This window comes from Mytilus californianus, unplaced genomic scaffold, assembly GCF_021869535.1.
Source record: "Mytilus californianus isolate M0D057914Y unplaced genomic scaffold, xbMytCali1.0.p SCAF_6, whole genome shotgun sequence".
Taxonomy (NCBI): Eukaryota; Metazoa; Mollusca; class Bivalvia; order Mytilida; family Mytilidae; genus Mytilus; species Mytilus californianus.
The window spans coordinates 33,974,283-34,262,640 of NW_026262712.1; the positions used below are offsets into that span (position 1 = coordinate 33,974,283).

Here is a 288,358-nt window from a genome sequence, read left to right on the forward strand (position 1 = left end):
GATAAATGCTACCACTGAAGAAAGTAATTTACAATTCATAGTCCCTGAAATCTGGAAAGAAAATATTATGAAAATGTTACATGATGACATTCAAGTTGGCCATTTTGGTATCCACAAAACTGTAGCCAGAGCACAAAATAGATTTTATTGGGATGGTCATAAAGACGAAATTACCAAATGGGTGCAAAACTGTATTGTTTGCAATTCACGCAAACAACCTCCCAGAAAAGCTAAAAGTAAAATGAAACAATATAATGTGGGTGCTCCAATGAAAAGAGTTGCCTTGGATATAATAGGCCATTTACCAATTTCATATAAAAGTAAAAAATATGCTTTAATTGTAACAGATTATTTTACTAAATGGGTAGAAGGGTATCCCATGCCAGACATGGAGACTACTACCATAGTTGATAATTTAGTTAGCCATTTCTTCTGTAGATTTGGAGTACCTTGTCAAATGCATTCAGATCAAGGGAGACAATTTGAGTCTGGTTTATTCAAGGAACTTTGTGCTAAATTAAAAATTGACAAAACAAGGACTACATCATTTAGGCCACAAAGCAATGGTCTTGTGGAGCGTTATAATAGAACCCTGGAAAATACAATTAGTAAATATATCAGTAAAAATCAAAGGGATTGGGATGAGCAACTTCCCTGGGCTTTAATGGATTACAACTCATCAGAACATGAAACGACTTTTAGTCCTAGTATGCTTATGCTAGGCAGAGAAATACAATTGCCAGTTGACTTGATATATGGTCCCCACCCCCAGAAAATTGAATACTGTTGACACTGTGGTTGCCGCTGGGATCTGAAAAATAAATAAAAAAAATTTAAAGTTCATATTTCATGTATTTGAACTTTAAAAATTTGTAAATGTGTTTGAATAATTTAAAAGAACGCATTTTGTGTGTTCATATATATTTATCATAGCAAGGTTTCTTGCTGTGTGTTAATCAAAAGCCATGTGTTTCATTTTTTAAATAGAATGAAAACAGAAATTTAAGTATAAATACTTACCAAAGTATGCAAGCAATTGGTACTGGTCGACTGTGCTGTGTGTTAAAATTAAATATATTCTCAAAATAGTATTTTCATACTTCAGATGACTTTCTTCTGCTTCCAATGTGGTGCAGAATATCATCTGAAAAAGACAATTGACAAGACATGTCAGGGACAAACATCCCAAGAAGATGCTACAGTGTAGATTCTGTTCTTACTGAGTGCCAACAGGTAAAAGGTTTCGCTTGGTAGATCATGAGAAGCATGTGCACCGACACATTATGAACCCCAGGACTAAGGACAGAGAGCTGATCATACCAGAAACCCCTACCAGAACAACAGTGCCAACTACAAATTTTCATCAAAGACACAACAAGGAAAACTGTACTATTACCCGGCCAAGAACACCTCCATTAACACCAATTCTAACTAAATCTATCAAACCTATATCACCACTATCAGAAATATCATCATGTAGCATATCTTTGGGCATTGAAGACTATGGCTCCCTGTCGCCTGTGAGGAAAAGTTTGGTTGAACTGTTTGACTCGCCTATTAGACAGGCAGTAGAAGAGTTAATAGTAGAAGCACCCATTATTGTACCAGAGGAACCAATTTTGACAGCCCCAACAGAAACACCTACAGCTATCATGAGGGATAGTTGGCATTTGAAGTTGCCTGCTATTAGGGATGAAGTCTGTCCTGAAGACAGATTTCAGGCCCACACTCCCGCTTTCAATGTTCTTATGAAGCCTCTAAATGCATGGTAGTGGCTGAGAAGGGAAAGAAGACGGGAAAATACACAGGCAGTGTATTGCCCACGGGATATGGTGCCATTAGGAAAGATGAAACATGCATTCTGCCTGATGGCACAGTTTATAAACTATCAGCTACTTGAATACGAGACCCATCTTTTTGCAGTTTGAAAGAAAAGGAGACACAAACAGAGGAGCTACAACAACAACAAATAACTACACAAACAGAGGATAGGCGGGTCGTGCTAGTAACAAGAGCCACCGAGACAAGGAGAGTTGTAAAGATAGAGAAAGAAGTTCAAACTACAGAAGATAGCAGAATAGTGGTGGACAAAGACACAGAAGAAGAATTCAATTTGGACCTAGAAGAAGAGTATATGGACTTCGATTTTTACCATTAGAACTGTGTTTATATTCGGACAATTATTGGCTTTTAGAAATTAGTTATTATGCAAAAATTTTTATTTAAGGTAGAGTACTAAGGAAAAATTTTGGGTTGGGTAAAGTTTTTGATAGTTTGGGAAGGGATTGGTTATTTAGAACAAATATTAATGAAACTTGAATGTTTCATTCCTGTTTACAGTGTTGTGAGTTGAGAGTATGTATATTTGTATATAAAGTGCATTTATTTATTGTATTTATGTGAGACAATTTTGAAGAAATGTATATTATAAAGGTATTAATTTATTAATGATAAAAATAATTTTAGTAAATAAACTTGTCCGAGGTCGGACAATTTTTTAAAGAAGGGGGCAATGTAACGGATATCGTCCTCATTGTTCAACAGTATGTGTCCCCTCCCCCCTTTTTATTTTTTATCAACAATTAAATCTCCGTGTAACCGCATTGAATACTATTGAAAAATAACGTCAAGTCCCATCTGAAACTGAGTCGCTTTTCCATTTATTTTTTTGTAAAGTGTAAATACGGGATTTCCTTATTCTTGACCTACCTTTATGTATTTGTTGATGATTGTATTATGTTGTTTTAATCTCTATGTATATTTATATTCAGTGAATCAGTTAACCTGGTTAAGTTTCTAGAGACTCAGAGTCTCTCTTTTTCCTTGTAATGTCCGCCATGTTTACTTGAGTCGCTTACCGTAAACCGTCAAAGTGCACTGTCGTGAACGGCGATATTACGTTGAAATAGAGTCTTTTGAGTCGCTTTTGACGTCAAAATGAAATCTTTCGAGTCTTTTTCATTGTATATATATTGGACTGCTGTTGAAAGCGTTAGTCGTGATCGGACTACCGTGGCAAAAGGTTGCTTTCAATCACAAGCCTAAATATTAAAATCCTTTCGTCACTGTAGCTAACAATTTAAGCTTGCACTTTAAAAGGTTAGGAAATATTTTCTCAGAGTTTTACTTTATGTAAAACATAGATTTATAAGTTTCATATTATAAGAGACTCTAAAGATTAGACTACAAATTATATACTGAAAAGTACACAAAAAGTCGGAAAGATAAAGATATTTCATATTTTATACAGAGACTCAACGACGCAGACTCGAGTCTTAAAGTCGCTATTCAAATAAGACATCAATATAGTTTTTCTTCAAAGAAAGTTACAGTTAAAGTGATTCTTATATTATTTACTTGAAATACCAATAGTATAGAAATTATTATTATTAACATGTTTCCAAAGATTCTTTACATATTACGAATTCGAATCTTCACAAAAGTACAGTAAAATCAGGAGTCGCAACTTATACAATTGAAAAGTCGACATAGCTTATATAATTATAGAGATTTCTATAATTACTTGTGATTAAGATAGTTTATTTAAATACATGTGTATATAGTACTTGACCAGAGTTACTCACTAGCTTGCATACTATTTAAAATGTTATTTATTGTATGTTGATCTCTTGTAAAAAGATATAGTTTGATTTAATATTGAAATTGTCTGGATCACATATCCATAATAGATCATAATACTTCATTAAATCATTAACTTTATACGGATTGGTTATTTCTGTCTACTGAAACAAAGCATCTTTAATTATATCTATTGGATTACGGGTTGAGTTGACCCAAGGGAGCAGTCATTTGAAATAGTATTTATTGCTGAGTATTAGTTTGTCTGACGGATTGTCTGGTTTTGCCAGTGGGTCATAGTTTCACTTCAGGGTAACGAAAACGCTATAGCAACACAGAGCGAAAAAGTTACAATATGTTAGGGATCGAAGATGTAAAATAACTGTATCTTTAATTTCATACTACTGCAATTATTTCAATTTACAAACTAAAGTAAGTATTTTAAATTCCATATTAGGGTAGTTATTTTGAATTACTACAATAATTGATAATGCAGTAATTATTTTGAATAACATGCTACTATAATTAATTTAAATTACTATACCATACATTTGTACAAGGATGCTTTTAAGTTTTGTATCGCAATAATGCTTTTAATTCTAGGTAAAAAAATAAATATCTTGATTAGTTCAAATTCACAGTAAATTATCAAAATTAAGATAACATAATGTATTTAAATTTGATATCACTGTATTGCATTTAAGTTCCATATCACAATAATATAAATTCAAATTTACAATTATGTATTTAAATTCCATATTAAAATACTGTATCATATTCTATATGTCAATATTAAATCTATAATTGTGTAGTGCATGGTGTGTCATTTGTTTTTCCCCTGAAAATGATAGGCCATACAAAACAGTAAACCTGAATAGAATCTTAAATAATTTTTATCGTATCTGTTCTTTACATATTATCGTTTCTCGTTTTTATATAGATTAGACCGTTGGTTTTCCCGTTTGAATGGTTTTACACTAGTAATTTTGGGGGCCCTTTATAGCTTACTGTTCGGTGTGAGCCAAGGTTCCGTGTTGAAGACCGTACTGTGACCTATAATTGTTTACTTTTATAAATTTTGACTTGGATGGAGAGTTGTCTCATTGGCACTCATACCACATCTTCTTATATCTATTTAATGTTTTTCTGAGGAATAGATGTCAAATAGTTTGGGCTCGAGCATCACTGAAAAGTCTTTAATTGTCAAAATATTCACCGGTTGCAATAAAGTTTGTACTTTAATGTGATTACCACCATTTGATCGATACATCTGTTGGTGTAATGTTCGTCCTCGTGGGCAGAACTAGCCCATTAGTGTAGTTAAAAACTTTGGTACTGGCATGCCAGTACGGGTATTTTGTTTTTTATTTGTGGTCGTAACACTTGTAAAGGAGTGCATCTCCAAAGTGAAAGTACATCTAGAAAATCGCGTAGTACGCGCACAGTTGCCAGTTTAAATTCATTTAGCATTGCTAGCGGACTGATAATCCGCGAAAGTGTTATCATAAAATTGAGAATGGAAATGGCCATTAGTCAGTGCTTCAGTAAAATATGGCAAATAACATACTTTCCATAAATTCTTCATTTGATAAATTACGAAATTATCAAGAACATAAGGTCCCAAATCCAACAGGTAAATTTGGCCTTAGATTAATAGGTATTTAAACATCCTTGATTTTTATGTTTGGGTTTACTCTAACTGTACAACAGGGTAGACACCTCTCCTGGTGCATGAATTGTTAGCTCTCTAATGTATTACATGCCAAGTATCACAGTATACTTAGTTTTGGAATGAAATTACGCATTTTGTTGTATTGAAATTTGTTGCAATAGCACTTAGGAAATCATTTTACAATATAATTTTATTTGGAACCCCATCCCCTTACCTCTATTTATTTTAAATCTAATTTTTTTTAGTAAATATTCTTTATCTTTTTAACTCATTTTCAATTATTTGTAGTGTGTGTTGCGATATATCACATGATTGTATATCATATTTTTATAAATCTATACGATATTATGATAGTAGAAGTTAGTTGATATTGGCACTTTTTTTATATACAGAAAATAAGGATAGAAGGCAATATATATATATTAATATATACAGACATACAACCAGCGTTCTCAAACTTTATTTTCAAAATTGACGCTGTTATGTCTTGAATTTGCTTAAGTATTTTGTCACTGATGTTGTCTGGGCAATAGTGTAAATTATATTTCTCGACACACTTTCTGTACTTTTTGAAGTATAGTTTGCTCTCTTTATTGATATTTTCTGAAGATTTTTTTTATTCATATCAGTTAGATGTCTAAGAGTGTTTTACAGATTTAGTTTTTTTCTTATTTTCCCAGTTTGCCTCATCGTATTTATGTTTTTTTTTGTATAGGAGGATTTATGATGATCTGTAAAAAACGTTGTTCGTCCTAATTGATGTGATAAGGCTTGGTTACCATTTTGCATTCCGTCACAATTCACAATAAGAAAATAAAAAATAGCCAGAAAATTTGACAGTGCCATTGCATTTTATAAATAGTAAAGGAAGCAGCTAAGGTTTACAGTTAATAACATAAACCAGAATTTCAAAAGAATTTTCAATGTAAACTGATTGTTTAGCCCTCATATTCTTGTCACTTGACGACCGTCGTTAGTCCGCGGAAACTTCTGGGCCAATTGGAACTAAACTCAACCACAATCTAAAAACTGCAATACGTAGAGCTTTGAATAACAAAAATTATCAGCAAGACAAGATCCACGAATACGTCAACATGTCCGAAATCGTAGTCAACTCCTTATATATATGAGTTATGTCTTAAAATGACGACTTTTTAGCGTTTTTATCTTTAAAACGATAAAAGAAACGAAACAACTTTCAAAAGCACAAATGATCTACAGGACTAGATCGACAAATATGTGAAGTAATCCGAAATAGTCAGTCTACTATTTATATGAGTCATTGTCCATGAAAAATGTTTTGGAGGAACTTTGGCAGATAAGGAAAAATAAAACCGTAATCAGCATTAATGATCAGCAAGATCAGATCTACCAATAGGTCAACATAGCTGAAATTGTCAGTCGACTCCATATAGAATTCAATTTCCTTATTTTTCAATTTTCACACTTTTTACGTTTCAGGCAAAACAGTTAAGGTTGCTGTGATTAGCAAGACATGACCAACAAATAGGTCAATAAAGTCAAAATAATGAATGAATGATGATATTTACTAATTTTTCTGATTTTGGCAAAACAACCGTAGATACAGAGAAACTATAAACAGAAAAAAATATCCGCAATACAAATTCAACAGTAAAGAGATTTTTGTCATGAATTATATTTTATCCACGATGTTAGAGTGGCCATTGTTGAACATGAGCGTAGATCCAGTTCACAATTACCATACAATTCAAAACCCACAGTTGTTGCCTATGTAGATCTAGGACACATACAGTTGTTGCCTGCATATTTAGATACATGAAACATACATTTGTTGCCTGCCTATTTAGATTTGTGAAACATTCAGTTGTTGCCTATTTAGATTTATGAAATATCCAGATTTTGCCTAGTTAGATTTATAAAATATACAGATGTTGCCAAGGTAGATTTATAAAACACAGTTGTTGCCTATTAGATATATGAGACATTCAAATGTTGGCTATTTAGATTCATGAAAAAAAAGTAAAATAACAAAAATACCAAACTCCGAGGAGTATATGTTAACAAGAAAAATCATCCGTTTACTTTAACAAAATTTCCTCTTAAATTCTTGGGCCAATTGGAACTATACTTGGTCACAGTCATCGGTCAGGCATTTAGTTTTACAAATGTATGTGATGATTCCGTCTGTATATATTCGGAACTATACTTGGTCACCGTCATCGGTCAGGAATATAGTTTTACAAATATGTGTGATTATTCCTTCTGTAAATATATTCACACAATGGTCTGATCTACCTACTGTCCATTGTCATCCAAACTTTCAGATGACTTGTTATAAGAGTTATTGTGGTTAAATGAAGATTTTAATTATTTTTTGCGTTCTTGTGTTATCATGAAAACTAAAAGAGACAGAGAGAAACTTGTTATAGCAAAAACTCTAAGCAAGACAAGATCTACAAAAAAGTCAACATTGCCGAAATCGTCAATCAACTCAATACAGGAGTTATTGCCCTTTAATTGTAGTTATACCTATTTTCTTTTATTTTTTAGAAGACTTTTGTTGATAAAAACAGCAGAAAATAAAAACAACACGTTATAAATTTAATGCGTCCGAAGCGCTTTTCTGGATTTACCTTCATCAGGAACGCTCAAAGCCGAATATTTGAAAGCCAATGATGTATAAAACCAAACCAGTTGAAGAGCTATCTAATAAAACATGACCTAAAATAATAGCCAAATCCTTATAAGGCCAACTTTGCCTCAGGGAGTTGAAACCTTAGTTTTCTAATATTTTCAAAAATCTATAAACGGGCAAATTTAGAAAGGTTTGTTATTTATCATGTCAGTACCGAAGTACTGACTACTAGGCTCATGATACCCTCGGGGATTGATAGTCAATCAGCAGAGGTTAAGAGCTATTTTAGCATAGCTAGCATAGCTGAAATAGTCATTAGACTCCATACAGAAGTTATTGCCCTTAAATGAAAAATCACCACTGTCAGGAGAACCACCAATCTTACCAATCTTATAAATCGGTGTAAAATCGTTCATTCAGTTAAAAATTCTCATGACTAGTTTAAAAGGTAAAACTCTTAAAACTATAAAGGAGATATTAATTATCTCCTCTTGGGAATGTGACCCTATCACTATTATTCACACTATTCGGGATACACATTAAAAGGTCCATAATTCACATATAACAGTTGCTTCTTTCATATTAAAAACGTAAAATGTAAATACACTATATACAAAACTCCACCATCTTATGTCATGTCCCTCCTTTTGAACTTAGTGTTTAAAAATTAAAGATTACTGTTCAATTAGTATATTGTCTGTGATTGAAATAATTTATGACAGAGACCTCTAGATAATGTTTCTATTCTCTCCTTTGTGTTTTCACTGTCTGTATTTTAAACGGTCAACAATTAATTCACACAAATCGCTGGTAATTAATTCATTGATAATATCCTGATCCACTACATTTTCTATCAATATTTCGTGCATAAGGTTAAGAAAGTTACTTCTTATCCACTGTAGCGTAGAGCATTTAACTATGAAGTGAAGAATATCTTCATTTTCCTCTCTTCATAGCTGACAAACTGGCAACACATGTCCGTTGCTAAATTTAGCACGATGATATTGGAAATATATTGTCCTTGTTAACTTCGCTTTTAAAGATGCAGACCTAATGGCATACGGATTTGTGCCGCAGCTTTTCCAGATATTGTGTACTTGCCCTTCTATGACATTTTCATAATTGAGACGAGCCAGAGTAGATTTTGTCTGAGCTTCATTGATTATTTGTTTAATACAGTGATCACCGATTGCTTTATTACCTAGATTTTTTAAAGTTGTTTCCCTGGTGGGTTGTCTATTAGATCATATTGCGATGGTAAACCATATAATATATATTGGCAATTTCAACTGTCTTTGTGAACCAGCTACCGGATTGAAGTGTTGTGTTGCTAACTGTTTAACGGATGAAATTCTTTCGAATGAGTTTTTATTTCTGATGATATTTCCAAAAGTTTTAGGAATTCGTTTTTGTACTTCTGACTGTATAGTAATCCGTCCAAGTAATAGATGTGAAGCTACATTGGCAGTTCTGTATGGCGGATGTTGAATTTGTCTTAGAAGTTTTCGGAAATATGAGGAGAGGTTTTTTATATCTTCTGTTTTAAGCTTGATGACATCTAAACCATATAATTATCGTTGTAGAACATACATTTGAATCAGATGCATTGCGACTTTAGGGTTAATGCCATTTAGTCCATGTAGACCATCACCCATCAGTGCATATACTGTTCTTCTTGCTGTAATGATTCTCTTGTTTACAACTAGTTTTGTTTCTGTATTTGACGTATTGTCCCTTTTAATTCCAAGATGTGTTGAAAACGTTAGGGTAGCCATGAGTTTGCAATTTAAGTGCCAATTACATTCTGAGGAATCATTAAATGTAAGTACCTCTGACTTTTGTTCGCTGATTTCATATCGGTTCTTATTTGCAAATCTTGATTGTATATCTAACATGGTTTGAAGCTCAAATGGGTCTGTTGTAAAATAGTGTGACATCATCAGCTACAGTTGGTATACCACAGTATATTGAACCGATGGTGGCACCAATTTTATTTTCTTCAAATGTTGTAAATAACGAGTTGACGTATAGTTTATATGATGACGGGAACCATTGCCTCCTCGGCGTACTCCTTGTTGTACTATAATTTGATTAGAGAGTTCTCCTTTCCATTTTACTTTTGAGGTCAATCTGTGTACCAATTCTCAAAAAATAGCCAGCTGTTTCCTTCAAATCCTGTTTTGTGCATTTCTCGTTATAAGTCCAGATGCCCTAAGATATCGAAGACTTTTCTCGCATCCATCTAAGCAATATATAGACTAGAGTTCGTTTTCTTTGCCTCAATAATTAGTTGAGTAATGATCAGAGCCGCATGTACAAATACATGGAATTTCGCCTTTTGTAAATCCTTTTTGAAGTTTACTTTGCCTTACTAAAATTTTGTCTTCATTTCTAGATAAATGTATCTTATCCACAACTTTGACCACTGAACTTGTAATAGATATTTTTCTGTATGAGTTAGGATCCTCTTTCGGTTTTCCACCATTCTTAAATACTCGACATACTATTCCACTTTTAATAAGTGCTGGTATATGTACATGTTTGAATAAGAAATTTATCATAAAAGCTAAAACAGATATCAGTGATGATTTACCATATTCAAGGTGTTCAGCGAATATATTCAGTTCATCTGGTAACTTCCCTTTCTTTAAAGATAAAAAAAAGTGTTTTCTCCGCCATGTGGGTTATAACAGGTTCGATATTATGTTGTTTTTCTTCTGAAAAGTACTTATGTAAATTTTGTACATCTTTTTCTACTTTGACTTTAAAAATCGGGTCAAAGTTAGGATTTTCGGTTGGTGTGGCTAGATCATGAAAGTAGTCAGCCCAGGCTTCTCTTATTTCAGGGTCGGTGTTCATTACTTCACCATTAAAAATAAGTGCAGATGCGCACGAATTCCTTGGATCTCTTTGTTTACGTATTAGCTGGTAAAAACCTTCACTATCATTTTCGTTGAGTTCCATAATTAGTTGATATTTGTCATTTCGTTTCTGCGCTTCTGATTTTCGCTGTATACTTCTGAGTACTTTCTTGCCTTTTCTCAGTTCTATATATGCCCTCTGGGTGGGACCTTTTCGCTTTCCTAATATTTTCCATTTACCATTACACTCTTTGTTTGTTTTAGCTGCTGCTGCTTTGTCCGGCTTTAGGTAGATTTTTCTCGTTTTAGGTAATTGGTGGATTGTTTACATTATTGTTCTGCATTGTTATTTAGTATGTTACAAAGTTGTTGAATATTCTCTGCAACATTTTCACAGGTGATATCTGTTCTAAAGGATTTTAAATCGTCATATTTTTGTTTATCTATTATTTTCCAAATAATTCGTTTATTTCGCTTTCTTATATTTTGCCTATCCGCTTTTGGTATAGCACCCTGGAGTAGCACCAGTACTAGGTCATGAGTTGAGGTGTTTTCTGGCTCCCTCTCAAATGTTGTATACATGGAGATAATTTCATCACTTTGCAGAAAATAATCTATTTAGGATTCATCCCTCCCTTGATAATGATGAAAAGTATTTTGCCTACGACATTGTTTTGGTACAAGTAGTTTCTGCTCTTCCAAAAATTTTTTGAATGTCTTATCTCTTGATATTCCACCCTTTCTGTGTACTGGAGCATTCATGTCTCCACCCAGGATTATGTAGCAGTAGCACCATATTTTTCCACTATTTCTGCAATTCCGTCCAAGACGGGCAGATAATCATCACACGTTGTGGTGTTACCTCTTGTTGGCATGTAAGCGCAGACCTGTATTAATGGTCTATCGTACTTTAATTTGTAAGCAATTATCCTGTTTCCACCATCTGGGAGTAATTAGGTGTATTGGTCAAATTTCTTCCGCACGCATATAGCAACATCTCCCACCCACCCCCCATTTGCCCTCTTGTCCGTTCCCTATGCTCAATTATTTTATCCTCGTCAAAAGACTTCGCATGCCATTGAAAATCTGAAAATTCTGTGCCAATTATGTTTTTCATGCTTATAAAGCCAGTGTTCTTGCACAAAGACAATATCTGCCTTATTGCTAATTTTATTCACGATACAGTTTATTGGATCGATAAAGTTCTACGTTAAAATGTTAGAAGTGATATTGTGCATTTGTAGGATTGACATGCCGGTTTTGCTGTTGGAATTGATGCTGCATCTTGTGGTGTGGAATTGTCATTTGAGGTTGTTACTGGGCTCCCATTGGATGATGCATCCAGTATTGTTGAGGTGTTGATTGGTCATATGGGTGGGGTTGTATCTAATGTTGAGATATTATCTGAGGATTTCTGCTTGCCTGCTGACTGAATGTTTGGTTGCTTCCCCTGTATGTTTTCTGTTGTTATTATATCTCTGCTTGTTTGATGTCCTCCAAGTCTGTTATCGTATATGTTAAATGACTCTTTTACCCTTTTTGCGTTTTGGAAAAAAATCTAAAAATGATAAAGAGAAATGATTAACAGTAAAAATGACCAACAAATAGGCCAACAAAGCTGAAATTGTCATTCTATTTCTTATAAGAGTTACTGATATGGGATGATAATTGTTTACCTATTCTTTTCTGGTTTGTGCAAAAACGTTATTAGATAGCAACTGTAAACTGAAAAAATATCAACAACACAAGTTTAACAAAAATGAGATTTAAGTCATTTCTTATGGTAAGACGAACACCTTGAAATTCAGATTATACCAAATACAACAAGCATTTTGAGAGTATTGCACGGTTAAAAATTAATTGTACTGGAACAAAATGCTAACTTGATCTATGATTGTCATGGTGTAAACTATATAACAAATATCAAGTCAATATCTTCAAGCATGACGAAAAACTAGAGGCTCTAAAGAGCCTGTGTCGCTCACCTTGGTCTATGTGCATATTCAACAACGGACACTCTCCAACATTGTAAACAAGAATAGAATTCATGACAAAAATCAGTTTAGATGATCATTTATTGCTTATCATTTAGCCTGTTTAGCTTCTCTAGCTTTGCTCAAAACACAAAAGAGGATAAACAAAATCCTCATTTAAGGGCAATCACTCCTATAGAGAGTCAGTCTACTTAACTATATCGGCAAAATTTGAATTGTTAGTAGATCTTGACTTGCTGATCATTTTGTGATTTAAAGCATCTTTATCTATTATAATTTTCTATCATTTATGACAAAACGCAAAAAAAAGGTGAAAATCGTCTTTTAATGGCAATCACAGATAGATCTTCACCTGATGAACATGTTTATCCCATGTCAGATTTGCTCTAAATGCTTTAGTTTCAGAGATATAAGCCAAAAACTGCATTTTACCTCCATGTTCTATTTTTAGCCATGGCGGCCATCTTGGTTGATGGGCAAGGTCATCGGATATATTTTTAAACTAAATACCCTAAGGATGATTTAGGCCAAATTTGGATTAATTTGGCCAAGCAGTTTTAGAGGAGAAGATTTTTGTAAAAGATTACAAAAAATTACAAAACATTAAAAAAAATTGACTTTAAAGGGCAATAACTCCTTATGAGGTCAATTGACAATTTTGGTCATGTTGACTGATTTGTAGCTCTTACTTTGCTGAACAATTTTGCTGTTTACAGTTTATCTCTTTCTATAATAATGTTCAAGATAATAACCAAAATCTGTAAAATTTCTTTAAAATTACCAATTCAGGGGCAGCAACCCAACAACGGGTTGTCTGATGCATCTGAAAATTTCAACACAGATAGATCTTCACCTGATGAACATTTTTACCCCCATGTCAAAAACTGCATTTTACCCCCATCTTCTATTTTTAGCCATGGCGGCCATCTTGGTTGATTGGCAGGGTCATCGGATATATATGTTTGAACTAGATACCCTAAGGATGATTTAGGCCAAGTTTGGTTTTATTTGGCACAGTAGTTTCAGAGGAGATTTTTGTAAAAGTTAACGGACGACGACGGACAACGACGATGACGGACGAAGACGGACGACGGACACCAAGTGATAAGAAAAGCTCACTTGGCCCTATTGGGCCAGGTGAGCTAAAAATGTGGAAAACTGATTATTTAAGTGAACTTTCTAAGTCCAAGGACCATATTTACAATGATCTTTATGAACTTACCTGCTTTCTATATATCATTTTTAAGTTATAAAATACACTTATAACATAATATTATTTAATAATCAATGTTTAAAAGTCACCAATATGTGCTAATATTAAAATTTCAAGTGTTATTCGGTCATTACAAGTGTTATTCGGATAATAACGGTATTATTCGGTCATTCGAGGTACCGCTTGACATAATAAAACTATATACCAATCATCAAATCAATATCTTCATATATTCAAAATGTGGAGAACTGATTATTTTAGTGAATTTTCTAAGTCCATGGACCATTTCTCTGCACAAAGTCATCAGACCAGTAAATTTCGAACTTGATCCGTAACTTGTCATGATAAAACTATATACCAATTATCAAATCAATATCTTCAAGCACGAAGAAAAAAAGTATGGAAAACTGATTTACTGGACTGATGAATGGACAGACAGACAGACGAACGGATTGCAAACCTAAAGCTTCCTTCGACTTCGTCGGTAGGGGACTAACTAAAGATTAATACTGGAACCTTATATTGTATTATCACCAAGGTGCAATTCAGGGAAGAACTATGTACAGAGGCGGAAGATACCTAGGGAACATTCAGAACTCATAAGTCGAGGACTCCGAAAAAATTGACTACACCATTGCAAAAATTTGAAAGAAGACGAAAAGACAAACAAGTCCACAAAATAAAGCTCCAGTGCAAAATTTTCTTTACATGCATATTTTGTTCGTCCACATGGACACCAAATTTTATGTTGATATATACTGGAACATGTTCATATAAAATCAAGGTAATCAAGATCAAGAAATGTGAATGTTGATGATAAGCAGATCAAGCTTTTTGGTTACGAGGGTACTTTTAAATGAAATTTTGGTCATATCAGCTAGAAATCAATCTCTGTCAAACCTAGTACATGTTCATTGTGCGTTAATTTAAAAAAAGGATTTATAACATATTACAATTTGATCCGTATTTCTCGGTTCAATGAACATGGACATATTGAGCCAGGCATGGTGTCCTATGGACATGTGTTCTTGTTTCTGAATGAAGATATTTTGCATAAATTTTCAATGGACAGTGTACTATTAATTTTGACCTTTTTTTTAAATTGTGACCTATTTATTAGAAATGAAAATGAAAAAGAAATACCGTTGCTGATATAGTACAAATATGGTGGAGTACTTATAGAAACTAGGTTAACCACATGGGCCTCATGGGCTGGCAACATGCTATTTATGTAATGATCCAGTCATGGATCTGGTCTTAAAGCTCTGTCTGATGAGGTGTCAGATTTTTTAATTGGTTGGTTCTATTGAACTCGTTCAGTACTTATCTAAACTAAGATCAGTTTAGAGTTTGACATACAGTGCAGGTGCTCGTCTAATTACAGTTATCTAGTAAGCTTGATTTGCAGGATATCGTGTGAATGTGTTAACTGTTAGTCCTTTGCTGGCAAATAATGCTGTACTTAAAGAAAACTTCAATTTAATGGGTTGTTGTTTAAGCCACTTTCAAGATACAGAATCATGGTACAGGATTGAGCTAGAATAGATAGCAGGATCAGTTGGCTTTAAGCTGATACATCGTATCAACATGCCTTCTCACAAACTATTGCAAACAGACTTTTTTCATATTACCGACTTTTGACTCCGGACTATATAATTTTTCAACAGGTTACCTACTCTGTGGTAGGACATCCTGATACTCTGTCAAGTAAGAGCAACCAAAAGAAGTAGAATCAAACATATCATCGGTGCAATTTTGGGGGAAGTTGACTGTTTTCCGATGATTTTGTTATGTATAGAAAACATGCAACAATTAATTTTTCCTCTAAATGGTACCAATTGTAAGCTTGACTTTACTTCTCTAAATTGCTCTTAATTGACCGAGTACCAGGATGTCCTACCACAAATTATGTAACCGGTCAAAAAATTTTAAACCCTCGAGTCAAAAGTCGGTAATATGAAAATAGTCTATTAAACACACTGTTTTTTGTTTTTTTTTTATTTACAAAAAAACTAGCAGAAGACAAGGTTTATAGTGAGCATGTAAAACTGGCTTAATCCTACCACATTAAGTGCCTGTACCAAGTCAGGATTTCTGGTCCCTATCTTGATCTTTTTGTTCATACATCTATTTTAAGTGGGAGTTGGGTGTTGAACGTTGGTATGGTGTGTTTTACTGACCATTATTTTTGTACTACATATCCTTTTTGTATTATCACATGGGGTGAATGTATGGCTAACTAGCTACCCAGGTCATTTGGCCACATTTACAACTTTCTGTTAACTGCCACATATTCTTTTAAAGGCATATACAAATCCTACCAATAAAAATCAAAGATTTCGGTTTGAGTCAACAAAATAACTTGTCAGATGTGAGCATTTTCTCTTGCTTAAACCAAAGACCATTCAGCAACTGTCAAGATGAATAACAGCAATAAACCGTGCTGTTTATTTGATAATATAATGCTAACTTCATCTAATTTGATGAGATTGTTGTTTCCTGTAGATCCATTTAAATTTCATGAGTTTAGTATCACAATTAAAGCACTTTTTTGTATACCCTGTATAAATACAAATAGAAGACACTGGATATGATTCAGATGGTGGCCTTTGATATCTCAACAGCTTGACCTGAATCTCATTGAGGGATAGATAAAAATTTGCAGATCAAACATTGTTGGACTTTACTCAAAACGAAACTGTATACATGTATATAGTGAATTAGTTATCGTAAAGAGAAATATATCATAGAGTTATAACAGGTAATGAACAGGAAAGCTTTAAAAACTAGTTGCATCTAATTTTAAAGTGGACCACTTTATGATCATTTACCAATAAAATAATGATGCAAAGAGATGCAACAAAAACTAAAACTAATATACATCTATATATGCTTGTATTTTCATCACTTTGTATAAAATAATAATATACATTTATATTATCTAATATGCACATAGTTTACAACTTATCTCATATTAAAATGTCTTTATAAATGAACACATTGCACAAATTTTGACAGGTATAATGCACCGATACATTTATATATACATGTATTAATCAGATCCAACTATTACAGTTAAATGGCTAATTTCGAGGAGTTTAAATTTTGTGATTTCTGGGGACAGACATGATGGCAAGGTTTCTATTTACACTAGTTTTCATATTCCTGATTCAAATTTTCTTTGCACATAATATTAACACTGTGGGATATTTTCACAATTTTATTTTAAAAATGAAATTAGCAAACATAAACTCCTCCAGAAAATTTCCCCCTTTTACATGACTTGATTATTTACAAAGTGTCTTTGTAAGTTTTCTTGTCTTTTATTTTCTAGGGTTTAAGTCTAGATACTAACAAAGTTAATGGTTTTCCAGCATGAAAATCTTAAAATTTAATTTAGACATAGTTGTAACATAAGCCTGTGAATTCTGGGACAAAACCCTTAAAAAAAAGATACAATGAAAAGCTGTTGTAACATTAAAATAATTCTGATCTCTTGATTTCTTTCTTTGTTTCTATATATGTTTAGGAGGACATAAAGACATAACGTAACAAACAGAATTCACCAAGCATGGTAAAACTTAATTGTGCCTTTCAAGTACATATCAAAATTAAAATGATGTTTTTGTTTATTCTTTGCCATTTTAGGAACAGCATAATATGCCTCAAACTCCCCTAAACCAGCTTCATTTTGTGAAAAGGAAAAGATTCTGTTTCAGATAACCTAAATTTGCTGTGTTTATATTCAATTTTGTAAACTTCAATGGGAATGAAATAAATGGCAAAATTTCTTATGAAAATTTTGAAATTATTAAAATTTGCTGTTATTAAAACATGAGTATGTCTGTTACATCGTGGCAAGAACACATCAGACTCTTTATGATGCATGGTTTAAATCATTAAAAAAGCACTGTGGCAGACCTGAAATTAAAATTTGTATGAATAATGATTTGTTTCCTACATAATATTTAGTAGATTCAAAACTATTAAGCAGGGATAAATACATTGGACTGTGATAGATGTACAATTTCAGTTTCTTTTTTTATATAAGTTCTTATATAAAAATTCAACAACATTTATCAAAAAATTAATAATAATGATCGCTAATATTAATTGAAATTTATAGAAGACAAAACTGCCTGCAATAAAAAAATCCTGAAGATATTTGATATCATTTATCTTTTTAAATTTTAATTGTTTTAGAAATAAAAAAATTATTTCAAAATTCAAAAAGTGCCTCTTGCAGATCTTGCTCAAAGTTCTGTAGTATATCCATTATGAATATTTGAAGTTTTCCTCAGCTACACAACACACTATACAATGTATTTTCTGTCTTTTTATACGTCTGCAGCTGAAGCTTTATACACAGAGTGGTAAGCATTCCTCAGAAGTGCATAAGGAAAACATGATTCTAACAGATCCATGGTTAAAAATGGAGATTCTGTGACAATCTGGAAAAGAAATTTATGTTTCAACTCAATTTTTCTGACCACCAGCCTAAAAAAAAAAGTAAAGAAGTAAAAACTCTCTGATTAAGGTATTAAACATTTTTAAATATCTGAACTCTTTGCTCTGTTGCACTGAGGGTTATTAATAATCTATTCTTAAAATAATTCTTTGATTCTCATCCCTCCCTGATTGCCACCATCTTTTAGAGCTACAAATTTTAATTTCAAGCTATTTTTCTTTATTTTGCCAGTTTGAACAAATTATGGCCAAAAAAAGAAGAAGATGAAATTTGTTCGCCTGTCCAAGCTAAAAAAAAAATGTTGTCAAGAATCTAAATATTTTTTTTTATTATGGTCTAAGGTAAATCTTAAAATTTGCATTGAATGTATCAATTACTTTACAGCTTTCCTGATATCTGCACTACTATCCGGTAATCCTTGTGTAGCAAATACTTATTTCTTGGTCTCCAGCTTCACTAACAAAGAATAAATCAGGATTCTCCTCCACTTAGTCCAGGTAGCTACCACAAGACCATGCAAGTCACTTTTGGCATTTTCAAAATATCTCTTTTATGAAAGTGACTCGAGAAATGAGAACAAATAAAAGGCACATAATTTTCTTTACTGAGGTGACCTTTATACACAGGCCTTAAAGTAAGGAGCCTGTAATTCAGTGGTTGTTATTTGTTGCTGTATATCATATTTGTTATTTCTTTTATTGTTTTGTACATAAATCACATAATTAGTTTTCTCGCATGAATCTCTTTGCATTTGCAGTTTCAAGCCCTTTATAGCTTACTATGCTGTATGAGTTGTAATCATTGTTGAAGGGCTTACAGTGACCTATAGTTGCTAATTTCTATGTAATTTGATCTCTAGTAGAAAGTTGTCACATTGGCAATCATACTACATCTTCTATTTCTATCTTAAGAATGTACTCAGGTCAGGTATAGGAATTTTTGTCAGATGTTCAGACTCCTTGGTTTTTTTCCTAGGATACAGGGTACAGTCGACTCCACTTAATTGCATACCGCTTAATAGCATAATTCGGTAAATTGCATAATTTTCTCCTGCACAAAACCATTTCCCATTCATCTAATGTTAAATTATCCAGTTATATGCATAGCCTTACAAGTGGCCTTTCGGATAATTGCATAGAAAATAATTGCCAGCTAGATATGCTTAGTTCAAACTGACGAGATTTTTGACTGGAAACGGCAATTTGGTAAGTATATTTTTCTTGAATGCATCATTATTTTCGTTATTATTTCATATTAACTTTTGTGTTATTAAAATAAAGTTTTAAAACAGTTTCGTGTTTATATGATGGAGTTTTACTTTAAAATAACCCTCGATGTGTACACAGGTGAAGTTTCCCATGTTCTATTTTAAGCCTAGAGGTCATAAAATGTCAAACAGGTAATTGTTGTAAAAATGACCATTCTATCCCAAAAGGTGTTAATTATTGATTGGATTTTAAGCATTGTCCATAGATAACATTTGGGGTGAATTTTAAAAACAATAACGCCTGCTAATTTACTTTCAAAGACCATCCAATGTGTACTCTTGCAATTCGGCTTGGGGTGATTTGCATTTATGTTAAACATTACAGGGCATTTATATATGGTTGAAGAATTTTATTCGTCAATCATTTATTTTTATTATTTTTGGAAAAGAGCATTCACTTCTTATTATTATATTTTCACACTTGTGTCCAGCAAATAACCTGTACAGGGCCCCTTTACCTGTTTACTGCTTTGCATATACGAAACTAACAAGGTTAAAGAAACAGTGTTACATCACTGTGCAAGCGGTAAATACTGCATATCAAAGGCAGTTCTTTACACATTTATTTTTAAAAATGATAATAAACTGTGTAGTATAGTTGAACAGTTTATTTTAATCAAAGCGTAATGATGTACATTGTACATACAGGTCATAGAAACAAATTTATTTTTAGAACAATTTGTTCTAATTTTGTATCCCAGGTATATTTTGCCCCATACCGTCCACATATATGTCATAAATGGTCATTACCAAAATTCAAGCAGATTCTAGATTTTTTTCTTACGATTTGAGACTAAAAAAATGCCAATGTTAAATATAAGGTTAATGTCCGAGTCAGCCTTTTCCTGCCATTTTAAAAAAAAATCAAATATTTAAATAAAGAGTTCCATAACCTACCAATATTTTTAGCTTATTTTGTTTCTCAACTAATGCTCTTCTGACTTATAGTATCAATTTTAAATTCTAGATTTTTTTTTATTTCACCTAACTACATCCTTAAATGTACGAATATTTTCTCTACCATACCTTATCAAGTAATATATAGACAGATTCTCTATTCTTCACAGCCTCTTTATCATTTTCTTGACCAAGTCTTAATAAACTAGAAGATGCCAGCTGAAAAAATGAATAAGTATGCATGTTTAAATGAATGAAATAATTCATGGTAACCCTTTTTTCCTGTGAATATTTACAATGGGTATATTGCCATATTTTTGTAAAATTTCACCCTTAATAAAGTGTGGCAGATTAGAGGGATAAAACCAACAAAAAATGAAAGCCTATCTATTGTAAAATGAAAGTTAACCAACTAGAATAGAATTTGACACAATTTTGTGTTGCATTGCATGATGCCTCAAATTTCTATTCCATTTATGTTCACAAAATATTGTGACATCATCAGTTTTGGTTGTCAATGTTTAGCTGATTATTTTACCAGGGAACATGGTGTTTATTTTTGTGTTGCTTTCTTGTCATTTTCATCCCACCTATGCATGGCAAAAAGAATCAAAGGCTTTGAGTAAAGTTTGGCATAACTTAAATTGGTATGGAAAATCTATTTTGCTGAATAGAGAAAAACTTACAGCTAAAAATTCCTGTAACCTATCATGAACATCACCTGGTCCATGAATAGAGAACAGCGCACCAGCCAACTGATTAACAGCTAAAGCCAAGCAGTGACAATTATTCACATTTCCTGAAAATACAACAAAAACTCAATCAACATTTGTTTCAATAATCTTTTACAATAATGATAAATTTTCCATCGACATGAAAGAACTATAGACCAATCTCGAGTTGTATAATATCAATCCACAAAATAAACTAATCATGTTACACTGTGAGCTACTGCTCACCAATCATACTGCTGCTATAAGTACTTAATAAACAGAAAGTTGAAGAGCAATGTATGTGAAAACCAAATCACACAGTAAAGCATGCTTACAGGAAAAGTTATACCACTTTCAAGGTGTTCTGATTCATGGTTCCAGAGAAAAATATGACAGAATTTTCAAACATGGCCATTATTGTGAGAATATATAAACATTTGATTAACAGGAACTGATGAATGTGAAAACCTGTTAAAGGGTAAAGCATGCCCACAGAAAACTTGCTACCAAATTTTATGAAAGTCTGATTAGTAATTCCTGAGAAAAAAACCAACAGAAATTTCATGGGATGGACAGATACAGGGATAAAACAGTAAAACCCTCTTCTTTTTGGAGCTTTGTTATAATTACAACTCCATCTAAAATTTCTGCTTTCAAGGTATTTTTCAATCAATTATAGACAAAAGAAGCATGTGTGACGGGAAGAGTTAATGGTGATTATGCTGTATACTTTAAAACTATTTTTATTGGTTTAACTTTCAATTTTTATATTTCTTTTAACACACTGACTACTACACACAAGGATGGATTCACGACATGACAATTTTGACAGGGAAACCTTTTTTACATTACCTTCCAGTGCTGCTTTATATACAGATGAGTCTTGTCTGGCTAGCTTGGGAATAGCTACTGCTACAAACACCATCAGTAAGCAGGCTACTTCATATTCATTCTCTCTCCGTTCTGTAAATGAAAGAAAAAAAAATAACCCTAAGATCTGGCAAAAAATAGGGTCTTACTTGCATTGTGTCTTTTATTTTCTGATGTAAAAGATCTTTCAAACAATACACAACCTTTTACCAATTGACTGCACTTAATTTTATTCAAAACTTCTACTGACCAAAAAAACATGTTTAACATATGAAATGGTAACTTGCCCAATGTTGATGATTTTATTAGACGTCCGGTTGAGGATTAGCACAGCGGTCGTGAATCTAATTCCCCAAATTTGTCCAGACAATACAACTGTTTTGGAAGCCATGAGATTGACGTATATCCCAAACCTCTCTTAACAGTCATCAAAGATTACTGACTTATAATTTATTACTCTAGAGGAGTATTTTGTCTATATAAAACTCATCAGTGTGGAGTAAATAATGTAAACTTAAAACAATACCAAATGATTATATCTGGAGGAATAATCAGGATATAAAAATTCATGGGATTGCAAGTATTATCTATTTTAAATCAACATGTTTTTGAGTTCTTGACACTGTCATCAGGATAAAATCAATGAGTATTATCTTCCTGAGTACTAAATTCAGATACTTCAGGACTGACGCCATAATTCATAATGGTTTCCATATAAAGTAAATTTATCAATGAGTGAATGAAAATAACTATTAATAAATTGTGTTCGTCCAAAGACCTTCTCTGGATTTACCTTCATCAGGAATACTGTAAACCAACCTATTTTCGCGGATACTTAATTTCGCGTTTAGCCCTTTCTTGCCCATTTGGCGGCGATTTAATTTCGCGATTCTGAAATTTACTTGTGGATAAATCTAAGTTTTAAAAAATAAAAATAAAGTTTTACATATTCGCGACGATTTATATTCGCCTTATTTTTCTACTCGTGAAAGTAGCGAAAATAAATCGCTCGCTAAATTAGTTGGTTTACAGTACTAAAACCTAAAAAATTGAAAACCAGGGATGATAAATATCTAAACACATGAGGAGCTAAAAGAGACCATCAAAGAATAGACTAATCCATCTTAATTTAACATCGCTGAATGTACCCTTAGATATCCATCTCAAAGGAACCGTCAAAGAATAGACAAATCCATCTTTGGTTAACATTGCTGAATGTACCCTTAGATATCCATCTCAAAGGAACCTAACATTTTTATAAATGAGTTACACTAGGCGACATGAGGACAATCAGTAAAATGAATTCACTAAACAATCGGTTTTTACTGTCATGTAATATCATAAGCATTGTGACATAGGATAAATGTATGGGAAAATGCACAAATTGGAAAGTCGTCTATTAATCAGGCATTGGTTCACAAGTTTCATTTTATTGATTTTAACTGTTCAAAGTGTGACAGTAGTAAGCCAACTTACCACTCTTTTGTTGTCTCAGGGCATTAATCAGTGTTGGATCTACGTCACATGATAAACCTGAGGCAGACGACATCTCATTTACCACCTTTTTGAAATATAAAACAATATACATGTTATTTTAAAATAAAATGGGTTTTAATTACTTATCCCATTGAAAAGCTCATTACACTACTTTGGTTCAAAGTAATAGACCTTGAAACTGAAGGTTTTTAAGAAATATTTTTAAACTGACACATTATATTTTTTCATCTAAAGTAAAAAAAAAAAGGTCAAAATTAAAGAAATATATTGTGGTAAAATTTTTCCAATTTGTGTAACTGTGATAGAAAAAGTATATGTACACATATAACTTATATTTTTAAATGGAATTCTTTTTTCAGAGTGAAGTTATTTTCAGAGCCATGTCCTTTAAATACCTGAAAATTATTTGTTAAGTTTCTAGAAAATGTCAATTTTAATGTTAACTGTAAATTAAGAAAACCAATTAAGCTCTTTATTTTTCACATACTCAAAAATACCTAAATATTACAGAAAATTGGGAGAAAATCTAACAATCTTGATCTGAAATATGACAATCTTAGCAATTTTGCTTTTGACAGATGAGAAAAAGACAACTTATAAACATACATTAAAAATTAGTAAGTTTAAATATATTATTTCAAATTAGAATGTTATTCAAGACATTTATTATATATTACAAATATTTTTGTGATTAACAGCACATAACAAAGAATTAAAACATGATATATAAAAAGCACATGTATAGAAAAGCAATTATGATATCAACATCAAAACACAATAAAAATACATTGTACAAACAAAATTGTTACACAAAACACAATAGTATTATATGTCAATCATTGTGGTTAATTTGATTCATACAAAAAAGTTTGAAAATGATTTCAATAGAACGCTATTTGTTTCAATCATTTTTATTCCAGTAAATATTTTGAAATTCCCTGTATATGTCTACTTGTGTCCTTGGGTTAATGTCTTGTTGATGTATACCAAACATAAATTTTATTCATATTCTACCTTATAAATATCTAGGAATTTGTCTAATAGTTATTCATTACGAGCCCAGTAGTCAGCACTTCGGTGTTGACATGAATATCAAGTATATGGTCATTTTTATAAATTTGCAAGTTATGCAAATATTCAAAGTCAATGAACCATGACTGAAGGTACAGGGCTAAACAATCTCCATGGAAATGAGATGTGCCAATGCTAATAACTGCAAACCAAATACTATTGACTTATTATAAGATGTTCCCTTTAAACAAACCTAAACACAAACATTAACTTGTCAACTATGTGAAAGTTTCAAAGTCAATGAACCATAATTAGGGGGTGGGGTTATATAATCTCCATGGAAATGAAACTTGCAAATGCCAATACATTTGCATACCGAATATCATTGACTTAACACAAGTGGTTCATCTTAAACTGACCTAATCACTTACTAATTATACATGTAAACTAAGCAAAAGTTTCAAAGTCAATAGACCATGACTGAGGGGTAAGGACCAAATATTCTCCATGGAAATGAGATGTGCTAATGCTTATACAACTGCATACCAATTATCATTGACCTACCACTAACAGTTCCCCTTAAACTGACCTAATAACAAACTAATACATGAAAACTAAGCAAAAGTTTATAAGTCAATAAACCATGAATAGGGGGGCGGGGCCAAATGATCTCCACGGAAATGAGATATGCCAATGCTTATACAACTGCATACCAAATATCATTGACCTACCACTAGTGGTTCCCCATAAACTGACCTAATCACAAACTAATACATGTAAACTAAGCTTCAAAAACAATAGACATTGACTGAGGGGGCGAGGCCAAATAATCTCCATGGTAATGAGATGTTCCAATGCTAATACAACTGCATACCAAATATCATTGACCTACCACTAGTGGTTCACCATGAACTAGACCTAATCACAAACTAATACATTATTGAAGCTGCTGCAGCCACCGGAAACAGCATACCTATGTCTCGCTTTTTGACTCCGTCAAGGCGAGACAAAAAACCATGTGTACTTTTAAAAATAAAAGAAATAATATGCAAATATATTTTACCAACAAATTATTCATTAAATGTAAATGAAAGCAGGGATATGGTATATTGATTTATGACATAAAACGCCCACTTACACTCGATCAAACCGAAAGCAAATCGTTTTAAATGCAGGAGATTTTCAGATGACAGAATTTTTGTTTTCAACTGAACCACCAAACCTCCCTCCCAGAATATCAAATGGTCCCCCCTCCCTTACAGGTGGACAGCCAATTCAATAACTTAGCTTTGTAATTGTATTTACTTTCAAATTGTAAATATGTGTCATCCTACCCTAAGAATCTATGTTTATACAAATGTCTGATTAAATCAAGATGTTGTTAATTGGAAAGATGCTTTCAATGATGAAGAATTTGTTTTCATTTCAAAATCATGCAAAACAGGAATACTGCACAAGTATACAATACAAATTGAGGGAAACAATGCAGCACACATTTAAAAATTGTAGAACCAGCACTATGTTAAAATGCAAAATAGAATGGCTACATATTCTGGCTAACAAACATATAAACACACAAACAAACCTGTTGTTTCATTGATGAATGCTGAATAATGTAATGATTACAAATTACAACTTTGGATAAAGAATAGATTGCAACATACTACCAGGTGTCGTCTGCTACGGCAAAAAGTGCTTATTCACAAAGTTAACAAAACCCAGATATGTATTGTATTTATTATTCTTCCAAAAAGACAATTTGCTAGATTGGAACCTAAGTGTTATGGGTAATATTCTCAACAGTTTAAACCAAAATGTTTTATTGGTTAAAAACATTCTAAGCTATATGAATATTAGACCAGTATTTTATATTTCCACTTGGCATACAAACAATAAAATTACCCATAATTCATTAGATTCTAAAATGGCTAATTCACTGTGTTGTCACTGCATTTCTGATCTGCTACCAAAAGTGGTATACTCAGAGACATAAAAAGGTAAATCTGACATTATCAGCCCTGTCACGGCTTTTATTGAAATATTTAACAAACCATGCTTGTGCATGAGTCATATGCAATATATTTTTTTTGTTTGGCAAAACAATTTTTAAAATACATAAGAATATTGTACTCAAATTGGGTCATCTAATGATAACATATATGGAGCAGTCGGTGAGCACCTAAGACTTAAGCAAAGTCATATTACCAATAACATTTTGTAAACAAATTCATGACATACTTGATCATCATTAAATCTTCTATGACTTCAACTTTAAAATTTTGTATAATGAGTGTCCCAAATTACGAAAATCTCTGTTTTAACAATTTTTCATAGATATAAGAAGATGTGGTATGAGTGCCAATGAGACAACTCTCCATCCAAGTCACTACCTCTTTACCAGCAGAACCGAATAACATGAACTATGAACTCTCCATCCAAGTCACAATTTATAAAAGTAAACAATTATAGATCAAAGTACGGTCTTTAACACGGAGCCTTGGCTCACACCGAACAGCAAGCTATAAAGGGCCCCAAAAATTACTAGTGTAAAACCATTCAAACGGGAAAACCAACGGTCTAATCTATATAAAAAACGAGAAACGAGAAAACTTATGAACCACATCAACAAACGGCAACAACTGAACATCAGATTCCTGACTTAGGACAGGTGCAAAGAATTGCAGCGGCATGCCTTCTAAAAATAGTTATCATTGAATACAGAAAAGATTTAATACCCATGAAATACTGTTCGGTTTGAACCAAACAAACTGCCCAGGATAAGGAGTAAAAATTGTTTCATTTTGATAACATTCCACTTAAAATGAAATAATTTTATCTGACTATGTCATGATCTAAATCGAAAAATGGTTAAATATGGGATTGCAATCATAAATTCATGCTTTTACTAATAAATTTTAACTTTTTTTGCCCTTCCTAAGACTAATATAAGTACAAAACACATTCTATTTATTTAGCAGATATGCAAAATCAAGTAAAGTGCATTATCTCCGGCAGCATTTCTCCAGCCGCACACAACACAAGAGATCCCATTGTACTCCTATTCATACAATAAATTAGAGAGAATTTTCAAAAAGTCTTTGAAATATTTCATAGTGCACTGTGACCAATCAGGTTCCAGTGCCGATAACAAACGGCTACTCTTGTGGGGATCATTTATAAATTCAAGTGAGTTTTTACTACCAAGAATTTTTGATAACTGTGATGAAATGGCTGATTTACCTTTACATGTCTCTTATATAACCTTACAGAATTTCATGATTGTTATCATGTTAAAAACTAACAACTTAAAGAGGTGTATACTGTTATGTAAGCTTTGCATCATTAAAACTCCAAATATGAAATTATTTGATTATAATAAAGTATTTTTGTTATTGTTAAGGGTAATTGTAAATAATTAATAATTCATTGATATTATTTCCATACTTTTTTTATAATTAAAAAGCATGATTTTTTCGATATACAAAATACATGTCTTTTGTTGTCTAATGGGTTTCAGAACCTTTAAGGTGGTACCAAACACCTTGACTAAAATTAATTTGTCTCGTTTAATTTTCATAAAATTTTGACAAAATATTTACTTTGACCCTTTGACAAAAATATAAAAATTTCAAAAAACTTGAACCACACACTTAATCGGATAAATTTCATTGGATATATAGTAGTTTGACAAACACTAATTTTGATCATTGAGAAGCTTATTATTTCCTTAACAATAGAATGTGATTAAAACATTCAGCTGATTTATACAGAGTTATCTCCCTGTAGTGTTATGTACCACCTTAAATAATATATTCCTAAAGCTTGTTGAGAACAAATATTACAATTTGTCACGAAAAGTCATGCATTTTGTACACTTAGTAAAATATCGCTCAATATGTATGGCTCTTGGTCAGAACATATTTTATTGCCATTATTTAGTTAAAATAGGCCTTAGTTGATAATTAATAGGACGCTGGCCAAAAAAATATTCAGTTATTACTGTATGCCTAAAAACCAGTGTCATCAAACAAAAAACCAAAATGTATCCCTTTGCAAAAGCATACCTTATATACGACAGTTTTCACCTAAATAATCAAATATTTCTTTACATTTGCATACTATTATTACTTTATTAACTTAACCTCACTGGGCCTGGGTTAAATGGTTCTGTAATTTATGAATATTCTATTCATGAAAAGTTATTGTCATAATAAATTTTTATCAAAAACTTCAATATTCCCATACCAATTTAATATGTAATGCTACCCTGGGACATTGACTTACCAAATAGATTATGTCTCAATACAAAGGCTATTGTATCCATGCCCAGACTGGTTAAATTTACTATGCAATAACATGCAGGAATGTTTAAATCTTGTTTAAAAACATTCTTGTGTATAAAATGATATATTTGTAAATGATATAATAGTTCACTTGGTAAGATGTTTACTAGATATATTTTTATCCATGTTCAATTCCTTGATATTATGAGCTATCCTAGGAAAAATATAAAGTGTTCTCCCCAGTATTTTCAAATAGCACTATGAGAATTGAACTCTATCAATATTGCATTGAGGTACCCAGGTGCCTCATGGTCTTGGAGAGAACACGGAGTCATATAGGAAGGCTTTACTTTCAGATAAAAAAAAAAAATGGAATTTGCTTCTTAAAAAAATATTCAAATTGATATCCATTTCAATTTTTTAAATCTTAGTGCATTTATGGCTAATCCCAATCACCTTCCCTGCAACTTTTTTTATACTTGATATCCCCACCATTTAAGTGTTTTCATTTCAAGACTTTAATGAAGATCTGAAAATTTAACAACATATATATTCTATAATATTTTACCTTCAGATCTTTGGTACTTGGCACAAAGTGTTGTAAGTCTTTGACTGATGCCATTAGGAATGGAATTCGGTCATCCAGTACCTGTAAAATATGTAACAGATTGACTCATAAGAATAAAAAAGCTGTGATATGATTGCCAATGAGACAACTACCTATGAAGAACAAACGACACATTAATAAATTTAATGAAATTGAACAAATATGGTAATAAAAATTAGAGGGCGACAGCTCTATTACTGTCAAACAATCCAGACGTGTAAAATGTAAGAGCATACATGACTGCTAAAGAATATTTGTTTACCATCCAGTGGCAAATATTTGAAACATATAAAGGATGAGAACAACTTGTAAGTTTAGAAAATATTTGTTTGGCCATGAATAAAAGTAGGCTATTTTGACTGCTGCTTCATAATAAAGGAAAATTTGAAAGAGTTGGAAATTTTGCCTTGCAAAACAACTAGGTTGTTCTTGGGTTGCTGTCTCATTTACATTCACACTGCATCTGCAATCATTCATATGGTACAGGGGTACCTAGCCAAGATTATTGAACTACATAGAGATTGGTCAGTCTGTGAAATTCAGTGTAACATTTGAGAGGGCCTGGATGGGGGTATTCAGTATTCTTATAATATTTTTAGGGCATTTTTCTCTATTCTTTATACTTTTTGCCCAATATTCTCTATTCTATATTTTTTGGTCCATTTTTATCTATTCTTTATATTTTTGCCTATTATTCTATATTCTGTAAACCCTCATCCACACCCTCATTTAAGACTAACATTACTGAATCTGTAAGGCAAAGGGTAACACATTTCTGTCACCCTATTGTTTCTGGCTAGGCAAATAACCAGAAAGGTTTGAGTTATCTATTTTGTTTTATTATAGCCAGATTTTGATTGGTTGATACGAGGTAGACAATTTACTCTATCCTATGGTAAATACTCTATTACCCTTCACGGAGACGCTTGATCAAGTGTGCACTTTATTAAATACGGATGGTTGTTGTGTACAAGACGTCATAGTTTATTACTTTGAATTTGAAATTTAATAGACAGTAATAACAGAACATTCAGTATAATAAATTAAATAACACATATCTGAGAGGGTGATAGAGCAGATTGTTACCTTTTGACAAGACATTGTCAACCTTGGCTTCGCCTCAGTTGACAATGTTTTCTCGGGTAACAATCTGCTTTATCCCCCTCTCAGCTATATGTTATTTATATAAGGTTATACATTTGTACTCACATCTATCAGAGCTTCCTGTGCCAGCTGTCTAAATGATAGCAATACACCTATAATAGTCATTCTCAGTAAGACACTATCCACATCTGAAATCAACCCAAAAATATATATTTTAGTATCAATAACAATACTCCTATAATAGTCATCTCAGTAAGACACTATCCACATCTGCAATCAACACAAAAATATATATATATCAGTATTGTGATTAGAAAATCTTGAATGTTTCTAATGGTTTGAATACTTTATGAATAGTACAGAAAATGACTGCACCAATGTTATAAAAATCATGTCCACATGGGGTCGGTTACTAGAGCTTATTCTCCAACTGACTCTGTAGTTCTACTTATACACTTGTCTGAATTATAGTCACAAGTAGCACTAACAGTTGATTTAGTTTAGTTAATAACACTGTTTTATAAAGGCATTACTTTGCTTTAATTCTAAGGGTTTACAGACCAATCATTAAAATTCTTCAATACTTTTTTCTCAATGAAAATTCTGTAACTTTTTCTACATGTATTCCTTGAATAAATATAAATAAATCTTTTGAAAAGAAGAAAACTGCTGTATGATAACATAACCATGTGGAACTGGGAGCTATTATTTACTAATGACTCCTCAACTATAAGTATTCGGTGAACAGGAAGTTGATATTCCACGAATGTGAAAACACATCACATTGTACAGCATGCTCACATAAAAAACCTAATATCAAATTTTAGGAAGTCCGGGATTACATTTCCTTAGAAAAATACGACAAAATTTCATGTATGGTCATTATCATGTGTAAAACTATATTTAAGTATTTGGTAAACAGAATGAGAAAAATGTTAAAGGTGTAAATCAGTATTCCCCCATCTTCAGAGCAGGGGTGTCATAAAATTATATAGTTTGCAATCAAATCAATTAAGCACAAATTGAAAATTAGGATATCTGAAAACATTGTCCACTCATCACTCACTGTGACAGCAAACTGTCAATACACATTTTCCAGGAACAAGTGTATGTATATAAAGGTGGTACGGTGACCTATAATTGCTTACATCCACATCACTTGAACTCTGGTGGATAAAAGTCTGATTGGCAATCATACCACATCATTTGGGAGACTGGTGGATATATTGGCAAATTATACAACATTCCGCCCCCCCCCCCCCCCCCCCCCTTTCATAAAGGTTGTCATATGGTATTTACCAATAAATCTATGTATTACAAAGTTACAATTTCTCTGATTATGAAATACAGGTATATATAACATCACTGTGTAATGTGTAATAATCTGTGTAATAAAATTCTTGTTAGTATGAGGTACACTGTTTATAAAAATATGAATAATATAAAGTGAAATTCTTTATTTGTTACAGTACTGAAGTTGTGTGAAAGTTCATCGATGACAAACCAGGACATTAATACCTAATGGAATACATATAAAAATATGAATAATATAAAGCAAAATTCTTTATTTGTTACAGTACTGAAGTTGTGGGAAAGTTCATTGATGACAAACCAGGACATTAATACCTAATGGAATACATATTTCACACTGATATGTTTTGCCCCTGGTGTCAAATCAAGAGTTAAAGACCCCTTGAGATAAAATTACATCTGTTACAAAGAAAAAAAAAACAGGAGAAAAAAAGAAGCAAGAGTCCATGAATACAGATTCTTTACAGAATGCATAGTTTAGCTTCAAGCATTCTTTGAACTTATATATATACATTGTGTAACAAAAAAGAATATAACTTTGTATCAAACATAGAAACTATCATTATATATAAGTACAACTGCAGTCTGGAACAAAAAGTAAAATGTCAATACAAATAAAAACAACAACTGCAAGTTATTCTTATATATTTGTAGGAAGTTATATTTTATAGTCGACAACATATTTTTCATGGAGTAACAATGTGGGGAGGAGTGTGGAGCTGGAAAATCTATGCGCATTGAAGCTTGACAAATTCAGGTCCTACCTTGCAGTCTACCAGCTAAAGACATAAACATACAAATGTTATGGTACTCTTTTCCAACTACTTTTGGGTATGCACACATATTTCAATGGGATTTGCATAGATTAAGGGGCATAACTCTTAAAATCACTGGTACTTTTGTTTCATTCATTTCCATAAACATATTCTAAGCTTCTAAGTAACACTGATGATTTAACTTCTGTTTCACATGAAGGCTTATAAACCATTGCTGAAAATGCCTATTACAAACACAAAACAGATTTCAATAGTAATCTGTATCAACAAAGATCTATGTCTTAAACATTTTGTTTTTATGTCTCATCTTCAGCCTCTAATTAATAGAAATAGACAGGTTACTTAATTGACTTGAACAAACACTTTTCTGAAATTTGTATAAACTGAAAGCAGAACTTCAGAAAAATGCAGACTCTTATCTTAAGCCTCTTTAGGTAAAGGCCAAGCTGCCTTCTAAAAAGTATGAAGATAGCCCACTCTTTCATAAAGGTAATTTTTCAGTGGCAAACATTATTTTCTAGGAATGTGAAAGAAAAGATTTACAAGTGCAGTGTTCTCAACCATTTCTAAGGACAGCAGTACACTTGTAGGACAAATAAAATACATCTAAACTAAAGCTTTGAAGAAGTGCATGGCAATACAATGATCTCACTCTCTGTTTACAAATACCATTGAAAATCTGAATAAAGGTCATCATGACTAGACCATAAAAGTTCAATGGTATTTTAAAACATGGTGTATACATAAAATGATGTTTTTGACTGATCAGTGGGTATAGAGTTTTTTTTAAAAGTTTCTACAAAAGTAAAGTTTAACTTACTCTGGACAAGGCTGTGAAATTCTATCGAAGACAACAGGCAATAATGAAATAAAACATCACAACATAAAATAACCATGCCATATCAACATTCAAAATTAAATCAAAATTAATAATTCTGGTTATAATTTTTAAATTAAATAAAAAAATTGGTTTAAGTTATCTTTATTTGGAAAAATAAATAAATCATCCAATATTTGTGGTAAATCCCAAAATTAAATAAAAAAGTTCAAAGATAAAACACAAATGAAGAATATTTAAATGTTTAAAATTAAAATTTTTATTATAAGGTTTAAAAAAAATAATAAAATTATTACAAAATGCACTACAAAAAAAAAGAGAAAAAAGTAAATAGTCTATAAAAATAAAAAGAAAACATAATTAATTTCAGAACACAAAAACCATGCATTACAAGATACCAAAATAAACATGCTAATCTTTTTCATTCTGTTTATAGAACTGGCAACATGCTTCACCGAAAATGTTTATATCAAAAGTTATATTTTCAAATTTGACAGATTATCTACACATTTCCATACAATATCTGATGCACAAAAATTCAAAAGTATATTGTATACGATCCTATTTATGATATAGATTTATTGATTTTTATTTGTTTAATTTCCAGTGGCAAATATTTCATGCATCTTTATAATGACATCTTACAAGGTTTGAAATGGATTATTTTTAGAAAATTAGGATGTACCTAGCCCTATAGTGTTAAATTTAGTAGGTCGGTTAACAGTTAGTCTAAACACACCCTAAAGACATATATCAATTTCTAAATGCAAGGTTTAAATGGAGGTTTATGATTTTCCTAAAGCGGGAGACCTAAACCATACTGTGTGAAGACAAATGTATACTTAACTTATACTTACGTTACTTAACAACTATGGCTCTCAAAATTTTATATGATAGAAAAACGAGCATATTGTTCATATGAAATATAAAGAAGCTCCAAAAAGCACTAGCAGTTTATTGTATAATAATTCTTCATCTTTATAAACCAATGTTTGATAGAATAAAATATGTTCCGGATAAATTAATATGCAAAGATAAACAAAGTAAGCTTCAAATACATAATCTTGTTTATTTCTATTTCTTGTTATCATATAATATAAATATGAAATTATAATCAGTTTGAAGAAGTTCTCTCATTTTAAAACTTACAATTGTATGCTAAAGATGAAAAAATGCAACCGATAAAATCATGAACAGATGAAGTTGAAAAAAAAAAATATTTTGCAAAGCTAGAACAAAAGACTTTTGTTTGAACTTTCAAAGTTTATTATTAAATAATTAAAAATGGTGGCGAAGCAAAAAGTGAAAAAAAGTGTAACTAACAAAAAAAAAAATAATTAAGTCTCATTAATTCTGTCAGAAGTTTGCTTCCCTTTCTTTTAAGATTGTAAAATCAGCTTTTTAGAAAGTAACTAGTTGTTGGTTTTGAAATTGCTATGGTGTAAAGCAAGTAGTTGTAATGAAAGGTAACTGAATCAAACTGTGTCTATATAGCATTTTTTATTTCAACAGTTTACCATTCTGTAGCAATTGAGATAGAATTTGGCTATGTGCAAAAAGGGTTAAAAAAAGAATCGCTTCTACTATAAAATATAAACTTAGAAATTGTTACATTATTATTCTAATGATTCCTATTTTAGTGAGTTTTTCGGAATTAGTTCAGAGACCCAGAACACCCATAGTTAGCCAAATCACAAATAGCAAAAAGATGTCTAAGATGGAAAGAGAGTTTGAGAGATATTGTCCATTTGATTGATTGTTGCATAATGTCCAGTTACAAATATTTCATGCATATTTAGGACAAGAAATATTGAAAAACGACACAAAATGTAGATTCTGTAAAGAGAGTCAACCAGGATAAAAAAAAACATCCGCTGGAAAAAATTAAATGGTAATGTTGCTTTGTAATAAGTCCCCAATGGACACCTTAAAGAGTAATTGCAAGGGCTCCTATGTTCCTCTCTCAAAACTAGTCATGAAATTTAACATCCATGTAATAGCCAGATGTGGTTGAGAATTTATACCTTGCATACAACAGAATAGATTACCCCACAGCATATGTCTTACTGCAGAGAGTAAAAATACAGGTGATAATATTACTATACACCAGTCAACCCTTGGAGTAGATCTAGTTGAAGTTCGGTTAGTAAAAAAGAAAGGTCAAACATATAACTATGATTTGGCTATCATGGACAATCTAGGTAAATTACGACAAATAAAATCCACCAAAATAAGCAAATTTTTCATTACCAAGATAGGAAAATTTTTAAACAAAAACATGAATTTTGAAATCAAATTTTGAAGTGTTTAAGTTTCCTAGTGTTTCTTGCCCAAAAAATTGAAAACTAGGACCTATGGTGTGCAAAGTTTCCATTTTAGATACATGCAAATGACTTGAAAATATGACAAAGCTAACTAAACACATAACTTTTCCTGTCTTGTAAGTTTTAAATATTATTTTGACACTCCAAGAATCCATTCACAAACAACATGCAAATATATTACATATTCATTCCTATCCGCATTCAACATAGTAGACCTTACACACAAGACATACAAATCTCAATGAAGAAAATTTTCTGAGCAGACGACAGTTTAATTTTAGCAGACGTAAGCACATATTATTCTATGCACATGCTCGTGCAATAATGCCACTTACCTGAAGATGTATTTTTTGTATCTAAAATTCAACCAATGAAATGTTTACAAATATATATATGCGACACTATAATTACAAAATTTTTACCAGCTTTCTTCATCATGGAGAAAAGTAATGTTTCCACAGGCCCAATACTGTTAGTCTGTGTATAGCTCATGATAAGGTATATTTCAAGAACAATATGATTAATTCATGATGATATTTCTGTTAGTCTAAATATCTAAATTGTACTATCATTCAAAAAGAAATAAATCCTCGAGACATTTCAAAATATGCTTATCATAAACGACAATTAAAATTAAAATCACATTATTTATTTGCACAAATTGAAGTCGACAAAGTAATCTTCCCTAAAAAAATAAATGGAAAGAAAAAATACACACAAAACTTCATGCATAAACTATAAATAATATAAGTTTAAAAGAGAGATTTATCATAAAATGCAGTATTTATATATACTTTATTCATTCAGTCAGAAACTGCAGGATTGCAGATATTGAATTTTTTATCAATTCTCTAGCACTCTCATCACCCCCCCCCACCCCCCCCCCCTCCAAAAAAAATATTTCACATCACAAGCTGTGGACTAATAAAATGACATCATTTTAACCCATGAAGCTAACTGTTTCTATAGAACTTCCAAAGGCAAGTGAAACATTTTTTTGCAAAATTAATGGCGAGGTTAAAGGTCAGTTTGGAGAATGGAATGAATTTGAACCAAATTATGTAAAGAGGCAATTTCAAAATTATCTTCAATTAAAGGATTTAAAAGTATTCAAAGAAGACTTAATCCCAAAACTGCAAATTTTTTTAACTGAAAATCAAAATGGTAAAAGAGAGGCGAAAGATACCAAAGGGACATTCAAACTCATTAGTCGAAAAAAAAACTGTCAATGCCATGGATAAAAAAGAAAAAGACCAATAGACAAACAATTGTACACAAAACACAACATAGAAAACTAAAGACTGAGCAACACAAACCCCACAAAAAACTGTGGGTGATCCCAGGTGTTCCGGAAGGGTAAGCAAATCCTGCTGCATATGTGGCACCTGTCGTGTTGCTCATGTTAGTACAAACCCAGTAATAAGTCTAATTTGGTAGGTCACATTCGGGAAAAAGCGAACGGGATAAAACATTATTACTTGGTATTATTGAATAAACACCTGAAATTATCGTCCATATATTCATCACTTTACTTCTAACCCAAATCAGTATAGTAAATCATAAGTTCATTACTAAATAAAAAAAGTGCTTTTTGAAATTTGAAGCCAGATTTATCCCATCAACAATTGGGATAATAATTATTGAAAGATGAAGCATGTATATACAAGAATAGCAAAAGCACAGCTAGCTGATTTTAATTAATCTTTAGGGTTTACCTGAATTTTGTTTAAAAAAAAACTCTGGAAAGCATTTCGGTAGTAACAACATATTTAAAGTATCTTAATGCATTTGTAAATCACCCTTTGAGAATAGAAAGTATAATTGGTAATTTTTTTTATCAAAATGAAAATGACATTCCAGCATTTTTTGTATTAATAACCATTGTGTAGGGCATTTCTATCCAATCAAAACATTTTCATGTATGCATTTTATAATATAACCAAAAATGCATTAGGTTCCGAAACGGTAAGTAGGTAATTGAACAAATTTGTCAGTTGAGTGATCTCCCTTTTAACTACATGACATTGTTTAAACATTACACATGGACTTCTTAATTAAATGAGTTCTCCTGTCAGGTGTGTCGATCTACCTGTACAAGTAATTAGTGATCTTTAGCTAACCAAAATGGCGGCGACTAGAAAAACGATAACAAGTTTTGACAATGGCGGTTATCATTTGACGATGGCGGAAGATAATTTAACAAAAACTGTATGAGATTTTGTAACTGTTATTTATATGGTCTGGACAAGATCACAATGATTGCGTATGGAAAGAATTTTGAAAGGAGGGGGTCTAGACAGTATGACCTTATAAAAAATATTGACGAAAAGATACAATTTTCAAATAATAATTGATATTTGTTTAACTGTACATTATACATGTTTGAATGCAAACTAGAGTTAATAGTGGTATATCGACACATTCTCAAATAATAAATAAAATGCTCCGCAGGGCGCAGCTTGATACGACCAATATCCAAAATCTAAATACATGGTTAGATTCAGCATATCAAAGAACCCCAAGAATTCAATTTTTGATGAAATCAAACAAAGTTTAATTTTGGACCCTTTTGACCTCAATGTGGACAAAGTTGATAATGGGGCACAAAAATCAAAAATCTAAATACATGGTTAGATTCAGCATATCAAAGAACCCCATATATTCAATTTTTGTTGAAATCAAACAAAGTTTAATTTTGGACCCCGATTTGGACCAACTTGAAAACTGGGCCCATAATCAAAAATCTAAATACATGTTTAGATTCAGCATATCAAAGAATCCTATGAATTCAATTTTTGTTAAAATCAAACTAAGTTTAATTTTGGACCCTTTGGACCTTAATGTAGACCAATTTGAAAACAGAACCAAAAATTAAGAATCTAAATACACGGTTAGATTCGGCATATCAAAGAACCCCAATAATTCAATTTTTGATGAAATCAAACAAAGTTTAATTTTGGACCCTTTGGACCTCAATGTGGACCAATTTAAAAACGGGGCCCAAAATCCTAAAAAATTAATACACTGTTAGAATCAGCATATTAAAGAACCCCAAGAATTCAAGAATAAAACCCCATTGAAATTGGTCAAGAAATAAGCGATTTATACAAAGTATCTTCTTTTGTACAATACTGTGCAATTGAATATTTCTTGCTATTGCGCAATACTGTACAATTGACAATTTCTTGCTATTGCGCAATATTGTGCTATTGGATATTTCTTGCTATTGCACAATACTGTGCAATTGAAGATTTCTTGCTATTGCGCAATACTGTGCAATTGAAGATTTCTTGCTATTGTGCAATACTGTGCAATTGAAAATTTCTTGCTATTGCACAATACTTATTTTATAATAATTTACACATCCTGTTTGGTGTGTATCTCCTACCATATCTTCATTATTTGCTTTTAAATATAAAACAGAAATAACCAACTTAAAATGGAAAATTTTAAAAATAAAAAAAAAAGGGAAAAAAAAAAATCCCCCCCCCCCCAAATTTTTTGAACCCCCTTATGATTCATCACCCCCAAACTCAATCCCAGCATTCCCTGTGTGATATGGAACCTTGTGGTACAATTTCAGAGAGATCCATACACTTGAACACAAGTTATTGTCTGGAAACTAGAAAAATGCTTATTTTTGGCCCCTTTTTGGCCCCTTATTCCTAAACGTTTTGGGCAATTACCCCCAAACTCAATTCCAGCTTTCCCTTTGTGATATGGAACCTTGTAGTACAATTTCAGAAAGATCCATACACTTACACACAAGTAATTGTCATGAAACTAAAAAAATGCTTGTTTTTTGCCCCTTTTTTGGCCCTAATTCCTAATATTTTGAGGCAATTACCCCCAAAATTAATCCCAGCATTCCCTGTGTGATATGGAACCTTGTGGTACAATGTCAGAGAGATCCATACACTAACACACAAGTTATGTCTGGAAGTTACAAAAATGCTTATTTTTGGCCCCTTTTTGGCCCCTAATTCCTTAACTGTTGGCACCATAACCCCCAAAATCAATCCCAACCTTCCTTTTGTGGTATTGAACCTTATGGTAAAATTTCATAGAGATCCATTCACTTAAACTAAAGTTAGAGTGCGAAAACCAATGTGTCTTCGGACGACGCCGGGCGACGCCAGACGACGACGACGACGCCAACGTCATACCAATATACGACCGCAAAAATTTTTTGCGGTCGTATAAAAATATCATATACATGTACTGTGAATTAATTAATACTGTAAGTTCAGAAATTATTGCAAGGTTTTTATTAATGCAAATAATGCGACTGGGTGAGTATTGCAATAATAATAAAATGCTCCGCAGGGCGCAGCTTGATACGACCGCAGAGGTCGAACCCTGAACAGTTGGGGCAAGTATGGACACAACATTCAAGCTTGATACAGCTCTGAATTTGGATTGTGATTAAATATTTGACAAAGCATAGGTTTCGGACACAGAATGAATGTGGTCTAAGAACTTTAAAATTTTAAATTGGACATTCACCTATTATGGTTCAATATCCAAAATCTAAATACATGGTTTGATTCAGCATATCAAAGAACCCCAAGAATTCAATTTTTGATGAAATCAAACAAAGTTTAATTTTGGACCCTTTTGACCTCAATGTGGACAAAGTTGATAACGGGGCCCAAAAATCAAAAATCTAAATACATGGTTAGATTCAGCATATCAAAGAACCCCATATATTCAATTTTTGTTGAAATCAAACAAAGTTTAATTTTGGACCCCGATTTGGACCAACTTGAAAACTGGGCCCATAATCAAAAATCTAAATACATGTTTAGATTCAGCATATCAAAGAACCCTAAGAATTCAATTTTTGTTAAAATCAAACTTAGTTTAATTTTGGACCCTTTGGACCTTAATGTAGACCAATTTGAAAACGGAACCAAAAATTAAGAATCTAAATACACGGTTAGATTCGGCATATCAAAGAACCCCAATAATTCAATTTTTGATGAAATCAAACAAAGTTTAATTTTGGACCCTTTGGACCTCAAAGTGGACCAATCTAAAAACGGGGCCCAAAATCCAAAAACTAAATACACGGTTAGATTCAGCATATTAAAGAACCCCATGAAATCAAGAATAAAACCCCATTGAAATTGGTCAAGAAATAAGCAATTTATAGGAAGTATCTTCTTTTGCACAATCCTGTGCTATTAAATATTTCTTGCTATTGCGCAATACTGTACAATTGACAATTTCTTGCTATTGCGCAATATTGTGCTATTGGATATTTCTTGCTATTGTGCAATACTGTGTAATTGAAGATTTCTTGCTATTGCGCAATACTGTGCAATTGAAGATTTCTTGCTATTGTGCAATACTGTGCAATTGAAAATTTCTTGCTATTGCACAATACTTATTATATAATAATTTACACATCCTGTTTGGTGTGTATCTCCTACCATATCATTATTATTTGATTTTAAATATAAATCAGAAATAACCAACTTAAAATGGAAAATTTTAAAAGAAACAAAAAAGGAAAAAAAGAAAAAAAGGAAAAAAAAATAAATCCCCCCCTAAAATTTTTTGAACCCCCATTATGATTCATCACCCCCAAACTCAATCCCAGCCTTCCCTTTGTGGTATGGTACCTTGCAGTACAATTTCAGAGAGATCCATACACTTGAACACAAGTTATTGTCTGGAAACTAGAAAAAAATGTGTTTTTTGGCCCCTTTTTGGCCCCAAATTCCTAAACGTTTAGGGCAATTACCCCCAAACTCAAACCCAGCTTTCCCTTTGTGATATGGAACCTTGTAGTACAATTTCAGAAAGATCCATACACTTACACACAAGTTATTGTCATGAAACTAGAAAAATGCTTGTTTTTTGCCCCTTTTTTGGCCCCTAATTCCTAAAATTTGGAGGCAATTACCCCCAAAATCAATCCCAGCATTCCTTTAGTGATATGGAATCTTGTGGTACAATGTCAGAGAGATCCATACACTAACACACAAGTTATGTCTGGAAGTTACAAAAATGCTTATTTTTGGCCCCTTTTTGGCCCCTAATTCCTTTACTGTTATTACCATAACCCCCAAAATCAATCCCAACCTTCCTTTTGTGGTATTGAACCTTGTGGTAAAATTTCATAAAGATCCATTCACTTAAACTAAAGTTAGAGTGCGAAAACCAATGTGTCTTCGGAAGACGCCGGACGACGCCGGACGACGACGACGCCAACGTCATACCAATATACGACCACAAAAATTTTTTTGCGGTCGTATAAAAATACCCCTTATGATATCTGGGTCAATATGCGTAATTGATTTCCCGTAGGCGGTAATGGTAATGTTTTCTCCTGTAGCTCAGTCCATATCGTAAACTTGGATATGTATGATGGCTCGTTTCGAAGCTGAGACATTTTCACATGTGTGGTTAAATTTTCGGGGTACCAAGTGAGATTCATTTTTCCGTAAATTAGCATACCCTGAAAATCCTTTCGTGATGCGGCTCCTCGTGGTCAAAAACCCTTTTTTCACACAATAAGTTCTTTGAAAATTTAATACTTTGAACACATTTAATAGCTCCATAGTTTTTACACATTTATTCTATGGTACTCTACTTTCCAAATCAACACAAATGGTTAAGCTCAGTCACTTGTTAAAAATAGAAACATATCCAATATCACTACACAGAGATTTTTTGTTTACGCACAACTTTTGAGTTCCTCAATTTGAGGCACATTAGGGATGTTGACCCATCTGATACATATATCTCATAATCTGTATGCAGCTTGCAATAATTTCTGAATTTACAGTATTAACAATTTTCGTCCAATGAGGAAAAATTCAATTTCCATGGAATTTGTACAATTTCTTAAAATACTGTGGATTCATTTATTTACGTGGGTATCAATTTTCGTGGATTGAGGAAATCTTGCATTTTCGTGGATATTTAATTTCGTGGTTTTGCCAATGTCTGCATACAAACCAATAGAAAATTTGTAAATCCTTGAACATTTAAATTTCTGATTTACCTGTATCCACGAAATCCACGAAAATTGGTATCTAATGAATAATTATGAATCCACAGTAAGACAACTGAAATTTTGTGATCTGAATCCACAATACATTTATAAGTATATTTACATAACTACATATTTAAATGGAAGTATGGATATCTAAAATTTACATTTCTATTCAATACAATTCCTACCTGTTTTTGCAACTAGTGAGACAGAGTCTAATTTTTCTAAAATATATATAGCTTTCGAAATAAATATTGCTCATTTTAAGTATTGAAACTTTAGAGTAAGTTCATAGGAAGAGGCAATTAAGTCTTCAGAAACTTTCATTTATTCAATAGCTCTAAAGGAACATTTTATATTTCATCTTGCCACCATGTTAAGGTTTAAAGTTTAATTATCAAGAGTGGATTAATGTTGAAATTCATGAGAATGAAAGATGAAATGCATTTCATATATGTTTCTTTGGTTTCCTGTATGAAACTCCAAGACAGAATAGTACAACAGATATGGGTAACATCATAATGAATAAGCTAGCAATCACAACATACAATAGAGACCTTTTACTTAGAGACAAAATATATAACTTTATTAAGCTTTGGGACAACATATAAATACAGTGACTTTGAGTTTAAACCTGTAAAGACATATTCATGTATGTACGTTTTATCAATTTTTATCTAAATTTGAAACCTAATTAAACACTTAAAATCAATGTAAAATTTCTCAAACAGTAACATAAATTCAACAAAATGCAAATAAAACAACCTGAAAAAAAAAACATGAATGAACCACCTAGCACGCATGTGCATGGCAATTATCGTGCAGTGTATACAATAGGATCACACGACCGGAAACCGGCTGCAAGCGCAGACATAAAAGATAGAAACAACATTCAGATCTTACTTGCTGATTGCTTGGGTCCTAAATAAATCAGTAAAATTGGTTATTAGTGAAAGCTACCATACATCTACAGGTGCAAGAAAATTATACATGTCTATGCAACCATTTAACTGACTAATTGCTAGTTATACGTTTTCCTGGAAGTCTTCAAAATAAAAGTACTGCTTTGTTAACAAAAGTGATTTTTTGGGGTTTTTTTAAGTCAAATTTAACAATTTTTTATCTCAGATTTTTGAAATGTAAATATCAAAAGGATTAGTTTTATACTTAACACTGTATGACTATTCAAAATGCAGTACATTTTTATTAAAACAGAAATGATTAGTTCTTTATCCTATAGACATATTTACACTTTTAGGTATTTAGCTGGATTTTGTCTCTGAATGACCGTAGATTTGTCTCAGAACAACCTTCTGATGTCAAGATTTTAACTTATGGCAGAAAAATGTGCATACAAGTCTATTTTTGTGATCAATTCTTTTTCTAAACTGTATGATCATGAACTATTAAAATTATTTGCCAATTGTAAAAGTCCATTACAGATCAGCCTGAACTTGGGTAAATCTGAAACAAGCTGCTATATATGGGCAACATTGAATTTACTCATAATTTTTGCAATTTTTTTTTGCCATTATTTGAACTGAACTAACTAACCAGCTACCTGATAATTGATGAATGAAAAAGAAAATCCATGAAATCTTAAAACCAAGGCAGCATTTGGATTAGTTGAAAAATTTGAAACTTAATAAATTCCACATGTATAATTTCTTAGCTAGAAGTTTCTGCTAACCAACAGAACCAAATTCATTATAAATGGTTTACAGTCTATATTTTATGTGTAGCTAACAATACAGAATAAAATATCTTGCCTTGTGTGAAGTACATTTTTCAATTCTTATAATAAACATTTTATTTTTTCCTTTGAAAGCCAAGTAAAATAGCTATGAATGATAATAAGAACTGTGAATGATAATTGAACAACACGTCAATACATAAAATAGAGTCTTCCGTCAGTATCGAGTAACATATTCTATTTATATACACTGTTTGCTTCTAGGAGTAATTTTTAAAGAGAAACATCTTGTAGCAGCCCCCAATTAAGGTCGAACAAAATGTTTTTAAATTCAGAAATTATTGTGTACATATATTATTTTTATTTATGAAGAATGGACTAAAATGTGAGCTTAATTATTGCAACTTCAGAAAAATCAGCATATAGATATATGTTTCAGATATCAGAATGCCAGTTCTTATCATTGCAAACTCACCAAGTCAATTTTTCAAATTAATAAAACCTCACAATAATTTCTGAATTTACAGTAACACGTCATAAAAATATGGAGGAATACCAATAATACCAAAAACCTTTAGATATTACTCTGCTGGAAGATATTTTAAGCAAAATTCTTAGACTTATTTCTTCATGGGACTATATATGCTATAGGATTTGTAACTTATTGAAAATGCAGACCTGCCAACTATCCCTATTTTTGGAGGATATCCCCAATGAGAGGTTTTGACCTGAATTTTGAAATTCTTTATTATACGAACTGACCACCTCAAAATAGGCATTCAAATGAGTTAAAAGAGTATTTAAGCACATATATACCCATTTAACCAATATAGTAGTAGATTAAAAACACTGATGACAATATAAGAGGAGCATTATGTCCTCCTGCACTTAAAATCCCCCATGGAGATTTTGAAAAGTTGGCAGGTATGAAAATGTGTGCTATTTTTGTTAATTCATCTCAAGATCTACTCGAAATCTATGTTAGAAAGCATCAATCATATATTATTTCCAGCTTTCTGGAAAATCTAAATTTAATCGAGATTCTACATCCTACAATATTCTAATGATGGTCTCTCTTGCATAGCTGTAAAAATATTGAGAACAGGGACCCAGTTCATACTGGTAACTTACTTGTTAACTGTCTGTACAAGTCTCTCATTACTTCTGGTTTGTCGTAGTTAGTCCTCAGTTTCTGTAAGACCTCTTTGTTACCGACGACTAGTTTCTGCAGGAAAAATTGAAGTTTTAACTTTAAATTACCAGGCATACACGTTTCTCTTGCTTTATGTGTAAATTCTAAGAAACAGAAGATTTTAGCGAAAAAGATTCCACACCCCTATCTCACTACAGTTGTGGAATCTATACTTTCAAGATTATGACTTTGATAAAATTATATTTTATTAAATCTTTAAACTATTTATCAAAAGATCAGTTGCTCTTCATTACACCAATGCCCCCCCCCCCAAAAAAAAATAAATAAATGTAAACAAATTTAATATAGTTTGTGCAAATTATAAATCATACAGATTATCTGGGTGTATTCATTTAACATTTGAAATTTTTTTAATTTTTTCACTCGGTTCTAAATATATAGCCCTGAAATGATAATAAGTATCTTTAAACAGTCATGACCCTGTTACAAACAGTGTCTGAACATCTTACTTTCAGTTCATCAACCTGGCTAGCCACATGATTCATCAGCCTCTCTCCCATATATTTCATACCATATGGACCAATCAGCTCAGCCAAGGCCCTTAACTCTGTCAAATCTGCATATTCCTCAGCAGCAAAGAACTGGTTCCCATCTGTTTGTATACTGACAAAGGCTTTATGGTTGGGGGAAAATATGACTGGATTCTGGCCTGCATTTACTGTCACTCTCCGTAATAATACTTCCAGATACCTGCCAATGATTGAAATTAAATAATTATAGAATAAATAATAGAATTCAAATATAGAAAAATATTCAACGAGTGAGTTAATTATCAGTGTTGTTCAGGTCTTCAGTTGAATATTTTTTCAATATTTGAATTCTTCGATTAGTTTTTTTTTTATTACATTGACCATGGACTTTTAAATGGTGATAAAAGTATAAATGACAAGGAATTATATCTTTTCTACGCATTCCCAATTCGTTTGGATGCAACGTCATTGAAAATGTCTTGATAACACCCATAGTTCTATAACCTCAGAGGAGTGAATAATCGGATTAATTTCACATGTGAAATTATCGGTTTTTATTTCACTGGGAAATCAGGGTATTTCTTTAAAACCTATGTAATAACATCTATTTATCTTAATTTGGTGGTACAATATTTCTTATTATTTGTTATGTGTTGTCCTTTGTCCTTTAATGCTTTTCTCATTGATCCCTAGTGCATGTTATTTCAATGATTTCACAATTCAATTAAAATTATGTCAGATAAACGCAATGAGTTATAAATCAAGTTAATGTTAATTTAAAAGTTTTTACATGCATGTAAACAGCATTCGTTCTCATGTGTATAGAATGTTAAAAGAAATATGTTTTGGATCCATTAAAACATCAATACCAGAAACAGATTAAAAGTCTTTCAGCAAGTGTGAGCCCTGAGTAAGGGAGCTACCATTTGATTTTTATGGGGGGGGCTAGGATGAAAAACTTTGTTCTGCATTTTTTTTTAATTGTAATCTCTGTCCTGCCTTTTTATTTTTCACTTTATTCGGTCCTGCCTTTCTTTTTTTTTAGTGTATCCTGACTTTTTTTACATAAATTGTCATCCTGCCTTTTTTTTTTTGCCAAGTTGCTCATCCTGCCTTTTTTTTTAACTCAAAACTCCTGTCCTGCCTTTTTTTTTCAAATTGCATCCTATCCCCCCCCCCCCCCCCCCCCCATAAAAATCAAATGGTAGCTTCCTAACTTACCAGTTGGTATAATTAGCAGTAATTGTTTTCTCCCCAGTAAAGCTATCTATATGCTGAGTCTGTTGTGGCAATACACTGTTAAAGATTCTAGCAATGTCTATGTTTACTGCAAAATACAAAATAAGTATAATTCAATTTACGTAAATATTGAATGTACTAAGCCACATCTCCTTATTTTCATATTTAGTCAGAAATGGTCTTCCCTACAGTGACAAAAAAAAAAAAAAAACTAAACCCTATGCCCCCTCCCATAAATTGAAACAGTTTATCATGACCTACTGGTAGTGTTTTATCTTTTCAGCATCCCCCTGAAAAAAAATGTTCCCATTTTCAGATTTTTCTGATTATTATACTCATCCAGAGTTTTGAAGTGTGGAAACATTCAACCTAATTTGAATAGGCTTTTACCAAACAATGAAGGCACTGATCTGGTGAGAACTGAGTGATGATGATTGAAAGAGCTGTCAGTTGAACTAAAAGTATTAAAAACCACGTAAACTATGCAGCAGAAAAAAAAAGATATTTTTTATAAAGATCTAATATACCTACCATAATTTTCTAGTCCCTGTAGGACATTCATGACAGATTTAACACTGTTTAATAATTCCGATGGTTTTGCAATCTCTGATGTGTCTGGATTGTACATCATCATTCCAACTAAGGCTCTAAAATAGAAATACATATGATTGATTGATGGTTTACTAATTCCACTTGTGATCAAGGAATCTTTATTGTATCTCAATTGTACATCATCATACAAATACATCAATTTTAAAAAAAACACATTTTTTCATAATTTCTTATTTACAGAATTAAAAGCCATATAAATTATCTAATCATGCAATACTTTTCTATCCTGTTTTAAAACTTAAAACAAACTTTAATTACAAGATAAGTTGATTTACCTATGTGACAGGCCTTGCATGCTATATTCAACAATCGTTACATCTCACGGGGCAAATATATATATATATATATAGATTCTGCCATTGCATTTGGTGTGATGTGATAAGGCTTCACTTGAGACAATTCCATTTTATAATTTAAAATGTGAGGCATGCTGAGAACTTTGAATTTAAAAATTTTACTGTTGAGTGTGAAGAAATATTGTATTGCACAATTTTCAGTGGTGGAATCTGTTTCTGTAATGATTTTTAGACAATAATAAGACAAACAGTATCTTCCTTTTTCAATGGACAGAAAAAAAGATGTGTTCTATTTTGTGCAAAGTTGACTTTTCTATTGAAGTCAAAATAGCAAATTCAGAAAATTTGACGTCACAATTGAATATTGACTTATGAATAACTGAGATGAACAGTGTGATTCACATTTTGATTATAAAGAAATAATCAAACAGTAGAGGAAAGCATAAATAGGCTTCGATTTAGAGAAAATGATTTATCATATTACGTTACTCCATGAATCAGAATAGTAAGTACTTGGTGTCTTAAAATAATGTCCTATATCTAAATTGATATACACATGTGGAAGTGTAAAAGCTGCAAGAAAGCTATGTATACTATACAAATGGTCAATATTGAAGAAACATTTCAGTGAAAAAAACCTAGTTAATATAATGTCAAAAGGTAGTTTCAAACCAATTTCAGATTCATGTAACTATGTTTTTTTTTTTTTTGTTACATATATCTATTTATAAAAGTCCCTTTCCATTGTTTGTCATTGTTTATTAAGTAAACAATATTCAATAATATTTCAATAAATATACACCAATACTCACTTATTAAATCTTGTTTCTAAGTGTTGTAAGAAGAATTCCCTCGGTACAAATCCATGCTCCCATACTTGTATCACATTGCAGTAGTTTATAGCATAGCATAATTCCGTTAGAGCCATATGTAACTTGTCCATTCTAAAAATACCATATAAAGATTTTAACTTTGATACAATATAACATCTACAAATATTCCTTTTGCAAATTTGAGAAAGAAATTTGGTAAAAAATTACAACTTGTTAAATTTTTAGATCCTCAAAGTACTCACATTTTTGTTGATTTTGTTAGACCTAACTTCCTGTTAATGAATTTGCCCCAATACAGGAACCTCATATTACCAATGTTTTGTGGTTTTTCTGTCCATGAAGGAATAGTCTTTGTTGAATTCAATCAGGCACATGTTTTCTAGTCTTCAGGCCATTTAAAAATATTATGTAAGATACTAGTATATAAATGCATCTCATTGGCTAGTCCAAGAATGCACTGACATCTAACGTCCTTATGGGAGACTTGCCGTTGGACGCCAGAGACATATAGAAAACATGGAAGTTGAGGACTGTTATGCTACTATCTAAGAGACACCGTCTCTTATCTTCTTTCATTCCTATGCTGTAATTATTTTCACAAAAATGTGATGATATAAGTCATCATTCATGCAATATCCCTTTCTTTGTTCTTTAAATAGCAAGAACATCATTTATAACCACTGATAATGTGGTCATAGAACAAAAACTTTGGATGTTTGCTCCTCTTGTTTTTGAATTTTTGCCAGATATTCGGAATCCTCCGGTTTTATCCATGTGCACTACATTGAAAAAATTTCCCCACTAACCCCTACTTTTCTTTTCATAATTTTATGACATATAGGTTAAAAAGCCATATTTGAAAATGCTATAAAATCTTTGTTATTTTTTCATAATTTTTTTTAAGAAAAAGGGTGCCAATGTTAAATATATGAAAGTCTAGAGAGAATTATTTCAGGTCTTTTTTTCAATGGCTTATATCTGGAAAACAGGCACACGGACCCTTAATTTTTTTCTGCTTTTTAAGTTCCTTTATTTATATACTATCAATTTATATCAGTCTTTTAAAAAGCTTGTTACTTTGAAACAGAGAAGCGAGCATCCTTAAACTGTTTAATAGAATTCAAAGTATATGGGGTATTCATCCATGACACAAAATCAGTACATACACAGCAAAAAACACACAAAAAGCCAAGGAACATCACTTTTATTGCTGTTCTTCATCTCTTTGTTCCAATCCTTGAAATCAGTAGCTAAGGTTCTTACTTCGAAAAAAGTTAATTGTTTTACCTTGTAAAGACTTCTCTGTTTTTTCTAGCACTCTCTTGTCCAGGTTTAATAGGTTCAGCAACAGTTTTTTTCTTTTTATCCTGTGGTCTTTTCTTCTGGGCTGTCTGTATTATGGTATCTGCACTATGTTTTGGTAGTAACTGTAGAGAATAAAATGTACCAAGATCACTTGAAAGAATAATTTATTAATTTATACATGCAGTCACCTAGTAATCTTTCTGTTTCAAAGTACCATGTTGATTCCTAGTTTAAAGGAGAATTTCTGTTCTCTTTTTTAAATTCTCTGTGCTATGCCAATTACTATTTTGGTCAAGGTATTTGATTTGATCTTTGACTTTTTGTTTTTGTTGATGATTTTTGTTGTTTTTTTTGTTGTTTTTTTAGGTGGGAAGCCATATACATTTACCGTAAGTCTTTCCTTCTAATTAACAGTTCTCATTGCCAAATTGTTTTTTTTTTAAATCTTCTACTCTGTGCCCCCCTTCACCTTGAATTTCTAAATACAAAATACAATTCTTGTTACCACTTCAGCAAGTCGGTATGCACAAGCATAAGAAATACATTTCCCCCTGTGATGTCACATATATATCAAGGTAGAGTCAATGGATTATTCTAAAATTTAGCCAAAAAATGAAATTGATAATAGTCTATAGCGGTTAAATGTAGTATAAACAAACAGTGGCTATAAATGTTTCAGTAAACACCTATTACCTTGTCACTTAGCATACATTGCTCTTCACAGATAGCTGTTATCACCTGGTTTACTTCATCTGACATCTCCTTCAGGAACCAGTGTGTATACTGGACACTTGTGGTACCTATTGAATGTCTCTATAAAATAAAGAAGGAACCAGTTTATATACTGGATACAAGTTTTAGTTTTAATAAACAAGCAAAGCAATGGAAAATTATAAAAAAAATTTAAGATTTATACTAATCGGCTCATAAGTGTAGCTTGACCTCAGATTCTACGGAGGTAAGGGGTCTGCGGTGCCCCCACAAGCTTTAAATGTTTTGCAAATGAAATAATTTTATTTTTATTATTTCAACAATAGGAACCTATTAAAAAGCTGTTTCAGTTTATTTCATAATAGTGTGGTTAATATGCCTTTGACCGCAACCTTTTGACTGCAACAGTCTCCCAATCTATTAGAGCTGCTGGTTGAATGCAAGTCCCCATGGTTATCATCAGCCCAGTAGTCAATGCTTTGCCACCGACATGACTCGAATCCTTTCATCGAAATCAAGATTTTTTTTAGTTGACCTTTACCTTTTCGTCTACTTTTTCCGTTACAGGGGATCCTTTGTGACTTTGAATTACTGTAAGCATGCATGCATATAATTTATATATGAAAATTAATAATTGAAATCATGTTATAAAGAGGTAGGACCAATTTATTTTTTCAATCAGGGCTATTTTCAAAACATTTTCATTAAAATTTACAGCACCTCAGCTTAATCTGTGTACTATGAAGTTGTAAGGACATAATGTATTTTCTGTCATAGATTTTCAGTTCAAGTTTGAATTTGAATTTTGTGTCACTAGACATATTTTTTTAGAAAGTTTCTGTGTAGGTTGAATTAAAACTAAAAACACCATTATCAGACTTTCATGATTATTTGCTCTTAGACCAGGGAAGACTCCTCTGTTTAGAGTTCTGTTGACTTTGTATTGTGACTAATGAATAAACAAATTCATCAGTTTCAACTGAGTAAATTTCTTCAACCTAATATGGGTTTTGATGTAATCTTTACATAATTTTACCTCTTCAGGACAAAGCTCATGTGTTGCGTTCATAAAATGTGCACAGATCATAGGGAAGACAATACTGAATCTATGTTGTGCTGGGAATTCCATACATTGTTTGAACTGGTGTTCATAGATCTGAGTATAAAAACTGCAAAATAAAAAAATGAGTAGTAATTAAAAGTATACTACAGTGGTGATTCAAGAGATCATATAGTAACTGTGCTATAAAATTGATATATGTGAAAATATTATTTAAGAAAAAATCATATCATTTCTCAATCCTAAAATTTTCACTGCATTTATTAATAATATAATCATTTAGTGCTTTCTTTTCTTATTTAATAAAACAAAATTTTACCAAAAATTTTAAATTACCTCAAACCTAAATTTTTATCTGAAATTGAAAGGACAAACGGACAGACACATAGACAGGAAAATATAATGCCCATACTAATATACGCAGGACATAAATTAAAAAAATTCTACTCTCTAAAGTTTTTATTTGATTGAGTCAATGAACTAGAATTAAAATTGTATAAATCATTCCCTTTTTCACATTACTGTAGATAAACACATTTAGCACATGATTGATTCTTACATCTTTTTTCAAGAATACTGTATAATTTTAGTTGCCATTTTGTACCAAGAAAAATAGAGCTCTTTGGAGGACACTTTATAAAAGTGCACAAGAATATAAGAATTAGCTTATTTGTAAACCATTACACATTGACTGCTTGCAGAGAAATAATGTATTGTGTCAATTTCATTTTTAACATTAGCATTAAGCTATTATCATATTCCCATTTCTAACATGACATTCTTCAAACAATTTGAGTACACACCTGTGGTAAAATATGAATATATTGATATGTCAGCTGATTTGTTTGAGCTGTTCCAATCTTACTCCCACGTCATGATATGCGTTTTATGAATGAGTTAACCGAGGTCAGACGATGTCAATGACATCATTAAGCTTTTTTTTAAGAATATAAGCATTTAACAGGTTATTGCATGAAATCAAAACTGAAAGTCATCAAAACACGGAAACATAAAACAAACGATGATAAAAATTTGCTGAAAGCAAATGATATTTAGTAAAAGTAAGATAATTATTTAACTTCGTCAAAACCTGTCAAGTCTGTTATTGTAAATCATTAAGCATGGTCACTAAATCAGTTTTCTTTGATTTATATTATATTGTCAATATAAATAGTGTGTTTAATTACGGGAATAGCAAATATTTGTCTGGCCTAGAGCACTTCCATCTAAAAGAACTGCTATATTTGGATAGAAATAATTCATAAGGACTGGAGTTATATCTTACTATTGACTTTATCAATTCTTGTTTGTTGTAATTCCTATCACAGACAGGAATATAAGATACAAATAGCACATTAAGTTGTGCGGGATGTATAAATACGCAATTGTAAAAAGTACAAGATTTCACCCATGTGGTTCATATATTTATCCATTGAGAGTATAAATTAATTGGAAAATAGTTTAATGCATTCAGAATATACATTTTATTCTACTTCAATTTCTTATTTCAAGTAAAATGTGCTTTTCTTTAAATGATTTCATTTTAAAAAATGTCATTCATCAATTATTTCTTCTGTAATATAAATCTTTTACAAAAACAGCTTTTTAAGGGGAAGTTACTCTATATTTCATTTCAGAAACAGTATATTGTTCAGAATTTAAATGAATATTCTCAAATATTTCAATTTCTCTTTTAGTTCGAGGCATTTAATTCTTGGAATATTAATTGTATAAAGGGAAATAACTCATTATAATTTTGTTTGCTCCTTGATTTTTATAAGAAAAGGAAATATCATATAATTATATATATACATATAGTAAATAAATCTAAATGCAGATATCACGTAGAACAGAAATTTAGAATAAGAACAGATTACAATGCAAAAACTGTTAAAACATATGATAGAAATTATTTTAAAACATAAAAGGGGAAATAACCCTCAAACTGTCTTTAAACCAAACTGATAGAAATTAACAATTCTGATGCTGAATAAATATCTAATTATCAATTTGTTGCTAAAATAAGTAGCAATGGAGTGCGAAAAATTTTATAACAATAAAGTCTTGGAGAAATAAGATTGATAGGATCAGGGTATATAATCAGCTTCTCCTCTCCTGATCAAAATCATAACCCAAAATATGTGAAAATATCGTACTGCAAAGTCCATGTTTTGATATGGGAAACCCCCAAAATAATTTCAATTAGTAACTATGTCACTTTCCATACGCATTGCAGATTTCCTTATATTTTCACTGAAATCAGTGGTTCTCTTCTCAGCGCCTGCTTTCTCCCACCATGAAAACTAGTTTCTATGATATAACCAATGTCGCTGAATGTGACATTCAACATCAACAAATACTGAAATTTAGTCACTGGTTTAAGAAATTCTGGATTTGAACAAACAGACATCAAACAATCAATGAATCACTACAGCCTCCTTTTCACTAAGTAGGGTTTATAGCAATGAATCTGCTTGCTTTATTCTTCAATACCTGGAGTCCCTCTGTATTTTACCTACCAATATATTGATAAATCTGAAGTTTCCACCAACATCTGATCTAAGTAATCCACCATCTTTGTATGGAAGCAAATAGTGTTCATGTGTTTAGCAATGTCTATGTGGTCCTTCAGTATCAGTGCTGCTTTTCCTACACTTGTATATGCCTGAAATAACTCTTTATAACTTTTTTGCTCCCTGATTTTAAAAGTGTAACGCCACTATCGCTAAGTAATCAGGAATATGATAAACAAAAATATCATACACAGTTAAAGTATTGTGTATTCAGAAATTTATATTTGTTTTTAATTCATTGAAAAAATGTAACTGCGGTTGTAGATGGCAGATACTTAAAATACTATTTTTCTTCTAATCTTTCAAAAATTAATAAAAGATGTACCTAAGTCACATAAATAAATTTTACATTTCAGTCAACATTTGAAAATTTGCATTGACACTATATGGAAGCATAATGTGTTTTTTTTTTAAATTCAATTTCAGACCACCTGCCATATAGATCTTGCATTTCTAAAATCACACATTTTAATTCAGTACAAGACTTTAATTTTTTAAATATAATTTTTTTTTCAGAATCTTTCACTTTTCAGAACCATAGCAATTGTAGACCAGCTCATACAATGGAATCTGCTAATTTCAAGTTTATATTTAAATGAATAGAAGCATTTTTACCATTGAAAAAATGAAATATTGTTATGAATATTCTTATCTTGTATAAGTTAAGATAAGATAAGATAGTCTTTATTTCAGACTCAAAAGGTCCATAAATATATACATGAAACAAAATATTTTGTTTAAACAGAATACAATATTAAATTTACAGTATCAACTAAAATTAATTTTTGCATTGTTTTCTTTGTCATGGTGTCATTTGTCCCTCTAAGTACTATGATGTGTATCAAAAAGGCTTACAGCTTTAGTGGGATATAATTTATCCTTAAGTGTAAATTCATGTCAAACCAGTCAAATATAGTTAAACTTACTTTACCAGTTTTACTTTACAATCGTATCCCTTCTGAAGCACCTGGGTTCACCACTTTTGGCGGGGTTAGTGTAGCTTAGTTTTTTGTTTTATATGGACTTGTTTGCCCTGAGGTTTTTCGTTTTTCAACCTTGTCAGTTATATACCATAAAGTGGGAAATTTTCATGAGGGGTTTATTTTGCCAAAATATATATCCTATGATCTACATTTGATCTTTAAGGACAATAAGTTCATGGATATTCTGTAAAACACAAAAATAAAACCTAATAACCAAATTCAAACTATGAAAAAGGAACCTTAACAGTACTGATAAAAGCATACCTGTTGAAATCATGAAATTTTAAACTACACAAAAAATGGACCCATTAGTGGTACAACATACCTGAAGCCTGAACCAATCCAGTCTGATTCCTCTAAAGTCAAACAGTACATTCTCCTCAACTAAAATATAAAATATGGAAAATACAACATACAATTTCAAATTCATGATATGAAAATTCCATAACTTAATTTTTGTTCTAATTTACAATTAATCAAGTTATAATTTTAGTTTTCCATTTTTCCCTGTAAAAAGTTGAATACTGTGGATTCATTTATTTTCGTGGGTATCAAGTTTCGTGGATTGATGAAAACTTGCATTTTCGTGGATATTTGATTTCGTGGTTTTTCAAAAGTCTGAATATAATCATACAGAAAATTTGTAATTTGTTTAGCATTTAAATTCATGGTTTCCCTGTACCAACAAAATCCACAAAAACTGGTATTCAACGAATAATAATGAATTCACAGTATACTGTACTTCTTGAATTCCATATTTGTATTGTCCTTCTTTATCCTGTAAGCAATGCTTTAAATGGAGAAGGTAGGATTTGAGACCAAATTAGTCCTAAAATCAAATACATTTCAATATGTTTTTGTTTCACAAATTGAAATGTTGAATTCTTGTACTTTTATTTTGTTTTAAAATATATCTTTACCATAAATTTTAAAGCCATAAAACAACAGTAAATTCATTAAACTGGCAAAACTATGCATAATCTTGACTAATTGACTAGCACTTGGTTACAAATAATTTAGAAAACAAACATAAACCAAAAAGGTATTCACACAGGATGTGTCTTTTTTACATTTATCTATTCAATGGCAAAAAATATTTTTTATTGATCTGAAAAATCTCCTTTTTGATTTGTTTGAAGACGAAAAATGTGTCAGGCCTACAAAACTATAAACCTGGTTTCACTGATGAGTGTTTATTCATGGCCAAATAAGCCCCAAAATGTACCTTCTCCTGTTATATGAAGTAGAAGACACAAGACAGCAACCCAAAAATACAAGTGAACAAAAATTGAAATCTAGCAGTAACCATAAGGTCTGTAAGGATGGTCAGTATTACGCATCAATATTTAAATAACCCAAAGTATAGTTAGGATTACTGTGAACAAGCTAATTTTCATGGATATGGTTTTTTGCTTTTTCTCATGGGATTTATATTTTTAGCGATTTTATTATCATGATTATTTTCTTGATGTATTTGTGTTCATAGGTAATTTTTCTTCCACTAACAAAAGTCACAAAAATAAATTGCGCTTGAAAATTAAGTTGGTTTATAGTAAATGAAATTTACATAATGAAAATTATTTTTAGATTCTTTTTAATCAAATATCTGTAAAAAATGAAAGTTAGAAATATGAAGACAGCTCTGCAGAAGTACAGCAGCTCTTTTCAAAAAAATCTTAAGAGTAAGAATACTCGTAAGTCATACACATTTCAGTATAACTTAGTATAATCGTAAAATTTTGTGTGAAAAGAGTCGCAGTTATTAATTTTCCCAAATTCTCATCAAATAAATTTGCAATAAAAAAAAAAAAAAAATAGAAAACATATCTTCTATTTTAAAAACATTTCATGTCTCTTGAAGTAAGTATGCTTCAAAAGTTATAAAAAAATATGATTCTATTTTTTTGTAAAAGGATGCAATTATAATCTTTAATTAAAAGCTTAACCAAAATGTACACATTGCAATGTAGGACCCCCTTTGAGGATCTTTGTGATCCTTATATCATGCTACTGTACCCACTATAAAGAGAAATTATTGAGTACTCTGAATATGTGATGGCTTTATATGCTTTTATTTCTTATCGTAGTTATAATATTTATTTGTTGGTTTTTTTTTAATACTGTACTACAGCTGAGCTATCCCCCTTTTCCTCTACCTCTCACTAATTATCAATAACAATATGAAATATTTCGAATTTGGCATATATTAGTTACTTAGGTTTTATGTCTTATCATTTAATCTGATATGTATCTTTCCAAAAATGAAGAAAATATTTCCACCATTTTATATTCAAACTTCTTGTTGTGAAAAAAATCAATTATCTCCCCTGCTTTCATGCAGTTTGAATTTTTTAAGATATAACCTTTTACAATATTTACTAATATAAACTAAATAATTGTTTTGTTATTAAATTCCATATTATATGTACAGTTAAAAAGTTTGAAACAACAGTATAATGATCAAGATATATCAGCAATTTAAAATCCTACTGGATACTCTTACTAAAGCTCAATTTAATTCATTTGTATCCTTATGATGGCCTCCTTTTTCTCATACCAAATATCAATAGTTTCTGGAAACACCTTTACCAATCGGGGAGGTTTAAAACAATAAAAGAACATAAGTCACACAAAATAGAAAATGAATACATAAAGGATGTAGATATTTCAGCTTTCGGAAATTTTGTCAGATTGTCAAGGATGTTTGGAGTACTTGGGTATTTTTCCTACAATACATTGCCCCATTTCACCCACTTTTCTTTTCATAGAAGACTTCAATAACTCATAAAAGGTCATTACCAAAATTTAAGCAGATTCTAAATTTCTTTTCTTACGATTTGAGACCCTAATAATACCAATGCTAAATATAAGTAAAAGTGTAAGTCAGCCTTTTCCCGCCATTTTTTCAAAATCATATATCTCTTAAAGGAGTTCCATAACCTATCATTTTTTTAAGCTTATTTTGTACCTTAACTAATGCTCTTATGATTTAAAGTATCAATTTTAAATTCCAGATTTTTTTATTTTCACCTGACTCCATCCTTAATGCATCTTAATAGGGTTAGTCCTTAGTTTCAATCAACTCCAATGAGGGTCATGGCTAAATTCAATTCTATTTACATAAGGGTCATGGCTAAATTCAATCTGATTAACATGAGGGTCATTGATTATTCCAATATGATTTACACGAGGGTCATAACTAAATTCAATCTTATTTTCATGTAGATCATGGCTAAACTCAGATTTCTATATTGAAAACCTGATTTGACTTATAAAGTGATTGTCTCTTTTAAGTGGATCAACTTATTCTAAAACTTACACAGACTTTCAAAGACCTGCCACCTTCATCAAATTCAAGAACTGACTAAAAATTTTAACATCTGAATTTTTGTGTTAACCCAGGCCTTAATGAGTATCAGGAATGTCGTACTTCACTAGCTAAGTTTTTATTTAACATTTTTATTTAAAACTTTAATAAGTTACAAAATGAACGATGGCTTAAATTATGAATGATATCAAGCTTGCAACCCCCTTCTAATTTAAAGAAAACATATCACAATATGTGATAACTTGAATACACAAATTGCATAAAATGACTATTTTCTATTTTGTATGGGATATTATGTAGCTGAGAATTTGCAAAAAAAATAGTACATTGAACAATTACAGGTTAAATAAGAGTTTCATTTTGGTTGATAAATTTTTGACTTATTTATAAAAATATAGTGACTAGAAATTGTCATGAAAATAATGACAATTGTTGTCACATGTTCTTGAAGCTAAGTTTTGAAAATTTTATAATTTAAAATATAAATTAACTGATTTCAAATAAGTTTTAATATTTTTCATCTATTTTTGTCATACCAGTTGGTTAGTTATGACCATTGGCCAATGAATCTTACGAAAATAACAAATTTCTCTTCTTTATAAAAATAAGAAGATGTGGTATGATTGCCAATGAGATAAAATGCCCCGCAGGGCGCAGCTTGATACGACCGCAGAGGTCGAACCCTGAACAGTTGGGGCAAGTATGGACACAACATTCAAGCTTGATACAGCTTTGCATTTGGATTAAATATTTGACACAGCATAGGTTTCTGACACAGAATGAATGTGGTCTAAGAACTTAAAAATTTTAAATTGGACATTCACCTATTATGGTCCAATATCCAAAATCTAAATACATGGTTAGATTCAGCATATCAAAGAACCCTAAGAATTCAATTTTTGATGACATCAAACAAAGTTTAATTTTGGACCCTTTTGACCTCAATGTGGACAAAGTTGATAATGGGGCCCAAAAATCAAAAATCTAAATACATGGTTAGATTCAGCATATCAAAGAACCCCATATATTCAATTTTTGTTGAAATCAAACAAAGTTTAGTTTTGGACCCCGATTTGGACCAACTTGAAAACTGGGCCCATAATCAAAAATCTAAATACATGTTTAGATTCAGCATATCAAAGAACCCTAAGAATTCAATTTTTGTTAAAATCAAACTAAGTTTAATTTTGGACCCTTTGGACCTTAATGTAGACCAATTTGAAAACGGAACAAGAATTAAGAATCTAAATACACGGTTAGATTCGGCATATCAAAGAACCCCAATAATTCAATTTTTGATGAAATCAAACAAAGTTTAATTGCCCAAAATCCAAAAACTAAATACACGGTTAGATTCAGCATATTAAAGAACCCCAAGAATTCAAGAATAAAACCCCATTGAAATTGGTCAAGAAATAAGCAATTTATACGAAGTATCTTCTTTTGCACAATACTGTGCAATTAAATATTTCTTGCTATTGCGCAATACTGTACAATTGACAATTTCTTGCTATTGCGCAATATTGTGCTATTGGATATTTCTTGCTATTGCGCAATACTGTGCAAATGAAGATTTCTTGCTATTGCGCAATACTGTGCAATTGAAGATTTCTTGCTATTGTGCAATACTGTGTAATTGAAAATTTCTTGCTATTGCACAATACTTATTATATAATAATTTACACATCCTGTTTGGTGTGTATCTCCTACCATATCATTATTATTTGCTTTTAAATAAAAATCAGAAATAACCAACTTAAAATGGAAAATTTTAAAAGAAAAAAAAAGGAAAAAAAGAAAAAATTCGTAAGGGTTCCGCGGAACCTAGTGTCTCGCCTACTTCTGCTGTTTATCACAGGCTCAACAAAAATGAGGAAAAAAATTAATAAAAATATTCCTCTCTATACTATCTTTTGATTGTAAGTAGCTTCTGTCCAAGTTTGGTAAAAATCCAGGATAGTTTATGAATCTAATAAATGTTTTAAATAAAAACTTAAACTGTTATGTAACTGGAAGAAAAACTAAGTCCATATATAAGTAAAATACGGAAAAAATGGAAAAAAATTTGAACAAAATTTCCTTTTAGATACTAGCTTTTAATCATAAACAAGCTTCTGTCCAAGTTTGGTACAAATCCAGGATAGTTTAAGAAAGTTGTTAAAATTTTAAAAACTTTAGCCACAGAGTGAATGTAATGTTAACTGGCAGAAAAACTAAGTCCATTTATAAGTAAAATACGGAAAAAATGGAATTTTTTTTTTACAAAATTTACTTCTGGATACTATCTTATGATCACAAACAAGCTTCTTTCCAAGTTTGGTACAAATCCAGGATAGTTTAAGAAAGTTATTAAAATTTCAAAAACTTTAACCACAGAGTGAATGTAATGTTTCCTGGCAGAAAAACTAAGTCCATTTATAAGTAAAATACGGAAAAAATGGAATTTTTTTTTTTACAAAATTTACTTCTGGATACTATCTTATGATCACAAACAAGCTTCTGTCCAAGTTTGGTACAAATCCAGGATAGTTTAAGAAAGTTATTAAAATTTCAAAAACTTTAACCACAGAGTGAATGTAATGTTTCCTGGCAGAAAAACTAAGTCCATTTATAAGTAAAATATGGAAAAAATGGAATTTTTTTTTTACAAAATTTACTTTTGAATATTATCTTATGATCATAAACAATTAAGCTTCTGTCCAAGTTTGGTAGAAATCCAGGATAGTTTAAGAAAGTTATTAAAATTTCAAAAACTTTAACCACAGAGTGAATATTTGTGGACGCCGCCGAAGACAACGACGACGACGACGACGACGACGACGACGCCGACGGAATGTAGGATCGCTATGTCTCGCTTTTTCGACAAAAGTCGAAGGCTCGACAAAAAAAGGAAAAAAAAAAAAAAAACCTAATTTTTTGAACCCCCTTATGATTCATCACCCCCAAACTCAATCCCAGCCTTCCCTTTGTGGTATGGTACCTTGCAGTACAATTTCAGAGAGATCCATACACTTGAACACAAGTTATTGTCTGGAAACTAGAAAAATGTGTTTTTTGGCCCCTTTTTGGCCCCAAATTCCTAAACGTTTAGGGCAATTACCCCCAAACTCAAACCCAGCTTTCCCTTTGTGATATGGAGCCTTGTAGTACAATTTCAGAAAGATCCATACACTTACACACTAGTTATTGTCCTGAAACTAGAAAAATGCTTGTTTTTTGCCCCTTTTTGGCCCCTAATTCCTAAAATTTTGAGACAATTACCCCCATCATCAATCCCAGCCTTCCCTTTGTGGTATGGTACCTTGTAGTACAATTTCAGAGAGATCCATACACTTAACACAAGTTATTGTCTGGAAACTAGAAAAATGCTTATTTTTGGCCCCTTTTTGGCCCCCAATTCCTAAATGTTTTGGCAATTACCCCCAAACTCAATTCCAGCTTTCCCTTTGTGATATGGAACCTTGTAGTACAATTTCAGAAAGATCCATACACTTACACACAAGTTATTGTCATGAAACTAGAAAAATGCTTGTTTTTTGCCCCTTTTTTTGCCCCTAATTCCTAAAATTTTGAGGCAATTACCCCCAAAATCAATCCCAGCATTCCTTTTGTGATATGGAACCTTGTGGTACAATGTCAGAGAGATCCATACACTAACACACAAGTTATGTCTGGAAGTTACAAAAATGCTTATTTTTTGCCCCTTTTTGGCCCCTTATTCCTTTACTGTTGATCCCATAACCCCCAAAATCAATCCCAACCTTCCTTTTGTGGTATTGAACCTTGTGGTAAAATTTCATAGAGATCCATTCACTTGAACTAAAGTTAGAGTGCGAAAACCAATGTGTCTTCGGACGACGCCGGACGACGCCAGACGACGACGCCAACGTCATACCAATATACGACCACAAAATTTTTTGCGGTCGTGTAAAAACTACAGTATAGGTCATTGAAATTCTTCAACAATGAGCAAAACTTGTTCTGTATGGTAAGCTATAAAAGGACCCAGTATGCAGATTCAAATTTCGACAAAATTATTTTTCCTCAATTTCATCTTAATTCTAAAATAAGTGAAAATAAATCTCAGAGAAAATTTCTCACTTTAATGAACAGTTATACTCACGAATGCTTTCTGGTTGTACAATTGTTTTTATCGAATTGCAGTTGTTGGTAGCATAAGAAGTAAAATAACAAAAATACCGAACTCCAGGGAAAATTCAAAACGGAAAGTCCCTTATCAAATGGCAAAATTAAAAGCTCAAACACATCAAACGAATGGAAAACAACTGTCATATTCCTGAATTGGTACAGGCATTTCCATATGTAGAAAATGGTGGATTAAACCTGACATGTTGTTGTATTTCATGCTAAATGTGAGTTTTCAAGCAGTAGTTAAGTTTAAATGACCACCCTTTAAACTAGCTAGGTTAATTAGGTATAAGAAACCCCTGGCAAACTTTTCTTCTTGCATTGCTGGAACTAAACTTGTGGCAAATAGTAAGCATTTAGTTTCATATAATAAATGGAGAGAAATGATGTAGTTTCTAAGCAGCTGTAAACAAAAATCAAAAGGAAATTTTCAAACAATACCTTTTTTCCTTCTCAATCTTGTAACAATCAACCCAAGACCACCCTTAAATAATTCTTTGTTTGATGTTGCCTAACCATGACTTGTAGGGTTGGGTAGGGAGGTAGGGATTTTTTTTTTGCCAACAACATAAGTTACATGTTTTAGACAAGAAAACTATGTTAGATTAGGAAAAAATCTTTTAAAGAAAATTTAAAAGATTTGTGTCATAAATTTTTTTGGGGTAGGCTGCTTTAAAGGTGGGTAGGTTGGCAACATCAAACAATATAAATTTTATTTTTGGCCTATCATATCCTAAATGATCGTCACGGTAAAGATTACTCTGGATGAAAATCAATTGAGTATTTAAGCATGATTTGAGCCCCTAGAGTTTTCCTATTTAGAAACACGAGTTGGAGTTATTTCCCTTGGTAGCCATTTTGAAGTGTTTATAAATGGTTGGTTGAGTTTTTTTTAACTTACAGAATTATACAAACTTAAAAAAATGAAAATTGTTATTAAACTTTTTACAAAGTCTAATGGTCAGTTTTACAACCTGAATTCGGTTATTTTATCACAGAATTTGGCATGTTTCCTTCCAACATGGCAGAAAAGGGAAATAACTGTTACTAACTGTTATTTTATATCTCAATGGAAAATTATATCCTGTGAACAAATGACTACCTCCCCTTGATTTGGTAGTTCATAATATTTTCATATCATATGAAAAAAAAACTGAAAGAAAGCAAAAAAAAATAGATTGACTTAACAATTATTTAAAATCTGAAGTTCTATTTAAAAATTTGTAAATCTTCAAAAGAATCATATATAAATATTTTTAGTATTATTATTAGAAAAATATTGTACTTGACTATTGATATGAAGTTTTTATATTGCAATGTACACTTCTTCCAGACTAGCCAAATTTCCAAATCAAATGATTTTTAGAAAATGCTATCCTGATAGTAGGGAAGAATTAAAACAAAATTATGAATGTAAAACAACATAAACAATTGAGAATGAAATCTGTGCCTAACAGAAACTTGATAAGTAACTTCACATTCACAGTACATTCAAGTAAGGACTGCCAGATAACATTATTACTAGGTTTTATAGTGACATACATATACTAGCACACAATCTATAGTGGACTGCACTTAACTGACAGTTGGCCATTAGACCAAGTTTGACCTTGTTTCTTATCAAGAAAATGATAAAGGAGTAGGTCCGGTAAGGGCCGATTTTGGCCCCAAATTTCAGGTTCATCTGATGAAAGATTTTGGACACTTTTTAAACACTTAAGTGTCTACTTTAGTAGATTCAATTAATTTATGTGAAAGATTTGAACTGATTTAGTCATTAAAAACGCTCATATTCAAGCTTAAATATTAAAAATCCATCAAATATGCCAAAATATGTCACTTTTTAGATGTTTTTTGTCAAAAATGGAAATGGCAGCATCCGTGTTCATCCTCAACCTTTATATATGTTATGTATTATCATCAAATATAACTTACATTTAAATATTAAGAATGAACACAAATGCGGCCACATCCATTTAAGACGAAAACCGTCTAAAAATTAACTCAAATGCTAAAATTGTGAAGATTTCAGTAATTTCGCATGACTTAATGATGCTAGTACATGATACATGTGTATTGTATTGTCAAAAACAGCCCATATTTATGTAATAGAAGTATTCTTCTTTCCAATAAATAGCTAAAAGTTTACATTTGAACAATTTTGTAAAACTGCTTTATTTTGGGGCCAAAAAGTGGTCTTACTGAACCTACTCCTTTTTTATTCCAATTTTCTGTTTATACCGATTGCTGGTGTGTTTGCAACAATTAAAATAAATGCTATCCCAAACAAATGATTATCAAAGAACTTCTTAGGTAATGTTAGTGCAAACATCTTTAAAACAAGAAACTTAATGAAGAAGAATCAGGTCTCATGGCAGAGCTGCATCCACTTAAATACAAAGTATCACTTTTTTAAGAAAGTTACAGCATTGTTATTCAAGTGTATGGTGACTGATTGTTACAAATTGTGTACAATAAAAGGAAGTTTGTTTGTTTACTAGATACACCATGAAATTAATATGGTGAATTCATTATTATTCTCTGGATACTGTTTTTCGTGGATTTCACAACAGGAGAAGTTGTCTAGATAGAAAATTTTAACAGTGTCTTAAGAAGGTGCCTTTTATTTTCAGTAATTTATAGTAATTCTATAGGGTTGTAAAAGCGCTGACTGTGCACACATTTTTAGAATGAAGCGCTTCCACCCTTCATACAAAATGTACTTCAATCAATCCTTTTACACCTCAATAAATTTACAAAATGAAGCATTCATTTCTTAATACGAGATCGTCAACCCCATTTTTATATTTTACCATTTTAGGTGAAAACTTCTGTTTAATTGATAGAGAATACCTAGAATATTATCTATTTTGGTCCTGAAAAAAATTAGGGAATGGGGTGAAAATCAAGGATTTTATTTTATCATGGCAAATTATTTTGGGCTGATTAGAAGATAAATACTATTGGCAATTGAATGTTTGTAGCAACCACCTTTCTCTTTTTTGCTTGATTGAATGTGTTTCTTGGTATTGATTGTAATTTAGCAATTTCATAATATGAGCAAATAGTTTTTGCTAATTTGAGTGATTCCACTTTTTTTATTACTTTTTATAACTTATTTTCTCTCTTTTTCAATGAAGTACACATTTTCTCTAGATTTAAATGCAAACTTTGGCAAAACCAAAAATTTAAATATCCACGAAAAAACACATTTTTTCCTCAATTCATGAAAGTTGGTACCCATGAAAATAAATAAATCCCCAGTACCCTGAAACCAAAAAAACAATGAGAATACCATGAAAATCATAACAAGGAATTATATTTTGGTATATAAGTCTTTGCTTAATATGATTCTAGTTATTTGTTATATCAATAATAAGATACAAACCTTGTTTAACGGTTAATGATGCAACAGTATTATATAATGATGATAAAATAATGGATTCATCTTCTGGACAGACTGCCAAATTCTACAAAAAAAAAGGAGATTTAGTATTTCTTAACAATAAGCGTACACATATGTCATATTCCTGAAAGAAATTTTCGGGAATGCCCAAAGTATCAATTAATTCATAAAAGCGTCATTCAAATTATGTTAGGGCTGTTCCATATTTAAATGCATGGGGATGGGATACACACTTTTTTAAGACCCTCCACCACCAATAATATAAAATTTTTATTTTACTAATAATTCTTTCAAAATTCTAAAGAAAATGCAACCGTCCAAAATTTATCAATTTGAGTGGCTTCCATCCTCCCTGTGCTTTTAAATCTGAAACAGGCCTTTGATGAGCACTTTTACAAGTTAGGAGCATATTTAGAGTCTGAATTTAGTGCTATATAAACAGGAAAGATGACATCACTGTACTTGCCTTCTTGGTACATACTGAATAGAAAAATTTTGTCACTTGTTTTATCAACAACAAAAAAGTAATCTGTGTTACCTCCCCTTATAAAGCATTTTTAAATAAAGATTCAGTTTTTATTAAAAAAAAAAAAATTCTTCGATAATATATTTATTCCACAAATAAATTGCATTTCTCAATCAGCTGAATCCAGTAAAAATCTGGACTAATAATTGCGATCAGCTGAGCAGACGCCAGAATCCTAGCATACTATTTAATAAAATGCTCCGCTGGGGCGCAGCTTGATACGACCGCAGAGGTCAAACCCTGATCAGTTGGGGCAAGTATGGACACAACATTCAAGCTTGATACAGCACTGAATTTGGATTGTAATTAAATATTTGACACAGCATAGGTTTCTGACACAGAATGAAAGTGGTCTAAGAACTTATAATTTTTTAATTTACCTATTCATACATGTGATGGACTGTGAAACTCAGATCAGGAGATTGGGAAATTTTGGTCAGGAGATTAGGACTCAGATCAGGAGGTTTTTAATCGACATAAATTTTGTCGTAAATGTAACCGTGTGCTGTAAAAATGGTCTTTTAAAGTGTGTTTTCTTCAACTTTCCATCCAATTTATTATGTTTATAGTACCCTTGTCCTTATAAAGTTTCTCCATCTTTATATTCTACATGTTCAATCTAACCTTTTTTTTTTCAGTATGTTCTTTAAATTTTTTACTTCATATTCTATAATACAATCATTGCAACCAGAACATTTGTTTAACTATCTGCAAATAGCTTTTGTTTGCATACTCAGAAAATCATTCTAACTGTTTAACAAGGGTCATAGTTACTATATAAATTTCAATTTAAGCCTTGAAAGGAAGTATAGAATCCTCAAATAATTTTAAAATAATTATTTTTTTTATTTGTCCTAAGACATTTAAAATCATTTATTTACCATCCTTTTATGATTATTTGTTCAATTTATATTTAATTTATATTCTTTTAAAAATTTTCATTATTAAAAGGAAAGTAACTTAAAACAGGATAAATCAAGGGAAGTAACCCAATAAATACAACGTTTTTGTTGCACAACAGTAGTTAGCCTGAGGTAAAAAATCGTTGATTACCAGTAAGTTTGACACCCAAGCTGACAAGTGAAGCCATATAATTATGCATGTTAATTGATTTACAGGTAAAATATAACTTCAGGTAATGTGAGTTACACCAGATGCCTGAGATGATATGTTGGGCATATTTCCTCTTCAACGGGAGGTCGGGAGGAGACTCCTGAAAACGGGATTATTGTACTCCTGTCGGGAGGTTCACATGTATGCTATTCAAACCATATCATTATTATTTGCTTTTATATATAAATCAGAAATAACCAATTTAAAATGGAAAATTTTAAAGAAAAAAAAGGAAAAACAAATCCCCCCCCAAATTTTTTGAACCCCCTTATGATTCATCACCCCCACACTCAATCCCAGCTTTCCCTTTGTGGTATGGTATCTTGCAGTACAATTTTAGAGAGATCCATTCACTTGAACACAAGTTATTGTCTGGAAACTAGAAAAATGCTTGTTTTTTGGTCCCTTTTTGGCCCCTAATTCCTAAACGTTTAGGGCAATTACCCCCAAACTCTAACCCTGCTTTCCCTTTGTGATATGGAACCTTGCAGTACAATTTCATAAAGATCCATACACTTACACACAAGTTATTGTCATGAAACTAGAAAAATGCTTGTTTTTTTGCCCTTTTATAGCCCCTAATTACTAAAATTTTGAGGGAATTACCCCCAAAATTAATCCCAGCCTTCCCTTTGTGGTATGGTATCTTGCAGTACAATTTCAGAGAGATCCATACACTTGAACACAAGTTATTGTCTGGAAACTAGGAAAAATGCTTATTTTTTTCCCCTTTTTGGCCCCTTATTCCTAAACTTTTTGGGAAATTACCCCCAAACTCAATTCCAGCTTTCCCTTTGTGATATGGAACCTTGTAGTACAATTTCATAAAGATCCATACACTTACAAACAAGTTATTGTCATGAAACTAGAAAAATGCTTGTTTTAGCCCCTTTTTGGCCCCTAATTCCAAAAATTTGGAGGAAATTACCCCCAAAAATCAATCCCAGTATTCCCTTTGTGATATGGAACCTTGTGATACAATATCAGAGAGATTCATACACTTACACACAAGTAATTGTCATGAAACTAAAAAAATGCTTGTTTTTTGCCCCTTTTTGGCCCCTAATTCCTAAAATTTGGAGGCAATTACCCCCAAAATCAATCCCAGCATTCCCTTTGTGATATGGAACCTTGTGGTACAATGTCAGAGAGATCCATATACTTACACACAAGTTATGTCTGGAAGTTACAATAAAATGCTTCGCTGGGCGCAGCTTGATACGACCGCAGAGGTCGAACCAAGAACAGCTGGGGCAAGTATGGACACAACATTCAAGCTTGATACAGCTCTGAATTTGGATTGTGATTAAATATTTGACACGACATAGGTTTTTGACACAGAAAGAATGTGGTCTAAGAACTTGATTTTTTTTAATTTACCTATTATGGTCCAATGTCCATAATCAAAATACATGGTTAGATTCAGCATATCAAAAAACCCCATATATTCAATTTTTGTTGAAATCAAACAAAGTTTAATTTTGGACCCCAACTTGGACCAACTTGAAAACTGGGCCCATAATCAAAAATCTAAACACATGTTTAGATTCAGCATATCAAAGAACCCCAAGAATTCAATTTTTGTTAAAATCAAACTAAGTTTAATTTTGGACCCTTTGGACCTTAATGTAGACCAATTTAAAAAACGGGACCCAAAATTAAAAATCTAAATACATGGTTAGATCTGAAATATAAAAGAACCCCTATAATTCAATTTTTGATGAAATCAAACAAAGTTTAATTTTGGACCCTTTTGACCTCAATATGAACCATTTTGATACCAGGCCAACAAATAATAAAATGCTCCGCAGGGCGCAGCTTGATACGACCGCAGAGGTCGAACCCTGAACAGTTGGGGGAAGTATGGACACAACATTCAAGCTTGATACAGCTTTGGATTTGGATTGTGATTAAATATTTGACACAGCATAGGTTTCTAACACAGATTGAATGTGGTCTAAGAACTTAAAAATTTTAAATTGGACATTCACCTATTATGGTCCAATATCCAAAATCTAGATACATGGTTAGATTCAGCATATCAAAGAACCCCAAGAATTCAATTTTTGATGAAATCAAACAAAGTTTAATTTTGGACCCTTTTGACCTCAATGTGGACAAAGTTGATAACGGGGCCCAAAAATCAAAAATCTAAATACATGGTTAGATTCAGCATATCAAAGAACCCCATATATTCAATTTTTGTTGAAATCATACAAAGTTTAATTTTGGACCCCGATTTGGACCAACTTGAAAACTGGGCCCATAATCAAAAATCTAAATACATGTTTAGATTCAGCATATCAAAGAACCCTAAGAATTCAATTTTTGTTAAAATCAAACTAAGTTTAATTTTGGACCCTTTGGACCTTAATGTAGACCAATTTGAAAACGGAACCAAAAATTAAGAATCTAAATACACGGTTAGATTTGGCATATCAAAGAACCCCAATAATTCAATTTTTGATGAAATCAAACAAAGTTTAATTTTGGACCCTTTTGACCTCAATGTGGACAAAGTTGATAACGGGGCCCAAAAATCAAAAATCTAAATACATGGTTAGATTCAGCATATCAAAGAACCCCATATATTCAATTTTTGTTGAAATCAAACAAAGTTTAATTTTGGACCCCGATTTGGACCAACTTGAAAACTGGGCCCATAATCAAAAATCTAAATACATGTTTAGATTCAGCATATCAAAGAACCCTAAGAATTCAATTTTTGTTAAAATCAAACTAAGTTTAATTTTGGACCCTTTGGACCTTAATGTAGACCAATTTGAAAACGGAACCAAAAATTAAGAATCTAAATACACGGTTAGATTCGGCATATCAAAGAACCCCAATAATTCAATTTTTGATGAAATCAAACAAAGTTTAATTTTGGACCCTTTGGACCTCAATGTGGACCAATTTAAAAACGGGGCCCAAAATCCAAAAACTAAATACACGGTTAGATTCAGCATATTAAAGAACCCCATGAAATCAAGAATAAAACCCCATTGAAATTGGTCAAGAAATAAGCAATTTATAGGAAGTATCTTCTTTTGCACAATCCTGTGCTATTAAATATTTCTTGCTATTCTTAATGTAGACCAATTTGAAAACGGAACCAAAAATTAAGAATCTAAATACACGGTTAGATTCGGCATATCAAAGAACCCCAATAATTCAATTTTTGATGAAATCAAACAAAGTTTAATTTTGGACCCTTTTGACCTCAATGTGGACAAAGTTGATAACGGGGCCCAAAAATCAAAAATCTAAATACATGGTTAGATTCAGCATATCAAAGAACCCCATATATTCAATTTTTGTTGAAATCAAACAAAGTTTAATTTTGGACCCCGATTTGGACCAACTTGAAAACTGGGCCCATAATCAAAAATCTAAATACTTGTTTAGATTCAGCATATCAAAGAACCCTAAGAATTCAATTTTTGTTAAAATCAAACTAAGTTTAATTTTGGACCCTTTGGACCTTAATGTAGACCAATTTGAAAACAGAACCAAAATTTAAGAATCTAAATACACAGTTAGATTTGGCATATCAAAGAACCCCAATAACTCAATTTTTGATGAAATCAAACAAAGTTTAATTTTGGACCCTTTGGACCTCAATGTGGACCAATTTAAAAACGGGGCCCAAAATCCAAAAACTAAATACACGGTTAGATTCAGCATATTAAAGAACCCCATGAAATCAAGAATAAAACCCCATTGAAATTGGTCAAGAAATAAGCAATTTATAGGAAGTATCTTCTTTTGCACAATCCTGTGCTATTAAATATTTCTTGCTATTGCGCAATACTGTACAATTGACAATTTCTTGCTATTGTGCAATATTGTGCTATTGGATATTTCTTGCTATTGCGCAATACTGTGCAATTGAAGATTTCTTGCTATTGTGCAATACTGTGCAATTGAAAATTTCTTGCTATTGCACAATACTTATTATATAATAATTTACACATCCTGTTTGGTGTGTATCTCCTACCATATCATTATTATTTGATTTTAAATATAAATCAGAAATAACCAACTTAAAATGGAAAATTTTAAAAGAAACAAAAAAGGAAAAAAAGAAAAAAAAGGAAAAAAAAATAAATCCCCCCCCAAAATTTTTGAACCCCCATTATGATTCATCACCCCCAAACTCAATCCCAGCCTTCCCTTTGTGGTATGGTACCTTGCAGTACAATTTCAGAGAGATCCATACACTTGAACACAAGTTATTGTCTGGAAACTAGAAAAAAATGTGTTTTTTGGCCCCTTTTTGGCCCCAAATTCCTAAACGTTTAGGGCAATTACCCCCAAACTCAAACCCAGCTTTCCCTTTGTGATATTGAACCTTGTAGTACAATTTCAGAAAGATCCATACACTTACACACAAGTTATTGTCATGAAACTAGAAAAATGCTTGTTTTTTGCCCCTTTTTTGGCCCCTAATTCCTAAAATTTGGAGGCAATTACCCCCAAAATCAATCCCAGCATTCCTTTAGTGGTATGGAACCTTGTGGTACAATGTCAGAGAGATCCATACACTAACACACAAGTTATGTCTGGAAGTTACAAAAATGCTTATTTTTGGCCCCTTTTTGGCCCCTAATTCCTTTACTGTTATTACCATAACCCCCAAAATCAATCCCAACCTTCCTTTTGTGGGATTGAACCTTGTGGTAAAATTTCATAAAGATCCATTCACTTAAACTAAAGTTAGAGTGCGAAAACCAATGTGTCTTCGGACGACGCCGGACGACGCCGGACGACGCCGACGACGACGACGCCGGACGACGACGACGACGACGCCGGACGACGACGACGCCAACGTCATACCAATATACGACCACAAAAATTTTTTTGCGGTCGTATAAAAATGCTTATTTTTGGCCCCTTTTTGGCCCCTTATTCCTTAACTGTTAGTACCATAACCCCAAAATCAATCCCCACCTTCCTTTTGTGGTATTGAACCTTATGGTAAAATTTCATTGAGATCCATTCACTTAAACTAAAGTTAGAGTGCGAAAACTAATGTGTCTTCGGACGACGACGCCAACGTCATACCAATATACGACCACAAAAAATTTTTTGTGGTCGTATAAAAATCTGTCCACAGCTCAAAATGGTTTCAAAAATCTAGAATCTCCTTATAAATCTACAGATTAAAATCTTTCCATTAATCAAGATAATTTAAATCATTTTCCCATAAATTTAGCTACAGCTTGATTAATTAATTGATTTGTTGGTTGCTTGCTTTATATCTAGTAGCAAATACCTCCTGCATATTCGTTATAAGAGCTGCAGCTTGAACCTAATGCATTAACCTAATTTTAAAATCTTTCCATTAATCAAGTTACATAACAACAAAAAACCCATTACCTGTATTAGTTGATTTAACAGGACAGAGTCATAACCAGACAAATATTGCACAAAATATCTCTGTAAAACTTGGTTGTATTTCTTCACTAAACCTGCAAAGTAAAATAAAATACTTTATAAAATATGTAAATCTTCAACAAGGTAAGAAAATTATATAATAAGGAGATGTTGTGTTTAAATAATAAGACAGCAACCCAACAAGACAAATTATCTGAAGGTCAACATACTTTATGACAGAACTTTCATGGAAATTATAGACAGAACTGACTCATTAGTAGTATATGTTTTGGAGTTTAGTGTGACGTCCATTTTCACTGAACTAGTACACATTTTTGTTTAGGGGCCTACTGAAGCCCGCCTCCGGGTGCAGGATTTTCTCAATGTGTTGCAGACCCATTGGTGGCCTTCGGCTGTTTTCTACTCTTTGGGCGGGTTGTTGTCTCTTTGACACATTCCCCATTTCCATTCTCAATTTTATTTGAAAACATTTTCACATAGTGTGTCTTTTTTTCAGATCTTGAGTGTTGAACAGTGGCGGATCCAGAAATTTTCATAAGTGGGGGCCCACTGACTGCCTAAGAGGGGGCCAACTCTGGTCATGCTTCAGTGATTCTCTATATAATAGTTTAAATGACAAAAGATATAATCAATTATAGGTAACAGTTTTGCAATTTGCATACTTAACTCTCAGAAGAAACCAGGACCAGGAACAGGGGACAAGTTTTAATTAATCCTTACCTCTTAATTCTTCCATGTAAAACAGCAACTCTGGTAATTGTCTACAAGATACGAAAAACATGATTTATTTTTACATGATTGCATTTTCAATATAATTGAGAAATATAAAAGGTACAAGGGCAATAATCAAAATTGTGTTCAATATTCATAATTCTTTAAAAAAAAAAAGATCAAACCATAGATTATAAACTTGATTTTTAACAAATGTAATGCTCCAAAATAAAATAAAATAAATGAACAAAATTTCAAAATCCTCCAAGAAAATTGATTAGATAATGGTAATTAGTTTTTCAGAAGTGTAACAATATTTGTCAGAATTTTTTTAAATAATCATGTAGAAAATCATGGTCAAAATACCTTGATTAGTGTAAAATAAATTGTGGATGTGTTTATTTTTGAGAATACCATTTTTCTTGGATCTGTTTGAAAACTTGCTTTTTTGTGGATACTTGATCTTGTGGTTTTAACAAATTGTACATGAAAGTTAAAAGAAAATATGCATTTTGTTGAATTTACATTTGTGGTCATTTAACCCCACAAAACTCAAGAATAATTTGGAACAAGATATATATATTTAAAAAAGAAGATATGGTATAATTACCAATGAGACAATAAAGATTATGTTCGATACTAATTTTTTTCATTCTTGACCACCATACAATTTGGATTTATCATATTTTCATTTTACTTTGACATCCAATCAAAAATGAGACTGCCAGGGTAACTTAAAAATACCTGTAAATTTTCAAATCAATTCCACAAAGTTATCTTTCCAACTTATCTTGTTAAAAGAACATAGTTTTCATATTTTTCCTGTTGTTTGAAACTAATAAAGTATTCTTATTCTCATAAATTCAAATGTAAATGTTTAATTCTCCTTTTTAGAATCTAATGCATTCTGGGTAATATTTTCAAAAGTGTACACCAAAACATTGTGATTGGTTAAAACGTCCGTAAACAATGGAAATTCAACCAATGATGTGACGTTATTTTCATTTTGGGGTACAAACAATGAAATTACCCATAGTCCTTTAGAATCCGAAACAGCCAATTGCCTGTAATAGACTTAAGGATGTTCGCTACTCTGTTTCAAAATAACAAGCTCTTTCAAAGACTGTTATAACTTGATAGTATATAAATACAGAAACTAAAAAAGCAGAAAAAAATGGAGGGTCAGTGTTCTTGTTTTCGAGATATAAACCATTGAAAATTTGGCGGGAAATAATTCTCTCTAGATTTTTCATACGTTTAACATTGGAACCTTTTTTCTTTCAAAAACGATGAAAAAATAACAAGGATTTTATAAGATTTTCAAAGATGATATTTTCGACTTTATGTAATCAAATTATGGAGTGAAAAGTAGGGGTCAGCGGGCAAAATTTTTAATGGCATTACATGCATAAACCAGAGGATTCCGAATATTTGGCAAAAAATCAAAAACAAGAGGAGCGAACATCTTTAAAAACTACAAGTGTTTACCTGTCAACAAAATCTTCTTGTGATAGTTTAATGTTGTGTCTTTTTGATGGAGGATTATCAAAGTGTCGAAGTAACCAGTGAATTTCATCTCTGGCGACGGACAAGCCTTGCCATACATACAATGCCTATAAACAAAGGTAAGATGTAAATCAAAATCTTTTGAATCAGTGAAATAATGAATTTTCTCTTTTCCACAATAAATTGACACAAAAACTAAAATATATGAAAATATAAATAGAGCATGATAAAATTGAGAATGGAAATGGGGAATGCATCAAAGAGACAACAACCCGACCAAAGAGCAGAAAACAGCCCAAGGCAACCAATGGGTCTTCAACATCAGAAAACCGTACCCGGAGGCAGGCTTCAGCTGGCTCCTTAACAATAATGTATACTGGTTCAGCTAATGGACGTCACACTAAATATATAAATGAACCAAAATTAAAAAAACTTTAAAGACTTACAAAGGCCAGAGGTTCATGTTTATAAAAATAAAAAGATGTGGCATGATTTCCAATGAGACATCTTTCAACTAGACCAAATTATGTAAAAGTTGCTGGTTTCTGATTTCAATTCAAGCGATATTTGTATTTGAAAAACATTAACTTAATGTTAGTTTTTAAGGACATACAATATAAACAAGTACAAACATTTTTTATTGTAAAAATATTTGGTAAAAGGGAGGCAACTCAATAATTTTTTCAATATTTTTTCTTGGCTTCATAATATCTCCAAATAAGACTTTATCATTTCTTTTTTACCTTTGGTCCAAGAAGGCCTGGTTGATCAGCATATATTTGTGTCAGTTCTCGTAAAGCTGATCTTAAAAATTTTCTTCTTTCCTTGTGTATTCCTGGCCTGTAACATAATCAAAAATATTGTATAAGAATAATAAGGTCACAAAAAAAAATATACTAGGTTCTCAGGCTTCCCTAATAACACTCCTGCGTCGATTTTTAGTTTCGTCAAAATTTGGAATTTTTTCATATACGGTCTGATATTGATTTTGTGTTTATGAATGAATAAGTAAACGGAGTCGTCTGTGCACTTGACGAAAATGTAAAAGTTACGTTTCTATTGAGGTTGTTAATTAGCATTGACTAGACATAGTTGATGCTAGATTACTTAAATTTTTTGCCAAATCTCACATACGAGCAAAGTTTTGATGCAAATACACATTTGTGCCCTAGAAGGGTAAGCAGATCATGATTGATAAGATATATCTAGACAGCTGAAGCAGCGGATCTGATGAAATTTCTCGAAAAAAAGAAACACAACTGTCTTCTTCTGAAAAAAAAGGCCTCCCTCCCTCATCCATATTTTAAAAAGTGGCCTGAGAACATAGGCATTTTGTTTTTTTTGTATGGCCTAAAGTCAGAACAGAAGAACAACAAAAAAGCATGTTTCCTTTGATTAGATTTTGTCAAGCCTGTTAAGATTTTGTGTCATTCCTTCTTTTCCAATAAAAAAAATCCTAAAAAAGTTAATTTTATTTTTAGTTTATGCTTACCTTTTGATAGAAAAGTGTATGAGTGTGTGTGTACACATTACTAGATTTTGGTCTAATTGACATTGATTTCGTATTTGTCAACAAAGATAGTTATCTTTGTTTATATTGAAAATCTATTTCTGCAAAGAACTCTTTGGTACTTTTCAACATAGTTGACATACATAAACTTATTCTAATAGCTGGCTCATATTAGCTTTCATTATTGTAATTTAGCTTAAAAGAGTTCACCAGGCTAATTAATGAACTTGTATTAAAATTGAGAATGGAAATGGGGAATATGTCAAAGAGACAACAATCCGACCAAAGAGCAGACAACAGCCGAAGGCCACCAATGGGTCTTCAATGAAGCGAGAAAATCCTGCACCAGGAGGTGGTCCTCAGCTGGCCCCTAAATAAAATTGTGTGCTAGTTCAGTGAAAATGGACGTCACACTAAACTCCAAAACATATAAATGAACTGAAATTAAAAAACATACTAGACTAACAAAGGCCAGAGGCTCCTGACTTGGGACAGGCACAAAAATGCGGCGGGGTATTAAACTATTTTGGAAAGCAGTATTTTGAAGTCAAACCAAGGTAATAGCAACTGAAGACAGAATGTTTATATTGTGGAGACCAAGAAATGTTAATACCTGGCCAATTGAAGGAACATTTGTGTTTCTTGGTAAAAAATATTGGGAAAGGTATGCTTATATGACCCTAGGTACTTACGAGGTCTGCAATGCACTATGTTGGAATTCTCTCACATCATCTATTTTCTTTTTCATGTTGTGTCTAAAATTGTTGAAAATGCAAAATCAATCAAAATAATATATGTATTGGAAAGTTGTAAAATATATTCAATCTAGAGATATTTTTCTATACAAAACATACATTATCTCTAAATTGAAGACAGATAAGCTTCAAAAATATTTCTTATCTTTAAGATTGAATAAATAGTGTTATATGTTCATAACTAAACATGAATCAGATATAAAAATAAGAAGATGTGGTATGATTGCCAATGAAACAACTCTCCACCAGAGACCAAATGTAGTAGAAGTCACAACTATAGGTCAGGTACGGCCTTTAACAATGAGCAAAACCAATACCACACCAAATACTACATTTTGTAAAAACGGAGATGTGGTATAGTTATCAATTAGACAACAACCTAAAAACACAAAAGAAGAAACATAAAAGACATCTGAAGGTCAAAATACTTTTTCTGACAAATTTAATGGAAACTATGCATTAACTTTGACTGTGTCATTAATCAGTTTTGAAACATTTTGACAAAAGTCCGACAATTTTTAAGATCTTGAGTACTACCACTGTCAACCATATTATTTAGGAATAATGTTTAAACTGTAATACCAATTCTAACCTTGGGAATGGTAAGATTCATACAAAATAAAGAGAAGGCTTGACCAAATGTGTAAATGTTTACATATAAATATATTTCGTTTCAAAAGTGGGTTTTTCCCGTTTGCTATTTGTATGACTTATATATAGATCAATACTAGTATAACTAATTCTGCAACAGTATTTACTATTCATAAAGTTTAATGTAAGGTGCATGGGCACGAGAAAAGTTTCAACAGTTTGTACGGGTGTGGTTTTATGGTATTTCAGTTAGTCACAGTTACTATATATATACAGTTGCTGCTACATTTTTTTAATACATGATTGTATTTATATGTTTTCTGAATGATAGAAATCTGTACAATTAATTAAAATAAAAATTGTATCGCAAGAGAATATAATAAGTTACTGAGCATTCTGAGAGCAGCAATCCTATTTCTGCATTTATCTTCTTTATAGCCAATCGTATTTAGAGTAGGTATACTTTAAATTCGGACGTGCAGGGTGAGGGACAATTTAATGGAAAAACTTTTTTTCAGATAGCTGGGAAATGACCTCCAATTTTTTTCTTCATACTAAAAAATACAACGATAAATCAAACTTTGTTACTCACCCTTTAATTGTTTCAAAGAATGATACAATAAATCCATGGATGTGTAACACCTCATCTCTACATAACTGTACAATATACCCTGACTGTAAAACTTGTTTCCACAGGTCCCATGCCTTAGCTTCTTGTAAATACTGGTAACATAACATCAATCCAACTGTGGAAAGGAATCCAAAATATTTTTTAAAGAGATTTAATATTTTATGTTAATGCTATGAGCCCAATTCTATAATTAATCTTATTGTTAGAATTAATTAAACTGTATAAATACAAGTTATTTCAATCTTCCCAATATTTGGCAAAAGTCTATTGTGCACAATCAAATAATCTTTTTTCCTGCTGAATATTTTGAATAATTTTGTGTGTGTACAATCCTCTTGTCTCTTCTAATTGCCAAATATCATGAATATTTCCATTTTCACTTTTATAAAGATGCATAAATTTCTACCTGTCTGTATTTCATTGACCGACATTCCATGAAAGTGCAAGTTTTTCATAATCCACAAAAAATTGATACAAACGAAAATAAATGAATCCACAGTTTTTGTTTTTCATTCATTATTTCGTCATAAATCAGGCAGTTGGTTTTTTCATTTGAAATGTTTGACATTTTGGTATGTTGATGCCTTTTTTATGGTATTGGTTTTGCTCATTGATGAAGACCTAAAATTGCTTAAATATGTGTCATTCTGACACTGGTCTAAAGTTGTCTCATTTGATTGATGGAGGCCATTCAGTTACCTACAATTGCTTAAAATACGTGTCATTCTGACACTGGTTTATAGTTGTCTCATTTGCAATCATACCATTTCTCTTTATTTTATTTTGAGAGATCAGCAGGCATATGGAACTTTATTTGTGACAAAACAATAACAAATTCACAACTCTTAATTCAATTTTGACCATTGAAGAACTGATAATAACCAAATTACACTTTGATTATAAAAAAATATTAACCAGTCCCAGAAAGTAAAAATCAGCAATGAATTAGAGAAAATATTGTTTACAAGACCTCACAGTATGTGTAATACTTACAAATTATCCATTTCTCCATGACGTCTTGTGACAGATATTCACATTGAACCTGTAAAATAATTGTGCAAACATTATTTACCATTCAAAATGTTTTCTATAACTAAGTTTGTAAACAAATCAGTTACTGTAAAACAGTGAATAGCAACTTCAATTTTCCTTAACAAAATCAGCAACATCTGCCAATCATGAATATAAAAAGAATGCCTAGCAGTAATATACAATTATAGCCTTTGTGTGAGGTCGATACGAGGTTATATCGACCTAAGAGAAGCATATTGACTGAGGACGAAGTCCGAGGTCGATATGCTTCTCTGGGTCGATATAACATCGTATTGACCTCAACCAAAGGCTACAATTGTTATATTATTAATCAACAACTATAGCATGAACAATGTAAAATTGGGGATTTCTAGAATCTATTTTTAGTAACATGCTGTATGCCCTGTGCAATATGCTGTTTTTGACCTACGAAAAGCTAAACACAACAGTATTGGCGTGCAAACTGAGCAAATACAAATGTACATGTGATCAAGTTTTAACGAATCAAAAATCCTTAAAAATATTCGATTAATAATATTATGCAATACTGGTTATTTTTGCATCCAGTTTTGTTTGGGGTTTGGGCCTTAGATAGGACAGTTGAACTTTGATGTGTTTATGGTTTGCTCTAAGTTTTAAGGTATAGCACAGTGCATTCAAATGGAACGTGATATTTTTTTAGGTACATTTCATACTAAAATGCCAACCATGAAATTAACAAAAAAAGACATACATCAAAATATCCTGATATATATAGTATTGGTTTTAAAAATCATCATTTGAATTTACCAAATAGTCAATCACTCAAATGGCCAAGCCCTCTTATGATCTAGAGAGGACAATGAAAAATTAACAATATGGTGGATATGAGATCATTTCTTTTTTAAAGGTCTATCTAGAGAATTTTTTTACAGTTTAGCTTCTTTGCATGTTGTTATTTGGAGATATTATGAAGCCAAGGAAAAAGATTGAAAAAATTATTGAGTTGCCTCCCTTTTACCAAATATTTTTACAATAAAAAAATGTTTGTACTTGTTTATATTGTATTTCCTTAAAAACTAACAGTAAGTTAAAGATTTTCAAATACAAATATCGCTTGAATTGAAATCAGAAACAAGCAACTTTTCTTTTCTTATTGCATTGCCATCAAATGCTGTACTAACTGTAGAGTTCTTACCATATCTGTGATGGGACTATTCATTATTTTAGCAGGTTCTGCTAGCAAACTTAACATCTGTGTAGATCTCATCATTTCTGCTGTTAAATTCCTTTTGGGATAGATTACGTGTAGTGACATAATGGCTGGGATCAAAACCTGAAAATATTCAATTGATTTTATTAAGAGCTGTTCCAGGAAAACATATAAAGGAGAGGGGCGGGGGTTGACAACAATTTACTTATAGCCTACCTCCCATAAGTTTTATTTTCATTTGTAAATGAATTGAATTTACTTTCAACTCTATTACCAACAGAAAATTATATCATGTGGTGTCCAACCCGTCCGTATCTTTTTTTTTCCTGGAATAGCCCTAAGCTTAATGTCAGTGCAGAAAAATTATACATTCAGAAACAACTAAAATTCTAAATTAAGAAACAATTTCCCAAACACTTTTAAAAATTGCTAATTTTGGCAAATAAATGCCACTGGTTAATGATGTAAGTTGGCAATTTTGTTGGTCAATGTCGGTATAATAGATTTCATATTTTGAAATATATTTTGTGTTGCCAGTTCAATGACATTCATCTAACTTTTCCTCTAGAACACATGCATTGAAAGTAATAGCTTCAATATCTTTAATATTACAAAAGCATGCATTCAAACTAATATTCTAAATTATTATATCACAAATAAAAATTCTCTTTTGTCATTGGCTAAAAGCATACAGTCTTCTTTCATAAAATATTATATTCACTGTGGGAAAATCATGAGAGGTTAATATAGGATTTGGACCAGCGTCCATGTACCTAAATATAGATATTCCAAGGCAACGTCAATGACGTAGGTTTATGACGTTATGCAAATTCTTGTTTTTTCTTTTCTTGTTTTCTGTGTATTTTTTTCTCTTCTTCTTGTTTTAGATGTATTCTTTTAGTAAACTTTTTTAAATATTTCAACTTATAAAAGTGAGCACCTGCAAAAGCATATGAAATATTTAGTATAAAAACAAGGAGCAGTTTTAAAAGTATCTTTAGCAAATACTAGAAAATTGGTGAAGGATAAAAAGCCTTGATGAAAATCATATCTCTGGGGTTGATAAATTATTGTATCAACCTCATCAAAAGTCAATAGTTGTATAATGTTTGTTGCCAATTATGAATTCCACCTTGTTCCTCTTTAAAAGTCCTAAATGTAGGTGTTATCTATTTACCCTTGAATGAGGTACAAACTCCTCTGACATCTTCTTCATTGGGTGATCGTAATCCTGCACCATTTGCCCAAGTCTGGGAAAGGAGGCATCGCTGAAATTTCAATAAAAGAATTGTTATAATTACTAGTTACTGATTTATTGTATGCAAAATCAAGTGCTGTCCAAAAAATATTCTTTCTTAATTCAATTAGCATGTGTTTGGTTACATAAAGTTGTTGTTGAATATTTTTTATAAAAAAAGTGCAAAATAAATGTTAAATTATTAATTGATAATTAACCATTTTACATCTTAACTGCAAATACACATCTTATAAATGCATATTTTCAGTATGATATTGTTTCAAATATATCGTAAACAAGAATGTGTCCATAGTACACGGATGCCCCACTCGCACTATCATTTTCTATGTTCAGTGGACCGTGAAATTGGGGTAAAAACTCTAATTTGGCATTACAATTAGAAAGATCATATCATAGGGAACATGTTTACTGAGTTTCAAGTTGATTGTACTTCAACTTCATCAAAATTACCTTGACCAAAAACTTTAACCTGAAGCGGGACAGACGCATGGATGGACGGACGGACGAACGAACAGACACACAGACCGAAAAACATAATGCCCCTCTACTATCAAAGGTGGGGCATAAAAATAACAGTTTTGATAGATATTTTATTTTCATAATGAATTATTTCAGCAGAAATCATGCTAGTAGTATGTCATAGTATGGCAAATTTCCCATATTCTAATACACAAAGAAGTTTAACATTGACTCTGTGAAGTCTTTTTAAGAATCTGGTCCATCTGATTTATAAATGTCACAGGTGACATCTCATTGATATATTTTTTCAATTAATGCAAAAAAAGTTTCTCGTTACTTTTGTATACTGAAACTTTTTGGAAATATACAATTTTTTGAAATTCAATATTCAAATAATTTCAAGACAGGTATATATACACTACAATTTAAGTTGATTTTGCAGTACCAGCTTTAACTCAAGTTTTCATTTTTTTTCTAAATATTCCAAAAAAAAAGTTGTATTCAATAAAGAATCTGTGTCTTTTTTTTAACACTGATTGCACTGTCATGCCTAAATTAATTTTTTTTGAAAAGGGTCTTCTTTTTGTTGACCATTGAAAAAACAAAAATGACATACATTTAATATATATATACTAACCCTGCACCATGGAGAAATTCATGTGCTACATTAAACAGAGACAGTACTAATCTTCTGTCATCAACTTTTGACACCAAAACCATGATTGACACATAGGTCACCATGAGGTCAAGGTATTGTTTGGTAAGGTCATAGTTCAAGGCCTGAAAAAAATCAAGTGAAAAATACAGTAAACCTTAACATTATTAAAAGTTGAATATATATTTTTTTAAATTAATTGATAAATAAGTTATGCAATTCTAACCTGTAGATATTACTATTGGTTTATTTTTATAAGGTTCTCAATTTTTTCTTCAAACATTTTTTGGGGGCAATTACATAAACTGTAATATTGATGATCAATTCATGGAGGATACTCTATCCAGATGGTCCTTTTCAAGTTATAATTAACTAAAGAAAATTATAAAAATTTGTCAAAATAATCTCTGTGAACACTCACAATGTCCAAATGAACTTGGCATGCATCAATAGTGGTCAGTAAATCTGTAACATGGTCCTGAAAATATAAAATAGAAAACTATGTAAATAGGTACAATATTTGATATATGTTGACATCTCTCCCCCACCTTTGATTTTCATTCTGTGATGAACCCTGTTTATGTAACAGAAATTCATAATTAAAAGATTATATGTGGAAGCCAACATAAATTCATAATTTATTAAAAGATTATGTGTGTGAATCATAAATGCCAAATCTGAGTTCTAATAAACAGTTTATTTTTAGTTGATTTGCATTTTATTATTTGTAGTTGCAATCTAAAATACATCATGTCTTTAAGAGCACCTGAATTCACTCTTATATAGATATAAGAAGATGTGGTATGAGTGCCAATGAGACAAGTCTCCATCCAAGTAAAAATTTTAAAAAGTAAACCATTATAGGTCAAAGTACGGTCTTCAAGACGGAGCCTTGGCTATCATTTTAAGTTCTGATTGTGTTGCTCATTATTAAGTTAGTGTTTTGTGTTATGCTATGTAAACTAGTGTTTGTCTTGTGTATATTTCTTTTGAAAAAGACTTATATTAAAACCTAAAATGGACATTATATATAAATATGATTATTCTTAATATCAATGATGATGTCAATTTGTATTTAACATCCAGTGACAAATGTTACATCCATTACAGAATGAGAACTTGTTAATGGAATATAAATATGAACCCTTTTTATGTACCAGTACTAGACTGACAAACTGAGCCACTAGTTCATCTGTCTGCATGAACCATGTTACCCTACCGGACACATTATTTAAACTCAGAGCCAATCAGTCTTTGCTCTTACTCCTAAACCCTGCATGCTTAGCATCCTTCAACCAAAAATTTTTCCTGCCCTTTTGTGTCTTCTTACATTTTCTTTATAAACATAATTTAGACCTACCTTAAAGTCCATGATATCAACAAATGTATAGTAATACAGTGACAAAGACTTGACCACATCTGCTTTGATGTTTTGTATTGGAGATAGCTGAAAAAGAATTTAAAAAGAAATTTTCCTTCAATATCATACATTGTAAATTCTGATAAGTGCAACAGGACAATTATTGCATCAATTAAAAACTCACATTTTTTCATTCTGTTTTCGCAATATTTGAATGCAATATTTCATGAAATGCAACATATTAAATTTGCTTTTGTCATTTAATCAACAATAATTTCTATTTTTAAAGGTATACTGTAGATGCATTAATATTTGTGGGAAACCAATTTTTGTGGATTTCATGGGTACAGGGGAACCATGAATTTAAATGTTCTGTATGCTTGTATGTAAATGTTTGTAAAAACCATGAAATCAAATATCCACAAAAATACAATGTTTCCTTAATTCAAGATAATTGGAACCCACGTAAAAAAAATGAATTCACAGTATAAAGTCGTACTAGTGATGAAAAACAAACTTTTTTTTACAGCAGTAGAATATTTAATGTTTTGTATCAAAATTATCCACTTCTGTTGATTCATTATTATTCGTAGGGAACTAATTTTTGGTGGATTTCGTTGGAATGAGTTAATCAAATTTGAGTTTTTAAGCAAGAAACAAATATCCAACAGAAGTGACAGGCACGTATGCAAAATTTATCAAAATCAAGAAATCAAGTTTCCACAAGAATACAATTTGTCATCAATCTAAGAAAAATTAGTACTGTCAAAAATAAAAAAAATCCACTGAATATTTTCAGACACTCAAATAATAGAAACATACAGATTCCACCACTGCATCAAGTATGTTACGATATTTCTCCACTCGAGACAATTGAATTTTAATATTTAAAGCTTGAGGCTTGCTGAGCTTTTAAAATAATTAAAATTTATCAGTCAAGAGAGGAAAAATATTGTAATACACGAGTTATAGTGGCGGAATCTGTTTCTCTAATGAATTTTAAAAGATATCTAAACAAAGTGTATCCTTCCTTTTCAAAGATTTGCAGAATTTTGTGTTCTTTATATGTGACGTCATAAGGCATGGTCTCCTTTTTTTTATGACGTCACAATAGGAAATTCAGAAGAAAACCAAGAAAATTTGACGTCATAATTTAATTTCGACCAATTATTTGCAAAGAACAAATTAAGTTTTCTCTAGAGAAGAGAAATATTTTTCTCTCACCGATCGAGAAATGTGAAAAAAGCATGAAAATTAGAGAAATGAATATAGATACTATATGGTTGCAGCCATAGGCTTAATGTATGAAAGTTTGGAGATAAAATGTATATCTATCAGTATGTGTGTGTGAATGCAGATTTTTTTCAGACACCCACTTGAACAATTCATGCACATAATGTAAGAAACATAGTTTTTAGTTGGACTCTTTGAAGAATCAAACAATTCACAATTAAGGTGAATCATTGGTATATATTTCCTCTGATAGAATTTTCTTATACTTTGCCAGAATGTAGATTTGCCCATGCTCTAGACTATTCAAATATATACATGTAATAAAAAGTATGGGTCACCTTGCTATTTTTCAAGCTACAAGTCATGCAAAATTGCCCTAATTTGTATGGAATGTTCATGAAAAAATACTTTATATAAAGAAATTTATGAGATAGAACTTTGAAAATATATAATATGAGAAGATAGGTTTTCAAAAATGGTGTCACCGACCTTGTTTTCCTGCTACAAGTAAAAATTTGAAATTTCTCTATCATTCCTTCATTTTACTATTTGAATTATCTCCCCTCAAATGACTAAGTTGACAATTTGCTTCAAACAAACACAAATAATTGGTAGTTGATCAATCAGTCTGAATAATGCAATAAATCATATTTTTTTTCTATGTTCCAATAAACAGTCTATCCCACTAATTGCCAATCTGTTTCAAAACTGAGAACTACTATTTTCCAATCCAAGATGGCGGAAAACAGTTTATCTACCGTAAATCATTTTCATAAGGTCACACTTGTAATTCTTCATAATTTGAACACTTGTGTGAATTGATTTTGTATTCATTAACTTAGAAACAATACAGACCAAGACAGAGAGTTGCTGAGGTCTAAATTGCACTCCTACCATCATGCTGCATTCTTCGCATATTAAACTAATTGTAAAATAATAATAAAATTTGTATGATAAATACAGATTTACAAATATTGTGACTTTCCTCAGCCATTTGGAAATAGCAAACCATACCTCATGTACCTTAGCTATAGCGTTTTTCTACTTCATACATTTAAGACTTACCGTTGACGATTTGGAATCAATGTTTGGGAATTTCTTTGACAGGTATTTAAATGGTGCATCCAACGATTTTTCTGATAAGAATGATGGCTTATTTTCTGGATTACCAAGCATCTATAAAAACAAAAACAGAGATAACTATTAACATTTACACTTAAATTTTTGAAAGGTTTAACACTACTGACATTTACACCTAAAAGGGTTAACACTATAAAGATCTGCATTTAGAAGGTTAAACACTACTGATGTTTGAACTTAAAAGGGTTAGTTACTATTAACATCAGCACTCAAAAGGGAGACAACTATTAACATCTGCACCCAAAAGGGAGACAACTGTCAACATCTGCACTCAAAAGGGAGATAATTATTATCATCTACACTCAATAGGAAGATAACTATAAACATCTGAACTTAAAAGGAGATATCTATCAATATCTGCACTCAAAAGGGAGTTAACTTTTAACATCTGCACTCAAAAGGGAGATAACTATTAACATCTGCACTAAAGGGAGATGACTATTTACATCTGCACTCAAACCGGAAATATATAATAACATCTGTACTTAATAGGGAGATAACTATCAACTAGTGCACCAAGAAAGTTTAATTGTTTATGAGTTATTATTTATTATTGCTTGTTTAAAGCAACGTGATACAGTGGCAAATATTTCACCCATGTTCAAGACTAAATATTTGTGTTTTTTTATAGAAAATTTTCATGCTTTGTAAAAGTCAAATAATTTTGCCTTTTCCATTCAGAAGTTATGGCTTCAAATGGTGCATATATAATCTATCCAAAATATGTGTAGTCCTATAAATTTTACTCCTGTACATTAATAACAGATGTTGGGTATTAAACAACTTAATAACATTAAACCAACCATTACTGAAAATAACTATTCCTATTTAAAATACAACAAAACGTTGCAAAAACTGCATGAAAAAAAAACCTACTTTATTATCTGTAAGAAGCAGGTGTCCCAACAGCTACATTAAAAAACATCTTGGCCAGAGTGATCTGAATGAAGCTAACCTAATAAATTACCTCTGAGAAATTACCCATAAAGTAAAAAGAAATACAGCTAAGAAATCTAATTTATAGAGATTTACACTATGTAAATGTAAAAATTTAGAATATTTTAAACATATAATATCAAATTCAATGTTTGAATACAAACCTACCTAGCATAACCTCCATCAGATATGCTAATAAAATGCTCCGCTGGGCGCAGCTTGATGTGACCGCAGAGGTCGAACCCTGAACAGTTGGGGCAAGTATGGACACAACATTCAAGCTTGATACAGCACTGAATTTGGATTGTGATTAAATATTTGACACAGCATAGGTTTCTGACACAGAATGAATGTGGTTTAAGAACTTTAAAATTTTTAATTTACCTATTCAAACCATATCATTATTATTTGCTTTTATATATAAATCAGAAATAACCAATTTAAAATGGAAAATTTTAAAGAAAAAAAGTGGAAAAAAATCACCCCCTCAAATTTTTTGAACCCCCTTATGATTCATCACCCCCAAACTCAATCCCAGCCTTCCCTTTGTGCTACAATGTATGGTGCCTTGCAGTACAATTTCAGAGCGATCCGTACACTTGAACACAAGTTATTGTCATGAAACTAGAAAAATGCTTGTTTTTTTGCCCCTTTTTTGGCCCTAATTCCTAAAATTTGAGGCAATTACCCCAAAAGTCAATCCCAGCCTTCCCTTTGTGGTATGGTACCTTGCAGTACAATTTCAGAGAGATCCATACACTTGAACACAAGTTATAGTCTGGAAACTAGAAAAATGCTTATTTTTGGCCCCCTTTTGGCCCCTTAATCCTAAACGTTTTGGGCAATTACCCCAAACTCAATTCCAGCTTTCCCTTTGTGATATGGAACCTTGTAGTACAATTTCAGAAAGATCCATACACTTACACACAAGTTATTGTCATGAAACTAGAAAAATGCTTGTTTTTTGCCCCTTTTTTGGCCCCTAATTCCTAAAATTTTGAGGCAATTACCTCCAAAATCAATCCCAGCATTCCCTTTGTGATATGGAACCTTGTGGTACAATGTCAGAGAGATCCATACACTAACACACAAGTTATGTCTGGAAGTTACAAAAATGCTTATTTTTGGCCCCTAATTCTTAACTGTTGGTACCATAACCCCCAAAATCAATCCCAACCTTCCTTTAGTGGTATTGAACCTTGTGGTAAAATTTCATAGAGATCCATTCACTTAAACTAAAGTTAGAGTGCGAAAACCAATGTGTCTTCGGACGACGACGACGCTGGAGACAACGACAACGACGCCAACGTCATACCAATATACGACCACAAAAATTTTTTTGCGGTCGTATAAAAACCACATGAACTTAAATCATTCAAGTGTAAAATGTAGGTCACCAAAACAGCATGAACTTCACAAATTGTCTTCAGAGGTGAAATATCATTTCTCTATCATTAGGTCATTTAAGCTCTCCCATATCCCATACTAGTTATTATTCTTTATGACTAAAAGTGTGCTTTGATTTATTGTAGTTCTTTCATTTTGACATCAAAATAATAATATTGTAGTCATCTCATTTTTAATTGTGGCATCTCGAGAGAAAAAAAAGGTGACAATACCTGTTGATGTCATAAAAAGTACACAGTGTTTTGAAGGTCATTCAAAAAGAATGTTAAAGTTTGCCTATATATCATGAGTCCACCAGTCTTTATTTGCTTTAACTGCTTTCTAAGCCTTTGGCTTGATCTCCACTCAAGGCAATCAGGCTAACTCAAGACCTCTGAGGCAGAAAACAAGTTTCCAGGGAAATGGAACTAAATGCAGACACTTTAGGTCACTCAATCATGAAATGTAGGTCAAACTCAGGGAAATTTTGCTGAATAGGACTTTGTAATGGTAAAAGTTTAACCCTAAAGCATTAATGATATATCCATATATTTTTTTAAGAAATGGTCCTGAAAATCTCCTTTTATTCATATCCAAAATTAGGATAGAAACAAGAATGTGTCCATAGTACATGGATGCCCCACTCACACTATCATTTTCTATGTTCAGTGGACCTTGAAATTGGGGTCAAAACTCTAATTTGGCATTAAAAATAGAAAGATCATATCATAGGGAACATGTGTACTAAGTTTCAAGTTGATTGGACTTCAACTTCATCAAAAACTACCTTCACCAAAAACTTAAACCTGAAGCGACCAAAATCTTTAACATGAAGCAGGACAGATGAACGAACGAACGGACGGATGAACAGATGAACATACGCACAGACCGAAAAACATAATGCCCCTAAGTGGGGCATAAAAAATAAAATTGAAAGTATGACATGTATGATGCAGATACAACATGTTTATGACAGAGATATATATAAAATATATAAAATAATGTAAAGTAAAATAGAATATTTTCAATAACCTAATGCTTTAATTTTATAAAGTAAAAATTATAAATGAAAAATTACATCACAAATATATATACATACATACATGTAAAGCCCTTTCACCAGACTACTAAAATTTTGTAATAAAATGATTACCTGTACACTTTATATAGTCCGTTTGACTTCTATGTATTTGCAGAAAAAAAAATAAAAAATCCATTTTCTCAAATCATTTTTTTTCTTCTTGGATGTATGTTGATATATGAAATATACAAACTCTGACTATTGATTTCATAATTTTTGGTCTATAATTAAAAAAGTTACCCAAAAAGTCTCTATATTAATTTTATTTTTTGAAGTACATGTTGTCAATACTGATGTTAAACAATTGTTAAAATAATGATTTGAAAAAAATCGATTTTCTAGAATTTTTGTCTGCAAACATATAAAAGTCAAACGGACCATATAATGAACATCATGAAGTAAATAAAAAAAAATTCTAGTGAAGAAAATAATGAAAAATTTTACCAAAATATGCATTTTTCATCAAAATTTCATAAACAACATGAACAATGCAAACAGATGTTTAATTTCAGTTTTAATATTCAAAGAAATTAAATGAAAAGGGTCTTTCCTTTCATTCTGGTATCATGCTTTAAATCTTAAAATTCTGCAAGAGTCTCTCTTGGTTTATCTCCTTTCCAATTAAAATATTTAGTGCCTGTTATACCCTTTAGGATTCCAAGTGCATGGTACATACACAATGTGTGCAAAAAAGTGACAAAAAAAGTTCAAATCAAAATGAACCCATCCAGACACTCTTAGATGCTAAACAAAAGTAAATTATGATAATAAAACATTGCATTAACATGTCCCATCAGTACTTGCCAGACTTGCCTTATCTAGTATCTTCTACAGGGGGTATTTCACGACATTGACTATCTATGAGGGTCTCACACAGTCAGAGTCTAGTATCTAGTAATTGTTGTCCCGTAATTATATACCGGTATATAAAATGCTGTTTTACTGTTTTGGATGTTCTATTGGTGAGTCTGCAGGTCATTGAAGCCAGCAGGTTAAGAAAATATAGTTTAGACCAAATTTAAAATGAATGGCTAAGGCAAGTGAAAATTTACACACTCTCAGTATAAAGGATTATTGACATAAAGAACCTTCGTTCAACAAATTAAAAAAATAAAAATTTGAATAAAGAATAATCACTTGTCCGACCCCCTCCAAAAAAATAAATGAAAATAAATATATATAAATATTCACCTACGTGACCTAGATATATTTACAGAGGGAGCAAACAATCATTCAAATAAATTTTTTAAATATTTTTAAAGCTTCTTTTTTGTTAATTTTTAGTACATATTATTCTTTTTTATCTTGGTAAAGGTCCATATTATGTCTTCTACATGTCTTTCAAGTTTTGCAGGGACTTAAAAAAACACAAATTGTACAAAAAGAAAAACAATGACAGACAAAAATCACTTAATCTAATGCTACAAACAGATTTAAAAAAAATAACACAAACAGACATGCTGACAACAACGCCATCTACTTACAGACATCTGTTAGGTCATGTGATAAAAAACATGATAAATAACAAACTGTTAGTATATAGTCAAACCATTTGTATGCAGGACTTGATAAACTGGCAGATATGGGAAGGAGCATCTGGGTTAGTCTCTCTTTGCTTAGTCATGAACAATTCACACAAGGAGATTGGGTCAAACATCACTCTTGCTAGTGTTGAGTGATTCACTGTGAAACAGGGTGATTGCTCGTGATTTCAAGTGAAAAAATTGATTTACAACCATGTCATTAAATATCAACAGAATATGCACATGTACGAGGGGCTGGATGGGGTTAACCCAATAGAGAATAATGGACAAAAAGTTCAGAATAATGGGCAAAAATAACTAAGAATAGAAAAAAGTAGGTAAACAAAATAAAGAATAGAAAATGATGAGGTGTTAAATCATAAAGAATCGAGAATAATTGAGTGTTAAATCATAAAGAAAAGAAAATAAATGTAATGGGGAAAATAAATAAACAATATCGAAAATGGTCTAAAAAATTAAATAATAAAAAAATGAAGGACCTTCATCCAGACCCTCATGTATTTTGGGTCGTATAGGATATTAAAGAGTGAATCACCTATAATCACCAGAATCCACTCTGAAAAATCACCACAAAGAGTGATGAATAACTGAATCACCTTGTGTGGCTTTTGTGCACTGAATAACTTTTTTCTTTTAAAAATACATGTCGATTCATTAGTAATGATAAAGACCAGGAAAGAAAATAAACATAGGTTACTTTTTTTTTTTTTAAATTATATAGAAATGATTTCTGACATTGTCTTCACGACTTATAAAGATAACATTCAAACGGCTAATTTCAATGACTGCTACATGTACCTTTTTCTATAATTGTGTTAAAACACCAACTGGTAAAAGCCTTCACTATATATATGTATCTAGTGAATATCTTTAAATATGTTCACTGATGAATTTCTTAGTACTTTTTTGTACAAGTAATTGTTTATCCAATTTATTATAAAATTAGTTTAAAGTTCTGGTCAGATTATCAAAAATGACAACTCAATGTATTTTTTAACTAGCCTGTCGCAACCATTTCTATCATGGGTTAAACATTGTGACATTTCCCTATCATTCAAATTTGCATATGAATAAACTGAATAAAATATTGGAAGAAACCATACAGAAGAAGCTTGCACTTTATACACATGGGCGAAAAGCCTTGCCTTTCAGAACACCATGCATTCATTAAAAAAACAAATTCTCAAAACAAACAACTATTGCTTACATCCTTATATTTACTGAATGCCTAGAACCAAAACAAAAGGTCAAATAAGTGTAATCAAAGGAACTACATGTAAATTCAGCATGCAAGCAACAGTGATTTGAAAAGCTCTTATTTCAACAACTGAAATTTATAAACAAACAAGAAAAGCGCTGAAAAGATATGAGAAAATCTGCAACTATTTATTGAAAAACATTTGATGAAGAATTTTGAAAAACCTTCTGAATATATGATTTATTCATTTTCACCTTTTGCAAGTCTTGTTTCGCTTGGGCGCAGCTTTGCCGTGCAAAAATTATTTTCTCTTTATTACATATTTGTTTTCTGCATGTTTAATGATGTTGATGGGTTTACCATTCATTTTCATTCTGTTTCAGGCAAGGTTATTTATTTCCAGTTCTGTTACAATGCCAGAATACTCATTTTCAAAATACTCTTTACCCACCTCCTCCCCTAGAAAATCAAATGGTCATCCTCTAAACACACGATTCTGTATACATTGTTAAAATCTGACAATGTTTGAATAAATTGTCACGTATATCATGTATATTGTACATGTTACAAAAAATATGAAAGTTCTGAAAACCAGTTTTTTTCCTCAACTAAATTATATAAAAGCCATAATTTTCAATACATGTACATATTCATTCATTTCTTATCCAAAAGCAGTTAGTAATAGATACTTCCTCAAATTTATAAACTAGCTAAGTGCCTATGGCAAAGTGAAACATAATACACTGTAAAACACTTGTTTTTTTTAAGTGTAATAAACTTTTTCTTCATTGACAAGTATTTATATCATTTATGAATTGCATTTATAATTGAGCATTTAATCCTCTTCGTTTGCCAATTACATGTAAAATTATCAATAACTGCAGGCATAACAGAAAAAAATCTAGACGTTTGTTTGATTTAAAAATAATGGATATTCGATATGGGTAACACTTTCAGGGAATAAGACTAACATTTCCTAACTAGGGGCCCAACCCGCCACAATGTGAAAATTAAAATACATGTAAGCACTATAATGACTATGGGCATTTTAATAAAAAATTTAGCGGCCCAACCCAAATTTTAGTAGCATTGGCTACTGGGCCCTGCTAATCTTTTTCCCTGACTTTTAACCATGTATTTTTTCCCAATGAGAAAAAAAGTAAAATAACAAAAATACAGAACTCCAAAGAAAATTCAAAATGGAAAGTCCTTTATCAAATGGCAAAATCAAAAGCTCAAACACATCAAACGAATAGACTTGTTGCACTTTTTTATGTATTTGTATCTTTCTATGGCACCAGATATAAATAATCTCCTTTTTTATTTACAGTTATTCAGGTAATAACCTTAGGAACCAGGCAATAGAAATATATAGTTTTCAGTCACAGGGAGTGCCGTACCCATGACCTGATTCATGCACACTGAGAAAATTAATTAAGTTTTGCTAGTTTGTTTCTCTTAGGTGTACTAAAACATTATCTACTTATTGCTGCAAATGTTCTTCTTATAAGCACAATAATTGGGAGTATGCCATGTGGGACCGATTTATGGTATCATGAAAATTAATTTATGAAATTTACATTGCAGTGTACTGTAAGTCAAACTTAAACATTCATCTAAAACACAACAGACTTCACGATAAACTTATGAATCTGCAGGCCCTAAGCTGATTTTACTGAAAATTTAGTTGTTTCTATTGGCCTGTAGACCTTATTTTTACAGACCCAACTGAAATTTTATCACCTTGGGCTGCTGGGCCTGTGGTTTAGCGCGACGACTGACACAGGGTCATCAACTATTTTACACACTGACTTAATGTAAACTCCTCTTTCTCCTTTTCCAAGTTAACAATTTCGAAAAAGGATCTTAGGTTTTGACTGTCAAAAACAAACCTTTTTGATATTGTAAATGCGTGTTAGCATTCCACGACCTCGGTCATTCATGATAGTTAGTTTTTCTGCCAGCTTCTGCTGGCTAGGCATCATTCCTCGAGACATCGTTACTGTGTTTTATGAGGATAATTTCGCTAATAAGAGATATTTAGATATTCTTCAACCATTGTATACTTCCTTAAAAGACACTTCCGGTTTAAACAAACAAGAGGCTCATATGGTTGGTGGGATTATCTCCCCTCGTTAAACAACTGGGGCGTGTTTTATTGGTCTCTTCTATACATCTCCAGAACGTCTTCTGGTGAAGAGTCCAAAAAGAATGAATCTGTACCTCATCTGGAGATATTCTGTAGAAGAAGCAATAAAACAAATAATATATTTGCCGTCGAATATATCAGATTTTTTTTATGTTGGATGACATAAATGAAGTTTACGATGATTTATTAGAAAATTAAGATACTTCAATTTATTCGGTAGACAAGATTGTAATAGTGTGCTATGTTTCAGCATTGGTGTAATTATACAATAAGTGTAAAAACAAAGAAAATTGGTTGGAAGAAATCGCTGTGAATTTTTTTCTTTATACTTTACTAACTAAAATCTGACTTGAAGCGCCGACCATGTGATTTTAAGCAGAGACATATATGTCTCTGTTTTAAGGAATAATCTTAAACGGTACAAGAATTTTTCAATGTTTGTTTGGACATCTGGTCTATGAAATTTTTTTAAGTAAAGAACTGGATTATTTTTGCATATATAAAAGATATTGCAGAGTTCTCAAAATCTTTTCCCCTGGTGGCCCTTGAAGAAAATCTGCTGGTCCTAAATATTATTTCTTTTGCAAAATTTTGATGGTCAAAACCTTCGGACCACGACTTAATGATTGTATATGTATACAAGGTATATATGGTTATGGCGTTTCTCAGACTGTTTATTACTAAATCCGTTGATTGTGTAATGATTGGTACTTTAGTTTGGGGAACAAGATTTATTTGTTAGTTGTAATTGGCTTTGAACAAACTTTCAGTAACTGAAAATACTCTTATTTCGGTGCTTTGTGTCTATTGTCATAATGTTAGTTTGGTTTTATTTTTTTGTGTCTCTTATCTTTTGAGATATTACTATTGTAACCGATTTTTACAGTTTGTTCTAATGTTGTACAGTTACACCACTGTCCTAGTTTAGGGAAGAATTGATCAATCATAAACATGTTTAACCCTGCCATATTCTTAATGTGCCTGTGCCAAGTCAGGTGCATGTAGTTCAGTGGTTGTCGTTGGTTTATGTGTGTTGTCCTCAGTGTTGCCTCATATTTGATATTTGTAAATTGTTTTTGTTATATATAATAAAGCCGTTATTTTTTTCGATTCAATTGTTTTACATTTTTCATGTCGGGGCCTTTAATAGCCGACTATACGGTATGGAGTTTTGTCATGGTTGAAGGCCATACGGTTACCTATAATTCCTTATATCCCCTTAATTTGAACTCCAATGGATAGTTTTCTCATTGGCAATCATACCACATCTCCTAATTTTTATATCATATACCTGACTTTTAGACTCAGAAAATGCATGAAATATCTGTCCCTGGACGTTAAAAATAAGCAACAAACTACCAATCATTTTAAACTCGTGTTGAATAAGGAGAAAACCATTTGCTATTTTTTTTTTTGGTAGGGGTGGGGGACATGAGGATTTTGAAAAGGAATATGGAGGCCTAGTGAGACTGAGCTGAAAATATAGGCATGGCATGCTTAGGGACATATTAAAATGTATAATAAATCCGCAAAAAAAATTTATCCTGCTCCCTCCCCCTCGCCAGAATATCAAAAAGTCGTCCCCTTACTTTGATTGTTCATGTAGTTTTTATATTTATCCAGGTTATCGCCCCTACAGGGATGTTCTAAGGCTGCAATACCACAAAAACGTTAATCACACAGCACACATTCTATTATATCTGAATTAATAAATTTATTTATGTCATTTAGACTAAACGACGCCATGTTTGTTATATGCCTCTGCCGTCTAAACCACCTATTTAAAAAGAAGAGATAGAAGAGGAACAGAAGATCTTCCCAATGCAAAAAATAGAAATGGACCTCTTCTGGCTCACTACCGAAGAACAAAAAAACACGCCCTGTTATATATTTCAATTCTTGTCATATAAATCAACTTACCTATATATGATTTGTCTCTAAAACTAACAAAACATAGTATAATATAAATGTATTTTGAAAATAAGAAACTATTCCTTATCACAGACGATAATTCAGATCAAAAATTGTTGTTTTAAAAACTGTCAATCTTTATCTGAGACTACTATAACTATGTGTTATAGTAGTCTCAGGTCTTTATTAAAAAAAACGGTGTTAAATACATTAATAAAACATAGCCTTGAAATGGTAATCTCAGTCAAAGAGAGGCGAAGGATACCAAAGGGACATTCAAACTCATAATCCGGAAAATAAAGTGACAAAGCCATGGCTAAAACAGAAAAAAAGACAAACAAAAAACAGTACACAAAACACAACATAGAAAACAAAAGACTGAGCAACACACACCCCGCCAAAAACTGGGGGTGATCTCAGGTGCTCCGGGAGGGTAAGCAGATCCTGATCAAAGATGAAATAACTGAAAGTGTATAGTGTCTCAAATATTGACGGACTTTCTTAAAACCGACAGTTTCTGTTGCTACACGGTGGTAGCTTATTGTAAATCTATAAATTTTATTGATATTTCAAGTTCAAAGTTCTTACAGTTCTTAACTTTAACAATAGACATTCCTATTATTCAAATCCATAGCAGTCAAATTATAAGATTAATTTATAATTTGACCGATAGGGATTTGAATCTTACACCTTTTAGTTTCAATTTATATATTTTGTCTCGTTGAAAGTAGGGTTTACTGAAATTAGATAAAAGGAAATATGTCGTACACATCAATGATACAGAAAACAACAACACATGCAGTCAAACAAGACTGAAGATATCAAGGGGATGACTGTAAGGACTGCAATACTTGAATAGAGATGTGTCTAAAAATGCAGATGAAAAAACCGAGATCTTTGACTTTGACAAGAATGAATGTTTTATATATTCAAATAGTATTTTTTAAAAAGATATTATTTAAAATGCAATTGTTTTATGAAAAAAGTGCGACGGTGAAATACATATATATTTTCTATGAATATGACCTCTAAAAGCTATAATTTTAATCATGTACTTGTCAATAGCCTAAAATTATGAAAAAAATAAACTCATCGTAGATACCAGGAATAAAAACAGATGAAGGACATATGCGTCAATACGACAGCAAAGCCAAGGACACACAAACCCAAGACATCAAGAGGTAAAACCGTCCAAGAAAATAATATTAAACCATAATTAGAAACATCCATCTGTATATTCCAGAATATGCAACCTGTTGTGTTCAGTGAACGTTCAACGAAAACTATACGTCTAGTATACCGCAAAAAAAAAAACAGTTTCGAGTCTTAAAAGAGTTCCTATATTCTAAACATGTTCAGTTACGATTTAAAATTTAATCCTATACATGTTTCTTCCCAGACATGTCATATAATATGTGTTTAACATCAAAGCACATCTTTATAGTGTTGGGCATATAGGACATTTGATCGAAAATAAAAAATGCACATAGGGTCAGTTGAACGTCGACATCATGGACATTTTAACACCAGAATATTAACCTTACCTCGATTTTCAAATAGGACGTTTGAGCGAAATTTCCTGTAATACTTTTATATAAATTAAGAAAAGATTTTTAAAAAGTAAGAAAAAGGGAAATTCGATCGGTTCTGGCTATTTAATGATAGTTAAAATTGAGAATGGAAATGGGGAATGTGTCAAAGAGACAACAACCCGACCATAGAGCAGACAACAGCCGAAGGCCACCAATGGTTCTTCAATGCAGCGAGAAACTTCCGCACCCGGAGGCGTCCTTCAGCTGGCCCCTAAACAAATATGTATACAAGTTCAGTGATAATAGACGTCACACTAAACTCCAAATTATACACAAGTAACTGAAATTAAAAATGATACAAGACTAACAAAGGCCAGAGGCTCCTGACTTGGGACAGGCGCGCAAAAATGCGGCGGGGTTAAACATGTTTTTTGATATCTCAACCCTCCCCCTATACCTCTAGCCAATGTAGAAAAAACAAACGTACAACAGTACGCACAGTAAAACTCAGTTTAAGAGAAGTCCGAGTCCGATGTCAGAATAGGAAACAAAAGAAAATAAACAAAATGACAATAATACATAAATAACAACAGACTACTAGCAGTTACTGACATGACAGCTCCAGACCTCAATTAAACTGATTGAAAGATTATGTCTTCATCATATGAATATCAGACACAATCCCTCCTGTTGGGGGTTTAGTATTATACCGTCATAAAATATATGAGAAGAACATAACCAGTTACTCTACTTACCAATCAATTCGACATACTATAATTCATTGGTTATGCATATTTTCTTTGTTCAAAATTTCTTATATATATAAATTGAAATGTCCCTTAATTGGCACTTGAGGTCTTGTACATGTTAAAATGGATATAATTTTGTACGATACGAATAAAGGAAATAAAGAGCCTTGTTTGCGACAGCACTTCAGAGCTGAACAGACAAGGAGAAGGAACAGAATCTCCTGGACTTGCATTCGCGGTACTGCCAGCAGGAAATAACGAGGGATTTTTATGTCAGAGATATAAATGCCCGAACTGACTTGTAAATAATGCCACTGCCGAGTTTTAAGTTTTATGACAGTGCATTTATTTTGCAATTAAAAGATGTTATAAACTTTGTCCGTTATAAACTCCGCTGGCGAACGGAAGAGGTACTCCTTCATCATTCTTATTTTTTTTCGCTCAAATGTCTTTTTCATTTTTTATTTTCTTTCAAATGTCCTAGAATTTCGGCGCACAAATGTGCTATACTTCCGCACTCAAACGTCCTTTTTCTATCGCTCAAATGTCCTGCCATTTCGCTGAAATGTCCATTGCTGATAGTGTTACCAGTGATTCGGGACTGACATGATTTATTGCATAAGTATACATAAGTATACATTTTGAGAAATCGTCAGTTTCTAAATCTTGCACGAAACTTACAGCCGTTTTAGGTTACGGTTTGCAGTTTTTTGACATTTTGCTTATCCAATTTTTTTTCATCGTTCTCAGCCTTTCCACACATTTGATTCTGAGCATTCGTAATAAAAAGTAGTCAAGAAAAGCGATTCTTCATAACTTCGCAAGAAAATGGAGCTACACAGACGATGATGTTGTTTATCGAGCTCAAAAATTTAGATAACATCCATGTAAACTTCAAATGCTTTGAATAAACTTATTCTCAAAGGTTATAAATTTAACATTGTAGTGAGATCTTTGAAAATGGTTGTTATCGGTCCTAACATTGATTTTGTTTCAATGATATGAACCAGTACTACGCATGTTATGTATTGTTACACAGTTAAGAACAACTAAGGTGGATCATACCTTACTTATACTTTGCCAAAATGTAGATTTAACCATACTTTTTCAAAAATATAATAAAAATTATGGGTCACCGAATTACTTTTCAAGCTACAAGTCGCAACTGCTTCCGGTTTATATCAACTGCTTCCGTTTCATATCAACTGCTTTCGGTTATTATCGCATGCTTTTCTGTAACGTTATCGCATGACAGTTCGACGTCATTCGGCAAATTCCGGAAAATGTACCTCAATGGTACGTTTTTTTAGTAAAACATAACAAAATTGGAGAAAAAGAAAATATTAATATTCAGGAAAATATATTATTGAAAATACAAAACAAATATTACAACAAATGCATTGTTTCAAAGTTTTAAAAATAGTTGTGTCTGTATGTCTTCTGCTGAAGTATATGATAAAAAGAACATAACATGTCATTTTTCATATCAGACCCCTTATCAGCCCATGGTCAAAATCATCTCTCGAGCCTGTCGGCTCTCGGGCTGATAACATGACCTAGGGCTGATAAGGGGTCTGATATGAAAAAGGCCATGTTATAATCTATATTTATCATATACTTATATGGGGACGAAGTACTAATGAACTCAAAATCGTTAACTTTTTTTTTATTTTCAGACTTTTTTATTTTTCCGCATTTGCGCAGAAATCTACTTCCTTTTTCCGGTCTCGTTTGCATGAGTCTTTGAGTAAAATATATATTTATCAGTCTAGTAAAATATAGGAAGGAACGCAATACCAATTCCATTTTTAATAATTCCATGAATGGCTTGATATGAAAAAACGTTACCTGATAGCGTTTCTTTGCTTACATTGAATATGACGTCATAACATAAGTAACGTCACAACTAAAATTCCGAACAACAGAACCGAAATCGGAAACGTAAGGGTATTTCCGTTTCTTTTTGAACAGATTTTGAAGTTAAAATATGTTTGAATTAAAAAAAAATAATTCATACAGACTTCGTCCCCTTTCACAGGTAACGCCTGCCTCATATTAAGAGGACGAAGTCCCCTATAACGGTAGAAAAATCAATAAAAAAAAAAAAAAAAAAAAAAAAAAAATCGGGAAAATTTCCCGAAATTTTTATTATAATAATGAACTCAAAATCGTTAACTTTTTTATTTTCAGACTTTTTTATTTTCCCGCATTTGTGCAGAAATCTACTTCCTTCTTCCGGTCTCGTTTGCATGAGTCTTTGAGTAAAATATATATTTATCAGTCTAGTAAAATATAGGAAGGAACGCAATACCAATTCCATTTTTAATAATTCCTTGAATGGCTTGATATGAAAAAACGTTACCTGATAGCGTTTCTTTGTTTACATTGAATATGACGTCATAACATAAATAACGTCACAACTAAAATTCCGAACAACAGAACCGAAATCGGAAACGTAAGGATATTTCCGTTTCTTTTTTGAACAGATTTTGAAGTTAAAATATGTTTGAATTAAAAAAAAATAATTCATACAGACTTCGTCCCCTTTCACAGGTAACGTCTGCCTCATATTATAGACTTCGTCCCCTTTCACAGGTAATGCCTGCCTCATAAGGGGACGAAGTCCCCTATTACAGTAGAAAAATCAATAAAAAAAAAAGAAAAAAAAAAAAAAAAATCGGGAAAATTTCCCGAAATTTTTATTCTACTAATGAACTCAAAATCGTTAACTTTTTTATTTTCAGACTTTTTTATTTTCCCGCATTTGCGCAGAAATCTACTTCCTTTTTCCGGTCTCGTTTGCATGAGTCTTTGACTAAAATATATATTTATCAGTCTAGTAAAATATAGGAAGGAACGCAATACCAATTCCATTTTTAATAATTCCTTGAATGGCTTGATATGAAAAAACGTTACCTGATAGCGTTTTTTTGTTTACATTGAATAAGACGTCATACATATATAACGTCACAACTAAAATCCCTTACAACAGAACCGAAATCGGAAACGTAAGGGTATTTCCGTTTCTTTTTTAACAGATTTTGAAGTTAAAATATGTTTGAATTGAAAAAAAATAATTCATACAGACTTCGTCCCCTTTCACAGGTAACGCCTGCCTCATATTAGAAAATAATGGTATAATTGTACCCCATGATAAAAATTATTTGTACATATATTTATTCATTAAATTTGAAGAATTGCCTTAGCCGTGTGATATGACTTTTGTTATCAACTGCTTCCGGTTTATATCAACTGCTTCCGTTTCATATCAACTGCTTCCGGTTATTATCGCATGCTTTTCTGTAACGTTATCGCATGACAATTCGACGTCATTCGGCAAATTCCGGAAAATGTACCTCAATGGTACGTTTTTTTTTTAGTAAAACATAACAAAGTTGGAGAAAAAGAAAATATTAATAATCAGGAATTATAGAATAACTAATCGAAGAATTCAAATAGAGAAAAATATTCAACGAGTGACCGAACAACACATTAATTAACGAATGCGCGTAGCGCATGAGTTAATTATCAGTGTTGTTCGGTCACGAGTTGAATATTTTTCGATATTTGAATTCTTTGATTAGTTATTCTTTTTATTACATTGGCAAAGGGCTTTTTAATGAAATTAAAGTAGAAAATGTAAGGAACTAGATCTTTTTCTACGCATTCACAATTTGTTTTGATCCGACGTTATCGACGTCTTGACAACGCCTATTGTTGTATGACGTCAGAGGAGTGAAATAACCACGTTTATTTCACATGTGAAATTATCGGTTTTTATTTCACTTGGAAATCAATGTAATTCATTGCATACAATGTAATAAAATACATTATTAAAAAATACAAAACAAATATTACAACAAATGCATTGTTTCAAAGTTTTAAAAATAGTTTTGTCTGTATGTCTTCTGCTGAAGTATATGATAAAAAGAACATAACATGTCGTTTTTCATATCAGACCCCTTATCAGCTCATGGTCAAAATCATCCCTCGAGCCTGTCGGCTCTCGGGCCTGATAACATGACCTAGGGCTGATAAGGGGTCTGATATGAAAAAGGCCATGTTATAATCTATATTTATAATATGCTTTAAGAAAATAAAATAGACAGTAGTGTCACTGATCTTGTTTTCTTGCTACAAGTAAAAAAAGAAAACTTCTTTTATTAAAATTTTAATATTTGGGTTATCTCCCCTTAAATGGCTAAGTTGAAAAATAGATTCAAACAAACACAAATATTTTAATATACGCCGACCGTGCGAGGGCTGTATAGCCAGCCAATGTCGTTAAAAACTTCCATCATCATATATCTTAAGTTCCTACATTTTGTCAATATTTTTGGAATTGTACCAAGTCGTGTTTTCTCAGACTGTTTTTATGCATCTTCGCTAGCCAAGGGTTACGATCCACTTCCCTCGAAGTGGATCGTAACCCTTGGCTAGCGAAGATGGTTTTTATGATGATGGAGATGAAATTAAGATGATGATGGATTGGTGTTTAACTGTTAACGTTCAGTGACAAATATTACCTACATATCAGAAAGTGAAAATGCTTATGAGGCTAAATTTCTGAATACTGCTTTGAACCGATTCGAATTTGTACACGTACACAAGATAAAAGTCCTCGGGAACTGACGTTACCCTAACTGATTCTACAATTCTAAATCGAACTGACCAATCTTTGCTCTTATACTCCTAAATGCCACGTGCTTTGCGGAGAACAGCAAATACCAATACTTTTAGTTTTAATTCATTGCCCGCTCGGAGATCGAACCCACGACACCCCGCTGACTAAAGGCGAGCATGGTACCAAGAGACCAGCACGTTGGTTGACTATCAATGGCGCCTTTAAACAATAAATCCTTTTAATGTGTACTGTCTCGTTGATATTTCATTCTATATAGGAAAACATGTTTTGCATATTAATTGAAAATGGCTTCGAACTAGCTTTCATGCAGTAACTGTGAACTTGTACTCTTAAATCGGTAATTTGTGTCTTCTGTGTTTTTGTAGGTTTTTGTGCTTTGTGTCGATCTGATGGGGCAAGCCATATCTATATAATTTGTATTTTTTGTTCTTATGATGCGCAATTACATCACCCGTAAGCGGCTTGTCTTTCATTTTTGCTTATGTGCCTTGTCTATATGCCATTTTGTTTTTCTTTGTTTGTTTTTATTGTGATTAAGATTATAAAACAATGTTGACTGCTGTACCCCTATTTTTGACATTTTTACCTATTATGTCTGTTTGTTTAGTTCACACATTGTTGTCAATATAATGGAATTTTATGCGACTGTCATACAAGTGAGATGTTTAGTTAGCTATAAAACCAGGTTTAATCCACCATTTTCTACTAAGGAAATGCCTGTACCAAGTCAGGAATATGACAGTTGTTTTCCATTCGTTTGATCTTTTGATTTTGCCATTTGATAAGGGACTTTCCGTTTTTAATTTTCCTTGGAGTTCGGTATTTTTGTTATTTTACTTTTTACATACATGATTAACACCGTCACATAACTTATCTTCTTCTTCCATATACTGCCCACATTCAACTTTCTGAATATACTGGCAAATTGGTTCTGCATGGTTAAAAACAGGATAAAACAAATGTTCAACTTATTTTGTAAGGTTGGTCATTTGAGATTTGAATGTCTCAAATGACTGTGCTGTGGCGATCTCCGGGGGAAGCTTGTTCCAGTCTTTGGTGGTGTTCACAAAGAAGGACCATTTCCTGCAGTCTTTGGTTGCTGTTTGTACCATGTATCCATGCTGTTGTGTATGTCTGGATACTCTGGTTGGTCTCTGGAGGTACATGTCTTTGTTGATGGCTACTTTGTCGTTGACGATCTTGTACATCATTGCGAGCCTGGCCTCTCTGCGTCGTTCTTGGAGATTTTTCCAACCCAATTCATTAATCATGTCCGTGACACTTGATCTTTTTCTGTGGCGCTTGGTGACGTATCGCGCAGCCCTCCTTTGAACTTTTTCAATTTGGTCAATATGTTTCTGATGATATGGGTCCCATACTGTTGTGGCATATTCTAGTTGGGGCCTTACTAGGGTTTTGTAAGCTTGCTCTTTGATGCTTTTAGAGCCGATGTGTAGATTTCTGTGGAGGAAACCAAGGCTTCTGCTGGCTTTGCTGGTAATGTTGTTGATGTGTTCTCCCCAGTCTAGTTCGCTTGTGATGGTGCAGCCCAGATACTTAATTGATGTTTCATGTTTTAGTACATGATCATGTAATACATAGTCCCATTTGATTGGCTTTTTCTTTCTGGAGACAGTCAGTACGCTACACTTTTCTGGGTGAAACTCCATCTTCCACTTTTCCTCCCATAGTGCCAGTTTATCAAGGTCTGACTGTAGGTGTCGGCAATCAGTATCTGAGGCGATGGTTAAGTAGACTACTGTGTCATCAGCAAAGAGACGAACTGTTGATTTTAGGTCATTCGCTAGGTCATTTATGTAAAACAAAAATAGACTAGGGCCTAGGACTGAACCTTGTGGAACTCCAGATTCTACCTTTGCTCTGTCTGACTGTTCACCCTCAACTACTACTACTTGGGTTCTATTTGTCAGGAACGCTTCTATCCAGCTGTTGGTCTTTCCCCTGATTCCATAGTGATTGAGTTTATGTAGGAGCAGGCTATGGGATACCTTATCGAATGCTTTTGAGAAGTCTAGTATCAGTAGGTCAGACTGTTTTCCCAATTCAAGGTACTTCGTTAAGTCATCAATGCATTCTAAGAGTTGCGTCTCGCAGGATCGTTTACTTCGAAATCCATGTTGTAGTGGATAAAGGATGTTGTTTGCCTCTGCGTGTTTCATAATATGGCTGGTAACAATATGTTCGATGATCTTGCAGCAAATACATGTAAGAGATATTGGTCTGTAATTTGCTGGGATGTACTTTTGACCCTTTTTTGTATGCTGGTGTGACTGTGTCCAAAGTTCGGGGCCTGTAATGTGGTTGAAGTTGGTTAATTGCTGTCTGCCATATTTATTTCTCGTTTAATGTTTAGCATAAATCAAGCCGTTGTTTTTATCTTTTGAATTATTTGACGTTTTGTCATTCCGGAACCTTTTAAAGCTTACTATATTTTGATTTTGTTCATTGTTGTAGGTCGCGTACGGTGATCCATAATTGTTATATTCTCGTCAGTTTATTTGGTCCAGACTAGTAGATAGTTGCCAATCAAAAACATCTCCTTATCATACATTGAAACATTAGTTATCATTATAACAGTATCGCCGTAATAAGTGAATGTATATATACATGGACGGACGATGTTACAAACGAGTGTCTTTTCAGAATATAGACTAGGAGGACAAAGATAAGCTGGATCTAGAACAATTTTGAATCATAACTATATATACTACACCACGCTTAAAAATACGACTTCAAGTTCATGGGCAGCTTAATTTTAATTGAACATAGTTTGTCAACTGGTCTTCCTATAAATAAGATAAGAATACCTGATTGAGAAAGACCAAGCACTGATAAAGTTAATTAAGTCATATAGCACTGGCGTAGGAGCCGTGAATGACAACCATGCATAACAATGGCACAGCGTTTTGTTGTTGCTTCTCATCAAGAAGACATGTCGACGTTATCCTACGATGATTTCAAGAGATAATATCTTACAGCAAATAGAAAAGTTTCTGTCTTCACATACATGGGTTCACTGCCCTCGAAATCAGCTATAATCAATAGCTCATTCGGTGCATTTTTGTTGGCATCAGTTGCCTTTTTAAAAACAGCAGCGATTAAAAGGCCGAATACCGTTAACATTAAATCAATCACTGAATTACCCATAACGCCTCAGTTGTGCGATTTTTCATTAATTGTGTCGGGTTCTCTTGTATGTATGCGGTTTTGGTGGTCTGAGGACAAAATCAAAACAAAAACAGTATTCCTGGAAACCTTTTGAAAGCAATTAAGAATCTTTATGGAACATTTGAATTAAGTCACATGTTTGTTCTACATCCAGCATTTTTTTCAAAGTAAAACATTGTATCCTATAAATGGGTAGTTTGCGAGATAAACATGTTCGAAACCGCGAAGGATATTGTTAATAATGATACTTAAACATCCTACTGTTGGCATGTTTATTGTTTAATAAGGGTGTGTACTGTGTATGTATTTATTTTTTCAGCATTTTTCTTGTAGGCTGTCAGGAAGGTCCTGATTTGAAAAAAAAATTATTAGCGCAAAAGAAATTAGAAACAGACAAGAAAACCTTATAAAGACAAATATAAAAAACAAAATAATAACGGCCTGAAAACGATTATCTATGCAGTTCAATAACTTGTAGGATATCTTATAGCTATATTGATTGTGTACAGTTAAAACTATTGAATCCCTGGATAAATAAGAATGTCAAGGGCGATTATTAAAATTAGTACTTTTATGTGATCTAAATGAAGAGCATAGATTTAGGAACAAGTTCGACCGCACGAAATAGAAGACGAACTAACGCGGTCCAGATAAGATAATACAATTTCAGACGTCATACCATAGATAAACGAACCTACGTACCGATATATGCTTGTTTATTATCATTTTAAAGACACCTGTTGGTCACTGAACAACTTTTAGAACAGCACTACAAAAGGTAATAATATATCTTTTAACTTATTATTATGTTTTTTATATATTGTTATATATTTTCATAATTTAAATTTGTTTATGTATATGTCCTAACTTACAAATGTTGGTTTTAAAATTTATATGCTTTTCATCTCTAAAGAACGTTATTTTTACTTATACTTAAAATATGCTGAATTGCTAGTTACAAATATCAGAACTAACGTTTTTTTTTCGTTTTTTTTTGCCATATAATTATTTATAAATTTGCTTATAATGTTTTTTTTTTCAAATGTTTTAGTCTCAAGACCTTGCTATTCATTGAGTAATTCAGTGGTACATTTTTTTTTTCAGACATCATGTTTCAAATATTCGCAGCTTTTCTTTTCTCATCAATGGTATTTGGCAATCCAATTACAAATAACAGTAAGTCTATATATTACAATTGTTTTCATGTTTTGTATATTTTTGTAAGCGATGTATCACGTTTATCATGATAAATCAGGGTCGGTAACTACCATATTTTTAAAACTAGTTTGTATGCCGCTAAATGACAAAAAAGGACCAAAATTTATGTGAGCGAAAAATCGCGACAAATACATGTACTGACAATATACAGATGCTTTAATTTTACAATAATTAGCCCTTTCCTGTATCAAATTTACAGACCCTTTTTTATACATGTATATAAATACCTCCAAATAATAGTTTTGGTATATTCCTGTAGATATCTCCGGGGGATGCTACATGTCGTTTAATTATACTACAATTGAAATTCGTTTTCTGAATGCAAATCAGTACGTTAGTTTGAACTTTTTTGTTAGTTGTGAAGTAACGGTTTGACGAATGGTCGCTAGAACTCGATAAATGTGGAATAAATGTTATAGAGAACGTTGTACGTTTCGGAACTCAAAGATGAACGAGTTTCTAGATCTGTTGATCTAAATTGATCAGCAGTTGAAGACCTGTTCTCGCTTCAAGATAATGATTCACGAACTCGAAACAGCATCTTTTAGTCGAATCCGGGGACTGAAATTACCGTTGTAAAGTTCATGCTGTTTTATTTCATACTTGGTAATTAAAATCAGACCAGTGTGGTTTTAGTTGTACATTTAGGTTCAGTGTATTTTCAGAACGACATAAATATAGTTATGTTGATCTTGATTTACTAGTTTTCACTTGTGTATTTAAATTCAGTGTACAATGAGAGCAACTGGCAACTTGACAACTAATGTTCACCGGTATTTTCAAACTTGGTGTCAAACGGGTTGTTTGAAAAATCAAGACCGTTCAAATTATGAAGATATAAAAAACCGTATAGTTTTCTGTAATACTTTTCAAAGATTTTGCTAAAATAAAGAACACGTTCTATTGAAATATATGATAAAGAATAAAAAAAAACCACCTTGCTCACATATGTCCGTCAAGAAATAACAGATCTGTTTGACTTACACATATGATGCAGTCTAAATGCCAGTAACAGTTGGTTTTATATTGGGTATTTTTCATTGCAGTCGAGGATTTGGTAACAAAGAAATACAATGAAGTTTTGAATCAAGAAATTGAAAAAGGCATTGGTTCCACTAAAATTTTAGAGTAAGTTTTTCATTAAAATTTATCATTATTGTCTTATAATAAAATATGATAGAAATTGAAATAAAATCAAAATGGATGGTATAAGTGGTATCTACATTTTACGAACAAGAGAGAGGCACACGTGGATAAAATGGGGTTCAAGGAGTAAATAAATGATGATACACAGAAACACTAAGTCTGGCAAGAAGTAAAAATTTAAAAGAAAAAATAGCTTACATTCACTTCATCAAGTTGATCGTTTGTGGATAGTTGTCTCATTGGCAATCATACCACATCTCCTTATTTTTATATAGAAACATAAAGAATGATCAAAAGTCAACTTAGTTCAAATTATTGATATATTTGAACTGGTATACCAATACACATGAAAGTGTTTGCTTGAAAACGTATATTACACACACGTCTGTTTATTTTTATAGACTGCCTCACAAGATGCAAGAGTTTTTGAAAAAAGTAGGAGAGCATCAACTCCCGTTGGTACAAAGTCAAATAAAAGAAGAAGTGAAAGAATACAGTGTAAGTTAAATCTGCACCATAGAGTACTGAGCTTGAAATGTTATGAATGTCGAGTAAGTGGGATGCACACGGTCACTAACTTTTTAGGGGGGGGGGGTTCATAATTAAAACATTATATCTCAGTCCTTGTTTAAAAGAACACGCCTTTCTAATTGTTTGGTTAGGTTTCGGGTTGCAGTTTCATTGAAGTATCATGAGCCTGTTTCTCTTTTTACACAGCAGCTAAAGTGTATTACTAATTGTGTCGACAGACGACCGTTAATCTTGGATAGAACAAGGATTTGTATTTGTATACAAATCCTTGGATAGATGAAGAAGCTGGAATTGTTGGGGTTAAAAATAAAAAAAGATAGAAAACTTAATGCATGGTGACCGTTGCTGTTTTATGCGCAAAATAGGAGAAAGCATTGATAATAATTAGCTTCAGCTTCAGTATAAAATGTAAATTATTAATTTTTACTATTTTCATGAAAAAAAGAGGACAAAGAGGGGGCAAAATGAAAGTTTTGTCAAGGAGTTGGGATGCATTGTATTTAAAACAACTACATATTCACACCAGATTCATGAAAATTTCAATGTAAATATAATCGATTTTATCAACTTTTGTTTATCTTTTCTTCAGAATGATGTGAAACAATTTGTAGAGGGCGAAGTGAAGAATTATATTGAACCCCTGAAGATTTCGGTGTTTGTATCCAACCATCTTCGTCGCCACAGACGTGATGATGACGAAATGCCCAACTACTTGGACCATTTCTATGGCGGGCTTGGTAAGTTTGTATCTAAACTGACTGGTGATATCTCTGATCTTGATCGATTGTTTCTTGCATGCTTTGTCCCACGGAAGGGAAAAGGAAAAAGGGGGGGGGGTCTCTGGAATGCCTTGAATGGGTCCTTTCTTTTGTCAAATATATAAATGGTGTGCTACTGCATTTTCAACAAGTTAAAATGTCAATGGGTCAGTAATTTTCATCTTTCGATTACCATTTTGTACATGCTGTTTTGTCGCTTTAAATCAAATTAAAAAGCAAAAATTGTATATATGTGATAACTCAGAAATATATGAATGGGTAATGAATTTGCCATGTAATACGTTTATTGGGGGGGGGAGGAGGGATTTCACAAGACTTCAATATGAGAATGGGGGTGATTTTGAAATCCCAGCTGCACGTCCTTGTAGAGTAACTTGAGACCATCCCATCCTTGGTCAAATTCTCACTCTTTATTCATCTTTTTAATGGCATACACGTAGAAAGGTCTAAACGAATTTGTAATAGTATGTTCTCCGTAATAAAAAATAGTGGGAGAGCTAATTATAACATACTCCCTGGGACTATATTATGTCCCAGGTACTCCCAAGTCCATGAGTGAACAAAATGTAACACAGATAAATAAATTCTGACACCACCACAAAATTTACAAAATCTATAGACAAATGACACAAAGAAGCACACACGAATTAAGAAAGAGCGACAACCAGTGATGAGGTTATACAAACTGACTTAAATGAGGACGTTGGTTTTGTCTATTGTCATGTTTGGACCTTTTATAGCTTACTCTACAGTTTGGTTCATTGTTGAAGGCTGTATTGTGACATATAGAGTTAACATCCTAGTCCTAAATTGGGAGATTGTTGTCACATTGGCAATCATACATCTTTTCATATATCAATTGTTGCTTTATATGTGAAAGAACGTGGCAGATTTCTTACGAGAAGGAACATGGGATTTCATGAGAAGGAATGTTTTATATTGTACATGAGGCACTAATCCAATAAAATACATAGAAATACCTATTTAAAAAACTGTGATGATATCTTGGCAGTCTCTAGAAAGTTTAGATCTTCAAAATTGAAATAAAAATCGTTGAAGATAAAAATAAAAATTGTCCTTATTATTATTTCGTGAGTATGTATAACATCAGTAAAAAATATAGTAACTTTTTATACGAGCAAAAATATCAGCGTTAATTGTCTTAATTCATAAATTTAGATTTAATTGAGGGATGATTTAAACCATCTAAGCCATCATCATATAAAACAGTTTTTCATGGTTATATTGAGTCTGTATAAGGTTCATCAATAAGCATTATTTATATTTTTAGGCAAATAAAGATGTTTCCAACATGGTGACCGAAGACAGGAGGATTGCCTTTAAAACAAAGATTATATATAAAATGTAACAATAAATATGTACAATTATTTTATTTTATAGGCAAGTAGAGAGACAATAAATATCAATGGAAGACAGAGATCTGATGTAAAGAACTGTCAAATTATTTATTTTCAAAACAAACAATTTTAAAATAAAAATAAATAAAAAATCTTTTTTGTTGCCACAGAACATTCTCAATATATTTCAGTGTGTAACTATTACTTTCAAGATCTGTAGACAAGTGAGGGGAGAAAATTAGGGACTTTACAGAGTGACTAAAAATACCATTAAAGGATCATATTAGGATTACAGATACCATTATTGAACATCAGGATTACTTAAAATGGTATATAATAGAAAACCAAAGAATATGGGGTATCCATCCACGACACAAAATCAGTTCATGCACAACAAAAAAAACACACAAAGAGCAAAGGAACAGGGCTTTTATTGCTGTTCTTCATCTGAAAGTCACAGTGAGGCCTTCAACACAGAGCAAAAAAACTCTCACCTCACTGCAAGTTTAAGACGGTCCCTAGCACCGGCTTGAGCAGAATTCTTTGCAAAAATAATTTGGATAGACTTTGTAAGATGTAACACCACCTAATCAGGCCCGGCCAAAAAAGAACATACTGGAAAGTAGTACATATTTAAAACAAAATAGTTACTACGCATAACAGTAAATCTTAAAACTATGTAGCATATATTTTAGTAATTAAGGTATAAGATGAAAGGTGAAGGACTGGTGATCCTTGTATGGTTATATTTTCCATAGCACTTTCAATGATAAGATATATTGCTGTTTGCTTCACGTCCAGTGGCAAATATTTCATGCAATTCAGGACTATTAACAAATAAACAATAAATCTAATAGGTAGGATTTCCAAGCGAGTTGGCCTGGAACTAAGATATTCACTGGAAAATGATAGTTTACATGTATATTGGCAGAAATTTTCCCTTGCAACAGGCCACCGAACATGCTTCAAGCATGGCACTCTCTCTACTGGTAATATTGACATGTGTCTATTGAGCTTGATTTCACATGTTTTCATACAATTTTATCCAGTCAACTGGTGACCATAAAACTTGTTCTAATCTCACTACGTGAACATGAAGACAAGAATATGTCATTCTAATCTATAAATGGTCTGGTGTTTTAAAGTGCAATTTGGTTGTTGATAGATATTGTTTCTTTTATGTACAGTCCTGTGATTGTAAGTCAAAATCTAATTTAAGACATTACTATAAAAGTTTTATTGATCATCTGTATATCTGAAATAAGTTGAATCATAATGCTGACCTATTTAGTTGTAGGTGTGGGAATGACTATATTTAAATTTACAAGAACTGAAATTTAATCATTTCAGCATATCATTTCGAATTGATAAACAGCAGATGTTTTCATGGAAAATTTTAATCAGTTTCATGGAAACATGCTAGTTAGATATGATAAATTTGACAAACTCCCATGTAAAGATAAATATGGACATCTGTCAATGATATATAACCGACTTATCAATTTATTCATATATATTATGTAACAACAAGTGGGATCTGAACCTTAAAAAAAAGGCTGAGTCCACCTAAGCCTGTTATCCAGTGGTTGCCATAGGTTTTAAAATTGTGTTTTGTATTCTCATGAATTTAATTAATTTTTTTGGATGGTTTCACACTTTGTAATTCCAAGGCCTTTTTAAGTTGTGTTTTGCTCATTGTAGAAGGCAATACTTTGGCCTGAAGTTATAGTTATCCTTTCCTTTGGTGGATAGCTGTCTCACTGGCAATTTTACCACCTTTTATCTTTACTATAAAATTGTCTTCACTGTGTACTCTGTATAAAGAAATGGAGAGATAAAAAGGCAGTATTGTCCATTCTGGTAAAAAGTTTATTGAACACATAAATTACACATGCAAAACAATTTAAAACATGTACAATGTGGAATGTGGATCCTACTTTATGAAGTACACTTGAAAGGACAGTACATGTTAGGTGGATTATGCTTCCGCCGCCCACCCCCATTGTTTTCCTAAGAATCTGAATTATACATACTCTTTGAACATGCACACATTAGCATTCACATTTTATTATTTTGAACATGCACACATTAGCATTCACGTTTTATTATTTTGAACATGCACACATTAGCATTCATGTTTTATTATTTTGAACATTCACACATTAGCATTCACATTTTATCATGCATTCCTTCATAGTTCGAACAAAATTTGCAAGCATACACTTTTAAACATAAAATAGATCATTCTTACAAATTTCTAGACGAAAGAATTCAATTATAGTGAGTTTTATTCAGTTTTATGTGAAAAACAATTATATTTACTCTATAAATCCAAAAAAAATATACTTTGGATTGAATTATTTTCGAGGATACCATTTTTTTTATATCAAGGAAAAATAGTATTTTTATTGAATTTTTTCAATATTCCGAAATGAGTTTTACAATACTTAAACATTCACTCAACCTGCTTTGTTTCTATTTTAAAGGGACACTAGCTGTCAAATTTATGTGCACCGATTTGACTCAAATTCTCATATTTGATTTATAACAATGTAAAACATTTTTCCAAATTATTAAAAGTCTAAAATAAACAATTTACAGAGCATGAGCTTGATAACATGTAGCTACGTTTCGTGTGTATTTTAGTCTAGACGCCATCTAATTTACTATGGAGTAAAATATAGATATAAATAGATTAAGCGAACTCGTGCAATTGGATTTTTCTAGGTCTATTTAATTTCATATTATAGATTAAAAATATATGTTAATCATCGTTTTTACCTGTATAAGAATGATTTTTTGTCAATCGAATCAGTCAATCAAATGATTTACCTTTGTTTCACTTTCAATGTTGACATTCTTTTCCTTTAAATGACTGATCACGCACGATTCATGCGTTATCCATCTCTAGCTAAGGGGTTAAATTTAAGTTCACATGAATACGGATTCAATGAGGTCGAATTATTCACTTGCAAGTGAATAATTAATCTTCGATGTTTCTTAGCTTATTTTGTCAAAATTGAACCATACTTGCTGCTAAAAGCGAATTATTATTTCACTATTTCACTTTCATAAATGATTAACCAAAGACTGCAGGAAATGGTCCTTCTTTGTGAACACCACCAAAGACTGGAACAAGCTTCCCCCGGGGAGATCGCCACAGCACAGTCATTTGAGACATTCAAATCTCAAATGACCAACCTTACAAAATAAAGATGAACATTTGTTTTTATCCTGTTTTTATCCATGCAGAACCAATTTGCCAGTATATTCAGAAAGTTGAATGTGGGCAGTATATGGAAGAAGAAGAAGAACAAAAAAAATCCTATTTTAGATTTTTTATATATCTCGTAGCTAGTGCCCCTTTAAGCTATTCAAGAATTTGAATAAGTCCAATACATCATCATTTTTTTAACAGAATGGGAGGGTGGTATTTTCTGGATGAAATAAATTCATCTACAAATCATATAAGAAATTTTTAGACTATTTGTAATAGCAACATAAATATACTTCAAAACAATAAAATCATGAACACATTTTGGATAAAACTGAAAGACATCTAGCACCATTTGAACACTTTAAGGATTTTGTCTGTCAGTGCTGCAAGATAAGTCGTGTTATTTGTCTTTATTGCACAGATATCTAATACAGCGCCATCTGTCCGTAATCTCTGTTTCAACTGACTTTTTCCACAGTCCCATATATGCAACTGAAATGAAAATGGAGAACATGATCAAAACACAACATGCAATAATGTGAAAAAAAGCAAAAATTCAGATCAGAAAAAAAAACTTTTTTTCAATATCTGATGTGTAATACAAAAAATGTATAAAAAATATCCTTTTGAGATACATGTATAAACATTCTGAATATTTTTCTATGTTTTTGTGTGCATCTTTTCTGGTTATTATAAAAGTAAATGAATGCATTTTTTGAAACATTTTTTTTACAAGTAGCTGTGGCAAGAGCGCATCATACGCCCTTTTTGTGCATATTGAAATTGTTGCAAAAATAAAATGGGATATCTAGAAGGCATTTATTCAGAAGTAAATAATTTTGCTCTACATTCTTAATGTGCCGGTCACGATTTTGGAGCCTGTAGTTCAGTAGTATTATTTGTTTTTTGTAAATTGTATTGATATAAATTAGGCCGTTAGTTTCCTCATTTGAATTGCTCCACATTTTTCATGTCAGGGTCTTTTATTGCTGACTTTACATCAATATGTTTTAATGACAAACAGCAACCCATTCAAAGCACAACGAAAATTAACTTAATAGGGGAGAAGGGCACAGAGAAGGAGATTCAAGAAAGTTTGAGAACTATAGAGAGATGCATATTATATATGTTATCCTTCTATTAATGCCTTTAAAATACTACTTATTTCATTGTATTTCATGATTGATTGATTGGTGTTTAACACCACTTTTTTACACTATTGTGCTAATTCCAAGCGGTCAGTTTGTATTATTGGAGGAAACCCGAGTCCCAGGAGAGAACTACTGACCCTCAGTAGGAAAACTTTCAATCCTAGTAAATTAAGATTAAAGTCGAGCGCACCTGCAACATGCGAGATTCAAACTCACAACCTCAGTGTTGAAAAGCTAGTGAAACAATAGTTCAACTACTTAGACCACTCGGCCACCGAGAAAACTCTAAAAAAAAATCCATTTCTTTTTTATTCGAATTGTTGAAAAGTATTTGACAATTATACCTACCGATTGTCCAGATTCATCTCCAGCACACACAAGCATATTATTTTCCATTGAAGGATGAGGTAATAACACGGATTTACTGAGTAAAGTTTGTGTACGTCCCGCATGGAATGTTTGTACAATATCACAGGAACACGACATATCTAATGTTGTAGGATCAGCACTAATGTTTACACAATTCATTTCACACAACTGATGGCGAACTGCCGCATGTTTTTGTGATGGTTTAAAGCTACATAGTAAATGTCTTGTATTTGGTTCAAAACACTGACTTGATAAACTACCTGAAATTAGTAACAATCGAAATATGTTGTAATTATTTTAAAGACAGTTTGTTTAAAATTAAATCATATATATGTAACAGTAAATTTGTAAAATCAGATTTATTCAAAATACATGAACTTTTGAGAGATTTAGTGAAATCATTAGCAGATTTAGCAGTTTTATAAAATCCCTGAAACTGATAGGAATTTTATAAAATCACTAACACTGTTAGGAATTTTATAAAATCACTATTTTTGTACTAAATTCCCTGAATTAAACCAGTGAATATGTAAAAAAAGTTCTCAAATTGTTTAGCGATTTTGTAAAATTTCTAATCAGTGCAGTACTCCTGAAATTTTAGGGATTTTACAAAACCACTTGAACTTGTACATGCAATAATGATCAATATTAAATAAAGTTCATATTGACTTTTTTTTTTATAATATCATAGTCCATATTCAATAATGTTTTTTGTGTTATGTTTTAAGTCAACACAATAAATTCTGTTCTCTCTTGTAGAATAATTTAGCTATCCTAAAATAATGTTTGATCAATTAATTTTCTTTCACAGAAAAATTATTGGAAACCCTTTTTGTCCAGATCAGAAATTCTCTGTGAATTTTCAAAAACACATTGGATTATTTTTCAAAATAATTTTGTTTTTCAGTTTTAAATTAGTCACTTTTCTGGGAGTCATCTCGAGTCTAATATTAAATTTTCTATGACATATGTAATAATATCCTTTCTTTCTACTGTACCTCTACATTCATAAGTGACTGAAAAATTTCAATTTCATGCTTGTCAAAGGGAGATAACTCCAGATTTATTTTGTTGCCAACTTTATATACATTTGTTTGTACATTTATATGACCTTACCCTCAACAGGTAATATATGTAGTTTGTGTTGGTCTTGTTTCTTCTCATAAAAACTAACTTTATCAAGCTGACCTACCAAAAGACCACCACATCTGAAATATCAAATGTATAATTATAATACAAAGATGGTTCATAGCCATTCTAAAACTTGCAGTGAGGTGAGTTTTTTGGCTCCGTGTTGAAGGCCTCACTGTGACTTTGAGATGAAGAACAGCAATAAAAGCACTGTTCCTTTGCTTTTTATGTGTTTTTTTTAACTGATTTTGTGTCATGGATGGATACCCCATATCCTTTGTTTTTCTATTAAAACATTTAATTTAATACATATAATTTAAAATATATGGGCATACTCAATAATTACTCAATTGTCTCAAATAGGTTCATACATTTACAGCTACAGAGGCCATATTGAATTTCAAATCACCACAATTCACAAGTTTTAGAAGATCTACCTACCCATAGATCATTTCTATTGTTGGTTACCTTGATCGGTTTTAATGCTTTTAATACTGTGGATTCATTATTATTCGTTGGATACCAATTTTTCGTAAATTTCGTGGGTATAGAAGAACCACGAAATTAAATGTTCAACAAATGACAAATTTCCTATAGGCTTGTATGCAGATTTCGTCAAAACCACAAAATTAAATATCCACGGACATGCAAGTTTTCCTTAATCCACAAAAATAAATGAATCCACAGTAGTAAAAATGCAAAATAGTTTTACAAATTGAATAAAAAAATACCAAAAGTCCAACAAGCTCAACTTTTTGGGATTTCAGTTAACCTTGACTGTTATAAGCAAATGTCAAAAGCAGTATCAGATATGTTGTAAGGAAAACTTGGATATTCATGGATATTTGATCTCATGGTTCGCCAAAGTCTGCATATATAAATAGAAAATTTGTAATTCATTGCACATATAAATTTGTGGTTCTTTGAAAATTGGTATCCAACGACTAATAATGAATTCACAATATAGAATCGATGTATAGATTATGTGAATATAAAATAAATGGAGAATGAGTCCATGGGACACAGATAATGCCCCCACTTGCATATAATCCCATAAAGGGGCATAACTCGAGAACAGTTAAAGTGACGCCACCAAATTCAAACTCATCTGTGTTTTGTGGTAATAAGTATTGTGTATAACTTTCATAATATTTGGTTGAGGCAAAAGTTAGAGAACGGAAACCAATTTCGGGACGTACAGACGCACAAGGGTAACACTTTTAAAATGTCCCCTTCCGTGACAGCAGGGATATACAAATATAAATAGTTAAAGAGAGGTTACAAACTTTTTACAAATCATAAATGTAAATCATGAAAAGAAAAACATCTGTATAAAGAATTCAGTACAAATACCTTAAGAAAATTCCTATTATGAAGTAAGAAAGTACAATCAAAAACTTACCTGAACATAGCATTCATATCACTAGGTACATACTGAAGTGAGGCTACAGGTGACCTACTTCCTTCAGTATTCAATTCTTGAACATGCTCAGTTGTGTTTCGTATATCATACTCTAACACACGACCATTCTGCATGCCAACATAGAAAAAATTTCTATCATCAGCATTCCAAACACAACTCCAGGACGGTAACTGGGTTTCGTATCTGTAAAATATATATTTTTTTTTAAAGAAATCAGTAATGATGATTCATACTTTATAGAGGAAAATATTTTGCAAATTCTGTGATCAAAATGAAGTGAAAATTTCCTCTCAAGTCAACTTGATCTTAAAAGAAAGATAAGAATCATGAACAAGAAAAACATGAAAAATGGAACCTCAGTCCTTTTAAAAGCAAAATTTAAACTCTGAAAAATATAAAGCACTTTATAGAAGTTGTTTCTATATATATATTCAAACAAATACTCTTGAATTGTCTCATGTCCTCTTTTGAAACTGCAGCTTCCTCCACCAGTACAAACTGCAGAAAGTGGCATTAAACACCAACAATCAATCAATCTTATACTACAAATTCAATAGCTTTTTTCCTTTTAATGCATGGTAAAAATGTCAAGGACAATTATTCATTTAACTAAAAAAGTACAACTACGCATTCTACCATATTTCGAATATTTGTATATGTTAACATGAAACATTTTTAATTTAGACAAATGCAAATATTAAAGTAAATGTTTTATATAGAACATGTAGAAAAATATAAGATATAGTTTTGTTTTTTTACGCAAATACAAGTAACAGGATTATATAATTAACAATAAAAAAAAATTGAATGTAATTGATATTTAAGCAATTACAGTATCAACAATATGCCACTCTTATTTGAACACTAAAGAGATCATCATTTATTTGAAACAACCTACATTGAAAATCATGAAATCAAATATCCTCCAATATGCCAGTTTTCCTCAATCCACTAAAAATACCTGAATCCACGGATTCTAAAGTACACAAAAATATACAATACAATGAAACACATTTGGAATCCTATATGCTCATTATTAAAAGATTTTGTTTCTTACAATAAACTTACGTTTGTACGACAGCATTACTTATAACACTGGTCATCTTGACCGTCTTGTCTAAAGCACAGCTAAGTAATATACCATCATCAACGTTAGGATGGAAGCTTACATCACGGATAGTCTTACTGTGGATAGTTAAATACTGAGAGGTTTTGAAGTCCAGGGTACTTATCTGAAAAGTATAAATTACAGATAAACAAGTAAAACTGTGAGCTACTGCTCAATAATGATACCCCAATGAAGGAAATTGGTACACAGGAAGTTGATGAGGAATAAATCTGAAAATGCTTCACATGGGAAAGCATGATAACATGAAGATTGATAACAAAATTAAGAAGGCTCGGATTCCGAGTTCCCGAAAAAAATCCAACAGAATTTAATATCTGATTCATATATCTACACACAATTTTCCCGAAATCACGATAATGTATCACACATTTTTTGTCCATTCTCAAAAAGTTCTATAATAAATGCACACAATAATTTCTATATGTACAGTAATAGAATCTATATTCACGTATTAAGTATTCATTAAATAAGACACCTACCTTCTTAATTCCAAATCCTGGAAACAGAGGACTTGCTGATGGCTGAGATACAACCAGTGTGGCTAATGATGGACTGTAAGCCATCACACGACAGTTTCCACCCTGAAAGAAATATATTCTTACAACCTGATTATGACTATAAAAGGGTTTAGCCATCTTGTGTTTTCAAAGTAAACTTAGCTGTCTTTAAACAATCATATGAAATTTTCATTGCATCTTCTGACTTTTCTATTTTTTTATTTATCAACTTAATCAAAACCAATTTTTCTCTTCTTTTTCAATTTCCATTAAAAATTATTTGCCTCATTTGGTGGTAAAACAGATTTTGATTTGATTTGATCTTTGGTGTTTAATGCCATTTTCAGCACTATTGGCTATTTGGTGGCAGTAAGTTTTTGTTGGTAGAGAAAGCAGGAGTCTCTTGAGCACCACCACCTTTGGCAGAATAGCTGATAATACTAGTCAATTAAGATTGGACTCAAAAACATTTGCAATGTATGGGGTTCAAACTCACAATCTCAGTTGACAGGCTGGTGATACAGTAGTTGAACTATTTGGACCATTGGGCCACCAAGGCCCCCGTTAAAATGGAAATCCTTGCAAATTTAGACATAGTCCTTTAAGTACAAGTATATAAGAAAACAAGCTTTAAATGTACTTACATCCCATATTTTGATTGTTTTGTCTAAGATAAACTGTCCATCACTCTGTGTAGAGGTGGGATCATCTGAAACATTTGACTGTGATGAATTAATAGACATCTGCAATGGCTGCGACCTGTAAATTAAAATAATACATGTTTTTATTTTCATGATTTTCAAAATAATAAAATGTGTCTTATTTTCATGTTTTTCAAAAATAATGTGTTTCCTTTTCATGATTTTTAAAAATAACAATTTTTATGAATTCTGTTCTAGTCAACAATGTTGGAGAGTGCCTATTGTTGAATATGTGCATAGACCAAGGCTTCCAAAATGGTCATATTTGCAGGACAAATGTAAAATTTATCAGACATTGTCCGACTGGGCCAAGCATGAAACGAACATCCTACGTAGGTTTGCCATTTCAATGTTCATGTGATTCAGAAAAATCAACCATTTTGACTTGACCTTGTGCATTAAACAGCCACACTTTACAGTCATTAAAGTGACAGTACTTTATAAACAAGCCCTACTATGATCCCCTCTTATTACAATCAAGGCTAATTAAGTGTCTTAACAGGTGAGATCGACCTGTGATCACCTGTGTCAGGTAAACTATTTGTGCTGGACATCAATCAATCATTTTGGAAGTTATTTTTTTCATTTAAATTAAAACATTCCTGGTTATAAATCTATCTACTTTTTATCAAAACAGATTGAGATTATCAGAAAAACGTATTTAAAACGATAAGATCATAATTTACACGCAACAGGTAAACTATTTTGTACCTGACATTGATCGGTCTATTTATCTAAAAGTTATTTTTTTCAATTTCAGCAGTTTGCATCTCATCAATTTAGTCAAAAAAGATTCAGAAATACATATGTGAACATAATTTTGATAAAAAAATTAAAAAGGTAGTAATAAAAGTTGTAATTCAAAAATTGTCAGAACCACATTGTTTGAAATATTACATGTGTGCACATGTGCACTAGGGTGAGGTTTAATTATGCATCCGAATTTTTCAAAAATGCTTAAATTATTATTGATACCTTTATCTAACGTTCATTTCAAGAGTATTTTCCTGACGAAATAACGTGGAAAGAGCTATTTAAACTCAATTGAGCTTTGTAAACGTACACAGATTTTACTTATCCGTCTGTGGTCCATGTTTTACCATTGTCAAGTCAACATCCGATATTAGAAAAATGTGTTTTTTAAAATCGAAAGCTAAGTTGTTGACAGCGTAATTTTCCACAAATAAATAGTCTTAGGCAGATATAAGTACGCTAATGTTGCACACTTTGAAGGATGCATCGTCAATTGAGCAGTCAGGTCATCGAACATCGTCAGAACATCGAATTTATAGCAAAAGTCAAGTTTAAAATCATTTTTGCGTTAATCATTGTTCATATGATACCCAACTGATTAAAATGCTTGCCTTTTGTTACTAAGTGTTAAGGGATTGAAATCAAGGTAACACAAAAAATGTCTGGCAGGCTCAAATATTTTTTGGAAGCCCTGGCATAGACCCAGGCCTAGGTGAGCAAAGGCAGAATTGTAAAAAAAAAAGAGAATTATTTGAATTCAAAACAGTTTACTTATTTAAAAAACTTGAGGGATTGTAAAGATTTTCAACATTTTCATATATTTCAAGGAAATTTCCAGGCCTGGAGTAATTGAAATAAAGATCCCTGCTTTCTCACATTTTTAAGGTACCTGTATATAAACTTGAAGGACCATAACATATGAACATTAATTCAGTGGTTGTTGGTTGTTGCTGTATGTTAAATTTGTGTCTCGTTTATTGTTTTGTTCTTCAATTAGGCCATTAGTTTTCTAGTATTAATTGTTTTACACATTTGTCGTTTCGGATCCTATTTTGGCTTGCTATGCGGTATGGATTTTGCTCATTGTTGAAGGCTTTTTGTGACCTATAGCTGCTTACTTCTACGTCTATTGGTCTCTGTCTGAGAGTTGTCTCATTGGCAATCTAACCTCATCTCCTTATAGTTATATCAAAGATAAGTAATTGATCAACAAATCTCTATCAAAACTATACCTGACATTTTGTAGTTGTTCTCGTAACTTTGCAATCTCTGTCCGTAGCTTGTTATTGTCTCCAACAGTCATCTGATACTGCATTCTTATTTGTGCAGCCTCCATTTCACTTCTCCTCCTGGCCTCTTTTTCTTTCTCTAATTCCTGAAGAGCTCTATCCCTCTCTGTAGTATCTACAACCTAAATATTGAACTTATAGGTAAATTGCATAAAAGCCAAAAACAAAAAACAAACCCCAAAACAGGAAGTTGATGTGTAAAGTATACCGCTACTTGTAATTAGACACAGATAAAAAAAAAATCCAGTGGGTTTTGAATAAAAACTCAAAGTAACACCAAACCAAACCATGCAAACAGGAAGTGACTGCCTGGCAGATCTGACGATGGCTTAACCAGTAAAATTGTACATCATAAAGTTTAAGACTATATATCAAATCATTCCTTGATACAAAAGCCAATTATCTTTTAAAATGATCGTTATAAATGAAAGATCTGACAATTTGCACTATTTTTTTCTGTATTTATTCATAAAGAAGCAAAAATTTCCTGCATTATAAGGATGAAGACAAGTATTAAATGTCTTTTGTGAGGTGTGAGCATTTGCTCTGTGTTGAAAGCCTCACTGCGATTTTGAGATATAGAGCATATATAAAAGTACTGTTCATTTGTTTTTGGTTTTGTAAAAGAGGGGTGAAAGATACCAGAGGAACAGTCAAACTCATAGATCGAAAATAAACTGACAACGCCATGGCTAAAAAATAAAAAGACAAACAGACAAATAATACATGTAGTACAGATGACACAACATAGAAAACTAAAGACTAAGCAACAGGAACCCCACCAAAAACTGGGGGTGATCTCAGGTGCAATAAAGGATTTCAATCTTGTATTAATAGTCAATATCCTTTAATTTCCACGATCTGACATGCAAGTGCAGCTATGGGGAACATTAAAAGGGAAGATACTTTTAAAAAGATATACAATTCAGTGTTCTCCCCAAAATTTTTGGATAGCACCAGGGTAACACATGTCGAAATGATTTGTACAATATGTCGTGTCGTGTCGCGTTGTATCACTTATTTTTTTCTTTTTAGTTTTTGTGTCATTACCTTTTTGTCTTTTGTTTTGTTTACTGTTATGTAGACTTTGGGTCAAAAAAATATTGGTAAAAAAAGAAGTTAATCATGCAATAAACAGTTTGTATACTTTAATACGTTTTAAGAATAAATAAAAGAAAGCACTATTAGTCTTTAACTAAAGTCACTTTTTTTTATCTTAATCAAGTTAATTTTGTCCTGATACTTGTAGTTACACTACACATTCCCCATTTTTGTTAGATTACACCATAACAATTAACTTTAAACAAGAAAAATATTTAATGCAGAACTTTTATTAAATTAAAAATTATTTTCCATTTCTTTAGACCTAATTCTTTTAAACAACTATAAAACTATTATTAGAAACATTATTGTGTTACTTCATAGACACCCATTGAAAGATATCATGTAAAAATAAGTTCTAATCAATATGGATCTTTAAAAATACTACCTATTTAATATAATATGTCTGTGCATTAATACAAGTATGATTATCAAAAATAATTTGCAATATATTTTTGTTGGTATGTTCAAAGAAAGTTTTGATCCTTAAGGTAACATTCTTGTATAATTTTGTATTCAATTTATACTTTATTTCTATTTTCAATGATAGATAATATTTAAGGAGCACACATTTGTTGTAATAAGCTAAAACAGGGGAAGTAACTCAAAAATTAATTTCCAACATTTTTAAAATACGCAAATCATTTTTGACCAAAGGCTAGAGTAATAGAGTTTATTAACAACTGTCTGCTTGTCTCTCACAAGTCTGTGATCATTAAGTTATGATCTCTTAATTAATTAAAACACAAAAGAATCATGTACATCGATTAAATCCAATCAACAAGGTTAACCTCAAAAGGTAAATCGATCACGTGGTGTAAACAAATCTACATTGAACTGGTTTGAACTGGTCAAATTTCATCTGAAATTTTATACCCCACGGAAAAGGTTTACCATGTCGTTTAAAACTTTACCGATTTACGATTTTTTAACCGAAAATTTTAGCACCACGGAGAAAAATTATACATCACGGCAAGAACGATACCACCACGGTAGAAAATTATACATCGCGGGCCCGTGGTCCTTTAAGGGCCTGGGGAGTACACTGCAATTGACAAAAAATTTTGATGTGATCGAGAGAAAGCCGGAGTTATCAACAGACATATGCAAATTTAGCTAACTTTTGAAAATTATGCCATAACTAGAATGTATTGGAATATACAAGGTCACCTAAAAGCTTATATATGTATTCTACAAAAAATTTGCAGAAAGTGAAGATTAATTCCTCAAACATGTGCCTTCACTTTTCAAGATCGAGAGGCAGAAGACCTCAAAGGGTTAGTCTAACTCATAAGTCAAATGCCATGGCAAAAAATGACAAATGACCAAAAGACAAACAACAGTCTACAATGTTCCTATACTGAACATTATTATATTTGTACCTACCTTTAAACATTTAGCATACAACACTCGAATGTCTTGTCTTTTAGCTTTAGCATTACACTGAGGGCACTTTCCTCCTTGACCTTTCAACCATTTATCTATACAACTAAAAATAAATAGCATTTACAATGACTGTCAGCATAGATAAAGCATTTTGAAAACAAAAAATCAGATTTTTTATGTTAAAATTTGTAAATACACACACATGTAAAAGTACTGTACGAATAGACTGAAATTTTATTTCTTCAATGCATAAAAGGCATAACTGGAATCATCAAACATAATTGATAGTACATCGGACTCCTATGAAAAAATAACTGACATACTGACAAAAACAAACAACACATGATCTAGATAACCTGACTTGGTACAGGCACAAAAAGTGGTGGGGTAAAACCAGGTTTACTTACACAAACAACACATGGTATAGCTAACCTGACTTGGCACAGGCACAAAAAGTGGTGGGGTTAAACCAGGTTTACTTACACAAACCTACTTTTTCATTTTTTAAATTTCCCCATTCAATGGCAAGAAAATGAAACTTCCTAATATGTCCTGTTTGTCCTGTCCACATCCTCATTTATTTAGGTGAAATTTAAAAAATCTAGAATTCAAAATTGATACTATAAGTCAGAGGAGCATTAGTAAAGGAACAAAATAAGCTAAAAATATTGATAGGTTATGGAACTCCTTTTCGAGATACTTGATTTAAAAAAAATGGCGGAAAAAAGGCTGAATCGGATTTTTACCTTATATTTGCATCGGTATTATTTGGGTCTCAAATCGAAAGAAAAGAAATCTAGATTCTCCTTAAATTTTGGTAAACGACCTTTTATGAGCTACTGAAGTCTTATATGAAAAGAAAAATGGGTGTTATGGGGCAAAATATTTTACCATGTATCATAGGAAAAAGACCAAGGAGTCCGAACATCTGACAAAAAATCCTTAACCTGACCCAAGTACACCCTTAAGATGTCTTTTAGTTATTTTTGTCATTGCGCTGCTGTCTCCTTGATGTTGACCCAACATCTCTTTTTATTCAACAAAAGTAAAATGCATGAACAAAATGTTATTGGGAAATTATTATAATCTAATATTAAAGTGTGTTAGCACAATTGATGATGAGTGTATTTAGTACCTCTGTCCAAAAAGATGTCCACATTTTAATGAAGCTAATCTGTGATTACCAGAACTTGTCCATTCTTCAAAACATATAGGACAGCACTGAAACAAATGTACATAATTATGAAATTAATTGCAAAAACACTATTTGAATAGAATAAATATATATATAGCACTTTTTGTGTGTGTGGTTTTTTTATATAAACAACCTCATCTGTCATCACAAGATCTATATATTTTTTTCCTGTACAATTTCTACTTTCTACAGCATCAAGATATCTGTACACACTGCTAGTTGTCTCATTGGCAATCATACTACATCTCCTTATTTTTATATTGTAGTATAATGATGATAAACAGGAAAGAAATAAAATTCTGTCTTGCCCTCTAAATCTCTTGATATTTTGTGGCTTTTTATTGCTGTCTTACCCTCTAAATCTCTTTTGATATTTAGTGGCTTTGGATTGCTGTCTTACCCTCAAAATCTCTTTTGATATTTTGTGGCTTTGGATTGCTGTCTTACCCTCTAAATCTCTTTTGATATTTTGTGGCTTTGGATTGCTGCCTTATTGACCTATCCCTTACATCTTATAATTATTTCAAACTATCACGACGCTTTTAGCATGTTTAGATTAAATATATTTATTTACTGTCAGGCAGTTGGCAGACTTTTTTAATGCCTATATCTAAAATGATAAAAGAGATTAAATACTTCAATTTGTAAATGGTAAAAAATTGATCATACATTGCCTTCATCCTCAGGTTCACCACCACCAGTTTTCTCTGGCGTCATTATCCTTCGTCGTTTTGGTGACCTGAAATCTCTAGGCGAATCTGTATGACCCTGAATAACTTGCACAGCATTGGCAGCTGATACAGAAGATAATACTGTAGACAGTGTTGAAGGTGCTCCTAAGCTAGGACCACCACTTCCAATTGTTTCCATGGCAACAGATGTAGTCGATGATGTTGATGGTTGATGAGGTGAAGAGTTAGGACCACCACTTCCAGTTGTTCCCATGGCAACTGGTGCAGCAGATGTTGATGGTTGATTAGATGAAGAATGAGGAACACCACTTCCTGTTGTTTCCATGGCAATGGATGTTGATGGTTGATTAGGTGAAGATGATGATGATGATGATAATATTGTAGATAAAGTGTTTGATGAGGATGTTGTAATGGGCTGCATGGTGATATTGTGGACAGAATCCATTGTTGTGACAGCATTTGATTGGATGGTGATGTTAGTGATGGATTCAACAGAAGTCTCAGCATTTGTTTCTAGATTCAGACTGGGAAGTGGTGGCAGGGTAATAACACCAGGTAATGTTGACCTGGATGATCTAGGTTCTGAATCCAAAGCTGATGCTGCTCCAACAGATGGCAGCACTTGTTGGTTTTCTTCCTAAAAAAATAAATTATCTTATTTATACTTGAACTATTTCTTAAGATCATAAATGTCTTAATCAAAAGTTAATCTCATTGTTTGATATAATGATGTTAAACTTTTTCCCAGATTCACTTGGAATTTACATGTCCATTTAAACTTTTGCAAAGTATACTGTCCCATCGAATAAATACAATATCTATTGTTCTCTGTGGAGTTCATTCAATGGGACCTTTTAATTTCTCCTTCACTAAATGCACACTTTATATAATGATCAGCCAGGTGCTTTACAAATTAATTTTTAGACCAAATGTAGGTTGTTAGTCATGAGCAATAAGCCTGTAATTTCAGAAGCTGTGATTGGTTGCTTTTTCATAACGACTAAATGCAATTGGAACCAGACTGTGCCTAAATGTTAACTGCGAAAAAAACACCTTAGTAGTTTATCAGTAAAATATGGGGAAAAAAATCCAAATTTTCCTCTGGATATTATCTTTTGATTATAAAGAAGCTTTTGTCCAAATTTTGGATTAAATTCCATGAAGTAGATATAAGAAGATGTGGTATGAGTGCCAATGAGACAACTCTCCATTATCAGTAAAAAAATTATAAAAGTAAACCATTATAGGTCAAAGTACAGTCTTCAACACAGAGCCTTGGCTCACACCGAACAGCAAGCTATAAAGAGCCACAAAAATTACTAGTGTAAAACCATTCAAACGGGAAAACCAACAGTCTAATCTATATAAAAAACGAGAAACGAGAAACACTTATGAACCACATCAACAAACGACAACTACTGAACATCAGATGAAGGTATGAATAAGTAATTGATGTCTAAAAATATTTAACCAGGATCCCTATATCTGGCTTCTGCAACTTTTATCACAGGCTTGACAAAAAGAATTTGAAAAGATGCACGAGATGAGGAAGCACTCATTTATGAAACTGTTAAGATTGCACTTTAACCCCTTCGCCCCCAATCACGCCTGTAGTCGTGATGGCGACCACCATTCTTTGATGGCCTGTTTGACCCTCCATACTTTTTAAGAACTGCCCCAGCTCAACTGTCTTTACAGCAGGGACTTCAACCATGCAATTCATGGTCCATTAACTCTTCTCAGATGTGTGATTATGAAAATATGGCAACTTTAATGGCCTTTTTAGAGTTCAAAATCGGAAAAACGTGTAAAGTAGCCAAAATCAGGTGGGGGTGGGAGTCTTTTTATGGCCACTACATTACTGGAATGGGCTGTAGGTATCAACTATTATCATAAATACATGCATAGATGGTACAGGAACACAAGGAGGTATAATATGGCCAAAAGAAATGGGGTCTGTAAAATCTAGGTCACAATTTTGTCAGAAATCGGTAAAAACGGACATTTAGGCATACTTGGCTAGCCAATAATAATTCCCCAGCAAGATTCTCAAGTCACATTTACTTCCAATCAGTATGGACAGACTGCTGTAACTGTAAGGTACTACTTGAATGACAAAGAAACACAGTTTAGTCAATGTTCACCTCTCAAGGTCGTATTAAAATCGAATAATAGAATGAAAATGACCATTTATTAGTAGGGGTGGCTTCAAACCCACCAGAAAATAGGGTTAGGGTTAGGGTCCCTATTGTCCTTTAAAATTGACAATTCTCAAAATCTAATTTATGTCAATTTGTTTTTCTAAAACATTTTATCAATAAAAAATATTAATCTGTTTGGCTCAAACATACATTGCATATAATTATTTTTTTTAAAGAATTTAGTACCCTACCCAACCCCTAAAAAGAAAATAAAGAAAATAAGTCAAAAATAGAAATAAGATTTATAGTAAATGTACCAAAAAATATACAATGTAGTAATGACTAAACATATTTACAAAGAATATATAGTTTCGAAATATTCTGTCAACAAAATTCAATATTTTAAAAAATTCTGAAATCTTTGTGATAAATTACCTAAAATATGTAAAATAAAAATTTGGTTAATAATAATTAAAAATTTCTTATAAAATAAAAATTACAGATTGGAAATGAAATGTTGATGTAACCTCTGGAGTTCAATGTTTATCTAATGTTGTTTATCTGTTAAGATGGTTAACTGTATCTTTACTTTATCAGTTTATATTATTTTCACCAAGGGAAATAACTCTATAATTTTTTTTATATTTGTGAAAAAAACAATTTTTCCCATTTAGTACAGATTTCATTGATTCATCAAATAAACTTTTTACTGAATGGAAAATTTTTAACCATTCCCTAGTCATGAATACTTATATATGCTGTTACACAATAAAATCATAGAATATTTGCAAAATTTGTTCTAATAATATTTAAATATGTAAAAGCTTTGTTGATGAAACTCAGAAAATTTGTGAGTATATAAATATTTTAGTAACCACTACCATTGCCGGAATGAACCTCAGTGGTCTGGGGTGCAGGCTTCAAACCTGTAGCTGATTAGCGTCAGAGTGGTTCAATTCCACCTTTCCGGCGATTTTTAGTGCTAAGATTTTCAGAAGGACACTTGTGAAAAGTTTAATAGATATAATGTAGAATTATAATGAACAATTTGCGAAACAGCTGGTTTTACAATTTTTTCCTTTCTAAATGAAAGAAATAACCCCAGGCAAGTCAATTTCCAATGAATTTTTTTTTTATCAACTTTAAAAATATTAATGAAAAACAAATATTTATATGTAGGATTAGGAGGTCAAAATATTGTTTGTTGCCCATGAATCAGTTATAACTGAAGGGTCTCCCTAGATTTATATGCTATTGATTTTTGAATCTTTGATAATGATTAAAAAATTGTATCTTATTAAGTACTTATATTTCAAGGCAATTACATTATTTAGGGACTTAGGCCCAGGACTCCCAAAAGTGGATTTCAGAGTGGTCTTTAAGAAAATCTCACAGCGCATCAGGTTTGCTTTTCATTATAGGGGGATAAGCTACAGCATTGACCAAAACAGACTATTTTTTCTTGATTTCAAACATCAAAATGACTTGAAAATACCTCAACATTGAAATTAAAGTAGTAATGTGTTTACTGTTTTTAAATTGCCATACAAATTTGGGCAAAATGACCGGGAAAAAATAATTATGATTTCTGATTTAAATATATAAACTGATAAATTACATCATTTGGAAGTGTGTCTACGTCTACTTCCACATCTTCATCATCACTCTCCTCTACGTTGACCTCTGATACGATACTGACATCAGAATCATTGTCTTCTCCCTAAAATACAACAAACAATTATTGATTAACTGATCATAATCATAAAGAGGAAGATGAATAGTTTCTGAAACAGTGCTGGTACAATTTTTGTCAACTTGTTTCTGATGTAAAAGATTTAAAACGCCTAGGAGTACAACTTATTAAAAAATGTATAAAACCCACATAATACAAGAGAATTTGGATGGGGGGGTCCTTCAATTCTGTATGCTTTAATTTTTAAAGCCATTATCCACTATTCTTTAATTTTTTGGCCAATTTTTGTGTAGTACATGTACTGGCCTATTATTCTCTTTTCTCTAAACCCCTTTAGACCCTTATATAGCCTAACTTTTTGGGTGTGAATGTAGAACAACAATGTTAAGTATGTCAGTATTTGTTTGGTGGATCATGAGATAAATATTTATAAAAACATGTGAACGGTGAATCTGATGCCAAACCTTCATATTTGTCATTCAATTCTTAAGGGGATAAATAAATGGCCTTCAATAAATGGTATACAGGTATAAATATATAAACTTAACTGTATCTACAATAACCTCTGAATCTTGTATTTATTCTTCATCTGTTAACACATACATGTAGCTGATAGGATGATAGAGCAGATTATATAAAATAAATAACCACCTCGGTTGACAATGTTTTCTTCAGGTAAAAATCTGCTCTATCACCATGATCACTCTCTCCGCTATGTATTATTTATGTACTAATGGAATTAACATTAATATATGTAATGTAAATGGCATTAAAAATTAAATTAACTTAAATAAATTATATACAACCTCAGAATCTGGAATTAATTCTTCGTCTGTTACTGCCTCCACGTCAATATCAATGTGTCGCTCGGGTGATTCTGTAACAACTATAATTTCATCGTCAGAACCTTCAACGTCAATGTCTGACATTATAAGCACAACCTTGAGATTAATATTCCCATGATTTTATCTGAAAGGTATACAGATATAGAGTAGCAATACAGATAGAAGCTCACATTGACCTATTAAAATAATGTACATGTACAACAACAATATTGCAATCGCTGGTATTTCACTGCGAGACTACAGCTGTCTTAGTAAAGGTTTTGGTTTCTTAATTAAGTTCTAGATCTCCAGGTGGTTATAATTACATTACAACGCTCTAGTTTGATCGCTCGTCATAACTTTTGACTTACAAAATAAAAAATTGTATATGTGTATGTGCCATGGCTTAGTACATGTATGTAGAAGTTAAAAAAATTAAAAATAACATTTTTAAAGTAAATAAAGTTAGGTTACTCAGTGTTGAACCGTTAGACATGTTAGAAGAAAACAATTCTATCACAGTGATTTTTTTGTTTGGATTTCATTCCATTGAATTTTACTTTTAAATACAATACATAACATTTGTCTGTAGTGTTAAAATTGGACATGTTGGATGTTCTGAGGTACACAATGTATATTATCAAATTATACTGGGTGCAGGTCGTTTCGTAACCTGGTCGTTTCGTACTTAGTCGATTCGTTACTAACTAGGTCGTTTTGAAACTGAAACGTTTCGTAACCTTGTAACAATAAAATTGAGAATGGAAATGGGGAATGTGTCAAAGAGACAACAAAAATATGTGCATATGATATGAGTTGTAAGTTATGGAAGAAATGCTGAATAAATATTTCGATTAAAAATATAAAAAGACTTATTGATATATGTAACAAAGGACAACATAATGATGAATCTCAAAGAAAGAAAAAAAATTGAGTAAGTTAATGTTCTAAAGGAAGACGATTTACTAAAAAAAAAAGAAAAAAACTTGAACTCCGCCAACGCAGCGTCCCAATCCCGGGTGAAAAAGGAGGACGGTTATGCAATTGCATGTCAAAGTTTTTAATCCTCTACTTAATCACTTGACACCTTATTACTTATAATCACCTGTCAATAGCTGTCATATAACCATTAAGGTTCAACACCAGGCATAATCACCAATTAGCAAAGAATTAAATAATTTAAAACAGTTTTAAATTATTACAATATTGTTATTATTTGATAGTTTTAAAATTATTACAATATTGTTATTATTTGATGCACACTTTGATCATTTTTAAATAAAGAATATATTAGGTATGGAGATGCCAGAACTGTGATAAATAAATTACTTTTAGTTTATTTAAATGATTTCCTGTATTATATGAAAAAAACACAAGAAATTTATTCTGGCTTCAATATATAGACATTTCAAAGAGATATACACTTCCAGAGACAAAACTAGTGAATTAATTTATATATATTGTCTTTAACTGTTTAATTAAGACAAAACTAATAGAGACACACTTTAAAACCATGTATAATTACACCAGGTATGAAACGTCTCAGTTACGAATTGACCTAGTTACGAAACGACCAGGTTACGAAACGACTAGCATTCATTATAATATAGATGAAATTAATTAAAGACAATCTGATGAGTCTTTATGAATTGATCCGAGTTTTTTGCATATGTCGGAGTTGTCTTTTGGACAAGTTGTCTTGTACCCCAAAGTTCTACACTGTTCTAACCCTGGCTGGTAGTGGAAATTTTGGAAGGAAACTCATGCCCTTAGTAAAATGTAGTACGGTTAACTAGAAGTAGCATTTCAATTGATTTGTTTATTGTTTTATCAAACCAAGTCAATTGCTTTGGAGTTGGCAGTCAAACGAACTTTAAATGAAGACATTATGTGTTTTTTTTTTCCATAGGATATCTCTTGTTGGCAGTATAGCATAAAATTATCTGTATAGAACAGGAGAAAAAAAATGGCATGTTTTTCAGTGTTTTTTCCTCTCCAAAATGTGACATGCCATCATTTGTATTATCTACGAACATACTGGGTAGTCTATATGTCATTATTCCCACAAAACATAAAGATGCATTAGCTAGATCCAAAACAAATCAAGAGTTCAAAAATATTCATTTCACTTCACAAAATTTACCGCTAAACAGCTTATTCAAAAGCTAGGTAAATATCCAAGAGAAGCCGAAATAAAATAAATCTGGATGCTAGGGATGTTTGAAATAAAGTTTTTATTACATAAAGTTTTTAACTGATGCTAATTTATTTTATCGGAACTCACCTTGGTTTATCCATCCTTACTATTTGGACAGTCAGATGACAGTTCTGAGTTGTTCAATGCACAGCCACAGCTTGCTAAACAGTTTGCACTACCTGATTTTTTGTTTAAAATCAAAACAACATTCTCTTTTCTATAAAGCAATAGACTGTTGCAAGCTCCAGGTATAATTCAGTAGTAAAAGAACAAAATGTGCCGAGTGCATGCCTAACAGTAACACTGAACATTCCAAGTTGCCAAAATTAGGATGTTGAGCTAAGAGTAAGCCTAAGACCAAGTCCACACAAAGTCCCAAGTTGCATTAGGCTTAGTCCAAAATGACCACTTAAGAGATGTTTTATTTTACAAATCAGTTATTCAGGTCAATCACTGAATCAGTGCAAATGATATCATTCGAACAATAAGATATTTCTGGAATCATGTCTTTCACCAGAAAAGATCGTCAATTTTGCACGCCTTTATGACGTCATTTACCAGATAGAAGGTGCACCTGTATCCCTGCCTTATTAAAAGTTTCAATCACTTTCAGAATCGTCATTCTGCAGGGTAGTCTAGAAATAATTTATGTTCCATAAGGTATCCGGTCGTTCCGTCCCCAAGTCGATCCGGTTCAAAGTCGATCCGTCCCAAGTCGATCCGGCCCACGTCGATATAATAATTAGTTGTATTTTTTTTCAGGTAACATCAGAGGCTTCTATAATACATGTTTTTTTTTTGTAATATCGAATATAGTCAATATATTTTTTTAAAGTTGACAATGATTTGAATAGTTGTGTGTAGATAAAAAAACAAGTTATAATATGATGTCACACTATCACACTATCATAATCTAAAAACGTGTCTGGAAAAATAATGAAAAACAGTTGAATATCTTGTCAATGGGGCGACAGAGGACAATCGACCTCGAAATTTTCAGGTACTAAGTGGCAAGTTTTGGAGTATAACACAAAATTTTGTCTTAATTTTGTACTTATCGGCCTAATAATTTAAAGAATTATATATCAGAAAATCATTTCTTAAGCGGTACCCTCGTCAAATCAGTAGAAATGCTTTAAATTGAATGAATTCTTACCTTGTTTACTTTTTTTTTCATTTCTCTCCGCTTCGTTAGTACCCAATTTCCGGTGGCGATGATACACAGTGTTGGTGCGTTGCCAACGGGCAAGACTCTGTTCATCTACCAGACGCACTTGCCTCGAAACAGTTTTGGCTTCCTTGATGAGCGCTGGAACCATCTTGTAGAAGTGGAGTTTGATGCCATTTGAGAAGTTTTAAGAACTAAAAACAAAAACGAAGTTTGTATGTATCAGCTTGGGGATCGGCTTGTACCGTTGTGTATGTAACTATTTGTTATTACACAGGATGAAAGACTTGTAAAGATCACAGACAATTGAAAGAAAATGCTAATTACTGCTGATTAATGTTGATGTCTGTTGATTGTACTAAACATTCTGTTATATACGTTTTTATTATAATTATATCCATTAATCTTGAAAACTTGTAATGAAAACATAATCAACATAGTTGTTTTAAACTCATCTGCAGAAAATATTTGTCAAAGGCCAATTTTTTTTTACCGTACACCTTTAACATTATAATAAAATTCATAAACATTTATGAATTACAATTAATATATATCTTTATTTTTATTCCTTATAAATATATTTTTGTATTGGGCCGGATCGACTTTAAATATGGGCCGGATCGACGTTGGGCCGGATCGACGTTGGGCCGGATCGACGTGAAAGCTTCCATAAGCACATAGTCTTAATTCCAGTACAACTGAAGGGAGGGTGACCAACTTATTAGATTTTAATTTCCCAAATATTTTGTGCAGTATAAGATCAAACTTTTTCACCCGATCGCTCAACATGTAATGGAAGTGAGGATGTCTACAATTTGTCATGTGGTGATTGAAGTCACATGACAGATTTAACTAACTCAGTTCTGCCAACTTTTAATAATGCAAATGCGTGAGATTTGGCTAAAAACGTAAAGATCAAAGAGAAAAAACAATAGATCAAAGGAAAATGCCGCCAAATAAGCATGAAAATGCGCGAGTCTCACGCTAAATGAGTAAGACTTGGCAGCCCTGCTAACTGACGTATTGGTTTTTACTTGGACGTAATAACATAAAACACTGTAACAAAGGATATGTACGGGAAAGTGTATGAATTTGAAATGTGTCTTTAATTTTGACATCTTTAAAAGCTATTTTATATTTTTTCTGTGATGACTCTTTATGTCTTAGAAATTAAAGGCATCACTTCATATAAAATAAAATGCTCCGCAGGGCGCAGCTTGATACGACCGCAGAGGTCGAACCCTGAACAGTTGGGGCAAGTATGGACACAACATTCAAGCTTGATACAGCTTTGCATTTGGATTGTGATTAAATATTTGACACAGCATAGGTTTCTGACACAGAATGAATGTGGTCTAAGAACTTAAAAATTTTAAATTGGACATTCACCTATTATGGTCCAAAATCCAAAATCTAAATACATGGTTAGATTCAGCATATCAAAGAACCCCAAGAATTCAATTTTTGATGAAATCAAACAAAGTTTAATTTTGGACCCCGATTTGGACCAACTTGAAAACTGGGCCCATAATCAAAAATCTTAAAACATGTTTAGATTCAGCATATTAAAGAACCCTAAGAATTCAATTTTTGTTAAAATCAAACTAAGTTTAATTTTGGACCCTTTGGACCTTAATGTAGACCAATTTGAAAACGGAACCAAAAATTAAGAATCTAAATACACGGTTAGATTCGGCATATCAAAGAACCCCAATAATTCAATTTTTGATGAAATCAAACAAAGTTTAATTTTGGACCCTTTGGACCTCAATGTGGACCAATTTAAAAACAGGGCCCAAAATCCAAAAACTATATACACGGTTAGATTCAGCATATTAAAGAACCCCAAGAATTCAAGAATAAAACCCCATTGAAATTGGTCAAGAAATAAGCAATTTATACGAAGTATCTTCTTTTGCACAATACTGTGCAATTAAATATTTCTTGCTATTGCGCAATACTGTACAATTGACAATTTCTTGCTATTGCGCAATATTGTGCTATTGGATATTTCTTGCTATTGTGCAATACTGTGCAATTGAAGATTTCTTGCTATTGCGCAATACTGTGCAATTGAAGATTTCTTGCTATTGTGCAATACTGTGCAATTGAAAATTTCTTGCTATTGCACAATACTTATTATATAATAATTACACATCCTGTTTGGTGTGTATCTCCTGCCATATCATTATTATTTGCTTTTGAATATAAATCAGAAATAACCAACTTAAAATGGAAAATTTTAAAAGAAAAAAAAAAGGAAAAAAAATGAAAAAAAAAATCCCCCCCCCCAAATTTTTTGAACCCCCTTATGATTCATCACCCCCAAACTCAATCCCAGCCTTCCCTCTGTGGTATGGTACCTTGCAGTACAATTTCAGAAAGATCCATACACTTACACACAAGTTATTGTCCTGAAACTGGAAAAATGCTTGTTTTTTGCCCCTTTTTGGCCCCTTGTTCCTAAAATATTGAGGCAATTACCCCCATCATTAATCCCAGCCTTCCCTTTGTGGTATGGTACCTTGCAGTACAATTTCAGAGAGATCCATACACTTGAACACAAGTTATTGTCTGGAAACTAGAAAAATGCTTATTTTTGGCCCCTTTTTGGCCCCCAATTCCTACACATTTCGGCAATTACCCCCAAACTCAATTCCAGCTTTCCCTTTGTGATATGGAACCTTGTCGTACAATTTCAGAAAGATCCATACACTTACACACAAGTTATTGTCATGAAACTGGAAATATGCTTGTTTTTTGCCCCTTTTTTGGCCCCTAATTCTAAAATTTTGAGGCAATTACCCCCAAAATCAATCCCAGCATTCCTTTTGTGATATGGAACCTTGTGGTACAATGTCAGAGAGATCCATACACTTACACACAAGTTATGTCTGGAAGTTACAAAAATGCTTATTTTTGGCCCCTTTTTGGCCCCTAATTCCTTAACAGTGGGTACCATAACCTCCAAAATCAATCCCCACCTTCCTTTTGTGGTATTGAACCTTATGGTAAAATTTCAATGAGATCCATTCACTTAAACTAAAGTTAGAGTGCGAAAACCAATGTGTCTTCGGACGACGCCGGACGACGCCAGACGACGACGCCAACGTCATACCAATATACGACCACAAAAATTTTTTTGCGGTCGTATAAAAATGATTTGATAAAAATAGCTTTTAAAGACGTCATAATCATTTCTACATACATAATACAACATATAGGCATGTAGGTTTAGCTCTACATTCTATTTGTAAAAGAAGAACAAACTTTGGTTTGCATTTCAAGCAAAAATCAAGAACAAAGTCCAGTGTTCTCCCCAGGATTTTTTTAAGGCGCGAAATTCAAGGGCGCGCAACTCTTTTTTTAGAGTGAACGTTTGTGATCTGAAGCAATAAGTCATAAATCATGACATGCAATATGAATTATAATGCTTTGTGTTATGTGTTTAATAATGCAGAGTATTAATGAATTACAAGAATATGTATATGAAATAAATTGATTTTAAACACAAAAGTTATTTATAGTCAGTCAATTAACATGATTAAAGAAGTCAAAATATAAATATTCATCTCTACTCTCTGCTCCTTCTAGGGATATTGTTTCAAGATAGTGTTATTTTGTTGGACAGTCTGTTCCTCAACTTTGTCTTTATCCTCTTCAGGGTTAAAAATTAAACCCCCACTCACAATAACTTTTGCTTATACCGCCTTTAACATTTCTAAGCCATGAAAACTCAGTCAGCCACTTGTCATTGAAACCAGAAACATAGTACTTGCTTTTATCAATTGCTAAAACTTGAGCTTGGTTGGGATTAGGAGAAGCAATGAAATCTGCTTATACTGACAGTGTAGACGGAGGTGTATTCCCCTTTTCATTAGAAGTCATTGGTCTGAAAAAAACTTCTACTTCCATCATCTACCTTTTGCTCATAATTCACCCCTTTGTTATTTGCAGAGAACATGTTCATTCAGAATTAATAAAATCGAATATGGTTAAGATATTTGGTATACAACTTTTTAAAACAAATTTTTTTTATAAATGAACAGCTGACCAGTTTCATTAGTTTCACATTATGCTTCCGTGCGTATTATTGTTTAATCCTATCTTTGGCAGATAGATATAAACGAAACTTTACAAATTCATTAAAGTTAAAACCATTGAAATTATTTACCAGTGACATTATACAGAAGCTGCGGTGATTCTGTACCCGTGTTGATTGTCACATATTTCCCGACGCACGGATTCACGATCAATGTTCAATAATCATTTTATTTCTAAAAATATGACAGTTTCAGACGAATTTACCTTGCAAGCAACATTTTTTCACTTTCTATTAAAGTAAATCACTCCTCCTTATCTTTAATCAAACTTTATTTTAATTTTTTCAACTACTAATACTTTCATTCATAGTTTTCACCGTAAATATCTTTAGCAATGTGTATTTAAATTTATCATGAGAATAAGAATAAGAATAAGAATTTTATTAGTTTAAAATCCAAACAATAGGATTGTTACTAAATAAACAAACCAATACAAAACCAAAACAAAACAAACAAACAGACAGACAGACAGACAGACAGGCATATTAATGACAAAACGATAGACATTAAACAATACAAACATGTAGCATTGAAAAAAAAAAAATAAAGATTATTAATATTAAGTATTATACTATTTTTGACAGCATGCCTCCTCTGTAAAATTATCAATTCAAATATTATGATTATATATAACATTATAAGTTGAGCCACCAATCACACACAGTTCATATATTGACATTATAATTGTTTCTCTCATTATACATTTCACTTATATTGTTAACAGTGATAAGTAAAATATCACATTCTTCACAAGAAAATATAAAATCAAATTTGTTTTCTTTACTCATTGAATTAAAACTGGGGACAATACTAGAAATTTCATTAAACATTTAGATCCTAGTTTTATTAATTTCTGTACATGTTATGATAAAATGGTATTCATCTTCCACCTCTTTATGGCATAAAGGACATATTCTATTTTCCAAGGCTGTTTTGTTGTATCTACCGCGTTCAACAGCCAGCATACTATTACTTATTCTTATTTTGGCATAATTTTTTGTAACATTTTTATCTAAATTCAATAAAAGGTACTTTTCTAGTTCATACTTTACTTTAAATTTTCTGTAGGTTCTTAGTTTATTTCCATTTATTGAATTATCATCATTAAAGAGACAATTTTTCCAAAATATAATGTAATTTTCATTGAGCTTCTTCACGAGGGCTAAAAGTAATCGTTTTTTAGAATAGGTATGTTGATTTTCCCAAACATGAGTGAAATTCAATTTTGATAGTAGCATTTTAATTTTTGAAGCAAATCCATCATTTAACTGCTTGTTAACTTTATAAACATTATATAATAAAGACTCATTTTCATTTGAATTTAAAATATGTAACCAAAATCCTACAGAAGACTTAAGGGCCTGTATACCAATAGGGTACATTCCCAATTCAGCTAATACAGCTGTATTTACTGCCTTTGAATTAACATTAAGAAGACTTTTCGCAAATTTGATCTGGAGTTTTACTGATTCCATTGATAAGTATTGAGATTCAAGAGTTTTGTTGTTCTTCACAATATTTAGTGACCATATCGCACTACAATACAGTAACATTGGACTAACACAAGAATTAAAAAGTTTCATATGGGAAAAAACATCCATCTTATCTGAGTAAAGGATTTTTTTAATACAAAACAATGCCTTTGAAGCTTTTTTACAGAGGAGATTTACAGCATTAGTGAAAATTCCTGATGGCTTGAATAGTATACCTAAATATTTATATTCTGTGCAGCATTCGATTACTTCATTATTCAATACAAACTTGTCTTTAGTAAGTTTTTTACCACTTTTATTAAATATCATTGTTTTCGTCTTGTCAAGATTGACAGTCAAGTTCCATTTTTCACAATAAGTGTTTAACTTGTTTAGACAATTTTGTAAACCTTCTGAAGATTCTGATATTAATACTAAGTCATCAGCATATAAAAGACTAGACAATTTTATGTCATGTAATGTTACAGGATCACATGAGTTATCAAACATGGAGGTTAAATCATTTATATAAAAAGAAAATAAGGTAATGCAGCCTTGTTTTACTCCAACTGTGGAAGGAAACATCTTAGTAATGCCTTCAGTGACTTTAACTGCAAATAAAACTTCTTTGTACATATCTTTTAGAATATTGAGGAATGGTCCATTTATGTTATATTCAGCAAGTTTATGTAACAGGGCCTCTCTATTTATAGTGTCAAAAGCTTTTTTAAAATCAATAAAACATGCATATATTCTTTTGTTTGATTTAAAAGCTTTATCAATAATAGTTTTTAAAGTTAGAATGTGATCACTAGTTCTGCATCCTTTTTTGAATCCAATCTGTTCACGACAAATAATTTTATTAGTTTCAGAATACTTTTCTAAACGATTATATAAAACTCTTGAGAAAAATTTTCCTAAGCAGCTAGAAAGTGCTATACCTCTGTAGTTTGAGGGATCATTAAAACACCCTCCTTTAAAAACTGTAATACTGCGACCAGTATTGCATCCGCTTTAGCTAATGTACTTAAATGTCATTAAGTCATACTGATTCAATTATTCTCAATCATTGCACAAAAAGTGTGAAGACAATTGTAATAGTAATTGTTAAAAAGATTTTTTTTTTCTTTTAGATTTAAGATATATACATGTTGTTGATTGAGGCCAGAGGGTCTTGTGTACTTTAAGAAAGAAAAAATACTTTAAAGTCCCATTTTCTTTTTACATAGAGGAATTAAAAAGATGTAAATTCTAGATTTCTTAGTAGTAAATTTATTTTATATTTTTTGGTTTTTCTCTCTTAATCATTAATCTATTTGCTAGTTAAAGAGGGATAACTCTAGCTGTTTATTTTGAAAGCTTTTATTTGAATTTTTGCTATGAATAAAGTAGTTCTAACTAATACAAAACATATTTCATTGTGGTACAGCAATGAACAGTTGATACAATTTTAAAAGAATTATACATTTGCTAATTGCATTAGTTAATTAGGTTAAGAATAAAATTGAGAATGGAAATGGGGAATGTGTCAAAGAGACAACAACCCGACCATAGAACAGACAACAGCAGAAGGTCACCAACAGGTCTTCAATGCAGCGAGAAATTCCCGCACCCGGAGGCGTCCTTCAGCTGGCCCCTAAACAAATATATATACTAGTTCAGTGATAATGAACGCCATACTAAACTCCAAATTGTACACAAGAAACTAAAATTAAAAATAATACAAGACTAACAAAGGCTAGAGGCTCCTGACTTGGGACAGGCGCAAAAATGCGGCGGGGTTAAACATGTTTATGATATCTCAACCCTCCCCCTATACCTCTAGCCAATGTAGAAAAGTAAACGCATAACAATACGCACATTAAAATTCAGTTCAAGAGAAGTCCGAGTCTGATGTCAGAAGATGTAACCAAAGAAAATAAACAAAATGACAATAATACATAAATAACAACAGACTACTAGCAGTTAACTGACATGCCAGCTCCAGACTTCAATTAAACTGATTGAAAGATTATGTCTTCATCATATGAATATCAGGCACAATCCTTCCCGTTAGGGGTTTAGTATCATACCATCATAACATATATGAGAAGAACAAAACCCGTGTCATGCCAACAACTGGTTTTTAAATAAATGTGTTTAGTGCCGATGCAAAGACCCTATAAGTGAATCAATATTAATGCCAAAATATGCAATCTTTAATGACCTGACAACAGTATCGTAACTATATCCCTTCTTAATAAGTCTAAGAACCCTATCCTTGTTCATGATGTTTGTTTGTTTTTTTAAACACAAAACTATGTGTATTAAAGTGTCAAGAAATTTATCAATTACTTCATGGAATGTAAATGGTTTATTTAGAAAATTAAGTGGAGACAGGTTATTTAAACTAGATGATGAAATTTTAGTAAAATAATGACATCTGATATTGTATGCTTATCAGAGACACATGCCTCCTCAAAGGATATTTTATTTTATAATGGATACAAATGTTTTACTAACTGCAGACAGTCTGAAACTAATAGAGTATTGGGTGGTTTAGCCACTTTGATTAAAAAGGAAATTTTGCAAGGTGTTAAATTAATTGATAAAACAATGAGTGACATGATGTGGTTTAAACTTGACAAAAATTATTTTGGCTTTGAGAAAAATCTATTCATCTGCTCCATGTATATACCCCCCAGTAACTCATCATACACTATGCGAACTAATTGTGATAAACAAATGTTTGAAAAACTAGAGCAAGATATTACAAAATTTTCTTTAGAGGGTAATATTGCTTTAATTGGAGATTTGAATGCCCATATCAATGTTAGTGAGTCTGACTATACTGTGGATTCATTTATTTTCGTGGGTACCAATTTTCGTGGATTGAGGAAAACTTACACTTTCGTGGATATTTTATTTCGTGGTTTTGCTAAAGTCTGCATACAAGTCTATGGAAAATTTGTAATTCGTTTAACATTTAAATTCGTGGTTCACCTGTACTCAAGAAATCCACGAAAATTGGTATCCAACGAATAATAATGAATCCACAGTATTACAAATGAAATTGATGACAGCCTAGATGATTTTCTCCCTATTAATTACATAGCAGATGCTGTGCTTAAATCAAGAAGTACTGAAATTTCACAAAACACCAACAGTTATGGTAAACAATTAATCGAGTTATGCATTTCTGCTCAATTAAGAATTTTAAATGGAAGAACTTTAGGAGATTCTAAGGGAAAAGTTACATTTTTTAATCATAATGGAATTTCTATTGATGACTACTGTATTTGCAGCTCTGGGTTCTTGCCAAGTATCATAAATTTTTCAGTTAATAAATTTGAGCCAACAGTATCAGATCATTGTCCAATAACAGTAAATATCATGTCTCAAATAAATAAGCAACCACCAGAACCGCAGTGTCATATCGGCCTGGGGAGAACACTGAAGTCTAAAACAAATTACGTGGATTCCCCCGGAACTACTAGTGGTACATTTGTTTGTAGGTCAATAGTATTTGGTATGCAGTTGAACAAGCACAGGGACATTTCATTTCCATGGAGATTATTTGGCCCTGCTCCTTAGTCATGGTCTATTGACTTTAATACTTTCAATGCATATTTTAACATTTGCACATACCTCAAAACTCTGGTATTATTCATCCTAATGACATTTAACATCCTTTTCTTCGTATTTGCCTTCAAGAGAGACATTTCTAGGAAAGGAACACAAAGACAACTTTAGAATAACAAAAAATGTTTTTGCACAGTTTTAGTTAAAAGGATGACATTAATGAAAGTAAAACATGACTGTTTTTGTCATTTCAAAGATATATTTTACTGTTAAAATATCATTATACAAATTATTTGTGATTGAAATTTTTCATAGAAAAAATATCCCCAAATTATTGTAATGACTCTGTATGTATTGTGTTATCAAACAAGAATTATTTAATAATAAATAGTTCACTAAATGGCAAAAATTATTGAAACTTCAGTATATTAATAACCATGATACATGTACTGTTGATTCATTATATTCGTGGGATACAAATTTTGTGGATTTCCTGGGTATCTGGTGAAAGACAAATTTAAATGTTAAATGTTGCACAAATTTTCTACAGGCTTGTACGCAGACAGTAACAAATCTACAAAATCAAATATCCATGACAATACAATTTTTCCACAATCCACAAAAAATTTTACCCATGAAAATATATGAATCCACAGTTAAACTGTAGATCTGCATCCACCTCTTAGACAGGCATATTGATGGTTGAAATTTATTAAGATATTTTTCACATTTGTAAAAATCTTGCTGTTTTCTACTATGGAAATCTCTATTGCCATATCTAATTATAATGTTTTCAAAATTTTACAGTTTGCTTGAATCTTTACTGTCAAAACTGTGGTTAGTGATGGTCTAAGGGAGATAATTCTCATATTTATCACATTGTGAAGTAAAGATGTCAGATGAGAGAAATTTCCGTACATACTACTATAAGAAGTTTGGAATAGGAGGAGTAGAAGAGAAAAAATCCATTGAAATACTACTGAACGAGCATCCATTAAATGTTGACAAATTACGACAATTCTGTCTGATGTTCCCAGTGCCAGCAAAGTACAGAATATATTTATGGAAAGTTATCTTCGGTAATTTGTTGAATTAAAATTTTATCATATCCCTGTTCGTTATGCAGTCTATATTTTTAATTATGTACAAAGAGCAATTAAGATAAGTTTACTAGATGAACCATGAATTAAATGAGAACCTGACAGACAGAAGTCCACAAAACATGTCACATACAAGTAAAAATTGAGCAACTTGTGTCCCACCAACGGAAAAAAAAATTCTCAGGCTCTCAGGGAGTCCAGAAGAAGGATCTGGATAGGGGGGTGGGGTCCTTCAATTCTGCATTCTTTTCTTTATTGTTTAAACCATTTATCTCTATTCTTTATAAATTTTGCCCATTATTTTCTATTCTTTATATTTTAGCTCCCCATGATTTTCTATTCTTTACTTTTCAGCCTTTTTAACACTAATCTTTATTTTTATAGCCAACTTTTCTGTAGTTTTGGCTCATTATTCTCTATTCTTTAAACCCCGTCCTGACCCTCCAGAAGGGTGAGCAGTTTTTACTCCACTAGTAGCACCCAATGTGCTTTTTAATTCAAGTAAAATAGTGTGAACAGTCATTTGTAGTGTATCCCATGTATCCTGAATGAAAATAAAGTACTTTTCTGAGAAAAAAAAATGATAATCAACAAAACAGTTTCATGTTATAAATTATTGGCATTTTACATTATTAGGTATTTTACCATGTAGTCAAGGATCTCATGATTTTGTGATGGACCAAAGAAAGCAACAATATAATGATTTACTTCATGCCCTACAATTGATGAGAAGGGTAGATAACTCTACCACTGCAGGATTACTGGTTCTGAAAATGTACAAATTAGAAACTGGTATGCTGACTTTTGAAGAACAAGAATTAGTAAGTTTATATTACCCCTGCTTTAACAGCAAGTACTAATTTAATATTGGATGAAGTACTTCTGGCTAATATATATTGTAAAAAATGCTGTCTCTTTGTTGTCTCGCCTTGACGGAGTCAAAAAGCAAGACATAGGTATGCTGTTTCCGGTGTCGGCGACGGTGGCGACGGCGTCAACAATGTATTAGTTTGTGATTAGGTCTAGTTCATGGTGAACCACTAGTGGTAGGTCAATGATATTTGTTATGCAGTTGTATTAGCATTGGCACATCTCATTACCATGGAGATTATTTGGCCCCGCCCCCTCAGTCAAGGTCTATTGACTTTTAAACTTTTCATAGTTAACATGTATTAGTTTGTGATTAGGTCAATTTATGGGGAACCACTAGTGGTAGGTCAATGATATTTGGTATGCAGTTGTATAAGCATTAGCATATCTCATTTCCATGGAGATTATTTGGCTCCGCCCCGTTAGTCATGGTCTATAGACTTTGAAAATTTTGCTAAGTTAACATGTATTAGTTTGTGATTAGGTCAGTTCAAGGGGAACCATTAGTGGTAGGCCAATGTTAATTGGTAATCAGTTGTATAAGCAATTGCACATCTCATTTCCATGGAGAATATTTGGCCCCGCCCCCTCAGTCATGGTCTATTTACTTTGAAACTTTTGCTTACTTTACATGTATTAGTTTGTGATTAGATCAGTTTGAGATGAACTGCTAATGTTAAGTCAATGATATTTGGTATGCAAATTTATTGGCATTTGCAAGAATCGTTTCCATGGAGATTATATAGCCCCACCCCTGATCATGGTTCATTGACTTTGAAACTTTTACATAGTTTACAAGTTAATGTTTGTGTTTAGGTTTGTTTAAAGGGAACGACTTACAATAAGTCAATGGTATTTGGTATGCAGTTGTATTAGCATTGGCACATCTCATTCCATGGAGATTGTTTAGCCATGTTCCTTCAGTCATGGTTCATCGACTTGGAGTATTTGCATAACTTACATGTTAAAGTATTGCTATTTTAATTTCAACATTTGCATTATCAAAATTACAAAAAGGCGAGACATATCTCTGTGATAACAGTTTATGAAAGATTGTCATAGAATATTCAATAATTGTGCTGTTAAGTTTTAAATTTAAGATTTCATAATTTCTAGTAACAAACCTGTATTCTAGATATTTTATTCGTGCATTTTTCTTGCATGATTCTAAAGAGAAAATTACACGAAGGATATTTTTGCTATAACTGTCTTTCATATTTAACAAAGAAGTATCTAGGCATGCTTTTCATATTTATTGGGGGGCCTCGGTGGCCGAGTGGTCTAATTAGTTACTACTGTAATCACTAGCCAGTCAAAACTGAGGTTGTGAGTTCAAACCCCGCTCGTGCGGGTGCACTCGACTCCAATCTTAATTGACTAGGATTGTCAGTTTTCCTATCAAAGGTCGGTGGTTTTCTCTGGGCACTCCGGCTTCCTCCACCAATAAAAACTGGCCGCCACGAAATAGCCCAAAAGCGGTGCTTAAAAGTGGCGTTAAAACACCAAAAATCAAAATCAAATCATTTTTATTGGTCATGTTGGTGTAGAACCAATTTTCATGGATGTCATTGAAATAATTAAACCACAAATATTAATGTTTATTGAAACACACATTTTATTGAAGGTTTTATGAATGTTTTTGCACGTGCTGCCACAAAATCAAATATTTATGAAAATAAAATTTTTCTTTAATCCACCAACATTTTTTATCCAAAAGAATAAATGAATCCAGAGTAAAATGTCTAAAGCATTAGTGAAAAGGGAACTATTAAGGATCAGTCAATGGTATTTGGTGTGCAGTATTATAAGTATTTACAATTCTCAGTTCCTTAGAGGTTATATGACACTGCATCTTCAGTCATAGCTCATGGACTTTGAATAGTTTGAATCTAGGTAACATGTTTAAATATTGCCATTTTAATTTCAACATTTCCTTTATACTATCAAAATTATGAAAAATTAAGACAAAGTGCCACAAAATTGTAAATACTTATAAGATCTCTGTGCTGTATGAGTGTTTATATTATTTCTGTATTTTCAGGTGGACCCAGATGATATGGCTTTGTTTTCTATCTCCGAAGCTTTAAGTAATATTGAGGAAGACGATATTAATGTTTACTGGATTGCCAAAAAGTTTTATGAATATTTTCTGAAATGGAAAGAGCCAATTTTGAGTCTGGTTTGTAATGTTTGTAATTGTCTCTGTGTAAAAATGTTGATATAAATATAAGGGACAAAGTCATAAAACTGCAGTTTGCACTGTTCTTACTGAATATTTATTTTATTAGAGATTAGCAGATGTTTTAATGAATTCTTATGACTCTAATAGCTGTAATAGTTTTTAGAAAAAAAAATTCTTGCATTTTGTTAGAAATGTTAGAGACAAAGTATCATTGAATGAAAAAAAAACTTAATTTTAACAAGTTTATACAAGAAGAGATCTGGTTATTGATTTTGGGTTGAATACTAGCACACACACAGCTTCTAGGTTGCTGGTAGCTCCAGCTGTTTCTGTACAATAGCTTTCGAACTGTTTAATCAATGCTTTTATAACTGTGGTAGGTGACTGATGAAAAAAAAGAAGGTGAAGTTTGATTTTGATGGTGTTCACGTTGCGGTTCAGCCTTAGGGGTTTAATCCTATATGGAAAAGACCTTATATGTCAATTCCAGTTGCAAAAAATTGGGACTTCTAGATCTAATACATTACAAATGATCTGATGTTGTAATGGTTTCTTATTACAAAATGGAGGTCAAGATTGAGTATGATGATTTTTATTTTTGCTGGTCAGGAGTTATGCCCCTTGATAGATTTAACAGTGACACTGATAACTGCAAAAACCCTTGTTTGACATCATTTTGTCAGCGTGTTGTATAACATTGTATAAAAAAATTGGAAATTTAAAACAATATGACACAAATTATTATAATGACAAAAGTTGAGACCTATATATAAAATGGGTATACAATCTATCAATAGCGTATTATTATTCTTTACAGACAGAAAAAGCTGTGAACAGCCTGAAGAAAGAGGATCCCAAGATTTGGCAGCACTTGAATCAACATGACATGTTCAGTATACTACCACTCAGAGCCTGGTTTCTATCAGGATTTGCTGATATTTTACCCAATACATCCATGGAAAGGTTTTGACTTTTTGATAACTTCTTTGCACTCAGAAATATTAAAATAGAAATACTACAGTACGCACAGAGAGTTTGTAATCGCGAACTCTAATCACGGATTTCGGAGTGTAGCGGTGTCACACCGCGAATCACAGATTATACTCCCAATTTCCTCCAAAGATTCTCTCCCAACATCGTGTGGCTGTTAATTGGTTTATTGCCCATCGGGTGTACTGAAAATTAATGACGTGTGACAACATAATCGGATTAGCCAGATTTATTACCTTTGTACATTTAATCAATCTTGATTGCACCTGTGTGCTTTAAAACACAGTATTAAAATTTCCTTTCTTTGACAGATGAAAATGTGACATTTTCATTCAAAATAAGATAATTATTCTTGTATGTATTTGCCCCATGTCATTGTCATTTGAAATAAAACGTACAAACGTATAAAAATACGAATAAAACACTTATTAGGCAGTTAAGCTGCCTTATGCGAGCACCCTAGATTTGTGTTCTACCCAATAAATGCTGAAATACGTGCCATTGTTATTATCTAGCTGGCTATTATGTTATTTATAACTAATTGGACATTTTTTTAATACTTTTATTTCTGGAATACAAAAAATATGACCAGAAAAACCTTAAATGATCGTCGAACTACCCAAAACTTTTGAAGTTGCACATAGGAAGTAGTGCTCAATAGAAATCCGTACGTAGTTTATTATCCCCTGTGCTTTTGGCTACGATGTCAAAGAACAATTGTATGAAATATTTCATCGCCGAAAATCGGTAATTACAAGTCGTTTATATTTCCCAAATGGCAAAATGCGCAGGAATATTGTTCATGTACAACAAATCTCTATGATAGAGGAAATAAAGTTATATAAGTGGGTGGTAATTTCTAACTTATCTTGCCAAATAAGGTTGTTGTTATTTTATGAATGAAACGAGGTCATGAAAACAGATGTGGAAATCGACGTTGATGGGATGTTTTAAGTAATGTGGACAACTCGTCCCCGAGACAAGTCGGACCGAATCCACTCAAACCGTCTAGGAAGACAACTTTGACCGTTTGTCAGATTTACTTAGGGTTTCATAAAATATTAGACTAACATGTCTAGCGGAGCCATTTATCTTTTGTTTGTGCATTGGGGTCTATTTAGGGGTATTTGGAGGGGCCTGAAGAAGGGAGGGGTTTACTATAGAACCCTATGGGATTTTATTTTTTAAAATTTTCAAATGACTATTTCTCGAAAACAGTAGGTGATAGACACATGCAGTCTTCAGTAATGAGAACAGGACAATACAAAAAATCAACCAAAATATAGGGTGAGTCCCTGGGGGTCATCCCAACCCCCTTTAATTTGAAAATGTACTTTTATCTTGTAAACCGTCGCGATCCCCACCCCTAAACAATATATATACTTGAATGGGACAATTAAAGAAATCAAATGAAAATAATTTGGGGGAGTCCCCAGTGTCGTCCCATCCCCTCCTGTTTGAGAACTTGGAAATAGTCAAGATCCCCACCCCTAAACCATATATATTCATGTATGGGACAATAAAACAAATCAAAAATGAAATATAGAGTGAGTCCCTGGGGTCACCCCACCCCCTCCTGTTTGAGAACTTGTAAACGGTCGAGATCCCCACCCCTAAACCGTATATATTCATGTATGGGACAATATAACAAATCAAATGAAATATATGGGGAGTCCCTGGGGTCACCCCAACCCCTCCTGTTTGAGAACTTGGAAATGGTTGAGATCCCCACCCCTAAACCATATACATTCATGTATGGGACAATAAAACAAATCAAATGAAATATAGGGGGAGTCCCTAGGGACACCCCCGCCCCTCCTGTTTGAGAACTTGTAAACAGTCAAGATCCCCACCCCTAAACCATATATATTCATGTATGGGACAATATAACAAATCAAATGAAATGTATGGGGAGTTCCTCGGGTCACCCCACCCCCTCCTGTTTGAGAACTTGGAAATGGTCGAGATCCCCACCCCTAAACTATATATATTCATGTATGGGACAATATAAAAAATCAAATGAAATATAGGGGGAGTCCATGGGGACACCCCACCCCCTCTTGTTTGAGAACTTGTAAACAGCCAAGATCCCCACCCCTAAACCATATATATTCATGTATAGGACAATATAACAAATCAAATGAAATATAGGGGGAGTCCCTGGGGTCACCCCACCCCTCCTGTTTGAGAACTTGGAAATGGTCGAGATCCCCACCCCTAAACCATATGTATTCATGTATAGGACAATATGACAAATCAAATGAAATATAGGGGGAGTCCCTGGGGTCACCCCACCCCCTCCTGTTTGAGAACTTGTAAACGGTCGAGATACCCACACCTAAACCATATTTATTCCTGTTCATCATTTCAAAAAGTTTTGAATGACATACAGGGTCAATCTCCTTGGTGTCACATATGCATATCACTTTACTAGACCAAACCAATATGAACTGGACTTTGCCCAATGTCAGGAGACCATGGGAATGACGAATTATGGGGGCTTTGTTTGGGAGACTTCGTAACGGCATCCTGTTACAATTATTTCTTGTTTATTATAAAAAAATTTTGATCCAAAAAATGAGTCTAGATTATTGAATTTACTTTAATTGTTTATTAAATTATTTCTGGGCCTATAATAATTTTCATTTATGGCTCATTTTAAAGAAAACATATAAATCTTTCAAGCAGTGTTAAGCCCGAGAATGTTTGACCAACTGTTTTATAATCACCTGTCATTTTATTCCAAACTTGGTATGGAGTAACATCATGCACTTTGGGGTGAAGATGGGGGTCATTTACATTGATATATGAGTTGCTTTTGAAAACCTTGATGAAATATTAATTAATTTGCCTTAATAATCAATTCATTTAATGAACATAAATGTACAATATACGAATGTTTAATGTTTGTTCTTTCAAATCTTAAAAGAAAATTGAAGCAACATTGCCACAGTTTTCATAATTACGTTTGCTTTGGTTTTTGGTTAACTGCCTACAGCGCTTACAGTGCTTTGATTTTGTATTTTAATTATAGTCCGGTCAGGTCATAATTTTTGTTTTTTCAACAAAGACGATTTTACTACAATTAGAATCTTTTATGACCTACTCAGTGAGCAATATCAGGTTCATTAATTGTTCAATATATAAATATCAACTGGCTTAAAACAAAATGATGTTTTTACGGTAATTTGTCCAATCTAAACCCAAGAGTTAATTTATCGGATCAACAAGTGAACTCTGTTACTTTCAATTTATTTTGCAATGTAAAATATTATGTTTCACTACCTCGGTAGATTATCGACTTGAAATATTTGAACTCAGAAAAGAAACTGTAAAGTGACAACTCTGTTGAACGAAGGGAAAACGTTTTGTATGTAATGTGCCCTATATTCATAAAAATTTGTGATTTTTTTTATAATTTTATATCACTTCTATCATTACCTATAATGAAGATCTGTCAGAGTTGAATTGATAAATTTTATAAGATTGTTGGCAATGATTTACCTTGATTTTCCAGTGAAATAAAAACCAATAATTTCACAATTGAAGTAAATCTGACAATTTGACTCCTCCGACGTCATGCAACAATGGGTGTTCAGGTGTTGTTGATGATTTTGCATCAAAATAAATTGATAATGTGTAGAAAAAAATATTGTTTCTATCATTTTCTACACTATTTCAATCAATATAAGTCCATGGTCAAGGTAATAAAATGCTTCGCTGGGCGCAGCTTGATACGACCGCAGAGGTCGAACCCTGAACAGTTGGGGCAAGTATGGACACAACATTCAAGCTTGATACAGCTCTGAATTTGGATTGTGATTAAATATTTGACACAGCATAGGTTTCTGATACAGAAAGAATGTGGTTTAGGAACTTCAATTTTTTTAATTTACCTATTATGGTCCAATGTCCAAAATCAAAATACATGGTTAGATTCAGCATATCAAAGAACCCCATATATTCAATTTTTGTTGAAATCAAACAAAGTTTAATTTTGGACCCCAACTTGGACAAACTTGAAAACTGGTCCCATAATAAAAAATCTAAACACATGTTTAGATTCAGCATATCAAAGTACCCCAAGAATTCAATTTTTGTTAAAATCAAACTAAGTTTAATTTTGGACCCTTTGGACCTTAATGTAGACCAATTTAAAAAACGGGACCCAAAATTAAAAATCTAAAAACACGGTTAGATTTGGCATATCAAAGAACCCCAATAATTCAATTTTTGATGAAATCAAACAAAGTCTAATTTTGGACCCTTTTGACCTTAATATGAACCAATTTGATAGCGGGCCCACAAATAAAAAATCTAAATACATGGTAAGATTCAGCAAATCAAAGAACCCCATATATTCAATTTTTGTTGAAATCAAACAAAGTTTAATTTTGGACCCCAATTTGGACCAACTTGAAAACTAGGCCAAAAATCTAAAATCTAAATACATGTTTAGATTTGGCATATCAAAGAACCCCATATATTCAATTTTTGTTGAAATCAAACAAAGTTTAATTTTGGACCCCGATTTGGACCAACTTGAAAACTGGGCCCATAATCAAAAATCTAAATACATGTTTAGATTCAGCATATCAAAGAACCCTAAAAATTCAATTTTTGTTAAAATCAAACTAAGTTTAATTTTGGACCCTTTGGACCTTAATGTAGACCAATTTGAAAACGGAACCAAAAATTAAGAATCTAAATACACAGTTAGATTCTGCATATCAAAGAACCCCAATAATTCAATTTTTGATGAAATCAAACAAAGTTAAATTTTGGACCCTTTGGACCTCAATGTGGACCAATTTAAAAACGGGGCCCAAAATCCAAAAACTTAATACACAGTTAGATTCAGCATATTAAAGAACCCCAAGAATTCAAGAACAAAACCCCATTGAAATTGATCAAGAAATAAGCAATTTATACGAAGTATCTTCTTTTGCACTATACTGTGCAATTGAATATTTCTTGCTATTGCGCAATACTGTACAATTGACAATTTCTTGCTATTGCGCAATATTGTGCTATTGGATATTTCTTGCTATTGCGCAATACTGTGCAATTGAAGATTTCTTGCTATTGCGCAATACTGTGCAATTGAAGATTTCTTGCTATTGTGCAATACTGTGCAATTGAAAATTTCTTGCTATTGCACAATACTTATTATATAATAATTTACACATATCATTATTATTTGCTTTTAAATATAAATCAGAAATAACCAACTTAAAATGGAAAATTTTAAAAGAAAAAAAAAAAAGAAAAAAAAGAAAAAAAAAAAAATCCCCCCCCCCAAATTTTTTGAACCCCCTTATGATTCATCACCCCCAAACTCAATCCCAGCCTTCCCTTTGTGGTATGGTACCTTGCAGTACAATTTCAGAGAGATCCATACACTTGAACACAAGTAATTGTCTGGAAACTAGAAAAATGCTTATTTTTTGCCCCTTTTTGGCCCCCAATTCCTAAACATTTCGGGCAATTACCCCCAAACTCAATTCCAGCTTTCCCTTTGTGATATGGAACCTTGTAGTACAATTTCAGAAATATCCAAACACTTACACACAAGTTATTGTCATGAAACTAGAAAAATGCTTGTTTTTTGCCCCTTTTTTGGCCCCTAATTCCTAAAATTTTGAGGCAATTACCCCCAAAATCAATTACAGCCTTCCCTTTGTGATATGGAACCTTGTGGTACAATGTCAGAGAGATCCATACACTTACACACAAGTTATTGTCTGGAAGTTACAAAAATGCTTATTTTTGGCCCCTTTTTGGCCCCTAATTCCTTAACTGTTGGTACCATAACCCCCAAAATCAATCCCAACCTTCCTTTCGTGGTATAGAACCTTATGGTAAAATTTCATGGAGATCCATTCACTTAAACTAAAGTTAGAGTGCGAAAACCAATGTGTCTTCGGACGACGCTGGACGACGCCAGACGACGACGACGACGCCAACGTCATACCAATATACGACCAAAAAATTTTTAATTTTTGCGGTCGTATAATAAAAAGGATAAATGATTCAAGAATTCAAAAATCGAAAAAAAATCAACTTGTGACAGAACAACACGTAATTTACTCATGTGCTACACACATTTGTGAACTAATGTGTTGTCCCGTGACTAATTGAACATTTTCATATATATTTGAATTCTTGGATAAGTTATTCTTTAAATCTCAGTAATTTTTTTAAATTTAGCCAAAATCATTATAAGAAATAGTTTCTTATTTAAGAGAACAATTGCAGTGAAACTATTTTTTTTCTGTTTTGATTTAATTAGATAGACTTGAAATTAAATTGGTGTTTTGTTGATTTCAGAATATGGGACAAAGTGGTTGGTGGATCTTTTGCAGTTCTTGTACATGTAGCTGTTGCAATCTTCTTGACCTTCAAAAGACCTCTGCTGAGTATGAACAACAGAGAATCTATGTTAAAGTATTTATCAAAAGTAAGGAATTATTTTGCATTTAAATATGAAAAGTGTTAAGAAAAAAACAACGTAGATTAACCCTGCCACATGTGTATGTCCCCCAAGTCATTAATGCTAGTCTTGGGTGTCCATTAGAATATTTAGTGGTACTGGCAGATCCTTGGTTGTTTTAAGTTTGCTGATCCCTTGTTATGGGATTATCAACTCTAATTTCCCTTTTTGGGAAAGATTCATGCCCTAAGCAGGCCAAAGAAACTTTTACATCCACTCTTACAGGTCTTTTTGGAAGTCAGATTTCTGACCTCTGTCTACATACCCTCTTTTTTTCTGGTGGCAGTACACATTTCCAAAGCTTTATCCTTTTTACTATCTTTACTGAAACTGCTAATATTTTTTTTACATTAGTTTCCATCCTGAATATGCATAAGATAATTAAAGGTTTCCATCCTGAATATGCATAAGACAATTAAAGGTTCCCATCCTGAATATGCATAAGATAATTTAAGGTTCTCATCCTGAATATGCATAAGATAAATAAATGTTCCCATCCTGAATATGCATAAGATAATAAATGTTCCCATTCTGAATATGAATAAGATAATTAAATGTTCCCATCCTAAATATGCATATGACAATAAAGGTTCCCACCTGAATATGCATAAGATCACTAAAGATTCCGATCCTGAATATGAATAAGATTATTAAAGGTTCCCATCCTGAATATGCATAAGACAATTGAATTCTCCCATTCTGAATATGCAGAAGATAATTAAATCTTCCCATCCTGATTATGCATAAGATAATTAAAGGTCCACAACTTGAATATGTATAAGATAACTAAAGGTTCCAATCTCTATTATCCTATATACTTAAAATTTTAATGCACAAAAAACATGAACTCTGTCACTCTAAAAACAGTGTTTCATAATACATTAGGTTATCTCCCTTTCCACACACACACACACACCAATCAAAGAAAATATTTTAGACACAAGTGCATAAGATAATAAATGTTCCCATTCTGAATATGCTTAAGATAATTAAATGTTCCCATCATAAATATGCATATGACAATAAAGGATGCCATCCTGAATATGAATAAGATTATTAAAGGTTCCCATCCTGAATATGCATAAAACAATTGAATTTTCCCATTCTAAATATGCAGAAGATAATTAAATGTTCCCATCCTGATTATACATAAGATAATTAAAGGTCCACAACTTGAATATGTATAAGATAACTAAAGGTTCCAATCCTGAATAAGCATAAGATAATTTAAGGTTCCCATTCTGAATATATATAAGATAATTAAATGTTCACATCCTGAATATGCATAAGACAATTGCATTTTCCCATTCTGAATATAATTAAAGATTCCCTTTCTGAATATGCATAAGAGAATTAAATGTTCCCATCCTGAATATGCATAAGATGATTAAAGGTTCCCATCCTGGATATGCATAAGATAATTAAATGTTCCCATCCTGAATATGCATAAGATGATTAAATGTTCCCATCCTAAATATGTATAAGATAACTAAAGATTCCAATCCTGAATATGCATAAGATATTTAACATTAGAAATTATGCCCACAAAAAAATCAGTCATCAATGTTGAAGAGTGTAAGTTGACATCTAGAGGTCATTTCTGTGTTTTTTTTTCAGTTGACTAATAGACACATACTGTGAATTCATTTATTTTCGTGGGTATCAATTTTCGTGGAATGAGGAAAACTAGCATTTTCTTGGATATTTCATTTGGTTGATTTGCCAATCTCTGCATACAAAGCCTCTAGAAAATTTGTAATTCATTGAACATTTGTATTCGTGGTTAACCTGTACCCACGAAACCCATGAAAATTGGTATCCAACGAATAATAATGATTCCACAGTAGTCACATCTCTCTATTATCCTATATACTTATAATTTTATTGCACAAAAAATATGAACTCTGTCACTCTGAAAACAGTGTTTCATAATACATTAGGTTATCTCCCTTTCCACACTCACACACCAATCAAAGAAAATATTTTAGACACAAGTGCAACAACCATAAACTTATCCAAAAAGCCTTTAAAAATGTCTATAATGGATAGTAGATCTTGCCTTTAATTTAGTACTGTCTGTTTCTTACATTTTAAACTATTTTAAGTTGATCAGATTTTAGAGTAAATACATAAAAAGCACAAAATGTAGTTAGGTTAAAGTGTGAGAGGCTAACATACAGTCCTCATTGCCTATCTAGACCATTTGTTGTAAAAGTAAAATACACAATATAAAACCTGCTCAGTCAAGCTACCAGCAGGATGACAACTTATTGTAACAATGGAATAAAAGTGGATACAGAATGTGGAAAGCTGGTCAATCGCTACAACAGAAAGATATTTTTTGTGAAAAGGTTGTTAAAATTCCGAAAATAAATTTAAATGGAATTTTTTATGTAATCCATAGATTTTTTTTGGGCAGAAACAGAGCCATAATAAACATGATAAATAATATTTGTATATCAAGTGCTGATAGCCCGCTAATTTTAGTGTTAAATATTTTTATTATTTATAGTTACCAGAAGATAGTGGAGATGTTGTGGTTGTCAAGGCATTAGATCTATGGCAACAACATGGAGGACACCAGATGGTAGCAAGGTCTGATTCTCCATTGTTTTCTGACCGCTCACCAAGCTGAAGCTTACCTGTAACTATGGAAGCAATCACCAATAGTAACCAGTCAAATCACATTTGATTGATAATGTTTCTGAAAACAAAAATACCATTACTGTGTGGAAATGAAAAAGGAGATTCAGTTGAAACTCTCTGTCCTTACTATGTTGTTTTGATGAAAAATCTAAGTGACAAGAGTCTATTTTATGACTATTTATATGATTAAGTTTACTTACATGAAAAGTAAAATACCAAAAATACCAAACTCCAAGGAAAGTTCAAAATGGAAAGCTCATACACATCAAACGAATGGAAAACAACTCTCATATTCTTAACTTGGTACAGGCAGACTTGGTGTATTAATCTCGGTTTAGAGTGTATATCCATTATTATTGGAACATCATTGCCTGAGAGTTTGTTTTGAGCTAAATGTTTGTTTTTTTGTTCATTGAAGAACATATTAAAATTGAAAATAATAGATATTTAATAACATTTGTCAGTTTTTCATTTGCTTGCATGAAAGGTGTCAATGGGGAATAATGAAATACCATCAGCTACAACATATGTGAATAACAGGAGATATGGGTAAACATAAAATGCAACTTAACAATAAAAATAAGCATTCAAAAATTAATAGTATAATAATGAAATATTTATAACATTAATTTTGATAAAGAAATATGTAGAAGACATCTAGGGGCAACATATGTCAAGCTCAAAAAGTTGTTATAAAATTTAACAGAAACAAAGTATAAATAAACCAAGTAGTGGGGTTATAAATTTAAATTAGCCATTTATAAGTAAAAACATAAAGATATGGCATAGGATGCCACTGAAGTACCTGATTTTGGATAGGCACATGCAATTGCCAGAATTGCCTTCATAGCAATTATTTGGAGGTGATTGCCAAACAACTTTATAATTTTGCAGTTTGGTAAAATCTGATGATGTGACATAAAACAGTTGAATTGCTATCTCATTGATGTAAAATTCACATCTACTTTTATCAATGTAACTTCTAATTTGTGGTTATCTAGCATTTAACTTGAATGTATCAACAATACAACCACTTTATGGAAAGATGCACCAAGAAGATAAAGCCTCCCACCACGAATAAAAAGGTCATTCTGTCTTACAAAACATGCATCAGTGACAAAGGTAAAGTTTTTTAAAGTCACAGTTTAGTTATCAGATAATAAGTTATCTAAAAGCTTATTTTTTGTGTGAGAAAATGGAATTACAAATCTCCTCAAGGTAGATAGGGCGTCTTCCTCCATCTTGGATTTTGAAATACCAGAAAACAATCGGTCTAGATCTTTAATAAACTGTGCATATTTTTTAGAGTAGTAGGTAATTCATGTGTAGGAATTTTCATTTCAATATAGAAAATGACATGTTTTATCATATTTATGGTTGTATTTAAAAAAAAACAGAATACTCTTGTTTGATTCAATTTTTTCCAACTTTGCCACATAAGGGGAGGCAACTCAAATGTAAGGGCAGATAATTCAAATAAAGTTACTTTACAATAGAATGTATTAGGAATTTACCTATTTAATTATGTAGCAAGAACATGGGTCCCGGGACCCCATGTTTTCTTGTTCTTAATGATAGCATAATATTAGAGCTATCTTCTCATATTTTATCTCAAAATTCTATGGTGTAGTTTTCGTTTTATGGATGAAAATTAGGTTTTCCATGCATAATCTATACAAAATCTGTCAATTTTGCACAACTTGTTGCGTGAAAATAAGCTCCGTGACCCATTCTTTTTATTGATTTTTTTTAAAAAGCATGATATAAACTACATTTTGGCAAATTATTAAAAAAATCTATGGATTATAATTTAGACACCCCATCTACCTTAACTTGAAATTATATTCCAAACTAAAAAGAATGTCCATTTTAACTTGGATAGTTTGGGAGAAATTTCTTCAAATGATTCTCATTTGAATGGTGGTCATTTGACTTTTGTTAGTCTAACTTGGTACAGGTTTTTTCTTCAATTGAATGTGATTGATTGAACCAAACATCAAATTTTAATGTCATTCCAGTTCCATTTATTCATGTGCCAGGAAGTTGGCGCCAATAATGGATGAGTCTGTTTATATATACATATATCCTGCAGCCAAACAAATGCCTCATGACAAAAGTAGCCACATGGACTCGTATTTCTGCTGACATCCTAATATATTATACACATGTTTACTTTATCATCACAAACAGTTCAGACATGGCTGCATATTTTTACATTCTGCACAGTGAAATGGGCCCCCATTGACAAGAGTATGTGCAGCTGAATGGTAATGCATCCTTAAGTTGAATATAGCAGCCTCAAATGGTTCACTTTTACCTATATTTTGTTGTTTACTTACTTGGGTAACAATATACATCCTGAGATCAGTTCTTAGATACTAAGTAACAAACAGTCATATGACTTGAGGATGATTAAAAATGATAATCTGATTACTTGTGTTTAGAAAGGGTGGTGTAGGAGGGGTTGTCATCCTGGATTCCAGAAAAAATTAAATATTCTTTCCCAGATCCCGAAAAATTAATCATTAAATCCCACTTCCCGAATCTGTGTAAATCCAGAATTCCCGTTAAAATAAAGGCCCAATCCCGAATTCCAGTCAAAAACAAGGCCCAATCCTGACATCCTGAAAAAATGTCTTTCTGCCATCTTTAGAGAGTGCATCACAGCTAGTTCAACAACTGAATTAGAATTCAAAATGTGATCTGTAAGAAGGCAAACTTTATAACCTTACCCTACATACGTTTTTTTTGTAGATGTGAAAAAAATCTACCGTTAGGACAGTCAATTCATTTTTATAGAACTTGCCAAACTAACTTCAAATAGTTATTTTTTTCTGCTCTTGAATATGCATGAAATGTTGGCAGTGGGACAACAAAGTAAATCTCTCACATCACATTTGTGCTGATGAAACATTGACATCGTGCTAAATCACGATTTAATTAATACGCTAATAAGTATAAGTTTTTCAGAAAATGGTGAGCATATAACAGGATATTGTAAATGATCCTTATTAACTCATATTTTTTATTTACCAGACTGAAACTTTTGTCGATTAATTGAAAACCATGTAAGTGGTACTTACTGTTAACCGCTTTATTAGTGCCCCGCCGAATGGCGGACGCCCTATAATGATCAGTCTGTCCGTCTGTCCGTCCGTCCTTCCGTCCGTAACAAATTGTGTCCACTCTATATCTAGAGAACCGTTATGATTTCAAAGTTTATACTTGACATGTATATTAACCAAAACCAGAGGGTGTGTCATAATGTATGTACAAATTCCTAGGTCAAAGGTCAAGGTCAAAAACTTTGGTTTCAGTTGAGAACCCCATGTCCTATGGTAAAGATTGTGTCCGCTCTATATCTTGAGAACCCTTATGATTTCAAAGTTTATACTTGACATGTATATTAACCAACACCAGAGGGTGTGTCATAATGTATGTACAACTTCCTAGGTCAAAGGTCATGGTCAAAAACTGGTTTCAGTTGACAACCTCATGTCCTATGATAAAGATCGTGTCCGCTCTATATATAGAGAACCGTTATGATTTCAAAGTTTATACTTGACATGTATATAAACCAACACCAGAGAGTGTGTCATAATTTATGTACAACTTCCTAGGTCAAAGGTCAAGGTCAAAAACGTTGGTTTCAGGTGACAATCCCATGTCCTATGGTAAAGATACAAATTTTTAAACGCACATTATTCACAGCGGGGCTCACAGAGATGGCTCCCATCTCAATGATATCTAGTACTTTCTATTACATTTTATCGCCATTAGCCCTTTCTTCTAAAAGATATATTTTTGATTTTTTTTAAAAACTTTATTGATGTACGGGTATCAGTGAAGGTTTAGGGTTTACGTATTCAGATTATTTTTCTCTTTATCTTATAATTACGTTAATAATTTGCGTGTGTTAATTAATTGGTTTACTATAGAAACAAATGACTAGACATGGAGTCAAATATGTATGACCGTTAAACTGAAGTTCTATGAAATGATTTCAATTTCGTGCACTTCTCATGATAAGTGGATGAGTTCATTTGTAATATTTTGTTGAAATATGACAAGTACATTAATTTTGTAATGACAATATTGTTACAAGTATTGACAATTGATGACTAAGTTAAATAAGATGTTAAATAACCTAATTGTCTGAAGCTGTAGAATGACTTTCCGATTAGTCTTTTTAAAATTATCCACCAATAAACGTTTACTTTTACACCTCCTTTATGTAATCAAATCAACTTGCTGTTAAGATTTTCCCGAACTGCATGTGTTTTGGAAATTTATGTAATGAATAGGATCCACAAGCCTTGAAAAATCTCAACCAAAACTGATTGTCTATGGTTTTCGTCTCAGTAGTGGAAGAATACCTTTGAAGACAAAAGTAAAATTACAAAATACCGAACTCCAATGAAAATTCGAATCGGAAAGTCACTTATCAAATGGAAAAATCAAAAGCTCAAACACATCATAACGTATGGAAAAAACAACTGTCATATTCCTAACTTGGTACTGGCATTTCCTTTTGTAGAAAACGTGGATTAAACCTGGTTTAGGGAGCTACCATTTGATTTTTATGGGGGGGGGGGGGGGGGGGGGGGGGGGGGGAGGGGGGAGGGGGTTTGGGGGGGGGGGGGGGGGGGGCTAGGATGAAATTTGAAAAAAATAGGCAGGACAGGAGTTTTTGAGTTTAAAAAAAGGCAGGATGAGACACTTGCAAAAAAAAAAAGTCAGGTTGACAATTTAGGTAAAAAAAAGTCAGGATCAACTTTAAAAAAAAAAAGCAGGACCGAATAGAGTGAAAAATAAAAAGGCAGGACAGAGATTACAACTAAAAAAAAAATGCAGACAAAAATTTTCATCCTAGCCCCCCCATAAAAATCAAATGGTAGCTCCCTTAATAGCTAGCTAAACCTCTCACTTGTATGACAGTCGCATAAAGTTCCAATATATTGACAACATAGCTGAAAAAAAACCCCAAACATGATAGGTAAAAAGGTCAAAAATAGGGGTACAGCAGTCAACATTGTGTTATAATCTTAATCACTATAAAACAAACAAATATGTCAACAAAGAAAAAAACAAAATGGCATATAGACAAAGCACACAAGCGAAACAAGAATACAAAAATGACCATAGCACAAAAACACAACGGCCGATGCATGAGTTCGAGCCACGACTAAAGGATATTACCGAAAATGAACTTAATCGTAAATGTTAAAAATTTACAAACAAAATAAAAGAACACAATAACACAGGGAAGAAAAAGACATTGGTGATATTTTTACATCTTTATATACACCTCCATGCATCTAATTTCTAGCAGAATAAGAAGACAATTTCTTTACTGGGTGCATAAGTACCTTTGATATATTCATATGTTCAAATATTTTTTTCTCGCAAGGTTTACCTATATAGACGTTTTAGCAACAGACCGTTTATACTCATGTTATTCCCCACAGGTTATATTGTATTCAACGTGGCCATCTGAGTCCTTCTGTTCATTCGTTTGTCCAAATACATAGTTTCGTCACACTTTAATATAGGTCTACTGAACGGTTATTTCTACAAATTTGGTCTGCATCTTGACATTGATGGGTTTCAATGTGTGAGCACTTCTCACTTCTGTCGTAGACCTACTTCTTGTTTGACAATACTTTGATTCTATGGGCATTCCTATGGGCACCAAATTTGGTCCTATTCTTGCTGAATTGTGTTTATTCATTCATAAAAGGCAGACATTGTACAAAAGCTTTTCAAGTAGAATAATAAGAAGCTTACATTATCTATTTAATTACACGTTCTGCTAAATAGACGATGTTCTCTAAGCGGCTATCTCAGTACCAGAGTTTATGACAAACGAGACGATTTCAATTTGAAATTATAAATCTACCTCACCTTAGCAGCAATATACCAACTTCGCCCACGTATGGAACATAAATTTCTCAAGTCGTACGATATTCAAGAGCATGCAGCTGCTACTCAGTCTATGTAAAACGGTGGTCTGAGCTAAAAAAAAATGAGCCAGGGATTTGTCAAAGAACGTCTCGTACTTTTTTCTCAAGAAGTTCACCCGAATGTATTAAGTCCTAATAGATAAATATTCAGTGTCAACCTCTACAAATTTAACATGAAGGTCTTTGATTGACTGATGGAAGCAGGACAAATCGCCCCACTGGCAAATCGCCCCACACCAAATCGCCCCACTTTTTCACCACTCGCCCCACTTTTAAAAATATCGCCCCTAAACTGGTTTACCAACTCGCCCCACTTTTTTAAAAAATCGCCCCACATGTGAAAAGGGTTAAATCCCGTTGAAGGCAGCATATCTACAACCAGGACTCTTACGCCAGTGTGGTCGTATCAACGGTCCAGTCGTGGAAGCAGACAGCTACTGAACTATCTAATGACAATCTATTGTATGCCATATATGTGTATTCATGTTCATGTTTCTAGTGCTGACATTTTATCTAGTACTTCGTTTTATGTTATCATGCCAGTGCTTGTCATAATTGATTTAATGTATGTTTGTTTAAAGTGTATTGTTATGCATACTTATGTAGATGTGCAAACCTGTCATCTGAGAGTAAAATTATGTAAACACACCTGATTCTTGACTTATCTTATAAAACATTGAATATATTTACCAGTAAAAAAACGTCACAGAAATGCTGATGCTTACTTCTTTCTGCTTATTTCAACCAAAAGAAAATAACAAAAAAACATGATGCATTTCTAACGTTTCACAAGTGGGGCGAATAGGCCTAAATCCATTACAGTTTTATTCTTTTATTCATAAGTGGGGCTAGTTGGTAGGCGTTAATTCTGTACATACTTTTATTTATGAGTGGGGTGAGTTGGCAGACATAAATTCAACGGCATTACTTCCTTTTTCATAAGTGGAGCGAGTTGACATGACTCAATTCATCAGGATTTTCTATTTTTCATAAGTGGGGCGAGTTGGCATGACCTCAATTCATCAGGATTTTTCTATTTTTCTCAAGTGGGACTATAGATGGCATTCAAGTCGCAGAAAATACTGATACTGACTTCTTTCTGCTTTATTTCAACAAGAAGGAAAGAACTACAAGAACATGTTTATCTAAGGTTTTTATAGGTATCGATTTTATTTATAAGTGGGGCAGTAACATAGATATACAACGGGGATTGCATCTTTTTTTCATAAGTGAAGCGAGTTGGCATTACTGAATTCATCGTGGTTTACTCTATTGTCATGAGTGGGGCGAGTTGGCATACCTTATTTCAGCGGGATTTTAACCCTTTTCATACGTTGGGCAAGTTATCCAACCTATTTTCAATGGGATTTTACCCTTTTTCATAAGTGGGGCGATTTTTTAGAAGTGGGGCGAGTTGGTGAAAAAGTGGGGCGATTTTCCAGTGGGGCGATTTGTCATGGATTCTTGACTGATTGATTTGTGTTGAATGCGACCGTCAACACTGTTAGCTATTTCACGGTGGCCAGTTAAATTGTCGGGAGAAAGCCAGAGCACCCGGAGAGAACCACCGGACCTTCGGTAGGAAAACTGACAATCGTAGTCAATTAAGATTGGAGTCGAACGCACTTGTCATGTAAGGGACTCGAACTCACCTCAGTGTTGACAGGATAGTGACACAGAAACTGAACTACTTAGACCACTCAGCCACCGAGGCCCTATGATATTCTTTGAGTTATAGATTCTAGGTGCTGACGTGTATTATTCTATTTACTTTTGTACTTTTTCCCTTTTTATTTAGCCTTGTACGATTATGTCATTTTGGTCGTATGACTATGATGTTGCTCGATATTTTTGCATCCGGGCATTCGGGTTTTTGACTTTGGACGTTTCTGTTGCTTGTCAGTGCGGAGGGTCACTTCGGACACTTGACATTTTTATAACTTTTTGTTTCCTTCATTTTGTGTACCCTCGTATTTATGTCTTAATTAATTTGTACTTTAATGGGAAGTGTGTATTATGTCATTATATTTTACTGTAGTATACTATATTATTTATACTTTACTATAGTATACTATATTATTTATATTTTACTTTAAAATACTATAGATCTCACCTGGCCAATGGACCAAGTCAGCCTTTCTCATCACTTGGTGTCCGTCGTCCGTCGTCGTCCGTTAACTTTTACAAAAAACTTCTCCTCTGAAACTACTGGGCCAAATTTAACCAATCTTGGCCACAACCATTATTTGGGTATCTAGTTTTAAAAATGTGTCCGACGACCCCGCCTTCAAACCAACATGGCCGCCATTGCTAAAAATAGAACATAGGGATAAACTGCAGTTTTTGGCTTATATCTCTGAAACTAAAGTATTTAGAGCAAATCTGATATGGGGGTAAAAATGTTCATCAGGTTTAGATCTATCCGCCCTGAAATTTTCAGACGAATCCGACAACCCGTTGTTGGGTTGTTGTCCTTGAATTAGTAATTTTAAGGAAATTTTGCAGTTTTTGGTTATTATCTTGAATATTATTATAGATAGAGATAAACTGTACAAAAACAATAATGTTCAGCAAAGTAAGATCTACAAATAAGTGAACATGACCAAAATTGTCAATTGACCCCTGAAGGTGATATTGCCCTTTAAAGTCAATTTTTAACAATTTTTCGTAAATTTTTGTAATCTTTTACAAAAATCTTCTCCTCTGAAACTACTAACCAAACTTGTCCACAATCATCATTAGGATATCTAGTTTAAAAAATGTGTCCGATGACCCCGCCCGCGAACCAAGATGGCCGACATGGCTAAAAAATAGTACATAGGGTAAAATGCAGTTTTTGGCTCATATCTCTGAAACCAAAGCATTTAGAGCAAATCTGATGAGGATAAAATTGTTCATTAGGTCAAGATCTATCTGCCCTGAAATTTTCAGACCAATCAGGCAACCCGTTGTTGGGTTGCTGCCCCTGAATTGGTAATTTTAAGGAAATTTTGCCGTTTTTGGTTATTATCTTGAATATTATTATAGATAGAGATAAACTGTAAACAGCAATAATGTACAGCAAAGTAAGATCTACAAATAAGTCAACACAACCAAAATGGTCAGATAACCCCTTAAGGAGTTGTTGCCCTTTATAGTAAATTTTTAACCATTTTTCGTAAATTTTTGTAATTTTTTACAAAAATCTTCTCCTCTGAAACTACTAAGACAAATTTAACCAAACTTGTCCACAATCATCATTATGGTATCTAGTTTAAAAAATGTGTCCGATGACCCCGCCCGCGAACCAAGATGGCCGACATTGCTAAAAAATAGTACATAGGGTAAAATGCAGTTTTTGGATCATATCTCTGAAACCAAAGCATTTAGAGCAAATCTGATGAGGATAAAATTGTTCATTAGGTCAAGATCTATCTGCCCTGAAATTTTCAGACCATTCAGGCAACATGTTGTTGGGTTGCTGCCCCTGAATTGGTAATTTTAAGAAAATTTTGCAGCTTTTGGTTATTATCTTGAATATTATTATAGATAGAGATAAACTGTAAACAGCAATAATGTACAGCAAAGTTAGATCTACAAATAAGGCAACATGACCAAAATTGTCAATTGACCCCTTAAGGAGTTATTGCCCTTTATAGTCAATTTTTAACCATTTTTCGTAAATTTTGTAAATTTTTGTAAATTTTTACAAAGTATTTTCCACTGTAACTACCGGGCCAAGTTCATTATAGATAGAGATAATAGTTAGGAGCAAGAATGTTCAGTAAAGTAAGATCTACAAACACATCACCATCACCAAAACACAATTTTGTCATGAATCCATATGTGTCCTTTGTTTAATATGCACATAGACCAAGGGGAGCGACACAGGCTCTTTAGAGCCTCTAGTTTTTGTGTTTTGTCATATATGATAGAAAATTATAATAGATAAAAGATACACTTTAAATTACAAAAATGATCAGCAAGTCAAGATCTACTAACAAGTCAAATTTTGCCGATATAGGTAAGTAGACTGTGACTCTTTATAGGAGTAATTGCCCTTAAATGAAGATTTTTTTATCCTCTTTTGTGTTTTAAACAAAACAGATTTTTGTCATGAATTCTATTCCTGTCTACAATGTTGGAGAGTGTCCTTTGTTGAATATGCACATAGACCAAGATGAGCGACACAGGCTCTTTAGAGCCTCTAGTTTAAATTTACTATAGAAAACTCATTTATACTATCAAATAAAAAAAAAATTTTGTTTGAGTCTTTGTTAGATTTTATTGTATGTTTGATGTAGTTGTGTTATATACCTATGATGTATTATAACACCATGTTGGCTGCTGGATCGCCGTTATTGCCACGTTAACCAATTATTCCTGTTTTGATTGATCACTCAATTTTGTCATTATAAATACATATACAAGTGGGAGGTTTAGCTAGCTATAAAAACAGGTACAACCAACAATTTTCTTTGGAAAATGCCTATACCAAGTCTGGAATATGACAGATGCTTTCCGGTTGTTCCGTTGGTTGATAATGTCGAGCTTTTGGTTTTGTCAGTTTTTATTGACTTCTCCCTTTTTGGTTTACCTTGGAATTCGGTAATTTTTTATAATTTTTTTGGATATTTTAATGGACTTCTAGTGACGCCAAAACCGTACGTATGTTTTAATAGCAAAAAGGACCCTGCAATGACAAAATATGGAACAATTCAAAAAAGAAAAACCAACTTATATCAACGCATGGTTCCAAGTACTAATTTGAATATCCGTTCAATTTTATATATCAGTATCGAAGTTGGTCACAAAGAGCTATTGACGATAATGTACGAATTAGATACTCCCATGAGTTTTCATCAGTTCTCTATGGTTTATCAATATGTTAATAAATCGTTGTAATCTTGTCAATATAAAACTTCCAAGCGGATTTGAGTGTTGGTTATTAAAGTGTTCTGTGAGGCATTTATACGATTCATGTTATCCCTTTTATGCATTATTCCATGGTCAACATGTTGCAGTTTATTTGAAATGACATGTAATGCATACAAGTCTTAGATGCATGATTGTTTTATTAGTTATTGGCTTTGAACTAGCTGTCAGTAACTGCGAGTACTCTCAAATCTATAATTAGTGTCTTTTGTTGTGGGGTGTATAAGTACCCCGCCACGTCACTCTGTGTTTTTTGCTATTTGCGCACTTTTAAACTGATTTTTATAGTTTGTTCATATGTTATACTGTTACACCACTGTCCCAGGTTAGTGGAGGGTTGGTCTCCAGCTAACATGTTTAACCCCGCCACATTATATATGTGCCTGTCCCAAGTCAGGAGCCTGTAATTCAGTGGTTGTCGTTTGTTGCTGTATACCGTATTTGTTTTTCGTTCATTATTTTGTACATAAATCAGGCTGTTTGTTTTCTCGTTTGAATAGTTTTACATTTTTCAATTCGGGGCCTTTTATATCTGACTATGCGGTATGGGCTTTGCTCATTGTAGAAGACCGTAAACACGGCCGACACTCGGCTAACCGAGAGATTGGTCGGTTAATCTATATTGAGTATGCGGCTATATGGGCGGTTGGTCTGTTAATCGGGTCGGTTATACGTCTGTTAAGAGTAAAACGCACAATTTAAATGTTCAACTCTGTTAAATATACAGATTTTTGGCATATTATAAGAACCAAATAAAAAAAAGAAAAGTGTCCGACAAAATGATATCTATCATAGAACATGTTCCACCTGTAAAAACATTTCATAGTCTGCGCAAACTTCAGTAAAACTAAAAGGCGTCGCGCAAGTATGTGGTATTTATGCTTATACGCACAGCAATTGTTTTAATAAAAGGCGAAACAAACAATTTTAGATATCATTTAAAGGACACAAAATAGTACTTTGGTTCTAAAAAATAAATTGACATTAGTAAATATTTCATAATTAAAATATAACGTGAGTAATATCACGTTTTAGTGACTATTAGGGGAATAAAGTCTGTTAATGGGTTGGACAATTAAAATTGTGTCAGTTAAGAGTTATTTAGCCACGACAATAGTTTTGCTACCTTTATAATTTCACATTAAAAAAGTTAAGAATGAGATGTACTTGAGTAAAAAAAAATGACAATACGGTGCAACAGTATCCTTGTAGTAAGAGCATTTTTATTTTGACTTTATTTGCATTTTATTGAAAGGTGTGTCACTGCAATATAGCGTGATATGGATTGGCCGCTGGAATATGCATGAATTTATTATTAACGTTTTCAATCAGCCTTGATTTTTGTGTCTCTTCAAAGAAGCACGTTCAAAAATCCGACTGAAAGTGTCTGGCTTATACAACACCGGGTACATATAACGTGTTGTCGTTCTCATATGGACATGATATTTGCCACTGGACGTTAAACCCTAATTCGTCAGCATCATCCGATTGGTTCTTTTGTTCTATTACTTAATCGTATGTTTTTACAAAACATTCTAAAGAAGTAAATGGAAAGAAGCGAATGCAGCTACATTTGATTATCTTAAGTTTTAATTCATTTTATTCCGTTTAGTTCCTTTCTACATAAGTGCAGAGGAGAACTGCAGTTGTGCACTTGTAAAATTCTAGCATTTGTCACCAATTTGAGTACATCGCAATCCGTTACTGTTTCAACCACCCCCTCCCCCTGAAATTTTGTTTTGTTTGCACTTTACAATATTTACTGAGCTATCAGATTCAGCGGTTGACAGGAGGCCAATGTTTATCGGACTCCAGTCTCAAATAACATAAAGTGATATACAGTAAAAAAATTGCAAAGCATCTATATAGATATCGTTATCTATACTATTAATTTAAAAATAAGGAGATGTGGAATAAATGTCAAAATTGTTTCAGCAATCATCTTGGAGGGTCTAAATAGTAAAAAGGGGTGTTTCATGTCTGTATTCTTAAACAATTGTTTTTTTTTCTCTCTCTTTTTTAGCAATGCATCACTCTCTACTGTCCTTATCTATTATTCTATATTCTGCGTCTCCATCCAGATTCTAGTGTATACCATGAGGGTCCGGATTGGGGGTGTTGTTTATTTCTGTATTCTTTAAATTGTTATGTCACTTTTCTCTACATTTTATTTATTTTTCTCATTATTCTTTCTCTATTCTTTATATTTTAGCATCCCAATATATTTTACTTAATGATGTTTAGTTACATTACGACGTTTATCTCTGATATAAAAAAAAGCAGATGTGGTATGATTGCCAATGAGACAACTCTCCACAAGAGACCAAAATGACACAGAAATTAACAACTATAGGTCACCGTACGGCCTTCAACAATGAGAAAAGCCCATACCGCATAGTCAGCTATAAAAGGCCCCGAAATGACAATGTAAAACAATTCAAACGAGAAAACTAACGGACTTATTTATATATAAAAAAAATGAACGAAAAACAAATATGTAACTCATAAACAAACGACAACCACTGATTTACAGGCTCCTGACTTGGGACAGGCACATACATACATAATGTGGCGGGGTTAAACATGTTAGCGGGATCCCAACCCTCCCCTAACCTGGGACAGTGGTATAACAGTACAACATAAGAACGAACTATAAAAATGATGTATATACTGGTTACCAATGTAGATGACAAATTGGTGTCATTCATAACAACGAAACAGAATTCACATGATATATGCGACCATTCTTGAATGAAATTAATATTACTTTAATATTACACTTTTTGAAACCATTTTTATCAATTTCCAATTTCCATTGTATAAATTTATGTTTCATTGTTCATGTGTTGTTTCTGTATATTTTAGCCACTCGTCTTGAGCCTACCCATTTGATCCGATAACTCTCCATAAAGCAATCAAATTATATTTGCATTGCCATTCATAACTCTTAACAGACCAAATAACAGACCGGGTTTTATACATCCGACCCATTAACAGACCAGGTTTTTAATAAAAATTGATTAATATCACCAAAATACAGATTTTCGTGTAGATTTTTCACACAATGATATTAATATGGTTAACAAACATAATGCCTGTCTTTTTTCGATGTTCAAAATATTGCATGCAAGTAAATTCAGCCAAGTTGTCATTTTGTGTACATTTTGTGTGTGTAAAATGTGTATAAATTTATTGATGAGTAACCCGCCTTTTCATTTTATTGATTGTTTATCGAAGCTAGAAAAAAAAATAATTACACCACTGGATTCAGTACATTAAATTGTTTTGTCAGACATAAATAATTTTTATGATAGAAAATGTATTTAAAAAGTTATACAATGAAACATACTGAACTTGCAAGTAGTTTCTCGATAACACCTGATTAACAGACTTTAGCCAACCCAATTAACAGACCAACCGCCGATATAGCCGCATACTCAATATAGATTAACCGACCAATCTCTCGGTTAGCCGAGTGACGGCCGTGGTAAAGTGACCTATAATTGTTTATTGCAGTGTCTCTTGTGCAGAGTTGTCTCATTGGCAATCAAACCACATCTTATTTTTATATAAAATCAATAAACGTTTATACAGAGTAAATTATTGAAAACACACCTGTACTAAACATTTTATCGATGAATGTTTAAACAGTTTATTTAAACGTGAACAGGTAAGTACTAAGAATAGACATAATTCCACAAGGTAACAATGGAAGTGGAAATACCCTTAAAATGAAAGTAGATACTCACAATAAAGCAACTTTGAATTATTTAAAAAAAAAAATGGAATCCTTGATATCTTTGAAATCTAATAAAACTTTTCCAGCTCATAAGATTTCGGTATTTTGAGTGGAATTTTCATTTAATATTTTGTCAAAGAGGTCACATTAGGGTTGTGTAAAGTGACGCATTTGAATTATGATCAATATTAAAGATCAGTTGAAAAAGATAGTACAAAATAACAATCAATATATATCAATCGTGAAAGAGAAATACATTATAATACTTATGAATATCGTGTCGGCCAAATTAAATATAAGATTGGTTTCATTCCCACCGTGGTAAAAGTAGTCGCCATATTGTGTCCTTCATTATATCTATATTTCTAGCAAGTAATTATGACAGACGATATATTTCTTTGATTTCCAGACAAAGCCAAGTAAGTTTTAAACCTTATTCATAAAAAATGTACTTATTTATTTATTAAAACTTAACATAAGACTGCTAATAAAGAGACAGAAGCGAAGTCACCCGTACAGAAAACCAGAAAACACAGTTGCACCCACATTGTATATTTGACAAAAGTGAAAATATGGTAAAAATAAGGAAAACAATTGCAAGTTTAATAAATCAAAACAAAAGTAAGATTCCTTCGAGTGAATATGTATATGTTATATTTAGAACTGACAGCAATGGCTATTTGATTTAACACATTCAACATCATATCAAAATCAATCCCATAAAAAACTTTCATATTAGCACAAAAAAGGGAACAATGATCCCTTGGCATCCTTAACCTGACATCTTTTCCGATGATGGAAATATACTTACTAACGACATAAACTATATCAAGAAGCAGAAACGCAATTTTATTTCCTCAGTTCCTTTTGATCAATAAAAGGGATCACCTGACTCTGACGATTACAATATTAATATACCAGTATTGCAAACAATACTGGTATAAAATTTTATTACAATATTGTTTTTCTTCAAACAATACTACAATACTGGAATATGCGTGCATACCAGTATTGCTGTGACTTGACTATAAATGTTGCTCTCTACATACTAGTAATGCAGTATTCAAAATTCGGACCAAATTGCAATTGATTTTATCAAACCAAATTGTTCAACTGGTCAGAAACTTTAACAAACTGCTGTAGAAAATACTTAAAATCCTATCACTTTTTGCATGACAATTACAATAAAATTTGTATAGAAATTGTTAGACTGATTATTCATCATATCTTTGAAATGGGAATAAAGTCATATAGAATTGCAAGTATGCTTTATCTTATCACCTTGCACTTTCGCCACTTGACTGAGTTTCTTTACAGCAGTTTCTTAAAATTTCTAACCAGTTGAACACGTTGGTTTAATAAAACAAATTGCAATTTGGTCAGAATTTTGAATAAGCTGCAATAAGTAGAGAGCAACACAGTCAACCTACAGTAATTTTTCAAAAAAAAAATAAAAAAAAATGAACTGTTAAGCATGGGTATGTGTTTGACTAAATACCAAACACGTTTGATAAGAATAAGCATTCAGGTGATCCAATAAAAGCTACTTCCTTTACTTGCGTTCATCTTCCTCGCACATTGTTAGGAAATAAGAAAAATTTCGACTAGGCATATTCTAGCAGCGGTGTCAATCAGATATGAATTCATAAAAAAATAGAAAGATCTACATCAAAATCTAAATCACAATCTTTTAAAAAACTTTACAATTTTGCAGCGATATCAAAACATCTGATTTATCTACGCCTCAGATCCCCATTGCTTAAGTGAAAGATTGACTTCATCGTCTCATTAAACATAGCTTTTCTACAAAAATTGGAATCTTAGATGCAAATGTTTTGCTCGAGGAAATGATAAATATTACTTTTTCAAGAACCACAATGATTTCAGCGCAACAACATACACACCAATGATGATATTATCAAATGCTAGACTTTGATGGACAACATAATTGTTGAGGTTGATGGATTAATATTGCTACAAACAGTCGGTATTCCAATTGTAAATTATTTTGCACCCCTACTGGCCGATTTGATTTTTGTACTCTTATGAAGCATTAAGAAGGTGTGAAAAGCCAAACAGGACCACATGTAAAACAATTCAAACAAGAAAAACAACGGCATAATTTATGTACAAAACAATAAACGAAATCAAATAAATGTATGTTTCTATGTATGTTGGCGTTTATTTTTGTTGCACTTCAGTATTCCTGTTGTTCCTTTGTTTTTCTTATAGTTGACGTGTTTCCCTCTGTTTTAGTTTCTAACCCGGATTTGTTTTCTCTCAATCGATTTGTGAATTTTGAACACCGATATACTACTGTTGTCTTTACTTTATACAGCAACAAACGACAACTGATGAATTACAGGATCCTGACTTGGGTCCGACCTCTCTCCATTTGGAGTTGATGCGATTCCCTTTAACTTGATTCGTATCTTATCAATTGATTTATATAAAGTAACCTTAATTTCAGTCTTCAACTCTGTACACCAGACGCGCGTTTCATTTTCAAAAGAATCATCAGTGACGCTCAAACCAAAAACGTTGATGAGATTTAAACGGCGATAGACTACTGTCGTCTCACAGTTAAAAGGGGAAAAAATCCTAAAAGCGGAACCAAAAACCACATTATCGGATTAAACGATAGCTGGCCTGAATACAAAGTAATGGTTTGAGGACGAGGAAAAAAATTTGTTCACTCCAACCGACCAGCATAGTCGCTTTATATGGTAAAGAATAGAATATGAGCGTACAATGTAGTACAATTGTTAAATATCTTGAAACGTAACTGATAGTAAAATATCACGATCTTTCTTCTGTTCAATCCTACCAAAATTACTAGAGAACTCCTTAAAGAGGTTATTGCTAACAAATAAGTTTTCTGAAGCACAGTTCTACAGATTTTTGCACTCAGCAGTGTACAAATTAGCTGCAAATTATTTTGAACCTGCATTACTTTGAACATCTCTAATACATGTATTTCTTAATCATCTTAATGGAAAACTTTAAAGCGCAAACTTGTAAAATTTTATAACAAATAAAATCTAACTTCACCCAAACATATGATGAAATGAATTCTATTTTGTTTACCTCCTGAAAAATCTTTTTACCTCTGCCTGCGGCATAGACATTTATCATTTGTCATTGCACAAAACATACTCTTTGTGATGTCCCTGTAAAAGATATCGTATTATTTAAACATAAGCCGTTATTTATATCCATACGAAACTATATTCACTACCTTTTTCGAAACCTAATCCTTATTCAAACCTATACAGACTTATTATCTCTGATATTGCCCATCACAGACTTTTCTGATCGGTTGGCATATGATACGATGAAAAGGAGAAACAAAGATCCTTTATAAAATATCATCGTTTTGGGGCATTCTGTCAATTAAGACGCCTCGATATAGTCTCTTTGTCCTAAGGCAGCGTAAAGCAAACACTAATCAATCAATAAATCATTTTAGACAATATCATTCATCATAAACCAGTCTGTTCCATTAATCTTTTAAAGTAGTTGTTGATTGCAACTTAAATAGGATCTCATTATGACGCATCAAAGCTTGAATCCCACTGATTACACAAGATACAAGATATTAAATTAGGCAATCATGCTGCCCAAAATTTGAGTTCTACAATAAAATGATTTACAAAATAAAACACAGTTAATGATTGGAATGATTAGGATACACTTAGTAGTATGCAATTTCACCAGTCTATATTATATAATTCGGCTTGTCAAGCTATCAGTCATGTCATGACATTAATTTTGTCAAGTTTACTTATCCAATTAATATGTAAGCCGAAATACTGTGAGCATAAATCCATAAAATAGAGTCACAGCTTTAAAATACAAAGTTACTAAGTCGAACATTATGACGGACAATAGACAAAGGAGTAGGGGCATTAAGGCCCGGTTTTGGCCCAAGAAAATAAAATGTTTGACAACTATTTCAAATTGGCACATAATGTTTGGAAATGCATAGAGTGAAGAAATATAAATGAAAAACATATGATTGTTTATTTGATGACGTCACAATTACGTCATAATATGTACCGTTTTCATGAAAACGATGAAATATGCAGAATTTGTGCAATTTTCCATCGTTATTTCCATTACGGAAACATCGTGCGCAGACAAGAAACCACAAAATAATTTAAGAGAAGCTTTATTATAACTATTGAAATAATCTCACCAAATATAAAGTTGTTTCTTGGGTGCGCACATACTTTGCCAATCTTAAATATACTTATGATTTGATGAAAAACAAGGAAATTCAAGAAATTTGATAAAATATACAAGTTTCGTCATGGTTTGTTGCCATGGTAGCTCGTTAAATGTGAAATTTGTTTTTATTTTCTGAAAACCTTGTAACTTAGTCTAGTTAGGACAAATTGAAAAATATGTATGATAACATTAAAATTTGCAGTAATATTTGGGTCAAACAAGGGCCTTATTGCCCCTGCTCCTTTGTATAAAATGAAATGATCTTTCCGAATATGTGAAAGCTACAAGGTCGTTGATAGAAGTAAGAAATTAATTATGAAATAAAGTGACTATGCACATTTATCTTCAAATATCAAATGTTTCCCAAGACCTGTCCTACCGCCAAGACAAATATGTTGTTGTCTCTGCAAACCCTAAATCAATATAGAGTGTTGATATCGCATAAAATTGAAGTCTATCCTTTTAAATTTTACGGACGATATCATAATTTGGTCGACCGTTTCTGAATATCTATATCACTGATGACGACGAGTACATACTTCTTGTTGATGTTTCAACGCCGTCGTCTATCCTCGACTGTGACATCACTTTATCAGACTTGAACCGAAAGTTTAAATTCCATGAGCAACACGCAAATGCGATAACAAAAATACAAAATCTGACAAATTCACCTCAATAATTTCACAAAAGAATTGAAGGTAGATAATCAAAGCATACATTAAACAATTGTGAAAATTATTATTTGAATTTTCGACCATATTGAACGGAATAATCTATTGTCTCATTGCTTGATTAGTACCAGCATGATTTATAACGTACCTTTCTTTAATTTTCCGTTTATAAAATTATAAATTATTGAGAAATTAAGTTCCAAACACCTCAGATAGTTGTGGCTACAATCTGTAGGTTCCTTTTGATCATATAGCTTTTAACATGTTTCGTTTCCTAAACATTCTTGCAAACATTTGGTTTTGAGCCTTCCTCATGAAGGACTAATAGTCCCAAAGGGTATCATCAGCTCAGTAGTCAGTTCTTCGGTACTGGCATGATTTCTGATCTACATTTCTGAAATAGGTTGTTTATAAAATTTTCCGAAACAATGATTCCAACTCCTTCAGGCAAAGTTGACCGTAACCTTTGAACGTTTCATTATAAAAAACCCACACCAAAAGTGTCAAATGTCGTGTTTATCCTTCCAAAGAGAGGCGAAAGATACCATCCAGAATCATAAGTCGAAAATAAACTGATAACGCCATGGATAAAAAAGAAAAAAAAACTAAAGAAAAAAAAAAAACATTACGCAAAACACAACATAGAAAACTAAAGACTGAGCAACACGACCCCACCAAAACTAGGGGTGATCTCAGGTGCTCCGGAATAGTAAGCAGATCCTGCTTCACATGTGGCACCCGTCTTGTTATTCGTGTAAGTACAAACCCGGTGATAAGTCTAATTCGGTAAGTCACATTCGGGGAAAAGGGTACGGGATTGTAGTTACGACAATTGAAACATAACGATTGTCAACTGTTAAATAGATATTTCATAGCGGTCAAGCAATTCGTGATGGCATTCGTAAAATTTAGGAATAATGATATCGGAAATTAACACATTCGTCAACTGTAAATGTGTCTGGTTTACTTATGCACATATACTAATTGCATTGAAAATTTCTAAGCTCAATTCATGTTTGGAGCTGAACGTTTGAAACGAGTACATGTTTTATCAGCAAAATGTAAAATATAAACATTACTGAAAGAAACAATACAGACTTTGAAAAGTCAATTCTATAGAATCAACCAAAAAATAGAACTCGTTAAGAAACAAAAGCAAACACCAGATATTCTGGAAGGGTGAAGTGTCAGTTTGACATCTGACACACAAAAGTGTTTAATTATAATTTCTCTATTTTATCATATATAATATATATATAAAGTAAAACTTATCCGAGACATCAATCTTTTTATTAGGTACGCCAGAGACAAGTTTCGTTTTCACAAGACTATGCGGCGGACGATTCAAAACAGTTGAAAAGCCAAATAACAACAATAAGCCAAAATAAAAAAAAACAATCCTCATTGAAATTGTGTGTAAACAGAAATCAACGATGCATTTTTTAAAGTAATGCTGCGTAATTCATTCTGGATATTGTTTTACAGAGTTTATTGAAGCATTAATACATGACGATATGATAACTTACAAACTAAGACATTAATTTATCAAATCGTAATGACAAAAGAGATATTCAACAGCCGTATAATTCTGTTTCTCACCTAAACATCTTTGAAATAGATTTAACTATCACTTGTCGATTACTTTCTATTACATCATATTCCTGTTTTTCATACCCTCAACTATGCATTTTTATTTATTGATCTTTTATTTAATTTCATTTTGCAGAACTCAATTGCAACTGAAAAAAGGAGCAATGAAGCCAAAACAGGAACCCATTTCTATCGACGAAATGAAAGGATTGATGTTTAATGTTGTCCTTGTACTGTTTCCTAGAATGATGCAACTACTACTTCAAAGCTTCATAACTCCTAGAGGTTTACTAAATAAATACAATAATAGGGATATAAAAGTTGCTTTAACGGACAAAGAAAAATCGATCATGGAAAATCTGCCTAAAATGACAGAATTTACCATCGAACTTTGTTATAAAATCATAAGGTTTGAAAATTTAGTTCCCGAACCATCCAGTCAGTGGGAGGTTCTACCTGATGAGGATCACCAGGAGATTACAGATGATATCAAAAGAATTGTATTCCGTACAAATGATGTATTCAACAAACTGGGAGAGGATGTTTCGAACACATCTTATGAGACGTTTAAAGCCAAAGTGGAAGGAATTGTTGCCCGAATTGATTCATACTTAGGCCAAGACTCCTGTAAACAATACTATGATGAAGTTATTTCACTTGACTCACAGTTTGATATTTGCCTGAGAGAGTTGAAAAAAATGCGGGAAATCGATGGTAAGTGATTTAATTTTCTTATCGAGTACGTATAAATATACACATAAAATATAGTAATTATGGGATATAGTTTAGGAAGGTATGGTCCCTGGGTTAGAGGATACTAGGCTATGTTGATGGCAGAAAAACAAAAACACGACAATTGTCGTAAAAACGTCAAAATAGTTAATTTCTGATAAATATAAAATAGAAGATGTGGTATGATTGCAAATGAGACAACTCTCCACAAGAGACCAAATGACACAGAAATTAACAACTATATGTTACCGTACGACCTTCAACAATAAGCAAAGCCCATACCGCACAGTCAGCTATAAAAGGCCCCGAAATGACAATGTAAAACAATTCAAAAGAGAAAACTAACGGCCTTATTTATGTACAAAAAATGAAAGATAAGAATTGGGCATATATGTAACACTCAAATCGACGCCCAGTCTCTAATCAACGTCTGTTCCTCAAATCGACGTCCAAATATGACGTCACAATAAGATAACATTCCAAAATGACGGCTAATTTCATGCCCCTCTAATCGACGTCTTTCTTATGTTCTCAAATCGACGTCCAATTTTTAGCCTCTCTGATCGACGTCCGTTTTATAGACATGTCGCAGAGAAACCACGTCTTTATTAACTGATGGGTTGAATCTAACACTCAAAAAATTGTTGAAAAATATGACCGAATCTTAATACTTTTCAACAATTGGCGGTACGGTTTTATCCTTTCTAGTATTTGAGTCTTTATACTGCCTTCTAGATGTCTTGCCATTATCTTTGTCCTTGGTTTGTTGTCTCATTGTCGTACAATGTATACCCACACGTATTTGTTTATAAGAACAGAGATGGAAAACAACAACGTAGATCCGTAAAATTAACGTCTTTCAACAAAATATTAATATTTATGTATATAGTAGTATAACGTCAGTGATAGTGTAATAGTCAATATCTGATGTTTGTCCTTTTTATTTTGATACCAATATAAGAAAATAGTTATAGTTTCTGTAAGCTACTTGGCAAAAAGACAAAACGATTATCATACAGAAAATATAAACAAAGATCAATTCCAAAATAAAAATATTGAATGAAATTTATCGATGAGAGGAGACTTTTAAAATAATTCATACGTCTTTTTGTGATTCATAACGTTACATTGGACGTCAATTAGAGGGTTAAAATATAAGAAACTGATTTGAGAACGGACGTCGATTTGAGTAATGGAAGTCGATCAGAGACCGGTCGTCTGTCTGAATCTAACATATATATTCGGTTCTTTCTTATGTAAAGTTAAAAAAATTACAATATCCAATTAAGTCGATAGAAGTGTAGAACCAAGACCTGATAATTCAATTAAAACATTCTTGTTTCAGTTTTTGCAACCATAGGGTTTTCCCAAGTATCTATAAACCTGAAGATCACTTTCTTAGATAAATAGAGGTATTGGTTTCATCAGCTTATTGAGTATATTTATTGACTCTATTTTCATAATACTGAACCACCTATTATTTCGTACACATACAAGTTTGATTTTAATTATATGTTATCAAAATTAGAAGTCAATGTAGAAAATGATACTCCTCTAACCTGAGACTGTGAATCGTCGAATTTCATATATAATCCTTATGACCATGTAACACGGAGGACCTCAATATCGTACAATACAAAAAACTTTTGAAAAAAAAGGACCAAAATATCGTCCTCCATCTAGAATAGATTTGAATCAGTGTCGTCAGTTCACAAAAAGACGCTCCTTCGTCGTATCGTATCGTATTGATATTCGTAGATCGTATTTAAATCACAAAAATAAATAAAATAGTACATAATACGCCTATTTCTAGAATAAGAAACAAACTTTAAATACTTTCAAAGTGGTTTGTGCGTGTACCTACCGACAAGGCAGCCAATAATGAGGTGGTGGTATGTCGTAACTACTACACGGACGTTCTTAAGAATGAAACTTTGAATTTATCTACGTTCAAGTCCGTGCTATCCATAAAGAGTCATATAGTAAACAAACATATCATAACCACATCACAGTTTAAGGCATCTTCTGAGCATTTGAAGGTCTTTTATTTGTATTGGTGACCTAAACTAAACAAAAGAAAAAAAAAACCAGTCAAATATCGTTCCATATCGGCCTCGAGTAAGCTCTTAACAACTAATCTTTCAGTGCTATTAACCAGTTCCTTAACTGCAATCAAAGAAATTATCAATATATGAAAATATAAGAATTACCTGGTTTTGGAGTGTAAACAATTCTTTTAATGGTCCATTTGATTCTTTTGACATTTTTGACTTTTCAAATCTGAATGCAAATATATTTGCTACAACTCATTAAAAGCCTTCTTCTCTAATGAGAAAGATAAATATGCTAGATATACTTACCGGAGATGATTGAAGCTGTCAATTTTCTTCGTGATAATATGAAAGGCCCCAAAATGACAAATTTAAAACAATTCAAACGAGAAAACTAACGGCCTAAATTATTTACAAAAAATTAACGAAAAACAAATATGTAAATGAACCCAACGACAACCAATTGATTACAGGTTCCTGACTACGAATACATACAGAATGTGGCAAAAGTACATCTAACAAAAACGCAGAGTTGACGTGGCCGCGTCTCCGTAAATTAAAAGCAAACTAAATAATATTATTGTTATATACAGATGCCCATTCATGGCTCTACAATCTGTCGATACCTGTAACCTGTATCTTGAAATTGCACAATGTCATGTTTTTCTCTGACTGTTTATGACGTCATGATACTAAATCCCATTGGATGTTAGATGTGTACTGATCAGTCTTAGATGCATATTTTTTATTAGTTGTTATTGGCTTTTAACTAGCTGTCAGTACTCTCATATCTGTACCTAGTGTCATTTTGTTGTGGGGAGAATACTTATCCGTCCACGTCCACTCAGTGGTTTTGTTAGATGTACTTCTATTTGTATCCTTCTGATGATTTAAACCTAATTCAGCTGATTTTCATAGTTTGTTCTTATGTTGTACTTTAAAACCACTGTCCCAGTTAAGGGAAGGGTTGAGCGATAACACACATGTTTAACCCGTTACATTATTCATGTGCATGTCCTAAATCAGAATCCTGTAGGTTGCAATTCTGTAAATACAGACAATGCAATTTCCCATAGGAACTCCCTTTGCGGCTTAAACTGTGACACTTTTACTATGAAGTTTCGTGAAAAATAATATCCCAGAACGGAAAGTTTATATGCACTACTATTTTATTCAAAGGTCAAAATATAGGGCTGTGCGGCATATTTTCAACATTTATATGCCCTGAACTTCTAAGAGTTTAAACTTATACTAAAATTCTATACTACCCTTACCTCCATTTTTGGACCTCCTAAGAATTAAAATTTAGCCGCTACCATGTTTATCTATACTGGTTACATTCCCAAGTGATGTCTCTATGAGATGAAACACAGAGATCATCAATGGGAACCAGTACGTTAACAAATTAACGTACATATGAATATTAAATATCTCCCCAAAAGAGGCGTGGTTTGAGAAACAGCTGTATTTACAAAGTGCAACCTATACAAACATTTATTCAAATAGAAAACTCTCTAAAAACACTTTTTCTCACAACAATACTTATTTATCAGAATTATAGCCTTAAAGAAATCACTGCATATACTCTAAGTCTCCTTTTACAGTACATTTTATACCCCTACCCCTGTTTCAATTTTTTAAAGATTTTGAAAACAAGACTCTAATTATTGCCAGCTTACCCTATGTGCATGTTTTCTGACATGAACTGTCTAAAACCTGTTTGAAACTATTCTGATAATAAATTGAAAGCATTTTAGAATACTATAAATGTTTTGTTTAGTAGTTAAGCATTCCAACATTCAAGATTATACAAAGTATCCAATCCTGCCTCTGTCTCCAGTCCACATCTTACTGTATGCCTATTTGTCAATGAAAGTTCACAATTTCTGCCTCAAATGGTCAGTTTAGAATTCTTGTCACAACAGTATCATCCCTAACCATATATCTAACATAAGTTAGTTAATATATGTCCTAGAAGTGTTTAAACAAAGGCATATTTGCAAAAGTTGTATTTATGAAGATATCAGTCTGGTGCATAAATTCACTAAAAGTTTGATTGAAATGACTGCTTACATCTGATTTTTGCATAACTTCCTAGCACAGTTATTGTTTACTTTATAAAAGACCTTTAAAATAAAAAAATCATAGCATTTACAAGTTAAATTATCTGTTTTATGACTCAGGGGTAGGCATTTTCCTCTGTTTTTTGCCCCTGGGGCCTCACATTTCCTAATTTTTTTCCCTGTTTCTAGCAATGTGAAATATTTACTACATATTTAGGATAGAACACACTATTGTAAGTTTTACTGAGGTCTTTTTGTAATTCTAGCTTGTACTTTTTTATGCCGCAGTCACAAAAAAGCACATTTAGGCGTTACGGCTTACTTTTGGGTTATCGACAGGACAAAAACACCCCACCAGAAATATTTAGGAAGGATCAATGAGTTGCAATTACTGTGAAGAGTAAATATAAGCACTTCTAAACAATTTAAATTACAAATAGGCATATATTATGGATTTATTTTGAATTCAGGGCTTTAAGTAAACCATGCATACTGTAAACTGTGAATTTATGCTGAGTCATCATAGTTAAGGCCCAGGATTTTCTCAATCTTCATGAAATATTTATAAAACTTCATATTTGAGTTAAATTCTTTAAAATCTCTGAGATAAACCAGATTTTGTGAAATTCTGTATGTTCTATTTTTTAACCCTATATAGGTTGCAATTCTGTAAATACAGACAATGCAATTTCCCATAGGAACTCCCTTTGCGGCTTAAACTGTGACACTTTTACTATGAAGTTTCGTGAAAAATAATATCCCAGAACGGAAAGTTTATATGCACTACTATTTTATTCAAAGGTCAAAATATAGGGCTGTGCGGCATATTTTCAACATTTATATGCCCTGAACTTCTAAGAGTTTAAACTTATACTAAAATTCTATACTACCCTTACCTCCATTTTTGGACCTCCTAAGAATTAAAATTTAGCCGCTACCATGTTTATCTATACTGGTTACATTCCCAAGTGATGTCTCTATGAGATGAAACACAGAGATCATCAATGGGAACCAGTACGTTAACAAATTAACATACCTATGAATATTAAATATCTCCCCAAAAGAGGCGTGGTTTGAGAAACAGCTGTATTTACAAAGTGCAACCTGTAGTTCAGTAGTTGTCGTAAGTTCATGTTTGCATATTTGTTTTTCGTAAATTGTTTTGTTATAAATTAGACCGTTAGTTTTCTCAATTGAATTGTTTCATATTTTTCATGCCTGGTCCATTAATAGCCGACTATAATTTTTGTGTTTTTCTCATTGTTGTAGGACATACGATCGCCTATAACTGCATACATCCACTTCATTTCAACTTTAATTGTTTGCAATCATACCACAACTTTTCTACTACTTTGTAATAATTTCTTATTTGTTGACCACTTTGAATAGTGTTTCTTTCAAAGTCTTGAATTCTTGTTATTATGTAATACATGTAATATGCTGAATCTGACCGTGTATTTAGATTTTGGGCCCCGTTTTTAAGTTGCTGCACATTCAGGACCAAAGAGTAAAAAAAATCCTGGGGGTATTTGACATGTTGAATCTAACCTTGTTTCTACATTTGTAACGTTTGGCCCGGTTTTCAAATTTGTCTACATGAAGGTCTAAAATGAAACTTAGTTTGATTAAAAAACTAATTTTTGTGTTTCTTTTATATGCTAAATCTGACCATGTATTTGTATTTTTGATTTTGAACCCTGCTTATTACTATATTAGCTCAGCGCAAATTAGTTACCAAAAGGAACTAAGCAAAGAGTAATTAATTCATATCAAGTTTGATCTGTGGGATATGACAGTTATCATATTTATGTCTAACACATATTATATTGTTTTTTGTAAATTTCAATATTTGATATATAGGAAACACATACCAAATAATTGGGGGGAAAATATGTACACGCACACATTGTGAATAAAAAGAATTTGGTTCCACATTTCATTATTATTTAAGTAAGCTCATTTATGCTGAGCATCAGAGTAAAAAAAATCGAATAACATTCCCCAAATGGATGTTTTTTTGCCTTTTGAATGTAGTAATAATCAAATGTTGTTAAAATCTTTCAAAGTCCGATACTAAAATTCGAGTTATAATCAGAAGTATTCGTCAGGTAATATAAGATGTTTCCATAGCAAACACCTAGTATCACAAGGACTCACTGGGCGTAATCTCAAAATAAAACATTTGAAAAGTTTAATTCATTTAGTAAATTGTTTTCAAAATGAAACACATTTCTTTAGCTTTGTTTTATATGATAACTTTTCTTATATATCCTTCACTTTTGGATATTCGATTGTGAGCGTCCCCGATGAAGGTAAATCAAGAAATGCGTTTCAGACGTATATTTTATTTTAACTTCCTAGTGTTGGTTTCATATGTTATACTAAAATTGCTTAAAAGTAAATAGTATAAAACATATTGAATCAAGCTTGATCAAGCTTAATGAATATAAAGTCGATGAATTATTCATTCTTTTATATGAAAAACAATGTTAACAAAGAACAATCATCGACAACCAGCGTATTACAGACCCTAATTTTGGAAAGATACACAGATGATTCCCGCCGTAAACAACAAACATACATACAAAAGATATAAACAATGAACAAACATAACGTGGAGATAAATTGCCATGAGTGTTTACTGCCCATAAAGTCTTCTTCAATTTGTATTTATCCCCCACCTTATAGCACTCTTTACCAATTTGGAAGGAGTAAAAAGTCACCAAAGATATCACCCTTGTGATTTGTACACTAGACGTGCTTTTAGTCTGCATATGACTTTTCAATTGAACAGCATTAAAACTCGAAACTTCCAAAAAAATGTACTAAATACTGCATGAGGCTAGAAACATCTTAGTGTTTCGAATAATTCGACATTTCAAAACAGTAAATTTAGAGAAATGGATGCATCAATGATATTTCATGTCAACACAGTTCGGACCACTAGTCTCATAATACTTTCGTGGACGAAAATAGCATCAAGCCAGGGGTTGTTTATAAAAACTCATTAAAGATACGAGGCTACGCAAGAAGATCGTTTCGTTTACATTAGACTCTTCAGTTACAAAACAGTCAGTCTTATTCGGCACGATTCACACTTTTTAATGATATATTTCTAGTTTATAAATGTATGTCCTTATTCATTTATACTATTTTGTCGGAAAGAATTTGTCGACAAATGGGTCCCTGCAGTCATTGTTTTCCACAACCCTTTGTTCTCATTATCGTAAAAATGACCTTAAATACCTCCAAATTATTCTGAGGATATTTGACTTATTGTCTTCAGGTCAGACTTTCTGTTATACTGATTGTAAAAATGAACCAATTTAAACTTCTTCTTTTTAATTTTATATAATTTTTACATGGTTAAGTAGATGATTGTTCTCAATGTCAATCAAAATCAGAACGAAGTACTGCTATCAAAACTAAGGTCCAAAAAAATAAGACTAAAATTTAACAATTAGTATACTTTATTATAACTGTTGATTCTTTTTTATTGTGAAGTTTCAGTCGTGAAGGTTATCTTTTTATCAGAGTCAGCTTAATTTTGAAAGAACTGAGTTTTGAACAAGTTCTATCTACATGTTCTATATACGCTACATTTTGTAGTCATTTTATGAACATACCTGGATTTTGCCATAACATAAGCAAATACCTGTTTGAAACGTAATACATCCAACTTGTTTTGTAGTTACAAGTTCAGCTACCCCTACTCTATCAAAGATGGAGATACAAAATGGAGAACGCTTTGCAAGGATAGGATGGGTTATCATAGATCTTTTCCCAAAAATTTTAAGGGCTGTTATACAATTGAAAATAGCTGCAGATGTCTTGTACACGCATTGTTCAACAACATCGAATTGGAGTCATTTTTCCAATGACGAGCAAAGTAAATTAAAAGCATTGAATTCCTCAAACACATATGACTCTCTTGACATTCCACTGGTGTACCGACTTCTGCGACAGTTTAGCCTGATCAAAGAACCAACAAATGGATGGGGAAAACCACCAAGTGACAGTGATATAACAACTGGAGATGATATTGAACGCATACGTTTCCTAAGGAACAATTTTGCACATCGGTGTAATATCATTACTACGCAATCTGAGTTTGACGACACCTTTTTAAAATTTAGGAATGTTTGTCGTAGAATGGATGTTTATTTCAACCATGGTAGCGCCTCTGGTTATGAAAATGATGTTAGTAGAATAGAAACCACTCCAATTGATGACCAATTGATACAAAAATACCAAAGATCTCTACAAGAGTTAGAAAATATAAAATGTAAGTGTTTTCTATTACTTTCTCATTATGGTTTAACGTAGAACATCTGAAATGATCCTTCATTGAATAGAATGGAACATTGACATCTCAATGTTAGGTCAAAGTTCTGAACGGTTTACCAGTAAGGAAGGGATTTAACACTACCAATTAGATGCAGTTCTCTAAAACACAAACATTTACAGAACAATTTTTCGTACGTATAACAACGTATATTATACTATTAGAACACGTTAAATAAAGAACCAATAACTTACAAATGTTTAGAGAGACATGTTAACATGTCGATTTTATTTATTTATTATTATTTTTGTGGCCCTCAGAAAAGATGCTTATTTGGCTGATACGATATAAAAATTAGGAGATGTGGTATAATTACCAATAGGACAACTATCTACAAGGGTTTAAATGACGAAAATAAAGGCAAACACAGGTCACTGTACTGCATTCAACAATGAAGATAAATATAGTAGGCTATAAAAGGTCCCTACATAAAAAATCTGAAAGACTGTAATCAAAGAAATTCTTTTTGCATGTTTGACTAAAATACATATCCCTTTTTCACAGTTGACACACTTTTTTAATTTGAATATGGAACGGATATGTATAATTTCGGAACATGATGTCTTCTGTTTACTTTTGATTTGTGAAAACAGTCACGAAACAAATGCAATCTCGATTCGAATCGAATGTTTTCTTTTTGATATCAGAGGTACACATTTGAAAATATGACTTTGAATGTTTTGACCATTGCTACTCTTGTTTTATAAGATTAAATTCACAAATACGAAAGGAAATCGTCAAAAACAAATGATAAATGCCCCTTTATCATGACATTTACCAGTATGTTAATATCCATTTGAACCAAAAAAGGAACCTTGTCATTTTTGTTTCACTGAAATATGATTATATTTTATTTACCGGTATTTGTAGCGACTGAACATTTGTTTTCATTTTATTTGTTTCAATAACATATTTTATATTACAGTAAGATTCATAGAATCGCCTGTAAAGTTTTATTGGGGAGAACATGTCGAGTCTTGTTTAAAGAATCTAAGACAGTGTTATAATGATGAAAAAGACAAACGTAAAGGTAATTTAAGAATAGAACCACGAGTGAAATAATAATGAAAAGAGATGGTTTGATATGAATCATCGAAAAAAGTATCTACGACAATACAAGCTAAACAACACATATATTAGGCACCATACACTAGACAGGAACAAATTTTATATACACAACCGGAAGTAAAAATATATGAGGACAATGTTGCTACTAGTTATAGAGTAGTTGACTATTTTTATAGGCAAAAAAAAAAAAAAAAGAAGAAAATCAAACAAATTCTCACCATTACCATTTCTCGTTACCATGTTGATATTTAAAGAGTTAGAAATGTTTACTTGTGCTAAGTAAATCCAAGTTGCAAGTGATTTTTGTCAAGTTGGAATTGAGTATTATCAAATTGAAACTTAATAATGACACCTAGGAAATGAAAAATGGCTGGTTGTTATTTAGAAACATCAACTTGAAAGAGATAAATGTCATTTGGAGCTGAGAAATGTCTGGTAGGAATTGTAAATTTTCATAAGAGGATGTCAGGTCTTTTGTATAGTACGTATGAAATAAAAGAATCAAATTGAACCGATTCATTACAAATTCTAGACAAAAAGTACGTATAGGTCATATTGCACGATTAACGACCATGAATATAACAAAATGTATTTGATATCCTCTCAACACAACTGTTTGAATTCCCGTTGAAGGAAATTGATACAGTTTTAAGGAAATTAATTTTCAACAAGAGCATTTACTAATGTTTCCTATCACATTATTTACAAGTTTTGTTCACGAAGACGTCAACACATCAAAAACGATGGATACATGTATGAAGATGTGTACAAGCATGGAAGTATTATAATATTGACAGGAATAACAACAACGCCAGTTCAAAGGTTTCATCTGCGATACCGCCTATCTTCCGATTACTAGTTAATTAGTTTACGATATGGTACGGTTACTGATTCTCTGCATGTAATCAATTAAATCACTGACACGTTTAGGTCATTTTCGTGTTCACAGAAAAATTACGAACAGACCGGTTGTTGTCGTATATACATACGAAGTAACCCAAATAGGTCACTCGTTACATTCCGCTGATGTACGCTGCCGAATAAAGGAATTCGTTGAATGTTGTAGTCTATTTTTTCCTCATTACGTCTTTTTCAATCTTGATAGTTTTAGCCGACAGTTATCACATATGAAATTGGTGAAACACGGTGGATCATGTTCAATTTTAATATCTAAAGATAGTTAAGAAGCCATTTCTGAAAGTTAAGAAGATGATTGATTAAAAATATGTTTCGAGCCCCTTTTCTTAAATAAGAATAATCAAAGTCGTACGTGTATCCCAATCAATTAAAATATTCACATCTTTAAACCTTTGTACTCTTTAATTATTACACAAACTAATGCATATGAAATATATTTGCAGTTAGCAAGATAGCGTCAATTTTATTTTGGTTGATTGTTTTTCTTTTTGCTGTAACGTGTTATATGTGCCTTATGTTTAAACTAGTATTCAATTGTAAACACTTTTTTAAATAAATTTTAATTAAAAATGTTTTACCAACTTGTTATCCCGATGTTAATTGTCCAATAATGTAACCAATGACTGTTATTACAAATACATACATCTAAAATACTATTAAAGTACTTAAAAGTAAATGTCCTTTTATAAATCTCGATAAACTTGGCACATTTCAACAGTAAAATATTCTATGTCTAGATTTGTTTACGTTATTTTGTTTCGCAAGTGAAACCTCATCGCTTCATCGGTAGAGCCTGTTTTACACGGGATTCGTTTTCAATCGGAAAATACTATTAGATCAGTTTAAAAAAACAAGTAAAAAGCAAAAATATGCAACAATAAATACAATTTTCCTGTTAAACCGTGTAGTTTAAGCAATTCTCTTCTGTTTTTCAAGTTTTCACATCATTCGATTTCTTTCTGAAGGTAGAAGTTTTATATGATAAAGCGCAACATGTTGTTAATAAACTAGGGATTTCCCACAGGTGCTTTATAATTATCGTACTCGGTAAAATCACGTGACTGATAAGAAATTCCAGATGCCATTTTACAACCGCGGGTTACAAATAGTAACCAAAGGGGTCTTGCCGCTGAGAATATAATTGGATAAAATCATATGACTTTTCGACTGATCTCTGCACGTCATATATACATGCTAATGAGTCGTTGTTATTCCTTTTCATTTTACTTCCATGGTACAAGTAATATTGCACAAATAAAGCTCCGAAAGAATTACAAAACAAGTGCTCGTTATACTATAATGAAACAGAAAACAAATAATAGATTTTGTATTTATTTAATTTTCCCTTTTCTTTGTGGAGACATGTGATTATTTTTCTCGATGTTAGTAGGTGTCCATTTTTCGCAAAATATGATGAAAGAAAGTAGGATCTATATTTTCACAATTTTTAGTTATCTTTCAAAGCACGGTACCCCTACCTTTATATAATTTTGGAAATATGTTATTTGTACAATGTATGCAAGAATAAGATATCAGCCAATTAAAACGTCGCAAAGCGAAACACTTTCCAGTAGACGTCAATGTAAGATTTTGTGAATTGATGTCATTTCATGTTAATTTCGGCTTATGATAATTTGTTCACCAAAAAACCCTAAAAAAAACAACAAAAGACAACAACAAAAGTTCATAGCATAGCGATGATATAGGACACGTATACTAAATGTCATATAATAATATTACAGGTATAACTGAAGCAAAACTGCAGTTGCAAATAGTGGTCAAGAATATCGAAGACAATAGTACCATTTCAAGACTCGTACACAATGAATTCAAAGACGAAATTAACACCGGGCTTACTGCAATACAACTGAAAAAAGTATCAAAAGGATCCATTATATTTCATGTCAGTATTCCCCGAGAGGCTGTCTATCCAGAAGAAAGTTTTAATCTGAAATTGGTCCAATTTGTTAAAAAATTATGGCAGACAAGTCACCTGTTACCGACCATGGGCAGTTTAGATATAGTTCTAGTTCCAGAAGACGGTTAGTATGATATTTCGAAAGTTTTTTTTTCATTGACTTTAACTGTTTTTAAATTCATTTTCATAATACAGTCTAACATGGATAAACCGGACCCTGAATAAACCGCTGTCCTGGCAATTCCGACTGAAGATTGAAGTCTCAATTAATTCCCTTCAAATCTTTGTAAAAATATCCCCTGAAAACCAGGAATGGGGTGAATTGAATTGCAATGTAATGCATTATATTACAGTGACTTTGACAAAACCATGCATTAAATTACCATTACAACTACTTACATTATCAAAGTAATGCATCACATTACAATTTCTTTGCAAAGTAATGCATTGAATTACACATTACATTTTTAAATTGTTTTAACAAATGAACAATCAATCATTTTGAAACACAGCATGACATAACAATAGATTCTAGCATATGCAGTAACTGAACCATGTATTGAATTTGAATAAACATGTTAAAAGTCTATTCAATATGACTTTTACATTTTAACATCATAAGGGTTTTGAAAGGTTTCATCCTTCATGCACATTCCATCAGGCCTGCACACTTTCAAATGATATTTCTGACTACCCGAATGTTTCACAAAACCTATCTTAGGTTTTAATGTTTCAAGATATACATCTCAGTGTTTTCTCTGAAAAAAAATACACAGCTGAAGTTTTATACTTATTTTAACTTAATGTTAACTTTTCTTTTATAAATATACATTTGATATTTATTTCAATCAAAATATTTACTGAGAATTTCTTTTCTTATTATATAATCGACATATAGCGAAAAAAAAACTAATTAGTGTTTTATGACAATGTTAAATTATCTGTTATAAAATCATGACAATGTATTCATTGATCTTTTGACAGCAATGGAACACTATTACAGTAATGCTTTTCAAATATCAATCTTTTAATGCAAGAAAATGTATGAAATAAAATGAAATAAAATGAAATAAAAAAAAAAAAAAAAAATTTGATATACAGTGTCGTATTCTGCTTTATTTAAATCTCCAACAATCTGTTAAAAATATATAATATGTGAAAAAAGTAATGACATGTAATGCAATGTAACGCTTGAAATTACACAACTTTATGTTAAAGTAATAAAATTACATGTAATGCAAATATTGCTGCATTACATAACATGTAATTACTTGGAAAAATGCATTACAATTCCAAATTTGCATTACCCCATGCCTGCTGTAAACCAGACCCTGTGTATTCCGAATTCTGGTCTAATTATGCTGTCCCAGTACTTATCAGTTATCTAATTAAAATAAACTAAAAGAAAGTCCGTATATATCACGGATAGGAAATTTCACTTAGTCCAAATATAACCTTGAATTTTTAATTTATCATAAAATTTCAAAATTGCTATAATTTGGTTGTTAAAGGGGCACTAGATACGAGATATGAAAAAAAAAAAAAATAGAAAATGATTTCGTTTGGTTCAATCATTATAAAAGTGAAATAATGAAATCATAATTCGTTTTTTTGCAGCCAATTTCGTCCAATTTTGTCAAAATAAATATCGCTGATGAATTATTCACTTGCAAGTGAATAATTAGACCTCTTTAAAGCCGTATTCATGTGACGTTCAATTCAACCCATTAACTAGATATTGGTAACGCAAAAGTCGTGTTCAGCCATTAAAAGGAAAATAATGTCAACATTGAAAGTGAAACAAAGGTGAACCACTTCGTTGACTGATTCGATCCTCAAAAAATTCATTCTTATATAGGTAAAAGCGTTAATTAACTTATTTGTTTAACCTATAAAATGAAATCAAACAGACCTATAAAAATCCAATAACACGAGGGATACAATCTATTTATATTTATGTTTCTGTTCACATCGGGTTATGTGACCGTCGGTAGTATTCGGAGGACAATTCGATAGTTGATTAGATCCAAAATGTTCTGTAACCAAAAGTTGCCAATGATGATATTGCATCCCAAGACACAAAAACGTTCTGGATCGGGGGTTACGGCCAGAGTGAATTATGCCAAAAAATGTTATTAGTTATTGAAAATTTAACTGACGTAACAACAGAAATAATGCATACTTAAGGAGTCAAAACTTCCTCATTTTTAAGTGATGTGCCAAAATTAAATTATTTTGTGTTTACAGGAATATTACAACTATTTCTATATGTGAAATTTGCAATATTTTGGCCGGATTATAGAAACATAAAATTTTTTAGGGCCCTTCGTAAACCTCCTTTTTCATATAGCAGAGTAAGTACTTTAAAGACCCAAATGTTGCAAAACACTTGTCCTACCTCCATGACAAAAATGTTGTTGTCCCCGCAGAAAAAGCCCCAAACAACATCGTTTTTGTGTGTAAATATCATTACATAAACTGCTTGATAAATGAATAAGTATTGACAATTCATTTGGAAACTCAACATATACCCTCACGACACTTACCAAAGAGAAAATCCTGGATAATCATAGGTCTGTTCTATGTTCCTTTGGAATTTCAACCAAATATGAAGAACTGGATCTTCCATCACTATATTGGATACCTAAACTACATAAGTGTCCTTACAAACAACGGCATATTGCTGGGTCTTCCAAGTGCTCCACAAAACCTCTTTCTAAATTATTAACATCTATTTTATCAGCAATCAAAGCCGGGCTCCAAAGTTATTCTGAAACTGCCTATTCTAGAGGTGGCGTGAATCAGATGTGGATACTAAAAAATTCCAAAGATCTTTTAGAGTACATACAATCTTAGACTTTCTCATCTTGCAATAGTATTAAAACATTTGACTTTTCTACACTTTACACAAGTATTCCCCATTCCAAACTAAAAGACAAATTGAAAGAGTTGGTATTACTTTGTTTCATTAAAAAGAATGGCGAACGTAGATACAAGTATCTTGTCTTGGGGAGGGATAAATCCTTCTTTGTAAAGAATCACTCTGATTCAAACAAAAAGTTATCTGAAACTGACATTATCAAGATGCTTGATTTCTTGATTGACAACATATTTGTTACGTTTAAAGAACGTATTTTTGAACAGACTGTCGGAATTCCAATGGGAACAAATTGTGCCCCTTTTCTTGCCGACTTGTTTTTTTTTATTATCATGAGGCTGAATTCATACAGGAACTTCTTAGGAAGAAAGATAAGAAGTTAGCAATATCCTTTAACTTTACGTTCCGCTGTATAGATGATGTTCTCTCACTAAATAATTCAAAATTTGGTGACTATGTTGAACGAATCTATCCCATCGAACTAGAGATAAAGGATACTACAGATACAGTTAAGTCTGCCTCATATCTTGACTTACATCTAGAAATTGACAATGAGGGTCGATTGAAAACAAAACTTTACGACAAAAGAGATGATATTAGCTTCCCAATTGTGAACTTTCCATTTCTATGTAGCAACATTCCAGCAGCGCCTGCATACGGAGTATATACCTCCCAATTGATATGATATTCCCGAGCTTGTATTTCCTATCATGATTTCCTTGATAGAGGATTGCTGCTCACAAGGAAGCTATTAAACCAAGAGTTCCAAATGGTGAAGTTGAAATCATCCCTTCGTAAATTTTACTGACGCCAGTTGGTTGACCGTTATAGAATAACCGTTTCACAGATGATATCGGATATGTTCCTTATGTCGTAATTACAATTCCCTTCCTTTTTCACGAATGTGACCTACCGAATTAGACTATTTACCGGATTTGTAATAACATAAGCAACACGACGGGTGTCACATCAGAAGCAGGATCTGCTTACCCTTCCGGAGCACCTGAGATCACCCCCAGTTTTTGGTGGGGTTCGTGTTGCTTAGTCTTTAATTTTCTATGTTGTGTCATCTGTACTATTATTTGCCTTTTGTCATTTTATTTTTTGCCATGGCGTTGTCAGTTTGTTTTCGATCTATGAGTTTGACTGTCCCTCTGGTATCTTTCGTTCCTCTTTTACATTGTTTCCTGTTGAGAACCCCGATACCAATGACCCTGATAATGAAGAGGACCTTGATTACGACAATTTATTGTTGAGTTTTTGGGTATCGTACATTGTACGACAAAATTTCGAGCATGATGAAATTTCGTTTGATAAAATTCTTGCATTTGAATCGGCTATACCAAGGTAAGAAATGAACGATGGAAGTAAAACGAAACTCTCGTTGAAAAATTCAAACAATGCGAGGATTCTGATGCAAATGAAAACAATGAACACAAAGTGAAAGTAAAACTGACGAGTAGGAGACTAATGCTACCAAGGTCGATTTGACATACGAGTTAATGTAATAAAGTATCTTTTTTTTTTATTCGCTGGACAATGTTAACTGACACTTTTAAAAAGCCAAGGAACACGAAGACTCAAACAACGATTGTCATAATATTTTCACACAAATAATGACATAACCTTTTAATAAATAGATTAAGACAGTATTTTTAGTTATAAGTTGACAATTTACAACATAACTTTTACATGCAAAATATTTTACTTCTTAAGTCATTAACTTCATGTTAAAACTGAAACCTAAATAAACTGACCCACTGTCCAAACCTACCCTTTTTAGCTCACCTGCCCCAATGGGCCAAGTGAGCTTTTCTCATCACTTGGCGTCCGTCGTCCGTCGTCATCCGTTAACTTTTACAAACATCTTCTACTCTGAAACTACTGTCCCTAATTTAACAAAACTTGGCATTAATCATTATTGGGATATCTAGTTTAAAAATGAATCCGATGACCCGGCCTGCCAACCAAGATGGCCGACATGACTAAAAAAAGAAGTAAAATGCAAATTTCTCTATATATCTTGAAAACCGTTTTTAATAGAGAAATTCTAATAGGGGCAGAAATATTCAGATTGTTGATCTCTACCCAAATTGTTCATATCAAATCGGTCAGACGACTTCTTATGAGAGTTATTGCATTTAAATGACACATTTCGCTTTCTTGTTTTTTCTTTCATTTTTGGCTTTTGTTTTGAAAACTATAATAGATGGAGAGAACTGCAAAAATGACCAGCAAGACAATTTCTACAAATTAATTTTTTTATGGTCAAAATCGTCAGTCGACTCCTTATTAGATTTATTGCCCTTGGATGACAATTTTTTACAATTTTTTGAGTTTTTACTTTATGCCTTAAAAATTACAATAGATAAATAGAAACTTGAATAAGCAAAAATGATCAGCAAGGCTAGATCTACAATTAAGACAAATCCGACTACTACTATTTTGAGTTAATGACCTTTTATAACAATTTTTATAATCTTTTGTGTTTAGCCTTATATGATAAAAATTCAAATAGATTATAAAAAGACACTTTAAATCACATAAATGACCAACAAAGCAATATTTCATAGCAAGTCAAATTCTGCCGATAAGTGATTGCCCTTAAATGGGGCTTTTTTTAATCCACTTTTGTGTTTTGAGCAAACACTAAAGAAGATAGAGAGAAACCAAAAAGACTAAATGATCAGCAATACAATATCAACAAAGTAGATTTTTGTCATGAATTCTATATTCGTTTCCAATGCTGGAGAGTGTCCTTTGTTGAATATGCACATTGACCAAGATGAGCGACACAGGCTCTTTAGATTCTCTAGTTCATAGTCCCATAGCCGGCCGGTTTATAAAGGTTTTACTGTATTATCATTTTGTAAATAAGATCACCGTGACTCATGTAACAGCAAAAAGAATATTGACTTGTATATTTAGCTTACAGAATAACGTTTTCTGCTTTAAAAAATGAAGGACATGTTTCAGGGTCAAAACAATTGATGCAATAGGTAGAAATTTTAATATTCTTATGCATAATTAATCCCGACTTTAATTTATAATGACTGTCCAAACACAGAAAAACGAAGTTCAAAGATTGTTGGTTTCTGCTCTTTGCCTTAAATTTTTTTGTATTGTTTTTCTTGGTTTCTTATTTGATTCCGATGTATCATCTAGGGTCTTTTTGTATCATTATCTAGCGCAATGCATGTAAGGGTTGTACTCATTGCCAAATGTTAAACAAACAGACAGTCCCTTATCAATTGAGAAAATCGAAATCTCAAACAGATCAAACGAATGTTACCAATATTCAAGGCTTTTTTGTTCAAGAAAACACGAAGGTCTATAGAAAATAACTGTCATATTCCTGACATAGGTAGCACTCCACAGAAAATAAAATTAAAATTGAACCACAAAATGTTTTATCATCTTCTATTCCTGGCTTTCTAATACATTAACCTAACTGTTTGTGTTAAACATGTGCATATGTATGTAATCAGTATCTTCCATTGATTTGATTTTCAGAAGTTAAAAGGATGAAATATAATTCCTTTTTTGTGTATCCATGGCAACCTTCTGCATGTACTTAGCATAAAATATTGCAAAAAGGGGATGGAAAATGTCACATATCCTCCCAAATTTGGACCAAACTAGAATTTTAATGCCTTTGAGTGATACCTTTTCAGAAACTGTTGACATTAATCTACCTAATGATCAAATAAAAAATTAGTGTCTTTCGCCTCATTTTTTCGTAAAATTTAATCACAAAGTTCGTGCGACAAAAAGTTGGAAAAAAAACATTACAATAATTGCCGGAACAATGTTTGGTATGGATATGCAAATAAGGACTGTCATACAGAAAACAGCCTATATTACATACATTACATAATCTTGATGTTCATATAAACCAAATATGAAGGATATTTTAATCTTCAGCTATCCAAAATTGAATTTTATTGCACACTAGCTCTCATATTTGAAAATCCACAGGGGCCAAAATGCGAAACTACACACCTAACTGTGGAGTACTACCTTAGTACAGGTATTTACTTATGTAGAAAATGGTGGATTAAACCTTGTTTATAGAAAGCCCAAAAAGCAAAAAATGGAAGAAAAGAATACAATAACTATAACACAATAACACAATGACGAGATGTATAAATACCGAGCCACGTCGAACGGATATTACCGAAAATAGACTTAACAGTAAAGGTTACAAATATTCAAAGAAAAAAGAAGACAATAACGCGCAATTAAGATGACGAACAACGTACCTAGAATCTATACTTCAAAACCATCATGTATTTTTTTGAAGTTGATAAGGATTATTTATCAACAAGGGTGGTAACTTCCTATGAACTTTTTTTTCAGGAAAAGAACGAGTCGATCTTTGACATAAACCTGGTTCGGCAAATTTCTGCTCAGACACTTGTAAAGTTTTGTTAAGCTTAAATAGCAGCTGCAAGCTCTTGAATACCGAATAAGTTGGGAAATGTATATCCAATAATGCAGGTTAAGTTGGTATATTACTGCTAAGATGGAGGAAATTTATAATACCAAAATTAAAACCGTCTTTTTGTCATAGATTCTGGCACTGAGATGACCGTTTATGTCACGTTCGATACTAACAAATAAGTTAACATTGTAAATCGCCTGATTTCTCCTTATTGAAGTTATTGCCCTTTAATGACGATTTTTCATTTTCAATTTTGCGTTTGTACATCGTTCCTTAATTAATATAAATAATAGATTGAAATTTAAACAATCAGTCATGAGCAACAAGACATGATCTACATATACGTTTACATAGCCGAAATTGTCTATGGACTCATTTTGGGGCCATTGCCCTTTAATAATGATATTAACCCACTTCTAGTGATTTTGCTTATTATCTTGAAAACTATAATCGTAAGATAAAAAATTAATAGCAAGTTAGGATGTACAAATAAGTCAACATGCAACTGAAATCTTTAGTTGAGTCCTTATTGGAGTTATTCCACAGTAATGATGATTTTGGTCCATTTTTAGTGCTATTGCCTTTTATCTTGAAAACTTTATTTGATAGACAGACACTTCGTATAGCAAGACTGATCAGCAAGATAAAATCGTCAAACAAGTTTAATGACCGAAATCGTCAGTCGTTTCCTTATTGTAGTACGTGTACTATTATGCCAATTTTACCATTTTTTATGCGTTTTTGTCTGAAAACTATAGAAGATAGACACTTTTTATGCAATAATAATCAGTGAGACAATATATAACAATAAGTAATTTTTTTCCGAAATCGTTGTCAAATCTTTATATACGAGTTATTTGCCTTTAATGACGATTGTTTATCTTTTTTTGTGTTTGGGCAAAAATTAAAGAAGATACAGATAACCTGCTAACATATGAAATGGTCAGCAATTCACATTAAACATCAAACGATTTTTGTCATGAATTGTATTTTAATCTCCAATGTTGAAAAGTGTCCATTGTTGAAGATGTACATAGAACTAGGTAAGAGATGCACGGTCTAGATTTAATTTTTCGGGGGCCAAGGATACAAATGAGATAAATGAAATTCAGAAATTTAACAACTTTTGTAAATCTTTCTGTCGCATCATTATTATTCAGTACAGATTAACTGATACACTAAACACTTTCAAATTGTTACGTCCTTTGGCATTCATTCAAAATTAAAGTCTTATAAGGCAAAAAACTACAAAATTATTGTCATCGTTGAATTCATATATAAAGCATATGAACATTTTGCGTTTCAGTTAATGATTTATATAACGGTGGTTATGGTTATCGGGCTTTATAATCTAATAAACAGATACGCATCAATGCGAAAGGCCTTACGTAAGTACCAAGTAAGGAAAATGACAGTTGATTTCTATTCGTTTGATGTGTTTGAGGTTTGAATTTTGCCATTTTATAAAGGACTTTCTGTTTTGAATTTCACTTGGAGTTTTTGTTATTTAGCTTTTTAAAATTTTATACATAATTGGCTTTGCAAGTACATCAATCGATATTTTCTAATTTACAAAAGTAAGATGAAATCTTTTAATTATTTTCTTTAGAATATACTGATATGCAGCTATCAATACAAGAATCAGCACCTCAGCTCTGTTTTGACTTTGAAATAGAAAGGTCTGTGTTTGAAACAGACATGAAACTAAAAACTAAACTAGGAGAAACAGTTACAACCATGTTGAAGCATTCAAATGGAAAAGGGCAGATATCTGACATTTCAGCAACCATTTTATCTGATAGTTTAGGTATGTATTAACAACAGTAAACTTTTTGAGTATTGCAAAAAATATTGTCAATAATCATATGAAGGTATCTCATTCAATTTTTGTCTCGCCTTGACGGAGTCAAAAAGTTAAACATAGATATGCTGTTTCCGGCGGCGTCGGCAGCCGCAACAATGCATTAGTTTGTGATTATGTCTAGTTTAAGGTGAACCACTGGTGGTAGGTCAATGATATTTGATACGCATTTGCATTAACATCTGCACATCTCATTAACATGGAGGTTATTTGACCCCGAACCCTCAGTCATAGTATATTGAATTTAAAACTGTTCTTAATTTACATGTATAAGTTTGTGATTAGGTCAGTTCAAGGGAACCACTTGTGGTAAGTCAATGATATTTATTATACAGTTGTATAAGCATTGGTATATCTCATTTTCATTGCATTTAGTTGGCCCTGCACCCTCAGTCATGGTCTATTGACTCTGAAACCTTTTCTAAGTTTACATGTATTAATTTGTGATTAGCTTAGTTTGAGGGAAACCGTAAGTAGTAGGTCAATGATTATTGGTGTGCAGTTGTATAAGCATTAGCACATCTCATTTGTATGGAGAAAATTTGGTCCTTATCCCTAAATCATGTTCTATTGACTTTGAAACTTTTGCTTAGTTTACATGTATTTGTTTGTGGTTCGGTCAGTTTAAGATGAATCACTTATGTTAATTCAATGATATTTAGTATGCAAATATATTAACATTTGCAAGTTTCATTTCCATGGAGATTATATAACCCCGCTACCTCATCATGGTTAATAGACTATGAAACTTTTACATAGTTTACCAGTTGATGTTTGTGTTTTGTTTGCTTACAAAAAACTGCATATGAAAAGTCAATGGTATTTGATTTAGTATGCAGTTTTAATATCATTGGCACATCTCATTTCCATCATGGTTCATTGACTTTGAATATTTGCATAATACACATGTTAAAGTATCAAAATTTAAATTTCAACATCTACATTTATTAAAATAACAAATAAGCGAGACATATCTCTGTGTTAACAGTTTATCTGGATACAGTTTTGATCCCACAGTGAATTTTTGACGAAAGTTTGCATACAAGCTATTTTCCACCTATTCAATTTAAAAATGTATTAAAAAATATACCTTCATGTGCTGCTTTCAGAGATTAATGGGGTCGGAATTTTGTACATTTACTGGACATTTGTTTCTGGACATTTCTATCTTTATAAAAAAATTTCAAAGTGTTTTGTTTCAAAAGATAAACACAATCAGATTTTTGTAAAAATAAATGGAATATTTTCTCTACATTAAGTGTTATTTTGACCTTTGAAACATCTCTTTGGAAATAATTATTTCTTTTTCTCATATTTTCATGATTCTAGCCAAAAAAAATTATGTGTTTATGTATCATCTAATTTAAAAAAAACCAAGCATCGGTTAAATGTTCATAAAAATTGGCACAAATAATCTTCACACAGAATCAAATCAAATGTTTTTTTTTCAATAAAGGGGTCCAAGAACTCAAGTTAAACATGTTAAATTAGTATGAATGACAAAAATCTGTCGGAAAATGCACCTTTTCCCAATGTGTCACAGTTTAACGTCGTAAAAAAGAAATATTTACGTAAGCGACGGCATTACCTCCTTTGTAACTGTATCGTATGCCCTTAACAATCATAAGTGAAGTTGAAACCCAAGGATGCATACGTAATTAAATACGTGATGAACTTTATGACGCAATGGGACATTAAAAGATTAGCATAATTCATCTAACTTGTCTGAGGTCAACCTTACCTGAGGTTAGTGGATTTTTTGTTTGATTACAATTTCAGAATATACCAAAATTTATCAAATTGGCTACTTATTCTTTATTCGTGACCTATTCGGTTCTTATTCGTTCCTTATTCGCTTTTACTATTTTATTATTTTACCCACTATAAGTGCTTTCTTTTTCATTTTCCTTTCTCTGGTGTAAGTAACGGATTCGAAGAGGTGAAACAGTCCTGTTTGTGTGTATGTCCCCGTCTCCACTCTGATACCTTGTTACTCAATCGTTCCTTATTCGCTTTTGATATGTTGCACATCTTTTAATGCTTTCTTTTCTTTTCTTTTCTTTACTCGGTTAATAGCAATATGTTTTCGATGAGGTGAACTTACCCTGTTTCGGCGTATTTCCCCGTCACCGAACCCGATTGATACCCTGTTACCTATTTTCTACTTATATATTAACTTATATGAAACTGCTTAAAATCTCTTGAAATTCATGATAAAAATATGAAAAACTTCAGCAAATTTGAAAAATACAACAGTACAAACTGACCGAAAATCTGGCAACGTATCTGTAGGTATGACTTAGGAGGAAAAGACCCCGGCAAGGTTTATATACGCTGATGGACTTAACAGGTTAACGAACGGTTTAAACGGGGTTGCAACGGGGAAACGAACAGGAAACTGAAAACAGGCCTGAAAAGTACGAAAAAGAATCCCCGATTGCCAGAATTAAGTTGAATAAAACGTAAACATTAGTTTTGGAACATAAAAATCACCTCATTACAAGTATAAACCATACTTTATATCGTTTTAATAAATAATCTTGTGAAAATCGTTCTACAATCGCTATAGTATTCATACACTGTTTTACGGTTGTGGTACATTAAGTTCAACTGATGTTACACACAGTCAACCTAATTTGCATAATCAATACACAAAAATCACTGTGCCAGAATTGGCGGCTGATGTACGAAAGTGAAAGTTAACTACATAATTTATCACGATTATACATCATTAAAATGGTTAGACATTGGGAAAACATAATTAATAGACCACTAAAAGCATAATGAATTGAATTAAGAAGATGAGAACCGGTGTCAAACTTTAAAATAGCCAAAAATCGATTCAAAGCGGCAGGTGCTTGAAAGTACAAACTCATGTTTTTCAATGGAATTTCGCATTGCCAAGTCATTACAGACATTACTCGATATATTAATGGAAAGTGAATAAAACATTCTCTTTTTCAAACTGCATATTCTTACTTTAAGGTCAGACAGAGGTATTCGATACAAAAGATGTAACTTCAATAAAGATGGTAAAAATGGAGATAACAGATGAAGGAAAATATGGTACATTCTGAAGCTAACTTTTTTATACACATACACATTTTTATTAAATAAAACAGTACAAAGCCATGCAATAAAAAAAGAAATTGAATTATAACAAAATAAAACCAAAATTTTAATTTAAAAAAGTGTTATACATTCTTTCAAGATCAATCGCAATAGGTTTGAATATCTGACATTTGCAGTAAGGCTGTAAGAGAAACTATTTCATTATATACAATATTGATTTATAATTGGCCAATGGTTTTTATGTTCTTGAATTTATGCCTTATTGGCATCTTTAAAACATCAGGTTTATGTTCAACAAGCCAAGCTGCTAACCTATTAGTATTGACATGAAAGATTATTGATATGATATTTATTTGTAAATTTACTGTTGATAAAACGGAGAATCGTTTGAAACACTAAGGTTTGTCTGCTCCATGGCTTAAATTGCTGTCAACGTATTTGGCCAAATTTTCATAATTTTTGGCTCTTCGATTTCGTATTCAACTTGGTCTTCTAATATTTTGAATTGAGGGCCTCCGATGCTTATTTTACAATACAAAGATTAACTGAAAACTTTACCAAATAAGGTAAAGTAAGACAATTACGAAAAAAAACCAAAAACCAAAAACAACGAAAAACAAAGCATAAAAACACATAATACAAAAATAGTGTGTCAATCTGTGTTAGTATTATGTTTTTGGTTTGTGATGTTGGCTTTGCCTTTTCCTAGACAACACGGCTGAACTTTTTCTAACAGATCATACCACGATTTTGTGACTTCCTTTGTCCAAGAATATATGATTTACTCGTCTTTGATCATTTTGATGAAAGTTATGAAGTCATATTCCGATTTGCTGGTAAAACGAATAAAGCTTTTGTTTGGATCATGAACAGCACAAATATACAAGCCCACAAATCAATTATCATATATTCAGCATATTGATTTATAAAATATCAGCTGCTTGACACACTATTGAGCCTCTTTCTTTTCTTTTTTTATCTCTTCCGCTTTGCTCACTTACAAAATACTTTAATTGGAACACACGTGTTAACATGTAGAAACATTGATTATTTAGGAAAAAACTTCCACATAATATATCGCGTTATTCATCTCTTTTTCAATTATTCTACCTTGAGAAAATTGGTATACGTAGAATGTATTCAGGAAGTATAGAAATAAGAAGAAATTGTAGTTTCCATTTATGGCGATTATGCAAAATATGAAGGAGAAAAGTATTACTGCTTCGGTTGCATGACATGTATGACGAGTTGTTTTCCTTTTTTACGAAGATTAAAAAAGGTAAGTAGCTTTCAATGCCCTCCTTATTAATTTGTGCCTTTAACTTTTTATTATAATTGTGGTTCCGAATTGAAGATGACAATTTTCTTATACTCAGTGTATACATACCTCAGCTTTTAAATGATAACATAATGTTCGATGTTTTCAGGAGAGATTTTGTTAAATGTTGCAAATCTTAAATGTTTGATAAAACTGAATGGAATTCCAAATGACACACAGCAAACTGAAGTTGAAGGAAAGTCTCCTGATATAAAAGGTATGATAGAAATCACTGATAGTTATTTAAAGGGGGTTAAACATGGCAGAGCAAATCTAATGCAGTCAACGAAAATTACTCAAATCAAACATTGTTGAGGTCAAACAATATATTTTATCTATGATTAAATTGAAACAAAGTCACAAAATAGCTTGACATAATTTTATTCAAAGGAATAAAAGTAAAGAAATATTTGTTGAAGTTGTATCGTAATTCCGCCTTTTATTAAACACATGAATCATCACAGTTATTTAACAATACGGAGATATGGTATTATTGCCAATGCGACAACTATCAACCAGAGAATGACGAAGATAAAAGCAATAATAGGTCACCGTATGAGTCTTATAGGCCCCGACATTGAAAATGTGAAACAATTCAAACGAAAAAACTAAAGACGTGATAATATATACAATACAATTTACGAAAACATATAAGACAGTAATAAAACAAAACAACAACCACTGAAGTACCGGATCCTGTCTTGGGTCATGTCTTACAAAGAATGTAGCACGGTTAAACATGTTTGTGAGAGTTTCATCCCTTCCTAACCCGGGACAGTGGTGCAACAGCACAACATAAGAACAAACTGTAAAAACCAGTTGCAAATGTCCTAACTCAGTCAATCGGCAGAATACTCCAGCTCTTATTCAATGGAAATATTTTCTACTGATTTTCCATATGAATTCTAATAAAAAAGTAGAATTGAATTTGTAGGAAATCGGTTACTCTACGTAGAGTGGACAATGGAATGTCCACAGAAATGGAATATAACATCAATAGCGTCAACTATAAATGACAACTTGGCAGCATTTCATGATGAAATCAACATTGGCTATGTCTACATCAAGACCAATTGGAACTTAGTTCTACAAACAACAATGCACAGATATATTTTCAGATCAATCTCTACTATTGAAGTTGCTGTAAAAACATTTATAAACAAATTTATTAATGTATGCAGCCTAGAATTAACTGAACCAGAAGAATTATCTGTTTCAGCTTTGATAATGACAAAACCTGAAGAGGAAGGTAAAATTGTTATTTGTTGGGTTTACCATAACACATTTTAGTTATGCAACCTTAGTAGATTTAATGTATTTTAAAAGGAAAAACCAACACAAACATCTGCACAAGAGGCCCGTAAAAACTTTCAAATATATTTTACAGTCTTGGATCAAATGAAAAACCAGAACGGACATAGTAAGGACTGTTATATATTATTTCTTTTAAACATAGCTTTTATTTATTGTTTAGTCAACCATTCCACTGGAGCAGGATTTGCTTACCGTTCTCTAGCAACTCATATCACCATCGGTTCGGATTGTTCAGCCTTTAGTTTTATATTTTGTGTTTCGAAGACGGTTGCTTGTCTATTTGTCTATTTTCTTATTTTGTCATTGCGATATCATAGATATAAGAAGATGTGGTATAAGTGCCAATGAGACAACTCTCCATCCAAGTCACAATTTCGAAAAGAAAAACCATAATAGGTCAGTTTGTTTTAGACTTATGGAATTAAATATCCCTGTGCTTTCTTTTAGAATAGTTTAACGGACGTCAGTATAAGGTAGTTAACCGTTATAGAATACATCGCAGTCACAAATGACCATGGATAAGTCTAAATAATCATACCCACAACCCCGTCCTCTTTTCCACGATTGTGACACCATCATTTTATAGTGTTCTTTTAATTATAAGCTTTTAAATAATTGCATGTCTTATAAAATGCGTAAATGCAACTGAGCAACAGCTTTAAAGATTGGAATTTATGTTTAAAACGTCCACAGAGAGTTAATTATATGCAAAACATTTTAATAATTATATTGATTGTATGAACGTTATTACTTTAACCTGATAATCGCATTATTTGCAGAAGAGATGGCAATTGCTTATTCGATATTTTGTGGGCAGGATAATTTAGAGGAACCGGAAGAACAAATAACTGACGTAAAACCAAAAGTACATACAAACCTATCAAGTTCTGAAATTATAACAAGAGATCCTTATATGTCGGAAGTTTCAGATTGTAAGCATTTATATATCATACAATAATCCAAGATGTGTTCCTCCGTTCAAAATATGAATAAACGGAGATAGTGGGTATACGTCAACTAGAAAAAACAACAGAAAGGTTGCACTGCAGCATTGGTGTTTTCTTTTTACTTCAATCACAAGAAGGTCCTTTGTCTAGTTTCCAATGAAATTTTTATGTAGTTTTTTTGTATTTAATACTTTCTATTTGTGAATGTAAAAATTCTTCTGAAGACCCTGCAGACTTTCAAAAAGTAACATAATATATAGATATAGGAAGATGTGGTATGAGTGCCAATGAGACAACTCTCCATCCAAGTCACAATTCATAAAAGTGAACAATTATAGGTCAAGGTACGGTCTTCAACACGGAGCCTTTGCTCACACCGAACAACAAGCTATAAAGGGTCTTTGATCAATATTTTCTGCACCTTGTTAAGGAAATGTTTTTGTATAGTTAGTGTCAATATGCAAAAAAAAAAACAGTTGAAAGTAAAATCAAAATCAAAATCAAAGGAAATTCTAACTTTTAAATGGCAAAATAAAAAGTTCAAACACATCATACGAATGGAAAACGATAACCATACTCCTGATTTGGTACAGACATTTTCTAGTGTAAAAATGTTGATTTAACCTAGTTTTATATCTAGCTATAAATAATGATATTTTGTAAGGTTCATACATGAATTGGCACATTTACGTGCTTAAAAAAAACTATGAATGATGTATTTTAAAAAGTTTGATAAATAAAATAAAAAATAAAACTGGGGACATCCTTCTTGTGTTATTACTACGAACTCAAACTTGTAAAGATGTATGATTTGAGACAAATACTTTTATATATAAAAATTTTGTTTTACATTTCAATCGATCAAAATTGTTTTCTTGATCTATTAACCAATTGTTTTGCCATCACATGATTAAGTAAACTACCTCTTTTACTTTCAACAAAGAGATCATTCAAACAATGCATTTCTTAATTAAATTTTGCAATTAATTCAGATGATATCATCCGTAATTATCTTCCTTAATTTTGTAATGCATTCTTTTAATTGTACGTAAATGGAAAAGAAGTTAAAGATGGCTTTATATTTGAACAATGATATGTTATATTATGGACATAAAATAATACTATCTATTTTTTTTCTAGCTCAAATGGATTTTAATTACACCGATGAACAATTCTTCAGTGTGAAAACCGAGGAAAATAATGACAGATATGGTATACTTGATAAAAAATTGAATTTAATCACATGGAACATAAAAAGATCATTATATCTGACTATAGCTTTATTATTTGAGTTGTTGTGTTAGATTGCAAATTTGTAATGAGGTTGAATTATATTAAGGAAACGGTCATATCACTGCCACTTGTCGAAAGAAATTCATTTTCTATTTTGACGTCTGATGTAACTGAATAATAAACTAATTTATACAGTAAACTGTATGAAATAGGTGGTCTTTGTTTTCCAAATTTATGCGAACTATAGTAAATGACGCGCGGTCCGGCGTATAAGTCTGTTATCCTTTATGATTCATTTATGAGTTTGTTTTGTAAGCATGAACATTTTTTTTAAAATGAAAATATATGTTTACTTGTAACGATCATAGTCATTCATGGCACACAGTTATCTTTTAATTGCATGTTTCATGATTTTTCAGTGCAATTTATAACAATTTCAACTCCATTAATAACAATATGGTTGTATGGTACATATCGACAATAAAAAGTATTTATCAGGCTGTAAAAAACATGTATGCCTTCTGAACAATGTCAATATTTAAATATTTCAATACCCACACGCATTATATATACAGATTAAATTGCATATTTCAGAGGAATTCTTTATCACTGTTGAAAATGTCAAATGTTTGCTGAAGATGACAGGGCTTCCAAAGAATAAAGCAGAATCAGACGAGTTCACCGATCCATATAAAAATAGAGGTTATTTATATATAAATGAACATTAAAGGCGGAATAATACATTGAATTTCAAACTCCTGCCAATAGTATATCAATACTAGAAGTCAACATAATAATGATTATATATCGTTTATCAAACCAAATTTAAGACAAAAGCTTAAAATCAAACGTTTTTTGACTGCTTAAAAGGTGTAATTGTAATCTGTTATATTGTGTTTGGAAAAGAGAGGTTAAATTTACCTCTTTTAAACTGTGAAAAGAAACTGCAAAGATTTTCAACTTCTTGCAAAGATTTCTAATGTATTGATGTTACAATTAAAGAGTTAGTTTTTGTCGACAAAGAGAATGTTATTCGAATAGCGATGCAATTTGTATACAGGCTAGGTTGTCAGAGTTGAAATGGTGCTGAACAAAAGTGTTTCAGTGTCACTTTCGAAAGAGAATCATTGTCTTTACCAACGTATGAAGAAATGAGTTGTAATGCAATATTTAGTTTAAATTGTAAACTGTTTGTAATAACATAGTGCAACTATTATTTCATACAGGTTAAATTATGAACTTAGGCGGAATATAGTTTTGGACAGAAAATTAAATTAATCCGATAAGTTGAATCGGCACCTCTTTTTATTCATTCCATTTTAAGAAAATACCCTTATGATCTTCAGGTTTTTTCAATACGATGAGCAGCCTAGCTAGTTATGGTCAGAAAACTATGTAATGATACGTGTTTACTCATAAAGTGGACAAATATAATATAATATCACGTTTTACAAATGTTATTTACGTAATCTGCCTATAAATAGATAAAGATGTAGGCAGCATCTATGTTTGTTTACATCTTGATGTTCATTTGAAAACAAAGTTGTTAATCTCGTCCGTTTCTGTGTATCTTGTTTATACCTTTCAGAATTAAGAGATTAGTATGTTCAAATCATGTAAATTTGGTATGGGGATTTATGTTATGGTATCTTTTGACTTGAGCTTATTTTTTGGTTAGTTTTTCTACTCTTTTGTATTTAATAATTGTTACCAAAAATATCAAAGCTTATTTCTGGTTCTGTCTCGCATGCTAGAAATATCTAAGAAAATTTGCAACTTTCGAAATTTACAAAAAAGTAAAATCACAACAATACCGAACAACAAATGTACAAACATACAGTGAACAGTAATTTATTAATGTAATATGCAACTAGAGATTGAAAAACACATGTAAAACTTAGAAATTTGTTCTTTTATAAAGAAAAGTACTTCTTTAACATGCAAACTATCATTAATTTTCCATTATATTTGACAATTAAGTGTTAGATTTCATTTGAAGGAAATAAAACGTTTGAAGTTGAAATGACATTGGAATGTCCAATTACATGGGATGATCAAGCTGTAGTTTCAACTTTGAACAACAAATTGTCTCTACTACATGGCGATTTCCACATTAACTGCCTCTTCAACAATTCATATGGAACAATTACTATTCAAACAACGGTTCAGGAGGACGTCCTATTATCAAAAGATGCCCTGGAATTAGCTTTCCAACATTTACTCAAAACAATACGGAATGTTTGCAATCTTCAATCCACCCAATATGAGGAACTGTCTATTACTGTTTCCGTTTTAGCTGTTTTCGAACAGAAAGGTAAAAGAATATTTTTAAGTAATATATTTAATTTCAGACGGAAATATATATATGGATCATGTGAAATGTTAATTAAAAACATTATTTCGAACAAATATGATTCACAATGGCTGTAGGAAATTTTTTATTTGTTACAGAAAAAGGTCAGTTCTTGGATAACATTAACAAATCAAAATACATTGAATCAATGAATACAGGGTAGCAGAAAACGTCAGTCAATTAATCAGTATAATTTATCTGAAATAAATTGTTTTTGACTATACCTTATCTAATATTCGGTTAGCAATTGTTAACAGCTGGGGATAAAAACCGTCACAGAAATACAAGCCGAATATGACATGCATGATAACCAGACAACAGCGAATTCAATAATCGACTCCGTTATAAGGTATTGCTCTTCAATTAAAATTTCTAATATATTTGCGTGTTCTACTATTTTGTCCTATTATTGACATGTATAGCAAAATTTTGCGGGATATTTTGGTATAATCTTGACGGAGTTGGTGTCCTTAAATGTAATCAATTATAACTTTTTTAGCTTTGGCTAGCCAGATAAGACTGAAAAAGTACAAAAAATTGCCGACATGTAGAATTGAGTTTTAGAGAGGGCTATTTGTCCCTTATTATAACTCATATCTTTTGTCACTTTTGTCATTATCTTGAAAAACAATGGTAAACAACTGAATTTAACTAGAAATAATTTATCTAAGGCAATTATCTTGACGCCTTAGTGAGATCTTTGATTTTTTTAACGGGTCTTACATTGAATTCTTTTCTGATAAATTCAAACATAATTGTATGTGTTTTGCCATACAGTTAAAGAAACTTATGCATGTTATGGTCTTACATCCTTTCGATACTATTTACCTATATTTTGACATTTCACATCGGTGTATATATCAAACAATATGGAAATATTTTGATACTCTAGGTATCAATTGTAAGTAGAAGTCCTTTTGAATGAAAGGTTTGAATAATACAAAAATGTATCATTGAATTACAAAATTGTGGGCATATATTTCTTGTTTCTCAAATATGAAGAAATTCCGGTAACCAGTAAGGTCTGATGTTTGAATAAAGGTATATTGACTCCACTCCCTTAAATGTTTGAAAGTGAAAAAAAAAATAACGTAGAAAGGAATAGGGACAAGAATGGCTTTTCATAATTGTATTACACAATCTGGTCTTTTAATTTAGAGAATGAGGTAACACACATCAGAGAAGTAATATCAATAATTAATAAGAGAAAACTTAACAAAAACCCATTAAAGCATACACCTCGAGCACGGGGGAATTTATACTGCCTCCACACAGAGACTAAGTCTTTGATATATTAGAAAAAAATAGGATATGGGACTCATTATGACACAAAATCAGTAAATGCACAGCATAAAATACAAAAAGCAAAGGAACAGCGCTGTTATTGTCGCAGTGAGTTACGTATGCGATAACATGATTTATTTATGACTTGCTATTGCCCTCAAACGAGCTTGAAGTCACGGCAAATACTTAAAGATTAGTAATTTTAACTGTATGTCATCATGTTGTTGTTATTTTTAATTTGTACCAATCTAATTTACAGTTCATATTTAGATTATGCTGATACCATGGTTACACCACTGTCTTAGGTAATTGGAAGGGTTGGACGTCCAACCTGTTCAACCCTGAGACATTTTATATGTGACTGTCCCAAGTCACGTGCTATGAATGCAGTGGCTGTCGTTAGTTGATGTCTGATATATTTGTTTTCGTTATTGTTTTGTCATAAATCAGAACTTTGAATTTTGTACTTTTATTGTTTCATACTTCGTCATGTCAATCCCATAAATAATCGACAACACGGTTAAAGTTTTGCTCATTTTTGAAGGTCGTACAGGTATCCAAAGCTAGGCAAGATAGTTCGTGATTTATTATATAAGTAGTTATAGTCCTTTAATAAAGTAATGGACAATTTAGCGAATTTACTGATTATCTTAATATAAGATATAGAAACAAAACTCTAAACAAAATGAACAAGCAAAAAAAAATCAAATCAAATGAATCGATTAAAATTCAGGGTAACTTATTAAAAAGAAAATGAAAAAAAATCTTCTTCTATGATTGAATAGTGTTGAAACAACCGACCATTAAAAATAATACTTAATCCATTTAACAAATGAATGCAAAAAACTATTTGCATTTAAAAAGACATGTGATTGCCTTATAAATCAGTTTTGTTAAACACACAAACTGGCAGTGAAATAGTTAAATGATTCTCATAAGAGATTGTCAACTAATACAATTATTCTTCAACCTTCGGTAGATATATCACTTTTCTCATACAAGATAATTTTTTGAAAATACTTAAAACCTCTGCAGTACTTTAGAAACAAAAATTCTGTAAATTTAATTGAAACGTTGCGATATAAAAAACTAGACACATTTTTGGAAAGTCATTGTTTATTTGGTATAAGATTGATACATTGGTTGAATATTAATGTCTCAAGTGTTTCAGCCTCCTTAACATGCTACTTTCCTCGTAAACGACATCATATTATATTTTTTTTCTATATCTAAAGAACCTAAAGATATTGAAGACAAAAAACAACCAATCAAAGATGAAATCGAATGGAGTTCAGCCATCACTTTAGAAGACAATAAGGTGAATTGCCTTAATTGCAAAAGAAATTTCGAATGCTTTAAATGTACAGCAAAAATTGGACGTATCAGGACACTGAGTCGGGCGCTGCGAATGAAAGAACAGACAATAAACAGTGAGTTTACCTTAAAAATGTTTAAGTTTTTTTTTGGGGCATAATGACAAGTTTCCCAAAGTTTGATTTCTTTTAGTGTGATTTATAAATTTGTAATAAGCGATTGATACGTCCTTATTGCTACCAAAGTTTCATACAATTATATGTATTGAAATTCTGTTTCAGTTTCATCAGTGTCAGCTGAATAGGAAAATAAAGTGGATATTTGATTATATTATTTTCAAAAGGGAGCATGCATTCACACTGCCTCAGCTTAACATTTTATATAAAGCACTGACAAAAGTAAAATAATGCTATACTTGGCCGTAGATATGTTTAAAGAGGCACTAGCTGTCAAATTCATGTTCTCCGATTTGACTCAAACTCTCATAATAGATTCATGAAAATATAAAACATTTATCCAAATTATAAAAAGTATAAAATAAATAATTTACAGGGCATGGGAACAATTATATGTAGCTTCGTTTTGCATGTATTTTAGTCTAGACGCCATCTAATTAACTATCGAAATGACCCCGAAATCAACCGACGGTCACACAACACGATATAAACATAAACGTAAATTTAAATAAAATATGGACCTCGTGCAAATGGATGTTTCTTTGTCTGTTTGATTTGAATTTCAAGGTTAAAAAAGTAAGTTAATTGTCGATTTTACCAGTATAAGAATGATTTTTTGTAGATCGAACCAGTCAAACAAATGATTTACCTTTGTTTCACTTTAAATGTTGACAATTTTTTTCTTTTAATAGCATAACACGCATCAATCATGCATAAACCATCTCTAGTTAAGGGGTTAATTTGAAGTTCACATGAATACGGATTCAATGAGGCCGAATTATTCACTTGTAAATATCAAGTTCTCATGGATATATGAGATGTAAGCACTCATTTTGTTATAAGTCATTAAGTGACAGTTAGATATTCGGTTTGTGAAAAAAGTATTTAAAAAGTAAATGAGCTATGAAGTCTAATTGAGCCATTTTCTTATTTAATGTAAAGGCAACAGAAGTATACCGCTATTCGAAATTCATAAATCGATTGAGAAAAAAAAACAAATCCGGGTTACAAACTAAAACTGACGGAAACACATCATATATAAGAGGAGAACAACGACACAACAGAAACACAACACTAAAATGCAACACCCACAGAAACGAACTATACTATAACAATGGCCATTTTTCTGACTTGGTACAGGACATTTTAAGAAAAATTGGTGTGTTGAATCTGGTTTTGTGGCTAGCCAAACCTCCCGCTTTTATAACATGTTAAATATAACATTAAAATGACAAGATTACATGACAGGACTACAATAAAAATAAATGGGAGAACATACAGGACAGAGACACACACAAATAATAGCTATCAAAAGGTACCAGGCTTATAATTTAACACGCCAGACGCGCGTTTCGTCTACATAAGACCCATCAGTGACGTAGTGCCTATATTTGGCTGTTCGGCTCCTAAACAGACATAACAAAATCGGGGAAATTGTTTTTTTTTACGAATGGATGTTTGAACTGAAGTTTTTTCATCGTTTTTGTAATAAGCGATGGTAACAACCTTATTGCTACCAAAGTTTCGGACAATTATATGTTTCATCAGTTATCAGATAAAAAGGAAAATAAAGTCTGCATTCGATTATATATTTTTTTAAAAGGAAGCGTTTTTTTCACCCTGCTGAAGCTAACCATTTTCGTTAAAGCACTTACAAAAGTTAATAATGCTATACTTAACCGCAGACATGTTTATTGATTGCCGAATATGAATTAATGCACAGTTACAAAATACGGTATAAAAAAACCCAAAATAACGATAGTCCTTGATTTTTCAGTCACAATAATTTTCTGTTTACATCTTTCTTTAAAAATTTTATGGATATCAGATATATTTTGATAATTTTGATAATTTATTACATACAAGGACTGGAAAAAAGCCTAATGCAGACAGAAGAAAAATTATCCGAAGGTAAGAATTAACCATACACGTTGAAAAACTGAACTGTTTCTTAATACAAAATACCAAAAAAAAATCTTTAATTTCAAAAAGAGTAATTGTTTACTATTTAAACTGTTTCTTGTTTTGTCAAGAATTTATCAGATATGTTTTTGTTAAATTTTATACTTTGTTACGTACTAGAATTGGACAATAAATTAATGGGGACAGAAGAAGAAGTGCCCGAAGGTAAGAGTAAACACAAATATCCCCCAACACATATATTTTGAATAGAAATCGACGTGAGATTTAACGACGTGGAAAGGTTGATAATTCCGATATACAACAGGACTAGAGCGGACCAATAAATATGTAACAACAATTCAGCAGATGTTCTCAAACGGATACAGTTTTTTTCTACAGGGCTTTCACAAGTATGCGAGTTTGCGCTGGCAAATTTGTTGTCTTTCCCTACTGGAACTTGAACTCATTCTTAGTTGACGTCCATTAACCAAGACTGGCGCCCTAGAACAATCAGCCAAATATGCTTTACGAAGGTGTACAGGCTGGTTACATATTAATATTGTCAGATATGAGCCATTTTTTTATTTAATGTAAAGGCAACAGAAGTATACCGCTATTCGAAATTCATAAATCGATTGAGAAAAAAAACAAATCCGGGTTACAAACTAAAACTGAGGGAAACACATCATATATAAGAGGAGAACAACGACACAACAGAAACACAACACTAAAATGCAACACCCACAGAAACGAACTATACTATAACAATGGCCATTTTTCTGACTTGGTACAGGACATTTTAAGAAAAATTGGTGTGTTGAACCTGGTTTTGTGGCTAGCCAAACCTCCCGCTTTTATAACATGTTAAATATAACATTAAAATGACAAGATTACATGACAGGACTACAATAAAAATAAATGGGAGAACATACAGGACAGAGACACACACAAATAATAGCTATCAAAAGGTACCAGGCTTATAATTTAACACGCCAGACGCGCGTTTCGTCTACATAAGACCCATCAGTGACGTTCAGATCAAAAAAGTTCGAAAGCCAAAACAAGTACAAAGTTGAAGATCGTTGAGGACCAAAATATATATTTGCCAATGTAAATGACTTTGTTTTGTCAAACTTTCAACTTGTAATCACTAGTGCCTATATTTGCCTGTTCGGCTCCTAAACAGACATAACAAAATCGGGGAAATTAGTTTTTTTACGAATGGATGTTTGAACTGAAGTTTTTTCATCGTTTTTGTAATAAGCGATGGTAACAACCTTATTGCTACCAAAGTTACGATGAAAAAACTTCAGTTCAAACATCCATTCGTAAAAAAAAATAATTTCCCCGATTTTGTATTTTAGTTTTTGACAATTATATGTTTCATCAGTTATCAGATAAAAAGGAAAATAAAGTCTACATTCGATTATATATTTTTTTAAAAGGAAGCGTTTTTTCACCCTGCTGAAGCTCACCATTTTCGTTTAAGCACTTACAAAAGTTAATAATGCTATACTTAACCGTAGACATGTTTATTGATTGCCGAATATGAATTAATGCACAGTTACAAAATACGGTATAAAAAAACCCAAAATAACAATAGTCCTTGATTTTTCAGTCACAATAATTTTCTGTTTATATCTTTCTTTAAAAATTTTATGGATATCAGATATATTTTGATAATTTTGATAATTTATTACATACAAGGACTGGAAAAAAGCCTAATGCAGACAGAAGAAAAATTATCCGAAGGTAAGAATTAACCATACACGTTGAAAAACTGAACTGTTTCTTAATACAAAATACCAAAAAAAAATCTTTAATTTCAAAAAGAGTAATTGTTTACTATTTAAACTGTTTCTTGTTTTGTCAAGAATTTATCAGATATGTTTTTGTTAAATTTTATACTTTGTTACGTACTAGAATTGGACAATAAATTAATGGGGACAGAAGAAGAAGTGCCCGAAGGTAAGAGTAAACACAAATATCCCCCAACACATATATTTTGAATAGAAATCGACGTGAGATTTAACGACGTGGAAAGGTTGATAATTCCGATATACGACAGGACTAGAGCGGACCAATAAATATGTAACAACAATTCAGCAGATGTTCTCAAACGGATACAGTTTTTTCTACAGGGCTTTCACAAGTATGCGAGTTTGCGCTGGCAAATTTGTTGTCTTTCCCTACTGGAACTTGAACTCATTCTTAGTTGACGTCCATTAACCAAGACTGGCGCCCTAGAACAATCAGCCAAATATGCTTTACGAAGGTGTACAGGCTGGTTACATATTAATATTGTCAGATATGAGCCATTTTTTTATTTAATGTAAAGGCAACAGAAGTATACCGCTATTCGAAATTCATAAATCGATTGAGAAAAAAAACAAATCCGGGTTACAAACTAAAACTGAGGGAAACACATCATATATAAGAGGAGAACAACGACACAACAGAAACACAACACTAAAATGCAACACCCACAGAAACGAACTATACTATAACAATGGCCATTTTTCTGACTTGGTACAGGACATTTTAAGAAAAATTGGTGTGTTGAACCTGGTTTTGTGGCTAGCCAAACCTCCCGCTTTTATAACATGTTAAATATAACATTAAAATGACAAGATTACATGACAGGACTACAATAAAAATAAATGGGAGAACATACAGGACAGAGACACACACAAATAATAGCTATCAAAAGGTACCAGGCTTATAATTTAACACGCCAGACGCGCGTTTCGTCTACATAAGACCCATCAGTGACGTTCAGATCAAAAAAGTTCGAAAGCCAAAACAAGTACAAAGTTGAAGATCGTTGAGGACCAAAATATATATTTGCCAATGTAAATGACTTTGTTTTGTCAAACTTTCAACTTGTAATCACTAGTGCCTATATTTGCCTGTTCGGCTCCTAAACAGACATAACAAAATCGGGGAAATTAGTTTTTTTACGAATGGATGTTTGAACTGAAGTTTTTTCATCGTTTTTGTAATAAGCGATGGTAACTTTGGTAGCAATAAGGTTGTTACCATCGCTTATTACAAAAACGATGAAAAAACTTCAGTTCAAACATCCATTCGTAAAAAAAAATAATTTCCCCGATTTTGTATTTTAGTTTTTGACAATTATATGTTTCATCAGTTATCAGATAAAAAGGAAAATAAAGTCTACATTCGATTATATATTTTTTTAAAAGGAAGCGTTTTTTCACCCTGCTGAAGCTCACCATTTTCGTTAAAGCACTTACAAAAGTTAATAATGCTATACTTAACCGTAGACATGTTTATTGATTGCCGAATATGAATTAATGCACAGTTACAAAATACGGTATAAAAAAACCCAAAATAACAATAGTCCTTGATTTTTCAGTCACAATAATTTTCTGTTTATATCTTTCTTTAAAAATTTTATGGATATCAGATATATTTTGATAATTTTGATAATTTATTACATACAAGGACTGGAAAAAAGCCTAATGCAGACAGAAGAAAAATTATCCGAAGGTAAGAATTAACCATACACGTTGAAAAACTGAACTGTTTCTTAATACAAAATACCAAAAAAAAATCTTTAATTTCAAAAAGAGTAATTGTTTACTATTTAAACTGTTTCTTGTTTTGTCAAGAATTTATCAGATATGTTTTTGTTAAATTTTATACTTTGTTACGTACTAGAATTGGACAATAAATTAATGGGGACAGAAGAAGAAGTGCCCGAAGGTAAGAGTAAACACAAATATCCCCCAACACATATATTTTGAATAGAAATCGACGTGAGATTTAACGACGTGGAAAGGTTGATAATTCCGATATACGACAGGACTAGAGCGGACCAATAAATATGTAACAACAATTCAGCAGATGTTCTCAAACGGATACAGTTTTTTCTACAGGGCTTTCACAAGTATGCGAGTTTGCGCTGGCAAATTTGTTGTCTTTCCCTACTGGAACTTGAACTCATTCTTAGTTGACGTCCATTAACCAAGACTGGCGCCCTAGAACAATCAGCCAAATATGCTTTACGAAGGTGTACAGGCTGGTTACATATTAATATTGTCAGATATGAGCCATTTTTTTATTTAATGTAAAGGCAACAGAAGTATACCGCTATTCGAAATTCATAAATCGATTGAGAAAAAAAACAAATCCGGGTTACAAACTAAAACTGAGGGAAACACATCATATATAAGAGGAGAACAACGACACAACAGAAACACAACACTAAAATGCAACACCCACAGAAACGAACTATACTATAACAATGGCCATTTTTCTGACTTGGTACAGGACATTTTAAGAAAAATTGGTGTGTTGAACCTGGTTTTGTGGCTAGCCAAACCTCCCGCTTTTATAACATGTTAAATATAACATTAAAATGACAAGATTACATGACAGGACTACAATAAAAATAAATGGGAGAACATACAGGACAGAGACACACACAAATAATAGCTATCAAAAGGTACCAGGCTTATAATTTAACACACCAGACGCGCGTTTCGTCTACATAAGACCCATCAGTGACGTTCAGATCAAAAAAGTTCGAAAGCCAAAACAAGTACAAAGTTGAAGATCGTTGAGGACCAAAATATATATTTGACAATGTAAATGACTTTGTTTTGTCAAACTTTCAACTTGTAATCACTAGTGCCTATATTTGCCTGTTCGGCTCCTAAACAGACATAACAAAATCGGGGAAATTAGTTTTTTTTACGAATGGATGTTTGAACTGAAGTTTTTTCATCGTTTTTGTAGTAAGCGATGGTAACAACCTTATTGCTACCAACTTTGGTAGCAATAAGGTTGTTACCATCGCTTATTACAAAAACGATGAAAAAACTTCAGTTCAAACATCCATTCGTAAAAAAAAATAATTTCCCCGATTTTGTATTTTAGTTTTTGACAATTATATGTTTCATCAGTTATCAGATAAAAAGGAAAATAAAGTCTAGATTCGATTATATATTTTTTTAAAAGGAAGCGTTTTTTCACCCTGCTGAAGCTAACCATTTTCGTTAAAGCACTTACAAAAGTTAATAATGCTATACTTAACCGTAGACATGTTTATTGATTGCCGAATATGAATTAATGCACAGTTACAAAATACGGTATAAAAAAACCCAAAATAACAATAGTCCTTGATTTTTCAGTCACAATAATTTTCTGTTTATATCTTTCTTTAAAAATTTTATGGATATCAGATATATTTTGATAATTTTGATAATTTATTACATACAAGGACTGGAAAAAAGCCTAATGCAGACAGAAGAAAAATTATCCGAAGGTAAGAATTAACCATACACGTTGAAAAACTGAACTGTTTCTTAATACAAAATACCAAAAAAAAATCTTTAATTTCAAAAAGAGTAATTGTTTACTATTTAAACTGTTTCTTGTTTTGTCAAGAATTTATCAGATATGTTTTTGTTAAATTTTATACTTTGTTACGTACTAGAATTGGACAATAAATTAATGGGGACAGAAGAAGAAGTGCCCGAAGGTAAGAGTAAACACAAATATCCCCCAACACATATATTTTGAATAGAAATCGACGTGAGATTTAACGACGTGGAAAGGTTGATAATTCCGATATACGACAGGACTAGAGCGGACCAATAAATATGTAACAACAATTCAGCAGATGTTCTCAAACGGATACAGTTTTTTCTACAGGGCTTTCACAAGTATGCGAGTTTGCGCTGGCAAATTTGTTGTCTTTCCCTACTGGAACTTGAACTCATTCTTAGTTGACGTCCATTAACCAAGACTGGCGCCCTAGAACAATCAGCCAAATATGCTTTACGAAGGTGTACAGGCTGGTTACATATTAATATTGTCAGATATGAGCCATTTTTTTATTTAATGTAAAGGCAACAGAAGTATACCGCTATTCGAAATTCATAAATCGATTGAGAAAAAAAACAAATCCGGGTTACAAACTAAAACTGAGGGAAACACATCATATATAAGAGGAGAACAACGACACAACAGAAACACAACACTAAAATGCAACACCCACAGAAACGAACTATACTATAACAATGGCCATTTTTCTGACTTGGTACAGGACATTTTAAGAAAAATTGGTGTGTTGAACCTGGTTTTGTGGCTAGCCAAACCTCCCGCTTTTATAACATGTTAAATATAACATTAAAATGACAAGATTACATGACAGGACTACAATAAAAATAAATGGGAGAACATACAGGACAGAGACACACACAAATAATAGCTATCAAAAGGTACCAGGCTTATAATTTAACACACCAGACGCGCGTTTCGTCTACATAAGACCCATCAGTGACGTTCAGATCAAAAAAGTTCGAAAGCCAAAACAAGTACAAAGTTGAAGATCGTTGAGGACCAAAATATATATTTGACAATGTAAATGACTTTGTTTTGTCAAACTTTCAACTTGTAATCACTAGTGCCTATATTTGCCTGTTCGGCTCCTAAACAGACATAACAAAATCGGGGAAATTAGTTTTTTTTACGAATGGATGTTTGAACTGAAGTTTTTTCATCGTTTTTGTAGTAAGCGATGGTAACAACCTTATTGCTACCAACTTTGGTAGCAATAAGGTTGTTACCATCGCTTATTACAAAAACGATGAAAAAACTTCAGTTCAAACATCCATTCGTAAAAAAAAATAATTTCCCCGATTTTGTATTTTAGTTTTTGACAATTATATGTTTCATCAGTTATCAGATAAAAAGGAAAATAAAGTCTAGATTCGATTATATATTTTTTTAAAAGGAAGCGTTTTTTCACCCTGCTGAAGCTAACCATTTTCGTTAAAGCACTTACAAAAGTTAATAATGCTATACTTAACCGTAGACATGTTTATTGATTGCCGAATATGAATTAATGCACAGTTACAAAATACGGTATAAAAAAACCCAAAATAACAATAGTCCTTGATTTTTCAGTCACAATAATTTTCTGTTTATATCTTTCTTTAAAAATTTTATGGATATCAGATATATTTTGATAATTTTGATAATTTATTACATACAAGGACTGGAAAAAAGCCTAATGCAGACAGAAGAAAAATTATCCGAAGGTAAGAATTAACCATACACGTTGAAAAACTGAACTGTTTCTTAATACAAAATACCAAAAAAAAATCTTTAATTTCAAAAAGAGTAATTGTTTACTATTTAAACTGTTTCTTGTTTTGTCAAGAATTTATCAGATATGTTTTTGTTAAATTTTATACTTTGTTACGTACTAGAATTGGACAATAAATTAATGGGGACAGAAGAAGAAGTGCCCGAAGGTAAGAGTAAACACAAATATCCCCCAACACATATATTTTGAATAGAAATCGACGTGAGATTTAACGACGTGGAAAGGTTGATAATTCCGATATACGACAGGACTAGAGCGGACCAATAAATATGTAACAACAATTCAGCAGATGTTCTCAAACGGATACAGTTTTTTCTACAGGGCTTTCACAAGTATGCGAGTTTGCGCTGGCAAATTTGTTGTCTTTCCCTACTGGAACTTGAACTCATTCTTAGTTGACGTCCATTAACCAAGACTGGCGCCCTAGAACAATCAGCCAAATATGCTTTACGAAGGTGTACAGGCTGGTTACATATTAATATTGTCAGATATGAGCCATTTTTTTATTTAATGTAAAGGCAACAGAAGTATACCGCTATTCGAAATTCATAAATCGATTGAGAAAAAAAACAAATCCGGGTTACAAACTAAAACTGAGGGAAACACATCATATATAAGAGGAGAACAACGACACAACAGAAACACAACACTAAAATGCAACACCCACAGAAACGAACTATACTATAACAATGGCCATTTTTCTGACTTGGTACAGGACATTTTAAGAAAAATTGGTGTGTTGAACCTGGTTTTGTGGCTAGCCAAACCTCCCGCTTTTATAACATGTTAAATATAACATTAAAATGACAAGATTACATGACAGGACTACAATAAAAATAAATGGGAGAACATACAGGACAGAGACACACACAAATAATAGCTATCAAAAGGTACCAGGCTTATAATTTAACACACCAGACGCGCGTTTCGTCTACATAAGACCCATCAGTGACGTTCAGATCAAAAAAGTTCGAAAGCCAAAACAAGTACAAAGTTGAAGATCGTTGAGGACCAAAATATATATTTGACAATGTAAATGACTTTGTTTTGTCAAACTTTCAACTTGTAATCACTAGTGCCTATATTTGCCTGTTCGGCTCCTAAACAGACATAACAAAATCGGGGAAATTAGTTTTTTTTACGAATGGATGTTTGAACTGAAGTTTTTTCATCGTTTTTGTAGTAAGCGATGGTAACAACCTTATTGCTACCAACTTTGGTAGCAATAAGGTTGTTACCATCGCTTATTACAAAAACGATGAAAAAACTTCAGTTCAAACATCCATTCGTAAAAAAAAATAATTTCCCCGATTTTGTATTTTAGTTTTTGACAATTATATGTTTCATCAGTTATCAGATAAAAAGGAAAATAAAGTCTAGATTCGATTATATATTTTTTTAAAAGGAAGCGTTTTTTCACCCTGCTGAAGCTAACCATTTTCGTTAAAGCACTTACAAAAGTTAATAATGCTATACTTAACCGTAGACATGTTTATTGATTGCCGAATATGAATTAATGCACAGTTACAAAATACGGTATAAAAAAACCCAAAATAACAATAGTCCTTGATTTTTCAGTCACAATAATTTTCTGTTTATATCTTTCTTTAAAAATTTTATGGATATCAGATATATTTTGATAATTTTGATAATTTATTACATACAAGGACTGGAAAAAAGCCTAATGCAGACAGAAGAAAAATTATCCGAAGGTAAGAATTAACCATACACGTTGAAAAACTGAACTGTTTCTTAATACAAAATACCAAAAAAAAATCTTTAATTTCAAAAAGAGTAATTGTTTACTATTTAAACTGTTTCTTGTTTTGTCAAGAATTTATCAGATATGTTTTTGTTAAATTTTATACTTTGTTACGTACTAGAATTGGACAATAAATTAATGGGGACAGAAGAAGAAGTGCCCGAAGGTAAGAGTAAACACAAATATCCCCCAACACATATATTTTGAATAGAAATCGACGTGAGATTTAACGACGTGGAAAGGTTGATAATTCCGATATACGACAGGACTAGAGCGGACCAATAAATATGTAACAACAATTCAGCAGATGTTCTCAAACGGATACAGTTTTTTCTACAGGGCTTTCACAAGTATGCGAGTTTGCGCTGGCAAATTTGTTGTCTTTCCCTACTGGAACTTGAACTCATTCTTAGTTGACGTCCATTAACCAAGACTGGCGCCCTAGAACAATCAGCCAAATATGCTTTACGAAGGCGTACAGACTGGTTACATATTAATATTGATCACATAAATGATATCATTTTTTTCCAATTTTGAAAAAAATTTTAAGGTACCAAAGTAACTTTGTGCATATTTAGAAACAAGGAGTAACATAAACAAAAATTGAGAAAATCTAGAAATAAAACAGATAGATGCAAAAAGTGCAGACTAACTGATTTCGCTTGTTAATAAATCAGTTATTTTTTAATATAAAAGGTAAGATAAATGCTGAACATGAATTGTGCATACGGCGAATGTGAGTCCATATTCAGTCGAAATGTAAAAAAAGGGAATATTACACAATCGGTAAAGTTCCCAATTGGACGACTCTGATAGTATTTATAGATTTGAGACATTAATATATAGTATCGTCCAACCAATAAAAATTTGTGAAGGTGAACGTAAAATGTATGAAGTATCGATTTCAGCCAATGTAAAGGACTTACTTTGACCTTATTTTGTCCAACTTTCAACTTGTAATCACTAGTGCCTATATTTGCCTGTTCGGATCCTAAACAGACATAACAAAATCGGAGAAGTGTGAATTTTTTTTGTTGACGAATTGAACTGAAGTGTTGTCATTGTTTTTGTAATAAGCGATTGTAACAACCTTATTGCTACCAAAGTTTCGGACAATTAAATGTTTCATCAGTTATCAGCTAAAAAGGAAAATAAAGTGTGCATTCGATTATATAGTTTTTAAAAAGGAGCGTTTTTTCACTCTGCCGCAGTTAACCATTTTCGTTAAAGCACTTACAAAAGTTAATAATGCTATACTTAACCGTATGTTAATACTCAGCTGGTCTTCTAATTACAAGCCTGGGACCCCTGATGAGATATTTTTCTCATATCCCTGTTGAATTAGTTTTTGAGTAGGAAGAACAAACCTGTTCATGAAGGTCATACTGTGTGAGCATGCACGAGCGCAAATAAGTAACCTGGATATGTAAACGTCTTACGATGCCGCAGATGGTATGTTATGCCAAGGTAAATGACTTATTTTGACCTTATTTTATCTACCGTTCAACTTTTGTTCTATTTCGATCACTCGTGTCTATATTTTTTCGTTCTGCTCCTTAACAGACTTACAGAATCGAAGAAGTGTGATGGAAATACTTGTTGTACGATTAAACGGCTGAATTGAAGTTTTTTCATTGATTTGTATTTACACTTTGAAAATCCTCTTGCAGAAATGACGTTATTACACTTCTTTCTATATATTGTAATATATAAGATAATAACCGATTGCTAATTTATTTTTAAACGACAATCTGACCACGTCATCGGAAAAAAACAGAAAATCAATCAAAAGAGGAAAAACTAATCTACTAGCCTAAAATAGACAACTTAAGATTGAACAACGATTATTTTAAAATTCAATACGTTATTGATTATTTTTCAGTTCTTCATTCTTCTGTTCTTCAGTTGCAGAAACAGCTCATCGATGATTTACTGAAGGAGTCTTAATCTATAATTGCGTCAATTGTCTTATTGTTTAATAGGTAAACCCGTGGTTAAATCAGTATAAATTCAAGCCCCCATGAATTATAATTATTCTTATCGTGCTTAAAGGACAAATACGGCAATCCTTTTGGATGGAAGCGCTCTGGGTAAATGCAAATATTTGCCGTTCCCGTGAATAAACGCAGTATTACATTGACGCAAAAGAACGGAGCCAACTCTACTCGTGACTATTTACAATAACGTATTTATTTCGGTTCGGATGAATCTGAATGATAATTTAACTTACATGACGTTGTGTATCTCATTTATAAAAATGCACATACGAGGGAGTATGATCGGAACAACCCTGACAATAGATTAATATTTTACCATGGGTGTGAACTCAAAGCGTTTGAAGAACGTCATGTTAGAATTACTTATCTACCATCAATAATTAATAAATAACATAAATCATATACCGCTCGGTGTACAACGGAAACAATTACTCGGCGATGTAGCATTGAGAATACGCTGCAACGTTTCTTAGCGTTAAGAATGCAAAATTAAATAGCAAGCATTTCGAACCAGGTTAGCCATTTCTAGATGAAAAAGAGCAATGAACGTATCTTTTCCGTTTGGTATTTTTCGGGAAAATTTTGAAATGAATTTTATTTTAAATATAATATGAATATTATAATCTTTAAAAAAATTTTGCTTTCAAAATTGACTTTATGTCAAAATCAACGAGAATCAGTTCTGTATCGTTAGTCCGGAAATGCCTGTAACTTGAACCGTAAGTATAGCGTATTTGGAAACGATCAGTGTACCATATGAGCTACCTTAATGTCAAATGATCAATGGTAATCTATGACCTTGAACAAATTCATACAAAAAATTGAGATTGTTCTACATGACAACTTAGCATATTAAGGATGAATCCCAAGGGCTCATTTCCATTCCTTGTTATTTGAAATGTTTATATACTACGAAAACAGTTGATTCCCCCTACCGTTATCATACATTTTCATCTTTATATATTAAAATGCATTGATTTATTAGAGTGGTAGCACCCGAGGGGTCATTCATACCTTTTACTTATACATCTCAAATAAATAGCACCCTGCGATTAAAACTGGTATAATTCTAGAATTTCAGAGTTGAAAAACGTAAAGGAATAGCAACTGAGACTGTGTTGCAATATGTTATATAACTTATTGAAAACACTGCACGAATAAGAACTACAACTTTTTCTTGATCCTAATTTGTGCCAAAGATTTTAATTTAAGGATGCTATTTATTTGAGATGTATAAGTACGCAGCCACATTCAATAAATAAACCTTTTTCAAAATATAAATGTTTTAATCATTATTAAACTGCTATGTTTTGCGCTGTGTAAATACGCAGCCTCTATTGTGATTACTTTACCGTCGTCAAATTTGGAATTTGAGTATTATACCAGCTCAAATCGGTCAGTGTTGTTCATCGGGCATGAGTATGAGTAAAGTTCACTTCACAGAAACCAAAATACTATCAACATACGGGGGCAAAGTTACAAAGTCGAAAAAACACAATTTAATATTTAAGCAAACCATATGAATACCAATATCAAAGTCTAGGAAGGAACAGCTTTTACCATCAGCCAACTTGAATTTTGAAAAAAAATGATGATGTAAAAAATATAAGCAGATTATGTTACAAATTCTAATAAGTTCTTTATGTACAACGTGTATTTGATGAAAGTGGTTAATACAAATAATAAATTTACGGAAGAGGGCAGAGTTAATCCAAATGTTTATCACTTTCCTGTGTACATTTTCTAAAAAAAAGAGCTTATATATTATCAAGAAAAACCCAAAATATATACCATTTTTTCCCGATCTAAACCTGGTCTATCAGATATTTGATGGATCTATATGTCTGATTGTTTACTACTTTTCTGGGCGGATAACTGTTGTTGCTTTTCACTTTGATCTTTCTAAAACTACAACAAACCTGTATTATTAATGATATATATTTAATGCGTAAAAGTATTAGCGTAAAGTATTTATTAGCGAAAAAAACTTAAAAATAACTAAATATAAAAGATGGATACTCTCGTAAACAAAACATAATGCAACAATAATAAAAAACCCAATATCATGGCTACACTATTGTATTGGTGGTAGAAGGTAGTGTACCAGGAATTCCCGCAGACCATCAACAGAAATATTTGGCAATCCTTGTCAGTTGGGACTGAACATACGTACCTCATCAGTTTATCAAACTTTATAAGGGGGTGTACTGTAAATTCAGATTTTTTGGCGAGGTTTTGACTAGTGCGATTAGCGACTGGTTGAGCATCGTAATAATAAGAACTCGCATTCTGATATCTGATACATACATCTACATGCAGCTTTTTCTGAAATATTAAAAAATAGTCTCGCATTTGTATAAATTCTTCAAAAATAGCATCAATAAATGCACGCAATAATTTCTGAATTTACAGTAATATATACTTTACTATTTTATGTTCATGTATATCAAGAAAGAACAAAAGTTAACTTTATTTTTTTTTATATATTTTCAATATTGTTTGATAAGATCTTTCTTATTAAATTTTTTTATTCAAAATTAGATTTCTATTTTGTCTCACAATAATGCCTTTTCCTTGTATGATCCTTACAAAAGGTGTCTTCCGTTGCCTGTCGATTGAACACAAGCTCGTTGTCCTATCATTTGTCGTAAAGCCTGGAAATATGACAATATAAACAAAATTCCGAAAAACTGTGGACAATTTCTAAATATTTTGGTGTATAAACTTCATACTACTTTGAGACTCTAAAAAATATTCGCATGGCAATTTAGTTAAACAGTCGAGAATAGGTTTTAGAAATCCAATTTCAGTAAAGTTAAAAAAAATGGTAGTGCTATGTTTGATCTGAACACATTTCAAACCCTAACAAAAGTTATTTATTCTCATACTTATGTAACAATTATTAGACTACATGGTATTTTGATTTTGTTATAGGTGAAAGTAAAACTTCCAGTTCAAAAGACAGTGTCGTGGTTGACACGAAGCAAGCACTACAGAAGCTTGGAGAATTTCTGATGATCAACTATCATTTTGAGGAATATGAAAAGTTTAGAAAAAAACTAAACAAGGAGGTAACATTTATTCAAAGGGTTTTTTTAATTGTCAAATCTAAACAAATCCAATCAACAAATAAATTTTAAAAAATTCATTATTTGAACTTTAGGTCATACAATACAGTCACAGGGGAGGTACTGGCGTTGCTAACGTAATATGTTATTTTTCGCCACATCTAACGGTGACATTTCGGGAAAAGATTCATTTTTCGAGTGATTTTAATCATTACCTTGAAAACGAGAACATGGACCCCTCTTTTTTAAACGACAAATGACGTAATACTGTTTGAAGATTTTTTGTACCAATTTTTAGCTCACCGGGACCCGAAGGACCCCATGTGAGCTTATGCCATCACTTGGCGTCCGTCGTCGTCCGTCGTCTGTCGTCTTCGTCTGTCGTCGTAAACTATTTAAAAATCTTCTCCTTTGAAACTACTGGGCCAAATACCTTCAAACTTTAACTAAATGTTCCTTAGGGTATCTAGTTTATAAATTGTATCCGAAATTTTGATCCATCGACAAACATGGCTGCCATGGCTAAAAATAGAACATAAGGGTCAAATGCAGTTTTTGGCTTATTTCTCTAAAACTAAATCTTTTAGAGCAAATGTGACATGGGGTAAAATTATTTAATTGGTCAAGATCTATCGGCACTGAAATTATCAGACGAATCGAACAACCCATTGTTGGGTTGCTGCCACCGAATTAGTAGTTTTAACAAAATTTTGCAGTTTTTTGTTATTATTTTGAATATTATTATAGATATATATAAACTGTAAGCAGCAATAATGTTCAGCAAAGTAAGGTCCACAAAAAAGTTAGTCTGACCAAAATTGTCAATTGACTCCTTAAGGAGATATTGCCCTTTAAAGACAATTTTACACAATTTGTTCAAGTTTGCTAACATTTAAAAATCTTCTCCTCTGAAATACAGGTGAGCGATTCAGGCTCTTGAGAGCCTCTTGTTATGAAAAAGTCACCTATGATTTTTTTTTTAAATTTGATAAATTTGCAGCAAAGTCTTTTTATTCTACAAAATCATGATATTTTGATAAAAATGAATTATTTTCAACGAATTGATTCACAAATTAAGAGCATACTTTTTTACGCATATATTCCAAAAACTCCGCATGTGATTTTCTTTTGAAACAAAAAAGTTAAGTCTGTCTGTCCGTAGGATAGAAATGTACAAGAAACCAAAATTTAAGTAAATGTCTAAAATTGCGACCCCATTTACCTCTTAATTTAGCACATGAAGGTATGATTTTTATAACTAATTTGAAATAACTAAGTAAAAAATAGCTTTATGCAAATTCCCGTAAACAAATCACAATGGGATCAAAACTGTATCGTATTCCCTTGAACATAAAACAGAGAAAACATTTGTAGATGTTTCAAGGGCTACATACTACATTTTTATTCCATTTTTGCTTACTTCGGTTTGAATGAATAATATCTTTCATAAAATCGTATTGAAGATGCAGACCACTATTGTGTAAAGGTCCTCCTTTTCACTTGCGCGCACACTGTTTACTTTCATAAGTATCTGTATGACATGTGTGCATAGCTTCAGCAGCTTACGCGGACATTTTATATACACAATAGCTATAATAAAAATCAAAGTACATTCCTACATATTATAATGTTTTTCAAAGACAGTAAAAAATGCAATACAACGGCACAAACGTTCTTTGTTTTAGGGGAGATTTATTGAACGAGTGAGAAAAAAATATAGTTGTAAGTTATTTGTGTTTTTATTATTTTTTTTAGACCTTACTGTGTAACTCAGTTTACAAGATAAATCAAAACAAGGAAAAAGCATACTTCACACGGCTCGTTTTTGTGATGATAAACTTGATAAATATCATAAAAAGGCAGACGCTTTGCTAGATAGATATTCTGAATAAAAATCAACTAAGATCTAGTTGAAACGTTTCTCCTTAAAAAAATGACTTTTTGGTATGATACTGTTAATAAGATATTTGTATTTGAGAAATTGTGCGTGTGTGTGTATGTGACAGAGAGAAAGACAGAGACAGAGAGATTGAGATAAGTTTAAAAATGGAATTCATTGTGCTAGAAGACTAGTCACCAAACCAGATTTAATGAAATCTAGAATATGTGACAAAACCTCTCGTATTTAAATATTTGAAAAACAAATTAATTTTTACTCAAGGTACATATCATTCGAAGAGAGATTTATTTTGCAATGGCTCATTAGCATACGTGCAATATATAATCTTAATTTTTGTTTAAAAGTGGCCTTATAGTGTGTCAATGCCCTGGATACGTTATAAACTTTTGGAGGAGAAGAGACACAGAAAAAAGATGTTTAAGAATTTGAAGGATATCATCTCTAGTCGGGTAATTTATATGCTTTTAAGATTCATTAATCTAGAAAATTCAATTCAGGAGATCTGATAAGATTCATAATTTGGCGCTAAAGAATAAACAATTCAGTGTACAAATTTGTGAAGATGAAAATGATTCGTTGATATTATCTTAAGGTATTACTTGTTATACCTTAAACATATTTAAGATGAAATATTCAACCTATTATTGCTATTTAACACACAACTTTTGTTAAAAAGGTTATGAAACATTAAGATAATTTAACCCACATTATCATCCTTTTATAAAGCATCTTGTGGCAAAGCTACATTGGCTCTTATTGAAATGTGTATAACAAGAGATCAAATGTTAATACCGTCTTTAACAATGATTATATGTATGACAGGTTTTTAATAAAATGCCAAAGTTTGGAAAGAGTGAAATCAAATATTTTGCACAATGCCTATTTACATTCAGGTTTAATGCTAATCAGACATACTAATATGTTTCGACACAAGAAATATGTTATTTGACAGATTATTAATACCTATTGGTTTTCGATTTTAAAACTTGCCTCATCACATCATCTCTTTTGATCGATAACATTTTTGGTTTAAAAAGTGGAAGAGAGGTGACTGATACTAAAGGGACATTCAAACTCATAAGTTGAAAATAGACCGACATCGCAATCTCTAAGAAAAAAAAACCCAAACAGACAAACAAGAGACAAACAATAGTGCAGAAAACACATTATAGCAAACTGACGACTGAGCAGCATGAACCCAATCAAAAACTTGGGGTGATCTTAGGTGCTCTGGAAAAGTAAGCAGATCCTGCTGCACATGTATCATTCGTCATTTAGTACATATAAATACAAACCCGTAGAACCGCATAAACAATACCGTTCTTCACATTAAAATATTCTTAACTTATATAATACGTCTCGTGACAAAGCATTGTTTTTCTACGGAGTTGACTCTCATGCAAATATATATATATATTGCTCAACATGATACTAATAAAGCTTCGAATAAAATGCGAGACGATTGAAAAGTATGAAATCAGATATTTGACACAATACAATGGATTTAATGCAAATCTGTAAAGATTTTAATTTGCGTCACTTTAACAGTTCTCTTCTGTTAATTAATACCTTCCTTTGTTTGAAAAGTAAATCATATATACGATGCATTTTAATACCAGAAATAAAACAGTTTTTGTCATTGCTGTTCTTAACATGAGTCAATGCTGAACTTTACGTGAGTTACACAAAATCTGGATAACATTTAAAACAATCTGTTTAAAAATGTACTAAATAACGCATGTGTACAATATAATTTTTGAGACACATTTGAATTGAGAAAAAAAGGAAAATCGACTTATGAAGTTTTCTTGATTATTGGTAGTTACTTGTAAAAGTTTCATATGTTGAGCGAATTCGATTTCACCAAAGCGTTGGTTTCAGAATCATAAGACAATTTCTTGCAGGAAGAGTTTACAACTACAGATAAGACTTATGAAACTGATTTGGGTGAGTATGTGTTTTATTAGATGCGGAACCGTAACTCTTAGGTCCTTATGTTATTTTTTGACTATTTGCGGACCATAGAGCTACGGATTTTTCCTATTTAAGAACGTTCGGAATTGCGACCTAGGTTCAGGTCGCACTTATTTCCCCAAAAAATATTGTTTATAATCCATGCAAAGCTTGTCAATTTATATACTTCATTTCGTTAGACATTTTTCTAGGATATGACGTACCTATTTATGTTTGAAAATTCATTTCCTTAACACTATTATCTAATTAATCCCATTTGTATACACCCGCGCCTATTTTGTTCAGCCATTTTGAATCTCGTCATGACGTCACGATAAACAAGAAAAGATAACTCTTATAGGAAAACACGTGTTGGTTTGTTTACGTTGTCTTTTATTTTAATTTCATGACTTAAATACTAACGGAAATAATAATTCTTCCCTGCAATTAAAATATTTCGTATGAATTAATGTTGTTAAACCTTAAAAACACTCGATTATAGCTTAGAAATAATTAAACAAACCAACATGTGTTTTCCTATAAGAGTTATCTTTTCATATTTTTCGTAGGCGTTCCTCACCTCCAACATAGGAGATCGAGGAAATTAGAGTTATCTTTTCTTGTTTATCGTGACGTCACGACGAGATTCAATATGGCTGAAAAAAATAGCCGGAGAATATATGCAAATGGGATTAATTAGATAGGAAATGAATATTCAAACATAAATAGGTACATAATATCCTAGAAAAATGTCTAACGAAACGAACTATATATATTGACAAACTTTGCATGGATTATAAACAATATTTTTTGGGAAATAAGTGCGACCTGAACCTGGGTCGCAATTCCCATTAGGACATAAGAGCTACGGTTCTGCAGCTAGTGTTTTATGCACAACGTTTGTACATTTAACTTTTTTGAAAGGATACTTCTATATAATAATCAATATATAAATCAAAGGGTATTTTCTTGTTTAAGAGAAATGATAAAGCTATGTTAAATATTTGAAAGTACCGTAACGGTTTGTTTTCTCATGTAAGACCTCCTCAAAACCTATAGTGACTATTTTACTTATGTGGACCCTTGGGCAATCATGCCAAAATAGTTTTCCTTTATACAGAAATATGAAATGTGTGCATTTCTAAAAAATCTAACATCAATTGAAACAAAAGGAAAAGAAGTACAAGTAAATTGTTCAACTCAAACCCTTGAATAGATTGGAATATTTTTTGTCAATTCATTAAGAAAGAAATATTTACAAATTTTATTCAGAATGGCGTAACACTTTTTTGAAACAAAAACAAACCTTTGAACGTTCTGGATGTTTTTTTCTCTCATAATTATGGAAATGCCAAAAACGTTTAGTTGGAAATTGTAAAAAAAATATGAGTTATTTCATCTTTTTATTACAAAAATGGGCTACAAATTGATATGTTATTATTAATCATATTGTTAAAAAAATTATTCATTTTAACATATCTTATCCTAAAATTTGTCTTGCCTATGTTAATATACCCCGCTTAGTATGCGTTTATTTAGTGAAATCATTTATTTTTAAAATTACGATATTGTTTTAAAAACGAACAAAAGAAAAAAAGCCTTTGGTTCTAAAGGTGCACAAACTTACAATTTTGTAAAAGAGGGACGAAAGATACCGGAGGGACATTCAAACTCACAGATCAAAAACAAACTGAAAACGCTATGGCTAAAACAGAAAAACACAAACAGACAAATAATAGTACACAAGTCACAACATAGAAAACTAAAGGAGGGGCGAAAGATACCAGAGGATCAGTCAAACTAATAGATCGAAAATAAACTGACAACGCTTTGGCTAAAAAAAAAAAAGACAAACAGACATTATAAATATATATATAAAGACTGAGCAACACGAACCAAACCAATAACCGGGATTGATCTCAGGTGCTCCGGAAATGTAAGCAGAGGATATCCTGCTCCACATGTGGCACCCGTCGTGTTGCTCATGTTATTATAAACCCGGTAAATAGTTTAATTCTGTAGGCACTATTTGTGACTAGTTACGACAAAAGGAACATATTCGATATCATCTGTGAAACGGATATTCCATAACGGTCAACCAACTCGTGATAGCGTCCGTAAAATTTACGAAAGGATGATTTCAACTTCACCATTTGGAACTCTTGGTTTAATAGCTTCCTTGTGAACAGCAAGGAAATCATGATAGTAAATACAAGCCCGGGAATATCGTACCAATTGGGAGATATAAACTCCGTATGCAGGCGCTGCTGGAATGTTGCTACATAAAAATGGAAAGTTCACAATTGGGAGGCTGAAATCATCTGTTTTGTCGTAAAGTTTTGTTTTCAACCGACCCTCATTGTCAATGTGTAGATGTAAATCAACATATGAGGCAGATTTTACTGTATCTGTTGTATCCTTTATCTCTAGTTCGATGGGATTGATGCGTTCAACATAGTCACCAAATTTTAAATTATTTAGTGAGAGAAAATCATCTATATAGTGGAAAGCAATAAAGACATTATAAAATGAATGAAGACATATTTTTGGCATTAATAAATGAAACAACACACCAATAAAAAAAAAATTTATAAAAAGGACTTGATTTTTTGTAGGGTTTCTAGATGTAAAAATACCAGAAAAAATGTAAGTAAAGTTGTGTTTAAAAAAAACATTTAAATATCTATATTACCTTCGTCATTCTTGAAATTTTAGAAGTGTACAAGCGTTGTTGTGTTCGGTTTTAATTTTACAAATTTTTAGATTGTTGTAGTTAATTCAAAATAGATTGATATGATTCGTTTTATATCATTATCATACTGATGATGGATATCTATATATAATATATTTAAATACAGTGAATGATTAATCCTTTTCAATATAAGAGTTGTTTATTTACACTTTTCAGGCGTTTATATACACCCAAAATTATCAAAGATCTTTCCCAAACCTCTTTTCGTAGCTTATCGGAGACCAAAAAGCCTGAAAGACTTATTTGTGAGAGTGATGTCTCCTCTAATAAAAACTCTTCAACTGCAGGATGGTGCAAATCGTGTCTGACTTGCGAAGTCTAACTTGCCAACAAATACTGAATACTAAACATTTACTTGCCACTCCACTGGGTCCGTATACACTATATATTGCAATGTAGCTTGCAAACTCAAGAATGTTGTAAACTTTCGTCAGTGTCGATGTGGCATTCAGTATGTTGGCAAGACACAACAGCATTTCAACGCATGAATGTTCATCAAAGTGACTACACATGTAAGCCTGACCTCCCCGTAAGTCGTCGTTTGAAATCACCTGGGCACGCCCAAGCTTATCTAAAAAACCTTACCATTACTATCATAGACCACAACGAGGGTTGGTCAAGGGCCGACAGACTTGCTCGGGAAAGTGTTTTGATAAGAAAGTTAAGGACATTACTGACAAAACATGGAATGAATCCCTACCATCACTTGTTACCTGTAATTACAGGACTCTTACAGTTTTAAGGAATTTATTTCTCATCCCAAACATCAATATTGAAAAAGTTACCAGCGTATTGATTCGTGATTATTTGCATAACGATACAGATTATTATTCAGTTTGACTACCACATGGCACGATAAGAATCATTTGACATCTTACTAATAAAGGATATTAGTTATTCGAAATATTTAACATCTGTTCAGAATTGTTCTACCCTTTTAGACTTGCTTATTATAAACAAGTCTAAATTGAAAACGACGTTCAAACCTATGATTGCGTTAGATACAAACCGCAATTTTTATACGTGTGCATGCAAAACAAATTTCTTGTTATAGGGGTCTAAATACAGCACAAATGTTCTTAAACCCTGCTGACTGCCATTTGCGATTGCCAAATGAACGGATCACCGATGTAATAAATGGATCTTAATTATAAATTCAATACTAAACAGAAAACAATAAACTTGCGGAAAAGATGATATATCGCAAAGAAAAGGTGCAAAGGTTTTTGTACACCATATCCGGATTTCGACCATTAATGTATCTTCAGTGATGTTAGGAATCGAAACGGTATTTGGGAAGCCATACAATTTACCTCTATTTAGGATAGACTCTTGAATTTTGAGGAGTCAAAATAGGATGAACGAATCATATAAACCCGAAGGCAAATATAATACAAGCCTAAACGAAAAAATATAAACAAGTCTAAATTGGAAACATTGTTCAAACCTATGATTGCGTTGGATAAAAACCGCAACTTTTATACATGTGCACGCAAAACAAATTTTTTGTTAGAGGGGTATAAATACAGCACAAACATTTTCCAAAAGACCAAAAAAGTGAAAAATAAAATTGAGAATGGAAATAGGGAATGTGTCAAAGAGACAACAACCCGACCATAGAACAGACAACAGCAGAAGGTCACCAACAGGTCTTCAATGCAGCGAGAAATTCCCGCACCCGGAGGCGTCCTTCAGCTATCCCCTAAACAAATATATATACTAGTTCAGTGATAATGAACGCCATACTAAACTCCAAATTGTACACAAGAAACTAAAATTAAAAATAATACAAGACTAACAAAGGCTAGAGGCTCCTGACTTGGGACAGGCGCAAAAATGCGGCGGGGTTAAACATGTTTATGAGATCTCAACCCTCCCCCTATACCTCTAGCCAATGTAGAAAAGTAAACGCATAACAATACGCACATTAAAATTCAGTTCAAGAGAAGTCCGAGTCTGATGTCAGAAGATGTAAACCAAAGAAAATAAACAAAATGACAATAATACATAAATAACAACAGACTACTAGCAGTTAACTGACATGCCAGCTCCAGACTTCAATTAAACTGATTGAAAGATTATGTCTTCATCATATGAATATCAGGCACAATCCTTCCCGTTAGGGGTTTAGTATCATACCATCATAACATATATGAGAAGAACATAACCCGTATCATGCCAACAACTGGTTTTTAAATAAATGTGTTTAGTGCCGATGCAAAGACCCTATAAGTGAATCAATAATAACGCCAAAATATGCAATCTTTAATGACCTGACAACAGTATCGTAACTATATCCTTTCTTAATAAGTCTATTTAAAGGTTTTGTTAGCTTCAGAGGTGAATACTGACATTTTTGTGCTTTATAAAGAATATTTCCATAAAAAATTGGATGTGAAATACCTGACCGTATAAGAAGTCTGCATGTTGAGCTATATTTACAAATGATGTCCTTATACCGATGATAAAATTTAGTAAATGTTTTGACTAGTTTGTGATATCGAAAACCCTGGTGCAATAATTTTTCAGTAATACATAAATTTCTCTCGTTAAAATCAAAAACATTGTTACATACACGAGCGAATCGTACAAGTTGAGATATATAAACACCGTAAGATGGTGACGAGGGAACGTCATCATCTAAAAATGGATAATTAACGATAGGAAATGAAAAATCATCTCTTTTATCATATATTTTAGTATTAAGCTTTCCATTAATGATATAGATATCAAGATCGAGGAAAGGGCAGTGGTCATTGTTAGTATTAGCTTTATTTAAAGTAAGTTCAACAGGATACATTTCTTTAGTATACACACTGAAGTCGTCATTATTGAGAACCAAAATATCATCCAAATATCTAAAAGTATTATTAAATTTGTGTATCAGATGTTGTTTCGATGGGTCTTTGCTGATTTTTGTCATAAATTGTAACTCATAGCAATACAAAAATAGGTCCGCAATAAGTGGTGCACAGTTAGTCCCTATTGGAATTCCGATAACCTGACGATATACGGAATCTCCAAAGCGAACAAAAATGTTATCTAGTAAAAATTCAAGGGCATATATAGTATCAAAGCATGTCCAATTGACATAGTTTTTTTGTTTAATGCTACTGAAAAATGACCTAAAAGAGTTTGAACATATATATTCACATTCTGACTTTTTAAATGCTCATTTAATTAGGTGTGTGAAATTTTTCTTAATGAGAATGTGAGGCAATGTGGTATATAGGGTAGAACAATCAAAACTTTGAACAGATTCAAAATCACCAATATATGCATGTAATTTATCAAGTACTTCCAACGAGTTCTTGACACTCCAAAAGTTATTAATTCCACTATTTTCGAAGGCCTTATTTGAACAATTTATTATCAGGTTTTTGATTGTACCAAGTGTACTGGTAAGAAGAATAGACAATTTAGTAGTGGAACAATGACTTGAAGACGAAATGAATCTATATTTGTAAGGTGTTTTGTGTAGCTTCGGAAGCCAATACATAGTTGGGACTTTCATTGTATTTGGTTCTGCTTGTAAAGCGGTAGCTAAAAGTTTATGTTTGTTACAGATGTCGTTTTCTAAAAATGGAGTCAGTTGGAATGTTGGTGAATTGGTGATTTCTTTTTTCAGAACCTCAATGTAAAATTTACGTCAAACAATAATAATATTATTAGCAGCTTTATCGGCCGGGACAAAAACAAATTCCTTGGCTAGTTCTTTTAGTTTATGTTTGATACGAGAAATAGGTTTATTGTGGTTATTGTTAAGAGTAAAATGTTTTTTAAAATGTTGAATACGAATATCAACTATGTTCATTACTGAATTAAAAAAAAAAGTCCAAAGATTTTTTGTCAGCTTTTTCCCATTTTATCCATTTCAAACAGTAAGTATGGAGTGAGTCGTGGATGATATTACGACACTCATTCCAATTAATAATTGACGGGGGACGATATTTAGGTCCTTCACTGAGGAATGATTTTAACTCTCGGTCTTGAACGATGTTAAGATCTCCTGTTATAACATGGGAAATTGGTCCATAAATGTATTCGGAATTACTGCAATTACACGAAGTAGGTGTATTTTCACTGATATTAACATCTTTACACAATTGGCTATAATTAACACAAATTTCCGGGTAGATTTCTTGTAAATATAACAAATAAGAGGGAGCTCAGTATTTTCAAAATATCCCGGAATTTGTTCTTTAACTGAATGGTCGTTAAAAATACCGGCAATATTTACAAAATCAAAACCTTTATTGACATACTTTTTTTTAATAAACTGTTTTTATGATCTTCAGGGCGATCAATTTTGGGAAACAGTTTAGAATAACAATATGCCATTATAATTTTAACGATTTCATACTTAGGACTGCTATATGAAATTGTGTTGCAATCCTCTAAAATTTTAAGTATATTTTAACAAAACGCATTTGACTAACAGGTCGAACAACAAATGTTATATATATATATATATATATATCCAACGTCCAATATATATATATATATAACCAACGCAATCATAGGTTTGAACGTTGTTTTCGATTGACTTGTTTATATTTTTTCGTTTGGGCTTGTATTATATTTTTCCTCCGGTTTATATAATCCGTTCATCCTATTTCGACTCTTTAAAATTTATGAGTCTATCCTAAATTGAGGTAAATCATATGGCCTTCCAAATACCGTTTTGATTTCTATATTTGCTGTATTCAGACCCCTCTACAACGAAATTTGTTTTACATGCACAGGTATAAAAATTGCGGTTTTTTATCCAACGCAATCATAGGTTTGAACGTTGTTTTCAATTTATTATATACAAGTCTAAATTGAAAACAACGGTCAAACCTATGATTGCGTTGGATAAAAACCGCAATTTTTATACGTGTGCATGTAACAATTTTCGTTGTAGAGGGGTCTAAATACAGCACAAACAACATTTTCCAAAAGACCAAAAGAGTGAAAAAATATATCTTAACAAAACGCATTTGACTAACAGGTCGAACAACTGATGTTCTTAAACTCTGCTGACTGCCATTGACGATTGCCAAATAAATTGATCACAAGGTGTAAGAAGTTGGATCTCTATATTAATTTGATACCAAGTAGAAAACAATAAACTAGCGGCAAAGATGGTAAACCACAAGATGAGGTGCTAAATGTTTTACACCATATCCGGATTTCGACAATTAATGTCTCTTCAGTGACCCCTCTATCGCGAAAATTGTTTTACTTGCACACGTATCACAATTGCGGTTTTTGTCCAACGCAAACATAGGTTTGAACGTTGTTTTCAATTTAGACTTGTATATATATATTTTTGTGACTGCATCTTTAATTAATTTGTAGGATCCTATACAATAGATAATTCAGCTGATTTGTAACAATTTCATCTTCATGCCTTACATATCATGTTCTGTGTTACGACGCTAGATTAAAACTGACAAGGAAAGGTAACAACAGGCCACCGAAAGCTCTATTTTTAAGAGCCTAGGTGGTCGTGTGGTATAGCGCGTCGGTCACAGTGCTATGCAATTTGGTGCCACGATATCTCAGTAGCATGAGTTCGAATCCCGGCGAGGGAAGAACAAAAAATTTGCTAACGCAAATTAACAGATCTAACATTGTTGGACTGATGTTTAGACGAATTATGTATATATATATATATATATATATATATATATATATATATATATATATTTATAAATATATAGGCGTAAAAAGATTTACATGTGCAGATATATAGATATTTTCATAAAATAAAAAGAAAGATAAGTAAACAGGTTAAGAGTTCAATCGATTTCAGCCTTCCAATGGGAATCCTTTGAATAATTGAATTAGCGTTGTCATTATCTTTAGGTGTAATACCACCAAATCACAGTAAGTCACATCCAGTTGCATACGAAAATAGGTCGAAAAAAAATATTCCCTTGAATTTGACAGTTGTAGGTAATTGATCCTACATTTCATTGCAGTAAAACATTCTGAGTCATAAACATATATCTTGGGTATTTCAAAGCACTATTATTTCTTTATTTGGGGTTTCTATAGAATATTTTGGAAACTTGAGGTTACATGGTTACTAAAGCTTGTACACAGGTTAAAAAAGGGGGAAAATTTGATTGGTTAACTTCCAGTGATGGTTATTTTCTTATATGCAATGAAATGTTATGTGAAATTTTTTCTATAGTACTGGACAGGATAAATCTTTACTCATGCCAAGTATTTCTTTATTTGAAACGAAGATAAATTCTGCACAATTTTTTGAAAAGTGCAAATTTGACAAAGACTAATAGGGGAAAATCAATGGTGGTATTACACCTAATATGGGAAGCTGTACATGCACCTTTGACCTTGTGAGTACTCTCATGTGTTAAAATTTCTTGCTATTTAAGTGAAATATTACAAATAATAAAATATTCTGAGTGGATTGAGTCTCCAAAATACATTTTATGAAAAAATTTCCTTGAAATAGGACTTTACCATGAATATTAGTTGACAGAACAAGCCATACTTAGAGTTTTGGGGAGCTTTTTCTCCTTATTTCTTATATTCTGCTATACTAGAAAAATTTTCCTAAAAAAATACTTTAATAAATATATAGTTTTAAGTAAATGAAATTATTTTTAAAGCAGTAACAACAAATTATTCACCAAAAAAGAAGTTTTTTATGTCCCTCTCTGGAACGCGGCGTAAATTTAAGTTTTACGTATGGACTTATTGAAACCTCCTTGGAGACAGTAAACTTTTATACGGATAGTTCATTCAGCTTGAATACTTCAATTAATCATTTATAATAACATTTCTATCATAAATGAGTGAAAGTTACCCCAAAATTTGTATTTATTGGCCTAAAAAGTAGAAATTTTGAGGAAATGAGAGGTATAAATGGACCAAAAGAGACCTTATAAGGAAGACAAAGAGGTCCATTAGTAGTATTTATCATCCTAAAGTCATCTTTTGTATCATATTCAACTGTTTGTATGCAGATGAGATAAATATTTGATCATTTATTGGTCCACACAACATTCTATCATGATGCGACTTGGTTTGGATATTTCGAAGAAATTTTGCTCGAATCGCTGTAGATGTCGTCTTACATTATACTAGATTTTTCTCAAACTATTGAACTGATTATGACAAAACTTGACAGGAATGCTTGAAATAACCAGTATTACAAAGGAAAAAAGTCACATTCAGTTTATTTAACAAAAAAGTCTTCTTTAGGTGTAATACCACCAAATCACAGTACGTCACATCCGGTTGCATACGAAAAAAGGTCGAAAAAAAAAATTCCCTTGAATTTGACAGTTGTAGGTAATTGATCCTACGTTTCATTGCAGTAAAACATTTCTGAGTCATAAACATATATCTTGGGTATTTCAAAGCACTATTATTTCTTTATTTGGGGTTTCTATAGAATATTTTGGAAACTTGAGGTTACATGGTTACTAAAGCTTGTACACAGGTTAAAAAAGGGGGGAAATTTGATTGGTTAACTTCCAGTGATGGTTATTTTCTTATATGCAATGAAATGTATGTGAAATTTTTTCTATAGTACTGGACAGGATAAATCTTTACTCATGCCAAGTATTTCTTTATTTGAAACGAAGATAAATTCTGCACAATTTTTTGAAAAGTGCAAATTTGACAAAGACTAATAGGGGAAAATCTATGGTGGTATTACACCTAATATGGGAAGCTGTACATGCACCTTTGACCTTGTGAGTACTCTCATGTGTTAAAATTTCTTGCTATTTAAGTGAAATATTACAAATAATAAAATATTCTGAGTGGATTGAGTCTCCAAAATACATTTTATGAAAAAATTTCCTTGAAATAGGACTTTACCATGAATATTAGTTGACAGAACAAGCCATACTTAGAGTTTTGGGGAGCTTTTCCTCCTTATTTCTTATATTCTGCTATACTAGAAAAATTTTCCTAAAAAAATACTTTAATAAATATATAGTTTTAAGTAAATGAAATTATTTTTAAAGCAGTAACAACAAATTATTCACCAAAAAAGAAGTTTTTTATGTCCCTCTCTGGAACGCGGCGTAAATTTAAGTTTTACGTATGGACTTATTGAAACCTCCTTGGAGACAGTAAACTTTTATACGGATAGTTCATTCAGCTTGAATACTTCAATTAATCATTTATAATAACATTTCTATTATAAATGAGTGAAAGTTACCCCAAAATTTGTATTTATTGGCCTAAAAAGTAGAAATTTTGAGGAAATGAGAGGTATGAATGGACCAAAAGAGACCTTATAAGGAAGACAAAGAGGTCCATTAGTAGTATTTATCATCCTAAAGTCATCTTTTGTATCATATTCAACTGTTTGTATGCAGATGAGATAAATATTTGATCATTTATTGGTCCACACAACATTCTATCATGATGCGACTTGGTTTGGATATTTCGAAGAAATTTTGCTCGAATCGCTGTAGATGTCGTCTTACATTATACTAGATTTTTCTCAAACTATTGAACTGATTATGACAAAACTTGACAGGAATGCTTGAAATAACCAGTATTACAAAGGAAAAAAAGTCACATTCAGTTTATTTAACAAAAAAGTCTTCTTTAGGTGTAATACCACCAAATCACAGTACGTCACATCCGGTTGCATACGAAAAAAGGTCGAAAAAAAAATTCCCTTGAATTTGACAGTTGTAGGTAATTGATCCTACGTTTCATTGCAGTAAAACATTTCTGAGTCATAAACATATATCTTGGGTATTTCAAAGCACTATTATTTCTTTATTTGGGGTTTCTATAGAATATTTTGGAAACTTGAGGTTACATGGTTACTAAAGCTTGTACACAGGTTAAAAAAGGGGGAAAATTTGATTGGTTAACTTCCAGTGATGGTTATTTTCTTATATGCAATGAAATGTTATGTGAAATTTTTTCTATAGTACTGGACAGGATAAATGTTTACTCATGCCAAGTATTTCTTTATTTGAAACGAAGATAAATTCTGCACAATTTTTTGAAAAGTGCAAATTTGACAAAGACTAATAGGGGAAAATCAATGGTGGTATTACACCTAATATGGGAAGCTGTACATGCACCTTTGACCTTGTGAGTACTCTCATGTGTTAACATTTCTTGCTATTTAAGTGAAATATTACAAATAATAAAATATTCTGAGTGGATTGAGTCTCCAAAATACATTTTATGAAAAAATTTCCTTGAAATAGGACTTTACCATGAATATTAGTTGACAGAACAAGCCATACTTAGAGTTTTGGGGAGCTTTTTCTCCTTATTTCTTATATTCTGCTATACTAGAAAAATTTTCCTAAAAAAATACTTTAATAAATATATAGTTTTAAGTAAATGAAATTATTTTTAAAGCAGTAACAACAAATTATTCACCAAAAAAGAAGTTTTTTATGTCCCTCTCTGGAACGCGGCGTAAATTTAAGTTTTACGTATGGACTTATTGACACCTCCTTGGAGACAGTAAACTTTTATACGGATAGTTCATTCAGCTTGAATACTTCAATTAATCATTTATAATAACATTTCTATCATAAATGAGTGAAAGTTACCCCAAAATTTGTATTTATTGGCCTAAAAAGTAGAAATTTTGAGGAAATGAGAGGTATAAATGGACCAAAAGAGACCTTATAAGGAAGACAAAGAGGTCCATTAGTAGTATTTATCATCCTAAAGTCATCTTTTGTATCATATTCAACTGTTTGTATGCAGATGAGATAAATATTTGATCATTTATTGGTCCACACAACATTCTATCATGATGCGACTTGGTTTGGATATTTCGAAGAAATTTTGCTCGAATCGCTGTAGATGTCGTCTTACATTGTACTAGATTTTTCTCAAACTATTGAACTGATTATGACAAAACTTGACAGGAATGCTTGAAATAACCAGTATTACAAAGGAAAAAAATTACACATTCAGTTTATTTAACAAAAAAGTCTTCTTTAGGTGTAATACCACCAAATCACAGTACGTCACATCCGGTTGCATACGAAAAAAGGTCGAAGAAAAAAATTCCCTTGAATTTGACAGTTGTAGGTAATTGATCCTACGTTTCATTGCAGTAAAACATTTCTGAGTCATAAACATATATCTTGGGTATTTCAAAGCACTAGTATTTCTTTATTTGGGGTTTCTATAGAATATTTTGGAAACTTGAGGTTACATGGTTACTAAAGCTTGTACACAGGTTAAAAAAGGGGGAAAATTTGATTGGTTAACTTCCAGTGATGGTTATTTTCTTATATGCAATGAAATGTTATGTGAAATTTTTTCTATAGTACTGGACAAGATAAATCTTTACTCATGCCAAGTATTTCTTTATTTGAAACAAAGATAAAGTCTGCACAATTTTTTGAAAAGTGCAAATTTAACAAAGACTAATAGGGGAAAATCAATGGTGGTATTACACCTTTAGTAAATGATCGTAAAATGCAGTAACAGAAATAATTTGTAGTACGTCTAAACAAGTGACAACTCTACGACAAATCGATCATTTGGGTCACCAGTGAAGATGATTCACGCCTGAAAACACATATTGTATTCATATTTACTCTATGTATCAGCACAACATTGTTAAATCTGCAAATTTGCGAAAGCAAATTTTTGTTTTCACACATATATACTTGTATGTGTAAGTGTGAGTGTGTGTTTTTGTGTAGCATTATTGTTTTGTATGAATATACTATTACTGTAGAAGAAAACAGTAAATCATGACATCGTTTTGTATAAAATACTAACCTGGTACAGTGGAGTAACAGCATAGCATAAGGAGAAACTGTAAAAATCAGTTGATAATGGCGAAACTCAGCACAAAACGAAAACAAACGCAACTAATCCAAAACTATAGACATAGAGCATATATAAGAGTACTCACAGTTACTGAAAGCTAGATATGCTAATATTCACAATATTTAGACAATTATTCAATTGAAACGCACGTGACTTTTAGAATTCTTCCGTTTACACCAAATTTTCAATAAGTAGATTTATAATCATTATATAATCATTAATTTCCGTCCAATTTATGTTAAACGATGGTCGATATTTGGGTACTTTTTTTAGAAATATAACAAACTTTTTGTCAAGAACCATTTTGGGGCGATGTGTTAATACATGACAGTAGGAATCACATCTGAACTTCGATGTTTCATAGTCTGATATTGAAGGATCATTGTTTTTCTATAATGTCTTCTGGTATATCTTACGTATTATCAAAAAATATTCTATTATTATACCTTACATTACATAGTAATTAATTTAGTGGCTAATACGGAATAGTATAATTTCGAAGTTTTCACAAAAATTGGCAGGAGCGGAGAATAACCCCGACAATTTGAAGCCTCTGTCGAACAACACTATTATTCCTCGCTGAATTGTCGTACTTCCATGATTACTAGTTAACTCCCTTTAAAGAATGATGTGAACTAACGTCAGATAAAAAAAAAAAAAACAAAGTTGGCAACGGCCAGGTAAGAAGCCCCTCAAGTGACGAAAAAAAAAGATCAAATATGGCTTGGAAATTCATCTAGTCTAAGTACTCTTGTAAACGGCCCTTTTCAGGGCTAATTATATTTTACAGAAAGAGTCTATATTTGTTGTACATACAAGAAATGTTAGACACAAAATAGTTTTCTAATTTAAATGTTTTGACAATCTGTTGCAATTTTTTACACTTATTTGTTTGTTCGGTGTAATAAAACAGTTATGGTCCATTGAGTCGGTGAATTTCCAAAATTATCAAACCGAGTAAAGGTAATTACCCTCAGGCTAAATCCCTCGTGGAAAAAATCCTTACTCTGGTTACAATTTCAGATATTCAACTCCTCAGCGGTAAAATTGTATATTTCTTTTTTTTATACGTTTAAGAAATTACAGGTGGCTCCTAATTATCAAAATATGGATATATGAAATATTTAACGGTACAGTCATTACAAATATCAGACACATGGATAGAATTAATATCTCTTTAAATGCTTTTTGTGATCATCAGGATTGTCAATACGAAGGAACAGTCTATAGTGACTAAACCTGTAATGATACGAGTACATATATATCTTGGACTGACAATCGTAATTGTATCGTTTTAAGTATAACGATATTTATCAAATGGCATTTGGCTCAGTAAAATAAAAGTCTATCATTATGTTTTAATTATAGATTAAAGATTATCAAATGTAAAATTAGAACGATGTTTAATTAATTGATTGAGATTTGTGCGATTATCCTGAAACGTATGTATGTTGTCCTTTATCAACAATAGTCATGATATCAATCCAGAAAATCTTTCGATTTGTTCCCTCGTTCTATTATATTGTCTATTAGACCTAGGAGATTCGTGGTATGTATTGTTGTTTAATCAGTTCGAGATTCTTAACAATGCTTATGTGTTTATTCTTATTCTTCTCGACGGCTTCAAGTAATTGGAATTTTATCAATGTGTTATTGTGATTGTGTCTTTTGCTTATTTAGGATAACTTTTTAGCTCACCTGAACCAAAAGGGCCAAATGAGCTTTTCTCATCACTTGGCGTCCGTCGTCCGTCGTCGTCGTCCGTCGTCCGTTAAATTTAACAAAAATCTTCTCCTCAGAAACTACTGGGCAAAATGAAACCAAACTTTGCCTTAATCATCCTAAGGGTATCTAGTTTAAAAAAGAATGTATCCGATGACCCTGCCCATCAATCAAGATGGCCGCCATGGCTAAAAATAGGAAATGGGGGTAAAATGCAGTTTTTGGCTTATAGCTCTGAAACTAAAGCATTTAGAGCAAATCTAACATGGGATTAAATTAGTAATCAGGTCAAGATCTATCTGTCCTGAAAATTGCAGACGCATCAGACAACAGTTTGTTGGGTTGCTGCCCCTAAATTGGTAATTTGTAGGAAATTTTGCAGGTTTGGCTTATTATCTTGAATATTATAATAGATAAAGATAAACTGTAATCAGCAAAATTGTTCATCAAAGTAAGATCTACAAATAAGTTGAAAGACCAAAATGGTCAATTGATCCTTTAAGGAGTCATTGACCTTTAAAGTCAATTTTTCACAATTTTTCGTAAATTTTCGAAAGTTTTTACAAAAATCTTCTCTAAAACTACTGAGCCAAATTGAACCAAACTTGGCCTAAATCATCCTTATGGTATCTAATTTAAAAAATGTATCCGATGACCCTGTCTATCAACCAAGATGGCCGCCATGGCTTAAAACAGAACATGGGGATTAAATGCAGTTTTTGGCTTAAATCTCTGAAACTATTACATTTACAAGAAATTTGAACGGATAAACAAATGTTCATCAGGTCAAGATCTATCTGTCTTGACATTTTCAGACGCATCAGACAATCTGTTGATGGGTTGCTGCCCCAGAATTGGTAATTTTAAGGAAATTTTGCAGTTTTTGGTTATTATATTGAATATTATAATAGATAAAGATAAACTGTAAACAGCAAAATTGTTCAGCAAAGTTAGATCTACAAATAAGTAAACATGACCAAAATGGTCAATTGACTCTCATATGATTTAAATTATAATAGAAAAATAAACACTTTAAATCACAAAAATGATCAGCAAGGCAAGATCTATTAATAAGTCAACGAAACTAAACAGACTAAAAGATTAGTAATACAAGATCAACAAAATAGAGATTTGTGTCATGAAGTCTATTCTCTTTTACAATGTTGGAGAGTGTGCTTTATGATTGATATGCCCAAAGACCAAGGTGAGCGACACAGGCTATTTAAATATTCTACTTTAGTTAATTTTCTTAATCAAATACATTTACCAAAAGTAAATCTGTGAAGTGAAATATAGACATTTTTTTACACATTATGTTAATAAAAAATGAGTCACTTTTAGTTGAAGCAGTAAAGTTAGTTTTTATGATTCTGCAATAACTTATGTTTGAATTGCTATAACTCGTACTTCACAGGTGTGGTGAATGTTTGATTGAGGAAGACAGTCAGCTATCGTTACATTGCAGAAACTGTCAGAAATTCTTCTGTGATGTCTGTGTGATTAAACATATATTGATATACAAAGAACATAAATATTCTCATCGAATGAATATTTTACGTGGATTTGCAATAAAACATGAAATGCAAATTCAAATTATGGGAGTTATAGATCTAAAATGCTGGTCTCCAAATCAGATAGTGATACTGAAATCAATGTATGATGAACAACATAGTTTGACTATGTATACCGAAACCGGCATGTTTATCCACAACCAAATAGTTCCAACCAAAGATGACAGATGTCAAATAGCCATTATTGATGATTTAAAAGTTGCAGTAACAGTACCTTCATCTCACACAATACATATTGTTGTGTTTTTCTCTGCTATCGTACAGACTGTCTTAAACACCCCTGCTGACACAACAATGACTGGAGGAATAGTGTTTATGATGGATAAACTTTTCGTTGCATTTTGTGATGCAATACGCGTGATTGATCTCTCGGGGCAAATTAAAAGCAGCATAAATATACCTAACGTTAATGTACTCCATTGTATGACCAATTGCAATATACTTTGTGTGTTCTCCAAAGACAACTTAGAGAAGACTGTGTGTTGCTTTAATACCACCGACGAAACTATATCTGACTTCGTAAACTTTCCCTTCCATCCTGACGATATTACTACTGACAATTTGGACAATATTATCTTTATTGCTGATGGTTTGATTTGGCAGGCTGATAGCAACGGGCAGAACGTCCGTGTTATAATATCACCAGATGAATCTATTGATATTAAAGATGTAAGCTATGATAAATATTCCAAAACATTAGTTTGCGGTGGACGTGGAAGTGACTTCATTACACTGTACAGAAAAATAGAGTAAATGTGACTTGTAGAAAGTGCTTTTAAATAAAATAGAAATATAAAAATTAACAATTAGAATGATAAAATAGATCGCAAAATCGGACACGATATCAAGCAATTTAAACCATGTACAAACATTAAATGTGATGTTTTTTATCTATTTTTTAAATTCCTTGATTTGAGTCATGTAAATTTTACTTAGTGGAAATCAATACTAATTCTAAAACAAATATACTAAGGATTTAATCCAGTACATCAAATGTCATTTTTGTCGAAGGCAAGGAGCAGGGAATGTGTATGAGTCATTCCCATGAGTGATTTATTTTTTAGGCCATACAAAGCTTTCAATTGTTAAATGAAAGTTCACATTTTGTTTACATTTTTATCAAATTGTGATATGACTTGACTATCACACTTATCAATGGTGCTCTAATCAAAACAATTTGAAATTAATTAAAACACGAAGCTTCAGAGCATTTAAACCCAAAGCATTCTGATAAACCTGCATAATTGTGTGATGACCACAAAAATCGACTTTTGATTGTAGCCAACAAAAGACACCAATCAATGATAAAATTTAACAAGATTTATTATACACTAGTTTACAAGAAGTATTACATAAATAAAAATGTCAACTTAACTGAAAAAAATATGGGTCCAATCTTTTATCTTTTCTTTATCCGGAAATCTTCTCGGACTCCACAGAATATTACGTCCAATAGGTCACTATCTAGTATGATGTTGTTAGCTATATAGTAAATAAATGTTAATCCAACTGCTGAGAATGCTGATGTATAAGTCTATATCTAACTTTAGGGTCTGCATACTTGTATTTATTCTTGAAACGGAAAACTTCTAGATAACTGGAGATGTTTAAATCGCGCATCTTTTGTTATGAACATTCTGGAAACGTTATGTAAGTAAAATAGAAAATTCTAATCATTCCATGAGTATTAATGATTGTTCAAGTGATTTTTATACTGCATAATTGTAATACAATGTGGATTATTTTGTCTACAATGTAAACATATATCATGTAAACATTCTTATACCAAACAAAACAAATTAGTCCAATTAAATAGATATGATAGTTACAATATCATAACACCTCCTCCCTTAAAAAAGTTTGAGTGTAACAAAAACTTTTAATGAATAATATGTACAAAAAATGCATAGTATATACACAGTTTTTTGATAAGTTCTAGATAAAGCATCTGCTATTACATTATCTTTACTTTTAATATGTTTTACAATAACATCATATTCCTGTAACAATAAACTCCACCTAGTCAACCTCTGGTTCTTGTTTCTCATTTTATGTATGAATGTGAGTTGATTATGATCAGTGTAAACAAGAATAGGATGCACAGTGGGACTTAAATATACATCAAAATGTTGAATTGCAGACAACAGTGCGAAAAACTCTTTTTCAATAGTTGAATAATTTTTCTGATGTTTTTCTAATTTCTTAGAAAAATATAATATAGGTTTCTCAATATTATCCTGTGTCTCCAACTCCTACATCGCTTGCATCAACGGCAAGTTTAAATTGTGTTTCAAAGTCTGGACTGATCAGATCTGGACTATTAATAAAAAGAGATTTGCTATTTTCAAAAGCGTTTTGACAATTTTCACTCCAGATGAATTTAGAATCTTTCCGTAAAAGATGAGTCAGTGGGCGAACAACAGTAGCAAAATTTGAACAGAATTTTCTGTAAAATCCAATCATGCCTAAAAATCTCCTAAAATGTTTTTTATTTGTAGGAGGAGGAAATTTAGTAATTGCTTCCACTTAAGCCGTAATAGGTTTAACTTGACCTTGGCCAACTGTATGTCCTAAATAATCAACAGTGGCCTAGCAAAATTCACTTTTACCAAGATTAACAGTCAAATCTCATTGTGACAAACATTATTGATCATTCTTTGAAATGAAGCTGGAGCACTTTTCATGCCAAACGGCATTACAGTATATTGAAATAAGCCATCTGGTGTGACACAAGCTGATATTTCACGAGCTCTCTGTGTCAATGGGACTTGCCAGTAACCTCTCAATAAATCAAATTTGCTCACAAATTTTTTTGCTTTTCCAATGTTATCAATGCAGTCGTCTATCCTTGGAATGGGATAGGAATCAGATTTTGAAACAGAATTTACTTTTCTGAGATCAGTTTCGAACGAAAGGTTTGATCTGGCTTGGGCACAAGGAGACAAGGAGAGTTCCTCCATTCACTATTACTCGGCTTAATAATATCATTGTCAAGCATATATTTAATATTTTGCCTCATAAATTTAAGTTGGAGTGGAATGGGTCGGTAAGGATGTTGCTTAACCTACAACAACATCTTGACAAACAACAGTGGTTTGTTTCGCACACCCGGAAAAAGATTTTTTAAAGAAAATACCATTTTTTTTATTTTTCTCTATGATCAAAAGGTAGATGTGAAAGTTTGAATCTAAATTTGACAAAATTTCTGAATTTTTCAATCTAAATGTCTCTTCCATAGTTTTTGATCTAAAAGGTGGTTCAATTACATCTGGTTTGTCATGATTGTTCTCCAATTTAACCATGGCGAAAGTAGCAACTGGTGTACTCTCACCTTCATTAGTACGCTCAAAATATGGTTTTAACATATTAATATGACACATTCTAGTTTGTTTACGACGAACTGGAGTTTTTACAATATAATTCAAATCATTGATTTTACCCTCTATAGTATTAGGACCACAATATTTAGCTTGTAATGGATGTCCAGGGATCGGCAATAATACAAGTACCTTATCACCTGCCTCAAAAACTCTGTCCCTGGCATCTTTATCATACCATATTTTCATCTTATTCTGAACAGTTTTGTTGTTTTTAGCAATTTGACAAGCAGTATACAATTTTTCTTTAAATCTAGATACGTACCTTGACCATAATGGTTTACTTTTATAAATTGTTACTTGGATGGAGAGTTGTCCCATTGGCACTCATACCACATCTTCCTATATCTACATAGTCCAGAAGATATAAGTCAGTGTGTTCAGTAAGCCACTTTTCTTTAATCAATCTTAAAGGTCCCCTTACAGTATGACCAAATACCAACTCAAAGGGACTAAAACCAAGGGATTCTTGAACAGCCTATCGGATCGCCAAAAGTAAAAAATGAACACCATCATCCCAGTCCCTGTCAAATTGAACACAAAAAGTTCTAATCATGTTCTTCATTATTTGATAAAAACGTTATAAGGCACCTTGAGATTCTGGATGATAAGCACTTGATCTATACTGAACAAAACCTAACTGGATCACCACCTGCTGAAATAAACCTGACATGAAATTTGAACACTGGTCGGACTGTATAGACTTTGGAAGTCCTACCAGCGTGACAAATTTGATCAGAGTTTTGACAATAGTTGATGTCTTGATATTCCTTAATTGAATAGCCTCAGGCAAACGAGTGGAGGTACACATGATTGTCAATATAAACGCATTTCCGGTCTTGGTCTTCGGTAAAGTTCAACGCAATCAATGAGTACTCAGCTGAAAGCTTCTTCAAAGGCTGGAATAGGCAGACATGGTGTTGGTGGTTTTTTCTGGTTTGGCTTAACAACAACTTGGCATATATGGCATGATTTGGAATCACTAGTAACCAGAATTTAGCTTAAACGGCCAAATAGGTATTAACCCTCTTTTAAAAAAAGATTACTGGAATATTGAATCAGATTAACAAAAATTAAAAACGGTTTTCTATCTTATTCAATTCATTTTAAACTATTTTAATACCATTCAAATAGATTCCCTTGCGGTCATTCAAGTTATTTTAAGACCCGCTTAACCTCCGCCAAACTAATAAGCCACGCCCCCGTTAAACTAGTTCAAACTGATGTTAAGTCCTTTTAAACTTTAAAGCGTCCGCCGCCTTGTAAGGTAAATCACTCAAGCAGAAAAGAAACCCGATAGATATATCTATAATGTCTGTCCATTCCAAACGTTATTGATTTTCGTTAGATGATATATCTCCATCAAATATTCCATTTTAAAATACATATCAATAAAGTGATGCAAGACTTCTTTTAAAATGCTGCAAAAAAGAAAATTTGTTGAATAAAACTTAAATATCTAAATAATATAATTTGAATTTGTCCACATGTAGTATAAGAATATTAAGTAACTTATAATTGAATATTCTCAGTATTTTCCAAACGAGTCAGAATTTCTCTCTGTACGTGTCAGTTTAATGTTTAACCTTTCATTTCGGTCGACCCATCACCATCACTCACATGACTTATGAATCAAACGTTAGACTTGATTTTTATACGATCTGAATATGCTTGATAAATATATATAATTGCCACTGGACGTTACATTAACATAGATAAATTCAAAGGAAATTTTACCAACCAGGATCTCCCATGTAATTGCAATGAACTAGTTTGAAAAATAATCAGTTTCGAACTTTTAGAATTTCATATCAAAACATGCGTTATGATTTTTTTTAATTTATAAAGACAAAATCTGTATAGCTTTTCACTATACTAGTACTCTTGTTGCCAAATATAAACTATTATTTCGCATGAATATCTAACACAGTAAAGCCAAATCATATCGTTTTAATTTATTCATCAAGACATTTACATGTCAACTCGCAACAGTTAAGATTAAACCGTATCAATTCCTCAAACCGACAATTGTGAATACGTATTTGGATGACCTGTTCTAAAACACAGGAAATGGTACGAGTTTATTAGATTAGCAATCTAAAAAGTCATCAAACGATAAAACTTCGTACTATATAAACACATTTGAAGATTCTCAAACAAACAAACTGCCACATAAAAAACGTAAATTTTAATTCATGTTCTCTAATTATTTTAATTATATTGTCCATGCAGCCGGTACTTAAAAACCTATTTTTTTCAATTGTTCAGGTTTCCAGGTTCATTTTTTTCGTATCAACTTTGAAACGTGCTGTCTTGATCTTTTAAACGAATGCCGAGAAGGATCATTCAAAACCCCAAAACCCCAAAATCCTACATGCATCTATCATGATACCACGCGTTTACGAAAGTAAAAAAAAAAAAATCGCACTTTACACTTTAATATACTACCGAAATCTATTTTATAGTGTTTGTTAAGAACACGAATCCATTTAAAAAACAAAGGTTCCGTCAAACCTTCATAGGGATACATCCAACTTTACCATTTGAAACGAACTTAAATAGAGATTTATATTTTTTACAAAATTATGAGGGCACGTGTCACTGACTACACAACTACTCAGCCGTGAAAAATACAATCAACAAAATTGATTGGATTATCCTTATTGCTTATGACTAGCCCAGTAGTCAGCACTTCTGTGTTGACTTGAGTTATCATTGATATGTTCATAATTATAAATTAACTGTTAACAAAACTTTGAATTTTTGAAATACTAAGGCTTTTCTACCTCAGGAATAGATTACCTTAGCTGTATTTGGCAAAACATTTAGGAATTTTTGGTCCTCACTGCTCTGCAACTTTGTACTTTGTTTGGCCTTTTTAATATTTTTTGATTCGAGCGTCACTGGTGAGTCTTTTGTAGACGAAACGCGCGTCTGGGGTAAATATAAAATTTCAATCCTGGTATCTGTGATGAGTTTATTTATTAGAAAAGTGTAAATTAAATTTAATTATGCAATATTTTAAAGTTGTTTCGGAATTGATTTATGTGTAGTAAATTTTAATATTATGGAGAAAAAAATCAAAAGTCCCATTCAATGTATTTTAATATGTAGTTTATGTGTAATGAGGACGGCTAAATTAATATTGTAATTGTACGTTCTGCAGTCCTCAAGTAAAAGAAATAACAATTGATATTGTGATATAGTTTGCCTATTACAAGTTCGTTTTTGTTTTTCAATGACATCAAATGAATAAACGAATATCAGATTTTATCTTATATAAAGTTATACATACAAAGGCAAACACGTGTTGTTTTTTGTTGCTAAAGCTAATATCTTAGCAGAGTACGTGCTTTCTTTGGTTTGGCTAACGGGCAAGTTTCTTGTTTTTTTTTATTCAAAATCTGTGCACGAGGTCTTAATTGTTGTAAGATCGGACTGAGTAACATTCAATAGTCTTCGAAATAGTCTTCTTCGCTGTTCTTGAGGCTTACAAAAACCAAAATTGATATGAAATAACTAGGGATGTCAACTCGGTGAAGATTTACTAATCGAGTCCTCGCTCGGAAAAACATCTACAAAATGGAAACACACAGTTATACACATTTTACGTATTGTTGGACGTTGTCTTATGGACGTAAAACCCTCAACATTATTACCCAAGACTAGATAATGGTCCAAGGAATTTTATACCATAACTAATTGCTCAGTTATCACATGTACTTATTATGTAAACTGGCAATGATCTAATCAATTAATAAATAAATATCTATAGAAAAATGATTACTCAAACAATAGTATTTGGGAATCGTAAAAAAAACACATTTAACGATTAACAAAGGGGTGATGATTAGAACTTACTGATGCCTTTAATCATTTTCTGAGGGTCAAAATAACATGTTTTCTGTAAAACCAAAAAGTTAATAATTTCCCATGAGCTCAATGTAAACCCAAATCTAACTACTTGTAAAGAACAAATACCCAAATATGATAAATGACGGGATTTAAATGAACGCTAGCATTATTTTAACCCGTTTGTGAAAGGGGGTCTTGATCTGGACAGAAAACTGACAGTAAAACGGAGACAAATTAATTTTTAGAATTTATTTTCATATTGAAATTCGTTCAGGCCCTATTCAAATTCGTTTGAGGAATTTATTACTGGAAACGAACGAGTGTAAATGGGGGGAATACATCTTACTCAATAAAGTTTGAAACTATACACGTATCGTACGTTTTTTACGCAATAAAGATATAAGCTTAGAAAAAAATCACAATTTCACTCGTTAAAGAAATGTAGTTCTGGACACAAATGAGTTTAAATGGCGAAAAATGTTTTTTTTAAAACAAAATTTGCATACAAAAGCTGTCTATGAATAATATTAACCTAGTATACATAAGGAGTTTAAAGAAATTAAGTAAAAAAAAAAAAAATGAAAACGCCAAAACAACAGTGTCTTGTAAATATGTGGATACACTTTCAATAGTCAAAACGTTATTTATTTAAATGGATCTTCATTACAAAAAGTTAGAACAAAACACGCACATAATAAAATGATATTTATATACATATACTTCGCTATTTTTCTTATATGTATTAGGCTCTCTATTGATGAATTATCCGGTGTTTTTTTTTACTATCAATGCTGAACTATACCTACGAAGTTTTATATTATAGGACTTTCATCGTATAGTTGAAACAGGGTTTTTATTCCAAAGGAAGCCACGGTTTGCAATGAAAAAGATCAATTGTAACGTTTTCAAACGAAATTAATTGAATGGAAAATTTCCAGACTATAGACAAAACAAGACGTGTGTGAAGATTTCTTAAAATTTTCAACTGGCTTCAACTATTACAAACAAAACGAAAAATGTATTAAACATTTTAGCTAAAACAATAAAAATCTTTATTATTTTTGTTTTCCCAAGAAAAGTTTTTGTTTGTTTGTTTGCAAAGCTTACTTTTATGTGGTTATTGGGTGTCTTCCTCCTATTCCCACTTTTTAAAAAATCACTGTTCCTTCTATTCCCACGGGCGTATTACGTTAGCAAAAATCCAGTTTCACGTTTCCGCATTTTCGTGCATTACTTTTCCGAAATAATTAGATACCACCTTTCCGCATTTTTACCTGTATTTCACCTGTAAAAAAATGGTAATAACGATATATAAGGCTTTATTTTATTATAGTATTTTTTCTTAATTTGTATTTTATTATGATAATATAATTCCTCCAACAGGTAGATTATATTCAGATTTAACATTGTGAGTACTTTTCAAAAGTCACCATGTGGAAAGTCACCCCATATGCGTTGAATTCCGTATTTGGTTATATCTTTTTTTATTCATTTGCATATGTTTGATTTATTTTTTGGACACTCAATTTCATGTCCTTATTTGGTTTCGGTCAGTATTGCCATTTGCATATCATTGTTCTTCGAAAAGTTCACAGTGTTTGAACTTCTGGTATCTAAGAAAGTGTATTTTGAGACTTTTAATTGATATATGACCATGTATGATTTTTATCATTTTAAGTTGATAGTTTCATTTTAATCATAAGACTTATCCTGCTCGAAGTCCTACTTCCACCTCCCCGTTGCTGAGCAGGGGGCAACAGGTTTGCCTGGCAAACGGAAGAGGCATACATTAAAAATTAAAATGCGGAAACGTAAATAACCTTTAGCAAAATCAATGTAAAAACAATGCGGAAAAGAGTACTATAAAAATGCGGAAACGTAGGAATTTTAATGCGGAAACGTAAAACGCCGATTCCCACATGCAAATAACAATAGATGTTTTGATAAATAATTTGTTTTTATAACAATCAAGGTTAATTAAAATTCACCTAAGATTTACGTGTATTTTATAAAAGAAAACATATGTGTTACACTGTTTAAGTATAATTTTATTTAAAAAAAAAATTTAATACACAGTTTATTTGTAATATGTTTTTTCTTCTTCAAAGAATAACTTAAGAATAAAAAATAAGTCAGATAAATAAAAGTAAGATTAAAAAATCATTGAATTTGTAAACTTAATATATTGTCATCCGAACAAATAAATTGATGATAGATAATATTATAACAAACTTTCACATCTTGCAAGATTTCCATGTACAACAAACGCAAGAAGAACCTACCAGTTTTACCAAAAACTGTTGATGAAATCAACATAGATGGTATTTGGGCACGTACAGTACATGCAACCTTAGGCGTTACTGTTTGACGTGAACTTGACTGATCGGTGAATGATCGGTGACGGATGTTTGACTGATCGATGACTGATCGGTTATCGATGACCCATAGAATCCGTCAGATACGTCAAATAAGCTATGTTAGAATTACCGTGACAACAGTCAGCGATCGATCAGTAGAGTAATTATATGCACTAATCGGACGGATACGTATATAATTAAAATTCTTATGTAAACCGAACTCCACAGTCTTTACATTCGATAAACGCGGCCCTTTACGAAGACACCTTTACTCGTTAATTTGTAATCAACTTAGTCGCAAAAACACATAAAAATAATATATAGATTACTTTTCACGCATTATATGTATTACTTCATATTCTCTCATTTTGATAGAGAAATTGCTATCATTTCCTTATTGTAATGGAAATTATTGACCACCATTGGATTTTGTACTTTTAATAGTTTAGGATTGTTATTTTTTTAATAAAAGTAAAAAGAAAATATACTAAAACGTTGTTCGCATTATTTAAAATTACCCATTTTTCTTCTTTTGATAGAAAATAATGCAATGTTATTGGTAACTAGATATTTCAAAGGCCTAAAGATAAGATTTTTTTATAAGAATTTTAATAATGTAAGCAGAATAATACTTGAATTTCAGGGAAAATATACTAAATTTTTGTTTGTTTTCGCATTTAGACCAGTACTTTTGTATAAGAAGTGAATAATTTAAGGATATATATGCATAAACTTTTGTTTTTGTTGAATAAGATGCAATCATTTTTTATTTTAATGGAAATTATTGACTGCCATTGGATTTGTGTACTTTTTGTAGTTTAGGATTGTTTTTTTCTTCTTCAGAAAATTAAAAGAATATCAGAGAAAATATACTAAAATGTTGTTCGCATTGTATAAAATTACTAATGTTTCTTCTATTGATAAAAAATAATGCAATTTTGTTTGTAACTAGTTATTTCAAAGGCTTCGAGATAAGTTTTATTTATAAGAATTTTAATAATGTAAGGAGAATAATACGAAAACTTTTGTTTGTGTTGAATACATATAATATAATTTCTTTATTTTGATAGAAACTATGAACTGCCATTTGATTCAGTACTTTTTGTACATCAGGATTGGTTGTTTTTTTTAGAAATTATGCTGAATTTCAGGGAAAAGATACTAAATTTTTGTTGGCGTTGCTTAAAAATGCAAATATTTCTTCTTTTATATCAGAAATAATGCAACGTCAATTGCAATCAGTCATTATAAATGCCTTTAGATAAGTAATTTTGTATAAAATGTGAATAATTGAAGGATAAATATGCATAAACTTTTGTTTTTGTTGAATAAGAATGCAATCATTCCTTTATTTTAATGGAAATTATTGACCGCCATTGGATTTTTGTACTTTTTGTAGTTCAGGATTGGTCGTTTTCATGAAAGAAAAAGAATACCAGAGAAAATATACTTAAATGTTTTTCGCATGGTTTAAAATTATCAGTTTTTCTTTTTTTGATAAAAAAAAATTACAATGTTTTTTGTAACTAGTTATTTCAAAGGCCTCAAGATAAGATTTTTTATGAGAATTTTAAATATATTAGACTTAAACTTTTGCTTGTGTTGAATATGAAAACAAAAATTTCTTTATTTTTATAGAAATTATGAACCTCCACTTGATTTCAGTACTTTTTGCACAACAGGATTGGTTGTTTATCATAAATTATGCTGAATTTCAGGAAAAAGATACTGAATTTTTTTTCATGTTTCTTAAAAATGCAAATATTTCTTCTTTTATATCAGAAATAATACAACAACAATTGCAATCAGTCATTATAATGTCTTTAGATAAGTAAGTTTGTATAAAATGTGAATAATTGAAGGATAAATATGCATAAACTTTTGTTTTTGTGGAATAAGAATGCAATCATTTCTTTATTTTAATGGAAATTATTGACCGACATTGGATTTTTGTACTTTTTGTAGTTCAGGATTGGTCGTTTTCATGAAAGAAAAAGAATATCAGAAAAAATATACTAAAATGTTCTTCGCATTGTTTAAAATTACCAATTTTGCTTTTTTTGATAAAAAAAAATGCAATGTTTTTTATAACTAGTTATTTCAAAGGCCTCAAGATAAGTTTTTTTATGAGAACTTTAAATGTATAAGGCTTAAACTTTTTCTTGTGTTGAATATGAATGCAATAATTTTTTTATTTTGATAAAAATTATGAACAGCCATTTGATTTCACTACTTTTTGTACATCAGGATTGGTTGTTTATCATAAATTATGCTGAATTTCAGGGAAAAGATACTAAATTTTTGTTGGCGTTGCTTAAAAATGCAAATATTTCTTCTTTTATATCAGAAATAATGCAACGTCAATTGCAATCAGTCATTATAAATGCCTTTAGATAAGTAATTTTGTATAAAATGTGAATAATTGAAGGATAAATATGCATAAACTTTTGTTTTTGTTGAATAAGAATGCAATCATTCCTTTATTTTAATGGAAATTATTGACCGCCATTGGATTTTTGTACTTTTTGTAGTTCAGGATTGGTCGTTTTCATGAAAGAAAAAGAATACCAGAGAAAATATACTTAAATGTTTTTCGCATGGTTTAAAATTATCAGTTTTTCTTTTTTTGATAAAAAAAAATTACAATGTTTTTTGTAACTAGTTATTTCAAAGGCCTCAAGATAAGATTTTTTATGAGAATTTTAAATATATTAGACTTAAACTTTTGCTTGTGTTGAATATGAAAACAAAAATTTCTTTATTTTTATAGAAATTATGAACCTCCACTTGATTTCAGTACTTTTTGTACATCAGGATTGGTTGTTTATCATAAATTATGCTGAATTTCAGGGAAAAGATACTGAATTTTTGTTGGCGTTGCTTAAAAATGCAAATATTTCTTCTTTTATATCAGAAATAATGCAACGTCAATTGCAATCAGTCATTATAAATGCCTTTAGATAAGTAATTTTGTATAAAATGTGAATAATTGAAGGATAAATATGCATAAACTTTTGTTTTTGTGGAATAAGAATGCAATCATTCCTTTATTTTAATGGAAATTATTGACCGCCATTGGATTTTTGTACTTTTTGTAGTTCAGGATTGGTCGTTTTCATGAAAGAAAAAGAATACCAGAGAAAATATACTTAAATGTTTTTCGCATGGTTTAAAATTATCAGTTTTTCTTTTTTTGATAAAAAAAAATTACAATGTTTTTTGTAACTAGTTATTTCAAAGGCCTCAAGATAAGATTTTTTATGAGAATTTTAAATATATTAGACTTAAACTTTTGCTTGTGTTGAATATGAAAACAAAAATTTCTTTATTTTTATAGAAATTATGAACCTCCACTTGATTTCAGTACTTTTTGTACAACAGGATTGGTTGTTTATCATAAATTATGCTGAATTTCAGGAAAAAGATACTGAATTTTTTTTCATGTTTCTTAAAAATGCAAATATTTCTTCTTTTATATCAGAAATAATACAACAACAATTGCAATCAGTCATTATAATGCCTTTAGATAAGTAAGTTTGTATAAAATGTGAATAATTGAAGGATAAATATGCATAAACTTTTGTTTTTGTGGAATAAGGATGCAATCATTTCTTTATTTTAATGGAAATTATTGACCGACATTGGATTTTTGTACTTTTTGTAGTTCAGGATTGGTCGTTTTCATGAAAGAAAAAGAATATCAGAAAAAATATACTTAAATGTTTTTCGCATGGTTTAAAATTATCAGTTTTTCTTTTTTTGATAAAAAAAAATTACAATGTTTTTTGTAACTAGTTATTTCAAAGGCCTCAAGATAAGATTTTTTATGAGAATTTTAAATATATTAGACTTAAACTTTTGCTTGTGTTGAATATGAAAACAAAAATTTCTTTATTTTTATAGAAATTATGAACCTCCACTTGATTTCAGTACTTTTTGTACAACAGGATTGGTTGTTTATCATAAATTATGCTGAATTTCAGGAAAAAGATACTGAATTTTTTTTCATGTTTCTTAAAAATGCAAATATTTCTTCTTTTATATCAGAAATAATACAACAACAATTGCAATCAGTCATTATAATGCCTTTAGATAAGTAAGTTTGTATAAAATGTGAATAATTGAAGGATAAATATGCATAAACTTTTGTTTTTGTGGAATAAGAATGCAATCATTTCTTTATTTTAATGGAAATTATTGACCGCCATTGGATTTTTGTACTTTTTGTAGTTCAGGATTGGTCGTTTTCATGAAAGAAAAAGAATATCAGAAAAAATATACTAAAATGTTCTTCGCATTGTTTAAAATTACCAATTTTGCTTTTTTTGATAAAAAAAAATGCAATGTTTTTTATAACTAATTATTTCAAAGGCCTCAAGATAAGATTTTTTATGAAAACTTTAAATGTATAAGGCTTAAACTTTTTCTTGTGTTGAATATGAATGCAATAATTTTTTTATTTTGATAGAAATTATGAACAGCCATTTGATTTCACTACTTTTTGTACATCAGGATTGGTTATTTTTCATAAATTATGCTGAATTTCAGGGAAAAGATACCAAATTGTTGTTCGCGTTGCTTAAAAATGCAAATATTTCTTCTCTTATATCAGAAATAATAAAACGTCAATTGCAATCAGTCATTATAAATGCCTTTAGAAAAGTAATTTTGTATAAAATGTGAATAATTGAAGGATAAATATGCCCAAACTTTTATTTTTGTTGAATAAGAATTCAATCATTTCTTTATCTTAATGGAAATTATTGACCGCCATTGGATTTGTGTACTTTTTGTAGTTCAGGATTGGTTGTCTTTCATAAAATTAAAAGAATATCAGAGAAATATACTAAAATGTTGTTCGCATTGTTTCAAATTACAAATTTTTCTTTTTTTGATAAAAAAATGCAATGTTTTTTGTAACTAGTTATTTCAAAGGCCTCAAGAATAAATTTTTTTATGAGAATTTTAAATAAATAAGGCTTAAACTTTTGCTTGTGTTGAATGTGAATTCAATAATTTCTTTTTTTTTGATAGAAATTATGAACCGCCATTTGATTTCAGTATTTTTTTGTACATAAGGATTGGTTGTTTTTCATAAAATATGCTGAATTTTAAGGAAATGATACTAAATTTTAGTTCGTGTTGCTTAAAAATGCCAATATTTCTCCTTTTATTTAAGAAATAATTCAATGTCAATTGCAATCAGTCATTATAAATGCCTTAAGATAATTAATTTTGTATGAAGTGTGAATAATTAAAGGATAAGTATGCATAAATTTTTGTTTTTGTTGAATAAGAATGCAATCATTTCTTCATTTTAATTGGATTTATTGACCGCCATTGTATTTGTTTTTTTACATCATTATGGGTTATTTTTCACAAAATTAAATGAATATCAGAGGAAAGATACTAAAAGTCATTCGCATTGTTTAAACTTAACAAATTACCAATATTTCTTTTTTATAAAAAAATCAGCAATGTTATTTGTAACTGAGACTACTATGTGTAATAGTAGTCTCAGTTTGTAATTAGTTATTTCAGAGGCATTCAGATAAGTTTTTATAAGAATTTTAAGATAAGGATAAAAATACCTATAAATATTGAAAATAATACACCGAAATTTGTAATAAATGACCATGTCATTTCATTTTCCAGAGCATTTTCGGAAAAAAAATCCCAATCGCGATAAACACCGTTTTAGCACTCCTCGGGTATGAAAATATATAACTTAAATAAAAGCGAAAATGACCATTCTTTTATAATTATATTTAAAATCAGTTTTATCTGCATATTACTTTTCTTTTTAAATTCTTAAAACTTTGCTGAATATATATATTTACCAAAAAAAAATGTTGATCTTTTGTACTTGAACGTTTGGTATTTTCCGTGGCGCCATTTTAATTAAATTAAACGAAACTAAGATTCCGTAATTTGTATTAGTTCATCATGTGACGTAGTAGAGTTCAATCCGCCAGAAAGGTCAATCGGTCCGATCCATCCGATCAGTCAAATATTTTTACTACAAGTCTGACGGATTGGTTAGTTTGACGCGAACTTGACTGATCGGTAACTGATCGTTGACCGCTGATTGATCGCTAAAATAGTAACGCCTAAGGTTGCAAGTACTGTATTTCCAAAGGTGACCCATTCCTGCTAACAGACGACAACACAGTTTGGCGTTTGTTAATCTTCATTACTCAAAAGAATCGAACACACTTATCAGCTGCAGATATCATATCCGAGCCTATTCTCCCAACTTCACACATTTCACGCAATGGTTGACGGCCCAATGTATCCACTGGTACACAGATTACTTCCAGCCAAACGCGAACTAGTATACACAAGGTTCATGACTTTACTCAAAGATGTATGCCACCAACACCAACTACAAAGTCAGCCTACCACTATCTTCCTGCACTATGAAGTCGCCATCCGAAATGCAGCATATTCTGTATTTCCTGAAATCAACTCAAAAGGCTGTTTTTTCAACTACACACAATGTATCTGGAGAAAAGCACAAGAAACAGGGATTCAGGTTCCATACAAGGAAGACAACAACATTTATCAACTAGTACGCTGTGCCTACTGCTGAAGTCGAAGATGTGTGGTTTAATGCCCTAACCAACATAGATCAGATTGATACTAACATCAACTACACGCCCTTTACAGACTATGTAACATCATACTAGGTCGAACAGAATAGTCACCTTTGGAACTATTACACAACATTGACCGAGGACTACTCATCATCTAGAGGGATGGCACAGCAAGCTGACGAAACATGTCCAGCCCATATCCAAACATCTTTAAACTAATAAAACTACTGAAACATGAGGAAGCTTTCAACGCCCTGACCATGATCCAGTATGCAGCCGGTGGGAAGAGAGTGGCCCAAAACCGAAAGTATGTAGAAATCAACAACAGATTAGAAGAGCTTAAGGTTAAACACCGCAACCAGAGAAGTCACAACAGTACAGTTTGGTGATGCAGCCGCCCACCTTCTTCGGGTTGAATAGATTAATAAACTTTAATAGACTTATATACAGAATGAGAATAAGAATAAGAATTTAATTAGTTTAAAATCCAATCAATAGGACTGTTACTAAAGAAAAACATAGATAACAAAACGATAGACAGAAAAGAAACTAACATGTAGCATTGAAAAAAATGTTAATATCTATTACAATACTTTTTTTGACAACATACCTCCTCTATAAAGTAATAATTTCAAATGTGTGTGATACAATGTGTGATTTGTTTTAGTGCTGTTAATTTGTATTGTTTGTTTCATATTATAATGCTTGCTTGAATCTACTGTTGAATTTGTGTTATAGAAGAAATAAAATAATTTACTTATATTTTTTTCCATTTCTTTCATATTTATTTTAATTAAAAACACAGAATTCATACACATACAAAAAATACCTATTACCTATCAAAAAAAAAACACTTGTCACTAAAAATTTGATTAAACAATGTTTATACAGTATAATCCTTTGTTTGTACAAGTTTTCCCCCTATTCCGACATGAAATTTTAACTTTTCTTATCAGATTTATAAAAAGTGGGAATAGGAGGAATGAACCGGTTATTGCCATCACTAGTCACTTCTAAGTATTAAAGGGTCCGTATTAAAGATCAAAGGACCTAATCAACATGATAATTTGTATTCAGTATAATCATCGGTCATGCATGACATATCCCAGTAAACGACGCGTGCCATTTAAAACTTCATTTACTTCTTAAATATTGAATAGATTTTACCTGGACAAAAACTATAAGATCAAAAAATAAATTATCTATCGAAAGCCTACTCTCAACGCTCACTAGAACATCTATTACATATCCTGAATGCACTTTGTGTGTCCTCAGTTCACTCATGTTGTCCTGAGCGGTTTTTAGACGTACCGCTTGGTAACAAGTAGCAAGCCTCTATCAAGAAAATAGAAAAGGAAACCAGAGCCCTATCCACTTGTATCGTATAGTATAGATTATTTTATAGTTTATTCGTTATTTTCTTTTCAAAAGCAAGAAAAAAGCGATTTCCAATTCTACACACCCATCAAAGCGTTAAATATTCTTAGTTTGTTGTAACTGAAATCTAATATATCTGTCACGTGCACTGTATACGTACTGGTGTTGTTAAATCTTAACATTTTTTAAACGTCTGCAACTGATTTATTGCCAGTGACAATGTAAAAATAGGAAGATGCAGTATAATCGCCAATGAGACAAATCCCCACCAGAGACCACATGACATAGAGGTTAACAACTAAGGGCATCGTACGGCCTTCAACAATGCGCAAAACCATTGTCCAATACCACATAGTCAGCTATTAAAGGCCCAAACTGACAAATATAAAACATTTAACAGTCTGATTTTAGTAAGTAATGAACGAAAAAAAAAAAAAAAGTTCTTTTAAAAAAAATTATTGCTGAGTTGCAGAAAATGATACTGTATTCGATGAATATGTGATGATAGATTTATACTAGAACGTCATAATTTTAAGCAGTCTGGTAGAACTAATACGAATCTCAGAAACATAAAACAAACACTAAAAGATAAATATCATAACCCTATACTATGATACAATAAGTTCTTATAAAACTTTTCCTATATGATTTTTTTTCGAATGTAAGCTAATCACTTGTGCTGCAGTTAATTTCATGAACTTTCAAAAGCCGAATATGTATCTTCTTTACAAGCAGCCTGTAATAAATAGTGTTAGCCTTTTTTCTTTTTCATTTTTGTTTCGGGGGTTGGGGTATCCGCAGTCATGTTATATATGAAAGTTAAATATTGGAACATAGATTCTTTTAATGAAATGGATTGAGACATTCTTTTACTCTATATGAAAATATAAGGAGATCGGAATGATTGCCAATGAGATAATGATCACCAAATTTTATGTCGGTCACCTTCCGCGGTCTGCAACAATGAGAAAAAATATACCAAATATTCGTAAGAACAAACAGAAGATAATAAATAAATCTAGAAATAGAAAATATAATTACAATGAAGCGGTAAGACATATACATGACGCTTACACCAATAACGCATAGTCAGCTATAAAAGACCCAAATATAATATAATATGTAAAACATTTCAAGTGAGAAATCTATATAGTTACATGGAACTGTGTATTTAAGTGTGCAACAATCGAAAACTTCTATGAAATCATTGTTAGTATATTAGCTATTCCTCATTTTTAAGAAAAACAGGATCTCAGACGGAACTCTAATTATCTAAATTATATATATATATATATATATATACAAGTCTAAATTGAAAACAACGTTCAAACCTATGATCGCGTTGGATAAAAACCGCAATTTTTATACGTGTGCATGCAAAACAAATTTCTTGGAAGAGGGGTCTAAATACAGCACAAACAACATTTTCAAAAAGACCAAAAAAGTGAAAAAGTATATTTTAACAAAACGCATTCGACTAGCAGGTCGAACAACGGATGTTCTTAAACCCTGCTGACTGCCATTGGCGATTGCCAAATAAACGGATCACCATATGTAACAAAATGGATCTTAACTATGAATTTAATACCAAACAGAAAACAATAAACTTGCGGAAAAGTTGGTATACCGCAAACAAAAGGTGAAAAAATTAGTACACCATATCCGGATTTCAACAATTAATGTCTCTTCAGTGATGTTAGGAATCGAAACGGTATTTGGAAGGCCTTATTATTTACCTCAATTTAAAATAGACTCTTGAATTTTGAAGAGTCGAAATATGATGAACGGATCATATAAACCCGAAGTCAAATATAATACAAGCCCAAACGAAAAAATATATACAAGTCTAAATTGAAAACAACGTTCAAACCTATGATTGCGTTGGATAAAAACCGCAATTTTTATACGTGTGCATGCAAAATAAATTTCTTGGTAGGGGGGTCTAAATACAGCACAAACAACATTTTCCTAAAGACCAAAAAAGTGAAAAAGTATATTTTAACAAAACGCATTTGACTAGCAGGTCGAACAACGGATGTTCTTAAACTCTGCTGACTGCCATTGGCGATTGCCAAATAAACGGATCACTAGATGTAACAAAATGGATCTTAACTATGAATTAAAAACCAAACAGAAAACAATAAACTTGCGGAAAAGATGATATACCGCAAACAAAAGGCTAAAAAAAAAAAATTGGTACACCATATCCGGATTTCAACAATTAATGTCTCTTCAGTGATGTTAGGAATCGAAACGGTATTTGGAAGGCCTTATTATTTACCTCAATTTAGGATAGACTCTTGAATTTTGAAGAGTCGAAATATGATGAACGGATCATATAAACCCGAAGGCAAATATAATACAAGCCCAAACGAAAAAATATAAACAAGACTAAATTGAAAACAACGTTCACACCTATGATTGCGTTGGATAAAAACCGCAATTTTTTAAACGTGTGCATGCAAAACAAATTTCTTGGTAGAGGGGTCTAAATACAGCACAAACAACTTTTTTCAAAAGACCAATAAGTGAAAAAGTATATTTTAACAAAACGCATTTGACTAGCAGGTCGAACAACGGATGTTCTTAAACCCTGCTGACTGCCATTGGCGATTGCCAAATAAACGGATCACCAGATTTAACAAAATGGATCTTAACTATGAATTAAATACCAAACAGAAAACAATAAACTTGCGGAAAAGATGTATACCGCAAACAAAAGGTGAAAAAATTAGTACACCATATCCGGATTTCAACAATTAATGTCTCTTCAGTGATGTTAGGAATCGAAACGGTATTTTGAAGGCCTTATTATTTACCTCAATTTAGGATAGACTCTTGAATTTTGAAGAGTCGAAATATGATGAACGGATCATATATACCCGAAGGCAAATATAATACAAGCCCAAACGAAAAAATATAAACAAGTCTAAATTGAAAACAACGTTCAAACCTATGATTACGTTGGATAAAAACCGCAATTTTTATACGTGTGCATGCAAAACAAATTTCTTGGTAGAGGGGTCTAAATACAGCACAACCAACATTTTCCAAAAGACCAAAAAAGTGAACAAGTATATTTTAACAAAACGCATTTGACTAGCAGGTCGAACAACGGATGTTCTTAAATCCTGCTGACTGCCATTGGCGATTGCCAAATAAACGGATCACCAGATGTAACAAAATGGATCTTAACTATGAATTAAAAACCAAACAGAAAACAATAAACTTTTGCGGAAAAGATGGTATACCGCAAACAAAAGGTTAAACAAAAAAAATTGGTACACCATATCCGTAATTTCAACAATTATTGTCTCTTCAGTGATGTCAAGAATCGAAACGGTATTTTGAAGGCCATATTATTTACCTCAATTTAGGATAGACTCTAGAATTTTGAAGAGTCGAAATAGGATGAACGGATCATATAAACCCGAAGGCAAATATAATACATGGTAATAGTACCTTCAAAAGATTGAACATATAATGTTCTTGTTGAAAAGCCTTACAAATCAATGTCATACCTCTCATATAAGGTAAAGAGAGATTGTGTTTTTCGTTTATACAATACAAAATTATGGAAGTCACCCGATCTACATTACGACTTTTTTTTATACTCCCTCAAATGATTTATCACCGAATTGTTAGATTCACGAAAAGTATGAAAAGTGTTACTTATGGCGTATATCTCAACCCTATGACATATGGTATCCACTGAATATAACAATTGTCTTCCATTCGGTTGAAGAGTTTGTTCGTTTGATTTTGCCATTTAATGAGGGACTTTCTGGTTTGATTTTTCCTTGGAGTTCGGTATTTTTGTTATTCTATGTTTTTCTTCTGTAGTAAAATTTAATGTTGATATCGTCTTTTTTGGTGTAGTCCTTAATTAATGTTCAACATCATCTTCTGTTAGTAGTTCCATGTTGAAAACTTATCTAGCTGTATCTATTGTTTACCATTTATTTTAATTTCAAAGGGATATTTGCTTTGATAAAAAAAAAAAAACTTAAATAAGTAATGGCAAGAATATCATTTGTTTACCACACTATATAGCTGAAATGCAATGATAGATTCTTGCGTTTACACATCCTTCGGTCAAAGTGTTTGAGGTATATGCAAAAAGCGCTTCGAACATAATTAAATTATAAAGTGTTACTTTAATTGTTTAGCATTCGGCTAATAACACTGCTGGTTAACTGCTAGTCCGAAGGGTATCATCAGCTCAAAAGTTAGTGCTCACATAAATTGTAACCTTCTTTTATTTTATAAGCACAACTAGTAAAATATTTAAGAAATAAGGTTCTACTACCTGAGGCAAAGTTGACCTTTGGTGAATAATGCTATTCTTTCAGATTTTTTTTGTCATATAGCTCATCGTATGCATTAATCATTGTATACATCATTGGCTTTGAAATAAATGGGTTTGAGCGTTTCTGATGATAGTTCCCACGCACTCACCAAATTGAAAAAAAAAGTTATTACACTTTCTTGTTGTTCGCCTTGTAAAAACAATTACCACATATGAAAAACCTAATAGATTAATGAAATACTTCAGTCAAAATTATAATTACGTGTCAATTTTATATGATCGACGGAGTGCAAGCCTTTTTACAAATATGTTATGTATCTCTTTTTATTTATATTCGCTTTAGATTTTACATAATTTTGCCATAAATTTACTCTATCACCCTATTCATATTTAAGGAAGTAAATCACATTTTTCGCGGAAGATCGAACCGTTGTCACACCAATCATAAATCTTGCATGTTGATAATATGATTCTTTCAGGGTAGAAAAAATAAAGAACAATGTCTACCATACAAGAAAGAAAATTTTTCCTTCAGCTTTGGCGTTTAATGACTGGTCCAGCCATTGACGTAATGCAACCTTACTTTGAAGTAAAAATACTGAACAATACTACATTCGAAACATTCCTAAATGATCCAAATAAAATACATCAATTGTTTCACCAATATTTACCAACAATAACGTGTTGTAAATGTGCAGAATCATCTTTAGCGTCGGCGAGGAAAAGAGGATGCCTAATTCTACAACAATTTGATAAATTGTATGACAATTCTGGACTACCTCAGCCAAACCACGAGAATATGACGGGATCTAAAATTCTTCAACATTGTCTTTGCAAATATTCCTCAAAATGTTCAGTAACAGTCGATGAGCTCGATATCACGCTGTTCTATAACGTTGTCCAACATTGTTGTCCATTAAAGATGAATTTCATGTGGCGCAAAAATATCAAGGACGTGAGAAATTTCCTCGCACATGTGGCAAATGGTCAGGTTACAAAAGTAGATTTTGAAGATAACTGGAAAACACTGACCAGTGCCACTTTAGGTTTTGCTGGAGAGATTGGAAATAAATGCAAGAAAATGTTTCATGAAAAAATTTCAGAGATTGAAAATTCATCAAAAGATGCACTGAAAGAAAATCTGAAAAAAGTCAAATGAGGATGTAATCAAGGTAGTTTTTCTACATCACATGTCTTCTAAGGACTTACATATCCTTCAACCCCTCAAGTTCGTCCAACCCGCAAGTTCGTCCGCCTTCATTGTTTACATTTATCGCGCATGCGGAAGACTCGTGACGTCACTTTCCAGCTGAGCAGCGTTCTACATATAGTAAAGAACAACGTGGAAAAGCGAAACCAAAACATGAGGTTGAAACAGGTAAATAGTCATAAAAATAGAAAAATCTTTGTCAAAAACGCCATTTTTACTAAGTCCCTTTTCTATCTATCTTTAAATCGAATTATAATTGTAAAACACGGGGAAAATCCATTCCAAGCCCAGTTGCCGGTTTGTTTACATTCCAGTGATTACGACCCGTGACCTACAAAAGTATGACAGGCCAAGCAAACATTAAAATTGTAACTAACAAATATGGAAATTTTAAAGATTTTTTTGCACAGATTCTGAAAAATTCGGGAAAAATTATGAATTATCGCCATAAAATAGCTTCTACTGCCATATGTATTTCCCCCACAACATCATGGTTGCAAAAAAGGGTATGACTTTGTTAATTCCTGACCAATATTAACGATAGAGGGCTCAAAAGTTAGCTGAGAATTTGCACTTTACATACATTGATATACATATATACATATATACATATACACAATGTTAAAACAACAAATACAGCAATAAAACAGAAAGGCATCGCATTACATTTCAGGCAAAACCTACTTTCCTCAGGCATGATAAAAAGTATAGGCTGTACAGTCCCACGGCTTTGACTAATGCAGAACGGAATAAAGAAATTTCCCAAAGAAAGGCAGCTCTACAATTTAATGTCCCAAGGCAAACTCTACGTGATAGAATCACTGGAAAAATAAGTCCAGATTGTGTCACCACTGGGAGGGCACCTGTCTTTTCACTTAAAGAGGAGGCACAGATTGTGGAACATGTAAAGTCCATGGCTTCATATGGATATGGGTACACTAGACAAGAAGTTACAGATCTGGCTACTGATTTTGCCCACACAATCAATATTAAACCAAGAAATGAAGAACTTACCTTGAGATGGTTTGAGGGTTTCATAAAAAGATGGCTAGAACTTAGAGTGGTTAAACCTAGAAGTTTGGAGATTCAACGTGCAAAATGTGGTTCTGTTGCTAATGTTGAAAAGTACTTTGCAAGCTTAGAGCAAGTAGTTCACAAATATAATCTTCAGGATAAACCACATCTCATATTTAATATTGATGAGAAGGGTATAACACTGAATCATAAACTACCTAATGTTGTATCTGGAATTGAATGTAACACATCATCAGTAACATCTGGAAGGTCTAGTACTACGACCATACTTGGCTGTGGAAGTGCATCAGGATTTGCTGTACCTCCATATTTTGTATTTAAAGGGAAAAGGATGATGAATGAATTGATGAATGGAGCAACACCAGGTGCTGTTGGTGCAGTATCAGACTGAGGATTGTCCAATACGAACATATTCAGAAAATATTTGACTGACCATTTTCTTGAATATGTCCCTGGCAGAAACAATGATAACATACTTCTACTCCTTGATGGGCATAAGTCACATGTTGCAGTTGATATAATTGAATGGGCACAGCAACACCACATCATCATTTACATCTTACCAGCTCATACCTCACATATATCACAACCTTCGGATGTTGGATGTTATGGGCCGTTGCAACGTATTTATGATAATGAATGTCACAAAACCATGCGTCAGAACTCCTCAGTCATAACCAGATACAACATATGTGAACTAGCCTGCAAAGCATACCAGAAAGCACTAACCCCAGAAAACCTTCAGTCAGCATTTAGGAAGACTGGAATATACCCCATGGATAAAAATGTCATAAACAAAGATCAACTGAAACCATCAGAGGTATTTACAACAAATGGTGAATGCAAAGAAACTACGGATGAACCAAAAATAGATGATATACAAGTAGTTGAAGTTGATACGAATGCAGAAGTAACGGAAGCTGTTGAAAGTGCTGTGACTGATATTTTAGTTGTTGAAGATTTGCAAGATCATGATGTTACTGTTCCACACTTCTTTGCTGAAAGAATAAACAAACTAAAGAAAATTAAGTCCGAAAATGTTTCGATTGTATAAATGGACAGTAAATGTCTTTACTTTCGATATATTTTATCTTATTCTAGTTTAATGAACAATCATTAATTGTTTGTTTAAATTAAAGAGCAAACGTCTATGTTGACCAGATTTATCACAAGTATTAGTAGAGATAATTCTATAACAACCATTATTAATATTTTTAAGTTATCTCCGGGTTTTGACTTACATGAACAACGCAAAGTGTGCCTCATATGGAGTAAGATCGTCATACCTTTCTGGAGTAATCTGAGATCAACCCCTGTTTTGGTCAGATTTTTGTAGCTCAGTCTTTAGTTTTCTATGCTATGTTTTATATACTGTTGTACTTCTCTAGATCGTTTTTTGTTTTTCGCCATGTCATAGTTCGTTGTCGACTTACCAGTTTGATTATCCCTTTGATATCTTTAGCTAATCTATTATTGAACTTTCCTCATATCTAACAGAACTCGGGGGCCTCGGTGGCCGAGTGGTCTAAGTAGTTACTACTGCAATTACTAGCCAGTCAACACTGAGGTTGTGAGTTCGAACCCCGCTGGTGCGGGTGCACTCGACTCCAATTTTAATTAACTAGGATTGTCAGTTTTCCTATCGAAGGTCGGTGGTTTTCTGCGGGCACTCCGGCTTCCTCCGCTAATAAAAACTGGCCGCCACGAAATAGCCCAAAAATCGGTGCTTAAAAGTGGCGTTAAAACATCAAAAATCAAATCAAATCTAACAGAACTCCTTGAAGCCGAACTAAGCAAAGAAGTGAACAAAGACCAACTAGGTTAGGGTTGAAAGACAACATTGTGACATGTGAACATTGCACAAAGGGTTTTAGTTGCACAAAATGCACGTCAAACATGAACCACATTAGGAGACTGGAGCAAGCGCTTAAAATGAAGGATAACACAATTCAAAGTGAATTTGTGTTCTTAACAGTGACTTCATATACAGGAGTGTGCGTCTTCCTTACGCAGAAACTGCTCCAACAGAGTTATTAGGAGGAAAGATTAAAAATGACTCTCCGTAACTTTTATGGACACCATCATGAATCGGTTAATCTATACGATGTGTCAGTGTCTAAACTAACTAATGACATTTTTACCACGTCTTAGATTGTGATTTAACATCTTTGTCGTCTGTCTGCTAAGTACCGAACGTGACCTATTCCCGAATATGACTGTTATACCGAGTGTGAATTTGCATTGCTATACGACGTGCCACTGTATTTTGTAACTCAACTCTGGCGATAATTGGTCAATCATACCCCAAGTTTATCTAAACAAATTTGGTAAGAACCTTTTGATATTTAAAATGAACATTATAAATGTTAGACAAACAATTATTTAAAACCTTTCCTGAGTTCTATCAGCAATTGATAAAAACTTAATGTAAAGGGTGGACAGACAAAGATCCCACAAATTTTTCTAGATATAAGAAAGCAGATTTTATAAGGCAATCATAACATACAAATAAAAGGATAATACTTATTGTTTACTAAATGGATTGAACATAATATTCTGTATGTTTGCTTAATGACATACTTAATAAGAGAGGTCATATATCAGAAAATAGAATATTACTTAAACTAAAAGATAAACGAGATTGGATAAGAGAATTGATAAAGAAAGCTACTCCAAAACATTGTGCAGAATATTTTAAAGCAAGAAAGCTAATTTAAAACAAAAGTACATAATATGTTATAAAGAATACCAAAAATCTGCAAATACTACTCAGTCATAGTATCTATCTAGAAATAAGTAATAAAGAAATATATTCAATATTATTTGCCCCTCATAAACAAGTAAAACCTGTTGGTTTTCTTAGTGGGAAAGAATTGTAAAAGACAATTTGAACATAAAATTTAAAAACACTCTTAATTTTATATTTAAATACCTAGATAACAACACATTTAAAATGTTTAAATGGAAATTACTTCATTTCATCCATCCATGCAATGCATTATTAGTTCAGTGGAAAGTATAAGAAAACAGTTCTTGCAATTTCTGCAAAGAAATTGACAGTTTTAAACATTTTTTTCATAACATGCCCTTATAGTTATCAAAAGTACCGGGCTTATTATTTGATGCGCCTTATGATACTAAATACTGACAAGAAATATATAAACTACTACTTTATCGTCAAATAGACAGACATATTCTACAGTAGGACAACCGGAAGCGCCTGAGTATTGATTTCGGTGCTCAGTGATACGGTTCACTAGACGACGTTGTCAACACGTAATGGCGGCCATTGTTTGACGTTGGATTTGACATTCCACGCTGTAAAGATGCATTTATGACATTCTTGGATGTTAAAACTTAATGCAACACAACATAAAAGGTAAAGGATTATTTCAGATATACCGACTTTATTATTTTCAAATAAGTGGGATCCTAAAAAATGATTTAACGGCAAAAATAAAGTGTAAAATTATATTAAACATGAAAATTGAAAACCCAATGTTCATCATTTCCTTTTCATATATTGAATACACTATTTACACCAACCACTGGTGAATTATATTCGGATTTCGGTCTTAGGTATCCGTCCTTGTCTCCGGGAATATTATACCCACACAAGTTGTCAACATCCGTTTTCAAACTGTTCAAAGTGTTCTTCACAATCTCACTGGAAAATATTCACGCTATCACTTCGTGCTCAGATAATAGAACATTGTAAACCTCTAACAGCAAATACGGACCAAAATTAATCAATTTTGAAAGCACGGATGATCACGTGTAATGCCGACTGTAAGTTCTCTAAAAAGGGGGGTAATTTCTCCCCCAAATACACATGAATTTTGCTGACCGTCTCAAATTCAACTCAAAAGTCCATTATCAAATCAGAGGCGGATTTAATGGGGGCCAGGGGGCCCGGGCCTCCCCTTTTGTGGGAAAAATTTGGTTGATTATATAGGGAATCACTGACGCATGACTGGAGTGGGGCCCCCTCTTAGGCAGTTAGTGGGCCCCTCTTATTAAAATTTCTGGAACCGCCACTGCAAATCATTAGAATGTAAGACATATTCACTTCAACTGTTGGCTATTTTATAGCTGGTCTAATATTAATAGATTCGTCCCATTTCATATACACCAAAATTTAATATTTAAAAAAACTTTCATTTTTACATTAACATATAATACAAAGGGAAATCAATCACAAGCACTTGTTTCTGACAATGGGGGGTTCACTATCCATTCTCGTACGAAAATTTTTATTTTTATGTGGGTGGGTGGGTAGGAGGAATTTAAGGGGACATTATATTCATTTTTCTTATTTTGCTATTATGATCTATTATGGCTTATTAATTTTTTTTTCAATCTGTACACAATTGTTCTTTCCTTTTTATTGGACAGAATATTCATGTTCATCCTGTGTCAGCACTCTTGAGCAATGTTTATTTTATGTTCGGTTATTACCATGATTACATGGACATGTACCAGATCTTTCCCATAAAAAAATAATTAAGATAGCCATCCTCTAAATCATATCTCTGAAATTATAAAAGAAATTTATCCATTGAAATTAACCAATCACCCACCCATTTGAAAAGCTTGTACACATGCTGCTTTGCATAATACATGCATCCCCAGGAACTAATTACAATTTCTTAATACATGTTATATTCTTCCAATGATTATATACACAATCTAATTAGAAATGATAATCCATTAACAATATTACTTTCTCAAACTTCATTAATACTGTCAAATTCAAGGTGTCAATTTAGTGACAATACAGTCATGACAGTGGAGGTTCCAGGATTTAAATTAAAATAAAACTGGGTTGTGAGTGCCCCCAAAATGTATAAAACTTCAGCTTGCATTGTACAATGGACATGTTATGATCTTATGATGTTTAAGCAAACTATTAAATATACAAATGTTATAAAAAGGTTTGGTATAACATAAATTTGCTCCTTGTTAAACCTAAAAATTATTTTTCAACACTTTTGAAATGTTTTCTTTGTCTGAAACCTTTATGTACTGTATTGGGCAAAAATGCTGGGGGCATAATTATCAATAATACTTAATAAATACAAGTACATGTATTTTCTTGCTAATTTATTTGGCAAATTTGTATTCATGTGTTGATAATAACAATGCAAAGTTTAATTTTGCTTTGAATAATTTAGTACATGTATATATACATTAATAGTAATTGTATGTAAATTTGCTTTATATTTCATGTATTTACAGGATGGAGAAAGATGTTCACTATGGATCAATAATTCAAAACAGAGGACCTTTTTATTAAAACAAAAATACTTGTATATGTATGATATTCTGTACATACAACAAGAAAACAGTAATCAAATGGAATGTCCAGTATTGTTGAAAGCAAAATTATTTTTGTTAACAGAAAACAATAGGACTGCAATATATTAAGGGTAAGTAATCCAAAATTGTCTGTTTAGGGTTACAAAAGTGGGTTATTGACAATGTGCTATGATTTCAATCCCCCAAATATGAAACAAAAACATAATACACATGGTATTAAAACTGTTTTCATAAGGAAACAGACTAAAAATATTCTGCATTTAACAGTCAGACATGAAAGTTGCCAATGGAATAAATTGGGACTGGAACTTAAAATTTATAGGATATAGGCCAAGGAATCGTTCAGACTTTAAGGCCAAATGGTATACTTTTAATAGTTTAAAGATTTTATTCTAATATCTATGCTGTATAAATGTCAATATTGTTTCATTTGGATTTAAAACCTAATTTCAAGAATGAAGGGTACAGTAATTAAGTCTCCCAAACGAAGTTTGGGAAGACTTATTGGTTTTGCTCAGTTATTATGTCACCTGATCGACAATGTCGGGTGACATTGCTTTTCCTCTGTTTCTTTTTCCCTTTTATTATTATTATTATTATTTTTTTTTTCTTCCACCTAATTTTGTCCGCCAGTTTTCTCAGAGCCAAAGGAACCAATCTAAATGATGGTTCACTATAAAAAGGAACCCTGACTTTCGAGTTGCAGTGCAACTTTGGAACTAAAAAATGGCTGCCATCACCATGGAAACTGAAAAAAGGTGAAAAAATTATTTATTTGAGTTTGGTTAATAATTTGAGAATGCTTAAACTTAAAATCATTAAATTTTAAGTCAATGTAGTTGTCCACTATATACAGGTTTTGGCTGATTTTGACAATCATTTGAACTACTATGTTGCCATGGAAACTACTCCAAAAATTTCAAAAATATCAAAATGCTCCAAATTTAATGAAACTTCACAGTAACGATGAGCAACATTTGTAGATGTGGAATTTGGCATTTGAATTTCTAAAATGGCTGCCGTTACCATGGAAACAATGGGAAAATGGTAAAAATGCTCCAAAAACCTTAAAGAAGCATTTACTTTCTTAAAATAGTATGTCAAATCCATTGAAATTTTAATGGTATGTTCCCTCTAATGTACCAATGTGGCATCTGTCATTAAATTTTGGGAATGGTCTCTGTTACCGTAGAAACCAGCAAAAATGGTAAAAATTTCAAAAATTTCAAAATGCTCCAAACTTAATGAAACTTCTAATGATTGTTACCTGGCAAGGTAAGATGAGACTTTTTACTTTGGAATTTCCAAAATGGCCACCGTTGCCATGGAAACTGCAAAAATGTCAAAATATTTTAAATGATCAAAAAAGCTCTAAATGTTTTGAAAATTTACTGAAAGATGTATAGCCATGCAAATATATGCATTCTCTGTTTTAAATATTCGAAATGGCTGCCGCTTAGTGGCAGTGGGGGAAGGGTGACATCCGCTATTGCTTGCAATGGCAAATCTAGTTATTATTATTCTTCTTCTTCCTCTTCCGCCGCTTTTAAATTTGAACTTGTCCGCACCCGTTCTCCAAAACCGCTTGTCATATTAACTTAGGGTTTCACAATATGCTAGACTAACATGTCTATTGGTGCAATCAGGGTTTTGTTTGTGCATTGGGGTTTATAAAGGGGTACTTTGAGGGGCAAAAAGAAAGGAGGGTTTTACTATAGAACCCTATGGGATTTTATTTTTTTTAATTTTCAAATGATTATAAATTGAAAACCGTTTGTGATAGACACAATCTTTTTAATTGAAAATGTTCTAAATGATAAAGCACATTAAATGAAATACAGGGTTAGTCCCCAGGGGTCACCCCACCCCCTGCCATTTAAGAAAGTTCTAATATCTTGTAAGTGGTCGAGATCCTTACCCCTAAACCATATATATTCTGGTTTGTCATGCTAAGATGGTTTGAATGATATACAGGGTTAGTCTCCAGGGCTCATCCTGACCCCCTGCCATTTGAGAAAGTTCTAATATCTTGTAAGTGGTCTAGATCCCCACCCCTAAACCATATATATTCTGTTTTGTCATGCTAAGATGGTTTGAATGATATACAGGGTTAGTCCCCAGGGGTCATCCCGACCCCCTGCCATTTGAGAAAGTTCTAATATCTTGTAAGTGGTCGAGATCCCAACCCCTAAACCATATATATTCTGGTTTTTCATGATAAAGCACATCAAATGAAATACAGGGTTAGTCCCCAGGGGTCACCACCACCCCCTGCCATTAAAGAAAGTTCTAATATCTTGTAAGTGGGCAAGATCCTCACCCCTAAACCATATATATTCTGGTTTGTCATGCGAAGATGGTTTAAATGATATACAGGGTTAGTCCCCAGGGGTGACCCCCACCCCCTGCTATTTAAGAAAGTTCTAATATCTGTAAGTGGTCAAGATCCCCACCCATAAACCATATATATTCTGGTTTGTCATACCAAGATGGTTTGAATGATATACAGGGTTAGTCCCCAGGGGTCATCCCGACCCCCTGCCATTTGAGAAAGTTCTAATATCTTGTAAATGGTCGAGATCCCCACCCCTAAACCATATATATTCCTGTTCATCATGTCTCGAACATTTGAATGACGTATATGGTCAGTCTTTAGGGGTTCCCCCCACCCCCAATGTTCTAATATCTTGTAAATGGTCGAGATCCCCACCCCTAAACCATATATATTCCTGTTCGTCGTGTCTCGAACATTTGAATGTTGTATAGGGTCAGTCCCCAGGGGTTCCCCCCACCCCCAATGTTCTAGTATCTTGTAAATGGTCGAGATCCCCACCCCTAAACCATATATATTCTGGTTTGTCATGCAAAGATGATTTGAATGATATACAGGGTTAGTCCCCAGGCATCACTAATGCATATAACTTGACTGGACCAAACCAATTATTACTGGACTTTGTCCAATGTCAGGCGACACTGGGAATTACGAATTATGGGAGCTTCGTTTGGGAGACTTCGTAACAGCATCCTGTTACAATCATTTCTTGTTTAAAATTAATTTAAATGATTAAAAACAATATATGGGAAGTAACTCTTACAAGATGTGCATTGTATCCTAATGAAGTGTTTTAATGAATTTGTCTATTTTTATACTTTTGCGGTCGTATATTGGTACATGTATGATGTTGGCGTCTCAGTCATAGTCCGAAGACACATTGGTTTTCGCACTATAACTTTAGTTTAAGGGAATGGATCTCTATGAAATTTTACCATAAGGTTAAATACCACAAAAGAAAGGTTGGGATTGATTTTGGGGGTGATGGTACCAACAGTTAAGGAATTAGGGGCTAATAAGGGGCCAAAAATAAGCATTTTCTAGTTTCCAGACAATAACTTGTGGAACGGTGTATGGATCTTTCTGAAATTATACCACATGTTTCCTTACCACAAAGGGATGGTTAGGATTTTTCTTGGGGGGTTATGGCTCAAACCGTTTAGGAATTAAGGGCAAAAAAGGGGGAAAAACAAGGTTGTCCTGGTTAATGGACAAATACTTTAGTACAAAACATAATTTAAAGCAGTGTAAAGGAGATAAATCAAATACATCATTTGAATTACCTCCCTTACACTGCTTTTAAATTATGTATAAAGTAATGGTTAATGAACAATTAAGACAATTTAAAACAGTGTAAGGGAGGTAATCCAAATACAACGTTTTGATTACTTCCCTTACACTGCTTTTAAATTATGTTTAAAGAAATGCATATTTATAAAGGAAGACCAGTAAAAATATCTGCAAATGTTGCATCTTTTTTTTTTATCAATTTTTTCTCATTTCAGATTTCAGAAATTAAAAAGAATTATTCTTCAAATATTATTTTTTTTTCAAATTTCAAATATTGAAAAATTTCAAGAAGTAATCTTTAATTGCACAGTATGGTGCATTAGATTTGTAAAATCTTTGACCACATTTATTTATTTGTTATGCCGAATCTGATCATTTTTCAGATTTTTAATTTTGGGTCCAGTTTTCAAATTGGTCTACATTAAGGTCCAAAGGGTCCAAAATTAAACTTAGTTTGATTTTAACAAAAATTGAATATATGGGGTTCTTTGATATGCTGAATCTAAACATGTATTTAGATTTTTGATTTTGGGCCCAGTTTTCAAGTTGGTCCAAATTGGGGTCCAAATTAAACGTAGTTTGATTTCAACAAAAATTGAATATATGGGGTTCTTTGATATGCTGAATCTAACCATGTATTTAGATTTTTTGTTTGTGGGCCCAGCTATCAAATTGGTTCATATAGAGATCAAAAGGGTCCAAAATTAAACTTTGTTTGATTTCATCAAAAATTGAATTATTGGGGTTTTTTGATATGGCAAATCTAACCGTGTATTTCGATTTTTAATTTTGGGTCCCGTTTTTTAAATTGGTCTACATTAAGGTCCAAAGGGTCCAAAATTAAACTTTAGTTTGATTTTAACAAAAATTGAATATATGGGGTTCTTTGATATGCTGAATCTAACCATGTATTTAGATTTTTTGTTTGTGGGCCCAGTTATCAAATTGGTTCATATTGAGGTCAAAAGGGTCCAAAATTAAACTTTGTTTGATTTCACCAAAAATTGAATTATTGGGGTTCTTTGATATGGCAAATCTAACCGTGTATTTAGATTTTTAATTTTGGGTCCCGTTTTTTAAATTTGTCTACATTATGGTCCAAAGGGTCCAAAATTAAACTTAGTTTGATTTTTAAAAAAATTTAATTCTTGGGGTTCTTTGATATGCTGAATCTTAACATGGGTGTTTAGATTTTTGATTATGGGCCCAGTTTTCAAGTTGGTCCAAGTTGGGGTCCAAAATAAAACTTTGTTTGATTTCAACAAAAATTTAATACATGGGGTTCTTTGATATGCTGAATCTAACCATGTATTTTGATTTTTGGGCCCCGTTATCAAATTGGTCCACATTGAGGTCAAAAGGGTCTAAAATTAAACTTTGTTTGATTTCATCAAAAATTGAATTCTTTGGATTCTTTGATATGCTGAATCTAACCATGTATTTAGATTTTGGATATTGGACCATAATAGGTAAATTAAAAAATTTTAAGTTCTTTGACCACATTCATTCTGTGTCAGAAACCTTTGCTGTGTCAAATATTTAATCACAATCCAAATTCAGAGCTGTATCAAGCTTGAATGTTGTGTCCATACTTGCCCCAACTTTTCAGGGTTAGACCTCTGCGGTCGTATCAAGCTGCGCCCAGCGGAGCATTTTA

The 288,358-nt window shown here is 32.0% G+C and overlaps 4 protein-coding genes, 1 long non-coding RNA gene, 1 other non-coding gene and 1 pseudogene across 18 annotated transcripts in view; 5 read left to right on the plus strand and 2 right to left on the minus strand.

The window, feature by feature from the left end:
* Window positions 1-16,814: 16,814 nt before the first annotated feature.
* Window positions 16,815-96,077, minus strand: LOC127706038 (nck-associated protein 1-like). Of its 12 annotated transcripts, XM_052210428.1 has the most exons (36): window positions 95,889-96,077; window positions 87,777-87,887; window positions 85,479-85,565; window positions 84,540-84,596; window positions 84,101-84,243; window positions 82,924-83,014; window positions 81,732-81,869; window positions 80,516-80,564; window positions 79,484-79,637; window positions 78,238-78,300; window positions 76,779-76,875; window positions 76,018-76,142; window positions 74,539-74,579; window positions 73,801-73,892; window positions 66,762-66,843; window positions 56,222-56,280; window positions 54,860-55,005; window positions 52,317-52,449; window positions 51,263-51,382; window positions 50,552-50,691; window positions 49,244-49,375; window positions 48,055-48,170; window positions 47,506-47,611; window positions 46,264-46,504; window positions 45,733-45,826; window positions 43,812-43,829; window positions 36,238-36,258; window positions 33,561-33,581; window positions 30,759-30,841; window positions 29,511-29,591; window positions 26,245-26,265; window positions 23,628-23,712; window positions 22,134-22,244; window positions 21,255-21,367; window positions 20,698-20,787; window positions 16,815-18,387 (listed from the first exon to the last, which is right to left on the minus strand). In XM_052210428.1, exons 1-36 carry the CDS (start codon window positions 95,991-95,993, stop codon window positions 18,274-18,276), a joined length of 3,480 nt encoding a protein of 1,159 aa, XP_052066388.1. In that variant the 5' UTR covers window positions 95,994-96,077; the 3' UTR covers window positions 16,815-18,273. The 12 variants fall into 12 exon arrangements, with proteins under 12 accessions (XP_052066388.1, XP_052066389.1, XP_052066390.1 ...); XM_052210429.1 differs by lacking the exon at window positions 43,812-43,829; XM_052210430.1 differs by lacking the exon at window positions 33,561-33,581.
* A 12,677-nt stretch (window positions 96,078-108,754) lies between these two features.
* LOC127706041 (uncharacterized) lies at window positions 108,755-113,290 on the plus strand. Of its 2 annotated transcripts, none has more exons than XM_052210443.1 (6): window positions 108,755-108,949; window positions 109,276-109,347; window positions 110,436-110,517; window positions 110,937-111,033; window positions 111,656-111,803; window positions 113,137-113,290. In XM_052210443.1, exons 2-6 carry the CDS (start codon window positions 109,281-109,283, stop codon window positions 113,142-113,144), a joined length of 402 nt encoding a protein of 133 aa, XP_052066403.1. In that variant the 5' UTR covers window positions 108,755-108,949; window positions 109,276-109,280; the 3' UTR covers window positions 113,145-113,290. The 2 variants fall into 2 exon arrangements, with proteins under 2 accessions (XP_052066403.1, XP_052066404.1); XM_052210444.1 differs by having other exon boundaries at window positions 113,247-113,290.
* A 1,761-nt stretch (window positions 113,291-115,051) lies between these two features.
* On the minus strand, window positions 115,052-136,053 carry LOC127706039 (E3 ubiquitin-protein ligase RFWD3-like). Its single transcript, XM_052210441.1, has 14 exons — window positions 135,934-136,053; window positions 133,878-134,040; window positions 132,997-133,098; window positions 129,215-129,874; window positions 128,486-128,571; window positions 127,351-127,453; window positions 124,807-124,985; window positions 122,765-122,879; window positions 122,103-122,204; window positions 121,563-121,726; window positions 120,474-120,677; window positions 119,057-119,148; window positions 117,920-118,200; window positions 115,052-116,912 (listed from the first exon to the last, which is right to left on the minus strand). Exons 2-14 carry the CDS (start codon window positions 133,998-134,000, stop codon window positions 116,763-116,765), a joined length of 2,361 nt encoding a protein of 786 aa, XP_052066401.1. The 5' UTR covers window positions 134,001-134,040; window positions 135,934-136,053; the 3' UTR covers window positions 115,052-116,762.
* On the plus strand, window positions 132,264-132,350 carry Trnastop-uca (transfer RNA opal suppressor (anticodon UCA)). Its single transcript has one exon. It is a non-coding gene; the product is annotated as a tRNA-Sec (tRNA).
* Window positions 136,054-136,193: 140 nt separating the features above from the next.
* Window positions 136,194-161,135, plus strand: LOC127706040 (TBC1 domain family member 7-like). Its single transcript, XM_052210442.1, has 7 exons — window positions 136,194-136,340; window positions 147,204-147,475; window positions 148,133-148,317; window positions 150,408-150,545; window positions 151,366-151,511; window positions 157,869-157,998; window positions 160,544-161,135. Exons 2-7 carry the CDS (start codon window positions 147,289-147,291, stop codon window positions 160,664-160,666), a joined length of 909 nt encoding a protein of 302 aa, XP_052066402.1. The 5' UTR covers window positions 136,194-136,340; window positions 147,204-147,288; the 3' UTR covers window positions 160,667-161,135.
* Window positions 161,136-276,878: 115,743 nt separating this feature from the next.
* On the plus strand, window positions 276,879-278,814 carry LOC127705588 (uncharacterized; annotated as a pseudogene).
* A 2,454-nt stretch (window positions 278,815-281,268) lies between these two features.
* Window positions 281,269-288,358, plus strand: part of LOC127706945 (uncharacterized) — an 8,243-nt gene continuing 1,153 nt past the window's right edge. The window contains exons 1-2 of the long non-coding RNA XR_007984666.1: window positions 281,269-281,549; window positions 282,999-283,189. This is a non-coding gene — a long non-coding RNA (uncharacterized LOC127706945). The remainder of the gene's footprint in view (window positions 281,550-282,998; window positions 283,190-288,358) is intronic.

Excerpts from the sequence above, each read along its gene's own strand:
- LOC127706039 (XM_052210441.1), bottom strand. The coding sequence starts at position 134,000 with ATGTCAGACATTGACGTTGAAGGTTCTGACGATGAAATTATAGTTGTT. Across the intron at positions 122,880-124,806 it reads GAACAACTACAAAATGTCAG|GTCGCAGCCATTGCAGATGT; the intron begins GTATAGTTTTGA and ends TTTAATTTACAG. Across the intron at positions 116,913-117,919 it reads GAGATGAATCTGGACAATCG|TTGCATATATGGGACTGTGG; the intron begins GTAGGTATAATT and ends TTTTCATTTCAG.
- LOC127706038 (XM_052210428.1), bottom strand. The coding sequence starts at position 95,993 with ATGTCTCGAGGAATGATGCCTAGCCAGCAGAAGCTGGCAGAAAAACTA. Across the intron at positions 50,692-51,262 it reads AATGTATGCTAAGTGACAAG|TTACTACCAAAACATAGTGC; the intron begins GTAATAGGTGTT and ends TATTCTCTACAG. Across the intron at positions 48,171-49,243 it reads TTAGAAACAAGATTTAATAA|AGCCTTAGTTGGAATGATGA; the intron begins GTGAGTATTGGT and ends TTTCTATTTTAG.
- LOC127706041 (XM_052210443.1), top strand. The coding sequence starts at position 109,281 with ATGTTTCAAATATTCGCAGCTTTTCTTTTCTCATCAATGGTATTTGGC. Across the intron at positions 110,518-110,936 it reads GGTTCCACTAAAATTTTAGA|ACTGCCTCACAAGATGCAAG; the intron begins GTAAGTTTTTCA and ends TTATTTTTATAG. Across the intron at positions 111,034-111,655 it reads AAGAAGTGAAAGAATACAGT|AATGATGTGAAACAATTTGT; the intron begins GTAAGTTAAATC and ends TCTTTTCTTCAG.
- LOC127706040 (XM_052210442.1), top strand. The coding sequence starts at position 147,289 with ATGTCAGATGAGAGAAATTTCCGTACATACTACTATAAGAAGTTTGGA. Across the intron at positions 147,476-148,132 it reads TTTATGGAAAGTTATCTTCG|GTATTTTACCATGTAGTCAA; the intron begins GTAATTTGTTGA and ends TTACATTATTAG. Across the intron at positions 148,318-150,407 it reads CTTTTGAAGAACAAGAATTA|GTGGACCCAGATGATATGGC; the intron begins GTAAGTTTATAT and ends CTGTATTTTCAG.